The 288,358-nt window shown below is 43.4% G+C and overlaps 1 protein-coding gene across 1 annotated transcript; it reads left to right on the top strand.

Annotated features, from left to right (window-relative positions):
- The first annotated feature begins 61,129 nt into the window (after nucleotides 1-61,129).
- On the top strand, nucleotides 61,130-215,138 carry PPP1R14C (protein phosphatase 1 regulatory inhibitor subunit 14C). The gene is made up of 4 exons (XM_082252535.1): nucleotides 61,130-61,597; nucleotides 200,542-200,625; nucleotides 204,152-204,184; nucleotides 212,709-215,138. Exons 1-4 carry the CDS (start codon nucleotides 61,355-61,357, stop codon nucleotides 212,781-212,783), a joined length of 435 nt encoding a protein of 144 aa, XP_082108661.1. The 5' UTR covers nucleotides 61,130-61,354; the 3' UTR covers nucleotides 212,784-215,138.
- Nucleotides 215,139-288,358: the final 73,220 nt, after the last annotated feature.

Raw genomic sequence — 288,358 nt, 5'->3', positions numbered from 1 at the left:
TATGACAGTGGGCGGTATGTACAGGAGAAGAGTGCGGAGGGTATGACAGTGGGCGGTATGTACAGGAGAGGAGTGCGGAGGGTATGACAGTGAGCGGTATGTACAGGAGAGGAGTGCGGAGGGTATGACAGTGGGCGGTATGTACAGGAGAGGAGTGCGGAGGGTATGACAGTGGGCGGTATGTACAGGAGAGGAGTGCGGAGGGTATGACAGTGGGCGGTATGTACAGGAGAGGAGTGCGGAGGGTATGACAGTGGGCGGTATGTACATTAGTGGTGTGTGGAGGGTATGACAGTGGGCGGTATGTACAGGAGAGGAGTGTGGAGGGTATGACAGTGGGCGGTATGTACAGTAGACAAGTGTGGAGGGTATGACAGTGGGCGGTATGTACAGGAGACAAGTTTGGAGGGTATGACAGTAGGTAGCATGTACAGGAGAGGATTGTGGAGGGTATGACATTGGACAGTATGTACAGGAGAGGAGTGTGGAGGGATGACAGTAGGTAGCATGTACAGGAGAGGAGTGTGGAGGGATGACAGTAGGTAGCATGTACAGGAGAGGAGTGTGGAGGGTATGACATTGGGCGGTATGTACAGGAGAGGAGTGTGGAGGATATGACAGTGAGCGGTATGTACAGGAGAGGAGTGTGGAGGATATGACAGTGAGCGGTATGTACAGGAGAGGAGTGTGGAGTGTATGACAGTGGGCGGTATGTACAGGAGAGGATTGTGGAGGGTATGACAGTGGGTTGTATGTACAGGAGAGGATTGTGGAGGGTATGACAGTGGGCTGTATGTACAGGAGAGGAGTGTGGAGGATATGACAGTGGGCTGTATGTACAGGAGAGGAGTGTGGAGGGTATAACAGTGGGCTGTATGTACAGGAGAGGAATGTGGAGGATATAACAGTGGGCGGTATATACAGGAGAGGAGTGTGGAGGGTATGACAGTGGGCGGTATGTACAGGAGAGGAGTGTGGAGGGTATGACAGTGGGCGGTATGTACAGGAGAGGAGTGTGGAGGGAATGACAGTGGGCTGTATGTACAGGAGAGGAGTGCGGAGGGTATGACAGTGGGCGGTATGTACAGAAGAAGAGTGCGGAGGGTATGACAGTGGGCGGTATGTACAGGAGAGGAGTGCGGAGGGTATGACAGTGGGCGGTATGTACAGGAGAGGAGTGCGGAGGGTATGACAGTGGGCGGTATGTACAGGAGAGGAGTGCGGAGGGTATGACAGTGAGCGGTATGTACAGGAGAGGAGTGCGGAGGGTATGACAGTGAGCGGTATGTACAGGAGAGGAGTGCGGAGGGTATGACAGTGAGCGGTATGTACAGGAGAGGAGTGCGGAGGGTATGACAGTGAGCGGTATGTACAGGAGAGGAGTGCGGAGGGTATGACAGTGAGCGGTATGTACAGGAGAGGAGTGCGGAGGGTATGACAGTGGGCGGTATGTACAGGAGAGGAGTGCGGAGGGTATGACAGTGGGCGGTATGTACAGGAGAGGAGTGCGGAGGGTATGACAGTGGGCGGTATGTACAGGAGAGGAGTGCGGAGGGTATGACAGTGGGCGGTATGTACAGGAGAGGAGTGCGGAGGGTATGACAGTGGGCGGTATGTACAGGAGAGGAGTGCGGAGGGTATGACAGTGGGCGGTATGTACAGGAGAGGAGTGCGGAGGGTATGACAGTGGGCGGTATGTACAGGAGAGGAGTGCGGAGGGTATGACAGTGGGCGGTATGTACAGGAGAGGAGTGCGGAGGGTATGACAGTGGGCGGTATGTACAGGAGAGGAGTGCGGAGGGTATGACAGTGGGCGGTATGTACAGTAGACAAGTGTGGAGGGTATGACAGTGGGCGGTATGTACAGGAGAGGAATGTGGAGGGTATGACAGTGGGCAGTATGTACAGGAGAGGAGTGTGGAGGGTATGACAGTGGGCAGTATGTACAGGAGACAAGTGTGGAGGGTATGACAGTAGGGCTTTCCGATCAGGTCCGCCTGTCAGTTTTTCAGGCGGCCCTAATCGGACACTCCATGTACCCCTATGGAGCAGTGGATGTCAGTGGTGACATGTCCGCTGCTATCCGATCCTATCCATGAAATCCTATTTTCCATCCGTCTGGAGGATTGGATAGAGGATAGCGGGGATCTGACAGGTCCGTCTCTGCACAGTGAGCAGAGACTGACCTGTCATTCGCTTGCTTAGCAGGGATCAACGGATCAATCCCCGCTGAGCAAAACCGAGTCCGCCGGACAAAACGCCCGTGTGGAAGAACCTATAGAGTGTTTAGTTAGGTGGTGAGTTTTTGATTGTACAGAGTTTGGTTGACACAGGGTTAAAAAGGATGGTCATAAATTAAATTCACATTAAGTGCTCTTTCACAGGGTCCGCCTCCGTAGGCGGATCTGTGCTGCTTAGCAGGGATCGATCCGCCGATCCCCGCTGAGCCGGCGGATGACAGCTCCATCTCCGCTTGCAGTGTGGAGAGAGGGGTCACAGCCCCCGCTGCTCTCTATGAGGGATCGGATGAGAGCGGACTGCCTGTCCGCTCTCATCCGATCCGATCCCTGAACGGATGGAAAAAGAGGGTTTCCATCCGTCCAGATTTCACGGACAGGATCGGATACGGATGGCAGCGAGTGTCAGCGGAGGTGTCTCCGCTGATATCCGCTGCCCCATAGAGATACATGGAGGATCCGATCAGATCCGCCTAAAAAACTGACAGGCTGATCTGATCTGATCGCCCGTGTGAAAGGGCCCTAACTGGACATAGTAATTGGAGTTTGTTGGTGTAGATAGGGCTGTGTGTCAGTTTGGGAAATGTCTGTCAGCTCTGGGGGGGGGGGGGGACTCTCTCGCTCTCGCTCTCGCTCTCACTCTCCTCCCTCTCTCTCTCTCTCCTCCCTCTCTCTCTCGCTCTCCTCTCTCGCTCTCCTCCCTCTCCTCTCTCGCTCTCCTCCCTCTCTCTCTCGCTCTCCTCCCTCTCTCTCTCGCTCTCCTTCCTCTCTCTCTCGCTCTCCTCCCTCTCTCTCTCTCTCTCTCGCTCTCCTCCCTCTCTCTCTCTCTCTCGCTCTCCTCCCCCTCTCTCTCGCTCTCCTCCCCCTCTCTCTCTCTCGCTCTCCTCCCCCTCTCCCCCCTTCACTGCAAAACAAATCCTCCTAGCAGAAACTTTGCAGCTTACCTCCAGACTTTAGAACAAACTCAGCTGACCTCTCTCCCTTCCTGCAGTGTGCTCCGCCTCCCGATTCTCTTATTGCACTGCACGGCACTGATGATCAGAGGGGGGGACGGAGATCAGAGTGCAGGAGGACACTTCAGGGGAAGGGGGACTGGGGGAGAGACAGAAACCAGGAATGGAGCTTCTAACTACATACATCACTGGCCAGTGTATGTAGTTAGAAGCAACGAATGCTGCTGTTCCCACAGTGGCAAGTAAGCTCCCATTGTAAGCACGTACCTCTTCTTCTTCTCTTCTGCAGCGGCCTGACAGTGGAAGATGGAGGGAGGAGCCAAAGGCAGGTGGAGCCAGTAATCGGCGCAGAGAACGATCCACTTTGTATGATAGGTCCTCTCCACTCTGCCTCGCTTTCCTCCTCTGGAGACCGTCCGTGACGTCACTGGTTGCTAGACGCCAAGCGGCTGGCGATCTAGCAACTGGGTCTCCGGGGGCCATACCAGTCACAATAAATGCATACTGATCGTGAACTTTAAGGAAGAAACTGAGCGGCCTTTTCTGGGGGGATCAGATCGGCCCAGGGGGAAATTGCCACCCTGCCCCCCAGCCCAGCCTGCCCCTGGAGAAGCCCCTCTGTGTCCACAAATACAACCTTAACCACTTCAGCCCAGGAAGATTTGGCTGCTCAAAGACCAGGCCCTATTTCGCGATTTTGCACTGCGTGAATTTAACGGACAATTGCGCGGTCGTGCGACGCTGTACCCAAATGAAATTGACGTCCTTTTTTTCCCCACAAACAGAGCTTTCTTTTGAGGTAGGTGCACAGAGGTTGAAATGGCGCTACCTGTGAGTGGCTGTGTGCCAAATAAATTAGTGTACCAAATCAAATGGTGATACCCAAAGTTAATGAGGTATATAAATAAATCAAAATAAAGTGCACAAGTGATGTTGTGTACCCAAATGGTCTAAGGAAATGACCAATTATTATCCTGAACCCAACAAGGTGCAGTGACAAAGTGCTGTGCAATAAATAGACAGAAATGGAGAAGCAGTGGTAATTTATTCCAAATCAAAAAAACAAACAAATGATTTGGAATAAATTATCACTGCTTCTCCATTTCTGTCTATTTATTGCACAGCATTTTGCACTTTGTCACTGCACCTTGTTGGGTTCAGGATAATAATTGGTCATTTCCTTAGACCATTTGGGTACACAACATCACTTGTGCACTTTATTTTGATTTATTTATTTATTTATATACCTCATTAACTTTCGGTATCACCACTTGATTTGGTACACTAATTTATTTGGCACACAGCCACTCACAGGTAGCGACGTTTCAACCTCTGTGCACCTCCCTCATCTTTAACCCCTAAGGGTTCGGTTGTTGGCAGCTTACACCTTACTACTTTATACAAGTAATTCATACAACTCCATAGCGCTGGTCACCTCTGTTCTTTTCAGAGCTTTCTTTTGGTGGTATTTGATCACCTGTGCGATTTCTATTGTTTGCGCTATAAACAAAAAAAGAGCGACAGTTTTGAAAAAATAACAATATTTTTTCAGATTTTTTATATGAAATTCTCAAAAAAAAAAAGTAAAAATCAAAATTTTTTAACATTTTAGGCCAATTTGTTTTCTGCTACATATTTTTGGTAAAAAAAAAATCACAATAAGCGTATTTTGATTGGTTTGCGCAAAAGTTATTGCGTTTACTTACTACGGGAAAGATTTATGTAATTTTTTTTTTTAACTAGTAATGGGGGCGATCTGCAATTTTTTTTTTTTGCGGGACTGTGACATTGCAGTGGACGGATCGGACCCCTGACTGACATTTTTTACATTTTGGGGGGTACCAGTGACATTACTACAGTAATCAGTGCTATAAATATGCACTGTTACTGTAAAAATGACAGTGGCAGGGAAGGGTTTAACTTTATTGGTGATCAAGGGGTTAAGTGTGTCCCTAGGGGCGTGATTCTAACTGTTAAGGGGCGTGGCTAGTGAAGTAACCACAGAGACATGCGATCCTATATAGCAGGATCACATAGCCTCTTTGCCTACTTCAGGGAGAATGACAGACGGCTGTGTTTACATCCTGCGGGAGATCGTGAGTGGCCGGTGGCCATCGGAGCTGCCGGTCACACGCGCTGGCTAGGCAGGGAACGAGCGGGGGCGGAAGCGCGCCTCTGGTGGCGCGCACTCGCCCTCTACAGGCTCTTTGGCAAGCGACGTAGTACTACGTCACTTTGCCTGTAAGCGGCTGCGTGCCGCAGTAAATATACAGGAGGCGGTCGGCAAGTGGTTAACATGGGAGGGGTGGACTTCAATGACCAGATGATGGTGCTGTACTTAATTGCTCATAAGGCCAGATGCTGGTACAAAAAAAAGTGTCTGTATGCTTATTTCGATTGGCTCTGCTGAACGCTTATGTGCTATACCAAGCGTCAGAAGGAAGTGGATCCTTCCCAAAATTCCAGGAAGAGATCATCACAGCCCTTCTGTATCCAGAAGGTGCTGTGGCCCAAATTCACAATCCAGATGCAGTGAGCTGGCTGCAAGAGAGGCATTTTCCGGATGTCCTCCCTGGTACCCCTACCCAACGAACACCCCAAAGAAGATGATGTGTCTGTAGGAAACATGGATATAGGCGTGACACCCGCTATTTTGTCCCTCCTGTCCTGGCCAACCTGGTCTCTACATTGGGGATGGTTTCCGTCGCTACCACACACTAGTAAAGTATTAGTATAGGGTATGGCATGGCACAGACTAGTGCATACTTTTTCACACAGGGTCTCAAAAGATGTTGGCTATCGCATTTTGAGAGACCCTAGCCTGGAACAGTTTTTTACAGTTACAAAAAATAAAAAATCCAAAAACTGTTGTCGTTTTATTGAGTTAATTTTCTGTTCTTACTCTACTTTTCTACTCTTTCTACTTTTACTGTACTTTATAATATAGTGTTATACTGTAATGTTATATTGTTACTGTGTTTTATTGTTAACTATTGTTTGCTTTGCAGGTACGCCCATCAGCTGCAGCAGTGATTTGTCTATTCTGACAGCAACAGCATTTGCTCTCACTATATACGTAATCAATGGTTGCACCTCTGTAGGAGGTGATTTCACCACCGCAGTTAAAAAAGAGAATATATGGCGAAGCATAGGGGATGGGGTGGACAGACTGCAGATCTCCGCTATGCTTCGCCATATATTTTTAATAAAAATAAACAAAAGGTGCATAAAGGGAAGAAGGGTTCTAATAATACCTATACCAATGAGTATGGAAATAAGGGTAGTCAACAGGAGGCTAAAGCAAAAGCCCAAAGATCACAAAATACCCCTGTACAGCGAGGAAACACCATGGTAGGATGGAAAGAAAAACCCCCACAGAACGACCAAAAAAGGAGTAGGGAAATGGATGTGCATGACAATATTAGAGTGCCCAATACTAAAAATAGAGGCCCTCACAATGGAGGACACAATACAAGTACTAGTGACATATCCATACATCAGTTAGGGGCACACCCTACCTCTCCTGTGCTGGGCTCAGGGAATACGTCCTACAGTGTTGCAGCTTTGTCAGGTCCTACTATCAATATTACTATTTCAAACTGCTATGGTGATCCCCCAGAGTCCGTGGGTACTCATGTGACCGAGAACCCAGACACAAATAAGGCAGTGGTGCCTCAGAGGGCGAATGGGAATTTTTTTGGCCAACTCTACCCCCCCCCCCCCCCCGCAGAAAAAAGAAAAATAGGAGACTCAGAGGAGGAAAGGGGAAGCGAAGTAAAAAGAGGAAAAGTAGGCCAGTAAATTCTATGGTCAAAATATTTAACTTATCTACCCACACACTAAATGAAGGCGAGATCAGCCTATTACACCCGTATTTTTACCACACACCAAAGATCCACAAGGACCCGGTGTGTCCCCTGGGGAGACCTATTGTGGCAGCCATGGATGGCATTACCAGCCGGCTATCCCAGTATGTGGATCTCCATCTAGAGTCGCTGGTGACGTCCCTCCCGTTCTACATTAGGGACTCCTCACAAGTTTTGGATATTCTACAGAAATATAGGTGGGAACCTGGTTATCTGTGGCTATCTCTGGATGTAAGCTCATTATATACATCTATCCCCCATGAGGGTGGACTAAAGGCTGTGGAACATTTTTTGTCGGAAATGGACTACATGCATCCACTCCAGTCAGAGTTTATTTGCGCATGTACTAAATTTGCGTCGGAGAGGAACTATTTTGAATTTCAGGGTGTGTATTGCAGGCAAATATCAGGCACGGCCATGGGTGCACATTTTGCACCCTGTTATGCAAATCTATTTATGGGTTTCTGGGAGAAATTCCATATATGGACCCAGAACCCCTGTGCCCAACACCTAGTATACTACGGGCGCTATATAGATGATGTGCTCATCATCTGGGATGGCACTCTTGAAATAGTTGACAAAATTAGTTGCATACTGTAATGCCAACCCCTTTGGTATCAAGTTCATGCATGTGGTAGACACAAACTCCCTGCTGTTTCTGGATTTAGAGTTGTCCTGGAACCAAGATGGGGCTATAACATCGAAGACACACTTCAAGGAGACGGCTGGTAATTCTTACCTGCATCGTAAGAGCTGCCATCTTCCAAAGTGGAAGGATAACATTCCATACAGCCAATTCTGCCGATTGCGTAGGAACTGCACGGACACTGTGGAGTACCTTTCTCAGGCAGATATTCTAGAGAAATAATTTGTAGAGAAAGGCTACTCCAAAGAACATATACATAGAGCAAGGGATCGGTACCTGGAAGGGTGTGGTCTAATGGAACCTAAGGTGTGGGATGGGGCTGCTCGTGATGTATTATCTATCATGAAGTTCAATGGTCAGCACTGGGCCATAAAGAGGGCTATCCAGAAACACTGGCCTATCTTGGGGCAAGACTCAGCTCTTAGCCGAGTACTACCGGCGAAGCCCAAAATCGTCTTCAGGCGTGCTAACAGTATAAAGAGCATAGTAGCACCTATCAAAATCAAGACCCAAAAACAAACACAAAAAGTTAAAGATATTCCCATGTTTCTAAACTTGATAGGGTCGTATAGGTGTAAACCGAGCAGATGAATGCCCTGTTCCTTTATGGAGCTTGGGAAATGTAGTTTAACTTTGAAGGATGGTCGATCTTTCAAAATCCAGCAATTTATCTGCTGCAGTACCAAGTTCATAGTATATGGCCTTAAGTGCCCATGCGGTATGCTATATGTAGGGAGGACCGTCCAGGCCATGCGTACTAGGTTCGGAAAACATCACCGCCTTATAGAGCAGAAAAAAGACAAACACAGCGTACCTAGGCACTTCTGCAAGGTGCATGGAGGTTGCACACAAGGCCTGGAACTGTTTAGTATTGAGGCCATGCCCATGTCCCTTCCGGAGGGTGAAAGGTTTTCCAGATTATGTAGGCAAGAGACCTTTTGGATTTTTTCACTCAGTTCCATGTCCCCTGGGGGACTGAACGAGGAAATAAAGTTCAGTACGATCATCTGATTTATTTATCCTCATGTGTTGTTAAGGTATTACTTTTTTATTACTTTTTTTTTTTTTTTCTGTGGCTTGTTGCTATGGTTTTTTAGTACAATCATCATATACACTAATAATTTTATATAATTTTTATAAGGTTTTTTATATATATATTTTTAAAAAAAGGTTTTAACATTTTATTAATCTACGAAAGTGTCTATTAGCTCCATATGGAGCTGAATTAGACAATGTATGTTGGGTTGCTTGCAAGTCCCTTGTTTTCCCCCCTTCCCATATGGCATGGATCACCTCCGGGTCTGGCCCTTTAAGATAAATGATATCGGTGGGGTCATGTATAAAAGGAGGCTGGGGAGGAGCAGGGGTGGGACCTGAAGAAGGAGGCTTTGCCTCCAAAACATGTAGTCTTGGCAACCTTTCAGCAGCACAGGTGATCCTTCTCACCCTTGTCTGGTATCCAATGTTGCCTCGGCTGAGACTGTGGTGCACGTGCACAGTCGGGAGTAGCCGGCGGGTCTTTGCGCAGGCGCACTGTGGACCTGGAAGGTACCTGGAAGGGAGACCGGAGACACATGGACTGGCAGTGGCGGTGTCCTGGGCAGATCGACGGTTGCAGGGCATACCGTAGGCCATCCGAGAGGGGGAGAAGGTCCTTGCTGAAGTGCCTGTTATTTTTATTGGACATGTGAGTGGAACTGACTTGGTAAGTGTTATGTGTTTTGAATAAACGTTATCACACAAGGTCGGCTGTGCGCTGTTTGTCTCCTTTCTGCAGCTGTGTTTCTTTGATTGAGTCCGCCACCCAGTGGATCTGAGGAGGAGCTGCAACAACCACGTACTGAAAGTAACACACCACATTGAACTGGGGACTGTTCATCGGATCAGCGCATGTTCTGGTGATATATTGCAATTTATGTGTATATTGGTGCCATATATTTTTTAACACTTTTCTTGGTATAGATTTCTTTATCCACATTGATCGATGCGAATAAAGGTTCTGCTATGTTCTTTTTTTTCCTTCAACCCATGGGCTGAAGGAAAAAAATGAACATTGCATGTATGCCCATCATTAGAAGTGGGTGGATGCTGGGAGGTCTAATGGTGGGCATACCACACACTTTCTGGTACCGTTTTTACAACCAGCGGTCAGCTTTTATGTAAAAGCAATCCTAGCAGATAATTAGCCGTTTTACAAGCAGTAGGAGGGGACTCCCCCTCCCCCCCCCCTCCTCCCGCTGCCTTCCCAACCCAAGACTGCATCCGGTGGTTCTGTCAGCTGACCATAGAGCTGATTGGAGACCAGAATGGCTCCAGTTATCTCTATAGCCTAAGATACCTGAAGCTACAAGCATTTCATGACTTCGGTTTCACCAGATATAAAGAAAATTGGGAAAGCATCCTATCACACAAATTTTGGTATGGTCAGATGCTTTAAGGGCAGAGGAGAGATCTAGAGTCCAAAAGACCCCAATTATTTTAAAAAGAGCACCTGTCACTACTTATTGCTATCATAGGGGATATTTAAATTCCCTGTAATAACATAAATTATAAAAAAAAAAATTAAAAGGAAGGTGTCAAAATAAAATAAAAATGCAAAATAAATAATAAAAAATAAGTGTGTAACCTGTAAAGCCTTTTAAAAATGTATGTAGCTTGTTGCCGCTGCACGGGGGTGCATAATTTTAAAGCATGTCATATTTGGCATCTATGTACTCGGCATAAGATCATATTTTATATTTTACCAAACAATTGGGCAATATATAGTGTATTTGTGCATTATATTTTAAAAAAGTGTTTTTTTCCCAAAAAATTGCATTTGGAAAATCTAAAAAAGGTGCTTTTTTCCCAAAAAAATGCATTTGAAAAATCTCTGCGCAAATACTGTGTACAAAAATACAAAAATTACAACATCCACCATTTTGTTCTGTAGGGCCTCTGCTTTTAAAAAAAAAAAAATATAATGTTTGGGGGTTCAAAGTAATTTTTTTTAGTAAAAAAATATTTTTTTTTATGTAAACAATGTGTCAGAAAAGGCTTGTTCTTCAAGTGGTTAGAAGAGTGGGTGATGTGTGGCATAAGCCTCTAATATTAGGCATAAAATGCCAGGACAGTTCAAACACCCCCAAATGACTCTTTTTTGGAAAGTAGACACCCCAAGCTATTTGCTGAGAGGCATGTTGAGTCCATAGAATATGTTATATTTTGCCACAAGTTTTGGGAAAAATTACAATTTTTTTTTTTTTACACAAAGTTGTCACTAAATGATATATTGCTCACACATGCCATGGGTATATGTGGAATGACACCCCAAGATACATTCTGCTGCTAAGTACAGGGATACCACATGTGTGATACTAGCTGTGTACGGGACCCCGAAAATTAATCACCACCTTCAGGTTTTCTAAGGGCATAAATACATTTTGGTCTAAATGTATGACAAAAATTGAGTACATTGAATATTTTTTATAAGAAAAAGTAGAAAATGTAATTTTTTTCTCCAAATTTTGTGTCTTTTTTCATTTATATTGCAAAAAATAAAAACCGCAGAGGGGATTAAATACCACCAAAAGAAAGCTCTATTTGTGGGGGAAAAGGGGAAATACATTTTGTTTGGGTACAGCATTGCTTGACCACGCAATTGTCAGTTAAAATCATGCAGTGCCAATTAGCAAAAAATGGCCTGGTCATTAGAGGGTAAATCCTTCTGGTCCAGAAGTGGTTAAACAAGCTGATGTTAGAAGCTGATTCGTTTCTCTGCAGAATCGTGACTCATTTTTCCCTCTCTAGCTTTAGTAAATAAACCCCTTTATGTCACTTACGAAATTTTCATAATACTTTTTTTATAAGTCACAGCGCCTTTTTTGAAGTGGAATTATTTCACTTTGACAGTTGGAATTTTATATATTTTTTATAGTGGCAGCAGTGAGATAATTTTTATTTGATTTGCATACACCAAAAGCGCAACATTAGAATTAATTTATTTGGAATTAGATTTATATTTTCACAAGGCAGAGATTACTTTGCACACAATTGAAGAATCTGCTTGGTTGAGGGCATCGCTGAATCCCTGGACAGGTAAGTGTCTTTATACACTGCTCAACACATCAGATCTCAATGGAAAAAAATATCATGCTGGATATCTATACTGATATGGACTGGGTAATGTGTTAGGAATGAAAGGATGCCACATGGTTTAATGGAAATTAAAATTATCAACCTACAAAGGGCTGAATTTAAAGACACCCTGAAAATCAAAGTGAAAATATGATGCAGCAGGCTAGTCCATTTTGCTGAAATTTTATTGCAGTAATTCAAAATGTTACTCAGTAGTTTGTATGGCCCCCACATGCTTGTATGCATGCCTGATGTCTGGGCATGCTTCTAATGAGACGATGGATGGTGTCCTAGGGTATTTCCTCTCAGATCTGGACCAGGGCCTCACTGAGCTCCTGAACAGACTGAGGTGCAACCTGGTGGCGTCCAATGGACCAAAACATAATGTCCCAGAGGTGTTCTATTGGATTTAGGTCAGGCGAGCGTGGGGGCCATTTAATGGCATCAATTCATTCATACTCTCACCACATGAGGCCAGGCATTGTCGTGGAGCAGGAGGAACCCAGAACTTACTGCACCAGTGTAGGGTCTGACATGGGTCTAAGGATTTCATCCCAGGGGCAGACTGGCAACTATGGGCCCAGGGGGCAAGTACAAACTAGAGGCCCATGGTGCAGCGACTCGGCCCCCCCTCCCACTCTCCCTCTTCCCATCCTCCTCCTTACCCCCATTCCAGGCTGAAGCCCTGCTCCAGGTACTCTCTATTTACTGGCCAAATCCAGGTTCCCAACCTGGCCAGCAGGGGGTGGTTGGGGGGAGCTGGGACAGCTCAGTTGAGGCTGGCCAGGGGAGGAGAGTTTCCAGTAGGGCATGGAACCGGCCCCAGCTCAGACACAGTTTAAACCATCCATGCTGGGGAGGGAGGCCTGCGCTCTGTCCTTGTCTTCAGCCCGCACTCAGTAGGTCAGTGGGACTTTCTACTTCTCTCCACCAGTAATCCTTTAGGCAGAAGTGGTGCAGCCTTTTTACAGGACATCAGAGTGGCCCAGGGGGCAATTGCCCCCATGGCCCAGTCCTCCCCTGTTTCATTCCGATACCTAATGGCAGTCAGGGGGCCATTTTCTAGCCTGCAGAGGTCTGTGCGTCCCTCCATGGATATGCCTCTCCAGACCATCACTGACCCACCACCAAACCAGTCATGCTGAACAATGTTACAGGCAGCATAACGTTCTCCACAGCTTCTCCAGACCCTTTTATGTCTGTCACGAGCACAGGGTGAACCTGCTCTCATCTGTGAAAAGCACAGAGTGCCAGTGGCGGACCTGCCAATTCTGGTGTTCAATGGCAAATGCCAATTGAGCTCCATGGTGTTGGGCAGTGAGCACAGGGCCAACTAAAGGACATTGGGCTCTCAGGCCACCCTCATGAAATCTGTTTCTTATTGTTTGGTCAGAGACATTCACACCAGTGGCCTGCTGGATGTCATTTTTTAAGGCTCTGGCAGTGCTCATTCTGTTGCTCCTTGCACAAAGGAGCAGATACAGTTCCTGCTGATGGGGTAAGGACTTTCTTTGGCCCTGTCCAGCTCTCCCAGAGTAACTCCCTGTCTCCTGGAATCTCCTTTATGCTCTTGATACTGTGGAGGGAGACACAGCAAACCTTCTGGCAATGGTCCATATTGATGTGCCATCCTGGAGGCGTTGGACTGCCTGTGAAACCTCTATAGGGTTCCGGTATCGCCTCATGCTATAAGTAGTGACACTGACCCTATCCAAATGTAAAACTAGTGAAAAACAGAAGAGATGAGTATGGGAAAACATTTCAGTGGCCTCCACCTGTAAAACCATTCTTTTTTTGAGATGGTCTCATTGGTGCCCATCCAGTGCCCCTGTTGTGCCCCTGTCTCATTAACACCAAAGCAGCTGAAACTGATTACCAACCCCTTCTGCTACTTAACTGATTTAACTTAACTTACTACTTCCCCTACTCCCCCCCCCCCTTTTTTTCTTCTTTTGATATTTTTGAGCTATAGGCTCTAGGGGTGGGACCTGTCTCCATCTTTAATGCTATTTAGGCGCCAGGTCACATGTGGGGATAACTCCCTCCCCATCTTCCATTTTGGGTCACTTTGAACATTGTAGGCTGTTTTAAAATGACAGTAGGTAAGTATGAATCCAAAAGAAAAAAAATACCCATACATCTCTTTTAACCACTTCCGGACCACCCACCGCATATATACTGCGGCAGGGTGGCCCGGCTGCATAAAATCACGTACATGAACAAATGAACAAAAACAACATAAAGGAAAAGAATACTATACATGGTACTTTAACGCGGAAATCTAGCTGTAGAGTAGCTAGAGCTTTTCCATTAGAGAGTTTGAAAGCTTCAAATTATCACCACTAGATGGGGACACCACATTAATAGTCAGAGTTAAAAATGAACAACATACATTGAGAATTTGGCAACTATTGGTATACAGTTTAGAATAACTGTCTTTTTTATTTAACAAAATTGAACTTGGTAACAGTTCATTAGATACAGGGCATTATTAAATGTACAGGGAGGAGGAGATGAAGGGGTTACAGGCCACCTAGGCAGGTTAAGGGAGGTGAGAAATTCATATACAGTTCATACTGTATACAGACAAGCTGGAGATAAACTGTATGGAAGAGGGGGTGGGGAAGGCTAAAAAAAACAGAGAACTTCAGCCAATAAAACCAACTTTTTTCTCCTGGCTAGTCATTCTAGGAGGCAGTTTTACTATTGGGTGCATGCACAGATGTGTCACAGGCTTTTTGGTAACTGACAGAGACCTGTAGCACAGATACCAACAGCATTTGCGCATATGCGCAAAAAAAACTTTGCATGTGCACCGATGCGCCACAGGCCTCTGCTGCGTCCCGAAGACACTCAAAGTTACCCTTTGGTTTGCTGCTAAGGATTCCTTCATTCGTTTTTTTTCTTTCTATCGTTCTGTCATTCATTTTGATTAACGTGGCGATTGATAGTGGTTTTATATCTGGGAACTTTTTTTTTTTTTTTTTTTTAATTAAAGGTCTTGTCAAAAACGGAATGTGTGTTTCTTTACTTTTTTGGGTATAAACGAGTAGAGGTACTATTTACCCCTTGCTCACATATTTGGGAGCCCCCTTGTTGTCAAAGGGGACTTCCAGATTGCAATAAGCCCCCCCCCCCTGCAGACCCATCAACATGGGGGCAATGTGCTTTACTGGGGGGGGGGGGGGCAACACTGTTGTTGTTTTGTTTTTTGTTTTTTCAAACAATCACCATTCCTTTATTTATAGTACATTCTAGCTGAATGGGCCAGGTAGAGTGGTTTTTAAGTTTTTTTTATGGTTTTTAAGACACTGGTTTTCTAACAAATAGGCTTCCAGCTTTCTAACAAATAGCCTGAGGGGAAGCTGTCACATTTGTCAGTGGTAGTAATCGGAACATTTTTAGCAAGCACAATTGATCTTGCCAAGAAATATCACAATGGATGGGCATAGATGCCTCGTTTTTTCTCCCAAACAGCCAGAGGACATTGGAGGTGGATTTTGGAATCCTCCCTACTGTGCCATTGTATTCTGACTGTGGGACTCCTCCGCTGTCAGAATACACTGATCAGCGGCTGAAGCCAGTTCTATCTATGCCCACTCTCCTTCCCTCTGTGATCTTTCTCCACCAGTTCCAGCTATGCCTGTATTCCTTCCCTCTTCACCAGTTCCATCTGTGCCTGCACTCCTTCCCTCTGTGATCCCTTTCCACCATTTCCATCTTTGTCTGCTCTTCTTCCCTCTGTAATCCTTTCCACCAGTTCCATCTATGCCCATTCTCCTGCCCTCTGTGATTGTTGTCCTCCACCAGTTCTATCCATGTTCACTCTCCTTCCCTCTGTGATCCCTCTCCACCAGTTTCCTCTATGCCTGCACTCCTTCCCTCTCTACCAGTTCCATCTACGTCCACTATCTTTCCCTCTGTGATCCCTTTCCACCAGTTCTATCTATGCCCATTCTCCTTTCCTCTGTGATCGTTGTCCTCCACTAGTTTTATCCATGCTTACCTGCTTCCTGTCTGTAATCATTCTCCTCCACTTCCATCCATGTTAACTTTCCTTCACTCTATGATTCCCCTCTGCCAATTCCATCCATGGGCACTCTCCTTTCCTCTGTGAATATTCTCCTACATTTTAATTCATACTTACTCTCTGCTCCTCTGTGATCACTATTCTCCTCCATCCATGCTTACTCTCTTCCCCTCTGGGACTATTCTTCACCCTTCCGTCTTTGATCATTCTTCACCACTACCATCCATACTTACTTCCTTCCCTTCTATGATCATTCTCCTCCATGTTTATCTATGCACACTCTCCTTCCATTTGACATTGTTCTCTGAAATCATCTATGCTTACTCTCCTTCCCAATTGTGATCATTCCTATTTACTTCCCTGCATACCTGCTCCCTCTCTAGTCATTCTTCTCCACTCAAATCCATTCACGCCTCTGATTATTATTTACTGGTTATGTGTGTGTGTGAGCGAGTTTGGAGTGGAGGAACTTGACTGGTCTGACCTCAACCCAATGGAACACCTTTGGGATGAATTACAGCGGACACTGTGAGCCAGGCCTTCTCGTCCAACATCAGTGCCTTAAGCCCCGTACACACGTAGCGATTGTCGGCCGTAAATATTCGGCCGCCGACCGATCGGCCGATTGTAGGCTTGTTAGTATGATGCTTCCGACAGCGCATTTTCGGCCGAACAGAATCTGTCGTGCAGACTTTAAAATATTTGTTGGCCGTCACCAGAACGGCCGATTGTTCGCCAGTCAGTACAGATTTCGGCCGACAGACAGCAGATTAGCAAGACTGGGCATGCTCAGAAAAGAAAAAAGACAAGGAAAGTTAACCATCACATGACATCACTTCTGCAGTCGGCTGTTGTTGGCCGACAAAATTCGTGTGCAGTCCTTTGCAGTTTTCAACAGACACGACAGCCCTGGACAAAAGACGGCCGATCGTTCGGCCGACGATCAGTACGTGTGTACGGGGCTTTACTTCACAAATGTGCTTCTGGAAGAATGGTCAAACATTCTCATAGACACACTCCTAAATATTGTGGACAGCCTTCCCAGAAGAGTTGAAGCTGTTATAGCTGCAAAGTGTGGGCCAACTCAATATTGAACCCTACGGACTAAGACTTGGATGCCATTTAAATTCATGTGAGTGTAAAGGCAGGTGTCCCAATACTTTTGGTAATATAGTGTGCATATATACACTGAACAAAAATATAAACGCAACATTTGTTTTTGCCCCCATTTTTCATGAGCTGAACTCAAAGATCTAAGACTTTTTCTATGTACACAAAAGACCTATTTCTCTCAAATATTGTTGACAACGCTGTCTAAATCTGTGTTGGTGAGCACTTCTCCTTTGCCGAGATAATGCATCCACCTCACAGGTGTGGCATATCAAGATGCTGATTGAACAGCATGATTATTGCACAGGTGTGCCTTAGGCTGGACACAATAAAAGGCCACTCTAAAATGTGCAGTTTTATCACAGAGCACAATGCTACAGATGTCGCAAGTTTTGAGGGAGCGTGCAATTGGCACACTGACTGCACGAATGTCCACCAGAGCTTTTGCTTGTGAATTGAATGGTAATTTCTCTACCATAAGCTGTCTCCAAAGGCATTTCAGAGAATTTGGCATTACATCCAACCGGCCTCACAACCGCAGACCACATGTAACCACACCAGCCCAGGACTTCCACATCCAGCGTCTTCACCTCCAAGATCGTCTGAGACCAGCCAGCCGGACAGCTGCTGCAACAATCGGTTTGCATAACCAAAGAATTTCTGCACAAACTGTCAGAAACCGTCTCAAGGAAGCTCATCTGCATGCTCGTCATCCTCATCGGTGTCTTGACGTGACTGCAGTTCGTCATCGTAACCAACTTGGGTGGGCAAATAAACCATTTACAAACGGACCTCACTATGTCAGCTATTCTGTTCTTTGAGCTGCCCATAGGATACCATATATAAGGATTTAAGGGGATCATTTGGAGGAGTCCTATGCCAGAGATTTTTTTATTAAAGCTCTTCTGACCTTCTCAGGTCCATCGCTTCCGGTGAGTGGGGTCCCAGAGGGGATCTGGACATTTTGTGCACCTGATTGCGTTTTTGGAGCACCCAGCACCTGGTTACATCAGCACTTTAGCACTCCTTTTGCACATCCTACTGGATCCTATTGGATCACTTTTTCAGCACTTTTCATCAATTTGTGCACAGTTTATCATTTTATTTTTGTATTATATGAGATATTTTTGAATACAATTGTTTGTGTGTATAGGTTCACACATCATTATTGCACTATAGCACCATTGCACTTGTTTATGTGTCTACAACTGGTATACACTTAGTATTATAATATTGGTGTATTTATATTTATTTCAATATTGGCACATATATATATATATATATATATATATATATATATATATACACAGTTGTGTTCAAAATTATTTAACCCCCCAATGCTGTAAAGGGTTTAGGGAATTTAGTGTACATTTGTAATTGTATTCAGAGTGAAATCCTACAAGGACTTTTTAAAGAACCATATGCAACTAAAATGACATCAGTTGGTTTTGTAATACAGTAGTAAATGTTTCTTTTGTGAATTCTTCATTGACACAATTATTCAACCCCTTAAAGACTACCACTCTGAAGAACAGAGGTTCATTGAAGTGTTTTCAATCAGGTATTGAAAACACCTGTGGATGTCAGGGAGCAGCAATAAAGCCTAATAAGCACCAATTAGGCAGCTTTAAAATGACTGTGATACTCAGCTCCTTCTAGACATTTACTGGTGTGGTTACAAACATAGTGAAGTCAAGAGAATGGTCCAGGAAGACAAGAGAAGAGGTGATTACTCTTCACAGGAAGGGCAATGGCTATAAGAAGATTGCAAAGATGTTAAACATACCAAGAGACACCATAAGAAGCATCATTCGCAAATTCAAGGCAAAGGGCACTGTTGAAACGCAACCTGGTCGTGGCAGAAAGAAGATGCTGACTTTGACTGCTGTGCGCTACCTGAAGCGTAGAGTGGAGAAAAGTCCCTGTGTGACTGCTGAGGAACTGAGAAAAGATTTGTCAAATATGGGTACTGAAGTTTCTGCTCAGACAATACGGCGCACACTGCGTAATGAAGGCCTCCATACCAGAACTCCCAGGCGCACCCCCTTGCTGTCTCCAAAGAATAAGAAGAGTCGACTGCAGTATGCCAAAAGTCATGTGGACAAACCACAGAAGTTTTCTGTGGACTGAGGAAACAAAATTAGAACTGTTTGGGCCCATGGATCAACGCTATATTTGGAGGAGGAAGAACAAGGCCTATGAAGAAAAGAACACTTTGCCTACTGTGAAGCATGGCGGGGGGTCAATCATGCTTTGGGGCTGTTTTGCTTCTGCAGGTACAGGCAAGCTTCAGCGTGTGCAAGGTACCATGAATTCTCTTCAGTACCAGGAGATATTGGATGACAATGTGATGCAGTCCGTCACAAACCTGAGGCTTGGGAGACGTTGGACCTTTCAACAGGACAATGATCCCAAGCATACCTCCAAGTCCACTAGAGCATGGTTGCAGATTAAAGGCTGGAACATTTTGGAGTGGCCATCACAGTCACCAGACTTAAATCCGATTGAGAACCTCTGGTGGGATTTAAAGAAAGCAGTTGCAGTGCACAAGCCTAAGAATGTGGCTGAACTGGAGGCTTTTGCCCATGACGAATGGGCGAAGATACCCGTAGATCGCTTCAAGACACTTTTGTCAAGCTATGCTTCACGTTTAAAAGCTGTTATAACTGTAAAAGGATGTTGTACGAAGTACTAAGATTGAATGTCACTTGGGGGTTGAATAAAACTGATAATGATGTGAGCACAGAAAATACATTTGTGGTTATTTCATTATAAATGTTATGTTATATTTGTCTGACCTACACGTGCCTCTTTGATTTAATTGTAAGCAGGATGACTGAATGATCAAAATCAATGTCAAACTGGCCAAAACAATCAATTTCAGTGGGGGTTGAATAATTTTGAACACAACTGTATATATATATATATATATATATATTTTTTTTTAGAGAGTTTTCAGTCTATATAAAAAAATAAAATTTTTATGAGCGTTGTCTTTTGTTAATCATAATCATTGGGTGGTCAAATGCTCACATTTAATAGCGTCTGGCACTTTGGAGAGATGTTGTCTTCACAGATGAATCCTGGTTTTCACTGTACAGGGCAGATGGCAGACAATGTGTATGGCGTCATGTGGGTGAGTGGTTTTCTGATGTCAACGTTATTGAATCGAGTGGCCCATGTTGGCTGTGGGGTTATGGTATGGGCAGGCGTATGTTATGGACAATGAACACAGGTGAATTGTATTGATGGCATTTTGAATGCACAGAGATACCATGAGGAGATCCTTATGCCCATTGTTGTGCCATTCATCCACAACCATCACCTCATTTTACAGCATGATAATGCACGGCCGCATGTTGCAAGGATCTGTATACAATTCCTGGAAGCTGAAAACATCCCAGTTCTTGCATGGCCAGAATATTCACTGGACATGTCACCCATTGAGCATGTTTGGAATGCTTTGGATCGACATATACGACAGCATGTTCCAGGTCCTGCCAATATCCAGCAACTTCGCACAGATATTGAAGAGGAGTGGACCAACATACCACAGGCCACAATCAACAACCTGATTAACTCTATGCGAAGGAGATGTGTTGCACTGCATTAGGCAAATGTTGGCCCCACCAGATACTGACTGTTTTTTGAATCCATCCCAATACAATAAAACTGCACATTTTAGAGTGGCCTTTATTGTGGCCAGCCTAAAGCCCACCTGTGCAATAATCTTGCTGTCCAATCAGCATCTTGATACGTCACACCTGTGAGGTGGATGGTTTATCTCGGCAAAGGAGAAGTGCTCACTAACACAGATTTAGCCAGATTTGTGAACAATATTTGAGAGAAATAGGCTTTTTGTGTACATAGAAAAAGTCTTAGATCTTTGAGTTCAGCTCATGAAAAATGGGGGCAAAAACAAAAGTGTTGTGTTCAGTGTATATATCTATATACCTATGTGTATTGTGATATTGGGGGGTGTTTAGCTCAGTGGTAGATGCTATTTTGGTGCAGTGAGTCCACGTAACATAGGCATTATTGTTAAGGACCTGGTAGCCCACTTTTTTTAAAGGCAAAACAAAACATAAAGTCCATCCAGGGTTCCCATCCTGTGGTTTCAACTTCATTTAGCACTCAAAAATGAAAAACATATCAAGCCACCTGTCTCTCTTGTCAGCAGTATCTCTGCTTGCTCCTTACAGACTTCTGGATTCCCTCAGGGCAGATAGTTTTCCTGACAGGGATCTCTCTTCAAACAGCAGCAAGCTGCTCACACTTCACCTTCCACCTCCTACTGCTCTCACCAGCGTCGTTATATGAGCTGTGTGCACCTGGGCACATACCCTGCTGGCTGTCCACAACACCTGGACACAGGGTTGGAGATCCCATCCCACCCAAGACTCTTAGGAATCTCCAAACTACAGAGCCCCATCCAGAAATAGCAAACTCCAGAGAAAGCTGCCAGAGCAGTTTTTTCCTCTCAAAACCTAAGCTCTGTAGCCCTGCAGTCAGCCGACATGCAAACTCTGTGTCCATTTCCTTGCCCTTTCTATAGTGACAGAACCTCACTGTATATATATGTGTATATGTATATGTAGCTGTTGAGACTGGGGAATCTCCCCACTGTGCTACATGAGAGGGTTCTCATTGGGCAGTGGAGGAAAACCAGCCAATTGTGCCCCCAGGCCTACATCTACCCCAGAAAGGCAGATTCTGCCGCACAGCATTCTGGGAGTGGGTATAAGTTTGAGGGGAACGCATGACGCAGTGTCTTTGGTGGGAAGCAGACCCCCGGGAGGGAGAGAACGGCTGTCTCTCCACCTGACAGTAGGATCGGGTGTCCGAGGCGGCTTGCCTGAGGTGACAGAGGGCTGAGCTGCAGAGAGGATCCGGTGTGCCGAGGACCAGCAGAGTTGAGAGGGGTCCAGTTTCAGGAAAGCATTCCCAGTTCGTAAATACTGCAAACTGTCCCCTGGGGGTCTGCCTAGAGAGAGAGGGGACCACTTTGGTGAAGGTCATGGGGATCCAGGAGCTAGCTAGCCAGTGCAGGAGCAAAAGTAAAGGGGGTGCCAGTGTTGACCCTGAAGAGAAGCTGAGAGGGTGCCAGTGTGTGGACCCTGAAGTGCAGAGGGGGTGCCTAGTGAGAGGACCCTGAAGCATAAAGAGGGTGCCTGGTGAGAGGACCCTGAAGAGTAAAGGGGGTGCCAGTGGTTGGGCCCTGAAGTGTTAAAGTGTAAAGTGTACAGTGTGCAGTGTTGAGAGTTGCAGCAGCAGAGGACCCTGAAGTGTAGAGAGGGTGCCTAGTGAGAGGACCCTGAAGTGTAGAGAGGGTACCTAGTGAGAGGACCCTGAAGTGTAGAGGTGGTGCCTAGTGAGAGGACCCTGAAGCATAAAGAGGGTGCCTGGTGAGAGGACCCTGAAGAGTAAAGGGAGTGCCAGTGGTTGGGCCCTGAAGTGTTAAAGTGTACAGGGTGCAGTGTTGAGAGTTGCAGCAGCACAAGCCGTTAAAGGAGCTACCTCAGTCAGGAAGGACTGGAGGGAGCTGTATGCAGGACTTTTGAGCTAACCAGAGTGTCAGAAGTCAAGTCTAAGTACAGTCCAGGACTTTTGAGCTGATCAGAGTGTCAGAAGTCAAGTTCAAGTACAGTTCAGCAAGTCAGTGTTTTTTTTTTTTTTTCAAGCGCCAGCAAGCGTTGGTCAGCATCCAGCCGGCGTCAAGACAGCGCTGAAAGGCATTTTTCCACAAAGTGTCCCATTTGTACCTAGTTGAGCCAGAAGAGTATCCTACTCGTTCCCTTCTCCCATCCCCAATATCAAATAAATAAAACAAACCAAAGATTCCAGAATGGTCCAATCTCACACTTGGGTATTCAGCTTAAATGGGCTGAAGGTGTTACCGGTAATCATGGTAACCTAATGCCTGGAAAACCTGCTACATATATATATATATATATATATATATATATATATATATATATATAGCATAGCATAGCAGGCAAAATAGGTATTGAACACGTCACCGTTTTTCTAGGTAAATATATTTCTATATATGTTCACCACTCCGTTGGTAACAACCTATGCAAGGAATTATCAAAAGAGTTGTCCAGGAGCCAAGGACCACTTGTGGAGAGCTTCAGAAACACCTGGAATTAGCAGGTACAATTGTTTCAAAGAAAACAAAAAGTAATGCACTCAACAGCCAAGGCCTGTATGCACACTCACCACGCAAGACTGTATTGCTGAAGAAAAAGCATGTTGAAGCTCATTTAAAGTTTGCTGCACAACATTTAGACAAGCCTGTGAAATACTGTGAGAATATAGTCTGGTCAGATAAGACCAAAATTGAACTCTTTGGATGCCATAATTTACACCATGTTTGGAGGTCAAATGGCACTGCACACAACCCCAAAAACACGATACCAACAGTGGAGTTTGGAGATGGGAACATCATGGTGTGGAGCTGTTTTTCAGCATACGGTACTGGCAAACTTCATATCATTGAATGAAGGATGAATGGAAAAATGTACCAAGACATTCTTGATAAAAATCTGCTGCCATCTACCAGGATGATGAAGATGAAACAAGGGTGGACATTCCAGCAAGATAATGATCCCACACACAAAGCCACAAGGAAACTCTTAATTGGTTTCAAAAGAAGGAAATGAAGCTGCTAGAATGGCCCAACCAATCACCTGGCTTGAATCCAATAGAAAATGTATGGAAAGAACTAAAGATCAGAGTTCATAGAAGAGGCCCATGGAACCTTTTAAATTTGAACACTGTATGAAAGAATGGGCCAAAATCACACCTGAGCGATGCATGTGACTAGTTTCTCCATACAGGAGGCATCTTGAAGCTGTCATTACCAGAAAATGATTTTGTACGAAGTAATAAATATATATATATATTTTTTTTTTAATCAAGAAAAAGCTTTATTGAGAATGGTAATAATAAGCAATACATCGCACAGACCGTATATCGTACATTGGATGTCAATATGTCTCTAAACAAAGTATGCACATACACAAGTAAGGTACATTCCAAAGTAGAACAAAGCAAGTAGGTCAGACATGGAAAAAAAGAGAGAGACAGTATGCATGTAACCAACCATAACTTTACCATTCATCGTAAGGAATCAAAAGTATAATGCGCAAGTAACTCATAACCATAAAACAATTAACTATCTTAACTAGTTTTTGCCATTCTCGGATTTGCTACAAGATAATATTTATTACCGGAGCAATCGATCATCAACAAGTTGGGGAGGTGCTATTTCGGGTGCAGTCAACCAACACCCCCATATATTTTCAAATTTCGTCAGCGATTTCCTATGATAAGTATTCTTTTCTCAAACAAGAATAGCATTCACCGATTGGATCCACAGTGTGCCAGCAGGGGGATTCGGAGAGAGATACACAGTCTAGCTACAAGTTTTTTAGCCAGGTACAATAATCTGATCAGGGCTATATAGGTATGTGGATGATAAAGCTCCTCATCTAAGCTCCCCAACAAGCACGTCAGCAGGTTCAATGCAAGTTGAACCTGATATACCTGATTAATAGTAGACACTACATAACTCCAATATCTCACACGTTTAGCGCATTTCCAGAGCATGTGAAGGAAATCACCTGGATGCACTTGACATTTGGGACAGATAGGCGTGTCTCGTCTACCCCATGCATATAGTTGATTTGGAGTTCTATATTTGGGGTGCAACACAAATAAATGGGACAGTTTGTGAGTGGCAGACACCGACACCAAGGGACCTGCCTCCAATATCTGTTCCCTCTGATCTCCACCAATGGGGCCAACACCGCGTTCCCACTTTTCCCGACACCGAAGTAGGGCCGAGTCTTGCAGATAAGATAACAAAGTAGTATATACAGCCTGGTGCGCTAAAACAGGTAACTGAGACAAAATACCATATATAAATATATGTATATACTAATGGCTAAACCATAAATAACCTGGAAGTGAATTAAATATTTGCCTTTAGGGAATGGTGCAATATTAACACACAAAAAAACTGAAATCAAAGTCCAAATGTGAATGGTGCAATAAGTCCCAAAATATCCAACTCAAAATCCAGTGGTGCTGAATGTTTAGACGTAAAGAAATGGTGAACTGGTGTCGAAGAAAAACAGCAGGGATTCAACTGGGATGTGACAGTTTCCCCCCACCTCACAGGTTTGCTTCTTACCAGAAAATATGTTAAAAAAGGGCATATAAGGCAGAAATCAATCCAAACGAAAACCTCTGTGACACATCAAAGGGAGTGATGATTCCCACACCTATGTATAAAGGGGCTTCTTAACAGATCCCAATTATTTAAGGCTGGTGGTTAATGATCCAGTCTCTCCTAGGCAATGGTAGTGTACATAGAGGGACTCCTGGCATACACACTCAAATTGATGTCCTGTTATTATGAAGAAATCCCTGTGTGTTTGTCTGTGTCCGTCTGTCTGACTTTTTTCATCATTATTTATTCCAATATTGGATCTTTGCTTGCAGCTCACATACACCTATCAGCGCACTTTTTTTCACATATATCAAAAGTATATACAGCTGCAAGAAAAAGTATGTGAACCCTTTGGAATGATATGGGTTTCTTCCCCAATTTGTCATAAAATGTGATCTGATCATCATCTAAGTCACAACAATAGACAATCACAGTCTGCTTAAACTAATAACACACAAAGAATGAAATGTTGCCATGTTTTTATTGAACACACCATGTAAACATTCACATTGCAGGTGGAAAAAGTATGTGAACCCTAGGATTTAATAACTGGTTGAACCTCCTTTGGCAGCAATAACTTAAACCAAACGTTTCCTGTAGTTGCAGATCAGACGTGCACAACGGTCAGGAGTAATTCTTGACCATTCCTCTTTACAGAACTGTTTCAGTTCAGCAATATTCTTGGGATGTCTGGTGTGAATCGCTTTCTTGAGGTCATGCCATAGCATCTCAATCGGGTTGAGGTTAGGACTCTGACTGGGCCACTTCAGAAGTCGTATTTTCTTCTATTTAAGCCATTCTGTTGTTGATTTACTTCTATGCTTTGGGTCATTGTCCTGTTGCAACACCCATCTTCTGTTGAGCTTCAGCTGGTAGACAGATGGCCTTAAGTTCTTCTGCAAAATGTCTTGATAAACTTGGGAATTCATTTTTCCTTCGATGATAGAAATCCGTTCAAGCCCTGACACAGCAAAGCAGCCCCAAACCATGATGCCCCCACCACCATACTTCACAGTTGGGATGAGGTTTTGATGTTGGTGTGCTGTGCCTCTTTTTCTCCACACATAGTGTTGTGTGTTTCTTCCAAACAACTCAACTTTGGTTTCATCTGTCCCCAGAATATTTTGCCAGTACTGCTGTGGAACATCCAGGTGCTCTTGTGCCAACTGTAAACGTGCATCAATGTTTTGTTTGGACAGCAGTGGCTTCCTCTGTGGTATCCTCCCATGAAATCCATTCTTGTTTAGTGTTTTACGTATTGTAGATTCGCTAACAGGGATGTTAGCAGGGCCGGCGCTACCACTAGGCAAGTTAGGCAGCCGCCTAGAGCGCACTGCCGCCTAGGGCGCCCGGCCGCTGGTTTCCCCTTCTCAGTCTCTCCCTCCCTCTCCCCTGTGCTGTGCAGCAGCCAGCCGCTCTGGTCTCTGTGTACTATCTATCACTGACAGTGATCGGCAACTCCGCAAGTGTGCGTGTGAGCAGTCAGGTCCGCCGCTGACTTTTTCTTTTACTTCAGTCTGTCTGTCAGACTGTTACTTAAGACCCTCTGTTACACTGCCCCTCCCCCCACACTAGATGTCACACTGTCCTCCCCCCACACCAGATGTCCCACTGCCCCCCTGCACAGATGTCCCACTGCCCCCTGCACCAGATGTCACACTGGCCCCCTACCTGTCACGCTGCTCCCCCACCCATCACACTGGCCCCCACCACCTTTCACACTGGCCCCCTACCTGTCACACTATCTGTCACACTGCTCCCCTACCTATCACACTGGCCCCTCCACCACCTATCACACTGGCCCCCCTACTTGTCACACTGTTTCCCCCCATCACACTGGCCCCCACCACCTGTCACACTGGCCCCCACCTATCACACTGGTCCCCACCACCTGTCACACTGCTCCCCCCCTATCACACTGGCCCCCCACCACCTGTCACACTGGTCCCCAACACCTGTCACACTGCTTCCCACCACCTGTCACACTGCTTCCCACCTATCACACTGGCCCCCCACCACCTGTCACACTGGCCCCCCTACCTGTCACACTGCTCCCCTACCTATCACACTGGTCCCCCACCACCTGTCACACTGCTCCCCACCTGTCACACTGGCCCCCACCTATCACACCGGCCCCCACCACCTGTCACACTGCTCCCCTACCTGTCACACTGCTCCCCACCTATCACACTGGCCCCCCACCACCTGTCACACTGCTTCCCACCTATCACACTGGCCCCCCACCACCTTTCACACTCGCCCCCCTACCTGTCACACTGGTCCCCCACCACCTGTCACACTGCTCCCCTACCTATCACACTGGTCCCCCATCACCTGTCACACTGCTCCCCACCAATCACACTGCTCCCCACCAATCACACTGGTCCCCCACCACCTGTCACACTGGCCCCCACCACCTGTCACATTGGCCCCCACTACCTGTCAAACTGCTCCCAACCTATCACACTGGCCCCCACCACCTGTCACACTGCTCCCAACCTATCACACTGGCTCCCACCACCTGTCACACTGTTCCCCTACCTGTCGCACTGCTCCCCACCTATCACACTGGCCCCCCACCACCTGTCACACTGCTTCCCACCTATCACACTGGCCCCCCACCACCTGTCACACTGCTTCCCACCTATCACACTGGCCCCCCACCACCTGTCACACTGGCCCCCACCTATCACACTGGTCCCCACTACCTGTCACACTGCTCCCCCCTATCACACTGGCCCCCACCACCTGTCACACTGGTCCCCACCACCTGTCACACTGGCCCCCCACCACCTGTCACACTGCTTCCCACCTATCACACTGGCCCCCCACCACCTGTCACACTGGCCCCCTACCTGTCACACTGCTCCCCTACCTATCACACTGGTCCCCCACCACCTGTCACACTGCTCCCCACCTGTCACACTGGCCCCCACCTGTCACACTGGCCCCCACCACCTGTCACACTGCTCCCAACCTATCACACTGGCCCCCGCCACCTGTCACACTGCTCCCCACCTATCACACTGGCCCCCACCACCTGTCACACTGATCCCCTACCTGTCACACTGCTCCCCACCTATCACACTGGCTCCCATCTATCACACTGGCCCCCCACCACCTTTCACACTGGCCCCCCTACCTGTCACACTGCTCCCCACCTATCACACTGGTCCCCCACCACCTGTCACACTGCTCCCCTACCTATCACACTGGTCCCCCACCACCTGTCACACTGCTCCCCACCAATCACACTGCTCCCCACCAATCACACTGGTCCCCCACCACCTGTCACACTGGCCCCCACCACCTGTCACATTGGCCCCCACCACCTGTCACACTGCTCCCAACCTATCACACTGGCCCCCACCACCTGTCACATTGGCCCCCACCACCTGTCACACTGCTCCCAACCTATCACACTGGCCCCCACCACCTGTCACACTGCTCCCAACCTATCACACTGGCCCCCGCCACCTGTCACACTGCTCCCAACCTATCACACTGGCCCCCACCACCTGTCACACTGATCCCCTACCTGTCACACTGCTCCCCACCTATCACACTGGCCCCCCACCACCTGTCACACTGCTCCCAACCTATCACACTGGCCCCCACCACCTGTCACACTGTTCCCCTACCTGTCACAGTGCTCCCCACCTATCACACTGCTCCCCACCAATCACACTGGTCCCCACCACCTGTGACACTGCTCCCCACCAATCACACTGCTCCCCACCAATCACACTGGTCCCCCACCACCTGTCACACTGGCCCCCCACCACCTGTCACATTGGCCCCCACCACCTGTCACACTGCTCCCAACCTATCACACTGGCCCCCACCACCTGTCACACTGCTCCCAGCCTATCACACTGGCCCCCACCACCTGTCACACTGTTCCCCTACCTGTCACACTGCTCCCCACCTATCACACTGGCCCCCCACCACCTGTCACACTGCTTCCCACCTATCACACTGGCCCCCCACCACCTTTCACACTGGCCCCCCTACCTGTCACACTGCCTATCACACTGGCCCCCACCACCTGTCACACTGCTCCCAACCTATCACACTTGCCCCCCCACCACATGTCACACTGGTCCCCACCTATCACACTGGCCCCACCACCTGTCACACTGCTGGTTTTGGATGTTTCTTTGCTGGATTGGTCGGGGTCTCTTTGGCATATTATGGCATGTATGTTTGCAATTTAAATATTTAAAATAAATTTAGCATGTTGGGCAGGGCAAAGGAGGTGGAGTCAGGGGCGGAGCCAAAATGAGGTTTCGCCTAGGGTGTCAAAAATCCTTGCACCGTCCCTGGATGTTAGCATTTGCCAGTGACTTTTGTAGATCTTTAGCTGACACTCTAGGCTTCTTCTTCACCTCACTGAGCAGTCTGCGCTGTGCTCTTGCAGTCATCTTTACAGGACGGACACTCCTAGGGAGAGTAGCAGCAGTGCTGAACTTTCTCCATTTATAGACAATTTGTCTTACCGTGGACTGATGAACAGCAAGGCTTTTGGAGATACTTTTATAACCCTTTCCAGCTTTATGCAAGTCAACATTCTTAATCGTAGGTCTTCTGAGAGCTCTTTTGTGCGAGGCATCATTCACATCAGACAATGCTTCTTGTGAAAAGCAAACCCAGAACTGGTGTTTGTTTTTTATAGGGCAGGCCAGCTGTAACCAACACCTCCAATCTCAACTCATTGATTGGACTCCAGTTGGCTGACATCTCACTCCATATAGCTCTTGGAGATGTCATTAGTCTAGGGGTTCACATACTTTTTCCACCTGCACTGTGAATGTTTACATGATGTGTTCAATTAAAACATGGCAACATTTCATTGTTTGTGTGTTATTAGTTTAAGCAGACTGTGATTGTCTATTGTTGTGACTTAGATGATAATCAGATCACATTTTATGACCAATTTGTGCAGAAATCCATATCCTTCCAGTCCACGGTTAGTTCTGCAAATTTCTTTATATTAGCATGGGCACATACCTGGGAGATATTTTTAACCCCAGCCCGTATGCACGCAGGGAAAATGCCAAGCCTTGCCAACTCTACCTGGAAGCGATTATTCCATAGTGGGGTGAGGGTAAAATAACCTGAAAGGCCCAGTCTCTGTTTGACCATCCTCCACACCTTAGTTAAAAGCTGAGAGGCAGGGCAATGAGAGGGGACACTGGGGAAACCCATCTCCCTGTGGGAAAATGAGGTATATCCCATATCAAGTCGCAACAGTAACAGTAACAGTAACCTTGATTACGTAACAAATAGTCTTGTAAGGCCGATAACACAGGGTCAGGACTCGGGAACAACGTAAGTCAGAAGGGATTAACCTTCCATAGTTTAATCTGAGGGGAGAGTACCCCACCCAGGTGCACTATAAGTGGGGAGTGATCAGGGTTTCTGTCCCTCCACACATCCCTCAGTCCAATCTCAGCAATGAGGCGAGCAAAAGGTGTAGGACCACTAGCAACCGCAGGGTCATCAGAGATGGAAAACCTGTCAAGTCCCTTATCTAACACATTATTAAAATCGCCCAAAACCAAGATTGGAACAGTGGAATATGGGCCCAGAAACTGTTATAGGGCATGCAATACATCTGGAGAGAATGGGGGAGGCACATACACATTTGCCAAGACGCACAACATGCGATTCAAATTACACAGCAGGAAATCTTATCTCCCTTGATCATCAATTTTTGAAAGCAGCATTTGAAAAGGCACAGTGTTAGAAATTAAGACACTGACTCCCCTTGAATAGGTGGAGTGGGTGGAGTGAAACTGAGTACCATAATTGCGGTGTCTCAACAACGAGACCATAGTAGAGTGAAAATGGGTTTCCTGCAGGTACACCACTGCAAGTGTGTTTTTTTCAACGAGGAAAATAATGCCACCCTTTTCACTCCATCACCCAAACCCCTAACATTCCAGGAGACCACATTATACGAAGTAGCCATAAGTATGTAGAGGCCCAGCAGTTCTAGGAGACGTGGGCAGCTCAGCAGACCGAGCAGCATGGAAGGGCACAGTGTAGGAAGCACAGACAAGGATAGAAACACAGGGGGGCGCAGTTTCCAAAGTAGTAGAGCAGTAGAGCATTTCCCCACCACACAGCAAGCATAGCAGAGCATTGGTACCATTGTAAGAGTTAACAGCCTTGTTCCCAGTGGAAGCAGGCAGATCAAATAGTAACAGCTCGAACAAATAAGAAGAATGGACTTCCTGATGCTGACAGGTGAGGTCCCAAAAAAAGATAACACTCAAGGGTCAGTAGTAGAACACAGTTCTCAACAGGGGGGGAAGAGAGGGCAGAGCCCCTTGGTAGTTGTCCACATAGGACCGGGGAGTGAGGGGGGCCCCAATGTCTCAACATGTTACAGTGATCCGAAGGAACTCACAGTTAACAGAACTCTGAACAAAATGGGTCTCATTTGCGACTTATACAGGCAGTCCTCTGCCAGGAAGGGTATGTCTTCTGCAGGCACTTGTATCAAGGATAATAGTAGCAAACCTCCTCCAGTAAGGCACAGGGTAGAAACTTGAACACTCAGGCTGGTAACATACTTGCTTTCTCCAGGGTGGGTTCCCCTCTATCCAGCCAGGTAGAAGCAGCGAGTGGATTATCAAAGAAATTAGTTTCATAATTGGCAACAACCCGCAGGCAGGCCAGGTACAGCATGGCATATGTTACAGTAAACCTTCTCAGACACTTCTTAACTTCAGTGAACTTGGCTTTACGACATTGCGAGAGAAACCCGGATAGAAAGAAATGCGTGCATTGTCAATTTTCATAGCATCTTCTTGCGTTCGGGCTTGATGAATACAGGCATCTCTATCCTTGAAATTAAGGAGTTTAAACAGGAAGGGAAGCGGAGGTTCCCCAGGTCTGGGGGGCTTAGCAGGGACCCTGTGGGCCCTCTCAATGGCATACATGGGAGAAAAGGAGTCGCTCCCAAAGGAGTTAGGCAGCCAATTTTCCGGGTTCTTGCCCTTTGCCTTCTCTGGAATGCCCATGGCGGAGTCTGTTTTCCAAATCCCCAAATGTGCAGAGTGGCCTGAAGTTATAAGTTGTACTTGATGCACATCGCGCTGCAATGGCGTCAAATCATTCTCCACAGTTCCCAATCTATCCTCTATGGCCGTTGTGCGATCCCGCAATTTCTGCATGTCTTGTCTCACCAAATTCACCTCCATTTTCCCCCCTTTAATTTCAGAAGTAAGGACATGAATGGCCATATTGCATGTTGTAACTGCAGTGAAAATGTCCCGCAAATTAGGCTCAGGAGCACTGTCATCATGATTTCCCCGCACCAGGTCTGGGATGGGAATGGAGGCATTACTCACTGTGCCCCACATAGGAGAAGCAGCAGCGTCAACAGGCCAGGCTTCCTCTGTCTTGGTCGACACAGATGGCAAAGTACTAGTCCCCTCAAAGCCAGAAGGGGGTTTACCCGGGGTATCCTTGCCGGTGGATTTGGTAAACAGCTTCAGGGCTGCCTTTCTGCCCGATCGGGATGGCTGGGCGCCATCTTGGCCCACATAGTTCGTGGGTGCCGGAGTCTCCTTGCCTCTCCTGGACATCATGCCATCGGTGGAATTCAGGCTGGCAGGTAAGTAGCACCCTCAGGAAGGTCGGGACGAAAGTTGGCGAGGTGAACAGCAGCAATACCAGCAGATTTCAGGATAAAATACAGGATCAGCGGCGGAGAGAGCTCTCAGCGCGTCTTTCTACATCGGCTGCAAGCCATGCCCTCCATAAATATATTTCAGTTAGCGTGCTCAACACTTTTTTCCTGTGTCATTCCATTTTATTACACATGACTTCATTTGAAACGTATTTGTTTTGATTTTGTTGTATGTATGGATTGCATGGGTTGTTACCGACATGTGGTGAAAATGTCATGTCCCTAGCACTTTTAGAAATATATTTACCTAGAAAATGGTGACGTGTTCAATATTTATCTTACCCGCTGTATATATAGAGAGTGAGAGAATGTTTATGAATTATTTATAGTAATATGAAGTGCAGTACAAATACGAACGTAATTGGTGGATATACAAAATAGATGTTAGTATGTGTCATATTTTGTTCTTCCATGTGGATTCATACATTTAAAAGGATGAAATTGCCTTGATTCGCCTAATCTCCTTAATCTCTAATTCTGAAGCTCTGCCAAGTGACCTTTATGTCATGTTTGTGTCACTTCAGTGGATTTAGGTCATGTGATGCTACAAAGCAGATAGTGTCTTTCTTCCTCCTGAGAAATGTCATCTGCAATATTACAATTCAAATTAGTCTTAAAAAAAAAAAAAAGCCACACTAAGAGTATAAGGTACCTGCCACTGCTGACCTCTCACTGAGAATGCATGTTGTCTGCCAGCCTGCCAGCCATCCTGCCACCAATGCGGATCCAATGGTTTCAAAACGTTCTTGATAAAGTTCTCAGAACATGTATGCAGAAAAGGATTTGTGACTTCACTCTGATTATCTAATCTGCATGTTTGCTTCAAGTCAGTAACTCAGAAAGTATGGCAGCCAGGCAACTAACATTTTCAGAAAGAGGTCAGTAATGGCAGCCTCCGTATTTTTTGAGTTCATAGTTTTGAGTTGTTACTTTAATTTATAAATGCTTCTTTAGGTCCTTATTTGTATAAGGATGAGAAACATTATTATGATAATGTAAGTTAAATATGTCCCTGATGATGTCACAGAAGAAATGTGCTGGGCGGAGCCAAGGGATGATTCAGCAACTGGAAGAAACAGAGTTGTGGCTTGTCCACTGGGGAAGATCACAGTGTAATGGCGTTTATGCATTAGCTGGAGCAGCTCTGCCATTTTGTGGTCAGTCTGTATAGGAAGGCTTGTTTCAACCATTTATCAAAAACTTTGTGTATCAATTTTATTAATAAAAACTTTGTAACTATGCTTCCTTTTTCTTTTGTCTTTGGATGAAGCTGAGTTCCAGAAGCACAAACAGCTTTCTTCTAACTGGGCAGGAGACAGCCTAATCTTTGCTATAAAAAGGAGAACTGCAATAGACTTTTTTTCCTTAAGTCTCGGTTCCCACATTTGCAATTCAAGAACCCTGCGAATCCACTGCGAGTTTCCGCATCGCATTCAACTCACAGGCAGATCACACTGCCATATGCAAATCGCTGGGGGTGTCAATACGAAGTTAACGACACCACATCCAGGTGGATTATGCTGTGGTTTTTTTTTCAGGCCAAATTGGGCTTTCATTCTGTAGTAAATGATAAGGAATATCTCCTCATTTTTTATTTTTATTTTTTTTTTGTATTATCAAAGGAAAACTGGCCCAAAATAGTCAAAAAATCAACCCAAAATAAATTCTCCTGCTCCTGATGATTGCAGTGCTACCACATACGTACAATGCATCCGGAAAGTATTCACAGTACTTTTTCCACATTTTGTTATGTTAAAGCCTTTTTCCAAAATGGATTAAATTCATTATTTTCCTCAAAATTCTACAAACAATACCCCATAATGACAACTGGAAAGAAGTTTGTTTGAAATCTTTGCAAATATTTTAAAAACTAATAACTGAGCTCAGGTGCATCCTGTTTTCACTGATCATCCTTGAGATGTTTCTACAACTTGATCGGAGTCCATCTGTGGTAAATTCAGTTGATTGGACATGATTTGGAAAGCCACACACTTGTCTATATAAGGTCCCACAGTTTACAGTGCATGTCAGAGCACAAATCAAGTCCAAGAAATTGTCTGTAGACCTCCGAGACAGGATTGTATTGAGGCACAGATCTGGGGAAGAGTACATAAACATTTCTGCAGCATTGAAAGTCCCAAAGACCACAGTGGCCTCCATCATAGGACTTTTTCTAGAGCAGGGCGCCCAGTCAAACTGAGAGATTGGGAGAGAAGGACCTTAGTCAGGGAGGTGACCAAGAACCCGATGGTCACTCAGACAGAGCTCCAGCATTTTTCTATGGAGAGAGGAAAACCTTCCAGAAGAACAACCATCTCTACAGCACTCCCCCAATCAGGCCTGTATGGTAGAGTGTGCAGATGGAAGCCACTCCTCAGTAGAAGGCACATGACAACCCGCCTGAAGTTTGCTAAAAGGCACCTGAAGGACTCTCAGACCATGAGAAACAAAATTCACTGTTCTGATGAAACAAAGATTAAACTCTTTGGCCTAAATGGCAAGCGTCATGTCTGGAGGAAACCAGGCACCGCTCTTCACCTAGCCAATACCATCCCTACAGTGAAGCATGGTGGTGGCAGCATCATGCTGTGAACATGTTTTTCAGAGGCAGGGACTGAGAGACTAGTCAGGATTGAGGGAAAGATGAATGCAGCAATGTACAGAGACATTCTTGATGAAAACCTGCTCCAGAGCGCTTTGGACCTCAGACTAGGGCGAAGGTTCATCTTTCAACAGGACAATGACCCTAAGCACACAGCCAAGATAACAAAGGAGTGGCTACAGGACAACTCTGTGAATGTCCTTGAGTGGCCCAGCCAGAGCCCAGACTTGAACCCGATTGAACATCTCTGGAGAGATCAGAAAATGTCTGTGCACCGACGCTCCCCATCCAACCTGATGGAGCTTTAGAGGTCCTGCAAAGAAGAATGGGAGAAACTGCCCAAAAATAGGTGTGCCAAGCACGTAGCATCATACTCAAAAATACTTGAGGCTGTAATTGGTGCAAAAGGTGCTTCAATAAAGTATTGGGCAAAGACTGAATACTTATGTGCATGTGATTTTTTTCATTTTTTATTTTTAATAAATTTTCAATTTTAACAAATTTTCAAACAGACTTCTTTCACATTGTAATTATGGGATATTGTTTGTAGAATTTTGAAAAAAATGAATTTAATCTATTTTGGAATAAGGCTATAACATAATCAAATGTGGAAAAAGTGAAGCGCTGTGAATACTTTACGGATGCACTGTATGTTAGCTGATGTTTGTACCCGTAGTACAGCCCAAAAACCATAGTGCACATTTTGCTTTTTTTTTTTTTATCCTACCTAAAACACACTGACACTAACTAACTGGCACTGCTGCTAATTAGAGAAAAAAAAAAATCACAAAAACACACTAACCCTGGCACTGGCCTAGATCAAGCCTTGATCTAGGTATTTTTTCAATTTTTTTATTATTATTTATTTTTTTACACACTGTTTTTTTTTTTTTTTTTACTCTGCAAGGAGAGAGAGAGAGATACGATGCATCTCTCTCCTCCATTCACAGAGAAAAAACAAGGGGGAAGGCTTCACAGTAATTGATTACTGTGATAGCTAATCAGAAGCTATCACAGTGATTAGGTGACCCAGAATTGGGAGTTCCAGGTCCCGATTATAAGTACGGGGCCCTGGGCTTTATGTGAGACCCCAGTACGGTGCCCTCCCAGGCCCAGCACTAATAGAGATACGCAGAGATTCCCCACAGGGAAAAGCGAGTCCAGTGAGGCAGCATTTTTGTGTTAGGTCAGCTGTTTTTGCTTCTGCTACTTTTGCAAACCAGTTTACAAGCATCAAGTGTTTTTACCAGGGTGGATAGAAATCAATGCTTTTTATTTAAATCCGACTTTTTTTAAAATTTTTATTAAATGAATTTTAGAAAAATGCTTTTGTAAAAAAAATCTATCTAAAGATAGTTTTCTATTTAAAATACATTATTAATTTCATTTCTTCAGCATGAAATGGAGCTTAGTTATGTAGCATGAGGCTGTATATTCTGCAATATTTACATTTTTGGTAAACTCATTCAATGAATCCAAGTTGAGATAACACACACTGCATTGACGCAGTCACACAATTTCACTCTAACTACCAGCAAGAATGAGTCCTTACATTTAAAGAGCACCTGTCATTTCAGATCCATGATGGCAGCGCCTGTTAGCGGGGACCCTCTCACCTGCTGCCGCCACATCCCAGACCTTGTTATGTCACTTTCGCATCACCAGCCATCCCATTAAAATGAAGTGTGAGTCAACAGCAGTTTTAGAGGAGGAGCCGCTGCGGGATAGGGATGAATGTTGCTCTAAAAATTATAATTTAAATCGAGTTGATTTAAATTAAGCCTTTTTAGTAGTCATTTAAATCATGATTTAAATCGACTTGATTTAAATCAAATCCACCCTGTTTTTTTTTCTGTCAGGAGGAAAAGAGTCTAGGAGAGTTAGCAAAACATCCAGTGTGCACAAGGCCTTAAAGCGCAGCCCTCGTGTTAAAATGCTGAGGGTTTTTTTTGTTTTTTGTTTTTTTTATGAATTACATGTATTCATGCAAAATGCATATTTTATGTATTTATCCCTTTACATAAGCATAAAAAAATTTAATTCTTTACACATATTATCTATACATTTTTTTAATCCTGATATATGCCAAAAATATCATCATTATAATTTTAGTAGAATATACAATATATTGTTTGACCTCCTCCCTATATATTCTAGACATTTCATTACTAAGAATACTTTAATATTATCCCTCAATATATTCACTATGGCAGTGATCTACAGATCTATTGTCCTATTTTTTTCATGTCATCCCTTTGTAGTCCTGATGAACCCCAAGAAGGTGTTGGCTATAACCAGTGTTGGGGGTAACTAGTTACAAAGTAACTGATTACAGTAACTACATTACTTTTTTTGGTAACTAAGGCTGGCCATACACTATACAATTTTCTTATTCAATTTCCTTTAGATTTACCTTAAACTATGTAGTGCAAGGGCCTGTCTGATTACATACAAATTGAAAGTGTTTAGGTTTGACCCTATATCACATGGTTTTGGTAAATCTAAAGCAAAGTTGAACAAGAAAATTGTATAGTGTATGGCCAGCCTAAGTAAAGTAACTAGTTACAATACTAATATTGGTAACTACACTACTTTACTAGGCTATAGGAAGTAACTACACTACTTTACTAGGCTATAGGAACGCGCTTTCCTGCGTTACCCAAGCCGTGCGATACAATCATTATTTCGAAGAATAGAGAGGGATGAAGTTTATGACTTTTTGTTGCACTTTATGTTTTATTCTGTTTTTTCAGGTTTTGTTCTCATGTTTCCCAAAGCCTGTGTTTATCCAATAAACTCTATGCAGAAAGAGTGTCATGTATCTTCTTCTACACGGTCAATTAAGAAAGAGGAAAGTAAAATAATAAGTAGTGAAGTTACTTTTCAAATGCAGTAACTAGTAAAGTAATCTCATTACAATTTACAGAAGTAACTAGTTACATTTTTTGAGTAACTACCCCAACACTGGCTATAACCAAATGTACCTTTCAATAAAATTGTTTTTGTAGAGTTTTATGAAGCGTTTTTTCCAGCAGAAAAAAATGCTGAATGCTACTAACTGCTCCTAGCTGCTTCTAAATGCTACTAAAATGCTACTAACAGCTTTTTTTGAGCATTTTTTTTACTTCATGTACTGCAGAAACACTACTAAGGCTACATGTACACGGGGCGTTTTAAAAAGTCCCTTGAACGCTGGAATTTAAAGGACGTTTTAAAACGTCTGTTGTGTCACACTTGCATGCCGCGTTTGGACGCGTTTAGCAGGCGTTTAGCGGGCGTTTGCGCTCAGAACCTTTTCTAGAGGTCAAAAAATCATTCCCCTTCAAAATGGAAAAACGCGAGCGCTAAATGATCGGTCACGTTTTTGCGTTTAAAATGCCGGTAAACACACCTTCTGAACATCCTGAACGCAAATAATTGCTTTCCAAAAAACGACACTGAACTCATCTGCCTGTAAATGACTGTAAACGACCCAGTGTACATGGGCAGATAAGATAACATAGAGGAGGGTTCAGAGGCTTCTGAAAAAAACGCCCAATTGCTCCTAAACGTCCGTTTACAAGTTGCAGTGTACATGGACCCTAAAATGCTAATGCTCCTAAAAGCTCCTAAATGCTTCTAAATGCTACTAAAAGGCTACTAGAAGCTAACACAAAAATGCTATTGTCAGCATTTCTCATCCAGCGTTTTTTTTCTAGCTTTTTTTTGAGCTTATGAAAAATGCTAATGTGCGTGATGCCTAAGTATTACACTTACATATTACTTAGCCTGAATTTACTTCAAGTATATGTAAACGGTAACAACCAACTTGTTTTATTTGCTCCCTTGGTCTAAATATACTATTGAAAGTAGTTTGTTAATTCTGTTTGATACATACCTTTTTGCCAGAAATCTTGTGGGCTGATACCTTTTCTGTGCTTTCTTCCTATGAACAAGGAGGAAATATGGAGGTGAGCAGCAGTTGGTTCATCCAAAATGAAATAGGCAGGGCTGATACCAAAAGCTCAGGAGTTCAGAGCTAAAAATACATTGTAATGTAAAAAAAAAAAAAAAAAAAGTGGGAGTGCTTTGTATTTCTGGCATATCAACAGTCATTTTTCCTGTACTTGCAGGAATAAAATATGAAGAAATGTGCATGTATTCCAGAGATGTATTATATGTGTTTGTTTTTTTATTTTGACATATGCTTAACCGTGACAAAATATAACCGGTGCTATGTTCACTTCGATAGATGGGCTGCTTTATATTTCAGACACATCACTGTGTAACTTCCTTGAATGCAAAATTTAAAGACCCTTTTTCCAAGACCAAGGGCCAGGGCACATTTAATTGTATGCAGTAAAATGCACTTAAAATACACATTTCAGCATGTATATTTATATTCCTTAAAGCCATCCATTGCGATGCATTGATGGACGTTAAGGCAGTTCATTCGTTTTGAAAGCATTGCCAACAAAGCATAATGGATAAAAAAATTTTTTTAAAAAGTGTGAATGGGCCCAAAATGTTTTTACAATGCATTTTTTGTAATAAAAAAAAAATGTTTGCAATAAAAAAGAATCTCTTTCATTGCTTTGCAGTTACTGTTTATTTTCTTGTGCAACCATGCATTCCTATGAGCCCTTGTTACTGCAGAAAAAATAGCTTAGGAACATTTTTTTTCCCACTGCAATGCAATGCAGTTATCTAAACGGCCTACATAGACAATAATTCTGTTTGAAGTGTCTCTGTGTTTTTCTGTGCTAAAAAACAGGCATCACAATGTAGAGAGATTCACAGACATAAGAGGGTCCTTGTTCTTTAATCCGTTGGTCACTCTTTGTTTTTCCCTCTCGCAATCCTAATCTGTTCCATAGTTTATGTGAATTTCAATATCATATTAAGGCAGATTATATTTAGAAGTATCTCTTGGCTATTATTATATCTTATTATAATTCCTTTTTAATAATCTTATACTTTTCTGTCCCTTTGTATCAAAACTTTCTCATGTGTACATCGTGTATAATTTCTTTTTTTTTTAAAGCAGTTGCTTTTTCATTATGAAGAAGTGTCTGATCCCCTGTGCTACTATGTGCAGTAGGGATTGACCGATTATCGGTAAGGCCGATATTTTGAGGGCCAATATTGACTTTTGCCGATATATCTGTATCGGCCCGGAACTGGCCGATATTGCCGATATTCCAAATATTGCTCATGTAAGGGTAAAATGATGTTACATAGCATAATTCCATTTAAAAATGTTATTGAATAGGCCACTCACATATGTACAAAAGATATAAGCAATTCCACATTAGCAGATCTGTTGGCAGATCGGTATCTCTCACCCACTTGCCGTAAGTGATACCCGGGTGATACCGCTCCGTTCGACATCCACTCAATACTGCTTTGTCTATCACCCGCTCCATCTCCCACCCTCCCGATACCGATCTGTCTCTCACCCACTTGCCGTAAGTGACACCTGGGTGATACCGATCTGTACGGCATACGATGACGATGGTGACCACGCACGTGACCTCCAAGATCGTATGCCGGACGGAGCAGTATCACCCGGGTGTCACTTACGGCAAGTGGGTGAGAGACGGATCGGTATCGGGTGGGTGAGAGATGTAGCGGGTGAGAAACAGAGCAGTATTGAGTGGATGCCGAATGGAGCGGTATCACCAGGGTATCACTTATGGCAAGTGAGTGAGAGATACCGATCTGCCTGCAGATATGCTAATGTGGAATTGCTTATATCTTTAATTTGTACATATGTGGGGGGCATATTCAATAACATTTGTAAACGGAATTATGCTATGTGACATCATTTTACCCTTACATGAGCATCACCACCTAATGGTTGGAGGAGGAGAAGACTAGTCTCGGACCCTGACATAGGATGTACAAAATATCAGCCCATATCGGCCGATACCGATATGCGATGGCCAAAATATCGGTATCGGCAACGAAAAACCGATATCGGTCGATCCCTAATGTGCAGACAAACCAGAAAGGAATTTGCAGGTGTTAGGGTCTACCGCTTTATACCAAAATGTGTTCTAACATACACTACTGTATATTACATAAAGTATTGGGTTGCCTGCCTTTCAACAAACTTTAATGGATTCCTAGTCTTAGTCGGTAAGGTTCAAAATTGAATTGGCCCACCCTTTGCAGCTATAACAGATTCAACTCTTCTGGGAAGGCTGTCCCCAAGGTTTAGGAGTGTGTCTATGGGAATGTTTGACCATTCTTCCAGAAGCAAATTTATGAGGTCAGGCACTGATGTTGGACGAAAAGGCCTGGCTCTCAGTCTCCACTCTAATTAATCCCAAAGCAGGCCATCAAGTTCCTCCACCCCAAACTTGCTCATCCATGTCTTTATGGACCTTGCTTTGTGCACTGGTCCAAATCATTTGGAGGAGGAGGGATTATGGTGTGGGGTTGTTTTTCAGGAAACAAAAAACAAAAAGTACAAGGCGCCTCTAAGTGCAGTAGGCTCAGTGTATTTATTAAAATGAAGGACTAAAAGCACTCACATGAGTAATAAGACAAGAGCATGGTATAAGAGCATGGTATAAGGTCCATCCGGAGTCTTCCAAGCCACTATGATGAATACTGTGATGCTGTGCTGCGATTGTCCTGAGAGCCGCTTCCGGTGTGTGTAGGTGTCCTCTCAGCTGTGTCTAAGCTGTCGGTGTGAGCTTCCTGAGAGCAGGAGGTCTGACGAAGGAGCATCGCTCCGAAACATGTAACCGCCCACCACCCCCTCCATTGGATGCCGGCCGCCTGTGTCCCTGCCCTGCTCTCAGGAAGCTCACGCCGACTGCTTAGACACAGCTGAGAGGACACCTACACACACCGGAAGTGGCTCTCAGGACATCCGCAGCACAGCATCACAGTATTTAGCATAGTGGCTTGGAAGACTCCGGATGGACCTTATACCATGCTCTTATACCATGCTCTTATACCATGCTCTTATACCATGCTCTTATACCATGCTCTTGTCTTATTACTCATGTGAGTGCTTTTAATCCTTCATTTTAATAAATACACTGAGCCTACTGCACTTAGAGGCGCCTTGTCCTTTTGTTTTTTGTAATTTCCAGAGCAGCTTCTCCTCTCAAGTGCCGCCGAGGTGCATTGACTCAGATATAGCCTGCTAAGATCCACGGAAGCGTACGAATACCCTCTTTTCTTTATCCTGGGTTTTTTCGGGGGTTGGGCTTGGCCCATTTGTTCCAGTGAAGGGAACTCTTAAGGTATCAGTATACCAAGACATTTTGGACAATTTCATACTACCAATTTTGTGGGAACAGTTTGGGGATGGCCCCTTCCTGTTCCAACATGACTGCACGCCAGTGAACAAACAAGGTCCATCAAGACATGTATGAGTGAGTTTGGGGTGGAGGAACCTGAACTCCTGAACTCAACCCGGGATGAATTATAGTGGAGACTGCAAGCTATGCCTTCTCATCCAACATCAGTGCCTGACCTCACAAAAGCACTTCTGGAAGAATGGGTAAACATTCCCATTGACACACTCCTAAACCTTGTGGACAGCCTTCCTAGAAGAGTTGAAGCTGTTATAGCCACAAAGGGTGGGCCAACTCAATATTGAACCCTACAGACTAAAGCTGGATGCACACTATACAACTTTTGTTGGTAGATTTCCATTAGATTTACCTTCAACTATGTATTGCAAGTGCCGGCCTAATTGAATACAAATTAAAAGTCTTTAGGTTGTCCTCATATTATATGGTTTTGGTAAGTCTAAGTGTCCATTCACACTAGTACGACTTGTCAGGCGACTTGGTCAGCCTGACAAGTCACGCTCTGTCGCGGTCCATTGACTGCTACAGGAACCGTTCTAATAGGAGCGACACAAGTCGCTCCGACTTAGAAAAAGGGTCCTGTACTACTTCGGGGCGACCTGGAGCGACTTGCATAGATATTTATTTTATGAAGTCCGTGCAAGTCTTGCAGAAGTCGTGGTGCACGCGACTTCACAGGTCGCCCCCGAAGTCGTGCCGCTGCAGTGTGAACCGGTACTTAAGGAAAAAATCTAAAGAAAATTGTATCGTGTGTATCCAGCTTAAGATTGAGATGCCATTAAAGTTCATGTGCGTGTAAAAGAAGGCGTCTCAGTTCTTTTGGTAATATTGTTTATACTAAACTGTGAATGTGAATAAAGATGGTAAAGCGCTACCCTTATATTGCGTTGAAACAAAAACAAGTTCTCTTACATAAACAATGTGTACCACAAATGGCCAACAATGCAAAGAAATAATTAATAATGATCTCTGATCAAACATTAAAATCAAATGTGAACCAAAAAAATGCTAGTTGAGAAAATATAATACAATTTACAAACTAATGTTATGACACTGCTCAGTGACAAAACTCTACGCGATGACAAACAAAAATAAAGCAGAGAGTAAAGTCCAATATATAGATGTACGTGAAACAGGTGCAAATTAGCACAAATCACCTCAAGTGCCCCTCCACCTTCCAAAAAATGTGCTCAACTCCAATACTGACCTTCCACAGATCACTATGAGCCTTCCCCTTTAAGGGGTATATAGATCCACCGATTGGTTATAAGGATCCCAGTCCCAGTACAGTCATTCCTGAATGTGATAATCTGTATAGGGAGTGCTCATTAAAAATAAGAAAGCTAACATAGTGCTGAATCTTGTAAAATCCATCTTTAATAGAAGCATAAAAGTTAAAGCTCACATTTTTCAGTGCACTTCCTTTAGTGCACCTAGGCAATGTACTTGAAACAGTTGGGGTGTTTAGTCCCCTAAAAAAGGAACTTCACTCTCCCAATCAACATTGATTATTTTTAAACCTCAAGCTGCTAGCATTAATAAATGGATATGAAAGTATATCATATTTACTTGTTTTTTTTACATTTCTTCAGTTACTTCCTGGTTTCTTGCCTAGGCCAATGATGTAATACATCTCAGGAGGGGAGGAGGGGCTTTATCAGCTAAGCACACTCTCCAGCTTGCATTCTTGATCTAATTCTAGCAAGTAAATGCTACATTCATTTGCCCTTACTCAAGATGGCCATGGCCAGAAATGCTAGGAGGTTGTTTTTCAAAGTGATTATTTATTGATTATTTCTTTGCATTATTGCCTATTGTGGTAAATATTGTTTATGTAAGGGTACTTGTTTCCGTTTCAACACAATATAGGGGTATCGCTTTACCATCTTTATTCACATTCACAGTTGCTTATTCATTACAATTTATTAAGTTTTATTAGGTTTAGTTTCTGCTCACGTTAACCAACACATCACCAGAAGATCAAAGCTGCAGTAGTATCTGGGGGCGGACATGTAGGCTGGAGTAAGTTAGGGTTCCCCTTTATTTAGTAAACACTCCTGCAGTTGGTAGGCTTTTGGGCTTTGCCCTGTCCTCTCTCCTATTTTGACAGGAGGAACCTTGCTAGCTCTTTTGGAAAGCCAGCAGCAGTAGAGGAAAGATGTTCCTGTGAGCATAGGAGCGCTCCCCCTGGAGTCTGGGGGAAGATGTTTTTGGAATGGAGGAGGCCTAAAGCCTGGATCAAGAAGCACCATGTAACATCATTGAGTTACATCACAGCACCTGAAGAGAAGTAGGGCAGTTGCCAAGATAGTGTTTAGGATGGATAGCAGGATCTGGGAACCGACGTGTTAAAATAATGCACCTTTTGCCATGATGCTGACACTGTATGTGATCTCTTTTTCCTGGTTGATCCTGTCTGTGCCCCTCCTCCGAAAACTCAACTGACCACGCTAAGCATGGCAGCTGATCAATGCTAGCGTGGTCAGTTTATGTCTTGTGTCATCATCTCGCTGAAGATACAGAAAATAGCACAATGCACCGGTATCTTCCGTAGTTTGTACAAAGCTAAACCCCCCCACCCTCTGCCGCCTTACTGATGGTGGATTCCCCTCCCTCCCCCCAAACAACTAAGGTTTGTTCCCATTAACCTTCACCTGAACTAAGCTGTACCCCCTAAAACTTCATCTGAATATTATGGTATGCCCCTAAAACATCACCTAAGTAGTATAGTATGCCCACTAAAATTACCATGAGTAATAATATGCGTAGGTGCAGCATAGTGTGGTGGCAGTAAACACTCGGAGACCAGTTGTAACAATGGAACTTTAGTAGTAGTAAAGTCCAAGCAAACACAACTAACTGCCCAGAGTGGAGACAACCTGACCTGGTGCATTCACAGAATGTTGCAGAAAACAGGGTAGCAGCAGCTCTCGGATGCTCCGACAGCATCTGTCCCGACAGATAGACTGCAGTTTGGCCGGTCTGCACCCAAATGAGGGAGGCTTCCAGGATAGCGTGTCCCTTATCTTTCCCTTCTCATCAAGAACCCCTCCCTACCTCTATTAATGTCCTTATCAGAAGGGTGACCTGTCCCTACACCACCCCCATGTGGAAGCCAAGCCTGGGAGCTGTCAGGGTGGCAGGAAACCAGACCACACGAAGATGCAAGTAAAATAAAGCAGTTTATTAGGGAAACAACAATAAACGCACAGCAATAGTGAGAAGCGAAATCAGGAACAGCCGGGGTCGAGTCCAGTAGCGGGTAGTCTGCCGATGCGGGGTCGTCTGCCGATGTGGAATCAAAGGCCAGGAAAGTCGTCAACCAATCCAAGTCATGCACGGGGGAACATGGAGAACAGAAGACTGCTAGCAGTGATGCACCTTGGAGCACAAACACAAGGGCAAGGACTGCAAGCCCTCAGATGATATTTATAGTCAGGTGTGCAACATCATCACTGAGGGACGCCCAGGCAGCAGGCAAGGGATGATGCAAACAGAGTTTTTTAGGAGACAGCTGTCTGCACATGTCCAAGATGGCTGCCAACAGGAAGGCAATGTAAGACCTTGACAGGAGCCAGGGCCTTAAATAGACCCAATATGGCTACCAGAGTAACATGAGGTGGCAGTATCAAATCAGATAGCTTCCCCAGTGACCCAGAAAACCATAGAGGAACCATTGTCTTTTTGACTTTTCCTCTAACTCTAATGCTGCTGCAGTCGAGCGCCACCTACAGTGGAGAAAATAGACTACACCTGCCTACAATGTATGTGCCCTAAAACATGTTTTGAGTACTATGGTATGCTCCCTAAAATTTACCTGAGTAATAGGATATGACCCCTAAAACATCTCTTGAGGGCTATGGTATGCCGCTAAAATTCACCTGAGCACTAAGGCATGCCCCCTAAAACTTCACTTGAATACTAAGGTATGCCCTCTAAAACTACACTAAAGTATTAGGTGTGCTCACAAAAATGTCACTTGAGCATTAAAGTATGCTTCTTAAGTTTTGTCTGAGCGCTATGGTATTCTTCCCAAAATTCCCCTTGAGAACTAAGATGTACCCCCTAAAACTTCATCCTAATATTTTGGTACCCCCCTAATTCATTACCTTAGTACTATGGGATTCCCCCTAAATACGGTGTGGCCCCTAAAACATCTCCTGAGTACTAGGGGATGACTCTTAACACTTCACTTTAGTACTTAGGTGTGCCCACAAAAAAAATTCATCTGAGCACTGAGGTATGCCACCTAAAAACTTCACCAGAATATTGAAGTGTGCCCACAAAAATTTGACCGGAGCAATAAAGAAGTACAGCTAAAGCTCTTTGGCTGTACTTCTCCTATGGATCAAAGGAGTGCAGTTTCTTCTGCACTCCTGTGACCCATTTTCAGCAGACAATAGGTCTGGATCTGCCCAGAGCCCTAGACCGGCACCTTGTTCAGCCTGGGCCAGCCGCTCCTGCCCCTTCACAGCCCAGTGCCCCAGTGAACGCGAGGGGGTAGAGGGGGGGGGGGGACAGGGCAGACAGCGTTGACTAACAGTCACCTGTTCTCTGCTTACGGAGCTCTAAGAACTGAGAGAAACTTCACCTGAGTACTTTAGTATCCTCCCTAAAATTCACCTTAATTATAAGGTATGATCCCTAAAACAGAGAGAGAGACATTGCAGTCATAGTCCGTAGGGTTCAATGTTGGCCCACCCTTTGCAGCAATAGAAGTTTCAATTCTTCTGAGAAGGCTGTCTACAAGGTTTAGGACTGTGTCTATCGGAATGTTTGACCATTCTTCCAGAAGCGCATTTATGAGGTCAGGCACTGATGTTGGACAAGAAGGCCTGGCTCGCAGTCTCCACTTCAATTCATCCTAAAGGCGTTCTATCGGGTTGAGGTCGGGATTCTGTAGGCCAGTCAAGTTCTTCCACCTCATACTCGCTCATCCATGTCTTTATGGACCTTGCTTTGTACACTGGTGCACAGTGATGTTGGAACAGAAAGGGACCATGCCCAAACTGTTGCCACAAAGTTGGGAGCATTAAATTGTCCAAAATGTTTTGGTATGTTGATACCTTAAGAATTCCCTTCACTAAAACGAAGGGGCCAAGCACAATCCCTAAAAGACACCCACACACCATAATCCCCCCTCCACCAAATGATTTGGACCAGTGCACAAAGCAGGAATTTGACTGACCTGCACAGAGTCCCGACCTCAACTCGACAGAACACCTTTGGGATGAATAAGAGCAGAGACTGTGAGCCAGGCCTTCTCGTCCAACATTAGTGTCTGACCTCACAAATGGCCTCCTGGAAGAATGGTCAAACATTCCCATAGACACACTCCTAAACCTTGTGGAAAGCCTTCCCAGAAGAGATTAAGTTGTTATAGCTGCAAAGGGTGAGCCAACTCAATATTGAACCCTACGGACTAAGACTGGGATGCCACTAAAGTTCATGTGCAGGTAAAGGCAGGTGTCCCAATACTTTTGGTAGTAAAGTTTATATATACCCAGGTATATGTGCAAATTTCTCAAAAAGACTCTTTTTGGGCTCTTTGCTGATAATACTTGTTTGTTAATCTTTTCCTATATAAAGTTTGTGTTATTTCTATACTACTGTGCATTCATAAACAGTATTTCACAAAAGTGAGTACACCCCTCACATTTTTGTAAATATTTTATTATATCTTTTCATGTGACAACACTGAAGAAATTATTCTTTGCTACAATGTAATGTAGTGAGTGTACAGCTTGTATAACAGTGTACATTTGCTGTCCCCTCAAAATAACCCAACACACAGCCATTAATGTCTAAATGGCTGGCAACAACAGTGAGTACACCCCTAATTCGAAATGTCCTAATTGGGCCCAAAGTGTCAATATTTTGTGTGGCCACCATTATTTTCCAGCACTGCCTTAACCCTCTTGGGCATGGAGTTTACCAGAGCTTCACAGGTTGCCACTGGAGTCCTCTTTTACTCCTCCATGATGACATCACTGGGCTGGTGGATGTTAGAGACTTTGCGCTCCTCCACCTTCCATTTGAGGATGCCCCACAGATGCTCAATAGGGTTTAGGTCTGGAGACATGCTTGGCCAGTCCATCACCTTTACCCTCCGCTTCTTTAGCAAGGCAGTGGTCGTCTTGGAGGTGTGTTTGGGGTCGTTACCATGCACTCATATACACACAACACTCATGCAGCCCCAGACCATGACACTCCCACCCCCCATACTAGACTGTAGGAAAGACGCACTTGTCTTTGTACTCCTCACCTGGTTGCCACCACACATGCTTAACACTATCTGAACCAAATAAGTTTATCTTGGTCTCATCAGACCACAGGACATGTTTTCAGTAATCCATGTCCTTAGTCTGCTTGTCTTCAGCAAACTGTTTGCAGGTTTTTTTGTGCATCATCTTTAGAAGAGGCTTCTATCTGGGACGCCATGCAGACCAATTTGATGCAGTGTGTGGCGTATGGTCTGAGCACTGATAGGCTGACCCCCCCCCCCCCCTCTTCAACCTTTGCAGCAATGCTGGCAGCACTCATACGTCTATTTACCAAAGACAACCTCTGGATATGACGCTGAGCACGTGTCGACCATGGCAAGGCCTGTTCTGAGTGGAGCCTGTCCTGTAAAACTTCTGTATGGTCTTGACCATCGTGCTGCAGCTCAGTTTCAGGGTCTTGGCAATCTTCTTATAGCCCAGGCCATCCTAATGTAGAGCAACAATTCTTTTTTTCAGATCCTCAGAGAGTTCTTTGCCATGAGGTGCCATGTTGAACTTCCAGTGACCAGTATGAGAGAGTGAAAGTGATAAGACCAAGTTTAACACACTTGCTCCCCATTCACACCTGAGACCTTGTAACACTAACAAGTTACATGACACCGGAGAGGGAAAATAGCTAATTGGCCCAATTTGGACATTTTGACTTAGGGGTGTACTCACTTTTGTTGCCAGTGGTTTAGACATTAATGGCTGTGTGTTGAGTTATTTTGAGGGGACAGCAATTTTACACTGTTATACAAGCTGTACACTCACTACTTTACATTGTAGCAAAGTGTAATTTCGTCAGTGTTGTCACATGAAAAAATATAATAAAATATTTACAAAAATGTGAGGGGTGTACTCACTTTTGTGAGATACTATACAACTAAAACTTCACCTGAGATTTACTGTAAGAAATTACCTTTTTAAACATTACCTGAACACTAAGCAATGCTTCATAAGGCATGCCATACGTGATTCATTTTTTCCATTCAACCAGTGAGTCAAGCAGCATTGAATGTGTGGAAAGGGGAGATCACTACTACTGAGCTAATATATTCTGCTGGCACAGAGCCTTTCCCACTGGCAAAATACAATGATCAGTGTTTCTGGCTATAGCTGGCGGCACTGAATGTTCAGGAAAAACCTGATAGGATGGTTGTACACAAGTTGATCGCCAACTAGCTAGCTCATACATGCATCGAAATTTGGGAGAATTTCAATGCATATATGACCCTCTTAAGGCTTCACTCAAGTAACATAATAATCAAGTATTATGTTACGGTATGCTTTGAACTTCCTATAAAAACTTGGGATGTGGGTGAGAGCAAAGAAGATCACCACTTGCCTAAGAACAAAGAAATAATGTCAATTTTACTCACTATTACATTTACCTAGACTAAAATGAGCATTGGGACCTGAACCTATGGTTATTTTTTGTAAGCTGACTGGAGTTCAACTCTAAAGAAAACCTGTGGTGAGACATACATGGGTGGTCATTGCTGACTTCTTTCTGAAAATACTAGTTTATTAATTATTACCCTAACCTGTCTTTAGTACTTTCTGAGTAGCCTAACCTGAATAAGTATGCAACTTGAGAAAGTCAGAGATCCTTTATCTTTACTTGTTCTACATTACTGACTCAAACTATTGAAGCAAACAGCTTAGCAGCCAGGCAACTATCATCTTCAGACAATGTCAACAGTTGCTGCCTCCATGTTTCTCACAAAACCGGTGAACAGCTTTGACAGCCGACTGTTCCCATTCGGTCACATATGCTGTGTTTAAAGGAAACCTAGACTGAAAATTTCATGAAGGCTGCTATCTCTGAAAATCCTAGCTGTCTGTTGATCATGAAGCCAATGGGTTTAGCACTTTTTGGCCCTGAAGAATCCAGTTTAAGCGTCTTTACTCTGATCTAAATTATAGTAAACTTGTTTCAGGCAGCCAGGAACCTAACATTTTACAGGGAAAATCAGAAATGGCAACCTACATCTTTCCTATTGAAGACTTTTCCTTAAAGCGGAGTTCCAGCCTCAAATACCTTTTTTAACTAAAAATACCCCTATAATACTAATCCATCGCCCTTGACAGAACCGCTATTCTCATACTTACAAGGTGTACAGTATTGGATTTTAGTCAAAATCTTACTTTTAAAAATGCTGTCTGGGAGTGGCCATCTTGGATGTGGGCATCTGAAGCTGCAGTGTAATCTGCTGTGTCCTTCTTCCTGATTCCAGGGAGTGTTCTGGGAGTTCTTCCTGATTCCAGCCTTGTGGGAGTGATGACAAACAGCTCCCAGGATGCATTGCAAAAATGGAAGTGATGTCGGTGGCCGTGGCCACAGAGGGGGGAGAAGGAGGAAGTACAATCAAAAATGCCCTAAAAATAAGGTAAGGGACCCCCCAAAAAAAAAGTAAAATGCCCAATTGTTGATCAGCATAGTGAGCACTCCAGGAATCACTAAAGTTGCAAAATAGGCCGGAACTCCGCTTTAACCTTCTTAGCGGTATCCCCGAGCATGGCTCGGGGGTTAAATTTCAGAGCCAAAAGCGGTAACCCTGAGCCACACTCGGGGTACCGCCAGAAGCATCGCTGGATCCTGTAAGCAGGGTTACTTACCTTGTCACCGGGATCCAGTGATGTGTCCCGACGGTGTCTCGCGGCGGATCTTCCTCCCGATCGTCTCCGTGCCCTGGCTTCCGTCTCCTGTGACGTGACGTTCGCAGGGGGGTGGAACCGGCAGCAAATTCAAATGTAAAAACACACCAAACACACTAATACTATTCAAAATACAAAAAAATCATATTAGTTTGCCCCCCAGTGCCCTTTCCTGCAGTTTTACTGTACTTTTTATGCATATATATATATGTATATATACGTATATATGTATATATATATATATATATATATATATATATATGTATATATATATATATATATATATATATACATAATTCTTGTGCATGAGCAGCCCAAACCAACTGTATACATTTATTATATATATATATATATATATATATATATATATATATAAAATAAATGTATACAGTTGGTTTGGGCTGCTCATTCACAAGAATTACATGCAAAATAATGGTACTGCTTTCAGCACCTAAAATCCAAAAGAATCATACCGCCTGGGAGGTTAAATGGCTGCTTACATACTGCCAGGTAGGATGATAGCTTCCAAAGGGATACACCCAAGAGGTATTGGGACTTTAAAGCATATTCAGAGCAGTAAATGAAAAAAAAAAAAAACAGCCATTTGGGGAGCTCACTGGTTCTGGTTAATCAGCTCCCATACAAACAGGGCTATCCTCCAGTGGGTGCCCAGGAATGGTGCTTAGAGCATAAACCAAAATCCAAACCAAATCCATAAAGAAGCCAATAACAGTTTTAATACTTCATAAAATATCCAACCTGTTTTGAGGGCAAAACATGCTCCCTCTTCATCAGGGCTCAGTGGTGTTTGCAAAACAGCTGGCCTATTGCATCCATAATTCTGCCCCAAGCAGTCAAGCCGTGTATACTATTTATCTGGCATCTGCTTCCCTGAATCCACTTAATCATTTGATACATTACTGAGCCCTAAAGAAGGGTTGTGTTTCCCCAAGAAATGCTTTTTTAAGCGGAAAAGCTGTTTAAAATAAAAAAAAAAAATTGTGTTGCGTTGCTAAAATCAATAACACAAAGTGAAATGAAATATATCAATAAATATCTGCAAAAAGGGTCAAACACAAAAGTCCAACAAATACGTGATTATCATGTAGATGTCCAACATAAATGAAACCACAAATGATGAGAATATAAAAAATATATACATAAAAACCTAAGCAATGCAAAGTGCCAAGAGCTTGAATAGTGATGATGATAACTAGAGATGGGCTGAACGACCCCCTGTTTGGTTTTGCGCCAGAACTTTCGAACATCACAAAAGTTTGGAGCCAAATAACAAACCCCATTGAAGTCTATAGGACCTGAACTGGAAAAATCAAAAGTGCCCATTTTGAGGGCTTAGATGCAAGGTATTTGTCATACAAAGGGTATATGGGTCTGGGTATTGCCCTGGAGGACATGTATCAATGAAAAGTTTGTGAAAGAAAAAATAAAAAAAATGTAAAAAAAATATATAATTTTTTAAAATGAGCAGTGATTTACTGATGCTTAAAGTAAAAGAATAAAAATGAAAAATCCCCCTAAATATAGTGCCTGGAGGGGGGTCCCTTTAGTCTGCCTATAAAGTGGTGCATCTGTACTGTGTATTGAACCTGCTGCAGCAAAACTGATAATTATAAAGAAAAAAAATGACATTTAAATAGATTTTCCCTGCAAGCTTTCTTTACAGCGGCTTGGGGAGTCAGTCTGTATGATGAGGCCACAATTTAGTGCACTCTGAACAAGATTAGAGAGTTTTTGGATAAATTCTGGTGTCTCTTTGGCAGACTTTGGATGGAAATGACAAAATTTTGCACCACAGTGAGCAAGCCTTATGTAAAGAAGCCAAATTAGAGTGTACTCAGGGCCAAGTTCATGAGGGAACATGACTGCCAATTTGTTGTTTATCAATGTTCTTCCCTCTCTGTAGGCTCATGTTACATCCTTCCTCAACCTCAGAACCAACATCTGAATCAACTAATGCCTGAGCATTGTCAAGGAGCAAGTGGCTGACGCTGTGTTTAAATAATTTAGCTGACTCCTCCATGCATGATGGTGGTGCTCTGGCAGAAATAGCTGTGGACAAGGAGGCAGAAAAAGCTGCTCTGGCAGCTGCGGTGGACTGAACACTAGTATTTGCTTGGGTGGTGGAGGATGAGGATGGTTTAGTAAGCCAGTCCACCACCTCATCTGCATGCTGGATAGCATGGGCAACATCACTTAACAGAGGAAATGGTGCCCTGCCTGAGGACAGACCATGTCCAACTTTGCCTGTGGACACAGACGCTGCTGGCCTCCCAGGACTTGATGGGGGGCTTATTAACAAAATGTAATAGAGATGTGAAAATGTGTATGTGGATGCACTTTAATCAATGGAAAGTGATGTTTGGTGCACTTTACCTTCAGTACTCAGTACACAGTCACACTCCACTGACACACTACAATATACTGCGGTATAAATGCCCTAACACAGTTCAATATACTACAGTAAACGTGCCAGGACGCACTTCAATATACTGCGGTAAAAATGCACTAACGTACTTAAAAAAACTGCAGTAAACTTGCACTACGCATTGCAATATACTGCCGTAAACAGGCACTAACGCACTGAAATAAACTGCCGTAAATGTGCACTGACACACTTCACTATAGTGTTAAAAATGTGCGCTAACACACTTCACTATACAGCAGTAACCGTGCACTAATGCACTTAACTACACTGCAGTAAACGTGCACTAACACACTGAAAAATACTGCAGTAAAAATACCGATGCACTACAATATAATGCAATATCACTGCCCTGACACTCTACACTGACGCACTGGAATATACTGCAGTAAACCTGCCCTGACACTAATCTGACACTTAAGTAAAATTGAACAGTTGCACTACTCACGCTACACTATTCCTATATTCACACCAAACTGATACTTTACACCCACAATAGAATCGCAATAACACACTAAAGCACACTAACTCGCTAGTAGCAATGAACAGAGCCCTGTTTTATCTCTCTCCACGCCAATAGAACACTGCAAATCCCTGCTATGGGAAGGATATTTTTATAGTGTGTGGTGGGACTATGAGCAATGAGCCATGATTGGAGAGAGTCATCATGACAGTGTCCAATCGTGGCTCTGACAGTGCTATGTTCCCTGATTGGGCAAAGCTTTCATTGCTTCAGTCAATCAAGTCTTCCAATGCACTGTGCAGTGGCACAGTGCATTGTGGTTCGTTCGGCGGGCCGAACAAACAGTCGAACAATTCAAATTTTCGCTAAACTCGTTCTCGGGCCCAACCGTTTGCCTAGCACCAATGATAACAACTAACAAAAATATCCTAATTGATGCAGAAAATGGTAGATATACAGTGGAATATAACAAAAAATGTGTAAATAAATACTAGGCCGACCACCTAACACCAATAATCAGGAAGCTGCAGGGCTCAAGAAAGCGACCAAAATGACAGTATAAAAAGTGAAAACAACGTCCCACTTGTGCAAAAACAAATGTGAATAAATTAAATAATACATGAAGTCCATTCGATAAAAGTGTAAACCCTTAGACAGAGGGGTGGCTGTGGACGTAGTATACTTGGATTTTGCAAAAGCGTTTGACACAGTTCCCCACACACAAGGTAAAGTCTACAGACTTGGAAAGATCAGTTTGTAAATGAATAAAAAATTGGCTAAAAGATAGAATTCAGTGAGTAGTGGTTAATGATTCTTACTCTGAATGGTCTAAGGTTATCAGTGGTGTACCCCAAGGATCAGTGTTGGGACCCTTACTTTTTAATATCTTTATAAATGATATAGGGTCTGGGATTAAAAGTAGCATGTCAGTGTTTGCAGATGACACCAAGCTTTTCAGTGAAATAACTTCCTTACAGGATGTCTCCAACTTACAAGCCGACCTCAACAATGCACTGTTTCAATGGGAAACTATGTGGTAATTGAGGTTTAATGTTGATAAATGTAAAGTCATGCACTTGGGGGCTAAGAATATGCATGCATTATACATACTAGGGGGGAGTAGAACTGGGGGAATCCATAGCAGAGAAGGATCTGGGTCTTCTGGTAGATCACATGCTTAATAATAGCATGTAATGCCAAGCTGCAGTTTCCAAAGCAAGCAAAGTCCTTTCTTGTATTAAGAGAGGCATGGACTCCAGAGAGAGAGATATCATTTTGCCCCTGTACAAATCATTAGTAATACCTCATCTAGAATATTCAGTTCAGTTTTGGGCACCAGTTCTCAAAAAGGAGATTGGGGGAACTGGAGAAAGTGCAGAGAAGGGCAACCAAACTGATAAGAGGCATGGAGGAGCTCAGCTATGAGGAAAGATTAGAGGAACTGTATTTATTCTCTCTTGAGAAGAGGAGATTAAGAGGGAATATGATCAACATGTACAGTATACAGTAAATACATAAGGGGTCCATTTAGTGAACATGGTGTTGGGTTATCACAGAGGACAAGAGGGCACTCTTTACGTCTAGAGGAAAAGAGATTTTGTCTCCAAATACAGAAAGGTTTCTTCACAGTAAGAGCTGTGAAAAGGTGGAATAGACTCCCTCCAGAAGTGGTACTGACTAGCTCACTAGATTGCTTTAAAAAAAGCCTGGATTATTTTCTAGGTGTAAATATTATAACTGGGTACTAATAGTTATGAGTAAAGTTGATCCAGTGAATATCCGATTGCCTCTCAGGGGATCAGGAAGGAATTTTTTCCCCTGCTGTAACAAATTGGATCATACTTTGCTGGAGTTTTTCGCCTTCCTCTGGATCAACTGTGGGTATAGGATTGTGTATATGGGATTGTATAGTTGTGTTTTTTATTGGTTGAGTCAGATGAACTTGTGTCTTTTTTCAACCTGACTAACTATGTAACTATGTACAGATCACTCTTCAAATGATGCACCACCGTGTCAACCACCACCAGGCATGCACGCTCACCTCCTTACATTGACCTGTATAAAATACATGTCAAAATGCGCTCACCTCCTTACATTGACCTCTATAAAATACATGTCAAAATGCACTCTGTCAGTATCCCCAGCAATCCATCTAGGAAGTATCCATTGGGACTATGGGAAGCTTCTTGTTTTCTATCCTTTGAGTGTACATCTGCCTGAATATTTACTGAAGTGGACCTGTATCTAATCCCTTGTTATCGTCATATGGAGGAACCTTGGTAGAGAAAGGTTGGAGTGGTGAAAGCCTGGTGGAGAAAAGCTTATGTGGAGGAACCCTGGTAGAGAAAGGCTGGAGTGAGGGAATGCTGGTAGAGAAAAGCTGGTATGAAGGGTCCCCTGGTAGAGAAAGGCTGGTATGAAGGAGCCTGGATTGAAAGAGAGGCTGATATGGTGGAGAAAGGCTGGTATGGGAGAACCCTAGTGAAGAAGGGCTGGTATGGCGGAATCCTGGTTAAGAAAGGCTGATATGGGGGAACCCTAGTGAACAAAGGCTGGTATGGGGAAACCCTAGTGAAGAAAGGCTGGTATGGAGGAATCCTGGTAAAGAAAGGGTGGTATGATAGAACCCTGATAGAGAAAAGCTGGAATGGGGGAACCCTGGTAGAGAAAGGCTGGTATGGGGGAACCCTGGTGGAGTAAGACTGGTGTGCAGGAACCCTAGAAGAGAAAGGCTGGTATAGAGAAGGCCTGGTAGAGAAAGGGTGGTGTTTAGGAACTCTGGTAGGGAAAGGCCAGTGAGGGTAGAAACATTGGTAGAAAAAAGCTGACGTGCTGGTGGAGAAAGGCTGTTATAAAATGAACCCTGGTAAAGAAAGACTGGTATAAGGGAACCCTGGTAGAGAAGAGCCATGGAGGAAAGCTGGTGGAGAAAGGCTGGTTTGAAGGACTCCTTGTGGAGAAAGGTTGGTATGGAGGTAGTCTGCTGGAGAAAGGCTGGTATGGAGGTACCCTGTTTGAGAAAGGGTGGTATGAAGGAACCCTGTTAGAGGAAGGCTGGTATTGAGGAACCCTGTTAGAGAAAAAGTGGTATGGAGGAAACCTGGTGGAGAAACGCTGGTATGAAGGAACCCTGTTAGACAAAGAGTGGTATGGAGGAACCCTGGTACAGAAAGGACGTTATGGAGTTACCCTTTGGAGAAAGGGTGATATGGAGGTACCCTGTTAGAGTAAGGGTGGTAACAGAGGAAACTTAGTGGAGAAAGGCTCCTATGAAGTAACCCTGTTAGAGGAAGGCTGGTATGGAGGAACCCTGTTAGAGGTATGCTGGTATGGAGGAACCCTGTTAGAGGAAGGCTGGTATGGAGGAACCCTGTTAGAGGAAGGCTGGTATAGAGGAACCGTGTTAGAGGAAGGCTGGTATGGAGGAACCCTGTTAGAGGAAGGCTGGTATGGAGGAACCCTGTTAGAGGAAAGCTGGTATGGAGGAACCCTTTTAGAGGAAGGTTGGTATGGAGGAACCCTGTTAGAGGTAGGCTGGTATTGAGGAATCCTGTTAGAGGAAGGGTGGTATGGAGGAACCCTGTTAGAGGAAGGCTGGTATTAAGGAACCCTGTTAGAGGAAGGCTGGTATGGAGGAACCCTGTTAGAGGTATGCTGGTATGGAGGAACCCTGTTAGAGGAAGGCTGGTATGGAGGAACCCCGTTAGAGGTATGCTGGTATGGAGGAACCCTGTTAGAGGTAGGCTGGTATGGAGGAACCCTGTTAGAGGAAGGCTGGTATGGAGGAACCCTGTTAGAGGTATGCTGGTATGGAGGAACCCTGTTAGAGGTATGCTGGTATGGAGGAACCCTGTTAGAGGAAGGCTGGTATGGAGGAACCCTGTTAGAGGAAGGCTGGTATTGAGGAACCCTGTTAGAGGAAGGCTGGTATGGAGGAACTCTGTTAGAGGAAGGCTGGTATGGAGGAACCCTGTTAGAGGAAGGCTGGTATGGAGGAACCCTGTTAGAGGAAGGCTGGTATGGAGGAACCCTGTTAGAGGAAGGCTGGTATGGAGGAACCCTGTTAGAGGAAGGCTGGTATGAAGTCACCCTGTTAGAGGTAGGCTGGTATGGAGGAACCCTGTTAGAGGAAGGCTGGTATGAAGGAACCCTTACTCCTATTATGGAGTTGGAGAAAGGTGGTATAGAGGAACACTGTTAGAGAAAGGCTGGTATGGAGTTACCCGTTGGAGAAAGGTGGTATAGAGGAACCCTGTTAGAGAAAGGCTGGTATGGAGGAACCCTGTTAGAGAAAGGCTGGTATGGAGGAACCCTGTTAGAGGAAGGCTGGTATGGAGGAACCCTGTTAGAGGAAGGCTGGTATGGAGGAACCCTGTTAGAGGAAGGCTGGTATGGAGGAACCCTGTTAGAGGAAGGCTGGTATGGAGGAACCCTGTTAGAGAAAGGCTGGTATGGAGGAACCCTGTTAGAGGTAGGCTGGTATGGAGGAACCCTGTTAGAGGAAGGCTGGTATGGAGGAACCCTGTTAGAGAAAGGCTGGTATGGAGGAACCCTGTTAGAGAAAGGCTGGTATGGAGGAACCCTGTTAGAGAAAGGCTGGTATGGAGGAACCCTGTTAGAGGTAGGCTGGTATGGAGGAACCCTGTTAGAGGTAGGCTGGTATGGAGGAACCCTGTTAGAGGTAGGCTGGTATGGAGGAACCCTGTTAGAGAAAGGCTGGTATGGAGGAACCCTGTTAGAGGAAGGCTGGTATGGAGGAACCCTGTTAGAGGAAGGCTGGTATGGAGGAACCCTGTTAGAGGAAGGCTGGTATTGAGGAACCCTGTTAGAGGAAGGCTGGTATGGAGGAACCCTGTTAGAGGAAGGCTGGTATGGAGGAACCCTGTTAGAGGAAGGCTGGTATGGAGGAACCCTGTTAGAGGAAGGCTGGTATGGAGGAACCCTGTTAGAGGAAGGCTGGTATGGAGGAACCCTGTTAGAGGAAGGCTGGTATGAAGTCACCCTGTTAGAGGTAGGCTGGTATGGAGGAACCCTGTTAGAGGAAGGCTGGTATGAAGGAACCCTGTTAGAGAAAGGCTGTTATGGAGTTGGAGAAAGGTGGTATAGAGGAACACTGTTAGAGAAAGGCTGGTATGGAGTTACCCGTTGGAGAAAGGTGGTATAGAGGAACCCTGTTAGAGAAAGGCTGGTATGGAGGAACCCTGTTAGAGGTAGGCTGGTATGGAGGAACCCTGTTAGAGGAAGGCTGGTATGGAGGAACCCTGTTAGAGGAAGGCTGGTATGGAGGAACCCTGTTAGAGGTATGCTGGTATGGAGGAACCCTGTTAGAGGAAGGCTGGTATGGAGGAACCCTGTTAGAGGAAGGCTGGTATGGAGGAACCCTGTTAGAGGAAGGCTGGTATGGAGGAACCCTGTTAGAGGTAGGCTGGTATGGAGGAACCCTGTTAGAGAAAGGCTGGTATGGAGGAACCCTGTTAGAGGAAGGCTGGTATGGAGGAACCCTGTTAGAGGTAGGCTGGTATGGAGGAACCCTGTTAGAGGAAGGCTGGTATGGAGGAACCCTGTTAGAGAAAGGCTGGTATGGAGGAACCCTGTTAGAGAAAGGCTGGTATGGAGGAACCCTGTTAGAGGAAGGCTGGTATGGAGGAACCCTGTTAGAGGAAGGCTGGTATGGAGGAACCCTGTTAGAGGTAGGCTGGTATGGAGGAACCCTGTTAGAGGTAGGCTGGTATGGAGGAACCCTGTTAGAGGAAGGCTGGTATGGAGGAACCCTGTTAGAGGTAGGCTGGTATGGAGGAACCCTGTTAGAGGAAGGCTGGTATGGAGGAACCCTGTTAGAGGAAGGCTGGTATGGAGGAACCCTGTTAGAGGTAGGCTGGTATGGAGGAACCCTGTTGGAGAAAGGCTGGTATGGAGGAATCCTGTTAGAGGAAGGCTGGTATGGAGGAACCCTGTTAGAGGAAGGCTGGTATGGAGGAACCCTGTTAGAGGTATGCTGGTATGGAGGAACCCTGTTAGAGGAAGGCTGGTATGGAGGAACCCTGTTAGAGGAAGGCTGGTATGGAGGAACCCTGTTAGAGGAAGGCTGGTATGGAGGAACCCTGTTAGAGGAAGGCTGGTATGGAGGAACCCTGTTAGAGGTAGGCTGGTATGGAGGAACCCTGTTAGAGGTAGGCTGGTATGGAGGAACCCTGTTAGAGGAAGGCTGGTATGGAGGAACCCTGTTAGAGGAAGGCTGGTATGGAGGAACCCTGTTAGAGGAAGGCTGGTATGGAGGAACCCTGTTAGAGGAAGGCTGGTATGGAGGAACCCTGTTAGAGGAAGGCTGGTATGGAGTTACCCGTTGGAGAAAGGTGGTATGCACCACCTGGTAGTAGTACAGTTTGTTTTGAATCTTTGACTCTGGATGCCCTTTAAGCTTCTGCTCCACCCCTTTTAGGCTTTGAAGGACTTCCCCTCTTCCAGAGCAGCCAACTGGATGTCGCCGTTCCCCGGCAGGAGGAGGGCAGTGTGCAGGTGCTAGGTGAAGAAGAGCCGAGCTGATGACACGAGTGGGAATCTAGAGGGCGACAAGACGGCGGAGAAGGTGGGGGCGGACTGTACGGAGCAGACATAGTGATGAAGAATTAGAATTGAGCGGAGAAGGACGGTCAGAGCGGACGTGTGAGTGACCGAGGCTCGCAGTGTACCGGAGGGGCTCTCTCAGGGAGATGTCTGCACTGAGCGGAACCGAGCCCACAGCCGGGGGAAGGGTCTTCTTCCAGACCCCACTGCCACCCCACGAATCCCGGGACGGCTCCCCGCCGCCGGTGGTGGCTCAGCACAAGCAGCAGCAGCAGAAGAGGCAGCAGCAGGGAAAAGTGACTGTGAAATACGACAGAAAGGAGCTGAGGAAGAGGCTGGTGCTGGAGGAATGGATTGTGGAGCAGCTCAGTGAGCTCTATGGATGCCAGGTATAGGATGCATGCCTTCTATGGGATGGGGGGCATTTATATATGGAGGGGGAGGTATGTACTGGGGGGCTATATAGGATTTATATATGGTGGTGGGAGTATGTATGGGGGGCTATATAGGATTTATGTATGGGGGAGATATAGAATTTATATATGGTGGTGGGAGTATGTATGGGGGGGGGCTATATAGGATTTATGTTTTGAGGGGAGGTATGTACTGGGGGGGGGGGGGATATATAAGATTTTTGTATGGATGGGGAGGTATTTACTGGGGGGGGGTGAATGGGATTTATGTATGGAGGGCTATATAGCAATTATGAATGGAGGTGGAGGTATGTGTGGGGGTGAATGGGATTTATAAATTTAGGGGGGAAGTATGTATGGGGGGGTTATATTGGATTTATGTATGAAGGGGGAACTATATTGAATTTATATATGGAGGGGGAGGTATGTACTGGAGGGGCTTTATAGTATTTATGCATGGAGGGGAGGTATGTACTGGAGAGGGTGAATGGGATTTATGTATAGGGCGATATATATGGGATTTATATATGAAGGGAGAGGTATGTACTGGAGGGGGGGGGGTGAATGGGATTTATGTTTATGTAGAGGGCGATATATATGGAGGGGGAGGTATGTACTGGAGGGCGGGGGGGTGTGAATGGGATTTATGTATAGGGCGATATATATGGGATTTATATATGGAGGGGGAGGTATGTACTGGAGGGGGGGGGGTGAATGGGATTTATGTATAGGGGGGTATATGGGATTTATATGTGGAGGGGGAGGTATGCATGGGGGTTGAATGGGATTTACATATGGAAGGGGAGACATATATTGGTGGATGTATGGGATTTATATATGGAGGGGGAGGTATATGGTGGGGGGGAGTTGAATGGGTTTTTTTTTTATATGGAGGGGGAGGTATAGGGGGGGGTGAATGGGATTTATATATGGAGGGGGAGGTATGGAGAACAGAGGAGCTTCTTTCATTCATAGGAGGTGAATGGATGCTGCAGTGCAATGTACTCTAAAGTACTTTTCTCTGTACTGATCCCATTTAGAGGTGTATGGAGAGATGACAGCAGTATTGGGGGGGGCACCATTGGATACATGGTTCTTGTTTTGCAGACAGGGTATTGTGTCTGATTTGCCATCCTTCTAATGCTACCGAACTGCGCTGACAGATAGAATTATGAGCAGTCATGTGACACCCCCCCCCTTCATAATTATACATGCAGGACTGGGGGTAAAGTCGATCAAAACCCTATCGATAAAGCGGAACTTCTCTTCCAAAATGCAATTTGCATCTTTTCATCCCTCTGCAATCCTAAAAAACGATCTTTTTAGCTGCTTTTTATTTCTTTGCTTCAGTACCCCCCCTCCCCCCCCATTCAATCTCTATTCTCACCTAAGCAAGAATGACCCACCCTCAGGAGGCATCAGCCTATAGAGAGCACCTGGAGGAGGGCAGACCTGGTGGCATATCAGAGATTAGAAGGCATAGCTGACTCCTGATGATGTCAGAAAGATAGATGGTGGCATGGGACCCGGTGTGCAGCAGTGGATCATGGCAGGACATCGCTGGACTCACTGGCTGGTGAGTCTGTGTTTTTGAGCATAACCCAAAAAAGAGGGGGTTATCAGCAAAACGAACCCAGAGGGGGTGATGTTTCTCTGAACCCCCCCCCCCCTCTATTTTTTTTTTTTTTTAGTCCTCTCTTACCCTGTTCACTTATTTGTCCTCAAACACATATTTGTACTACCTGTGAATGTAGTGCTGCACGCCAGGTCCTGCGCCACCATCTTTCTTTTAAGTTATTGGGAACTGGCTACCTCTTCCAGGTTCTTGGAGTTGGTTCCGATGACATGCTGCCCGGCTTGCACAATGTGTAGACTCCCCGAAGCTTCTTGAGTGGTGTGATGTGAGTATCCCAGGAGGCTGTGAGAAGCATGGGCTTCATCATTTTCACCACAAAGTGTGGGATTGGGTTAATAATTAAAAAAAAAAAAAAAATGTATGTATAAAATGTATGTGTATATATATATATATATATATATATATATATATATATATATATATATATATCTGAGGTTATGAAAAAAAGGAGGGGGAGTAGGAATATAATAGAAAGTAAAAGAAGGGGTGAAGGCCCACTTAGAATAAGTGCACTTATCCCGTGTGCCCCTCTGTCTCTGAATGGGACAGGCCCTGTAGACTTCTATGGGGCTCTACTGGGCAGGCATGGCCGGGACACGGAGGACTTGCAGCGCCGGATGTAAACAATCCTTGGAGGCTGCAGCCGTCAGATCAAGGTAAGTATACATTTCTGGAGGGGGGGGGGGGTGAGATTGTTTAGGTACCCTTAAGGCTTGGTTCACACTGATGCAATGCAGGTAATGCACAAGAGTCGCTGCGTTTCCCGAATTGCATAGCAGTCACACTGTGTTCATGGGGTGTCAGTTAAAAACTAAAGTTTTTGTTATACTTACCTGCTCTGTGAAGTGGTTTTGCACAGGGCAGCCCAGATCCTCCTCCTCTCTGGTCCCCTCCGGAACTCCTGGCTCCTCCCTCCTGCCCAGTGACCCCACAGCAAGCAGCTTGCTATGGGGAACCTGAGCGGAGCCGCTGCTCTGTGTGTCCATTCAGACACGGAGCTGCAGTTCGCCCCCCCCTCACTCCTGATTGGCTCACTGACTTTGATTGACAGCAGTGGGCGCCAATGACTGTATTTCAGCCAATCAGATGGGAGAGTCCCACACAGCCAGGTCTCACGTGCAACATCACTGGATCAAGAATTGCGCTCAGGTAAGTTTAATGGGGGGCTGAGGGGGGGCTCTGCTGCACATAGAAGTTTTTTTTTATAAAAAATATATATATTTTTATCTATATAGTTTCTTTTTTATAAAAAAAAAAAAAAATATATATATATATATATATATATATATATATATATATATATATATATATATATATATATATAAAAACCTTCTGCCTTTACAATCCCTTTAACGACACCCCAAAAGTGGTTTGCAGAATGCGTTTGCTGGAATCGAATCACTTGGGTTCGAACACCGATTCGATTCCAATGCGGCAAAAAAGACGCCTGCACGCTTTTTCATGCCAATGCCATGCAATTTGGCCATATAAAATGATGGGCTCAAATCGCACCCGGGATCGCATGTGATTTGCACAGGAACTACATGCGATGTATCACATCTGTGTAAACCCAGGCTGAAAGGGCAAACAGAATTAATGTACTTTCTCTGACTGTGCACTTGTTCTTTAATTGTCCTTCAATACTTTTATAGCGAGCCATTTAGCCTTCATAAAACTAAACCTGCCTTAAAGAGGTTGTAAACTTGTTTAAAATTTTTTTTTTTTTTTTACAACCTGCAAGAGAAAGACATAATGAGCTAGTATGCATCGCATACTAGCTCATTATGAAATACTTACCTTAGAACGAGCCCCCGCCGTGCCGCTCTCTTACCTGTATGACGGGCGCCATGACATGTCGCTCGTCTTCCGGGATCGCGGCATCCGGTCATCTGATTGGCCGGAGCCGCGGTGACGTCACTCCCGCGCACGCGCGCGGGAGCCGACGGTCACGGCACGGGGCTCTGAAGGAACGGCACGATCAGCCGTTCCTTCAGAGCGCATGCGCCAGTGACGTCACTGGCTGCATTAAAGGTAAATATCTCCTAAACGGTACATGTTTAGGAGATATTTACAGTACCTATAGGTAAGCCTTATCATAGGCTTACCTATAGGTACAACTTCCTGAGGAGGGTTTACTTCCTCTTTAAGGGTCCTTGCTCAGGCACTTCTTGTTATACGGTTGACAACACTATGTTCCTCTTTCCCAATTGTTTTCCTGTGTTGTCATACTGGGTTCTGATGGGTTCAGTGGCTCACACAGGCATGGTCCACTGTTGTCACCATCAGGACAAGAGATGCCATGCAACTATTGCAGAGGGGCACACATGTACAGACTGGAGGAGAGATCAGCAGCACTGAGATTCAACAAAGGACTAAGTTACTGTAATTCACATTGCTGTAGCAAACTTCCCCCTCCTTTCACATAATTACAGATCCATATCTATATTTTTATGAAATACATTTTTTGTGACTTAGCCAGCATTTCCACCTTTCTTGCCTAAGCAAGAATGACAAAGCCCCCCCAGCTGCCCGCAACCTACCGGAATGTTCACATCACGCGTCCCAGGAGGCTTCGGGGCAATCTACAGAAGCTGTGCTGTAGTGTATCATCAGGGGGGCAGCTGTCTCTTCATGGTACCTACAGCTGTCTCTTCATGGTACCTACAGCTGTCTCTTCATGGTACCTACAGCTGTCTCTTCATGGTACCTACAGCTGTCTCTTCATGGTACCTACAGCTGTCTCTTCATGGTTCCTACAGCTGTCTCTTCATGGTTCCTACAGCTGTCTCTTCATGGTACCTACAGCTGTCTCTTCATGGTACCTACAGCTGTCTCTTCATGGTACCTACAGCTGTCTCTTCATGGTTCCTACAGCTGTCTCTTCATGGTTCCTACAGCTGCCTCTTCATGGTTCCTACAGCTGCCTCTTCATGGTTCCTACAGCTGTCTCTTCATGGTTCCTACAGCTGTCTCTTCATGGTACCTACAGCTGTTTCTTCATGGTACCTACAGCTGTCTCTTCATGGTACCTACAGCTGTCTCTTCATGGTTCCTACAGCTGTCTCTTCATGGTTCCTACAGCTGTCTCTTCATGGTACCTACAGCTGTCTCTTCATGGTACCTACAGCTGTCTCTTCATGGTACCTACAGCTGTCTCTTCATGGTTCCTACAGCTGCCTCTTCATGGTTCCTACAGCTGTCTCTTCATGGTTCCTACAGCTGTCTCTTCATGGTTCCTACAGCTGTCTCTTCATGGTACCTACAGCTGTCTCTTCATGGTACCTACAGCTGTCTCTTCATGGTACCTACAGCTGTCTCTTCATGGTTCCTACAGCTGCCTCTTCATGGTTCCTACAGCTGCCTCTTCATGGTTCCTACAGCTGTCTCTTCATGGTTCCTACAGCTGTCTCTTCATGGTACCTACAGCTGTTTCTTCATGGTACCTACAGCTGTCTCTTCATGGTACCTACAGCTGTCTCTTCATGGTTCCTACAGCTGTCTCTTCATGGTTCCTACAGCTGTCTCTTCATGGTTCCTACAGCTGTCTCTTTATGGTTCCTACAGCTGTTTCTTCATGGTACCTACAGCTGTTTCTTCATGGTACCTACAGCTGTCTCTTCATGGTTCCTACAGCTGTCTCTTCATGGTTCCTACAGCTGTCTCTTCATGGTACCTACAGCTGTCTCTTCATGGTTCCTACAGCTGTCTCTTCATGGTTCCTACAGCTGTCTCTTCATGGTTCCTACAGCTGTCTCTTCATGGTTCCTACAGCTGTCTCTTCATGGTTCCTACAGCTGTCTCTTCATGGTTCCTACAGCTGTCTCTTCACGGTTCCTACAGCTGTCTCTTCACGGTTCCTTCAGCTGTCTCTTCACGGTTCCTTCAGCTGTCTCTTCACGGTTCCTTCAGCTGTCTCTTCACGGTTCCTTCAGCTGTCTCTTCACGGTTCCTTCAGCTGTCTCTTCACGGTTCCTTCAGCTGTCTCTTCACGGTTCCTTCAGCTGTCTCTTCATGGTTCCTACAGCCGGACCCCTGACCCCTGATTACCTGCCCCAATTATCAAGGGGCTGGTAGCAAGAACCTGGAAGAGACAGCCGGCCCCAGGTGATGTAAGCAAAGATGGTAGAGCGGGACCCGGGTGCTGTGGCGGATTATGGCAGGACAACGCTGGATTAGCTGGACATTTAAGTAGCGTTTTAAGGAGAAGTGGGGCTATCTTGCTCTTTAAGGTTGACTTTACTTATATATAGAGCAAGCCTAAAGTTCAATGAGACAAATAGTCTGCTGTCAGTTGTGTTTATTCCTGGACTTGGTGATACATGTAAAGCATTGCCTCTGGGTCACCTTCATTTAATGCCATAAGTAGTACGTACTGTCTGGCTAAGGCTATTGTGTCTGGCTCTGGCACTTCTGCATTAGATCAGATTTAGTAAGCGTTGACTGTATTTCATTTGTGCAGATGACTTCACATTATTTATAAATCCTGGAGGGTGTTGATCTGGGGTATGTATGTAAGTAGGGGTTGGGAAATGTTATTTAAATACATGTTATCTCCCTGACCTCCAACTGTTACATTTTGCAGCCACCTATGATTCTGTGATTTTTGGTATAAATTTGTGGTGCACCGAGTGGTCTTATTGCTAAATGTCTATTCTTTGTACTGTTTCTGCATTCTCATTGCTGTGTAATAAACCACTGATGTCATTGCTATGAAAACTGCAGGATGATGTATGATACAGGCAAACAGACCTCCTTGCTTTACAAAAAGCGGCATCTTTTTCTTATCTCTTTGTGGAGACTGAAGGAGAAAAGAATGAAATATATATAGGCATCCTACACACAAGTGTGTAGCTGGAGATACGTATGACACTAAAGAACACAAACTGCATTTATGTTTTCATTAATACTGCTTTAGTCATTGCTTTCCTCCAGGTGAATATCTGATACCAGGCGCTGTTTGTTCCCATGTTTTCTAGTAAGAATTGCAAAATGGGGATAAAATAATAGGTTTGTTAGTGAAGGTAAATATAACATGCAAAATAAATGTCTTTTATACCTTGAAGTGTTATGCAGAAATCCATACAGTGCTGCAGACTTTGGCATGTACCCAGTTTGCTGTGTGCTATTCTTTGCAAGCCTGTGGTTCTACATCACCAAATATGCTATTGTCCATGGTTCCTGTTTTCATGTGGCTGCATCTACTTACCGGGTTTCCGTAGAGCCAACTTTGCATTCGCACTGTCACGTCCATAAAAGTCCACCAAGTGAGTTATTTACAGTAGGTGGAGCCTGCACTGTCCTTGGTTAAGCAGTTGAAGCTCTTGGGGCATACACTACCCTTCCCTTGAAATTTGGGGAGAGAGACTACAGTAGTAGCTGGGACAGGATGTTGTGGGTTTGAGTTGTGAATGGCTATGCTCCTCTCCATCTTTCCCAAAGCACATGCCAGCTAGTACACTGGTCCTTGCCCCAGAATATTAAGTGGACTCAGTTGCTTGTCTTCTGGTATTAGAAGTTGTTAGCCCCCTTCTCCTTTGTGTGTGCCGTCACCACCTCCTGTCCTCTGTGTGTGCCGTCACCAGCCCCTGTCCTCTGTGTGCGCTGTCACAGATGACAGGGGATGGTGACGGCACACATAAAGGACAGGGGATGGTGTGCGCTGTCAGTACCCCCTGTCCTCTGTGTTTGTGCTGTCAGTACCCCCTGTCCTCTGTGTGTGTGCTGTCACCACCCCCTTTCCTCTGTGTGTGTGTTGTCACCACCCCCTGTCCTCTGTGTGTGTGTTGTCACCACCCCCTGTCCTCTGTGTGTGTGTGTGTGTGTTGTCACCACCCCCTGTCCTCTGTGTGTGTGTTGTCACCACCCCCTGTCCTCTGTGTGTGTGCTGTCACCACCCCCTGTCCTCTGTGTGTGTGTGCTGTCACCACCCTCTGTCCTCTGTGTGTGTTGTCACCACCCCCTGTCCTCTGTGTGTGCGCTGTCACCACCCCCTGTCCTCTGTGTGTGCGCTGTCACCACCCCCTGTCCTCTGTGTGTGCGCTGTCACCACCCCCTGTCCTCTGTGTGTGCGCTGTCACCACCCCCTTTCCTCTGTGTGTGTGCGCTGTCACCACCCCCTTTCCTCTGTGTGTGTGTGCGCTGTCACCACCCCCTTTCCTCTGTGTGTGTGCGCTGTCAGTACCCCCTGTCCTCTGTGTGTGTGTGCTGTCACCACCCCCTGTCCTCTGTGTGTGCGCTGTCACCACCCCCTTTCCTCTGTGTGTGTGCGCTGTCACCACCCCCTTTCCTCTCTGTGTGTGCGCTGTCACCACCCCCTGTCCTCTGTGTGTGCGCTGTCAGCACCCCCTGTCCTCTGTGTGTGCGCTGTCACCACCCCCTGTCCTCTGTGTGTGCGCTGTCACCACCCCCTGTCCTCTGTGTGCGCGCTGTCACCACCCCCTCTCCTCTGTGTGCATTGTTTTCCACAGCTACCTTTCCTTTTTGTGTGCTGTCACTCAGACCTAATTAATAACTTGCCCCATTGAAAGCAGCATACAGAGACCTACAAGATAATGACTGCAACCCAATCCTGCAATCAGGGCCAGCATGATGTTTCCACTCACCGGTCCTGACTTGTGGTCTCCACCCCTGAGTAAGGCTTTGATAGGCTGAAATGCGTTAGTGTTGGCTCTGTTTGGAACATTTGTACTCTTTGGATGAAATAAAGAGATGTTTTATTCGTCCTCACCTGATTTCCGACTTTATCTACTTGAAAGCAGCCTGTCCAACATTGGTGGTAGGGTGGGTCACAGTCGTCCATGCTAGCTCAGCAATCCTGGATCGCATTAGCAACTGGAGCAAGTTCTCCATGCACAAGGGCTCCACAGGGGGCCTAAAAATGATACTCGGACCTAATTAAGAATGTGTCACCTTTTAAGCAGCATGGTCTTAAATGAATGGAGGGGGTCACCGTTGTCCACCCTAGCTCAGCAATCCTAGATCCTATCAGAACAGGAGTAAGTGCCCCACACAATTTGTTCCCCGTGGGGTTCAACAAGGACTTCAAATGGTGACATTTCTATTTTAAAGCAAATCTGTTGTTTGCCCACGCATGGCTAAGCAATGGATTCACTTTATTGTAATTACAGCAAATATGTTGCTTTGCCCTGATTGGGCACAGTATAGGTTTACTTTGAGATAGTTGCATGTGTGTGTTAACCTAAACTTTAAAAGCAGCAATTATTCACCTATAGTTATCTTTTAAGGGAAGGTTGCTCTGGTATGCCTTTTGCTTACAGGCAGAGATGTGCATGTGAAGCGATAAAGCTTGCCCCCTTCAGCTCTGACATAGGTTCATGTGTAAGGCTGTCCTCATTCCCATTTCTGCAGTGATTGCATATAAATTAACACGCTTTAGTAGACATCTAGTGTGCACCTCAACTCCGCTTGCACTCAGCATAGTGAATTCCATCTGACGTGCAAAAGTGATATTGAGGACACGCATTTTTTTTTTTTTTTTTTTTTTTTTAATGGCATTTTCAACAATTTTTAGCTGTCTCAGTGGATCAAGGTAACTTGCCACCTACAGCTTTTAGGTCTAGAAAGGCGGCCAGTGGCATGGACCTACACAAACCTCGACAAGCATCCTGGAGTGCACATCCATGCGGGTCTGATGCATAGATCGGGACAGACTGCATTCTGATCCATGCATCAGACATGCACAGATGTGCACTCTGGGATACACATTGAGGTCCATACAGGTCCTAGCAGCTGGCTGCCTGATTTTAACAGGCTTACAGAACACTTGTGCATCCCAGGCAGCTGGAGACAGCCCTTCACATGGACATACAGATTGGTATACTCATGTGAATGAGGCCTAAAACCAGGCATCTGTTTCACCCTTCATTGTTCTAAAAAGTTGGTTGACAGTGGTTGAAAATTGTCACAAAATTGCCTAGTACATGACACTGCCAGTGCAGATCTGAGTGAAGTAGCTTCCCATAAAATACATATCTGTCAGTGTGCCTGTGCTCTTAGAAGTACACCAAGGAAGATCATCTGTCTAAAGGGCTGTACACACTTGATGAAAATCGGACTAAATATCCTCCGATTTTTCTCTGTCTTCTCAGCGTTCATAACCGTTTTTAGTTGACAGTGCATAAATGTTCACAAAATTTCTTGTCCAATTTTTCTTTTTTTTTTTTTTTTTGGCACATTTGTTCCTAGACTTCTGGGTTGTCAGCAACTTCAGATCATGCGCGGTCTTTCGTATCTGATTTTTCACGGACGTACTGCATACACATTAAACGAAAATCTGTCGTCTGTGGACGGACGAAAAAAATTTTGGTGTTTGTCCCTCTTTTTTTTTTCGTTGAAAATGTCGGCATCGGTTGCTGAAAGTTGTGTACACACTAGGCGAAAATCGGACGATTTTACCTCGGACGGGAATGTTCCGCAGATTTTCTACTAGTGTGTACCGCACTTTACATAGTTTTTTCTAAGATGACCTTTTATTGCATTTCTGTGCATTGTGTGATATCTGTTCAGACATATCCAACTCCAGGTGATTCTTTCGGCCAGTTCACTCGGCTCCATGACCACTATGCCTGAGGTCCTTTTTTTCTATAGAATTTTTTCTTGGCAAGTTTTTTTAAGAGGTAGGTCCCCAGACTCCTCAACCCTCTCTACTGATTTGGGGCTGGCATGCAGATTGAGATAATACATGTACACAGCCAATTTGTACACATCTAAAATGGCCAATTTAGACAGGAACCAATAAACTCAGCAGCATTTCTTTGGCGTGTGGATGGAAACTGCAGGACCCAGAAGAACCCACAAAAGCAAGCTGCTTGCAGATAATGTTCTGGTGGAGGGTTGAACCAAGGATGCCAGTGTGCAAGGCATAAGTGCTTACCACTGAGCCACTGTGCTGCCCTCCAGTGCATTACATGTTTTCAGACATTATAAAGGTACCAAAATAACTGGTTGCTGATGTGTATGTTGTATTTATTGTTGTATAAGAGGGCATCCAGCTTTTTGCATGAAAGTGTTGTACTTCCATACACAGATGATCACACCAGACTGTTGTGTTCATACAACACTTCATTCATATCGGCACCGCACCACTACCCACCTAATCAGAAACATCTCCTAGCTGTGTGCTATCTTTGGATTCCTGATGTCAAACAAAATGCGGAGGCATCTAGTGTGCTAGAATTGTGCTGATGTAGAATTTCTTCTATTTTCCTAAGTTTGTCACCTTTGTTCAAAATTACAACACTTTTTTTGTGGGGGTTTTGTTTAGGGTGGAGAGGGATTAAAACACCTGCCATTTTTATTGCTGACTTGCCCCCTTTTGGGCAGATTCACCCTCTCTCTATTTGTCCTGTTTATCATTATCCCTGAGCGTAAAAGTGAAATAAAATCCCAATTTTGGATTGTCACCGTAATAGTATTAGAGGGGAAATCTTCCAATGGGGGACACTAGTTCTGCCTGTAGCTGTACTTTCATGTATTGGGCAAGACATAAGATTTTAAGATGTCACCGCATGAAGATTAAAGTGTTTTTGATGTCCAATAAGGTAAAGAAGCCTTGAGGTTCTTAATTTGCTGCCGGTCCACCAACATTTAGGGAAAATGTCAATACTGTGATGGTGGTTCAGTCTGATTTCGAACACATGGGTGTCAAATCTCTTGTCAAACCGTTTCCATTACTGGAAAGCTCTTGGTGCCTTTTTTACTTTGTGCTCCACCAGGTTGGAAACAAATCTCCTCTGTGTCATGAAACTATTGATGCTTTGGCTCCGGTTGTCCTCAGGGGAGTGCACCAGATGAAAAGGTGGCTCAGAAGACTAGACGAGTGCTTCTAGCTATGTATTGGATAGTGGAAAACAAAAACCATGGCAGCCAGGCTTTTTCCGGGTTATTTTCGTGTTTCTGATCATGCGCGGCCTTTGTCTATCGATTTTTAGCGGGCGCATACTGTACTGATTAAACGATTGTCGTTCGCTAGGCTATCGTACGACAAAAGTTTTCGTGTTTGTCCCTTCAAATTTTGTTGGACGAAATGTTGTGATCGGCTGTCGTAAGCTGTCAACTAACGATCAGATTATCCTGCGATCAATTCGAAAGCGATTTTTTTTTCGTACGATTATCTGATCGTGTGTACGAGGCATTGGGCTATACAACTTTTGTTGTTTGATTTCCTTTAGATTTACCTTAAACTTTGTAGTGCAAGGGCCTGCCTGGTTGCATACAAATTTGAAAGTGTTTAGTTTTGGCCTCATATGGTTTTGGTAAATTGTAAGGAAAAAATCTAAAGATAATTGTATAGTGTGTATCCAGCTTTAGGAGTTGATTTCCTAAAACTGGAGAGTGAAAAATCTAGTGCAGCTGTGCATGGTAACCAATCAGCTACTAACTTCAGCTTGTTCAATTAAGCTTTAGGCCTCTTTCACACACGGTAGTCCGTCGGCGGACTCTGTTTTTCTCAGTGGGATATCGATCCGCCTATCCCCCGCTGAGCAGGCGGATGGCAGCTTTGTCTCCATGCTGTGTGCAGAGACTGAGCTGTCAGGTCCCCATTCTTCTCTATGGGGGAATCGGATGAGAACAGACCGTCTGTCCGATCCAATCTGCCAGATGGATGGAAAATAGGGTTTCCATCCGTCCGGATTTGACGGATCGGATGTCAGCGGACATGTCTCAGTTGACATCCGATGCCCCATAGAGATGCATGGGGCATCCGTTCAGATCCGCCTAAAAAACGGGCAGGCAGATCTCAATGGTCCGCTTGTGTGAAAGGGGCCTTAACAATAAAGCTGGAAGCTGATTTTGCACACTCCAGTTTTAGTAAATCGGCCCCTTAGGCCCCTTTCAGACGGGTGGACTCCTCCAGCAGATCCGCCTGCTCAGCGGGGGAATCTGTCTGCTGAGCAGGCGGATGACAGGTCCGTGTCCACACTGGTTATGCAGAGCATTCACGGACACAGCCCGCTTTCCTCTATGGGTGGTCGGATGGAAATGGACTGCCTGATGGATGGGGAACAGATCCCCCATCTGTCTGTCTGTTTTTAGCAGATAGTATCGCATTGGAAGTCTGCAGGTGTCAACAGACGCATGCCTCATAGAGGGCAATGGATGGTCCAATCTGGTCCGCCTAAAAAAAAACTGACAGGCGGACTTGATCAGTCAACCCGTGTGAAAGGGGCTTTACTGCCAAGAAGATTTCCATCTCCATGGTGTAAAATCCTACTGCTTCTGGGTATGGGAAACATATGACACCACAATTGTTTCCTCACAATGCAGTGCTTGGGGCATTCTATTCGCACGTGACTTCACAGGTCGCCCCCGAAGTCGTGCCGTGGTAGTGTGAACGGATACTTCATGTTTTATTCTGGGTTTGACAATATGGTATCGGTCAAATAATGTTTGACACATTAACCTAAGTGTAGCTGAATAGTTGAGACATGACTAAGAACACTTTTTGAGGACTATAGAAAGAAAATGAGTTACTGTGTGTATGGGTGTGTTTCCCCAAAGGCAAGAGGCATGTTTTGTACTTGCCTGATTTACGTATATATAGGAATAGGGTTTGCTTGTTTGGATAAGATGAATTATTATTCATTCTTTGGAATCTAAACTTCATTGTGCCGTTAAAATGTTAATGTACTTCTAATAAAGTTACTCAATCCACATTAATATTTTACTCGCCAGTGGGTTGGCTTATCTTCTACCTTTTTTTTTTTTTTTGGGGTCAGATGATATAGCTGCCTAGGTTGCCCAGGTCACTTCTGAGGGATTGGTAGCTTTACAATTTATTTTAATTTTTTTTTTTTTCTTTTCTTTTAAGTGCTTATTTATGCATTTTGTAATAATGTACCAACAACCGAAATGCACACATGCAGGTGTGCTAAATAAGTACCCATGCACAACCATACATTCTTAGGAGAAAGAAGTTGGGGGGGGGGGGGGGGGGGATCAGAAATCTGGAAAATTCACTTTTTACAGATTGGAAAATAGCCCATTCTATCATCGATCTGCCAAAAGGGAGCACCAAACACCTCAATCCGTTTTTTTTTGCCAAATTATGCAAATTGTTTTTGGATAGGCTCTGCTATTATACATTATTTTAAAGCAGAACTTCACTCTCTCAATAAACATTGACCATTCTAATCTTTAGCCCCCGTTCACATGCAGGCGACGCTACTTCGCACCGCGACCTCCGAGGTCGCGGTGCGAGCAGCGAGCCGCGACCTCGGAGCGGCCGCCACGGACTTCATAACATTGAAGTCTATGGCGGTCGCCTCCTGGTCGCCCCAAAGAAGCTCCGGACCCTTTTTCTAAGTCAGAGCAACTTGTGTCGCTCCTATTAGAACGGGTCCGCAGCTTCCCTATGGGAGGCGCCTCACAGGTCGCCTTAGTGTGAACGGGGGCTTATGCTGCTAGCAATAGTAAACCGATATGAAAGTGTATCATATTTCGTTTTAAAATAAAATTAGAATAAATAATAAAAAATTTAATAAAATTAGAATAAATGTTGTCCCGTCGTTGGTGTCAGTGGGAGGAATAGTGCCCTATCGTTGTTTTCATTGAGAGGAATGGTGCCCTGTCATTGTGGTCATTGAGAGAAATAGGGCCCCATCGTTGTTGTCTTTGAGAGGAATAGTGCCCCATCAGCCTCACTGTGCCTCATCAGCTGAGTAAGCCAATGAGGTATTGTGGTCTTCCAATTTCAACGAATAATTTTCTTTAGTATAAAATAATATCAAACAAAACAATGGCATAAGGCCCTTAGAGAATTTGTATGTGTCTATGTGTGCTACAGAGCATCTGGGAATTGTAGCATCAACTAACAAAACACATTTTTTTTTGTAATCTCTCTATAACAGTGATGGCGAACCTTGGCACCCCAGATATTTTGGAACTACATTTCCCATGATGCTCATGCACTCTGCAGTGTTTTTGAGCATCATGGGAAATGTAGTTCCAAAACATCTGGGGTGCCAAGGTTTGCCATCACTGCTCTAGAGTGTAAAGTAACTGGACTTGGAATTTAAAGTGAATGAGCTTGTCAGTGGTGCTTAAAAATTCTTGAAACCAAACCAGTGCAAGGTCTTCCCATAGGACATCATTCAGCAATGGGAGGCGAGAGCCTCTAGATTGTGTGTGTGTGTGTGTGTGTGTGTGTGTGTGTGTGTGTGTCTATATATATATATATATATATACAGGTTTCTCCAGAGTTCCAAAACTCATAAAAGACTCCAGCTATAACCTGAAAGAACTTTTACAGTGCTGCTCCAAGCAGGAGTGTGTCCTCTTTACCCCCTGACCCTCAGATGTAGGGGCGCCGGCATTAAAGTAATGTCATCTAGCAACAACGATAATGATGATATGCAACTCTGCTCTCTCGCCTGACCGTATGTTATGTATTATGCAGTACAACCAGTGCTTCTCCACTGACCACATCGCTGATGCGTTTCGCCCCACCCACTGGGGCTTAGTAATAGAATTGGGAGCTGAGAGCAGGGAAACTCCCGCTGTAACTTATTTACATTCTATGCATCAAATTTAGACAGCACCGCAATCTTATTTTTGAGTTCTATGTCCTATATTTGAGTTCTAGATCCTTGTGGCTTTTCTGTAGTATTGATTGTAGTGATTGCGTGTTTGGGAGGCAGGGCCTGTGCTAGGGTGGCACAATGTTTCCACTAGAGGCCACAAGGAATAAATCATGTTTCTAAAAAAATGTATTTCAGCTGGGAAAGCCTTGAAAGTTTTCTACTAGGAAATCAAAATCAGCTTGGCTGACATATCCTTTGTATTACTGTTGGAAGGAAGGAAAGTGATGTGTGGGATATAGCATCCTCCTACCTTGTATATTTGACATATCTTCCATTCTTTTACCTTCCACAGCTCATTCATATAAAGCAATGATAGTTATTGTATATTGTCTTTTTTTTTTTTTCTTACTCTGCAACACTTACCAAGGTCATTGAGTAGTTTGTGCTTCCTAGCCTGCCAAGCATTTGTCCAGCAGAATGAAGTTTAATTAGTTAATACAAGTTGAAGGCTGATCTTAAGTGGCCTGAAATATGACCTCCTTGTAGGAGACATCTGGCAAAGGGAGCCGTTTTGGTGATGGTTCAGTTCTCCTTGTCATGAGGAATAACACTTACAGACATTAAAATAATCCCCTATGATGGTGATATTTTTTGACAATTTATTTTGTAGCTTTACAATATGGAAATCCATTTTAATGTCTGTTTTTCACTACTTTATGAAGACTGTAAATGCAGAACAGTCAATACTGGGACGCAGATGGGGAAAATAAATTGAAGCAAAATTGGGTGTGAACTAATGGGGCTTGCTGGAGGGGCAGTGTTCAAAAACAGGACTGGACTACAATTCTGTCTGCCTGCACAGCTGACTTCCCTTGGAAATCTATGGGCACATTTACCTAGAAGAGTATTGGTGGCCAAGTGTGGAAAGCACACTGTAGGCAGTTTGTTGTTATTGTGTTTGACCAGAATTGAGATCAGAAGGATGCCAATCAGGCCAATCTTCCATACATTAGGTCTTTTTGTGAACAGATACCTGCCAGATTGACAAATCCACTCCTAAGAACACTACATACAGCTTTTGTGTTATAGATAAGGCTAAGGCTGGCCATACATTTATACAATTTTCTTATTCAATTTCCTTAAGATTTATCTTCAACTGTATAATGCAAGGGCCGGGCTGATTGCATACAAATTTGACAGTGTTTAGGTTTGACCTCCTATATTTTTATGGTTTTGGTAAATCTAAAGGAAAATTGTATAATGGATGGCCCGCCTAAGTTCATACGAGCCTGCACGGTAAAATGCAGGATTTTTTTTTCTGCACAGGCCAGTGCAGCGTTGGTTCCAGCAGGGAGGCGTGTGATTCTTGTTTCAGTACATTGTACCTATTCTTTCTTTCTTTTTTTTTTTTTCCCCCAAGCCTATTGGATGTGTCATTTAGTGACACTTTATTCATATCACTGCACGATCCAGCATGATGCATTGTGCTGCTGCTGTGTTATGACATGCAGTGCCATCCATTGCGGTATATAAAAATGCAGACATGCAGCATTTTTCTGCACCGCTCATCACACCAGCATTGTGGTGTAACTGGACCTTCTGGTGGATATTTTTTGTAGCAGTCCTCTGATGTTCTTATTGCCTGAACTTACCCTTAAACAAAATTATTTATATATACATATATATATATATATATATATATATATATATATATATAATGTATTTTTTAACTTGATGTGTATGTAAACCTAAGGACAAAATTATATTGTATTGCAGAATACCAGTCCTTAGATATGGTATCTAAATTAGCTGCCTTTTTTCAGCTGGTGATCCAGCCAGTAACACACTTTCTGTCTAAGGCCCCTTTCACACATACAGTCCGTTCAGTTCATCAGTTCAGTCACGTCAAATGTATCAGTTTTTCATCAGTTTTTCATCAGTTTTTCGTCAGTTGTTATCCGTTTTTCATCCGTTTTTCATCAGTTGTTGTCCGTTTTTCATCCGTTGTCGTCCGTTTTTCCATCCGTTGTCATCAGTTGACATCCGTTTTTCATCCGTTGTCATCCGTTTTTCGTCTGATCCGTTTTTTTGACGGATGAAAAATAGGGCATTCATCCGTTCAAAAAAACGGACATTGACGGAAGTGGATGAAAACGGATGTTAACTGATGATCATCAGTTGTCATACGTTTTTACATAGAGATGCATTGATGTCCGTTTTTCATCCGTCAACGGATGGATGAAAAACGGACAAACGGACAGCATGTGTGAAAGGGGCCTAAGGGTGACAGTGTGCTGTATGGTATCTGTATTGTTTTGTCACCCTAGGACATCTACAGTATCTCACAAAAGTTGAGTACACCCCTCACATTTTTGTAAATATTTTATTATACCTTTTCATGTGACAACACTGAAGAAATGACACTTTGCTACAATGTAAAGTAGTGAGTGTACAGCTTGTATAACAGTGTAAATTTGCTGTCCCCTCAAAATAACTCAACACACAGCCATTAATGTCTAAGCCACTGGCAATACAAGTACACCCCCTAAGGGAAAATGTCCAAATTAGACCCAATTAGCCATTTTCCCTCCCCAGTGTCATGTGACTCGTTAGTATTACAAGGTCTCAGGTGTGAATGGGTTTGGGTTCCTGGAGAACTGGGCCGACTTATCAGTCGGCTATCGGCTCTTTAGTAGGGACTACAGCTGAATGGGGAAGGTGCAGCCGTACTCGGAGAGAAGATTTCCGAAAAGTTAGAGGGGCTTTTAACTAGTTCTGGACCGGAAGGATTTGCCCCCTTAATGCCCAGGCCATTTTTTTGTGATACGGCACTGCGTTACTTTAACGGACAATTGAACGGTCATGCGACACCGTACCCAAATAAAATTGACGTCCTCTTTTTCCCACAAATAGAGCTTTCTTTTGGTGGTATTTGATCACCTGTGCGATTTTTTTTTTTTTTTTTTTTTTTTTTTTTTTTTGCGGGACTGCAACATTGCAGCAGACAGATCAGACCCGTAACTGACAAGTTTTGACACTTTTGGGGGGACCAGTGACATTACTACAGTAATCAGTGCTAAAAATATGCACTGTATGTTACTGTAATAATGACACTGGCAGGGAAGGGGTTAACACTGTGGGTGATCAAGCGGGGCTTGTGAAATGATCACAAGAGACCTGTGATCCTATATAGAAGGATCACAGGCACTCTGATCATTCCAGAGAGAAGAACGGTCAGCCGTGTTTACAATAGCTGACAGTCCTTCTCTCTCAGTGGGGAGGGATTGTGGGTGGCAGGCGGCAAATGGAGCCATCTGCCCTGTGAATTGGAGTCCCGCTGACGAGTGGGGGCTGGAGGGCACCACCAGCGGGGCGCGCTCCCCTAGCTGCAGGCAGACGACCGACGTAGAGTTACATCGGTTTGCACAGGAGGAGCTGCCTGCCGCAGTAAAACTGCGGTGGAGGCGGTCTGGAAATGGGTTAAACTAGGTGATGGGGGGAGGGTCCAGATGTAGAATTAGCCAACGGGGAGCAAGGTTCAGAGGGCATTATAGGGGGCATTAGCAGTAGGGTGACCAGAGATCCAAAACCCAAGGTAGGTAGGCTGACAAATCAAAAGTGCAGCGTCATAACATGTAATGAGGATATAGTATGCAACATTACAAGGTTTGCATGCCAATGCTTGAAGTCTGACAAACAAGATGGGAGAACTGGAGCTGCTAATGTGTGAGGAGGTTTTCGATTTTGTGGGAATTTCCGAGACTTGGTTTGACAGCTCTCATGATTGGCTGGCAATCATTCAGGGGTATTCCCTTTATCGCAGAGATAAAGAGGGTAAAAAAGGGGGAGGGGTATGCCTGTATATCAAGAACAACGTGCAAGTGAATATTAGGGACGATATCGCGAATGGAGCTAGGGAGGAAGTAGAATCCTTATGGGTAGAGCTTCAAAGGCAAGGTACTATCGGGAAAGTAATATTGGGCGTATGCTATAGGCCCCCCAACCAGAGGGAGGAGGGGGAGGCAGACCTCCTATCACAGCTTGAAATGGCAGCAAGGATGGGAAATGTCATTATAATGGAGGAGTTTAAATATCCAGATATAGACTGGGCAAAAGGAACCGCGCATTCATCTAAGGCTCGTCATTTCCTAAATGTTTTGCAGGACAATTTCATGGGTCGGATGGTGAACGCACCGACAAGAAACAAAGCGTTACTAGACCTACTGATTACTAACAATATAGACCTGATAACAGATGTAGAAATATGGGGCAACTTAGAAAACAGTGACCATAGGTCAATTAGTTTCAGTATAAATCATACAAATAGGAAACACAAGGGTAATACAAGGACACTGAATTTCAAAAGAGCCAACTACCCTAAACTGCGCTCTTTGTTAGGCAATATAAAATGGGATAAAATCCTAGGAACAAAGTACACGGAGGAAAAATGGGAGTGCTTTAAGAACATACTAAATAAAGCTATTGGCCAGTGCATTCTAACAGGGAATATGTTTAAAAGAGTTAAAATAATCCCAGGGTGGCTAAACTCCAACGTAAGGCAGGATTCCAGCGTTACAAAGCATGCAATAAGAAATGTATGTGCGCAATCAAGGTGGCTAAAATAGAACATGAAAGGCACATAGCAGAAGAGAATAAAAAAAAAAAAACCCAATAAATTCTTTAAGTATATAAATAGTAAGAAAGTGAGGTTAGAACACATTGACCCCATAAGGGACGAAGAAGGGAATCTGGCTACAAAGGTCAGAGAGAAGGCGAACTTGCTAAATAAATTCTCCTCCGTCTTCACAAAATAATTGGGGAGATACACTCAGTGGCGTACCAACGGGGGGGGGGGGCATTCCGCCCCGGGTGCCACGCACTGGGGGGTGTCGGCCGACGTCCTGCCCGGCGTGTTCTGACAGACATTGCAGTGTGAAAGCAGCTGCTGTGGCAGCTCCTTCAGTCAGCGCTGCTAGCGGGGGGCGGAGCCGCGGCGGTAAGAAGGGGCGGAGCCTTGGTGGGGAAGAAGGGGAGTGCCCAATACATTGCCCAAGTGTGTGTGCTGGATAGGAGGGGGATGGGGCAGCTGCATATAGAGGAATTCATCTTTCCCTATTCATCCTGCAGCTGCTGAATAACTGATTCTCCTCCTCTCCCTCCTGCAGGAAGAATAAGGAAAGATCAATTCATCTATATGCAGCTGCCCCATCCCCTTCCTATACAACTTCTTTTGCTGGCTCCCCAGTGCTCTTAGCCCCCCCAGTGCACTAGACCCCCCCTGTTCTTTAGCCGCCCGATGCTCTTCAGCTCCCCACAGTGCTTTTCATCTACCTCCCCCCCTATGCTCCCTGTCCCCCCCAGTGCTCTCCACCCCCCTGGTTTTCCCTGCCCGCCGCCCAAGTGCTCCCTGTCCCCCCCCCCAGTGCTCTCCACCCCCTGCGCCTTCCAACCCCCCTACAATGCTTTCCAAACCCCCTCTTAATTCTCTCCAGTCCCCCCCACCGTGCCCTTTAGCTCCTCCAGTGCTCTCTGCTTCGCCTGTGCTCTCCAGCCCCCCTAGTGCTCTTCTATCTTCTATCATGTCCTCAGTCTCTGAGCATCTCCTGTATTACGTTTGCAGTCTCTGACCATCTACTGTATCACGTCTGCAGTCTTTGACCATCTCCTGTATCATGTCTGCACTCTCTGACCATCTACTGTATCATGTCTGCACTCTCTGATCATCTGTTTTATTATGTCTGCAGTCTCTGAGCATCTCCTGTATCATGTCTGCAGTCTCTGAGCATCTCCCGTATCATGTCTGCAGTCTCTGAGCATCTCTTGTATCATGTCTGCAGTCTCTGACCATCTCCTGTATCATGTCTGCAGTCTCTGACCATCTCTTGTATCATGTCTGCAGTCTCTGACCATCTCCTGTATCATGTCTGCAGTCTCTGACCATCTCCTGTATCATGTCTGCAGTCTCTGACCATCTCCTGTATCATGTCTGCAGTCTCTGACCATCTCCTGTATCATGTCTGCAGTCTCTGACCATCTCCTGTATCCTGTCTGCAGTCTCTGACCATCTACTGTATCCTGTCTGCAGTCTCTGACCATCTACTGTATCATGTCTGAAGTCTCTGACCATCTACTGTATCATGTCTGAAGTCTCTGACCATCTCCTGTATCATGTCTGAAGTCTCTGACCATCTCCTGTATCATGTCTGCAGTCTCTGACCATCTCTTGTATCATGTCTGCAGTCTCTGACCATCTCTTGTATCATGTCTGCAGTCTCTGACCATCTCTTGTATCATGTCTGCAGTCTCTGACCATCTCCTGTATCATGTCTGCAGTCTCTGACCATCTCCTGTATCATGTCTGCAGTCTCTGACCATCTCCTGTATCATGTCTGCAGTCTCTGACCATCTCCTGTATCATGTCTGCAGTCTCTGACCATCTCCTATATCATGTCTGAAGTCTCTGACCATCTCCTGTATCATGTCTGCATTCTCTTGCTCAAACTTAAACCCATTGCTAATAATATTAGCTATCTATTTATGCTGAAGGTAGGACTGTGCAGGGGAGGCAGAGAGTGCAAAAGGGGGAACTGTGATTAGAGAGACGGAGGGCAGACTGCAAGGGGCACTGTGATAGGGGGGCTGTGAAATTTGTGCAATAAATATTCTTGAAAGCATTACAAATTTTTTTGTGGGTGCTTTTACATTTTAAAGTTGGGGGGTGGGGGGTGGTGCCAGATATAGGATCTGCCCCCGGTGCCAAATGCTCTAGGTACGCCACTGGATACACTAACCTAGACTGTAATGTTAAGGTTAATAACACATCACAGAAAGCACCCTCATGGTTAACAGAAGAACTAGACTTGAAAAACTTAACATAAATAAGTCACCGGGACCAGATGACTTTCACCCGAGGGTCCTTTAAAGAACTCAGCCAGGTGATAGCCAGACCATTGTTCCTAATTTTTATGGATAGTCTACTGACGGGAATGGTACCTGCTGATTGGAAAAAAGCCAACGTGGTACCAATATTTATAAAAGGGCCGAGATATACAGTATCTGTGGGAACTAAAGGCCGGTTAGCCTAACATCAATAGTCTGTAAGATATTTGAGGGGATGATAAGGGATACAAGACTTTAGTAATGAAAACAGTACCATTAGTAGTAATCGGCAAGGATTCATGAAAATTCGCTCTTGCCAGACCAATCTATAAACCTTCTATGAAGAAGTGAGCTGCCATCTAGATAAAGGAAGGCATGTGGATGTGGTGTTTCTGGATTTTGCAAAGGAATTTCTTACAGCTCCCCACAAAAGTTTACTGTACAAACTAAGGTACATAGGTATGGACCATAGAGTGAGTACCTGGATTAAAAGCTGGCTTCATGGGCGAGTCCAAAGGGTGGTGATAAATAGGGAGTACTCAGAATGGTCTGGTGTGGAAATTGGGGTCCCCCAAGGATCTGTCCTGTGACCAATCCTATTTAATGTATTCATAAACGACCTAGAGGATGGGATAAACAGCTCAATCTCCGTATTTGCGGACAATACTAAATTAAGCAGGGCAATCACTTCTACGCAGGATGTGGAAACCTTACAAGAAGACCTGAACAAAATAATGGGGTGGGCATCTACATTGTAAATGAGGTTTAATGTTGAAAAATGTAAGGTAATGCATTTGGGTGCCAGAAATATGAACGCAAGTTACTCACTAGGGGGAGAGCATTTAGGGTAATCTAAGATGGAAAAGGACCTGGGGGTCCTAGTAGATGACAAGCTCAGCAATGGCATGCAATGTCAAGCTGCTGCAAGCAAAGCCAACAGAATACTGGCATGTATTAAAAAGGGTATTCACTCCAGAGATAAAACAATAATTTTACCGTTCTACAAGACTCTGGTCTGGCCGTATCTCGAGTATGCCATTCCGTTCTGAGCACCGGTCCTCAGGAGGGATGTGCTGGAACTGGATAGAGTCCAGAGAAGGGCAACAAAGCTAATAAAGGGACTGGTGGATCTCCACTATGAGGAAAGACTACAAGCATTGAACTTATTCTCTTTGGAGAAGAGACGCTTGAGAGGGGCTATGGTATCCATGTACAAATACCATATTGGCGCGACCCTAGCATATGGAACAAACTATTCAGCAAAAGGGAATATAAAAGGACTCATGGCCATTCGCTAAAATTAGAAGAAAATCAGTTTAACCTTAAATTACGTAAAGGGTTCTATACCGTCAGAGCGATAAGGTTGTGGAACACAAGCAGTGGTGTCAGCGGGGAGCATCGATAGTTTAAAAAAACTATTAAATGGGTACCTTAACGACCACAACATACATGGGTTTACAATGTAACATTGACATAAACACTTATACACACACTCATCATAGGTTGAACTGGATGGACTGGTGGTGTGTTTTTTTTTTTTTTCAACATTGCAATGGGGAGAAGGTGTGTTATAGTTGCTGTTATCGCCCTCACTCCCTCATGCTGCTCACTGGAAGTTCAACATGGCACCTCATGGCAAAGAACTCTATGAGGATCTGAAAAAAATGATTGCTCTACATAAAGATGGCCTAGGCTATAAGAAGATTGCCAAGACCCTGAAACGGAGCTGCAGCACGGTGGCCAAGACCATACAGCGGTATACCAGGACAGGTTTCACTCCAAACAGGCTTCGCTATGGTCGACCAAAGCAGTTGAATGCACGTGCTCAGCGTCATATCCAGAGGTTGTCTTTGAGAGATAGACGTGTGAGTGCTGCCAGCACTGCTGCAGAGGTTAAAGGGGTAGAGGGTCAGTCTGTGAGTGCTCAGACCATACGCCACACACACTGCATCAAATTGGTCGCCACACACTGCATCAATTGGTCTCACACTTTCTTTCCAGAAGGAAGCCTCTTCTAAAGATGATGCACAGGAAAACCCGCAAACAGTTTTCTGAAGACAAGCAGACTAAGGACATGGATTACTGGAACCATGTCCTGTGGTCTGATGAGAACCTATTCTGATCACCTGGTGAGGAGCACAAAGACAAGTGTGTCTTGCCTACAGTCATGCATGGTTGTGAGCGTGTCATGGTCTGGGGCTGCATGAGTGCTGCTGGCATTGGGGAGCTACAGTTCATTGAGGGAACCATGAATGCAAACATGTATTGTGACATACTGAAGAAGAGCATGATCCCCCTCCCTTCGGAGACTGGGCCGCAGGGCAGTATTGCAACGTAACGACCCCAAACACACTTCCAAGACGACCACTGCCTTGCTAAAGAAGCTGAAGGTAAAAGTGATGGACTGGCCAAGCATGTCTTCAGACCTAAACCCTATTGAGCATCTGTAGGGCATCCTCAAACGAAAGGTGGAGGAGCGTGAGGTCTCTAACATTCACCAGCTCAGTGATGTCATCATGGAGGAATGGAAGAGGACTCCATTGGCAACCCTTTGAAGCTCTGGTGAACTCCATACCCAAGAGGGTTAAGGCAGTGGTGAAAAATAATGTTCCGCACAAAATATTACACTTTTATACTCGGCCCAATTAAGACATTTTCACTTAGGGGTGTACTCACTTTTGTTGCCAGCGGTTTAGACATTAATGGCTGTGTGTTCAGTTATTTTGAGGGGACAGCAAATTTACACTGTTAGAGCCGGTTCACATACAGGCGACCCGACTTGCCGGGGCGACCTGTGAAGTCGCGGTGCACAGCGCGTACCGCGACATTGGAGCGACATGCACGGACTTCATATCATTGAAGTCAATGCAGGTCGCTCTAGGTTGCCCCAAAGTATTACAGGACCCTTTTTCTAAGTCTGAGCGACTTGTGTCGCTCCTATTAGAACGGGTCCTGTGCTAGTCTATGGCAGGCGACCCACGGCGACTTGTCAGGCGACCAAGTCGCCTGACAAGTCGCCCCAGTGTGAACCGGCTCTTATACAAGCTGTACACTCACTACTTTACATTGTAGCAAAGTATAATTTCTTCAGTGTTGTCACATGAAAAGGTGTAAAAAAAAATTACAAAAATGTGAGGGGTGTACTCACTTTTGTAAGATACTGTACATAACATAAGGGAGGTTTACTATATTCCACAAAGATCTGGAAGCAATGTAACTTATGGGAGTGCAATGGATCAACTGGTATTTTTGTGTCCTTTAAAAGTACAGATCTAACAAAATGCTAAGCAAAGATCACCAGTGCATAGACTGCTAGGGTTACACATGTGGTAGGGCTTTCCCCCCTCGTAAAAGCTATCTAGGGTGGGACACTTTTCAGAGATGTTTGAAAGGTGGCAGTAAGCTGATATGTTTCTGCTGCATACATTGCTGGTTGGGGTCGTTGTTGTGCAGTCCCATCTACTTGGGTCACATGAGGTCTGTTATTTGTACTGCACGCCCAATGCAACAGTGGAATTATTTTTGCAATGGCCACAGCACATGTACATCCCTGACCAGCTGCCTTTGCAACTTATGGAAGGCAGTTAAAATGTGTCCCAATCATCTGTTTTTAACCACTTTACCACCGGAGGATTTTGCTGTCTTCCGTACAGGCCACTTTTTGTGATTCGGCGCTGTGCGACTTTAACTGACAATTGCGCGGTCGTGCGACGCCGTACCCAAACGAAATTTACGTCCTTTTTTTCCCACAAACAGAGCTTTCTTTTGGTGGTATTTGATCACCTGTGCGATCTTTACTTTTTGCGCTATAAACAAAAAAAGAGCGTTTATTTTGAAAAAATAACAATATTTTTAACATTTTTTTATATGAAATTCCCCCCAAAAAAGATGTAAAAACCAATTTTTTAAAAAATTTTTGGCCAATTTGTTTTCTGCTACCTATGTTTGGTAAAAAAAAATCGCAATAAGCGTATTTTGATTGGTTTGCGCAAAAGTTATTGCGTTTACTAACAAAGGGAAAGATTTCTGTCATTTTTGGTGTTTTTTTTTTTTTAACGCGCAATTGCGGCGATCTGCGATTTTTTTTTTTTTTTTTTGTGGGACTGCGACATTGCGGCGGACAGATCGGACCCTTGACTGACATTTTTGACACTTTTGGGGGTACCAGTGACATTACTGCAGTAATCAGTGCTATATATATGCACTGTTACTGTAAAAATGACACTGGCAGGGAAGGGGTTAATTTTATTGGAGAGGGAGGGGTTAATGTATGCCTGGTGCTTACTGACGTGTAGGGGGGGAGGTGACTGTGTGAGTCATGGACAGATCGGATGTCCAGCTATGCTGAACAGTCCGATCTGTCACTCCCTGTCACTATGGAGATCCGCCCGCTTGTGTTTACACAGGCGGGCGGATCTCCACACTAGATCCCCGGCGATCGGGGCAGAGCAGCGGCGATCGCCGCTGCTCCTCCCCTGGCCCGACTCCCGCTGTGAATGAAAACAGCGGGAGAGAGCCTCCGGCGGCGCGCAAGCGCCGCCCAGAAGGGGGAGTGTCTGACGACGTTAATACTACGTCGTCAGACGATAACGAACCACTTTGCCGCAGTAGTACTACCGTACTCGGTCGGCAAGTGGTTAAAGAAATCAAGAAAGTTTCCCCAGGGTTTTTTTTTTTTTTTTTTTGCAGCAATTCATTCCAAAGGACAGGTATTTCTAAAAGTAAAAAAGATTCCTTTATTTTACAATTCTGTTATGATGATATTTTTACGCCCCCCCCCCCCCCCAAACACAAGTGTAACTGAGCCCCTAAATGCAGTCTGATGGTATTTTTTAAAATATTTTTGGGTCCTCTAGCACCATTTTTCCATTGGACATGAAATGTTGACCCTTGGTGGAAGTTGATATTGGTAAAATTTTAAGAATTTTAAAAACTGGGAGAAGAGTGCCATATTACTTCCTAAACTGATTCCTTCTATGTACAATTATGGAAAATAAAAAAAATTGAGATTTTAAAATCTGTATTGGTTAACCATAAGACTTTAGCAACAAGTGCAATCAACAAAGACTTGGGATTTCACTTTTTTTAGCCCTCCGGCTATGCATTTTTGTGGCCCAGTATTCCATACAGTATCTTGTTTTCTTATTATTCTACTGTTTGGACGTTACAGTAAAAGAATGTATTGTTGATCAGCCATGCATGATTGTAGATGTGAATATGCAAAGATAGTGGTTCACACAAGTTCCAGTGAGCATTCTTGTGTATCTTATCTAAAGTTACAGCCAGGGTTTTATCTCTCAGAAAAAAATGCTGAACTTGGAATCCACCCGTTTAGCTTTTGTGTATTTTGGAAGCTGCTTGTAAATTTTGTGCATGCATATAATATACTTGTAGTTAGCGGTGTACCTAATTCTGGGATGTTTGCCCATTTGAGTATTATCAAGGGGGAAAAACCTGCGCTAAATATTGACAAAAACAAATGATAAATTGGTCCTAAATATTAGCAGCTAAACACTGGACCTATAGAAATCCAAGCAGAAATGTGTATCAAAAAAGTGTAGCGCTAATAACAACTAAAATAATAAATATATCACATTGGTCACGAGTGCAGTGATGTAAACAAGACCAAAGAGCAGAAAGTCCATAGGGGTCATGAATCCCAAAAATGTGAGTATTGTCATTGGACACAGTTATTTCTGTGTACCTTACAGTTGTAACAAACCCAAAACCAAAAAATGTACAGTAAGGCTCCGTTCACATGTAGGCGTTTTGGGGCGTTTTTGGGGCGTTTTTCTGCTCTAGGATCAGCTCTCAAAACGCCCAACAAGACAAATCCTATTCATTTCAATGGCCCCTGTTCACATCTGAGCGTTTTGACGCTGTATACAAAATGCCCAACGCTCAAAAAAGTACATGAGCTTCTTTTTGGGCAGATTACAGGCGTTTTCCATTGATCTCTATTCAATCTAAAAACGCCTGCACAAAAATCGCGGTAAAATCGCGGTAAAAAACGCCGCAAAAATCGCGGTAAAAAACGTGCGAAAAACGCTACGCTCAGGTGTGAATGTAGCCTAAATGTATTGCAGCTTACCGATCATTAGATGTGGTGGCTGCATTTTTTTTTTTTTTTTCTTGTTTGCACCTGGTGATCTGTCCAGTAACAGATCTGCCCCTACTCTGGATGAAGGAGCACAAGGGCACAACAGAGAGTAACATTGTCAGTCTGGGAGAGGGAAGTGTTATATGGACTAGCAGATTTAGATGCCCTGACACATTGAAGCCAAACTGCAGTTCACATTTTATAATCAGATTAGGACTACTTGTTTTCTATAGTTTTTGTTTGAAAGGAGAACTCTAGGCAGATGCACACCCCGGTAATAAATATGAAAATCGCAAAGTTCTGGCTTGAAAGCCCCTTCATTCTATAGTGGATAATAAAGATATTAAAAATAGTATTTTTTTTTTTTTAAGCTTTTTCATTATTAAAAATGGTATTTGTGCACCATTCAGTCTGCTGCAGGCAAAATGAAACATTTCCTCAGTCTCCTCTCTCTTAGTGACCTGATTGCAACATTAAGACTTTGTAGCAAGTCACGAGGTAGGAGGCTGTAGCAGGGGCTGATCTGTCAGACAATTGTGAACTTAGCCAAGAACTGCACCAGCGCTAGGATTTAAATGATTGTCATGTTGTAAATATTACACTTACACATTACATACCATGCATATACTTAAACCGGAGTTCCAGGCAAAAATTTAACTGGGTATTTATTTTTTCACTTCGTTTATTACATTTACCTTTTTGTTTTTCCTGTTGACTTCTGCCTTAGGCCCCTTTCACACGGGCGTTCCGTATGTCCGTATATCACCCCATCCGTTTGCGGGTGATATACGGACATAATGCATTTCAATGGGATTGCGGATGTCAGCGGATGACCATCCCCTGACATCCGATTTGCGTCCTTTCAGTTCTGTTCCGTTTTTTGGAACGGAACAGAACCCTATTTTTCTTCCGTTTAAAAAACGGAAAGGACGCAAAATCGGATGTCAGCGGTGTCATCCGCTGACATCCGCAATCACATAGACATGCATTATGTCCGTATATCATCCGCAAACGGATGGGATGATATGCGGACATACGGACCCGATGACACAAATGTCTCTGTGTCTGTAAAAAAAAAAAAAGTGCCGGAGCGGATCGAAATATGGTCCGCTCCGTGTGAAAGAGGCCTACTTTGCCAAGGTATGTCACTTCTGTGGCTGCATTGGGTTCTGAGACTGATGACACATCAATCCCAGGAACTGGTGCAGCTGCAGAAGTGACGCAACACACCTTGATGCTGCCATCGCTATGGAAAACGGGCCAATGAAATGGGGCGTGCTTGCTTCAGACTGCCCATGTGCGAGATCAGGGGGTGCATGCTGGGTAGCCAGCATGCACCTAATCCTGGGAAGAGAGACCCAGCGGGCTTCACATGCCCACAGTTAAGATGGCCACGCTCTGCAGAAGGAGAGCACAGTAGGTAATCATTGCTGCACAACCAGTGAAGCGGGGACACTGATAACAATTGCCATTTGTAGAAGAACGAGCAGTAATAATCCCAGGGGTAATTTAAAAAGAAGAAAACAATGGGCTTTAACAACAAACAATATATTAAATCTAGATCCACTTTAATGTGAATTGGTAACATTTATTTTGAGTGCACATACTATTTCTCACCATCTAATGTAGTATTTGCTTACAACAAATAGAATTTTATTGAGTAGTATTCCTTTTACTCATTTGCACATTTTATATGTGAAGGATAAATCATGAGAAAATATAGAAGCTGTCCTACACGGAACTGTTTAATTCAGTGAACTTTTACAATAAAACATATGCAATATCACTTTTACAATAAAATAAACCTTCCTGCCTGCTTGCAGTCTTCTTTAGAATGTACACTTAGCAACAATTTAAAGAAAAGGGAGGTTTTATTTTAACAGGAAAATGCATATTTTAGGCAGAGAGGACATCTGGCTCGCAAGAGGTGTGAAAGAACTGTGTACTTTAACTTAGAACAGCCATCCCTGAGTAGGAGTGGAGGTCTTCAGTACAGTATGTCAACCCCGTATCATTTCTAACACCTCAAACAATTAACAACTGTCATCTTGTTTTTGGATTAACAGCAACTGTCTCAACACATTCCATGGTGATTGGATTAGGGTGACTAAGTTATCTGTGTGGATTTAAATGCTAATGTCTGTTCTGACACTCACTACAACAGAGGCTACTTGAAATGTCTTCAACATTACAGAACAAGGCCAGCTGGGTGTGACGAAACTAGGCAAATCATGAACTGGATAAATGAGAATCTTAAGACTTTGTTCACCCAATCATGTGCAAAGGTAATAACAATACACTTGGATCCTTGACATAAACACAGCTTTACCTAAAAGCGGAGATTCAGCCTCTTAAAAAAAATTAAAAGTCAGCAGCTACAAATAATGTAGCTGCTAACTTTTAATATAAGGACACTTAAGGCTCGTACACACTTGATGAAAATCGTACGAAATATCCTCCAATTTTTCTCTCATGCTCAGCGGTCATAACTGTTTTTAGTTGACCGTGCATAATGTTCACGAAATTTATCGTCCTTTTTTTTTTTTTTTTGGGACGTTTGTACCTAGACTTCCGGGTCGTCAGCAACTTCAGATCATGCGCGGTCTTTGATATCCGATTTTTCGTGGACATACTGCATACACATTAAACGAAAATTGGTTGGCGTGTACATTAAATGAAAATTGGTTGTGCTGGGGATGGACTATAAAAATTTTGGTGTTTGTCCCTCCGTTTTTTTTCCTTGAAAATGTCGGCATCGGCTCCTGAAAGTTGTGTACACACTAGCCGAAAATCGTACGATTTTACCTCGGACAGGAATTTTCAGCAGATTTTCTACTATTGTGTACCCCACTATACCTGTCCAGGGATCCCACGATGTTGGCCCCCTGAAGCCGAATAGTTCATCGGCTCAGGTGCAGGCGCCGGCAGCGCAACTAAGGGAAACCGGCCGTGAAGCCTTCAGGCTTCACAGCCAGTTTCCTACTGCGCATGCGCGAGTTGCTCTGCGCTTTCTGAATGGCCTTGTTGTCCCTGTGCACTTCCCAGAAGGCAGCGGGGGGCAGGAGGAGGGGCCAATCCAAATCTGGAGATGACATACCTCCCCGTGGCAATGTAGGACGGAAGCCCTGATGAGGGGGAAAAAAAAAAAAAAAGGTACAACACCCCCCCCCCCAAAAAAAAAAAGGATATCCAAATACAAGGGGGTACTGGATTTGGATTACACATATTTTGATCTCAGCCTGGAACCCCACTTTAATTATGAATACTAATCACAAAAGAAACAGGGAGGGTCTGGCTTGTTTATTGTGCTTTTTAATCATGGTACTTGTAATTGCAAATCTCTCCCATTGGCATGATTTTTAAATATCAGTTTGTAGAGGTGTAAGCACATTTCATGGGGCCCCAGAGCAAAACTTTAATGAGTCTCCCTACTGTATACTAAGGTATGTCTAAATCAAGGATTGGTAGCAGGAGAGCTGTCAGAATAGTCAGCACATTACCAGGGACCAAAGCTGTGGACAGAGGTTTTTAGGGATAAGAAGGGCATTATTGTAGGGAATTTGCTTTTAACATTAAAGTAATATTAAAGGGGGAAAAAAAAAATCAGTCATACACACCTGCTCTGTGCACCGACCCTCCTTCTACTGGCCCCTCCCTTCTATTGAGTGCCCTTAGTACAAGCAACTTGCAATGAGGGCACCCGAGCCGCAGACACAGAGCTGCAGTGCCGCCCCGCCCCCTCTCTCTCCTCATTGGCTCACTGGCTGTGATTGCTGCTGTCTCATGGAGAATCCCCAGAGAGCCGATGCACTTGTGCACATCACTGGATCGAGAGGGGGCACAGATAAGTATTAGGGGGGATGGGGGGCTGCTTTTAACTTCAGCTTTTAGAACCATTTTCATTTTCTTACTACTATGTCTTGAAGGAGATGTACAAAAATATGGAAACACTACATTATTTGCAGCTGTAAAAGTGACAAAATGTTTCACGCTGAAAGCTGAAGTGATGTAACATGGGACAGTAGGCAGCATAAACTCCAAACATAAAAAACACTAGAAAGACCAAACAGGATTAACCTTGTCAAACGACGCCCTCCCAGGATTGTGCACGGGCCGCTCTCCGGTGCGATCTATCACCTGCTGTGTCTACTGGACACAGCTGATGAAAGATCACTGCACGGACCTGCTGCCAGTACCATGTGATCGCTGTGGCCAATCACAGCAGATCACATGGCAATTGTACATAATGAACGACTTTGATTCATGCCTTTCATTGTGTACTATTGTTATGAGCTCTGTAATTGGTCACAGTGATCACATGGTACAGACACGGCCAATCACAGCCCATATGTACCATGTGATTAGCTGTGGCTAATTACAATAGTTAACACCGAATAGTTTTCAATAGTTTAAAAAAAAAAAAAAAAAAAATGGTTGCTTATACCTGTAAATTTCACCATTATAAGCAATGATAGTCTGTGGAAAAAAAAAAAAATTCTGATCACCTCCCCGGTGTAGAGTACAGTGTTACTATGGTAACACTATTGCTCTGGTCACTGTATGTTAAATTTTATTTTATTTTTTTAATTTAAAACAGAAAAAAAATTGAAAATCCCTGATCACCGCCACACCAGTTAGATGATGACGCTGTACTGCACTGGTGACGGTATATAAACAATTTAAAAAAATTGTGAAAACTTTTTTTTTTTTTTTACATTTCTTCATTTTCCACATAATTGTTACTAAAAACTACAACTTCAAAAAACTCGCCATGGCTGCACTGATTCTGGATAAAATTAGAATCACAATTTTTTTACTTAGAATAAAGATCACGATTCTCAGCGTAACACCATCTTTTACATTATACAAAAAAGGTAGGCTAACTTTACTGTATAGTTTTTTTTTAATTCATTTAAGTGTATTTTTTCCCCAAAAAACTGCGTTTGAAAGATTTCTGCGCAAATACAGTGTGACATAAAAGATTGCAACGATTGCTGTGAGAGCAGACGATCGTGCCATCATGTAATGACCGAATTTTGAAAGATAAATCGTTCAATGGACATAAATTAATTCAGTTTGTCACATATACCTAGTGCAAACAGGTCGGCCAAGAAACACATTAACCTTTCAATTTATCGTTCGTTTTATGGTTCGGCCGGCAGATTTTCAAAACTGTTCCTTCAAATTTTCGGCTCTGAAAACTATTTTCTATTTGTGCCCATTAACTGGACGAAAAACGGACGATCGGACCAAATGACATTAGTCTTTAGCAGGTTAAACTGCCCTCCTTTACAGATGGAAGTTCATTGCTTTTGACCTAAAACAGGCATGTCCAACCTGCGGCCCGGAACTCCAGGCAATGCGGCCCACTGCCCCCTGACAATTTTTTTTTTTTGCTGGGGAGCAAGGAAGTCGGGTCGAGGGCATGGCCACAGAGGCTTCCAACTAACGGTAGGCAGAGGCTGCCTCGGAGGGGGGGGGGGGGGGGGAGAATGTGAGCATGTGCAGTGTTTCTGACTCCTAGCTAAGGTGATCCCTTTTTTTGCTTTGTTGATCAGCTCAACACAAGAAGCAGTTTCCATCCACACAGTTAAGTTCTCCAGTGTATCAAGACATGCAAATGAAGAAAAAAGACAATATAGTTTGAAAATAAATAATGTTTATTGACCCTATATGAAGACCCATGAAACGCGTAAAAGCATGGGATACATCTCTGTAATTATACGGAATGTATCTGATATATAATTTTTATATGGATTACGTTCTTATGATCTTGTGTTCAATATACAGTTATAAATTATTGTCATGTATGTTGAAATAGGGCCAAATAGTAATTTTAATGTACTGAGAAATGTTTTCACATTTCCATATATTTTTTTTTTTTTTTTTTTTTTATATAGGGATTTTGTTTTTCCAACAGATTTGCATGTGTTAATACATTGGACAGCCTTGTTGCATAGATGGAAATTGGTTATCCATTAAAGTGTTCTCTTTGGATGAATACACGTATTCTATGTTAAAGTTACCTCGAACTCCCCTAATGAGGCCTCCTTCCACTCCAAGCCCCATAGCAGCCATACGGGCTGCTAAGATAAATTTGTTTGGCCACATTAACAGTAGACCTGTTTGGTGGAAACCAAAGACAGCATTTCAGGGGAAGACCTTAGACCCTGTTGTGAAGCACAGTGGTTTTGGTTTTGGGTTCCTTTGCTGCATCATGGCCTGGGCAGCTTTCAGTAATCCAGCCAACTATACATTCTGAATCATATTGTGCTTGTTGAGAATGTGAAGCAATCTATCCAAAATCTAAAGCTGAAGCACCCTAGCAAACCCATTAATGAATGGCTCAAAAAGAAAAAAAACAGGGCTATTGAGTGGCCTAGTCAAAGGCCTGATTTTAAATTCTATTGAAAATGCTGTGGAGGGATTTGAAATGAGTAGTCCATGTACCTACACTCCTAAACCTCTTGCAATTTATGGTTGTTTACATGAAAGATTGGTCCAAACTTTGGTGGGCAGTTCTGCAAAATGCCTACAGGAAGTCATTTCTGTATAGGGGCCTCTGAGGCCAAGGATGTACTTACTGTTTTGAACATTACGCCATTCAAATCTAATCATATTTTTATTGAATAAATGATTTGAAATGGCAAATTTTACTTTTTGTTCTTATTTAAAGTGGTTATAAAGGCATCACTTTTTTTTTTTTTTTTTTACCGTAATGCATTTAAGGTAAAAAAAACTTCTGCATTCAGCTCCCCACCCTTATACTACCTGAGCCCAATTTTGATCCAGCGATGTGCACGAGAGCAGTGGCTGGCTCCCCTTTGTTTCTTCTTATTGGCTCAGGCTCTGCCGGGTCTCTGCCTCTGCAATTGGCTCCCACTGCTGTCAATCACAGCCTGTGCGGAGGGAGTGGGGGCGGGGCTGAGCCACTTCTTGTGTGTCAATGTACACACAGAGCAGGGCTCTGGAGTAGCCACGCACAGGTTCCCCCAAAGCAAGCAGCTTTGTATGGGGGGCACTCAGCATGGGGGTAGCAGCAAGAAGCACCAGCCGGGACCTGAGAAGAATTGGCGCAAAACCATTGCATATGGAAAGGTAACTGACATGCTTGTTTAAAAAAAAAAGAAGAAAATGACTTCAGTATCACGTTACCGATACAGTATATCCCCTTCATCTGTAGTCACTGTTTGAATTAAGATTTACGTTTTGTATGTTGAAAAAAGTCAACAATTTCCATGAGGTGTAAGTACTTTTTCATAGGACTGTAGTACACATTGCTGTATAGACACTGCTTTTGTTGTATCTGCCTGTCCCTTTTAGGCTCGGTTCACATTGGTGCGATGGAAGACATGCAGGACCCTTTTTTTGGTCCACACCAAAATCGGATTGCATAGATGTTTACACCTTTTATGATCCAATTCCTGTCCAAGTTGACAGTTGGCACTGCAGTATACAAAACGATCTGGGGTGTCATTAACTTTGTATTGACACCCCCAGTGATTTGCATATGGCAGTGTGAACTGCCTGCGAGTCGAGTGCGATGTGGGAACCCGCAGTGGATTTGCAGGGTTCCTGCATTGCACCAATGTGAACCGAGCCCTACTGTTTTACCTGTCAGGGAAGTTCATAGAGCTGAATACAGTAGGCAGTACTACTGCTAAGGTGTGTCATTTACTTTATGGTTCACCTTTTGGATCACCTTTTGTGATGAAGTTGTAGTAAATCTGAAAGCACTAGGTTTACTTGTCTCCAGCAATGTACAATAAAACATTAATGCATGTATTGTTAAAGGTTATGTTGATTTTCCTAGTCCTACACTATATTTTCTTATTTTTTAATGACCTATGTACAGTACCATTTGAGTTTTACCCTTGGTGTAAATGGCTCCCTTTATACTCGTAAAAGCTGATGTAGCTGTTAAAAAAAAAAAAAAAAATCAACAGCTTTATATATCTATTAAATGTGACTTCAGGCAATGTGGTGCTTGAATAGATTTAATAATATACAGTATAGCTATGATTCTACATGTTTCAAGACTTGCAAATCTGTAAAGACAGTATTGTAATTTACACAGATTTGCAACAGCCAGTTAGGTAACAATGGGAATGTACCAGGCAGGAAATTTCCTGCTTTAGAAATACAGCTTCCTATATCACCTCACCACCTCCTAGTTGTGTGTTGGATAATAAAATGACATCAGTACCTCTGCCCAGCTACTATAACCGCTTTACGACCGCCCGCCGCAGTTGTACTGCGGAAGGCAGCCGCAGTATAGCAGGTTGTCGGTCGTGAGCAGGAGGCACCGGTCCCAGCTCGTCAGCGGGGAAGCCAAAGTAGCAGGCAGGTGGCTCCGATTGCCGCCTGACACCCACGATGGTTACCTGCTGAGAGAGATGAACGGTCAGCTGTTGTAAACACAGCTGACTGTTCTTCTGCCTGGAATGATCATAGAGCCCATGTGATCCTTCTATATAGGATCACACGTCTCTATGGTCATTTCAGAAGATACGCCCCCCCACAGTTAGAATAACTCCCCTAGGCTCACATTTAACCCCTTGATCACCCACAGGGTTAACCCCTTCCCTGCCAATGGCATTATTACAGTGGATATTTTTAGCACTGATTACTGTAGTAATGTCACTGGTACCCCCAAAAGTGTAAAAAATGTCAGTTAGGGGTCCGATCTGTCCGCCGCAATGTCGCAGTCCCGCAAAAAATCTCAGATCGCTGCCATTATAAGTAAAAAAACAATAAAAATGACAAATCTTTGCCGTAGTTAGTAGACGCAATAACTTTTGCACAAGCCAATCAAAATACGCTTATTGTTTTACCAAAAATATGTAGCCGAAAACAAATTGGCCTAAAATGTTAAAAAAATGTAGATTTTTAATTTTTAATTTTTTTTTTGGGAATGTTGTATAACAGAATGTCAAAAATATATATATATTTTTTTCAAAATTGTCGCTATTTTTTTGTTTATAGCGCAAAAGATAAAAATTGCAGAGGTGATCAAATACCAACAAAAGAAAGCTCTATTTGTGGGAAAAAAAGGACAGTAATTTTATTTAGGTACAGCGTTGCATGACTGCGCAATTGTCCGTTAAAGTAACGCAGTGCCAAATCGCAAAATATGGCCTGGTCATTAAGGGGGCAAATACTTCCGGTCTTAGGCTTCGTTTCCACTATTGCGACTTGACACATGTCAAGTCGCACAGCAAGTCAAAAGCCATTCATTTCAATTTGGCCCGTTTTTACTACTGCGACTTCAGTCGCCGCGACTTGAAAAGTAGTTTGTGCACTACTTTTGGGCCGACTTCAGTGCGACTTCCTTCTATAATGAGGGACAAGTCGCACTGAAAGCCGCAAACAACTGACACTACGAAGTCGCGCTAGAAGTAGCACAACTTCGTAGCCGCGATAGTGGAAACGGAGCCTTAAAGTGGATAAAGGTGATCCAGGAGGCACTAAAGATGTACTAGAAATTAGTTAAGTCAGCTTCCTTGCTGTGCTGGAAATAAAAAAGACCTGTACAAACAGAACTTATTTAGTAGGTTACAAATGACTACTAAAATTGTAGAGAGTACAGCATTCAGGGGTACCATCCTGAGGCCTTTAATATGTAACATAGAGCACAGCACACAGAGTACAGCGGTTCTGAGTATTTAATGTACAAGGTGTTACATAAACTTTGTGAGCTGGTTCACACCACAAAAATGCACTCCAGATCCGTTCCGAATGTATTTGTGCATGCACATTTTTAACCAGTTTTTGATGTGTTCGGTCCATTTCTGATGTGTTTCCGGATGCATTTCAGATGCTTTTTCTTATTTTTTTTTCATGTTTTTTTTCCCCAACTATATTAGGGGTCCGGTGCGTTTTCGATGCATTCCAATGCATTCTGATGCATTTTTTATGCGTTTTACTGCATTCCAGTGCAGAAAAATGCAGCATGTTGTTTTTTTTTTTTTTGTTCTGGAACTGGAACGCCCTGGAATTTACCTCACTGATGTAAATGATGACATTGTAAACCATATAACCTCCTTTCCACACACTGGACTGCATGTGGCCCTCGATGGAACTGATTACTTCAAGTGTATCTTTAGGGCTCTTTTTTGGCTAAGATCAAGTGTAGTATCTGTTCTTATCAGTTGGTATGGACCTTGATGGTTAGTATCGGCAGGGGCTGAAATGAACCGGGGCGCTCTGGGCGTAACTGGAGGACCGGGAAGTAGGCACTGTCAGAGAAAGCCGGATGGGTCCGTTGCCTTCTGATTTGAATGAGTCCGCCCCTATCAGTTTGAAGGGAGCGATAAAGCCGGCGTAGTTCCACCGGTTAGTACTGCTCCTGGATGTGATTGGTAAGGAATGGCGGATGGTGGTGGGAGAGCCTTTCCTCCTGGGTTGAATCTGGCCTTGCAAAAGGCTTGTCCCCAGTTGAAGGCAGGTTCTCCCTAAGCTGTCTAAAGTTCTGATGCCTCCTGATGGGATAGGGCTACACTGGGTCTGGCCTTGGGCAGAGATAGAAAAAGCCTGTGGTGTACGTGCCCCTGGGGTGGCAGCCCAGGGGTGCCTTAATTCTCACTGGTGAGGGGCAGCTCGCCTTGAGTTTTTTGGCACCTTGGTCACTGCACCACACACACTTTTTCCGCACCTGCCTCTTGGGCCAGGCCTTTTGGCTTAGACCAGAGGAATTTTTATTCCGGCCGGAAGGCCTGCCTTTGTATTTTCACATTGGCACTAATTCACTTCTACACTTCCCCTTCCCCACCTTTTTGTTTGTGTGTGCTTTTTCTTTGTAGTTTTGTCACTTCACTATCACCTTTTTTTTCCTGCACGACTTGTAGGGTGTGGGTCCTCTGGCCCAGCCTTGAGTCTTGGGAGGGGGTGGATATGGCCTTCTGGCTTAGTTCGCCCTCTCTCATGGGGTCTCCCTTCGGGGGAGCCCCACCTAGTACTTGGGGTGGGCTGTTTCGGCAGTCCCCCTGGAGAACGGGGTCTGTCTGGTTTCGGCCAGACAGACCATAGGAAGTACCTTAAATCCCTGTTAGGAGTCTTGCGCCCCGGGGGATCGAGGTTAGGGTCCTACCTCTTCGGAGGGAAGACCATTTTCGCACACCCTGTGCACTTTTTGTGTTTCCATGTTTGCGTGTGTGCACTTTTTTTATGCACCGGGTGTAAGTCTTTTGAGTGTGTTTCACACGCCACAGGCAAAAAAAAAAAAAAAAACATTTAGGGCTCTTTCACACGGCCGCTCCGATTTTTTTTTATTCCGCTGCTGCTTTTTTTTTTTCACACATGGATGACAACCGTTTGCGGATGATATACGGACATACTGTATGTCTATGGGGATTGCGGATGTCAGCGAATGACACCGCTGACATCCGATTTTGCATCCTTTCCGTTTTTTTAAACGGAAGAAAAATAGGGTTCTGTTCCGTTCCAAAAAACGGAACAGAACTGAAAGGACGAAAATCGGATTTCAGCGAATGGTCATCCGCTGACATCCGCAATCCCATTGACATGCATTATGTCCGTATATCATCCGCAAAAAAATGGGATGAAATACGGACATACGGAGCGCCCGTGTGAAAGAGCCCTTAGTGTATTTCATTATAAGGCCACATAATATTGACATTTGCAGGCATTTTATATGCCTAGAGTAAAATTCCTAGAGCTTCTCCTTGGCACTACAGCCCGCTATACAAGTGATACCTTGGGAATCCCTAGTCTGCACATGCGCAAGTAGAAGCCGATGAACAAAATCAGTGTTTACAGGACTTTGGCTGCATAGAGCCATTCACTTTTATTGCAGGCTATATGTGGCTCTCTTGGCACTGAAATTTATGCCAGGCACATAAGATGCTGGCAGTGGTCTGTGTGCATGAGGCCTTACTGTTATCTCCATTGAAGACATTCCTTACTTCCTATCTGGTAAATACAAAAGTAAAACATTATTTTTTTAAAGAAGGACAATGCTTAGAATCTTTTCATATTTTTTCTGTTCCCTTGTTACAGATTTTCCCTCACTTTCTGTCTGGCAAAACATTGTCCTTAGATGAGAAAGTGATGGGAAATCTCTCAACAGAGCTCCAGATAGCAGTAAAACACATTCAGAATTTTTCCCATTCTATTCAAAGCGAAAAAAGGTTTTGGGTATAGTTAGATTTGATTCCTATTAATTATACATGCAAATTAACTGTACAACAAGTTGGTTTTCTGCCAACCTTGTTTTAGTATGAAATATTCCAGCAACATTTGGAGAGCATACAGCATCTCATTAATTTGTGCAACTGACATTGATTGCCGTGTTACTTTTAAGAGGCGACCAGTGAATATTTCTTGAATTTTAAGCTAACATTAATTTGTTTCGTCAATTTTAGGTGTAGGAACTCGCCCTCCCCGCCCAAATCCCCACCCCCAGCCACACTTTCCTTAGAGAAGAGACGTACAGGGGCGTCAAATAATAAGTTATGGCTTAGAACTGCGTATCACACAAGGTGCATGGTTCAGGAATGTGTAACACACAAAGTACAGGACGCAGGAGTTCATAACACACAAGGCTCAGGAGTGTGTTGTGCAGTTTTGAGAAGTGTGTATCACAGAAAAAAAATCAGCAAAAGAGATAATATTCACTGCAAAGCATCCCTTGTTCTCAGAAATATGCAACATACTGTCCTGTATACAGATTGCAGGGGTAAGGAATATGTAACCTAGAGGCCATCACACAGAGTGCAGAGGTAAAGCCTATGGTATATGCAGATCAGCATACAGAATGCAGGGCTCAGGAGTATGTAACGCAGAACTCATTGTACAGAGTACAGCATTCAAGAGTACCATCCTGAGGCCTTTAATATGTAACATAACACACAGAGTATAGCGGTTCTGCGTATTTAATGTACAAGGTGTTACAAAACTCTCACCACTGGAACCTGCATGCTGTGTCATACATTACATACGCTTGGTCACTAACTCTGTATTCTTTACTGTACCCCAGCAAATTTCCCTGGTGTTCCCCAAGCAAATATCCCCCTTCCCTCAAGTACCCCCCCCCCAAAAAGTAACTATCAAATCCTCACCTCTTTGCTTACCTCTGTATTCCCCATCCACAGCTATCCTCTGCAACCCTCATCCACAGATCACCTCTTGATTCCCCTGTCCACAGCTCCTCCCTGCATTCCTATCCACAATTCACCTTGGCACCCCTCCATCCACAACTCACCTTTGCTCCCCCTAATCAGCATCTCACCTCTGCACTCCTCCAACCACAGCTTACACCCCCAGTCCACAGCTCGCCTCTGCACCCCCATCCATATTATTTCTGCACCCCCAATTAGAGCTAACCCAAATCCACAGCTCTCAACTTTACAACCGCCCATGTTTCACCTCCGCACCCCCAGCTTCCTCCACAGCTCTCATTTTGGAAAACTGCCCTGCAGCCCAGCCTCCGAAGGGAGGGGATCATGCTCTGCTTCAGTACCTCACAGTACATGTTGGCATTCATGTTTCCCTCAATGAACTGTAGCTCCCCAGTGCCGGCAGCACTCATGCAGCCCCAGACCATGACACTCCCATCACTATGCTTGACTGTAGGCAAGACACACTTGTCTTTGTACTCCTCACCTGGTTGCCTCCACATACGCTTGACACCAACTGAACCAAATATCTTTATCTTGGTCTCATCAGATCACAGGACATGGTTTCAGTAATCCATGTCCTTAGTCTGCTTGTCTTCAGCAAACTGTTTGCGGGCTTTCTTGTGCATCATCTTTAGAAGAGGCTACCTTCTGCAACAACTGCCATGTAGACCAATTTGATGCAGTGTGCGGCATATGGTCTGAGCACTGACAGGCTGACCCCCCTCAACCTCTGCAGCAATGCTGGCAGCACTCCTATGTCTATTTCCCAAAGACAAACTCTGGATATAACGCTGAGCACGTGTACTCAACTTCTTTGGTTAACCATGGCGAGGCCTGTTCTGAGTGGAACCTGTTCTGGTTAACTGCTGTATGGTCTTGGCCACCATGCTGCAACTCAGTTTCAGGGTCTTGGCAATCTTCTTATAGCCTAGGCCATCTTTATGTAGAGCAACAATTCTTTTTTTCAGATCCTCAGAGTTCTTTGCCATGAGGTGCCATGTTGAACTTCCAGTGACCAGTATGAGAGAGAGAGAGCGATAACACCAAATGTAACACACCGGCCCCCCATTCACACCTGAGACCTTGCAACACTAACGGGTCACATGAAACAGGGGAGGGAAAATGGCTAATTGAGCCCAATTTGGACATTTTGACTTAGGGGTGTACTCACTTTTGTTGCCAGCGATTTAGACGTTAATGGCTGTGTGAGTTATTTTGAGGGGACAGCAAATTGACACTGTTATACAAGCTGTACACTCACTACTTTACATTGTAGCAAAGTGACATTTCTTCAGTGTTGTCACATGAAAAGATATAATAAACTCTTTACAAAAATGTGAGGGGTGTACTCACTTTTGTGAGACAGTGTGTGTGTGTGTGTGTGTGTGTGTGTGTGTATGTGTATATGTATGTATATATATATATGCATATGCATTTTGCTTGTCTCTTTTGTACACCACTGGACTACTTTGTTGACCTCTGCCCTTTCTGAAATTGAATCAATGCTAACTTGACATACAAAAAATAATGCACTTATCGCCTCTCTAATGCTTCTGGTTTCCAAGCCTAGGCAAACAATGTCATACATTAGGAGGGGGGGGGGGGGGGGGGGCTTCTCACATAGGCACACTATCCAGCCTACATGTCTGAGCTAAGGGAAAATGGATTCTAGGAAATAAATGCTACATTGCCCTTATTCAAGATAGCCACAGCCAAAAATGCCAGGGGGTGAGTATTTTTAGGTGGTTTCTTGGCAAAATAAAGCATTAGGCATAGATGGATAGGTGCGTTTGCTTTGTATAATAAACATTTAATAAATATTGTTTCTCTTACGTCCTCCGACAGTCGCCGCCTCTTCATATTCGTCACATATGGGGTATTAGACTTTGCTCCGAAGGAGTAGCTAGGCAACAGAATATGTTAACAATAAAGCTTTAACATATCCCACCCTCAAAGGGTGGTCCCCTCAGTCAATACCCTCCTACTTCCTGCAACCATATCTCAGTTTTAATGTCTAGCTTGTCAGGAGTGGCTGGCTCTCTCTGTGCTGGGACTTTTTGTCCCAGACTCTTTCTTCTTTTTAATATTTTGTTTGAGTTTTCTCTCTACCTTTACTTAGCTGTTATTTTTGTCAGCATTAGTTAGTTCTTCGGACGAAGAGGATCATGCGGACTGGGTCTCGGGCTGATCCCCCTGGTCGCAGGTCGTGGGTCAGTGGCTTCCCAGTCTGCCATCGAGCGTTCAGCCAGGTAACGCTCCTGGCACAGTGAACGACCCATCCCTGTTCGGTGCAGGGATGATTGGTGAGGTGGCTACCTCACCGGACGCTGTGCGGTTTCTTAACCTCCATTATGTGCGTCTTGAATTGCGACTCTCCCTGCCTCATGTGCAGCGGCTTGTTCGCCTGTGCGGGTTCCCCACGCCATGTGAGGTAAGTGTATTTATGTGGGGACCTGTCTGTCTGGGGGGGTCTCAGTCTGGGACTGTGTAACCTGCCTTTAATCACACTGCTTGTCTCCCTATCTCTCGGCTGCATGCTGTGGGCTGCAAGGGGGGGGGAGCTGTATGACACTGTGTGTGTCAGGCTGGGCAGTGTGAGGAGCTGTGTGCTGTGGGGCATGTTTTTTCTTGGCATGTTTGGGCATATACAGCGATCGCTGCGGCGATCTAACATGTATCCTTATATTGGGATGTAATGTGTTTGTTTTTTATGCACTGTGGAGCGGCGTTTTCGGCGCCAAACGACGCCATTTTACCGGCGCCCGCTCCGGCCGCATGGTTTACATGCACGGCGGCCATTTTCTTGTAGCCTCCATAGGCTTACATAGAGCGCCCTGGCAGCATCACTTCCTCTCTCCTGGAACACCGATCGAGGCAGCAGCAGCAGCGGGGTCTCCTCAGGTTTTATCCTTCTGTTCTTGTTATCCATTGACTGTACTCAGTTTGTATATTCCCTGTGGGGGTCTCATTGTGCCTGAGTGTGGTGCGGTGGGCTGCGCTTGCCGCGCTTGCTAAAAGGGGGCAGTTAACCCTTGGTCGTCTGGCATTACAGGGGCAATGGATTCTCAGGAGGGCAAGTTTCCTACAGTATTGGTGGAAAGCCAGGGGGCCGCTGTTTCCCCCCCAGGGGGGGATTTAGCCACTATTGTGGCTGGCCTTGCTGCCCAGGTGCAAATGCTGGTGGCTGCTCAATCTACTAAACGGCCCAGAGTTGCTCTGTCCTCTGATTCTGAGGGTGAAGGTGATGGGGCTGTTCTGGCAGGGACCCCCCTATCAGGGTCCCGCTCCTCTCTTGATCTAGTGGGGTCTGAGGTAGAGGCTGAAGTTGAGGGGGTTGATAATTCTCCCCCTGGCTCGCCTGAAGAGCTTGCAATCATGGATGAGTTGATTGCTTCCATTAAGCAGACGCTACGTTTGCAGGACGAAGTGTGTCCCCCCGCTGCTTTGGCGGCTTATGGGACGCAGAGAAAACGCAGGACGCCGCAGGTTTTTCCCTGCAATGCTGATTTTCAGCGCGCTGTTAAGGATCAATGGCGCGATCTGCGCAAGCCTTTTGCGGTACCAAGTAAATTCAAGCTGCGTTATCCTTTCTCGCCTGCCACTGATGAACGGTGGTGTGTGCCTCCGCCAGTGGATCATGCAATTGCGGTTTTGAACAAAGCCACTGCGATTCCTGCAGAGGGTTCCCCTGTTTTCCGTGATGCCACGGATAGGAGACTGGAGTCTCTTGCCCGTCATACTTATTCTGTTACGGGCTCTATGCTTAAGGCTCTGTTTGCTTCTCTCATGGCGGCCCAGGCGATCGCAAGTTGGACGCAGATGCTTAGGCGCGTCCTAGTGGCCGATTCGGCCTCGGCGGCGACCCTGGATATAGTGGATCAGATCCACCAGGGTGTCATGTATCTGTGTGATGCGGACCTGGACCTGATTCCGTTGGCTGCACGTGTGCACAGCGTGGCGGTGTTGTCTCGCCGCCTGGTTTGGTTGAAATGTTGGTCGGTGGACCAATCTTCACGTAGGACCTTAGCCAATCTACCTTATGATGGGTCTCGCCTTTTTGGGGAGTCCCTGGATGTGTTGATTAAGGGGATCACCGGGGGTAAGAGCACTCTCTTGCCCCATTTCCCCAAGGCTAAGGGGGCTTCTGGGAAGAAGCATGCAAATTTTCGGCCCCCTCAGGGGTCCTTTCGTGCCTTTCGGCCGCACTACAAGGGCAAACCGTTCAAAGGCCAAGGCTCTCAGAAGAAGCCCTGGTCTGGGAAACAGAAGTCCGGCCAATCCGGACCTGCTGCCCATAACAGTTCGGCCTGAAGGGGCGCCCTCACCCAGTTTTGGGGTGGGGGGACGCTTGCTCGGTTTTCTTCAGCCCTGGTTGGCCCGTGTGCGGGACAGATGGGTTCTGGACATCGTTCGATCTGGTTACAAGATCGAGTTTCTCTCTCGGCCGGAGAGCAGATTTTTTCCCTCAAATCTTCAACTGTCTCCAGAGCGCCTGCGGGATCTGCACCTGGCGGTGCGGGACCTGAGGGCTCAGGGAGTGGTGGTTCCGGTGCCTCATCGGGACAGATTTCGGGGGTTTTATTCCAATCTGTTCACCGTGCCCAGGAAGGAGGGCAAGGTTCGTCCGATTCTGGACTTGAAGGCTCTGAACCGCTCTGTGCGGGTTCGCAAGTTCCGCATGGAATCCCTGCGCTCGGTGGTGGCTGCCCTGGTTCCGGGGGAATTCATGGCCTCCATCGATTTGAAGGATGCGTACCTTCACATCCCCATATTCGAGGGTCATCAGAGGTACCTTCGATTTGCCATTGCGGAGGATCACTACCAGTTCGTGGCGTTGCCCTTTGGTCTCGCCTCGGCTCCGCGGGTCTTCACCAAGGTGCTTGCACCGGTTCTGGCATTATTGAGGGCCCAGGGCATTTCTGTCCTGGGGTATCTGGACGACATTCTGGTTCGGTCTGCGACCAGACAGGGTCTGGAGAAGGACCTGTCTGTCACAATGCAAACTCTGCAGGAGTTTGGTTGGACGATAAATGTTCCAAAGTCGACACTGAGTCCGAAGGCGAAGGTCTTCCTGCCGGAAGACAAACTCAGGACTCTTCAGGAGGAAGTCAGGTCCCTCAGGGACGTTCCACACTCGTCTCTGCGGACGTGTATGAGATGTCTGGGATTGATGGTCTCGGCCTTCGAGGCGATTCCTTTCGCGCAGTTTCACACGCGGGGTCTCCAAGCGGAGATCCTGTCCAAGTGGGACGGGCGACCTCAATCTCTGGATCTTCAGATCTCGTTGAGTCATCGCACCAGGGAAAACCTTCTGTGGTGGCTCCAGTCCCCGTTGGTGTCCGGGGGCAAGTCGTTTCGTCCGATCTCGTGGACGATAATCACCACGGATGCCAGCCTGTCGGGCTGGGGTGGTGTTCTGGGCGTTCTGTCCGCCCAGGGGACCTGGTCGGAGGGGGAGTCTTCCCTCCCGATCAACATTCTGGAATTGCGTGCGATAAGGCTCTGTCTTCATCGCTGGACGGACCGGCTGCAGGGCTGCCCGGTTCGGGTGCAGACGGACAATGCCACGGCGGTGGCCTACATCAACCACCAAGGGGGCACCAGGAGTGCCCGAGCGGCTCGAGAAGTGGCCGACATTCTGTCTTGGGCCGAGACTCATGTCCCGGCGATAACGGCGGTTCACATTCCGGGAGTGGAGAACTGGCAGGCGGACTATCTGAGTCGCCAGACCCTGGATCAGGGGGAATGGTCTCTCCACCCGGCTGTCTTCCAGATGTTGTGCGCGAAGTGGGGTCTTCCAGATGTGGACCTGTTCGCGTCTCGCCTCAACTACAAGGTGAAGAGGTTCGTGGCAAGGACGCGCGACCCTCGGGCAGACGCGTCGGACGCGTTAGTGGCCCCGTGGCATCAGTACAGGCTGATGTACGCGTTTCCACCGATTCAGTTGCTGTCCAGGTTCCTTCGCAGGTTACACTCGGAACGCAGCACGGTGATTCTTGTGGCACCGGACTGGCCTCGCCGGTCCTGGTACGCAGACCTCGTGAATCTGGCGGTCGACGCCCCTTGGCGTCTGCCTCTTCGAGACGATCTACTGGCTCAAGGACCGATTTACCATCCTGCTTTACAGTCGCTGGCTTTGACGGCCTGGCTGTTGAGACCGAGGTCCTGAAGGAGAAGGGTCTCTCTCCAGAGGTCGTGCATACTTTGATCAACGCGAGGAAGTCTTCCTCGGGGAAGGTTTATTACCGTACTTGGAAGGCCTATTTTGCCTGGTGTGAGTCCAGGGGGTTTTCACCCCGCACGTACTCGGTTTCCCGTGTGCTGTCTTTCCTTCAGACGGGTGTCGATCAGCGTTTGGCGCTGGCTACGATAAAGGGTCAGGTGTCTGCGCTGGCCGTTCTGTTTCAACGTCCCGTGGCTTCCAACTCCTTGGTTGGCACTTTTATTCAGGGTGTGCGGCATCTGGTTCCTCCTAGGAGGGATCCTTTGCCCCCTTGGGACTTGAATCTCGTTCTATCTGTGTTACAACGTGCTCCTTTTGAACAGATCAGGGAGATCTCGTTGTCTATGTTGTCCAAAAAGGTCGCCTTTTTGGTGGCGATCACTTCGGCTCGCAGAGTGTCGGAACTGGCGGCTTTGTCCTGCAAGTCTCCGTACCTGGTTGTTCATTTGGATAAGGTGGTCTTGCGACCTAATCCTTCTTTTCTGCCGAAACGAGTTTCGGAATTCCATCTTAACGAGGATATTGTTTTGCCTTCGTTGTGCACGAAGCCTAAACATCCAAAGGAGGTGAGATTGCACTCTCTGGATGTTGTTCGGGCGATAAGGGTTTACCTTAAATCGACTGAGTCTTTTCGTAGGACGGACTCCTTGTTTGTTCTTCCAGAGGGTCCTCGGAAGGGCATGGCGGCTTCGACCTCTACCATCGCCAAATGGATCAGGCAGACCATTGAACAGGCCTATGCCTTGCAGGGGAAGGTTCCCCCTGTGCCTGTGAAGGCGCACTCTACTAGATCTCTGAGTACGTCTTGGGCCTGCCGTCATGGGGCTTCTGTAGCCCAGGTGTGTAAGGCGGCGACTTGGTCGACCGTGCACACTTTCACGAAGTTCTACAAAGTAGATGTTCAGGCATCGGCGGATGCTTCCTTTGGCCGCAAGGTTCTTAGTGCGGCTGTTCCATAGGGTCCCTTGTTGGGGACTCCTGGCTGTTGGGATAGTTTTTTGTATCCCCTGGTTTTTTTGTCTTTTCCTGGGTTGTTGCTCCTGTTGAGCACTTATTTTTGCTGTTGCCCAGCTGGTTTCCTTCCTTTGGTAAGGTTCCTTTCTTTGATGTGGAGACTGCGTTGCCTTTCGGCGCGGATGCGTTTCCCACCCCTCATGTTTGCACTGCTTTGGGACGTCCCCATATGTGACGAATATGAAGAGGTGGCGACTGTCGGAGGACGTAAGAGAAAACGGAATTTTTGTAAAATCTTACCTGTAAAATTCCTTTCTCTGAGTCCTCCGACAGTCGCCGCCCCCGCCCCTCTTTTGGGGTTTGAATGTATACTCTACTGCTATTCCACTAAAACTGAGATATGGTTGCAGGAAGTAGGAGGGTATTGACTGAGGGGACCACCCTTTGAGGGTGGGATATGTTAAAGCTTTATTGTTAACATATTCTGTTGCCTAGCTACTCCTTCGGAGCAAAGTCTAATACCCCATATGTGACGAATATGAAGAGGCGGCGACTGTCGGAGGGACTCAGAGAAAGGAGTTTTACAGGTAAGATTTTACAAAAATTCCGTTTTTTGGTTTGTGGTGCTTATAATGTAGTTACGCTTTAAAAGTAACACGGCAATCAACATCAGTTGCACAAATTAATGAGATGCTGTATGCTCTTCAAATGTTGCTAGAATATTTCATACTAAATTAGGGTTGGCAGGGAACCAACTTGCTATAAATTTCTAAGGATAGCCAGAAGGAATTGAGTGTATCTTTACCCAAATGTAAATAAATAAATAAATAAATGAGTGTATATATACACAGTATCTGACAAAAGTAAGTACACCCTCCCATTTTTGTAAATATTTCATTATATCTTTTCATGTGACAACACTATAACACTGAAACTAACATTTCAACACTGATATGACACTTTGCTACAATGTAAAGTGGTGAATGTACAGTTTGTGTAATGGTGTAAATTTGCTGTCCCCTCAAAATAACTCAACGCACAGCCACTTATGTCTAAACTGCTGGCAATAAAAGTGAGTACACCACTAAGTGGAAATGTCCAAATTGGGCCCAAAGTGTCAATATTTTTTGTGGACGCCATTGTTTTCCAGCACTGCCTTAACCCTCGTGGGCATGGAGTTCACCAGAGCTTCACAGGTTGTCACTGGAGTCCTCATCCACTCCTCCAGGTCGACATCACGGAGCTGGTGAATGTTAGAGACCTCACGCTCCTCCACTTTCCATTTGAGGATGCCCCACAGATGTTCAATAGGGTTTAGGTCTGGACACATGCTTGGCCAGTCCATCACCTTTACCCCCAGCTTCTTTAGCAAGGCAGTGGTCGTCTTGGAGCTCTGGTGAACTCCATGCCCAAGAAGTCCCGGGAATCACACGGGCGTCCCGGGAATTGCAATGATTCGGGATCATGGGAAGAATCGCGGCAATTGTGTCCTCGATCCAAGACGCCTATATGTGAATGGGGCCTTAGTGTCTAGAAGGCAAGGATTTATTTTCTTTCCGTTTTTATTTGCAATTTTTTTAAATAAGATTGACTACCTGCTGTTTGGACTGCCTTTTTTTCCAAGGAAGGGTGATCCCACATTGAGCTAACCCCCACCAAATATACACTGCTCAAAAAAATTAAAGGAACACTTTTTAATCAGAGTATAGCATCAAGTTAATTAAACTCCTGGGATATTGATCTGGTAAGTTAAGTAGCAGAGGGGTTGTTAATCAGTTTTGAGCAGCTTTGGTGTTAATGAAATTAACAACTTGCACTAGATGGACAACAATGAGACGGCCTCCAAAACAGGAAAAGTTTTACAGGTGGGGTCCATTGATATTTATTTTTAATTTTTTCCCCCTACTCCTCTTTTCTGACCGTTTTTCACTAGTTTTGCATTTGGCCGGGGTCAATATCACTACTGGTAGCATGAGCCGATACCTGGACCCTATAGAGTTTGCACAGGCAAGTCAACTCCTCCAAGAAGGCACGTCAATAGGTGCCATTTCCAGAAGGTTTGCTGTGTCTCCCAGCACAGTCTCAAGAACATGGAGGAAATTCCAGGAGACAGGCAGTTACTCTAGGAGAGGTGAACAGGGCCATATAAGGTCCTATACCTATCAGCAGGATCAGTATCTGCTCCTTTGTGCAAGGATCACAAGGACGAGCACTGCCAGAGCCCTACAAAATGACCTCCAGCAGGCAACTGGTGTAAATATCTCTGAACAAACAATCAGAAATAGACTTTATGAGGGTGGCCTGGGGGCCCGACATTTTCTAGTGGACCCTGTGCTCACTGCCCAGCGCCGTGGAGCTCGATTGGCATTTGCTTTTGAACACCAGAATTGGCAGGTCCGCCACTGGTCCCCTGTGCTTTCGCAGATGAGGGCAGGTTCATCCTGAGCACATATAACAGACGTGAAAGGGACTGGAGAAGCCATGGAGAACATTATACAGCCTGTAACATTGATCAGCATGACTGGTTTTGTGGTGGGTCAGTGATGGTCTGGGGAGGCAAATCCATAGAGGGACACACAGACCTCTACAGGATAAACAACAGCATCCTGACTGCCATTAGGTATTGGGATGAAATCCTTGGACAAGAGAATGCAGCCAGTTTATGGAGGATGAAGGAATTGGTACCATTGAATGGCCCCCATGTTTGCCTGACCTAAATCCAGTAGAACACCTCTGGGACGTTCTGTTTCGGTCCATCTGACGCCACCAGGTTGCACCTCAGTCTGTTCAGGAGCTCAGTAAAGCCCTGGTCCAGGTCTGGGAAGAAATACCCCAGGACACCATCCGTCGTCTCATTAGGAGCATGCCCCAACATTGTCAGGCATGCATAAAAGTGCGTGGGGGCCATTCAAACTGAGTATCATTTTGAGTTGCTGCAATGAAATTTCAGCAAAACGGACTAGCCTGCTGCATCATTTTTTTCACTTAGATTTTTAGGTTTTCTTTGAATTCAGCCCTCTGTAGGTTGATAGTTTTCATTTCCATCAAACAATGTGGCACCCTTTCGTTCCTAACACATTACCCAATCCAAATCAGTATAAATATCCAGCATGATATTTTCCCCATTGAGATCTGATGTGTTTTCATAGTGTTCCTTTAATTTTTTCGAGCAGCGTGTATATAATGTGTGTAGATAGATAGATAGATAGATAGATAGAGATATATATATATATATATATATATATATATATATATATATATAATATAAATTTTTTATTTTTTTTTTCCCAAAGAAGAGGGCGGCACTCACAGGTCTTGAGAGGTGAACGGACAATGACAGTTTAATCGACGTCTCGATGAGGCACAAGTTCGTCTTTCTCAGAAAGAAAAACCTGCCCTAGTGCATCAATATGATTGACTGTTACTAATTTTAAAATCAATGGTTAAACTCGCGTAGGAACCTAAATGTTGTCATTGGAATGTCCAGCAGCATAACTGTGTTCGGAAAGAAGTTTACACAGTCTGCTGGCAATTGTCAACAGAGCACCAGCTTTATGTTGGTAAGGCTGCCCATATACCAGTCATTTTCTTTCCTTCAACCAGTGGGGCTGAAGGAAAGAAAATGACTCGATCTCCCCATCCACATACTCATTGCGGTTGGGGAAATCCCTCCTGTTGAGCCTTTGTATTCTGACAAGATTTCCCGGAATACACTCCTCAGCAGATGGAGAGAATTTTTTCCACAGACTGGTTGTCCACAAGGCAATTGCTAGATGGATCAAAATTCAGCTGGTCCCTGCTGAACCGGCCATATTTCGATCCAGGTATGGTCAGCCTAAGAGTGGTATTCTTGATTAGCAGCAACCTCACAGAGGAGATCAAGGCTTGACAAAGGAATCGCACCCCAAAACATGCTATCTGGAAACTGAGGACCCACAAGTGGACGAAAATAAGCTTCAGGAAGGCAAGCGGAGAGGTAATCGGATGAGGTAAATTATCTATTACCGCCTGCTTGTTCATTTGAAGATTATTCCTCAATTCCTTTTCTATTTGATAGGTGTCAGAACAGGAAGTGAGGGGAAATGCCCAATGGGTACACAAGCCGCAATATAAACCTTTTCTAGTGCAGTAAGTAAGGATTTCAAGCACGGTCAGAATTTTATTGCGGTATATCTACTATATAGTTGTGCATTTATTATAGTAATTGGTAATTATAGCGATGTTCTAGTATCTTCATGATGGAAAATCTTCCCATTTCCTCTCCAGGCTAAGGATGTCACATAAAACAGGTGGAGAAGGGAATTCTCAATGGGGATACACACAGAATGATGTCCTTAATGTGGACAGCCATTTAATTTGACACAAGCTTTAACAGTACCCCACAATCTATCTCTGTCTAAAATGAGAATACGCGAGGTGTGGGTTTAGGATTGATGAGTAAACCTTCTTTGGGGAGCTTTGCTCAAACCTAGCAACACAAATGGTGGCAATCTTGCAGCTTTGTATGTCTAAGTGAAAATGAGTCACTTTTTTCACATTGTAAATTCACACTTATGTTGTGCAGTCATTTAGCTATTCCTGTATCCTCTAAATGGTATTCTATGGAGTTTAAGCGCTTTTTTTATTCAAACTGTTCTCTTTGTGCATAGTTAAATGAACTGCAGAAGACAATCTTGCCAAAGGATAACATCTAGTACATCTGCATCTCCTTATTTAAAAGTGCCAGGATTTAATGATGACTACAAGAGTCAAAGCGAATAGACCTCCTGAGTAGAGTCATGTTTGTAAGACCTAACTAGCAGTTTAAAGTGAATTTCCACGTTTGCAGCTATAATTGGGTGACACCTTCTTTATATTTGTTACATGTTCCCATTCACATAGCATACTATACAAAAAAAAGGAAAACTTTTAAAATTGCAGCTTACCTTTTTTAAATGCTCTATTCTGGACCATCCAGTAAGGAAAGATCCTAGGTGGTTTTCTTTGTTTATGGGGTGGGGGGTCTGTGCAGCTAGGTTTGCTATAAATAACCCTGTTTGTACTGTGATACTGTGAAAGCAGATCTTCATTATCAATTGTAGCTAGGTTTGAACACTGCCTAACAAAGGGTTAAAGTTGTTTAAAGATTAGATAGGCTGGGCTTCTTGCATCATATATTAATGAGGACAGACTTGGGACAGGCTCACTCCAACATTGTTCAAAACACCTACAGTCGGTCGTCACACCTTTTCCTGAGAAATGTCTGAAAGGCAAAAAATATTTTTTTTAAATGTAGGCATGCTGTAAAAATGGGAACACATAACAAACAGTGGGGCTTTCTTAAAGTTGACTGTGTGAAAAATAGGCTTTAATGTGAATCTGTAGTCTGGTAATGTGGCATCTACAAGCTCCCTCACTGGTGCTAACATCTTCAATTTTTCTGGGTTCTGGATTATTGGTCATCTTAATTGGTTGCATCAGGATGATGTAATTCCTATGCATTTGGATAGGCATTGTTTTATCCGGCAGATGCCTGGATTTTACAATAAGCTGTACATGTACAGCTCAGTTTACATAGTGTAAAAATTTGTTACAGACAGGTATTTCTCTTCTGCAATAAAAGGCCTGTCTGTTCACACATGTTTAATTTCTACATAAAGGCTGTGGTGGAGATCATGATATCATCTACCTGGCTCTCCACCTTAGCCAGTCGGAGGAATCCTTGTACTTTTTTCCTAAAAATACAAGGTTCCTGGTGAATGGCTGAGCAGTGTTCAGTCTGAATCGATTTTAGTTCCAGCAGCAGATGGGGAGTCCCCGTACGACTGCTGGACCACAGTGCTGTATATTATATGCTGAAGCTACATACAGTTTATACAGCACTAACAGCTGCCAAGTTTGTTAGTAACGGAAATAGTTTCCTCTCAATCTCCTGTAAATCCATTCAGTGTTTCCTGCAATGGGTGATGGCTGGGCAGGAGTCCGTCTAACTCCTCACATAGTGTGGATATCCATAGAAAAAGGTCCCAAACAAGGCACGCCTAGCAAAGCCATTGGTATACAGGCAGAAGCAGCCACAGTCAGCTTCATCCAAAGTCATGCCCCCAGCACATTTCACCCATTCATGATTAAGGGTGAAGCTGGCTGAGGCTGCTTTCACCTCTTAACTAATGGCTTTACTAGGTATGCTGCGTTTGGGACCTTTCTCTATGCATATTCAATGGAAATAGTTTGTTTGGGCCTACTTGGCCCAAACAGACAACTTAAAGCAGGGCTCAACAAATCCCAGGTGCCAGGTCACCATAGCGATTAGAAATTACGTTCTGGCGTCTGGACTTTTGTCAGCCCATTCACTGTTGGCACCGGATGGGGCACCGCCAACAGATGGTAAGCCACGCAAAGCACAATCCCAGATCATTCAGGAGTGGGAGGGCGGGCACCACAGCATGCTATCACCACCTATACGGGCGGCTCCTGCCAGGGGACACTCTTTCCTACTTGGGAAATGCTGCTACTCCGGAGAACCTGCACAACACGACAAGGTGACCTAGATATGTGGAAACTGTGGGGAGGAGAGTGCTGCACTTGTTGGCTGGGGAGCAGGATGGGTCAGGGGGAAAGGAGGGGAAGGAACAGGATTTACTGTGCTGTGATATTTCATTTTGTGTAATTTTGTGGATGACACATCTATGTCTGCTCAGTTTCTGCAGTGCAGACACAGACAGAGAATGCTGTGCTTTATGGGTGCCCAGGAGTAAACGGATTCTGCTGTTCGTTTACACCCAACTACCTCAGAATGCACTCCACCTATCAGAAAATAACAGAGTCCCCTTCTGTATTTTTTTTTTTGTGGACTTGATCGGACTTGGAAGTAGGCAGGCGTAAACGGACACAAGTTTATTTACACTCACAAGTTCATTTACGCCCACCTGTCCATAGGGATGAATGGACCTTCCGATCTGGTCTGCCTGAAAAACTGACAGGCAGACCTGATCAGAACACTTGTGTAAAGGGGCCTTAAAGAATTTTCATATCTGAGAAATGGGTAGTACACCTGCCAAGTTTATGAAGGTCTGCAATGGAAGTCCTCCTCTTTTTATTTTAGCTAGAAAGGCAGTAGTGGGCACCTAAACATTCCCCACAGAAACTTCTGTTTTTACGTTTCTGACATGTCAGTCTAAATGTAAAAGAATAGAAATGAAAAAAATTCAGGCGGACCTGATCAGACAGTCCGTCTGAAAGGACCCCAATGCGTTTTTATCCAAGTTGATTACTGAGCTTGAAGTTGTACCTTGAAGTGGTAACTTTCACAATAAGTGTGAAACCGGCTAGGCCTGGATTTGGAATTCTGTATACCCTAACAACTTGATAATTTTTTTTATGTGGTAGCAGTCAATGCTTTTATGTTTACATGATACATAATAAAATACAGAAACATAAAATACAGAAACATTTTCTTATATGTATGTCTACTATATCCTTCCTGTCTACACAAGGTTTGTCACCCTGCCAATATTGCTGCCTCAGGCAATTTTTTTTATAAACCTGGTAATAGGATGACAGCTGTAGTTTTGGTTTCTGTTGACTTAATAAGCATTGCATGTGAGTGAACATTTCGTGTCTAGTTTAGTCAGCCATGCATGTTTTTATGTCAGAACAGCTATGCTTTGAATTTCATTATACATGTTACATGCTAAAAGGCCTCATTCACACTGGTGCTCCTGTTAGCTTTTCTAAATGCAGGAGAAGTGATCTGGGAAGTATAAGGCCCCTTACATATGGGGTCCACTAGCTGCAAATGCATCCCTCCCAGAATTTTAGTGCGCCTGGTAGGACAGTTCCACCATCCATGTATAATATTTCCATCACATATGTTTCTGAAAAAGGTATGAAGTAAACAGGGGTTGCAGCAACTGACAGCTGAAAATTGGTGCCATAAACCAAAGTATGTATCACCAGCATACCAAGGGTTATTGAAATATTGTCTGAAATATTGTCTGAAATGTTGTCACATGTCTGAAGAAAAGGTGCATGGCCTTGATATTTTGCATTTTACCATGGTGATTTAATCACCAAATAAGCATTTGGCTCCTGCAGCTAACACTCAAACCCTGTGAAGATCGATCTGGGGGCATGGCTGAGCCATGCTGTGTTTATCCATGGATGCACACAGTCTGGCTCAGGGATGTGCATGCAGGGATGCCCCCACAGCAGCCTCTTGCTTTGAGGCACCCACAAGAAGGAGCGGAGACCACCAGCGGAAGACGACGTAAGAGACCTCTCTGTTCAATACTGTTGTTCAGAGCAGGTTAGTATAACTTCTTTTTATTAAAGAAAATATTTTATTATATCTTTTCATGTGACAACACTGAAGAAATGGCACTTTGCTACAATGTAAAGTTAGTGAGTGTACAGCTTGTATAACAGTGTAAATTTGCTGTCCCCTCAAAATAACTCAACACAGCCATTAATGTCCAAACCGCTGGCAACAAAAGTGAGTACATCCCTAGGTAAAAAAATGTCCAAATTGGGCCCAATTAGCCATTTTCCCTCCCCAATGTCATGTGACTCGTTAGTGTTACAAGGTCTCAGGTGTGAATGGGGAGCAGGTGTATTAAAATTGGTGTTATCGCTCTCACTCACTCATACTGGTCGCTGGAAGTTCAACATGGCACCTGGCAAAGAACCCTGAGGATCTGAAAAAAGAATTGCTCTACATAAAGATGGCCTAGGCTATGAGGATTGCCAAGAACCTAAAATTTAGCTGCGAGTTAACAGTACAGGTTCCACACAGAACAGGCCTCGTTATGGTCAACCAAAGAAGTTGAGTGCACATGCTCAGCGTCATATTTAGAGGTTGTCTTTTGGAAATAGACTTATGAGTGCTGCCAGCATTGCTGCAGAGGTTGAAGGGGTTAGGGGTCAACCTGTTAGTGCTCAGACCATACGCCGCACACTGCATCAAATTGCTCTGCATGGCTGTCATCCCAGAAGCAAGCCTCTTCTAAAGATAATGCACAAGAAAGCCTGCAAACAGTTTGCTGAAGACAAGCAGACTAAGTACATGGATTACTGGAACCATGTCCTGTGGTCTGATGAGACCAAGATAAACTTATTTGGTTCAGATGGTGTCATGCGTGTGTGTCTGCAACCAGGTGTGTCTTGCCTTCAGTCAAGCATGGTGCTGGGACTGTCATGGTCTGGGGCTACATGAGTGCTGCCGGCACTGGGGAGCTACAGTTCATTGAGGGAACCATGAATGCAAACATGTACTGTGATATACTGAAGCAGAGCATGATCCCCCCTCCCTTTAGAGACTGGGCCGCAGGGCAGTATTCTAACATGATAACGACACCAAACACACCTCCGAGTCTACCACTGCCTTGCTAAAGAAGCTGAGGGCTTTCTTCTAGCTAGTGTTCTTTTTGTTAGATCCCTTAAATGGTTGATCGTATTTTTGTTATCCTGTCATATAACGCCTGCTGTCACTCAGATACCTCTTATCTTGCTACAACTTTGTTGTTTATCAAAAAAGACAAAAAAACTCAAATGTCTGTTCTTTTTGTACTTATTTACGTTAACAACTAATAAAAATATATATATAAAAAAAAAAAAAAAGAAGCTGAGGGTAAAGGTGTGGACTGATCAAGCATGTCTCCAGACCTCAACCCTATTGAGCATCTGTGGGGCATCCTAAAACGGAAGGTGGAGGAGCGCAAGGTGTCTAACATCAACCAGCTCCATGATGTCATCATGGAGGAGTGGAAGAGGACTCCAGTGGCAACCCGTGAAGCTCTGGTGAACTCCATGCCCAAGGGGGTTAAGGCAGTGCTGGAAAAAAATGGTGGCCACACAGAATATTAACACTTTGGGCCCAATTTGGACTTTGTCACTTAGGGGTGTGCACACTTTTGTTGCCAGCGGTTTAGACATTAATGGCTGTGTGTTTGAGTTATTTTGAGGGGACAGCAAATTTACAGTGTTATACAAGCTGTACAGTCACTACTTTACATTGTAGCAAAGTGTCATTTCCTCAGTGTTGTCACATGAAAAGATATAATAAATATTTACAAAAATGTGAGGGGTGTACTCACTTTTGTAAGATACTGTGTGTGTGTGTGTGTGTGTGTGTGTGTGTGTGTGTGTATATGTATATATATATATATATATATATATAATAATATACAGTTAGGTCCATTTTATATTTGGACACATTCACAATTTTAGTTTTTTTCAGGTATTTACTAAAACATATTCAAGCTATAGTTATATAATGGATTTGGGCTGAAAGTGCACACTCAGGTTTATTTGAGGATATGTACATCCAAATCGGAGGAAGGGTTTAGGAATTACAGCTCTTAAGAATAGCCATCTCCCCTTTTTCAAGGGACCAAAAGTAATTGGACAATTAAATCAAAAGCTATCTCATGGCCAGGTGTGGGCTACTTCTTAGTTTTTTTTCTTCATCAATCAAGTAAAAGGTCTAGATTTGATTCTAAGTATGGTATTTGCATTTGGAATTTATTGCTGTGAACCTACATCATGCGTTCAGCAGCTGTCCATGCAAGTGAAACAAGCCATTGTAAGGCTTCAAAAACTAAACAAATCCACCAGAGAGATAGCAGCAACATTAGGAGTGGCCAAATTACCAGTTTGGCACATCCTGAGGAAATAAGAACGCACTGGTGAGCTCCTCAATATAACAAGGCCTGGACGTCCATGGAAGACAACAGTGGTGGATGATCGCAGGGCCCCCTCTATGCTAAAGAGAAAACCCATTCACAACATCCAGACAAGTGAAGGACACTCTCCAGGAGGTGGGTTTATCATTGTCAAAGTCCACAATCAAGAGAAGGCTTCATGAGAGCAAATACAGAGAGTTCACCACAAGATGCAAGCCATTCATAAGCCTGAAGAAGAGAAAAACCAGATTAGACTTTGCCAAAAAAACATCCAAAAAATCCAGACCAGTTCTGGAAAAGCATTCTGTGGATGGATGAAACTAAGATTAATCTGTACCAGAATGACGGGAAGAAAAAAGTGTGGAGAAGGCTTGAAACAGCCCATGATCCAAAGCACACAATTTGAAAAACATGGTGGAGGCAGTGCAATGGCATGGGCATGCATGGCTTCCAGTGGCACTGGGTCATTGTTGTTTGTTGATTATGTGACAGAAGACAGAAATATTTAGATATATAATGCCAGCCCAGATTCAGCCAAATGCAGCAAAGTTTATTGGACGGCGCTTCACAGTAAAATCCACAATGAATCAAATCACACTGCAAAAGCAACCCAGAAGCTTTTGAAGGGAAAAAAGTGGGATATTCTGCAATGGCCGAGTCAATCACCTGATGTCAACCCAATTGCGCATGCATTTCACTTGCTAAAGGCAAAACTAAAAGCAGAAAAACCCACAAAGCACAGAAGACAGCTGCAGTTAGAGCCTGGTAAAGCATCAGAAAGGAGGAAACCCAGTCTTTGGTTATGCCCATGGGTTCAGTCTTCAGGCAGTCATTGCCAGTAAATATTCTCAACAAAATATTTAAAAAAAATGTATTTATGATTATATTAATTTGTCCAATTACATTTGAGCCCCTGAAAATGGGGGGGCTGTGTGTATAAAAATGGTTGCAGTTCCTAAAATTTGTGCTTGATATTTATGTTCAACCCCTTGAATTAAAGCTGAAAGTCTGCACTTAAAATTCATTTGGATTTTTTTGTTTTAATTTTATTCTGGTGGCATACAAAGCCAAAAGTATGAAAATTGTGCCTGTGTCAAAAACAAAATATAGACTTAACTGTATGTATGTGTAATTAATAAATAAATAAATATATATTGGGAGGGCCTAATTGCTTAGCACTGGAACGCATAATTGTGCACTTCACCCTGTACATAGTGTGTGTGTGTGTGTGTGTGTGTGTGTGTGTGTATGTGTGTGTGTGTGTGTATATATATATATATATATATATATATATATATATATATATTCTACCCTTTCTTTGTATTCTCATATGTACTTAACATTGACAACTCTTTTTGTACGTTGTGTGATAAAAATACATTTGCTATGGTATTTTGCAAAACTCTAATAAAAATATTGGAAAATAAAAAAAATAATGCAGAGGCATGCTCTAGAAGGGAACATGCATTGTGGTTAAGTGCTGGTTTGCCTGCAGAAGGGAAAAGACATAGGTGACCACTTTCCACTCTACTACTCTAGTCTGATTTCCTTAGGTTCATCAGTCTCCGGCCATTTGCACTAGAAAAAAAATCATTAACCACTTGCCGACCGCTCACTCGAGCTCTACTGCGGCAAAGTGGTTAGTTCCCGTCCAGTGACGTAGACCTATGTCGCTGGACTCCTCCCCTTGTGAGCGGCGCACGCGCGCCGTCGGAGGCTCGCTCCCACTGTATTCAGTCACAGCTGGAGTCGGGCCAGGGGAGGAGCGGCGGCGATCGCCGCCGCTCTTCCCCGATCGTCAGGGAATCGAGTTTGGAGATCCGCCCGCTTGTGTAAACAAAGCTGGCGGATCTCCTAAGTGACAGATTGCAGGGTTCAGCATAGCTGAACCTGCGATCTGTCCCTGTGTCACTCAGTCACCTCCCCCCACACACGTTAGTAAGCACCAGGCATACATTAGCCCCTCCCTATCCAATAAAATTTACCCCTTCCCTGCCAGTGTCATTTTTACAGTAACAGTGCATGTTTATAGCACTGATTACTGTAGTAATGTCACTGGTACCCCCAAAAGTGTCAAAAACATCAGTCAAGGGTCCGATCTGTCCGCCGCAATGTCGCAGTCCCGCAAAAAAAATTGCAGATCGCCGCCATTACTCGTTAAAAAAAAAAAACACCAAAAATGACAGAAATCTTTCCCTTAGTTAGTAAACGCAATAACTTTTGCGCAAACCAATCAAAAACCGCTTATTGTGATTTTTTTTTTTACCAAACATAGGTAGCAGAAAACAAATTGGCCAAAAATGTAAAAAAATTTTGATTTTTACATTTTTGGGGGGGGGGGGGAATTTCATGTAAAAAAATTTGAAAAATATTGTTATTTTTTCAAAATTTACGCTCTTTTTGTTTATAGTGCAAAAAGTAAAAATCGCACAGGTGATCAAATACCACCAAAAGAAAGCTCTGTTTGTGGGAAAAAAAGGACGTAAATTTTGTTTGGGTACGGCGTCGCACGACCGCGCAATTGTTAAAGTCGCACAGTGCCGAATCGCAAAAAGTGGCCTGGACGTAAGATGGCAAAATCCTCCGGTGGTAAAGTGGTTAAACTAGAAATACATTTTAGTATCTACTTTAGTTTATGGTTTATACATACACCAATCAGCTATATCTTTCTGACCACCCACGTAATACTGAGTAGGCCCCCCCTTTTGCTGCCAAAACGAGTCCCTTTTTGCCACCAAAACAGCATTCACCCATCGAGGCATGGACGCCACTGGACCTCTGAACGTATGCTATGGTATTTGGCACCGATCCGTCTTTAGTCTGTAACTGTCTGTTTACATTAGCAAATCCTTTACGTTCATAGGCCATGATTGGGCTTGTTTTATCTAGCACATTCCACAGATGCTTGATTGGATTAAGATCTAGAGAATTAGGAGGCCAAGTCAACCTCAAACTCATTGTGTTCCTTAAACCATTCTTGAACAATTTTTGCAGTATGGCAAGGTGCATTATGCCTGCTATCAGGGAATACCGTTTCCATGAAGCAGTGTACTTAGTCACCAACAATGTTTAGGTAAGTGGTACATGTCAAAGTAACATCCACATGAACGGCAGATAAAAGGTTTCCTAGCAGAATATTGCCCAAAACATCACACTGCCTCTGCTGGCTTGCTTTCTTCTCATAGTGCATCCTGGTGCCATGCCTACACTCACCTGGCCATCCACATGACGTAAACGAAAATGTGATTCCTCACACCAGACCACCTTCTTCCATTGCTCTGTAGTAGTCCAGTTCTGATGCTCACATGCCCATTGTAGGCTCTTTTGGCTGTGGATATGGGTCAACAGGGGCACCCTGACAGGTCTGCAGCTATGCAACCCCATGCACTACAAACTGCGAGGCTCATTTTTTCTTCTTTCAACACATCAACTTCAGGGACATGTTTACTTGCTACCTAATATATCCCATAGACTTTCAGATGCCATTGTTACAAAATCATAAACCTGTTTGGTTGTGGTTTTAAAGTTTTATGTTGGTTTCTTTTAACTTTTTTTTTTTCCTTTCTATGATGCCCATAAATTGGGCTATTTTAAATTGCAGAATAGGACATTTGAGCCCTACCTAGTTAAGGGCATAGCATGTGACTAACCTTGTCTTAATTCACACTAAATGTCATCTGCTGGATGCAAGCTTGTCTCACTTCATTGTCTTGGATTATTGAATGACATCCACAGAAATAGAAACTCTTAGTCATTCAGTTGAATGACAGTTTCTATCACAGTATGTGAGGTCTGATTAACTGCAGGTAACTGCTGTAGCAGGCTGTGCCATAAAAATGTCATACCTTTTGGCTTTGTCATTGTGTAATGTTTATTTGCTGATTATATACCACCAGTATTCCTCTGTAACCCATAGGATATATTTTATTTGTATATAAGCTCCTTCATGTCCAGGTGTACACTGCCTCACAAGAACCACATTTTGTGATTAGTTGTCATAGAGCAGCTGGTAACATCATCTTCTCTGCTATCAGTAAACATGAGGTTCTATTGCTTTAAAAAGCTGTAGTAGCTGTGGGAAATGGCTGACAATCTCCAAGAATCTGTTCAGCCAAAGCTCGTTCTGCATTCCCGTTTTCTGCAGACAGTGGGCCGAAGTCCGCTGTCTGCTGATGTCACAGAGCCAGTACAATAGAGTCGGGATCCACACACATGCCTGGGACCAGCACCCGGCTCACCCGGCTCAGCCTCTCAGTGAGCCGCTGAGAGCCTGAGCCGGCCACTCCCGCCCCATCCACAGCCCAGTGCTCCAGTTAGTGAGGAGGGGGGCAGAGCAGAGAGCTGCTGACTAACAGTCAGCAGCTCTCTGCTCAAGGAGCTGTCAGAACCAAGCTATCTGAAGCATTTTATCACTCGGTTCTTAGTGTTAGGAGTGTAAGGGGACCGATGCTGCATTCACCCATGTACTGTAAGTACGATCCTTAAAAAAAAAAAAAAAAAACCCATACATCTCTTTTAATTTTCTCAAAGAATATGACATTTGAATAAAACAAATTGTTCATGTTAAAGCAGACCTGTCCCCTCCTTACTTGAAACCATCAATGACATAAGTTATTGTAACTGATGTGAATGTACAATGTATATGTAAAAGCGCTGCGTAAATTGACAGCACTATATAAGTACCTGAAATAAAATAAAATAAATAAAATATATACTGTAAGTATACATATTGTTACTTTCCTCTTTTATTTGCACTTCACCGCATCCCATTGCTCCATTCTATCCCTACTGTGAAAAGCGTACCAGCATTTTAAAGATGGACATCATCAACGTCCAGCCTCTTCTACTTTGTCTGTGCCAACCCACATATGAAGTCATTGCCTGATCTCTGGCAGATCATATATGCACATATTTCTTGATTGGCATGCAGGGCAGCATGCACCTGGGCTTTTTTAAGTGGGGGGGGGGGGGGGAGCAACTTTATTCCATGAAACTTGTGTTTTGTAAAGATAGGGTTTCCTGTTCTAACAGAAGGGTAGAATGAGTATATAGCCTTGCTACGCCTAATTACCAAAAGTAATATCAAGTGTGGGCACCTTCTCGTACCTTTTAGGTAACTGCACCTACCTTTTTTAAAATATATTTTCATGCCTGGGAAAGTCCATGGATCCTAGACCCAAGCTGTAGACAGAGCCTCAGTTCCCTAGAAGGCTCTTAATGTGAACCTGTGCCCAGACTTAAGACATCATAGTATTTACATGGTCTAAACAAGCTGTAAAAAGCACTTTAGTACATGTCCTCATTTCACCTCTATAGCTGTGGGCATTATGGAGAATTTGATCTTCAGAATTTAAAACAGCGACACTGAAATATCAGCTTCTTTCTCTGCTGGCAGACCACAAGTCCTCTAGTGTAAACAAACCCCCATGTGCTTGTGAGGTGTTGGAAAATTATTTAAAATCAATTTTAGCATTTGTGTTGAGGATTAATAATTTCACAGTACATTCAGCTAGCGAGTTCTAGAGGTTTTAAAAAGCAGTTGAACTCAGGAAGCTATTCCTTTAAAAGGGTAGGCAAAGGAATAGTCGCCAGTTTCTCCTGTGGTTTTCCTCCAGCAGGTCTTCGCTCAATACTGACTTACTATACCTTGTTCTGCACTTTGTCAACAATGATGAACGCAGTAGTGTCATCACCAAATCTTCTGAGACTAGCAACATTGCCTTAGGGCTACACAGGGCGGGCAAAAACCTTTTCTGAACGCTGGAAACTTGACAGCTGGAAACTGATGGTGAAAAACGTCTGTTTTAGAGCTTTATTTACATACCACGTTTATGCGAGTTTAGCAGCGGTTTTAGAAGCTTTTTTAAAGATAACTTCAGGAGACCCCCCTTAATGCCCACAATGCATGAGAAACAAATAGATTATCAACTATTTCAGCCATTCTGTGAGAGAAGAGAGAGAAGTGTGCTTGTAGATAGCGGTCTTATTTTTTGTGTTTTCACTATGTATCCCATCATGAGCCTGTGTGAGGAAATGCTTCTGATTATTGCTGAGGCTCCGAAGACCGAAAATTGCGTGAGAGGACCAGAGTTCATCGCTATTGGATTCATCCATTGATGCAGGCAACAGCATGTGGTGAAATTCGTTTTCTCAACATTTTATAAGTTAAAAAATGATCAGAAATGTCTTCCACTTTAAAAACGGTTATAAACCCAAACGCGCATAAATGCAGTTTACCACGGTTACAAGAATTTGGCGTTTAAAATGTTGGTAAATGGCAGTCCTGAACGCGATTTTTCTGGTTTCAAAAAATGCCTGTAACCTCAACTGCTTCTAAACGACTATAAACGACTAAAGTGTACATGTACACATAAGATAACTTTGAGGAAAGTTTAGGGGGCTGCTGAAAATAACGCCCAACTTCAGTTTATTAGATGTAGTGTACATGCTTAGGGCTTACGCTGCAGATATACAGCTCTAAGGCTGCATCTACGTTGGTACCCTGGCACTCTTACATACCAGAAGCTGCACTACAATTTTTCAGGAGAATTTCACAAAAAAGATGCACTTTACAGGGTACTGCTCAGGTACAATTAGCCTTTCTAGATATTCTCTAAGCCTGGGTTCACACTATTGCGATACGGGAACCAGCACGTTTCTAGTGCTGGTTCCCGCATCACATCTCCCTCACAGGCAGTTCACACTGCCCTCTGCGTAGGACACCCCCAGATCGGTTCACAGATTGCGATCTGTGAATTCTGACAGGAATTGGATTGCATGGATGTGAACACCCATGCAATCCGATTCCAGTGCAGGAAAATTTTGCATCGCACAAACATTGCATCTGATCTGCACAGCAATGCGGTGCGAATCACATTTGATGTCTGTGTTTGCAATAGTGTGAACCTAGGCTCAAACATAACACATCTTACATTTTTTTTTAGTTCCATTCCACTTTATAGCTCTGCTTGCTAAGAATATGCAACAGTGCAGAGTTTGGGCACAGGAGCACTTTAACCTCTTGCCGACGGCAAGGTGGCTCTCCTGCGTCTGATCACCTACCTAGTACATGATCAGCGCGCCAGGGTAGGGAGTGTGCCTGTGGGCCCTGTTCCAGCTGTGCTACGATTGAACCAGTCAGCTAGTGCTGGCTGCTGATTGGTTGCCTGGCACCCAACGATCGGCTCCAGACATTACCGAAGAGAGCCCTGTGTAGGTAAACAAACAGGGGGCTCTCTTTTGACAGCAGCAATTGCTTAGTAAAAACAGCACACACAGTAACACGTTAGCCACACATTTAACCCCTGATTTTGCCCTAGATGTTAACCCCTTCCCTGCCAGTGTCATTAGTACAGTCACAGTGCATATTTTTTAGCACTGATCACTGTATTGATGTCACTGGTTCCCCAAAAAAGTGTCAGAAGTGTCAGGTGTCTGATTTGTCTGCCGCAATATCGCAGTCCTGTTATAAGTCGCTGATCAGCGCCATTACTGGTAAGAAAAAAAAAATCCATAAATATACCTTAGTTTTTGGACGCTATAATGTTTGCGCAAGTCAATCAATATACACTTTTTTTTTTTTTATTTTTTTTTTTTTATTTTTTTTTTTTTTTTTTTACCAAAAATATGTAGCAGAATCCTATTTGGTCTAAATTAATGAAGACATTAAGTTTTTTTATATCTTTGTTTGTTTTATAGCAGAAAGTAAAATATATATATATATATATATATATATATATATATATATTATTTTTTTTTTAAATAGGCCATCTTTTTTTATTTATAGCACATAAAAAAAAAAAACGCAGAGGTGACCAAATATCACCAAAAAAAAAAAACGGTGTGGGGAAAAAAGTACATACATTTTATTTGGGTACAGTGTCGCACATCCGCGCAATTGTCAGTTAAAGTAATGCAGAGCTATATCACGAAAAATGGCCTGGTCATTAAGGGGGGTAAAACCTTCCGGAGGTCAAGTGATTAAAGGCTTCGGTTTTTGGCGGTAACATAACAAGAGTGAGGAATGATCTCAACTTTTTATCAGTTTCTTTACACAGCTTAGGACTTGGATCCAGACTGCTGATTGGTTTATTGTTTAATCAGTGGTGACCATTTGGTCCAATGAGCAGGGAATGGACTCCAGAAGCAGAAGTAGCAGAGTGAGCATACTGGCTCTGCAGCGTGGCAACTCTCCTTCTAGGAATTACAAGACTGGCTTAACCGGTTGCCGGCACCCGCCGCCTTTTTATTGCAGCAGTGTGGCCCTCCTGCGCAAACCAACGTATGTCTACGTCGGTCGCGTGGCAGCAGCTAGGGGGCGCGCTCCTGCCTCTACTCGGCAGCGGGGACTCCGGTGCACGGGGCAGGCAGCTCCGATTGCCACCTGACACCCTCGATCGCTCCCTGCTGAGAGAGAAGGACGGGCAGCTGTTGTAAACACAGCTGACCCGTCTCCTCCCTGGAATGATCACAGAGCCCCTGTGATCCTTCTATATACATTTCACAAGCCACGCCCCCCACAGTTACAATCACTCCCCTAGGCTCACATTTAACCCCTTGATCACCCACAGTGTTAACCCCTTCCCTGCCAGTGTCATTATTACAGTAACAGTGCATATTTTTAGCACGGATTACTGTAGTAATGTCACTGGTACCCCCAAAAGTGTCAAAAATGTCAGTTAGGGGTCCGATCTGTACACCGCAATGTTGCAGTCCCGCTAAAAATCGCAAATTGCCGCCATTACTAGTAAAAAAAAAAAAGAAAACAATAAAAATGACATAACTTTTTCCCGTAGTTAGTAGACGCAATAACTTTTGCGCAAACCAATCAAAATACTCTTATTGCGATATTTTTTGGTAAAAAAAACAAAAAATGTAGCAGAAAACAAATTGGCCTAAAATGTTAAAAAATTTTGATTTTGATTTTTTTTTTTTGAGATATATATATATATATATATATATATATATATATATATATATATATATATATATATATATATATTTTTTTTTTATTTTTTTTTTTCAGAATGGTCGCTCTTTTTTTGTTTATAGCGCAAAAAATAAAAATCGCACAGGTGATCAAATACCACCAAAAGAAAGCTCTATTTGTGGGGGAAAAAGGACAATTTTATTTGGGTACAGCGTCGCACGACCGCGCACATGTCCGTTAAAATAACGCAGTGTTGAATCGCAAAATATGGCATGGTCATTAATGGGGAAAATCTTCCGGTCCAGAAGTGGTTAAGAGGATTGCAAATCAGATTGGCAAAACCATTTCCAGATATAGGCGGTAGTAGTAAAGCTGACAATTCCCTGATTTCTGCTATGGTTAGCTTGAAGGTCAAAGATACGGAACTTACCTTATTTTTATAATTCTCAAGGTTAAATAAACATGCAAGTGTTACTAAAAATGAACTCTAAATGTGTTAAATCTTAGTTGGTTTAAGTTTCTGTTTGCTTTAGATATATAGTGTGTGTATAGTAGTATTGCTATCAGCAGTGACATGATTGATGATCTGCATAAATGTTAAGCCCTGTGGCTTTGTAAATGCACTACGCATTGTGTGTATTTTTTTATTCTTTGTTGTATAAGGAGCTTATGGTGCAGGCTACAAACCTTTTCAAATGTAATCAAAACTAGTTTTCATTTTCTCAGCTGCAATGGAAAAATGGGTTTATATTTTGTTATGAAAATCGAACTGGGTAGTTTTTTTTGAACAGCTTTTTAAATTTCTTTTTGGCCCCGTTCACACTGGGCCGACGCTACTTCCCGAGGCGACCTCACAGGTCGCGGTGCGCTGCTCGCACCGCGACCTCGGAGCGGCCGGCACGGACTTCATAACATTGAAGTCAATGCAGGTCGCTCTAGGTCGCCCCAAAGAAGCTCCGGAACCTTTTTCTAAGTCGGAGCGACTTGTGTCGCTCCTATTAGAACGGGTCCACAGCTTCTCTATGCCAGGCGACCTGTCAGGCGACCAGGTCGCCTGACAGGTCGCCCCAGTGTGAACAGGGGCTTAAAGTTACCTATTTTGCTGTTTTAGCATATGTGAAGTTGCTAAGTTAGAGGAATTCTGCTGTTCGAACAGTTAATTTTTAAGAGATCCTCTCACCATGTTACACATCTGAGGCTCCGTTCACACCAATACAGTTTCTGCAGTGCTTTTTGCGTTTTTTTTTTTTTTTTTATTTTTTTTTATGCTCTTCTTTTTTTATTTTTTTTGGGCAAATTTGTTATTGGGCAGATTAAAAAAACCCAAATCGCAGTTAGAGCACGGTAAAAACACACTACATGCTTTTCTGCAGCTTCTCCATTAAGTATAGTGAACAAAAAAAAGCACCGTTTTGCATTTAAAAAAGTCCCTGACCCTTTCCAAAAACACAGATGCAGAAAAATGCATTGATGTGAATGTGTTCCATAGGAGCCCATGTTAAAAATATCCTGCATTTCTCCAAAAAGCATAAAAAAATGCATTGGTGTGAATGGAGCCTAAATGTTTAGTCCTTATTCAGTACACTAAAGATAGATGGAACATCACTGATTTGCTCCTTCACTAACTTGGACGCAGGCGTTGAGAGCAGGGCAAGTGGATAGGCTCCAAAAAGAAGACGCTGCACAGCAGACACTGGGGCTCGATTCACATCTATGCATGTTGCTTTTGAGCGTTTCAGCAGTGCTTTTTGTTGTGCTTACTGCGTTTTTTTTTTTTAAACCGTGTTTTTACTGCGAATTGCGTTTTTGCTTATTTATTTATTTTTTAATTCACTGTATATATCCAGTTGCTAAGAAGTGGGCTGGGAAGCCAGCCGCCGCTTCCTTAACAACCGATGAGTCATCAGCTGTCAGCGATTCCCCACTAACAGCTAAATGTAAAAAAATAAATAAAAAGAATTGCCAGCAAAAAGAAATTTTGCGAGGAAAGAAAACGGCGTGGAGTCGTCCTCCAGGTCCAGACCAGGCCCTTCGGGCAGAGCCCCCCTCCCGCCCCAAAGCAACCCCTCCATGTTGAGGGCATGTGGCCTGGTATGGTTTAGGAGGGGGGTTGTTATTTGTCCCCTCTTTCCTGACCTGCCGACCCCCTGCTGAGAGAAGAGGGGAGGGGCTGAATAACTCCCCTAGCTGCATTCAAGCACTGAGGCTGACATTCAATGCCTTTCTCTGGAGTTGTCAGAGCTGCATGTTAAAGCACTTTCATTACAGCTGTCTGCAATCAGCTGCCAGTGGTGGTAAGAAGGATTCGCCACTCATGGAAGTGTCAGACTCCTATTAAAACTAAATTTTGTTATTTTTGCAAAGTTTCAACGGTCGGCATGGACCAGTGAAAGTTCTGTAGTAGGCACTGCTACTATAGTGATTGCTGCTGGCGTCCAGGTCCAGTGCCAAGTGGCCGTCCTGTTGCTTAGTAAGTGCAGGGGGTCGCTTACTCTGCACAGGTGCCATTTAGAGAGTACTTTGCATTTTCTCAATGAATTCAAGGTGTTCTTCCTTTGGACAAGGCGGAGATCATGAGGTCAACTCCCCATCTCTTCACCATGTCAAATCAGAGAACACTTTGCATTATTTAGAAAAAATGGCATGTGTGCCATTCAGAGAACACTTTGCAAACAAGCTACCTCCTGTGTTCATGAAGTAGCAGGGCGGCTTCTTGACACAGGACCCAGAAGTCAGTGGCAATCACTGTAGTAGTGGTGCCTACTACAGTAATTTACAGCTTCCAATGGGATCAGCCAGGTATGACCAATGTAACGATGCAGAAATAGCCATACCTTGAAATCAGCCTTAACTCCTAGGTGCTCCTAAACATTAAGCAGCACATTATCAGGTGCACATCTATGTATTATTTTTACATTGTACAATATTAAAGGCCTAAAGGAGAAATAAAGCCAAAGCTATTTTGGCTATGCTTCTCCTAGGGATCACAGGAGTGCAGTTCATTCTGCAATACTTTATCCCACTGTCAGCTGATGTTACTCAGCTGGTCCAGGCTCAAGAAAGACTTTACACTCGGGATCCACCCAGATGCCTGGATCAGCAGATGGCTCAGCCTCTCAGTGTGCTGCAGAAAGCCTAAACGAGCTGCTCCCGCCCCCTGCACATCCCAACACTCCAGTGAGCACTGGAGGGGCAGAGCAGAGAGCCAGTGACTGACAGTTGCCGGCCACTGAAGACTGAACTGAGCGATCCACGTTCTTTGATTGCTCAGTCTTAGGGTTAGCTGGGGTGGGTGCTACAGCCATCTAGGTGAGTATGTTTGTTTGTTTATATATTTTTTAAAGGCAATATTTTTTTTTTTAACTATTTTGAAGTGTAAGCTGGTGATAGTCGCTATAGGCACCTGTAGAACTTTGTACAGTAATTGGTATGAACATTCTACGGGAGGTGGAGTTGATGGATTTGCTCATGTTTAAAAGATGGGCAGCACAGTGGCTAAGTGGTCAGCACTTCCACCTACCAGCACTATGGTCCTCATTCCGAATCCCAACCACAGCATGACTACCTGCTTGGATTTTGCATGTTCCCCCTGTGCCTGCGTGGGTTTCCTCTGGGTACTCTGGTTTCCTCCCACACTCCAAAGACATGCTGGTAGGTTAATTGGTTCCTCTCTAAATTGGCCCTAGTATGTGTATGTATGAATGTGAGTTAGGGACCTTAGGTTGTAAGCTCTTTGATGGCAGAGGCTGATGTGAATGTACAATATTTACATAAAGCGCTGTGTAAATTGATGGCGCTATATACAGTGCCTTGCGAAAGTATTCGGCCCCCTTGAGCTTTGCGACCTTTTGCCACATTTCAGGCTTCAAACATAAAGATATAAAACTGTAATTTTTTGTGAAGAATCAACAAGTGGGACACAATCATGAAGTGGAAGGAAATTTATTGGATATTTCAAACTTTGTTAACAAATAAAAAACTGAAAAATTGGGCATGCAAAATTATTCAGCCCCTTTACTTTCAGTGCAGCAAACTCTCTCCAGAAGTTCAGTAAGGATCTCTGAATGATCCAATGTTGACCTAAATTACTAATGATGATAAATTGAATCCACCTGTGTGTAATCAAGTCTCAGTATAAATGCACCTGCACTGTGATAGTCTCAGAGGTCTGTTTAAAGTGCAGAGAGCATCATGAAGAAGAAGGAACACACCAGGCAGGTCCGAGATACTGTTGTGGAGAAGTTTAAAGCTGGATTTGGATACAAAAAGATTTCCCAAGCTTTAAACATCCCAAGGAGCACTGTGCAAGCGATAATATTGAAATGAAAGGAGTATCAGACCACTGCAAATCTACGAAGACCTGGGCGTCCCTCTAAATTTTCAGCTCATACAAGGAGAAGACTGATCAGAGATGCATCCAAGAGGCCCATGATCACTCTGGATGAACTGCAGAGATCTACAGCTGAGGTGGGAGACTCTGTCCATAGGACAACAATCAGTCGTATACTGCACAAATCTGGCCTTTATGGAAGAGTGGCAAGAAGAAAGCCATTTCTTAAAGATATCCATAAAAAGTGTAGTTTAAAGTTTGCCACAAGCCACCTGGGAGACACACCAAACATGTGGAAGAAGGTGCTCTGGTCAGATGAAACCAAAATCAAACTTTTTGGCAACAATGCAACACGTTATGTTTGGCGTAAAAGCAACACAGCTCATCACCCTGAACACACCATCCCCACTGTCAAACATGGTGGTGGCAGCATCATGGTTTGGGCCTGCTTTTCTTCAGCAGGGACAGGGAAGATGGTTAAAATTGATGGGAAGATGGATGGAGCCAAATACAGGACCATTCTGGAAGAAAACCTGATGGAGTCTGCAAAAGACCTGAGACTGGGACAGAGATTTGTCTTCCAACAAGACAATGATCCAAAACATAAAGCAAAATCTACAATGGAATGGTTCACAAACATATCCAGGTGTTAGAATGGCCAAGTCAAAGTCCAGACCTGAATCCAGTCGAGAATCTGTGGAAAAAACTGAAAACTGCTGTTCAAACTGCTGTTCACAAACGCTCTCCATCCAACCTCACTGAGCTTGAGCTGTCTTGCAAGGAGGAATGGGCAAAAATTTCAGTCTCTCGATGTGCAAATACCCCAAGCGACTTAGAGCTGTAATCGCAGTAAAAGGTGGCGCTACAAAGTATTAACTTAAGGGGGCTGAATAATTGTGCACGCCCAATTTTTCAGTTTATTTGTTAAAAAGTTTGAAATATCCAATAAATTTTGTTCCACTTCATGATTGTGTCTCACTTGTTGATTCTTCACAAAAAATTTGTTTTATATCTTTGTTTGAAGCCTGAAATGTGGCAAAAGGTCGCAAAGTTCAAGGGGGCCGAATACTTTCGCAAGTCACTGTAAGTACCTGTAATAAATAAATAAATAAAGGATGTTACGATTATTTGAAGGCTAGTTTGGCATCTGTAAACTTGGAACTTGACCTACAAATGTTATTTATTGGGTCAATACAGATGACCCTTTCTTGATAGTAGCTCTTGAACTTTAATTGTAACTATGATACACATTCAAACTGGAACTTCCTAGTTCATATTAGTTGATAAGCCAGAAAGGAGTGAAGGTTGTCCTAAATCCAGTTTGCTTACCAATGTTTTCTTATTGTAGGAGGACACTACATAATTTGAAGCACTCAAAGTTAAGCCTCGTACACACAATCAGATTATCGGATGATCTTTCGTCTGTTTTTTGTTGCATGCTAGTCTCATGTCGAAAGTGAAGAGGTTACTTTCATACGAAAATTCCTGTACGACAGAATTCAACTTCAGAAGTGATGTCATGTGTTGAATTGTTTTGTATGTGTTCTTTCATTTCGGAGCATGCCTAGTCTTGCTCTTACAATTTTTTTCGGACAAAAACTGTACTAATTAAATGAAAATTGGACGTTGTGTTGACGTACGATAAAAATTTTATAGCCTGCACATCCAGTTTTTGTCGTCCGAAAATTCGTAAGCTGTCAAAAACACTATACTAACAATCCGAAAATCGGCAGATCGTTGGTCAGACGAAATTTTACTTCCGATTTTCGTATCGGGTGTACAGGCCTTTAGTGTCTATGGAGAACATACAAAATCCCAATTTTCATGGAGCTTGTAACATTTTGCTCAGCCTTACAGAAGCAGAGCTGAATATCAGTATAGTTAATAGAATGAAAAGAAAAAGGGACATTTTATATGCCCCCTTTTTCTACATGGGAAAATGGCAGGAGAAATAATATGTAGTCTAGTCAGATTTTGGAGGGAAATAGGTGTTAGGAATTCACCTCAAGAAAAAGCGGGACTCTGCCTGGAGATAGCTCCAGGAGGTGGGATTAGGAGCATCCTGACAGGTGATAGGCTAAGGTTAGGGAAGCTTCTGGAAGATCCAGGAAGCCTATTTAAGGGCAGTGAGGTACCTCAGGGGCTCATTCTCCTCAAGAAAACTCCAGTGTTCGTCTCCTGTACACTGTGTCTGTGGCTTCAACTTCAGCATGAGTTTGATTAGACAGCTCATTGAGCGGGCTGGGGAGGCAGGAGGAGAGGATTGGGTGCGGAAGTGCTTAAGCCTACGTCATTCTGGCACATTAGGAGCGGATGGAGTCGCTGGGGTTTCTGAGCGCCAGTCCGGAGGAGCAGAGGAGAGCGGGCCGCCATCGCTGAATGCCGGAAGACAGCTGTTGTCGGTGACGGAGGTTCCGTGTCGCGGTGACGTCATAGCCGAAGGACGGGGTAAACGGAAGAGAACCCCGAGGCGACGTCAGTCCCCATCGCCGGTGCGGTCATTTCCGCCTAAAGGCGCCGGGCGTACTCCTGTGCGCCGGCGTGAAGCACGGACGGCATCTGTGGTCAGCGATGGAAGAGGAAGCGGAGACCGTCGTGCGGCGAGTCAACGGGACCCCCCTTCTGAAGCCGAGGTTCGGCAGCCTAGTGGACAGTCGCCCAGCAGCGCAGCGGAAGAAGGCACAGAAGACCGGATGGGAGGTCGCTCCATCCCGGTTCTGGGAGCGGCAAGCGGGATCGAGGAGCAGTCCATGGGACAGGGTGAGTCGAATCTGCCTGTCCTGTCTAATATCCTGGAGCTGTTAGCTAAGCTTAGCAAGGATGTACAGGAGATGCAGGGTGCTAGACAACAAGCTCAGAGGAGTGTTAGTGAGGTGTGGTTGCCATCTTGTGGCAACATTGCAAACTGCAGTGTAGATCAGAGTTCCCCATTTTCACCATTTTGAAATTGCTAGATCACAGAATATCCCCGAGGTTTGTATGAAAGAGGCCTTAACTTGTGACATTTCCCCCCTGGGTTTCCACTTACCAGTAGCCCTGAAAGAAAAAATCTGGAGGGGGGAGTTTATTGATATTCTTTCTCTCCTGCCTTCGGCGAAAGAATTTTTATTAAAGGGTGATAAGAAGGAGGAAAAAGAAGAAGATAGGAGAAGGCCTGTTGTCAAAAGTTTTAACAATTGGTTGCAGGCTTTCTGCATATACGCTGCAGTACTCTGTGAGAAGTCCCCTGAAAAGAGTGCTGGATTATTTCAGCACGTTGATATCATCCTTGAAGCGTACAAGAACTTTGGCAGCTCTGCATGGTTTGCTTATGACGAGGCTTTTCGGCAGAAGCTGGCCATTCACAAACAACTCAGATGGGGGGTTAAGGAGGTCGGCTTGTGGCTGAACTTGTTCCTCCCACAAAAGCCATCCTTTAGTAAGCAAACTAATACTTTAAATCAGCCCACTACTTCCTTTCGCAAAGGAGTGTGTTTTAATTTTAATGAGGGACAATGCAAGTGGGCAGCAGCGTGCAGGTACAAGCACGAATGTGCTTTTTGTGCCGGTACACACTCAGTGGTCAAGTGCTTTAAAAAAATGGCCAGTGCCAACATGCAACAGCCACTGGTTCCAAAAGGCCCAGTCCCCAGTGAGGTTAATAAACATGCTCCCGTTCCTTCAGTCTTTCCCAGACAGGGAGATAGCGCACATGTTAACTGAAGGTTTTCAGGAAGGTTTCAGGTTGCCTATTTTCACAGGTTCAGGTTGTACAATCTTTGACAATCTGAAATCTGTGGACCGTTACTTAGAGGTTGTTTTAGACAAAATAGCTAAAGAAATTAATGAAGGTAGGATGGCAGGTCCATTTTCAGCCCCCCCTTTCGTCAACTTTAGAGTTTCTCCTCTGGGTATTGTCCCTAAAAAAGAACCGGGTACATTCCGTTTAATCCATCACCTGTCCTTTCCGAAAGGGATGTCATTAAATGACCAAATATGTGAGGAATTTTGTTCGGTGTCATATGCATCCTTTGAGGATGCAGTAACAATAATTAGACGTTTGGGTCCTGGAGCACTGTTGGCGAAGGTAGATATACAATCTGCCTTTAGGCTACTTCCCATTCACCCTTCAGGTTTCAATTCATTAGGTTTTTGTGTCCAACAACAGTTTTATTTTGATCGCTGTCTGCCAATGGGCTGCTCGATCTCTTGCAGATACTTCGAATCTTTTGCAATTTTCTTACAGTGGGTAGTGGGTCAGGTCACGGGTTCTGATGACCTGATCCACTATCTTGATGACTTTCTGTTTATGGGAAAGAGTGATAGTCCTAACTGTATATCTCTTTTGGATACTTTTATTCAGTTCTGTCAGGATTTTGGCGTCCCGCTAGCTATGGAAAAGACCGTTTGCCCCACCACCTCCTTAGAATTCCTTGGTATCACGATTGATACCGTTGCTATGGAATTCAGACTACCTGCTTTAAAGGTGGATAGTCTGCGGGCGCTGCTGGCAGTGATGTTGCGAAAGAAGAAAGTATGCTTGAGGGAAATGCAAGCTCTCTTAGGTCAATTGGCTTTTGCAACCCGAGTTATGCCCATAGGTAAAATTTTCTCTCGTAGATTATATGGAGCCATTGCAGGTTTAAAATCTCCTTCGGCTCATTTGCGAGTAACTTCTGAGCTGAAGGCAGATTTATTGGTATGGTCACAATTCTTGGTCCATTTCAACGGTAGAACTTTGTTCCAAGAAGATTTTGTCTTGGACAAAGATTTCTTGTTGTTCACTGACGCAGCGGGTTCAGATGGGTTCGGTGCAATTTGGCGCACGCATTGGTGTATGGGATCTTGGCCGCATCGCTGGAAGGTTCAAGGTTTTACAAAAAATATAGTACTGTTGGAACTTTTTCCAATTCTGGTGGCATTAGAGATTTGGGGGGCAGAATTTAAGAACAAAAGACTTCTTGTTAGAACGGACAATAAAGGAGTCATGTATGCGCTGAATTGCTTATCTGCTAAGTCTCCGCCCGTCATTGCCCTAATGAGATATTTAATTTTTAAATGCCTGAGTTTAAACATCTGGCTGAAGGCGAAGCATATAGCAGGCAAGGACAATGACGTGGCGGATGCTCTCTCTCGTTCGCAGATGGAGAGGTTTTTCGGTCTACTTCCGGAGGCAGATCCAACTGGCATTCCTTGCCCTGCAAATTTGTGGAATCTAATTTGAGCTGCATTCCTACCTTCATAAAAAATTCAGTTGCCCCCTCCACGTGGGCTGGGTACCAATCGGCCTGGGTAACGTGGTTGGGTTTCCTTGAAGAGGTCGGAGAAGAGCGGTCTGCTTTTTCCGAAGGTCTGATTCTGCGTTTTTTGGAAAAATTAATGGTTGCACAATATTCTGCTGCACATATTCAAAAAATACTGGCGGGCATATCTTTCTTTTTTAAATTAAATGACTTACCACCTTGTATGTCATATTTTTCCGTCAGACAAGCAGTAAAAGGGTATGGAAGAAAAAATTTTAAGAAAGATACCCGTATGCCAATTACACCTGATATTTTAGGTGGCCTGTGTAAAATGACTATTGAGATCTGCTTTTCAAAATTTGAGGCGAGCCTTTTTCAGGCAGCATTTTCCATTGCATTTTTTGCTGCGCTGAGGATCTCAGAAGTCGTTAGTATTCGTCGGGAGGGTGTTGATTTCAATCAGAAGGAAGTGAGGATTCTATTGGATAGTTCCAAAACGGATCAATTAAGAAAAGGAGTTTGGATCACTTTGAGGGCTCTGAAAGACTCTCCAATTTGTCCAGTCAGATTGTTGGGCAGTTATATTAGCCATAGACCCATAGGTAGTTTTACACCTCTCTTTGTCCATGAGTCAGGAGCTGGTATGTCGAAATACCAATTTGAAAGGGTTTTTAAATTGTGTATGGCTAAATAAATTAGGTTTGAGTGAACAGAAATTCACCTCACATTCATTTAGGATAGGAGCGGCGACGGAAGCTGCTAGGGCAGGTTTGGAGCCAGCAGTCATTAAAAAAATGGGTAGGTGGAAGTCTGACTGCTTCAAATTATATGTTCGTCCTAATTGTTAATATTTTTTCTTTTTTAGGTGTGCACAGAGTGGTCTGGATTATAGGCCACTCTTTTGTTTATTGGGCGCACCAGAGGGCGAAGCAGAGAGTGTATACCCAGAATCTAGGATTGGACGCACAAGAATTTAAAGTTTTTTGGTGCGGTAGACGAGGTATGGTTTGGGAGGATTTCTGGTTTGAGGTCGGTAGAATGTCACAGGTCTTTCCTTTTTCGGATATTCTGATAGTACACCTTGGAGGAAACGACATAGGCCAAGTTAAAACCTTGGAACTTATTTTTAAAATTACGGATGATCTTTTTAATTTCAGTGTAGCATTTCCCAAGTCCGTAGTAATCTTCTCGGAAGTAGTGCAGAGGTTGAGATGGTTGGTCTCCCTGTCTCTGCGCCCTTTCGAGAAGATGAGAAAAAGAATAAATAGAGCTGGAGCAAAATTGCTTAAAAAAGTGGGCATTTTGTCGTTCAGACATACGGAACTAGAGAATGGTTCGGATGGCCTCTATAGATTTGATGGGGTTCATCTTTCTGATATAGGGCTGGACATTTTTAATTCTGATTTAGGCTCTTGTGTTGAAATGGCCGCGGTTGTGGGGTAGGGACAGAAGAGGTTGGTCGCTTTCTCCCACCCTTCTTCTGTCGTATGGGAATTCTTTTTAATGAATAATTAAAATATTTTATTTATGATGCAGCCTGAGCTTCTTATGGCTAGGCTGTCTATGGATGTTTTTAATATATATTTCAGTCTTTATTATTTATTTATTGATGTTTTTTAAAAAAACAATAATAAACGGCCGCGGCCAATTTTTAAGCCAACATTGAGTCGGTTTGTATTTTTTATAAGTTTTAGAGTTAATAGAATCCTAGCCTATTATTCCCATGAAAAGAAAAAGGGACATTTTATATGCCCCCTTTTTCTACATGGGAAAATGGCAGGAGAAATAATATGTAGTCTAGTCAGATTTTGGAGGGAAATAGGTGTTAGGAATTCACCTCAAGAAAAAGCGGGACTCTGCCTGGAGATAGCTCCAGGAGGTGGGATTAGGAGCATCCTGACAGGTGATAGGCTAAGGTTAGGGAAGCTTCTGGAAGATCCAGGAAGCCTATTTAAGGGCAGTGAGGTACCTCAGGGGCTCATTCTCCTCAAGAAAACTCCAGTGTTCGTCTCCCCACCCCCCCTCCCCTTATGTCGCGGCTGTTTTTTATGTGGTGTGTCACCCTTGCAACTATGCAAGAGGTAGACTATTGCTTGAAAAGAAAGAATGGTTATAATAATAAAGACAATTTTAAGTTTTTGCTAACAGTTTGGGCTGTTTATGGCCAGTCTGGGTTGTTCCTTTCATTAAAAAAGGAGTTTAAGGTGATGGTGCAGCCTGAGCTGTTTATGGCTAGGCTGGGAATTCTTTTTAATCACTTGCCGACCGCCGCACGACTATCTACGTCGGCGGTCAGCCCCTCACAGGCAAAGTGACGTAGGGCTACGTCACTAGCTTGTGAGGGTCTAGGGAGCGAGCGCGCGCCCCCGGAGGCGCGCTCCCGCTCCCGAGTGGTCACGGACCCCCCCGCGCGTGTGACCGGCGGACCCGATCGCCGCCGGCCACTCTGCGATCGGCGGGGGAGAGGGAGAAAGTCAGGCAGCTTGTGTAAACAAGCTGCCTGTCATTCTCCTCGCTGTATGAGAGCTGATCACATGGATCTACTATGTAGATCCGTTGATCACTCTGCATACAGCTGAAGCCCCAGCCAATCACAGTTAGAATCACGCCCCTAGGGACACACACAGCCCCTCCCTCTCAAATAAAGTTAACCCCTTCACTACCAGTGTATTTTTACAGTAACAGTGCATATGTATAGCACTGATTACTGTAGAAATGTCACTGGTAACCCCAAAAGTGTCAGAAATGTCAGTCAAGGGTCCGATCTGTCCGCCGCAATGTCGCAGTACCGCAAAAAAAATCGCAGATGGCCGCCATTACGCGTTAAAAAAAAAACAACAAAAATGACAAAAATATTTCCCTTTGTTAGTAAACGCAATAACTTTTGCGCAAACCAATCAAAATACGCTTTTTGCGATTTTTTTTACCAAACATAGGTAGCATAAAACAAATTGGCCGAAAATTTTAAAAAATTTTGATTTTTACATTTTTTTTTGGGGGAATTTCATATAAAAAAAAGGGAAAAATATTGCTATTTTTGCAAAATGGACGCTCTTTTTTTGTTTATAGCGCGTGATCAAAAAATCGCACAGGTGATCAAATACCGCCAAAAGAAAGCTCTGTTTGTGGGAAAAAAAGGACGCCAAATTCGTTTAGGTACAGCGTCGCACGACCGCGCAATTCTCCGTTAAAGTCACGCAGTGCCGAATCGCAAAATACCCCCTGGTCGGAATGGGTGTAAAATCTTCCGGGGCTTAAGTGGTTAATGAATAATTAAAATATTTTATTTATGATGCAGCCTGAGCTTCTTATGGCTAGGCTGTCTATGGATGTTTTAATATATATTTCAGTCTTTATTATTTATTTATTGATGTTTTTTTAAAAAACCAATAATAAACGGCCGCGGCCAATTTATAGGCTGCATTCACATGTCAGCTTATAATCGCGGCAACATCGCGCAAACAAAATCGCGGGACGCAATACGCTCCAAAGAAGCTCTTGTACTTTTTTGGAGCGTATTGCGTCCCGCGATTTTGTTTGCGCGATGTTGCCGCGATTCGGCGGGCGTAAATTGCGGCAACATCGCTCGGCGTTTGGGGGGCTATTGCAAATCAACGGGCAACGCTAGGCGTCCCGCGATTTGCAATAAATCTCCAAATCGCGGGCGGAACCGCGGCGGTTCTGCCCGCGATTATAAGCTGACATGTGAATGCAGCCTTAAGCCAACATTGAGTCGGTTTGTATTTTTTATAAGTTTTAGAGTTAATAGAATCCTAGCCTATTATTCCCATGGCTGGTGTAAAAATGGAGAACAGCCAACAAATGTTCTATAATTTCCACCGCTACTTAACAGTAAAATGATGTAGCATCCAAAGAATGAGAATAATTGCAAGGTGAAGCTCATTCATTATTTTACATTTTAGATACTACAGGGGTTAAATACTCTCATCAATGTTACAAATGCTGCAAGTGCAATGAATTTCTTCTTTCTATTGACCTCCAAGTGTCGGTTCACATTTGTGCGATCACAGAGATCGCATGTAATTCGGAGAGCACTGCTCCTAAAATTACATGCGATCTCTGTGCGTTGCAAATTCAGCCATACAGTTTGTATGGCTGAATTCGCACCGCAATTGCACTAAGACGCACAGGACCCTTTTTTTGGTCCGCAGCAGAATCGGATCGCATGGTGGTTCACATTCGTGCGATCCGATTCTGTGCGAACTTTCAGATCGCACTGCGATATGCGATCTGATCTGGGGGTGTCGTTAACTGTTAATTGACATCCCCAGCGTATTGCATATGGCAGTGTGAACTGCCAGGGGTGCGTATGCGATGCGGGAACACGCTGTATATTGGCAGCGTTCCCGCATTGCACAAATGTGAACCGGCACTTAAACCTAAAGATACATCATCTTTGTATTTTGCAGTATACAATAAGTGTTCTCTTTTTGTTTGCTTTGCATGAGTAATTGCAGAGTGAAATTGACTCGTTCAAATGTAATCCTGTTCGGTAACCAGGCACATAATCCAGGTCAACAGAGGCATTGCTGCCTTGTGTTGTTTGAAGTCTTATCATTGTACATCTAGTGATATGTATAATGTGCTACTAATTATTGCTTATTAATGGTCCATAAATGAATATTGTGTGTTTACTATTGCCTGTTAGAGCTTTTTATGTTTACATACAAGGAGGCTTCCAACAATAAATGGGCAAGTAGTCTTTAACTGTTTTGAAATCTGCATGTTGCAGGTTGATCATGCAATATAATATAAGGTTTTATATTCATGTAAACTTAATTTTATAGTGATTTAATGTCCTCTAAAGTAGTTCTAGTCACATTTAAACATTACCCTAGCACTAAACCCATTTATGGCAATATTACGTTTATGAGGTGATCTATTTTTTACATTAAAACTCTTTAAAATCTTCAAAAGGCAAGCAAATACTGTTTATTTCAGTGCAAGTTCTGGATAGACTTGTATCTTTCTTGCACCAACCATGTTCTGCATCTTGTTTCTGAAATCAGATGATTTTACTTTTCATCTTCTACAACATAAAAATTGCAATATGGCCCTCCTTGAGTTGTTCTGTACACAGATGGTATATGGAACGCCCCCCAGCAATATAATTTCCTGCTTGTGTGAATGGCTTACTAACTTTCCCAGAATTCTGTACATAGAAAGAAGATGCAAGTCAGGTTTTGGGCATCCCCTTCAAAAAAATTTGTAATTTTTGTTCATCCTGTCCTGAGACTTATTAAGCTCTGCCACACAGCACAGCCTCCCTGGTGGGAGTGGGGACTTGGTCTTTCTCTGCTGCAGGTTCATCCTAATAAGAATCTTTTCTGCATTAATTTGTGTCTTTTAATCTGCTTGGAGTTTAGCTTTTAAAAGGCCTACCATTAAAGCTGGTCATATCTTGATTTTCAAATGAGCAGTCGTAGAAAAATTTGCACAAAAATTCTCAGTATATTTGATGACTTGACAAATATTAATCAATAGTAATTTAAAATAAAATTTCCATTCAACATGGAACAGATAGACTTTCTCGAAAATACACTGTTAGAAATGAATTTTTTCAGGAATTTTTTTTTTAATCCCGCTCCTTTTAATTTTCTCATCACTGCAGTCAAAGACAAATGTCTAGCCCCAATAACGATCCAAACATTGAATAGCGATCTTTAACGAATCGTTTAGTGCATGTCTGGCCTTAGTCACAGAAGTATCTCTGGCTTACTGAATTATTTTTTATATGTACAGTATATTAGGCTGAATTAAAGTTTCATTATACCCAAATTGATAAAAAAAACTGTCTTTATATGCTATATTGCATTGTGTGCATAATGACGGGCATTAGATCATCCTTTTTTTTAATGTAGAGCAGAGGTCTCCAAACCGCAGCACGAGGACCGCATGCGGCCCTTTGCTAGTCTTTATCCTGTTTATGGGGCCCTATTCCATCCACTGACACCAATGATGGAGCATTATTCCTGTTACATGACAACGATGGAGCACAGTTCCTACCACTGACACCAGCAATGAGACACAATTCCTTCCATTGACACCAACAATTGGGCACTATTCTTCCCACGGACGCCAAAGATGAGGAAAACCTTACAGGACAACTACATGTCTCAGTTGGTGGATTCTCCGACTAGAATGAATGCGCTGGATCTATTAATTACTAATGACCCAGATCTAAACTCAGATGTAGGATTCCGGGACAACTTGGGTTCTAGCGATCACAGGCTGATCACATTTAGCGTAAATAACAAATATAGCAATGCAAGAGGGGAACATAAGAACCCTAAACTTCATAAGGGCAAACTTTCCCAAACTGTGCTCAATAATAGAGAAAATAAACTGGGACCAAACCCTAGGAACACTGACCACGGAGGAAAAATGGGAATTCTTTAGGAACATATTAAACAAAAGTATCTCACAGTGCATTCCTATGGGAAATACGTTTAGAAGAGCCAAAGCCAAACCTGGCTGGCTAAACCATAATGTAGAAAACTTATTAGGGGAAAAAAAAATGGCCTTCAAGAAATATAAATGGGAGGGCACATTATCGGCTTTCCAGCAATACAAGGAATCAAATAAGAAATGTAAATACGAAATCAAAATTGCTAAAATCAACTTCGTGAGACAAATAGCAGAGGATAGTAAAAAGAACCCTAAGAAATTTTTTAAATATATCAACAGCAAAAAAACAAGGTCAGAGCATGTTGCACACATAATTAACGATGATGGGAGGATGGTTACAGAGGACACAGAGAAAGCAACCATGCTTAATGCTTTCATCTCTTCAGTCTTTACACAAGAAAAGGAGGGGTACACTGACTATGACTGTATGGTTAGCAGTACTTCATAGGACCAGCCGCTATGGCTAACAGGGGGTGAAATCAGAGAAAGGCTTGATGACAGTAACACAAATAAATCACCAGGACCGGATGGTGTACATCCGAGAGTACTCGAATAACTCAGTAATGTTATAATATCTAGACCACTGTTCCTGATCTTTGCTGATAGTATTTTGACAGTAACTGTACCAGGTAACTGGAGGAAAGCCAATGTGATACCAATAGTCAAAAAAGGGCAGAGGCATGTCCTGGGAAATTATAGGCCGGTCAGCCTGACGTCAATAGTATGTAAACTTCTGGAAGGGATGATAAGGGACTATATCCAAGAGTTTGCTAAAGAGAACATCATCAGCAGTAATCAGCACAGGTTTACAAAAGGGCGTTCTTGTCAAACCAATCTGTTAACATTTTACGAGGAGGTGAGCTGTGAGCTAGATAGGGGAAGATCAGTGGATGTGGTGTACCTGAATTTTGCTAAGGCATTTGATACAGTTCCCCACAAACGCTTAATTTATAAAATAAGGTCTCCAGGCATCGACCACAAGGTTTGCTCTTGGATACAAAACTGGTTAAAAGGGCATGTACAAAGGGTGGTAATAAATAATGCATACTCAGACTGGTCTGGGGTGGTAAGTGGGGTCCCCCAAGGCTCAGTCCTGGGACCGATTTTGTTCAATGTATTCATAAATAGCATTGAGGATGGGATCATTAGCTCAATCTCAGTTTTTGCAGATGACACAAAATTAGGTAGGGCAATAACTTCATTGTGAGGCAGAAATCTTACAGAATGACCTGAACAAAATAACAGAGTGGGCAACTGCATGGCAAATGAGGTTTAATGTGGAGAAGTGTAAGGTATTGCACTTGGGGACTAAACAAACGCCCAATACACTAGTGGAAGATACACTTGGCAATAGCATGCAGTGTTAAGCTGCAGCTGCCAAAGCCAGCAAAATATTTGCATGCATAAGAAAGGGGATGTATTCCAGAGATAAAACTATAATCCTACCACTTTATAAAACTCTGGTCCGACCACATCTGAAGTATTCTGTCCAGTTCTGGTCGCCAATCCTCAGAAGGGATGTGAAGGAGCTGGAGAGAGTCCAGAGAAGAGCAACTAAACTGATTAGGGGATTGGAGGACCTTAATTATGAAGAACGCTTACAAGCGCTTGATTTATTTTCCCTGGAAAGGAGACACCTGAGAGGGAACATGATGGCAATTTATATGTACCTCAACGGTGATCTCAACATAGACAAAGAAACTGTTCAGTCGCAATGAATGCATGAGGACACGAGGCCATACAATGCGATTTATAGGAGAAGAGATTTAACCTTAGGCTACGCAGGGGGTTTTTTACAGTAAGGGCTACAAGATTGTGGAATTCTCTAACACAAATGGTAGTAACTGCGGGTAGTATGGCTACTTTTTAAAAGACTCTTGGACATACATCTCAAGGATCAAAACATTCAGGGGTATGGGAAATATTTATGTCCACACACACCAACACAGGTTGAACTGGATGGACTATTGCCTTTATTCAACCTCAACTACTATGTAACTACAGTGCCTTGCGAAAGTATACACATTTCAGGCTTCAAACATAAAGATATAAATCTAATTTATTGGATATTTCAAACTTTGTTAACAAATAAAAAACTGAAAAATTGGGCGTGCAAAATTATTCAGCCCCTTTACTTTCAGTGCAGCAAATTCTCTCCAGAAGTTCAGTGAGGATCTCTGAATGATCCAATGTTGACCTAAATGACTAATGATGATAAATAGAATCCACCTGTGTGTAATCAAGTCTCCGTATAAATGCACCTGCACTGTGATAGTCTCAGAGGTCTGTTTAAAGCGCAGAGAGCATCATGAAGAACAAGGAACACACTAGGCAGGTCCGAGATACTGTTGTGGAGAAGTTTAAAGCCGGATTTGGATACAAAAAGATTTCCCAAGCTTTAAACATCCCAAGGAGCACTGTGCAAGCAATAATATTGAAAGTATCAGACCACTGCAAATCTACGAAGACCTGGTCGTTCCTCTAAACTTTCAGCTCATACAAGGAGAAGACTGATCAAAGATGCAGCCAAGAGGCCCATGATCACTCTGGATGAACTGCAGAGATCTACAGCTGAGGTGGGAGACTCTGTCCATAGGACAACAATCAGTCGTATACTGCACAAATCTGGCCTTTATGGAAGAGTGGCAAGAAGAAAGCCATTTCTTAAAGATATCCATAAAAAGTGTCCTTTAAAGTTTGCCACAAGCCACCTGGGAGACACACCAAGCTCACCTGGAAGAAGGTGCTCTGGTCAGATGAAACCAAAATTGAACTTTTTGGCAACAATGCAAAACGTTATGTTTGGCGTAAAAGCAACACAGCTCATCACCCTGAACACACCATCCCCACTGTCAAACATGGTGGTGGCAGCATCATGGTTTGGGCCTTCTTTTCTTCAGCAGGGACAGGGAAGATGGTTAAAATTGATGGGAAGATGGATAGAGCCAAATACAGGACCATTCTGGAAGAAAACCTGATGGAGTCTGCAAAACACCTGAGACTGTGACGGAGATTTGTCTTCCAACAAGACAATGATCCAAAACATAAAGCAAAATCTACAATGCAATGGTTCACAAATAAACATATCCAGGTGTTAGAAGGGCCAAGTCAAAGTCCAGACCTGAATCCAATCGAGAATCTGTGACAAGACACGTGGCCACTCACTAAAACTAGAGGAAAGGCGGTTTAACCTTAAAGTGCGTAAGGGGTTCTTCACTGTAAGAGCGGTAAGGATGTGGAATTCTCTTCCACAAGCAGTAGTATCAGCAGGGAGCATTGATAGTTTCAAAAACTATTAGATGGACACCTTAGAGACCACAACATTCAGGGGTATACAATGTACGGTTAAAAGCAAACACACACACGCATCATGGGTTGAACTGGATGGACTGATGTCTCTTTTCAACCTCACTGAGCTCAAGCTGTTTTGCAAGGAGGAATGGGCAAAAATTTCAGTCTCTCGATGTGCAAAACTGATCGAGACATACCCCAAGCGACTTACAGCTGTAATGGCAGCAAAAGGTGGCGCTACAAAGTATTAACTTAAGGGGGCTGAATAATTTTGCACGCCCAATTTTTTAGTTTTTTTTATTTGTTAAAAAAGTTTGAAATATCCAATAAATTTCGTTCCACTTCATGATTGTGTCCCACTTGTTGATTCTTCACAAAAAATTACAGTTTTATATCTTTATGTTTGAAGCCTGAAATGTGGCAAAAGGTCGCAAAGTTCAAGGGGGCCGAATACTTTCGCAAAGCCTTGTATGTAACAATTCATTCCACTGATACTGATCCACCGATTGCTCAGAGGAGAGGTAGACCGGCGGTCTGCCTATGTAAACAAGACAGACCGCCATTCTGTGAGGAAGAAAAATGGAGATCTTGCGTTTCCGCTAAGCAGAAACACGGATCTCTGTTTTCCTCCATTCACAGCATTCCCCCCACAGTTAGAAAGCACTCCCTAGGAGAACACTTAACCCTTTGATCGCCCCTGATGTTAACCCCTTTCCTGCCAGTGACAGTGCATTTTTTTATCATCAATCACGGTACTGGTGTCATTGGTCCCCAAAAAGTGTCACTTAGTGTCAGATTTGTCTGCCGCAAAGTCGCAGTCCCGCTAAAAATTGCTGATCACCACCATTACTAGTAAAAACTATTTAAAAAAATGTAAAAAGTCCATAAACCTATCCCATAGTTTGTAGACGCTAGAACTTTTGCGCAAACCAATCAATATACGCTTGGGATTTTTTTTTTTTTTTACCAAAAACATATAGCAGAATACATATTGGCCTAAATTGATAAAGAAATTAGATTTTTTACATTTTTTATTGGATATGTTTAAAGCCGAAAGTAAAAAATATTTTTTAAATTGTCGCTTTTTGTTGTTTATAGCGCAAAAAATAAAAACTGCAGAGGGGATCAAATACCACCAAAAGAAAGCTCTATTTGTGGGGGGAAAAAAACATAAATTTTATTTGGGTACAGTGTCACCTTAGGCTAAGTTCACATGTAGGCGTTTTGGGTTGTTTTTCTGCTCTAGGCTCAGCTCAAAAAACGCCCAACAAGACCAATGCTATTCATTTTAATGGCCCCTGTTCACATCTTAGCGTTTTGACGTTTTAAACAAAACGCCCAATGCTCAAAAAAGTACATGAGCTTTTTTTTTTGGGCAACCCAATGACAAGTTGACAAGTGACCAAAAAAACACCCATAAAACCGCCTGTAAATAGCAACGCCAAGATGTGAACGTAGCCTTCGTTTTTACTATTGTACCTGTACTGTAGTAAAACAAAGTGTGTGTGTGTGTTTTTCAGTGGTCACCGGTGGATATCAGTGAGAGCACATGAACTCTTTCTTACGTATGTTTCTGTTATTATGATTGGAGCAGAATGTTAAACCGGTTATTCGCTTTATAAACCTAGCCGTACTAGGGACAATCTAGATACAAATTTATGATGCCAGATTGAACATGGTGTATGCTAAAACAGGAAGGGAACAGCTGCTATAGTCTTTAAAAGCCCAGTTTGCCCAGGAATCTGTCTGTTAAATGGAATGTAAATAGATATTTCTGCAGTGTGTGTGGGTGTTAGAGTTAGAGTAAAGTGCACTTTAAAGTGCATGGTAATAAACTTCATTTATATAGTTTTACATGGTTTATTACCCTAGATCATCTTTTTGAGGGACACTTCAAAGCTCTGTAAACCCTGGATCAGGTCATCTACAAGCCAACCTAGGCTACTTGGGTTCTGGTGAGTGCCTGGGCCTCGGGTTTATCAAAACAAATTCTATTGGGGAGCTTTTTCTTTCTTTCCTTTTTTCTTTTTTTATTATAATTTTTTTTACATTTTAGCACCTGTCTTGTCTCTTTTAGTAGAAGTGATTTGAGAGAATGTACCTGAGCCAGGTTTGTTTGAGCTTTTAAATGTTCCTCAAATGATGATTTAGTGTTGTAAACCATGTAAAACTATATTCTTTAACCATTTAAGCCCTGGACGGTTTTACGCCCTTCATGACCAGAGCATTTTTTGCTATTCAGCACTGAGCTACTTCACCTGGCAATTGCATGGTCATGCAACACTACACAAATTCAATTTTATATATTTTTTTCACACAAATAGGGCTTTCTTTTGTAGGTATTTGATCACCACTGGATTTCTTTATTTTTTTTATTATATAACCAAAAAAAGACAAACAGTTGAAAAAAAAATAGAAATAAAATAATTGAATTTATTCATAAATGTAGGCAAAAAAGTAATCTGCTACATGTCTTTGGTAAAAAAAAAAAAAAAATCCAAAGGATGTATAATTATTGTTTTGTGTGAAGTTGTAGTGTCTACAAACTATGGTGTGTGTATATATACTTGAATTTGTATATTTTTTTTATACTAGTAATGGCATTAATCAGCGATTTTTAGTGGAACTGTGTGGCGGGCAAACTGACTAACACTGGGTGGGAACTGACTGACACTGACATCAGCAGTGACACAGTGATCGGGGTAATACTGTACTAATGACACTTGCTGCAAAGGGGGTTAACATCAAGGGGCAACAGGGGTCAAGTCCTGGGAAAAAAAGTGTGGGAACTCACCCAAGATTACCACCCCCAACCTCAAAAAAAAAAAAAAAAAAGTGTGTTCGTGTATATATACCTCTTGAGGAGCGAGGGCCACTTTAGCGACTTGGTGACCAGCTGAGGGCCGCAATGAGCGGAGCGGGTAGATCAGATGACAGGTCCGTGTCAGCATATGCAGAGCAGACACGGACACAGCCTGCTTTACTCTATGGGCCCTCCAATCTGATCCACCCAGACATAAGGGGATGGATCCCCTTCTGTTTTTTTAAGTGGATCGAATTGGGTTCCTGCAGGTATCGCTTGCTGCTGCTGTCCCCCAGGCGAGTATGGCTGATGGCTGATAACTGGCTGTCCTCCAGGGCTGGTACTGTTGGCTGGTACTGCTGGTGAGTACTGCTGGCGGGTACTGCTAGTGGGTACTGCTGGCTTGTACTGGTGGTGGCTACTGCTGACTGGTACTGGTGGCGGCTACTGCTGGCGGGTACTGCTGGTGGGTACTATGGTGGGTTACATATATACATTAATTTGCAGTACAGGCATGATTTATATCAGTTGGACACAACATCATTAAAACGCTGGATCTGTCACATATTTCTTTGCAAATTAGACTTGATTTATATATATATATGGATTTTGCTCAGTAATACTAAGGCTCCTTTCACACGGGTGGTGCCCCAACGGAGTCCGTTTTGCTCAGCGGGGATCGATCCGCCGATCCCCACTGAGCAGGCGGAGGACAGGTCTGTCTCTGCTCTGTGTGCAGAGACGGAGCTGTCATTCTGCTCTCCTCTATGGGAGATCGGATGATAACAGACCGCCTGTCCGTTTTTATCTGATCTTATCAGATCCAAACCTCCAGACGGATGGAAAAAAACTACATTTTAATACTACATTATGAGAGGTCTCTGCTTATACCCCTTCCCTCTGAGAGCAAGATAAAGAGCAGTGAGGAGGAGTAAGGTGATACACACCGCGAGGGCTCCACCATCCAGAACCCCCTGAAAATACCGGTTTAACCCATAAGGCTATTTGAAAAAAAAGTGAGAGGTGAGAGGCCAGGCACACAAGTTTGGAGGCACCAGCATGGAGGATCACCCTCACTTTCTGCTAAGGTTTCACTATATGCACGGTTTTTAGTTTGGACATACATGATCCAATCTGCACGATCTATATAAACTTTGTTTGGATACACCACATTCAATTTTGAAGCACACTTTGGAGGATAAAATATATGTGAAGAGACCATCAGATGTGTTATTACAATAGACTTTCTATAGCGTATGGACACTAAAACACCATTTATTTATTTTGCACTTTGTATACTATTTTGCGCTTTTGCGATATAGTCTACGTTAACAATTAGTGGAGATACCTTGCTCCAAAAAGTCACCTTCACCATCACCTACATTTGCACATAAGGATGGACTATTAGCACTTTATTCTATCACCCTTCTTTATGAAATGTTTTAATCTATGTAATTATTAAGAGCAATATTTATATGCATTATTTTATGTAATTTATTTTGCATCCTTAGCACACAAGGCAACACACTCATTGATTTACTTATTTATTGTATTCAACACTTTGCACTTTAAAAGGCAGCGCAGCACTACATTACATTTCACCTTATGTCCAAGGCTAAAGATAAGCTTTAAGTGTTAGCAGCCTTTGATACACCTATTCCAGTCACCCAATTCCCACAACAGCACGAGAGCCCCCTTTATAACATATCTGGTACCGGGGTGTTGCCTCTAGCTGCAGGAATCACTCTGGTACAAGCACTTTGCAAAATATCGGGGAAAGTACATATCGGTCCTCGATCTATCGGCTTTGCAGCCATTTAAGTGCTGATCCTATGCTGGTTTTCCAGCACGACCATTCAACAGAAATCAGTCGTTAGAACGGCTTCTGTTAAACAGAGAAGAGAACACATGGATTAAATGTCTGTGGTTATGAGTTAGCGATCTTTAGAATCGCGAAACGCGTCAACCAGTCGCATGTCCCTGTGATGTACTGTCTGTATTAATCTTTGATGAGGAATTGATTTTCATCAATTCCTGAGTGCAGTCAATTTTTCTTTTTGGCTCTGCAGGCTCCTGCTGACCTGACCGAACTTCTGTGAATTAAATATATATATTTTTTAAATGTTGAAAATGTTTTTATTTTTAACAATTATTATATTTTACAATTTTCTTAAATTAATTATTACAGTGTTTAATCATTTTATTTTTTTCCCCGAATTTTTCAGTATTTTCGGGACAGGGAAGCCTTCAGTGCTCTGGGGGGGGGGGGGGGGGGTCAGGGAGGGAAGGATCAGAAGCAGGCAGAACAGGGAGGGGGATCAGCGTTGGAGAAGCAATTACAGGAACAATGCCCTGTGTTTGTGTCTCTCCCTGCAGCAGCTGAAAGCTGGCAGAAGGGGGAGAAATTGGCTTTCATCTGTGCAGAAAGCCGCACAGGGTTTCCTTCTGTAATTGCCCCCCTGCCGGACCGCACCAATTCCCTGTGCTGTTGGGGCCCCCTACAGTAGGACTGGTGGTCCCCCTTCCCCCAACCCCCCTATCAGCAGCCCTGCGTGTGTACTGGGCTTTTAGAGCTAAAAACATCACACAACCCAGCTCAGAGATGCATAAATGAAGAATTACGAACTGTTAAATCTCTAAAATGCCTACATGAACACAGGTCGGATACAATGATGGGATGGTGTAGCAACTGCATCATAGAAGCAGGAAAGAGCTTTGCAAAGAGTCAATCAGGCTTTTCTAGTAGCTAGTTTACAATAGCCTGATGTTTTAATAAATTCAAAATACCACAAGACACTGACCGGACAATACTGTGTTCATTAAAATTCTGAGAATCTATTAATCCAAGATCCCACAAGTATACAGATCATGAACTCTTACGCTCTGTAATGGAAAAACACCATTTAGAAGAATGAGGTGCAGTTTAAGGTGGAGGGATACTGAATGCTGAATGTGAAGGATAATAATATGCACCGCTTGACGCCACGGAAGAAATCGCTAGCTCGCATAGCATGGCATTGTGTTTAAAATTACCAGTGAGCAGACTGCAAACAGCAGGCAAGATTGGGACCATTTAGTTTCCTGAGAGAAGATTATAAATAGCCTACAGTGGGAAAATTCCTGACAACTGTTCTTGTTTGAACAAAATGCTCTTATCTAATTACGGTTTTCTCATTTAGCCTTCCCCATTTCCATATAGACTGTATATTAAGATATTTTCTAATAAAATGGAGGAAATGGTGCCGATTTGTTAGCTATTTCAAAATGAAATGGGATTCAAGAAGGCATTTACAACACATATCTGGCAGTGTGTAGGTAGCTAGCAGCCTTGCACCAAATTATTGAACACTGTGCAACATATTCATTGTTAGTACCAGCATATGTGTCCAATTCAAGTCGTTCTTATCTGCAACGCTTTAACTATCGGTGATAAAGTAAGCGTAGGTAAAGAGGACCTCTTCCATGTTGGAGCAAATTATGGATTGTGTCGCACGGGTAATTATTGTGTCGCATCTTTGAGAAAATTCCGTTACACAATTCATCTAACTTCCTCTGATATTTGATTATGGTTCCTTTACTCTCCCCACTTCTTCTTGATCCACCTTGTTTGTGGACAGAGCAATGTTAGGAGTCTTAACGACTGCCCACAGTATATTTATGTAATTACTTTGACGTTAAATACTGTGGTTAAGGCAGCAACTAGCTGTCATAACCTGGTATTTTTTTGTACCGTGGGCGATTCTGCGTCTCGTCAAAGTGGTCCCGGCGGCGGATTTGCCACTGGATCAGTTTTAGAGGTGGCGGGAGAGGTGCCCCCTCCTGCTGCTTACCAGTCGACTCCGGGCTTACTGGACCTGTCGGTTAGCTCAGAGCCGATCTGTCAGATGCCTGTAAAGGAAGCCGAGTGAGGGCAAGATCGCCCACACTCGGCTCTATGCCCTTGGAGGACGGGAGAGACATCCAATGTAATTACTGCCTCTCGGCATTAAAGGGATTATATTTTTCCCCCTTAAAAGGCAAAATTACCTTTTTATTTTTTGCTTTTAAAGGTAAATGAGTAAAAAAAATAAAATAATGTGGTTGCATAAGTGTACACCCTCTTATAACTGGGGATGTAGCTGTGTTCAGAATTAAGCAATCATATTCACACTCATGTTAAATAGGAGACAGTACACACCTGCCATCATTTATTGTGCCTCTGATTAATCCCAAATAAGGTTCAGATGTTCTAGTAGGTCTTTCCTGATCCTGACATTTTCTTAGTCGCATCCTACAGCAAAAGCCTTGGTCCGCAGAGAGCTTTCAAAGCATTATCATCAAGTTGAAAAAATATTGCACAACAGGGACATTACCAAGAATTGGACGTCCCTCCAAAATTGATGAAAAGACAAGAAGACAACTGGTCAGGGAGGCTGCCAAGAGGCCTACAGCAACATTATAGGAGCTGCAGGAATATCTGGCAAGTACTGGCTGTGCGATACATGTGACAAGAATCTCCCGTATGTCTGGGCTATGGGGTAGAGTGGCATGATGGAAGTCTTTTCTTACGAAGAAAAACATCCAAGCCCGGTTAAATTTAGCAAAAACACATCTGAAGTCTCCCAAAAGCATGTGGGAAAATGTGTTATGTGGTCTGATGAAATCAAGTTTGAACTTTTTGGCCATAATTCCAAAAGATATGTTTGGCGCCAAAACAATACTGCACATCACCAAAAGAACACCATACCCACAGTGAAGCATGGTGGTGGCAGAATCATGCTTTGGGGGCCGTTTTTCTTCAGCTGGAACAAGGGCCCTAGTCAAGGTAGAGGAAATTATGAACAGTTCCAAATACCATTCAATATTGGCACAAAACTTTCAGGATTCTGCTTGAAAGCTATACATGAAGAGGAACTTCATCTTTCAGCATAACAACAACCCAAAGCATACATCCAAATCAACAAAGGAATGGCTTCACCAGAAGATTAAAGTTTTAGAATGGCCCAGCCAGCCAGAGCCCAGACCTGAATCGGATTGAAAATCTGTGGGGTGATCTGAGGAGGGGTGTGCACAGGAGATGCCCTCACAATTCAACAGATTTGGAGTGTTTTTACAAAGAAGAGTGGGCAAATATTGCCAAGTCAAGATGTGCCATGCTGATACTCACAACCCAAAAAGAGTGCTGTAATAAACTCAAAAGTATTAGTTTAAGGTGAACACTTATGCAACCATATTATTTAATTTTTTTGTTTTTACTTCCTTCCACCTAAAAGATTTCAGTTTGTTGTTCAGTCGAGTTGTACAGTTTATAGGTCACATTTAAGGTGGAAAAAGTTCTGAAATTATTTCTTTGTCTCATTTTTTTATATCACAGAAATATGACATTTTAACAGGGGTGTGTAGACTTTTTATATCCACTGTGTGTATGTTGTGTATGTGTGTGTGTGTATGTATGTATATATGTGTGTATATATAGAGGAGAATGGGTGGCCCGATCAGGTCCACCTGAAAAATGGACAGAGGGACCTGATCGGTCCGATCGTGTGAAAGGGGCCTTAAGCAAAATCAATATAATGTATATAACGAAAAATGTATATAACACAAAGTACACACATGCACAGATGTACGGAACAATTCTAAACATCAACAGTATGTTTATGAATAATGTTAGAGCTATACAGTATTTTAACACTAAACAGATGGCAATAGATTTGTTATTTGTCATAAATTTACAGTTTTTTACAGTTTTATTTCCTTTCTGCTTTACAGTGATTTTAATTGTATACTATTTATCAGTTCACCCTATTTTTAGCTTGCACAAAGTACGTTTAGAGTATGTGCACCAATAATGGATGTATTGTATATTATACTAAAAATATAATCCGGATATATTTTGTATATAAGAGGAAGTATTTGGGAGTATACCAACTCAGGAATACCAAACTTAATTCTGCAGCTCATTTTCTTAAAAGTGTCATTAAACTCAATTATTATAAACTGTCAATACATGCTATGTTTGATTGTCTTTATACTCACTTTCACTAGAGCTTTCATTTTCTGTAGATTACAAAACACCTTTTCCATACTGCTGTTTGCTGTCCCTTCCTTCCTTTCTGTGTCCCAGCTGCAGCCTAAGATTGCTTAGACCAACTGTTGCCACATGAGCATGCTCTAGTTTCACGAGTCCCACTGCTGCGTCCATTGACACAGACAGCAGGACTTGGCCACACCCCCGGGTCCCTGGATTGGATTGACAGCAGCAGGAGCCCACTGCTCCCTCTGCTATCAGTCTATCCAATGAGGAACGAGACAGTGGCTGGAGCCGCTGGGCTTGTGCTTGAAAATAGAAACCAAAAATCCAGAAAAAACACATGATACAAATGTTATAAATTGAATTGCAGTTCAGTGTGTAAATGGAATGGGCTACAAGAGCATCAGCAAGAAGCTTAGTGAGAAGGAGACAACTGTTGGAGCAATTATTCGCAAATGGAAGAAATACAAAATAATCATTAATCGCCCTCAGGTCTGGAGCGCCATTCAAGATTTTGCCTCATGGGTTAAGGATGATCATAAGAAAAGTCAGCCCAGAACTACACGGTAGGAGCTTGTGAATGATCTCTAGACAGTTGGGACCACAGTCACCAAGCAAACCATTGGTAACCACCACATGGATTGAAATCCTGCAGCACCCACAAGATCCCTTGCCTCAAGAAGGCACATGTACCGGCCCATTTGAAGCTTGCCAACGAACTTCTAAATTATTCAGAAAAGGATTGGGAGAAATCCTTATGTGGTCAGATGAGATAAAAATTGAGCTCTTTGGCATTAACCCGACTTGCTGTGTTTGGAGTAAGAAAAAAGCTTACTATGTCCCTAAGAACACCATTCCTACAGTCAAGCACGGGGGTAGAAACATTATGCTATGGGGTTGTTTCTCTAAAGGTACAGGCTGACTTTGCCATATTGAGGAGTCAATGAACAAGGCCATGTATTGTAAAATCTTGGATGAGAACCTTCTTCCCTCAGCCAGAACACTGAAGATGGGTCGTGGATGGGTATTTCAGCATGACAATGACCCATAACATAACGCCAAGGCAAAAGGAGTGGTTCAAGAAGAAGCACATTAAGGTCCTGGAGTGGCCTACCCTGTCTCAACACTGTAATTCCTATAGGGAATTTATGGAGGGAGCTGAAACTTCAAATTGCCAAATGACAGCCAAGAAACCTTAAGGATTTAGAGAAGATCTGTAAAGAAGAGTGGACCAAAATCCCTGCTGAGATGTGTGCAAACCTGGGAACCAACTACAAGAAACATCTTGCATCTGTTCTTACTAACAAGGATTTTGCCACCAAGTACTAAGTCATGTTTTGCTTGAGGATTAAATACCTATTTTACTCACTGAAATGCAGCTAAATTTATAACATTTGTATCATGTTTTTTTCTGGATTTTTGGTTGATATTCAGTCTCTATCATTAAAAATATATCTATGGTAAAAATTATAGACCCTTAATTTCTTTGTAAGTGGGCAAGTGATCAAATATAAATTTTTCCCACTGTAGATCCCTTTCAAAGACCCCTAAATATTCCTCTCTCTTTGGGAATTGATCAGATGGCTATCCATCCTCTCAAATCTCCTCTACTAGTCGAGATAATCAAGGTGATAAAAAAAAAAAAAACTCCCTAATAAATTTAAGAAAAGTGGGCCACCTGGAACCCACTGGGACCTAACATTATTTAACAACTTGTGGACTGCCCCATGTACATATACAGCGACGGGGCAGCCACTCTGCCTAAGACCACTGGCATTTCTGGGTATAGGGCACGTGCGTCCCCCGTCCCCCCCCCCGCCCAACCTGTGCTGTCATTAAGTACAGAACAAGGCAGTCAGCAGGTGCCTTGGGACCTGCTGATCAGCTTAGTAGAGACAGGGTTCTGTGCTGTTTTTTTTTTCCTACCAAAAATCAGCCATATCTGTTACTAAAAGCAGCACTTATTACACACATTACACTTGTTAGACACTAAGTTAACCCCTTTCATTAGCCCTCAGGGCTTAAGTCTTGCGGGAACGCATGGGAACGGCGTTCCTGGACTTTTTCTACAGCAGGAACACTGTTCCCGTTCCCCCCCCCCCCCAGCCCAGACACGATCCCAGCGCCACCTCCTGCTCTGGGATGGCGGGTCGGTATGCCCAAATTGCGGGTTCCTGACCCGCCATCTCCAAGCATCACTGTAAACTGAGCCGGCACTACAGGAAGCAGAGCAGATGCTTCCCGTATAGCGCCGGCTCCTGTCACAGGTGGAGTGATACCAAATGTACTCTGCCTGTGACGGGGCACAGGAGCCATGCAGGAAGCATCGGCCCTGCAGATGAGAGGGAGCCAGGGAGGTAAGAGAGAGAGGTGGGAAGGAGAGGTAGAGAGATAGAGGAGGAAAGGAGAGAGATGAGAAAGAGAGAGAGGAAGGAATGAGAGGTAGAAAAAGAGAGAGAGAAATGAGAAAGAAATAGAGCGATATAAAGGACAGATGGAAAGAGAGAGAGGGATGGGGAGAAAAAAAAGAACAAATGAGAGAGAGGAGAAATAGAGAAAGAGGGATGAAATAAAAAGGAGAGACCAAGGAGAAAGAGAGAGAGAAAGAAACAGGGGGACCAAAAGAGATATGCCTTTGGGCCCCTTTCACATGGGCTTTCCGATCCGGTCCCCCTGTCAGGTTTTCAGGACCGGATCGGATGCTCCATGCAGCCCTATGGAGAAGCAGATGTCAGCGGTGACATGTCCGATCAGATCCTGTCCGTGAAATCCAGACGGATGGAAACCCTATATTTAAAAAATGTAGTGACTCACATATCAGTACACATTGGCATCTTTCTTGGTGTTTGTGTGTCTCTCTTCCTGGTTGCGTCACTTCTGGGTACACTTCTGACCTGCGCTACATTTTACAATCACCCCGGTACCGGCGTCTATAGCCGATGGTTGGCTGCCTTGTAATGACAACCGATGCGTCCCCGTCCCCCCTCCCACCGCCTTCCGCGGCTTGCCCGGGTCTCCCGTCCCACCGGGAGACCCGGGCAACCAGCCTGCACGGCTGCTGAAGACCCAATCAAAGCCGCATTCGGCTCTGATCAGGTCTCCATGCAAAAACCCGGAAGTGATGTCATGACATCACTTCTTGGTACTGACGCCAGATTAAAAAAAATGACAGCATTTAAAACGGCCAAACTTGGCGTTTTAAATGCTTTTAAGTGCAGAGAAGGGGTTTGGGGTCTTTTAGACCCCCAGATCCCTCCACAAGAGTACCTTTCAAGTAAAAAAAAAATAATATATTTTTTTAAAATGTACGACAATATCGGCTGATACCGATATGCAGTGCTGTATCTTGGCCTAGGCCAACAAGGCCCAGGCCTAGGGCAGCACTTTGCAGGGGGGCAGCAAAAAAGCTGATGGGCTTCACTGATATGCTGTCCTGATGGGCACTGATATGTTGAACTGATGGGCACTAATAGACTACACTGATGGCCACTGATGAGGCAGGACTGATAAGCTGCACTGATAACTCAGCACTGAAGGGCAACGATATGATGCACTGATAGGCTGCACTAATGGGCACTGAGAGGCTGCACTGGTGGCCACTGATGGGGCTGTACTGATGGCCACTGATGAGCCCGCACTGATATGCTGCACTGATGGGCAGTAATGAGGTTGCACTGATGGGCACTGAGAAAGCTGAACTTATGGGAACTACTGAGGCTGCACTGATGGGCACTGATAGACTGTGGTTTTGGTCTGTGGTTTACAGATGATAGGGCGGGTCATAAACAGGAAAGGTTGTGGCCTTTACAGGAAGGGGTGGGTCATATTTAAATTAGGGGTGCCCAAGTTTAGTCAGGCCTAGGGCAGCACAAAACCTAAATATACCACTGCCGATATGCGATGACCAAAATATCGGTATCTGTATCGGCAATGAAAAAACGATATCGGTCAATCCTAACTAGACACGTCCTAAAAAAACATAACCAAAGTATGATGTGTGGAGTATATCCTGTCTTTCTTCCCCTGTGCTTCTTCCCCCCCCCCCCCCCTTATTAAAATTACCACCAGGAGTTGCTGTGTAAATACAGCTGCTGAAAGGGTTAAGTCATGCCAGGTTCCCATCACACATGTGCAGTGTGTAAACATGCAGCATGTCTGCGGAAAAAAATCACTAGTGTAAGGCTCCGTGTACACTAGGAGCTGAAAAAAATGATAGAAAAATGCTGGATAGAAAATGCTCAACATTGTTTTGTAAATGTTTTTTCCCAGCGTTTTCCATTTTTTTTTACCGGCGCTTGTCAGTGTATAGTTGGTTGTAAAGGTGTGGGCTGGCAAGCATCCCTAACAATTGATGACTTATAAGCTGTCAGCTTGTTTCCCCACTGACCGCCGAGTGTAAATTAAAACTTGAGAAAAAAAAAACCAGCATGGGGGGTCTGATATGGATTTTGAGGTTAACCCCACGCCAAATTAAAAAAAAAAAAGAAAAAAAAAAGCCTGGGGTCCCCCTAAAATCCATACCAGACACTTATCCAAGCATGCAGCCGGCTAGTAAAGAGGAGAGGGATGAGCAAGCAATCCCCCCCCCCCCCAACCATACCTGGCCACATGCCCTCAACATGGGGGTGCTTTGGGGTGGGGGGGGGGCTACTGTCGACCTGAATAAAAAAGAGCTCTGCACCCGATGCTGGCTTCCGCTGTCTGACAGCTCTGCTTCGTAGCTCCCATTAAATAAACGAAGGGGCGAGGCCACCGGGTGCCTTCTTCCAGATTCAGGGCACGTGCAAAGCCGGGAGAAGGAACAAATAGATTTTTTTTTTGTAAAAAGCAGCACATAATACACACACTAATACTTGTTAGGCACTCACTAAACCCCTTGATTACCCTGAGATGTTAACCCCTTCCCAGCCAATGTCATTATTATAGTGACAGTGTATAGTATTATCACTGCATTAGTGTCACTGATGATGTCAGTGTCAGTTAGTCAGTTCCCGCACAACTTTTTTTTTTTTTTTTTATGTAGCAGAATAAAGATATGCAGCAGAATACATTTTGGCCATAATTTATTAAGAAATTAGAAATAAGAAATTAGATTTTTTTTATTGAATGTGTTTGGATACGTTTTTTTTTTTTTTTCTTCAATTTTTTTTTTCTTTCATTTTAATAATAAAAAAATGAAAAAACCCAGTGGTGATCAAATAACACCAAAAGAAAGCCCTGTTTAGGTGGAGAGAAAAAAATGATATAAATTGCATTTCTTTACAGCATTGCATGACAACGCAATTACCAGTTAAAGAAGTGCAGTGCTAAATAGCAAAAAATGAAAGAAAATTTTGAGCTGAGTCAAGAAAACAATTTCATTTTAAATTATTAATTGTTTTGTAATTTTTTGCAGAAAGCTCTTCTTTTTTTCAAAATTTATGTACAGTTGAAAGTATTTTCTTTGCAACCTTCACCGTTAAAAAGAACACTTCAGGTTTTTTTCTTTTAGCCTATTGTCATTCTCACCAGCTATTCAGGTGTTAACTAATTAAACGTTACTGGGGCTGATGCAAATATGCAAATCATGCAAATATACTGCTTAGCACTACTATAAAGATCCAGAAATGTGAACACTGCACGCACAGGAGAAAGTTAGCTGACGCTATGATAGAGTTGTCATCTACAGTATCTCATGAAATTAAGTACACCCCTCACATTTTTGTAAATATTTTATTATATCTTTTCATGTGACAACACTGAAGAAAGGACACTTTGCTACAATGTAAAGTAGCGAGTGTACAGCTTGTATAACAGTGTAAATTTGCTGTCCCCTCAAAATAACTCAACACACAGCCATTAATGTCTAAACCGCTGGCAACAAAAGTGAGTACACCCCCAAGTATAAATGTCCAAATTGGGCTCAAAGTGTCAATATTTTGTTTGGCCACCATTATTTTCCAGCACTGCCTTAACCATCTTGGGCATGGAGTTCACCAGAGCTTCACAGGCTGCCACTGGAGTCCTCTTTCACTCCTACATGACGACATCACGGAGCTGGTGGATGTTAGAGACCTTGTGCTCCTCCACCGTTTGAGGATGCCCCACAGATACTCAATAGGGTTTAGATCTGGAGACATACTTGGCCAGTCCATCACCTTTACCCTCAGCTTCTTAAGCAAGGCAGTGGTCGTCTTGGAGGTGTGTTTGGGGTCGTTATGTTGGAATACTGCCCTGCGGCCCAGTCCCTGAAGGGAGGGGATCATGCTCTACCTCAGTATGTCACAGTACATGTTGGCATTCATGGTTCCCTCAATGAACTGTAGCTCCCCAATGCCTGCAGCACTCATGCAGCCCCAGACAGTGATACTCCCACCACTATGCTTGCCTGTAGGCAATACACACTTGTGTTTGTACTCCTCACCTGGTTGCCGCCACACACATTGGATATCATCTGAAACAAATACGTTTATCTTGGTCTCATCAGACCACAGGACATGGTTCCAGTAATCCATGTTCTTTGTCTGCTTGTATTTAGCAAACTGTTTGCGGTCTTTCTTGTGCATCCTCTTTAGAATAGGCTTCCTTCTGGGAGGACCAGACAAAGACCAATTTGATGTAGTGTGCGGCGTATGGTCTGAGCACTAACAAGCTGACCCCCCCCACCCCTTCAACCTCTGCAGCAAAGCTGGTAGCACTTATATGTCTATTTCCCAAAGACAACCTCTAGATATGACGCTGAGCACGTGCACTCAACCTCTTTGGTCGACCATGGCGAGGCTTGTTCTGAGTGGAACCTGTCCTGTTAAACCGCTGTATGGTCTTGGCCACCGTGCTGCAGCTCAGTTTCAGGGTCTTGGCAATCTTCTTATAGCCTAGGCCATCTTTATGTAGAGCAACAATTTTTTTTTTTTTGTTCTTTGCCATGAGGGACCATGTGGAACTTCCAGTGACCAGTGAGAGTGATAAGACCAAATTTAACACACCTGCTCCCCATTCACACCTGAGACCTTGTAACACTAACGAGCCACATGACATCGGGGAGGGAAAATGGCTGCTTGGCCCCAATTTGGACATTTCCACTTAGGGGTGTACTTATTTTTGTTGCCAGTGGTTTAATCATTAATGGCTGTGTGTTGTTGTTTTGAGGGGACAGCACATTTACACTGTTATACAAGCTCTATACTCACTACTTTACATTGTAGCAAAGTGTAATTTCTTCAGTGTTGTCACATGAAAAGATATAATAGATTTTTTACAAAATGTGAGGGGTGTACTCACTTTTGTGAGATACTTTATATCTAAGTGAGAGTTCTTTTACTGAATTTCTTTAGCACAAGCCAAATCTTGGCTTTAAAAAAAATAAAATAAACATAAATTATAATTTTCATATCTTGTGGTGGTAATGATTAATGCAGAAAAAAATGCTTGCATGGCTTTTAAAAGTATTGTAAACATGCCTTGGAGGTTTTGGGATATGGCATAGTAATAAATCATTTGAGTGCCTCAGGGACTATACCAAATCTGATATCTGTGTTTTGTCATAAATGTAGATAAACGAGCCCCACATAAGCTAAGAATAAAGTATAAATCTGCCTGTGGAAAGTAGCTCAAACCCTGACTGCTGGCTTCTCACATCTTTTTGTTTTAGCTAAAGGAAAGCTAGGTGGAGATGATTTTTTAAGATTGAAAAACGCTAATTTTCAGACGCTCCTATGAAAGTCTATGGGGCCAAAAAAAAAAGTCCTTTTCTTCTCCTAAAATAGATCATCTACCTTTTTTTTGAGCTCCTGGTGTTGCGCTACAGGCATCTGAGCGCTCATGTGAACAGGCACAATTTAAAAGCATGGGATTTTGGAGCTTTAAGCTTCAGGGCTAATGGAGAGCAGAATCTTGGCAAATACCACATGTGTTTTAGAAACATATTTCAAGAGTTTTTAATGTGTATTCAAGCTTCAGGCATTTTTGTTTTAGCCAATAGAAAGTACTAGGGGGTGAACAAATTACTCCACAGTACCTTCAGCTAGAGTGGTCAGGATTGGCTTGTTTTAAAGTGATTGTAAAATCTTTTTTTTTTTTTTTTATAAATAACAAATGTTATACTACCTGCTCTGTGCAGTGGTTTTTCACATAGCCAGGATCCTCCTTTTCTCAGGTCCCTCCTTGGCTCTCCTGGCTCCTCCCTCCCTTTAAATGCCCCCACAGCAAGCCCCAAGAGGGGGCTGAGGGGGGCTGCTGCACACAGGTTTTTTATCTTTTTTTTTTTTTGAGGTTTTGATATATGTATCACCTTTATTCTATCTGCTAGAAAACAAAGCTTAAAATATAATGATAGGTAAACTCTCCAAAACAACATTCTGATAAATAATGATGAAATACATTTATCAAGGCATGTCCCTGAGTGAACTTAGAATACAACACAACTCTGAAACCTAATCTGAAAACATAATGCATTTGTCAATTAATGTAGGATTTATTTTGCAATGATGTGTAGGTTTTTTATCTTAATGCATTAGGATAAAAAAAAATTTCTGGACGTTACAATCCCTTTAATCCTTTCGTTGCAATGCCCTGCTGCCCATATTTCCCATATTTCACCTTATTTGACTGAACCATTTCTGCTATTTTTCACTTTTTTTCTTTTCACGACTTTTCATTTAGAGCTTTAGGCTGGGTTCAAATATATGCGAATTGGATGAAGGTTTCCCCACATCCATTTCACATAAAAGGCCAGTATGACCATCTCTCAATGGAGCAGGTCCAGGGTGGTTGCGATCCTCAACATGTTTCGCATAAAGGATGCGTCATCAGAAAAGCTTCCTGATGATGCATCTTTATGCAAAACATGTCGAGGCAAAGTGACGCAATACACACATGATCCCGTTGGCTTGTATACAACACAGCTGAGAATTGGAATGCACGCTGGCCCCAGTATTCAGAGCGGAAACGTATTTTCAAAGGGCACTAGTAAAATGTGAATTGTCATTTTTAACATTTTTTAAAAGGAGTAGAAAGGAATACAATATATGCTAGCTCTGTATGAGAAATTAAGGATACGTTGAGCAATATAGTGGATCCAATATCCCTGAAGAGTGAATAATAAGGTCCTATATTAGAGGAGCTCTGGGGAGTGAGCATAATAGTCAGTGGTGGATATTGTCAGGTGGGGATTAGTGTGCACAGGACCAAATTGGATTTTTATCACAGGAGCAATTATCACAGTCACTTTCTATGTATACTAATAGACTTTACATATATTTTGTAAGTTTATGTGTTTGATATTAATTAGCGCAGCTATCACTATATATATATATAGCTGCATAGAGAGTTTCTCCATCCTGGAACCAGTTTTGTGCCTGTGTTGACTGGGGGAGCTTGATACCTGCTGGGGGCAGTAGAAGGCTGCACTTAGTTGATAGCCAGGGTACATGTGTGAGTAGTAAGTTGGCAAGGGTACATTTTTATGTTTCTTTTTGTTTTGTTGCCATTTTTATACCTTGTATACAGTCTAAATAAACCACACCTTTGACTTTTTCACCTGCAGTGCTGTTTTCTGTGCCTAATTTTGTGTAGTGAACTCATCCAGGGGTCACACACAACCGCTGCCGCGCTAACCTCCTCACAATTCGTGGAGAAAGCCAAGGGCAGTTTTGTAAATAAAGGCCAGCATGGAAGAGACTTGCTAAGACAGCTTGTTGTGGCAAATGCCAATCAACAACAAGCGAACCTCGAGCAAAGAAGTGCAAATGGACAGTTGCAGTGGAGTCTGGAGGCTCAGCAGCACGCTCACCAGCAGAATTTGAAAGCTCAGCAGCAAGTCCAGAAGCAATCTGAGGATCACTTTATAGACCTGTTGTAGCAACAGGAGTGGAGACTCCAACAGCATGTGGAGACATTAATGCAACAGTGTCCGCAGATCAGTGAGGCAAGTGTTTCCACTAATACACCATCATTTTGTGTCAGCCGTTTACTGCCAAAAAATCACTGTAGAGGATGACCCTGAGGTTTTTCTTGACCACATTTGAAAGGACTTCTGAAATAGAAAATTGGCCTATGGAGCAGTGGGCTGGACTGGTAGCCCCGTTATTATCTGGTGAATCGCAGAAAGATTATTATGACCTGGAGCCTGACCAAGCAAAAGACTATGCTGTGCTGAAAGCAGAAATATTGGCGCGGCTGGGTGTCACCCTGGCTGTCAGGGCTGAGCGTGTGCATAACTGGACTTTTCGGCTTGGGAATCTGCCCACGTCTCCGATGTATGATTTCATTCACCTGAGCAGGAATTGGCTGCAGCCGGAGACTTTGACTGCACCAAAGATTGTGAAAGGTGTGGTTATGGATCGGTTCCTGAGATCTTTTCCTACTGCCATCCAAAAGTGGGTAAGCCATGGAGACTTTCCACCCTAAGACCAGACCATCCCCAGCGGGTAGGCTTATACCAAGGGGTGAGGATGGAGAGAGTGAGAGGGCAGGGATTCTACCTAAGGGTGAGGGCAGCCTGGGAAGTCAAGGCGGCAAGAAGTAGCGAAAAATATTTGTTACCGCTGCCGGCAAGAGTGACATATTGCAGCAAATTGCCCAGTTGTGGATGAATCTATGCAATGTAACTTTCTAAGGGACAGACATCTGCCGCTGTTTGCGACAGCTGCATTCCATTCAGATTCGGGGGAACTGAGAAACATTTATGCCAAATGTATATTAATGGCAGTAATGTTGTGTTGCTAGATTCAGGTAGCCTGGTAACATTGGTAAAAGCTGAATTAGTTACTGCAGAGGTCTCTGGGCATAACAAGCTGGCTGTTATTTGAGTGCATGGGGACACCAGAGAGCATCCTGTGGCTACAGTGTCTTTTGAGACCCCCAAAAAGTAACCAATCTCATCAGGTTGGGTTAGTGTCTCACTTACCAAATGATGCCATTTTGGGGAGGGATTTTCCAAAATTCTGGGAACTCTGGGATGGTCCTGACCCAACCCCCCCCCCCCCCCCACACACACACACACACACTTTAAACCAGGACGGTGAACCCCAGAAATCCTCTGAGAGTGGTGAGGACTCTCCAGCATTTGCCTTTTCTGTACTAGCAGAGGGGATTTGAGAAGCTGGGGAGGTGCCTATGTCCTCAGACGAAAACGTGCCGTCTGACCTAGAGGTTCACAGGAAAAACATTGCCACTGAACAGTTAAAATACATCACACTGATAGGAGCACGGGAAAATGTGTTAAAAATAGATGGCAAACGAGTGAACCCAGATAAGCCATGTGCTTACCTGTACTTCACTTTGGAAAGGGATCTATTGTATCGAGTTGCTCAAAAGGTGGAAGAAACCGTTAAACAACTTGTAGTGCCCAAAACTTACAGGGTGTTGGGGTTGGCACATGGGCACAAACTTGGAGGTCATTTGGGGGCAGAAAAAAACAGAGCATTGCAGAAATTCTATTGGCCTGGGATCATTAGGAAATAGAAAATTATTATTCCTCCTGCCCTGTGTGTCATGTAAGAATATTTAATAATATCTCGCGCTCGTACTTCATTATGTCAGAATATTTATACTGCTCTGAATATAGCAGTGTCTATTTATGGGTAATAAGCAAAGATCTGTGCGGTAGGAGAGTCTCCGCTTATTCCACAAATCAATATGTAGTGAATTCTTTTTAATTGATTAATTTCTTTTTAAAAGCATATACCAATCTTAGTGAGTACAGTCTACAGTATGGAATATATATAAAATATTTATTCACCAGACATGTATTCACAATATATGATCAAACAGGAAGTGACACAAAAAGATAACTACATAAAATACTAACTTCAAACAATTAATGCAATGTGATGTTTAGCTCACTAATGAAAGTGAAACAGAAACAAAGTGAAAGCAAAACAAAAGCAAGATTACCATTTCTCCAGGTATAGCATGAACCATAGGTATGTGTTCTATATAAACAGACCACATTGTCTGCGAATCACACGGCCGAAAGTCATTCCACTGCAGATGGAGTGAGAATAAGCCATGCAAAACGGAAGACTTAAAAATCGCAAATAATGCACTAAATCTGATATTAATAAAAATGTATAAAAACAAAAATCAGCTTTTTAGAGAAAAATCTACCATGGTTTATACGGCTGGGATTGTAATCTTATTACCCTTAAATATGCAATATAAAACATATAAGGAAGGAATAAACAATTGTTGAATAAAATCAAATAAACAGCAAAGTTATATTTACCACACTTAAGATGGCAGCTAGCTTCAAATGGTCGTTACCAGAGTCTTAAGATGGATGCCAGTGAGGGAGGAGTTTGGTTTGGCGTCCCTCAAAGTTTCAGATGAATAATGGAGCAAGATGGAGTATGTCTGGATGAGTCTATAGATGGATGTAGTAGTGTGTGTGATGTATGTGTATTGTATGATGGGCAGTGTAATGTGTGTCCTCTCTCTCATCTGGATTGTTCTTTTATAGGGTATGAACAAAGGGCTATAAAAATTACCATAAGTTAAACCCAGAGGGATGAAACATTATCCCCATTGGTTGGGATATTCTATACCTTAACTGGTGAGGTCATAGACACACCTCTCCTGATAATTCAATGTTCGATAATAAAATTAAATGATAATTTCTCTATGTTCAAGATTAACTACAAAACACAACATAAAACTTTGTCCATACTCCCAGTACATACATAAATATCCATCTGTATCTCCATCATTCTCTGGCAATTATTGGATCTGGTAAACCATTTCAATAATAATTATTTTTAATACAATATAATATTCCTATATGGGAAATATCTCAACTATCCCAAAACTGCATTATGTATTTCGTCTATAGAGGGCAGTATCGTACCGTTCATTAGATTTTGTAGTTAACAATAATTACCACTATTCTTATCTGATGATCTTTGACCTGTTGGCTAGTGAAAGTCCATTAAATATTTGACCATGCCATAGGCTGTCAGACATTTTGTCTGGGATTGGAAGATCTATTACTTAGTCTATTCTAAAGCAACGCATATATAAACACTCCTACCACATGCCTTAAAATGAAGTAATTAGTATTCACTCTAGTCTTAAGTCTAAGTAAGATTACTACTGTAAGAATATAAACCCAAAATGTGATATATTCCTAAATATGTATATGCCTTACATAATATAATGACATAATTATGGCTAATATCTTCTCACACTTAATAATGTATCTTTAAAAACTTATATATTTCATCTTTAAATGTCTGCTAGAGTATACTGGGGTATTGTCCATTGTTAAATAATTACAGACAGAGTGGCACTACCATTTTTGTCTTATATAAAGAGGTGTCTACGTAAATCTTATTTACAACCTTAAAAGAAATACAAAGACCTCTGTTGAAACTCTATTCTCTCTTGTAAGCTTGTAAGAGACATTTTGTTTAACAAGTACATATGAACTCTCCTTCACCTTAAAAACAAGATGGAAACTATACTGTTCAGAATCTTATATGCATAATATGGAATATACATGGCTTTTTAAATCCATTTTTTTCCCTATTATTATATTAATCACCCCCAATAATCCTGACAGTCAGAAGTCAGCACCTATGCCAGATTTCTGTAATCCGCTGGTACCCCTTACCATAATTGAGATCCACTTTGAAGGGATTGCAATTAATTTGGTAGGTCTGTTAATGAAGTCTGTTAGGGGGCATCACTACATTTTGGTTATACTGGACTATACCACCCGCTATCCAGAAGTGATTCCTCTCTGAAATACCCACGCGGCTAAAAACAAGAAATAGCTCTTTGGCTATCATCTTGGCAGAGGTATTTGTAAGAAACTGCTTACAAACCAAGGTACACCCTCTATGTACCGAGTTATGAAAGAGCTGTGCAAGTTGTTCAAAGTGACACAATTGCATACATCCATATATCATCCTCAAACAGAGGGGTTGGTTGAAAGGTTCAACACAACCCTAAAACAAATGTTAAGGAAGGTGGTTGATAGAAATGGATAGGATTGGGACTTTCTAATACCCTATTTGATGTTTGCCATCAGGGAGGTACCCCAATCCTCTACAGGTTTTTCACCCTTTGAGTTACTCTATGGGAGACACCCAAGAGGGCTGTTGGACATTGCCAAGGAAACTTGGGAATGTGAGAGTTCTCCCCATAAGAGTGTGATTGAACATGTCACACAGATGCAAGATAGAATTGAACAGGTAATGCCAACAATTGGCTCAAGGTTAGTTAGCAAAGCAGAGGTTGTGCAATCGTGGGGCCCAGACCCGTACATTTGCCTCGGAGGATAGGGTACCAGTGCTAATCCCTACAGTTGAAAGCAAATTCCTGGCCAAATGACAGGGCCCCTATGAGATAGTTGAAAAAGTGAGTGAGGTGAACTACAGGGTCAGACAACCAGGAAGGCGAAAGCCAGAACCGATATATCGCATTAATCTGTTGAAAGCCTGGAGGGATATAGAATCCTTGGCCGCAGAGACTTGGTTGTCAGCGGCTCAGTCAGATTGTTTGGCTCCTGAGGTTTGAATAGCAGTCACCTTATCAAAACCCCAACAACAGGAAGTTACAGTTTGTGCTCCGCAACAAAGAGGTTTTCTCTGAGCTGCCGGGACAAACATCTGGGATAGAGCATATTATCACCCCGCCAGGTGAAAACTAAAACCCTATCGAATACCAGAGGCTTGATTGGAGGCAATATTTAGGGAAGTACAGAGAATGCTTGAATTGGGTGTGATTGTTTTTTTTTTTTTTTCCCTTTCCCAGTAAGCCATTTATGATTGTTGTGCTGAAGCTTATATTTAGAATGATGTCATTTAAGTCTCAGATACAATAGTGTCTGATATGGCATTAGGTATTAAAATTATATCCTGGAATGTCTGGGGATTAAATTCAAAATTTAAAAGAGCTCTGGTTTTTAAGTATCTTCGCTCACAAAGCCCTCATACCATGATACTATTGGAAACACATCTATTGGGTAACAGAACATTGGCTATGAAATGTGCATGGGCCCCAACGGGTATTCATTCTATGTATTCCTCATATTCAAGGGGGGTGTCCGATACTCTTTCATAAATCATTTCCAGGTACGATATAGAGGTCACCGTAATCGATCATGGAGGACGATATGTACTGTTAGTACTCAATGTAAACTCACACCGCCTAGTGGTTGTGGGGGTCTACATTCCTCCTCCGTTTTCTGCCAAAGTGCTTTATGAAATATTGGAGAAAGTGGCAATGTACCTACTGGCTCGGGTCTTGGTGGCGGGGGATTTTAACAATATTTTGGATTATTCCCTAGATACATCAAACCCAGGGCGGGTGGTTAATGATGAGCTGAGGTACTGGGCAGGAACGGCTGGCCTTACGGAATTGTGGAGATCTAGGCATCCTAGGGAAAGATGTTATTCTCTTTTTCCCCCGGTACATTTGTCCTCCTCTAGGATTGACTTGGCCTTTGCTGGAGCCTCCCTTCTACCCTTTGTTTCTGATGTCTTATATCTGCCTGGGGGGATCTAGGATCATGTCCCCATCCAGATTATTTTGCAGTTTGGGTCGGGTGGATCGAGGGTACTCTGGCGATTGGCCCCAAGTTGGACTAAAGAGCCAGGGTTATAGAAATGTTAAAATCACATATGGAGTTCTTTTTGCAGGTAAACGAAGGGACAGCCACTCCGCAATTGGAATGGGATGCTTTTAAAGCCACTACTAGAGGGATGTATATATCCGCCATCAAGGCACTTAGGAAGGAACGTAGGGGAGAATTGGCGTTTTTAGAAAACAAAGAAAGAGAATGCGCGGAGGTGTACGCCGCAAGCCTATCTCTAAATGCGGTAGCATTATTGAGATTGGCTACAAGGGAAATACAGTTACATTACCAGCATTTAACCTTAGTATCTGAGCAAAAGAGGTCATCTAATTTCTTTGAAAAAGGTGATAAGAATGGTAGTCTTTTAGCACTACTAACAGCATCAGGTAGCCGTCAAACAGTAGTTTTGTGTATAAAATCAACAACGGGAGAACTATTGACAGGAAGAGAGGATATATTACAAACTTTTAGAACTTTCTATAGCTCATTTTATGTGGCTATACCACAATATGAACCTGAAGAGTTAAGCCGTGTCCTACACACACTACATTTCCCCAAGTTGCTAGAGGAAGATAGAGAATCTCTGGAGGAAGAGTTGGGGGAGGGTGAGTTAGTTACGGCCCTGGGTTTACTACCAAGTAACAAGGCTCCAGGCCCCGATAGTCTGCCGGCAGAGTGCAGGGGTTGCTTATGGATTGCTTTCAGGGGGGGGGGGGTTTACCCCATTCTATGTATGAAGCACATATTGTGCTAGTAGCCAAGAAGGATAAGGATCCCGCACTCTGCACCTCTTATAGACCCATCTCATTACTCAACGCTGATGCTAAAATTCTTGCGAAGTCCCTAGCTATTAGACTGATGAAGGTTATTCAACAGTTGGTCTCTTCTGATCAGACAGGCTTTATACCAAAAAAACAAGGGATATAAATCGCAGAAGAATATTTACACATACCCAGCTGGGACCAGATATCTCCAGTGGTGGTGTATTGTTTTTTTTACATATCGAAAAGGCATTCGACTCTATAGACTGGAGGTATATGGGAGTGGTATTAGAGAAATTTGGGTTCGGGCTTAAATTTAGGAAATGGATTGATATTTTATATAAGCGCCCTACAGCAGCGATAAAATTAAAAGGGATACTTTTCAGAACAGTTTCCTGTAGAGAGGGGAACACGGCAGGGCTGCCCGCTATCCCCGGGTCTCTTTTCTTTAATGATAGAACCGCTGGCGATGGCTTTGAGGAACTCGACTGAAATACAGGGAATTCAAGTAGGAAATTTGTCAGAGAAAATTGCATTTTATGCGGACAATATGGTTCTTTTCATACGCGATTCGGAGTCCTCTCTAACAGTAGTTTTGGATATTTTGAATTCTTTTTCAAAATGGTCAGGATTAAAAGTAAATTGGAATAAATCTCAAATTCTCCCCCTAAGAACACCATCCCTGAGCTGCAGAGTGCCCGATACATGCCCACTTGAACAGGTTGATAAGGTCAAATATTTAGGCGTATATACAGTGGGTACGGAAAGTATTCAGACCCCCTTAAATTTTTCACTCTGTTATATTGCAGCCATTTGCTAAAATCATTTAAGTTCATTCTTCTTCCTCATGAATGTACACATAGCACCCCATACTGACAGAAAAACACAGAATTGTTGACATTGTTGCAGATTTATTAAAAAAGAAAAACTGAAATATCACATGGTCCTAAGTATTCAGACCCTTTGCTCAGTATTTAGTAGAAGACCCCTTTTGATCTAATACAGCCAGGAGTCTTTTTGGGAAAGATGCAACAAGTCTTTCACACCTGGATTTGGGGATCCTCTGCAATTCCTCCTTGCAGATCCTCTCCAGTTCTGTCAGGTTGGATGGTAAACGTTGGTGGACAGCCATTTTTAGGTCTCTCCAGAGATGCTCAATTGGGTTTAAGTCAGGGCTCTGGTTGGGCCATTCAAGAACAGTCACGGAGTTTAAGTAAGGGAGGGGAGGTTGTGGGACTTTAAATGAGTCGCGTGGTGGGAATAGCCATGCGTCTCCATCCCTGTTCAGTAACATCAAGAAGGAAGGTCGGGACTGAGAGACATAGACAATCTATCAGAGTAACAAATGCATTTATTGATGTCAGCAATTGTACACATAGTCATAAATCAATAAGATAAAAACTCAAAAGTATTGCATAAAATGATAGGGATTGCTCAGATCCAGTGTTAGTAAAAATTCATTTGCAGATGTTAGAGTGGTTAGATGAAATCACCACGGATAAAACCATGTTGCAACGATGTAAAATTAATATATTGTGATCGAAACTTCAAAACTCCGACGCGTTTCGTGGACTTATAATGCCACTTCTTCAGGAAGATTGTTGGTTTCATATCTAAAAATATATATATATATATATAAATATGTATGAGGCAGCAATAGCTATATATTAGATAAAACTGAGCAAAAGAGAGAAAAAAAAAGGGGGAAAGGTGACTCTCCCAGTTTGTCAAAAACTTAAGTTGCGATTGATAAGCCTGCTCACACAAGAGGTAGAGACATGGGGCCAGAGGTCTCCCACGGGAACTGAGGGAACACAAGGCAGCGGGCAAAGGCAAGGGCACCGCACATCGGGAGATATGGGCTGAGCTAAATAAAGTAAAATGGTGCATGTGAGCAGCAAAGAAAAAATGTATATAGTGGTAAGAATTATTGATGTTGCACAGTATACAAACTCGTGCAGTTGTATAAAATATATTATGTGATATATACATAGTGCTGCTTATCAAGTTAGGAAATATACTAATAGAACAGTGGTACCCCAAGGGAATAGTAATAAAGAGTGAAGTATGAGCCAAAGTGAAAAGTAAGTAACAGAATAGAAAAGGGAGCACCAATCGTGAGGACACACAAGGGGTGAGTTGGAAAGTGTAAACCATTAGAGGAGGTAAGGAAGTGAGAACTAGGGAGGGAGAGGGAAACCAAATCCAATAAGAATCTGAAAAAGAGTGAGGGACTAAAAAGTGAAGGATTAGAATAAGTACCAAAGATCACAGCCCAGGCTTCCAATGGGTGGGTCACAAGGCATCACCTCAACATGGTGTCCCCAGCGTCACGCCAGTACATACAATGGATCAACAAGAGGGTCCGGACGCCAGGCGAACCGGCCCGCAGGTGATCCGAATGCCCTGAGAGTGGATATATATCGCCGGCGCTTGGCGCCAAAAATGACGTGCTGCGTCGGCGTAATGCGTGGCGCCGATGCGCGGCGGTAACTCCCACCCGATCCCCCACGCCGAGAGAGGCGTAGGGAGAGGGGGAGGGCGTCCATCGCGCATCGCAGCTCCCGGGGAGAACGACAGGCACCCAGTCAGCCACCAGGGGCAGCACACATCATATTACGAGCAATAAAAGTACCGACGAAAAAATTAGTATGTTATGTGTGCATAATGTCAGCGTACAAGGAAGTAGTATGCCAACCATCTGATAGGTCTAAAGGGAATGATTATTGATTGCAAATTATCTGTATAATATAGCATATAAACATATATAAAATAAATATAAAACCCCCTAAAATAAAAGGGGCATGTATTACACATTGTGTTTGAACTAAAACATATGATATACTAACATGCATACAGTAATAATAGCCATCTATCCATCAAGATCGTGTCTCTCCGTCCCTAAAGAGGGAAGGGGGAAGTTGTGGGACTTTAGATGAGGCGCATGGTGGGAATTGCCAAGCGTCTCCATCCCTAATCAATATTTAAGTAAGGGAGGGGAGGTTGTGGGACTTTAAATGAGTCGCGTGGTGGGAATAGCCATGCGTCTCCATCCCTGTTCAGTAACATCAAGAAGGAAGGTCGGGACTGAGAGACATAGACAATCTATCAGAGTAACAAATGCATTTATTGATGTCAGCAATTGTACACATAGTCATAAATCAATAAGATAAAAACTCAAAAGTATTGCATAAAATGATAGGGATTGCTCAGATCCAGTGTTAGTAAAAATTCATTTGCAGATGTTAGAGTGGTTAGATGAAATCACCACGGATAAAACCATGTTGCAACGATGTAAAATTAATATATTGTGATCGAAACTTCAAAACACCGACGCGTTTCGTGGACTTATAATGCCACTTCTTCAGGAAGATTGTTGGTTTCATATCTAAAAATATATATATATATATATATATAAATATGTATGAGGCAGCAATAGCTATATATTAGATAAAACTGAGCAAAAGAGAGAAAAAAAAAAGGGGAAAGGTGACTCTCCCAGTTTGTCAAAAACTTACGTTGCGATTGATAAGCCTGCTCACACAAGAGGTAGAGACATGGGGCCAGAGGTCTCCCACGGGAACTGAGGGAACACAAGGCAGCGGGCAAAGGCAAGGGCACCGCACATCGGGAGATATGGGCTGAGCTAAATAAAGTAAAATGGTGCATGTGAGCAGCAAAAAAAAAATGTATATAGTGGTAAGAATTAATGATGTTGCACAGTATACAAACTCGTACAGTTGTATAAAATATATTATGTGATATATACATAGTGCTGCTTATCAAGTTAGGAAATATACTAATAGAACAGTGGTACCCCAAGGGAATAGTAATAAAGAGTGAAGTATGAGCCAAAGTGAAAAGTAAGTAACAGAATAGAAAAGGGAGCACCAATCGTGAGGACACACAAGGGGTGAGTTGGAAAGTGTAAACCATTAGAGGAGGTAAGGAAGTGAGAACTAGGGAGGGAGAGGGAAACCAAATCCAATAAGAATCTGAAAAAGAGTGAGGGACTAAAAAGTGAAGGATTAGAATAAGTACCAAAGATCACAGCCCAGGCTTCCAATGGGTGGGTCACAAGGCATCACCTCAACATGGTGTCCCCAGCGTCACGCCAGTGCATACAATGGATCAACAAGAGGGTCCGGACGCCAGGCGAACCGGCCCGCAGGTGATCCGAATGCCCTGAGAGTGGATATATATCGCCGGCGCTTGGCGCCAAAAATGACGTGCTGCGTCGGCGTAATGCGTGGCGCCGATGCGCGGCGGTAACTCCCACCCGATCCCCCACGCCGAGAGAGGCGTAGGGAGAGGGGGAGGGCGTCCATCGCGCATCGCAGCTCCCGGGGAGAACGACAGGCACCCAGTCAGCCACCAGGGGCAGCACACATCATATTACGAGCAATAAAAGTACCGACGAAAAAATTAGTATGTTATGTGTGCATAATGTCAGCGTACAAGGAAGTAGTATGCCAACCATCTGATAGGTCTAAAGGGAATGATTATTGATTGCAAATTATCTGTATAATATAGCATATAAACATATATAAAATAAATATAAAACCCCCTAAAATAAAAGGGGGCATCGGCGTCGGCGTGGGGGATCGGGTGGGAGTTACCGCCGCGCATCGGCGCCACGCATTACGCCGACGCAGCACGTCATTTTTGGCGCCAAGCGCCAGCGATATATATCCACTCTCAGGGCATTCGGATCACCTGCGGGCCGGTTCGCCTGGCGTCCGGACCCTCTTGTTGATCCATTGTATGCACTGGCGTGACGCTGGGGACACCATGTTGAGGTGATGCCTTGTGACCCACCCATTGGAAGCCTGGGCTGTGATCTTTGGTACTTATTCTAATCCTTCACTTTTTAGTCCCTCACTCTTTTTCAGATTCTTATTGGATTTGGTTTCCCTCTCCCTCCCTAGTTCTCACTTCCTTACCTCCTCTAATGGTTTACACTTTCCAACTCACCCCTTGTGTGTCCTCACGATTGGTGCTCCCTTTTCTATTCTGTTACTTACTTTTCACTTTGGCTCATACTTCACTCTTTATTACTATTCCCTTGGGGTACCACTGTTCTATTAGTATATTTCCTAACTTGATAAGCAGCACTATGTATATATCACATAATATATTTTATACAACTGCACGAGTTTGTATACTGTGCAACATCATTAATTCTTACCACTATATACATTTTTTCTTTGCTGCTCACATGCACCATTTTACTTTATTTAGCTCAGCCCATATCTCCCGATGTGCGGTGCCCTTGCCTTTGCCCGCTGCCTTGTGTTCCCTCAGTTCCCGTGGGAGACCTCTGGCCCCATGTCTCTACCTCTTGTGTGAGCAGGCTTATCAATCGCAACGTAAGTTTTTGACAAACTGGGAGAGTCACCTTTCCCCTTTTTTTTTCTCTCTTTTGCTCAGTTTTATCTAATATATAGCTATTGCTGCCTCATACATATTTATATATATATATATATATATATATATATATTTTTAGATATGAAACCAACAATCTTCCTGAAGAAGTGGCATTATAAGTCCACGAAACGCGTCGGAGTTTTGAAGTTTCGATCACAATATATTAATTTTACATCGTTGCAACATGGTTTTATCCGTGGTGATTTCATCTAACCACTCTAACATCTGCAAATTAATTTTTACTAACACTGGATCTGAGCAATCCCTATCATTTTATGCAATACTTTTGAGTTTTTATCTTATTGATTTATGACTATGTGTACAATTGCTGACATCAATAAATGCATTTGTTACTCTGATAGATTGTATATGTCTCTCAGTCCCGACCTTCCTTCTTGATGTAACAGTCACGGAGTTGTTGTGAAGCCACTCCTTCGTTATTTTAGCTGTGTGCTTAGGGTCATTGTCTTGTTGGAAGGTAAACCTTCGGCCCAGTCTGAGGTCCAGAGCACTCTGGAGAAGGTTTTTGTCCAGGATATCCCTGTACTTGGCCGCATTCATCTTTCCCTCGATTGCAACCAGTCGTCCTGTCCCTGCAGCTGAAAAACACCCCCACAGCATGATGCTGCCACCACCATGCTTCACTGTTGGGACTGTATTGGACAGGTGATGAGCAGTGCCTGGTTTTCTCCACACATACCACTTAGAATTAAGGCCAAAAAGTTCTATTTTGGTCTCATCAGACCACAGAATCTTATTTCTCACCATCTTGGAGTCCTTCAGGTGTTTTTTAGCAAACTCCATGCGGGCTTTCATGTGTCTTACACTGAGGAGAGGCTTCCGTCGGGCCACTCTGCCATAAAGCCCCGACTGGTGGAGGGCTGCAGTGATGGTTGACTTTCTACAACTTTCTCCCATCTCCTGACTGCATCTCTGGAGCTCAGCCACAGTGATCTTTGGGTTCTTCTTTACCTCTCTCACCAAGGCTCTTCTCCCCTGATAGCTCAGTTTGGCCGGACGGCCAGCTCTAGAAAGGGTTCTGGTCGTCCCAAACATCTTCCATTTGAGGATTATGGAGGCCACTGTGCTCTTAGGAACCTTAAGTGCAGCAGAAATCTTTTTGTAACCTTGGCCAGATCTGTGCCTTGCCACAATTCTGTCTCTGATCTCTTCAGGCAGTTCCTTTGACCTCATGATTCTCATTTGCTCTGACATGCATTGTGATCTGGAAGGTCTTATATAGACAGGTGTGTGGCTTTCCTAATCAAGTCCAATCAGTATAATCAAACACAGCTGGACTCAAATGAAGGTGTAGAACCATCTCAAGGATGATCGGAAGAAATGGAAAGCACCTGAGTTAAATATATGAGTGTCACAGCAAAGGGTCTGAATACTTAGGACCATGTGATATTTCAGTTTTTCTTTTTTAATAAATCTGCAACAATGTCAACAATTCTGTGTTTTTCTGTCAGTATGGGGTGCTATGTGTACATTCATGAGGAAGAAGAATGAACTTAAATGATTTTAGCAAATGGCTGCAATATAACAAAGAGTGAAAAATTTAAGGGGGTCTGAATACTTTCCGTACCCACTGTATATCTAACTCGGTTTCTGATTTTTTTTAACTAAATGTTATTCCACTATTGCAACAGCTTAACCGGTTGCCGACCGCCGCACGACTATATACTGCGGCGGTCAGCCCCGGCCAGGCAGAGTGACGTATCGGTACGTCACTCGCCTGTCACTGACTTGCGAGCCTATCGCGGGCGGGCGCGCGCCCGCCGAGGCGCGCGCCCGCCGCGGCTCGTTCACAGGCAAGTCAGTGCGTGTGACCGGCGGACTCGATGTCCGCCAGTCACACTGCGATCGCTCCTGTGAAGGGAGAAAGACAGAGCAGCTTGTGTAAACAAGCTGCCTGTCAGTTCTCCCTGTGTAAAAGTAAAGATCTGACCGTTCTACTATGTAGAACGGTTGATCTTTGCTTTTACACCAATAGGAATGTCCCTACACAGTAGAAAGCACGCCCCTAGGACACACTTAACCCCTCCCTGTCCAATAAAGTTAACCCCTTCCCTGCCAGTGTCATTTTTGCAGTAACAGTGCATATGTATAGCACTGATTACTGCAGTAATGTCACTGGTAACCCCAAAAGTGTCAAAAATGTCAGTCAAGGGTCCGATCTGTCCGCCGCAATGTCGCAGTACCGAAAAAAAAATCGCAGATCGCCGCCATTACGCGTTAAAAAAAAAAAAACCAAAAATGACAAAAATCTTTCTCTTTGTTAGTAAACGCGATAACTTTTGCGCAAACCAATCAAAATACGCTTTTTGCGATTTTTTTTTACCAAACATAGGTAGCATAAAACAAATTGGCCGAAAAATGTTAAAAAATTTTGATTTTTACTTTTTTTTTTGGGGAATTTCATATAAAAAATGTGAAAAATATTGTTATTTTTGCAAAATTTACGCTCTTTTTTTGTTTATAGCGCGTGATCAAAAAATCGCACAGGTGATCAAATACCACCAAAAGAAAGCTCTGTTTGTGGGAAAAAAAGGACGTCAAATTCGTTTAGGTACAGCGTCGCACGACCGCGCAATTGTCCGTTAAAGTCACGCAGTAAAAAATCGCAAAAAAACCCCTGGTCCTTTAGCAGCCAAATCCTCCGGGGCTTAAGTGGTTAAGATCCAAATACAATCCTGGCAAAAGTTACCTTTGTCACTTATAGGTAGAAATAACCTAATTAAAATGAAATTCTTACCATTATTCTTACCGTTATATGTTTAGAAATTTTCCTATATGGATTCCTAAATATATTTTTAAAAAAATCGATCGTCTAATTAATAATTTTCTGTGACAGGGGCGAAATCCTAGGATTAAGCTACAAATGCGTAAACAGCTGTATAAAAGAGGAGGGCTGGCGGTCCCGGAATTTTTTCCGCTATTTTCTTGCTGGCCAGCTAGTTTTTGTTCATAGATGGCTGAATAGTCCAGAAGATGATGTGTCGATAGATTTAGAGGCAGCCATTGTTGGGTCTTATGAGGCGCTGGCATTGCTCGTGATGCGAGGACCTAGGGCATTATACAATCTTACTGATTCCATGAAGGCAACACTGAGAGCATGGGCAGCAGTGGAAAATATGGTTGGGAAAGGAGTCGGAGTAATTTCACCGCACGTGCCAATATGGAGGAACCCCGGTCTTCCACACTTTTCCTCTCATCTTGATCCGTGTATCTGGACTCGATATAATATAAAGACGGTGGGTGATATTGTGGGGAAAGGGGGAATACTCCAATTTGAGATACTAAAAAATAGATTTAACCTTCCCAATTCTCATTTTTTTCGATATTTACAACTTAGGCATGCTTGTCAGGCCCAATTTGATGCTACAGGGCTTCAGATCAAAATAGCAGAGATGGAATCTCTTCTTAGGAAATCTCCCTTGGTTAAACCATTATCTAATATCTATAAAAATCTGTTTAAGGATGGTTTGGAACATCTCGATCACTGCCGGGCCCCGTGGGAGATATTGCTCCCACAATTCGATGGAGAGGACTGGGAGGAAGTATGGGATATTAATCTGTCCAGACTGGTCTCGTCTAGAGATCAGCTTATTCAATATAAATTTTTACATAGGGTCTATTATACACCAGCTAAGCTGGTGAAATTATATCACAGTCAGCCCCCAGATTGTTGGTGGTGTTCTGCCACCTATGCAGATTTTGGTCATATTTTTTGGAGATGCAGTGAAATTCAGGTTTTCTGGAGGGGAGTAATGGATGGTATAGCAGAGGTGACAGATATTATAGTGCAACTACGAGCAGAGATATGCCTTCTGGGATTAGTGGATGGTTTAACCCATAAGAAAGCTACCCGCACGCTCTTGACACTTCTTCTGTACTATGCAAGGAAATTAATAATACTTTCATGGAAAAAAACAAAACCTCCAACAGTACATGGTTGAAAAGGAATTATAAATAGGACACTCCCGCTTTATAAATCTACGTACATAAATAGGGGCACATTGGAAAAGTTTAATGAGGTTTGGGGATGTTGGGTCGGTAGTGTATCTACAGTATCAGAAGAATTGGGAAATCCTTGAAGAGTAGTAGAGAGTGGGGGGCTATTGGCCTACATGGGCTGAAGCTATATAGATTTGGAAAATGGAAGGAAGAGAATGAAAAGGGTAAAGTTATGCTTTAGTACCTAGAAGGGAAGAAAGGAAAAGGAAAGGGGAGATAAAAGTGAAATATATATTAAAAAATTTATACTTTATTTATCACTATAATTTTTTATTTTTTTTCTTTGGGGTTGGGTTATGAATTGTTGAATGTATGTATTGGTTGGTTCCCTTGGATAATTGTATGTTTGTATTGTTATTATCTGTATTGAAATTAATAAAAAACAAGTTTAAAAAAAAGAAAAGAATTGGGTGTGATAGAGGAGTCCCAGAGTGACTGACTGGTCCAGCCCCGTAGTGCTAGTACCCAAACCTGATGGGAGGTGACGATTTTGTAAGGATTTTCGACAGTTGAATAAAGTTACAAAATTTGACACCTATCCCATGCCAAGTATAGATGAATTGATTGACCGACTGGGAGCAGCCCAGTACATAACAACACTTGACCTTACCAAAGGGTATTGGCAGATTCCCCTAGCCGAGTCAGCAAAGGAGAAAACTGCATTTGTAAGTAACCCCCCGAATGGAGCATTCCAGTATAGAAGAATGCCTTTTGGGTTACAGAACGCGTGGTAACCTTTCAGTGGAAAATGGATAAAATTCTGCGGCCCCTCAGAAGTATGCTGCAGCTTACCAGGACAATGTGATTTTCCATAGCACAGATTGGGTCTCACGTCTGCCAAGCCGTGTTAGATTCTACATTATACGGGAAGCTGGGTTTACAGCCAATCCAAAGAAGTGTACCATCGGACAGGAAGAGGCCAGATCTCTTGGGTACACTATTAGGAGGGGAGTAACAAAAAACCCTAAATCAACAAAGTTGAAGCTATACAGAGTAAGCCACGTCCCAACAGCTAGAAGCAGGTACGAGCATTTCTAGGAATTGCTGGCTATTTTTGGCATTTCATTTCTCATTTTGCTTCTCAGGCTGTGCCTTTAATCAACTTGACAAAGGGGAAGGAGGGTGTCATGGTTAAATGGTCCCCGGAGGCTGAAGCAACATTCCAGTCTTTAAAAAAAGCCTTATGTACCAGCCAGTGCTGTACTCACCTGACTTCTCCAAGGACTTCATTGTACAGACTGATGCATCAGATGTTTGGCTAGGAGCAGTTTTTTCCCAGGTTTGGAAGGGGGAAGAGCACCCGGTCATTTACCTCAGCAGAAAATTGAAATCCCACGAAGTGAATTACGCCATGATTGAGTAGAAGTGTTTAGCTGTGAAGTTGGCTCTAGATTCCCTTCGCTACTACCGTGTTTCCCCAAAAGTAAGCCCTACCCCAAAAATAAGCCCTATCTCGATTATCGGGGCGGGCTGCAATATAAGCCCTACCCCGAAAATAAGACCTAGTAAATTTCCTTAAAAATACTTTTTAAATGTTGGCTAGTGTCTCCGTTTGCTGCTATATTTAAAACAAACATATTTACACCCACCGCTGCCCTGCTGGAGGTCCTCTTCTCTCCTTCCGGGTGATGTCTACTGCTGCTTCCTCTTCTGCGCACGTCAGCCGGTGATCGCGTCTATTCTCTTTCCTCCCCTCCTCCCTCCAGATGTTGTCTTCAGCGCACTGACGTCAGCGGCAATCTCGGCTCTTCTTTTTCCTTCTCTCCTCCCGCTGACGTCTGCGCCCCCCTCCCTCTTTAGTGCACGGAGTGGGCTGATGTCACCACAGCCAAACTCTTCTCTCTAATCATCACCTCAGAGATCTCAGAGAAGAATAAAAGCTGTTAAACAGGTACTTTTACCGGTATAACAGTATAAAACTGCACTGAACCTCATACAGTACCAGAAATAATGATCTAAAAACATACCGTAAATAAATAAGCCCTACCCTGAAAATAAGCCCTACTGTGTTTTTTGTGACTAAAATGAATATAAGACCCAGTCTTATTTTCGGGGAAACACGGTATCTGCTAGGTAGAGATTTTAACCTGGTTACTGGTCATGTTCCCTTTAAAGTGGATGGCTCAAAACAAGGAGACCAATAGAAGGGTAAATAGGTGGTTCCTGGCCCTACAAGAATTCAACTTTACTGTAAAGCATCGCCCTGGTGTTCAAATGGGGACTGTTCATTTGTCCCGGGTTTATGCATGCCTGACTACTTGTGTTCCAACCCCAAGGTTGAAGCGAGCGGGGGAGGTATGTGACAGTAGGCATGTAAAATCGCCTGGTTGCATCCAGGATGGCAGCTATGTGTGCTGAGAGTCCTTCAGTGATAGAGGTAATGAGACCAGCTAAAGTAAGTTGGCTCATTAGGGCCTCTGCAAAAACTCCCAGCCTGCTTAGTTTCTCTTTCCAGGAACCAGTTTTGTGCCTGTGTAGACTGGGGGAGCTTGATACCTGCCTGTGCGGTGAGACATAGCCTGTGTGGCAATCCTCTTAAACAGGGAGATAGGTGCTGAGGGCAGCACAAGGTTGCACCTAATTGATAGCCAGGGTACCTGTGCATGTAGTAATTTGCCAAGTTGGCAAGGGGTTTTTTTCAGGTTTCTTTTTGTTTTGTTGCCATTTTTTACCTTGTATATAGTGTAAATAAACCGTACCTTTGTCTTTTTAACCCGCAATGCTGTTTGCTGTGCCTAATTTTGTGTAGTGAACTCATCCACTGGGTCACACACACCCGTTGCCGAGCTAACCTCTTCACAGTATGTATGAAAAAATATATATTTTAAATATATATATTTAAAGTTTACAAAAAAAAAAGTTAAAGCCCATTTATTACGGGTTATGTATACTAAATACTTTGTCTATAGTGGGCACAGATGTACTTTAAATACAAAATTTAAAAGGGATAGCGTAAACTTGTATGTCTACTTCCCTTTTTTTAAGTGGAAGAAACTGGTATATTTAAGTGGGGTTTTTTTTTTTTTTTTTTTTTTTGCAAATATAGTGTATAAGCCTATTATGTGTTGGAGAGCAGAATTCTCTATTTAGATGTGCCAGGAGTCTGGGTCTTTCACCAGCCAATCAAGTCAGCATTTATGGAGAACTTTATATCCACTGCCACCTTATACCCTAGCAGTATCAAAGGCACAATCGCTGTAACTCTTACTAAACCATAGTGAATCCTAATTAATGCCTTCACCCCTTTTTCTCCTCAGATATTTTTTTTTTAATTTATTTATTTTTTCTCTACAATTTTTTTGCTGTCCACTCACATTGGTATGACTTGTCAGGCGACTTGGTCAGCCTGACAAGTCGTGCACCGTCGCTCCCACTGAGTAGTACAGGAGCCGTTCTAATAGGAGCGACACAAGTCGCTCCGACTTAGAAAAAGGGTCCTGTACTACTTCGGGGCGACCTGGAGGCGACTTGCATTGACTTCCATTAGGTGAAGTCCGTGCAAGTCGCGCTGCACGCGACTTCACAAGTCGCCCCCTAAGTCGGAGCGACCTAATGTAAACGGTTGTTTTTTGTTTAAAATACACAAAAAATGTGTAAAAATAACCTCACTCGGCTTTGAGGCACATGGAACATAACTTTGGTGCTGCATACAAAGCAGGCCAAGTCACAGTAGTTTTAAAACTCACTGGCTATAACTAGGAAGAACACAAATTTCTCTTTTTTAACTTAAAATTCATAGAACATTTTACAAGCTTTGCAAAAGCATATTTTGCACATGGATCAAACTTCAGGTAATTTTCTGAATACACTTAAAAAAACACTTTTTTTTTTGAGAGGGTACACTCAACTTCGTGTTGAAATGTGAACAACCACAATTACAAACAATGGGATTCTGCGTGTTGAATGTGATCAGTAGCACTACAAAACAATCTGATGTGAATGGGGGCTAAAGCTGGCCATAACATGGATCAAAATTGATCTATTTCAGCAGGGAGTAACTGATATTCAATCCATCTATCGATTGATTTGGATACAACCTGCCTGTCGGATTTTTTACTGTGATTACTGCTGGCTGCTAAAGCCGCTAGCAGTAATGAATGTGTTCTGCCGGTCGTGAAGGCTCCCAGTGCCCTCCCGCTGGCAGAGCACAATAACACTGCGGGAGGCATTCTCCCATGAATAATGACTATGTTGATGGGGGAATCGAGCAATTTTCCACGGGTGGAAGGAAAGAAAATCAAATCATCTATGGGCTGCGTCAAACTATTTTCCTCCTGTTTGTAGGCTGCCCTGTGAGTGCTGAAAAGCTGAATTTCAAATTACAAACCGCTGTATGAGTCAGAGGAATGGCTGGCCACCCCTCCTGCCCCTTCTCTGTCTGCTCTAGACATATGTAATTGTAAGGAGGTTTAGTAAAAGAGTGACAGCCCCGGAGCTGATATGCCCTATCTTCAGTCAACCAAAAACTAGCTGTAGGTGCACCCTGTAGTAATTATTTTGTAATATAAAGAGTACGTAAAAAGATAAAATATCAGTATAAACAAAAATGTGAATGTAAAAAGTAGACAAGACTCCCAAAGCTATTATAATTTTTCTGCATAGGTCTGGTTTTGTTGGCTGAGTTTACTGGATTTAAACAGATCTTGGTAATACTAAAGTCTAGTTTTTGGCTCCCAAGAGTCCACAGAGAGGCAAAGCTCTCTTGGACAATGCTGGATTGAGAGGGGCTATGGTAAGTACAGTTTTTCTCCAAAAATAAGACCTATGATGATTTTCTAGGAAGGGCTGCAATATAAGCCCTACCCGGAAAATAAGCCCTAGGTAAAATACTTGTAAAGTCATGTAATCCATGCTATAAAAGGATTATTGTCCAGGGTGTGTCTTTTATGTAACATTATTGTGGAAAATACCTCATTTACAGTGCCGCTGGGTGCTCACTTGGCCTGCCAGAGCTCTCCTCCTCTCCTCCCAGCTGACATCAGGGGCCCCTCCCTCTGCAGTGCTCGGAGCAGGGGTGACAGGGGTCCCTCCCTCTGCAGTGCTCAGGGCAGGGGTGACATCAGGGGTCCCTCCCTCTGCAGTGCTCGGAGCAGGGGTGACATCAGGGGTCCCTCCCTCTGCAGTGCTTGGAGCAGGGGGTGACGTCAGAGGTCCCTTCCTCTGCAGTGCTAGGAGCGGACTGACGTCAGTAGGGATCTCGACCCCTCCCTCTGCAGTGCTCGGGGCAGGGCTGACATCAGGGGCCCCTCCCTCTGCAGTGCTTGGAGCAGGGCTGATGTCATTGGGGACCTCAGCCCCTCCCTCTGCAGTGCTCAAAGCGGGGCTGATGTCAGGGGCCCCTCCCTCTGCAGTGCTTGGAGCGGGGCTGATGTCAGTGGGGGTCTCAACCCCTCCCTCTGCAGTGCTCGGAGCGGGGCTGATGTCAGTGGGGGTCTCAACCCCTCCCTCTGCAGTGCTCGGAGCGGGGCTGACGTTAGTGGGGATCTCGTCCCCTCCCTTTGCAGTGCTCGAAGCGGGGCTGATGTCAGGGGCCCCTCCCTCTGCAGTGCTCGGAGCGGGGTTGACGTTAGTGGGGATCTCGTCCCCTCCCTTTGCAGTGCTGGAAGCGGGGCTGATGTCAGGGGCCCCTCCCTCTGCAGTGCTCGGAGCGGGGCTGAAGTCAGTGGGGACCTCAGCCCCTCCCTCTGCAGTGACCAGCGGCACTGCAAATAGGGTATTTTGCACAATAATGTTACACAAACACACACACTGGATATTATATTATATCTTTTTTACAGTGCGGATTACATAACTTTACAAGGACTTTAACTAGAGTTTATTTTTGAGATTACAGGATTTTTCTAATGACTCCTGAGATGACTGAGAGGGAGAGGGGTGTCACGTACCTGGGAGGAGTCTGAGTTGATGAGGTCGGCCTTATATCTCCGGCCCAGACCCCACTGAAGGTGAGACAGAGGGTGTCAAAGGCCAGGAGGGACACGAGTGCCTGTGGTTGTTGATGGATCAGGATAGGCTGCTTGTCCGGATCCTGGAAACTGGAACATGCAATGCTGTATGGAACATGTGCAGCAGATAGCCAGGCAAGCACTCGGGTAGTTCTGAGAGACAGAGTCAGAGTAGTAGGAAAGCCAGGGTCATCAACAGGCGGTGCAGCAGGGTACCAAATCGTAAGCAGAGCCAAAGTCAGGGACGGAGCCGGGTCAGGTTTAGCAGAGAAGCAGAAGCAGAAGCAGAATCCAAGTCCAAGTTCAGAACAAGCCAGGTCAGCAACAGGGAAGCATACAGGTATCATCAGGTCACCGGAAACAGCTGAAGATCAGTCAGCACAGGAAACAGGAATGAACTTCCTTTAAATAGCCTGTCTGGCACCACGCCCATTAGTCATTCTTCTGGGAATAGCCTGTGCACGGCCACGCCCCAGACGTCTCACAGGAATTCCCTGACATTGCCCCCCCCTTAAGGGCAGCCTCCTGATGCCCAACATAGACCATTTTTCCGGATGTTGTAGAAGGTAGGCTCGTAACAATCGAGGAGCATGGACGTTTGAAGCAGGTTCCCAGGAATTATCCTCAGGGCCATAGCCCTTCCACTTGATAAGAAGCTGTGTCCGACCACCCCTTCTTCTACAGTCCAGAATAGACTCCACCTCAAATTCTTCATTACCTTCGATCAAAAGGGGAGCAGGAACTTCAGATCCACGATCTGGAAAGGGGTTGAGAACTCCTGACTTCAGTAAAGAAACGTGGAACACGGGATGGATCTTCAGATTTCCTGGTAAGATTAATTCGAATGCCACAGAATTGATCTTCTTCCTGATAGAAAATGGACCTAGGTATCTTGGGCCAAGCTTTTTTGAGGGACACTTTAATCTCAGGTTTGCTGTAGATAGCCAGACCTTATCTCCCGGTTTTAAATTCAAATTCCCTCTCCTTCTATCAAAAAATTTTTTATTACCAGCCTGTGCCTTCAAAATGGTTTCCCGCAAAAGCTGACTGTTGGCATTAAGAAAATTTAGTCTTTCTTGTACAGCTGGTACAGCAGATTCCATAGGTAACTCAGGTAGGAAGGAGGGGTGATATCCATAATTGGCATAGAAAGGAGACTGCTTGGTGGCGGAATGAACGGAGTTATTATAAGCAAATTCCGCTAAAGGGAGGAGTAACACCCAGTCGTCTTGAGAAAAAGAAGAGAAGCACCTTAAATATTGTTCAAGAGTTTGGTTTGTCCTCTCGGTCTGTCCGTTTGTTTGTGGGTGGTAGGCAGAAGACAAACAAAGTTCAATGTTTAATGCTTCACATAAAGCTTTCCAAAACTTGGAAGTGAACTGCACCCCACGATCAGAGACAATGCTGGCTGGAATGCCATGCAATCTCACCACTTCTTTGATAAACGTGGAGGCAGTTTCGGAGGCAGAGGGAGTTCCTTTCAGAGGTATAAAGTGTGCCATCTTGGAAAGACGATCAACTACGACAAAGATAGTTGTAAACCCTTCAGATGGAGGAAGTTCCACAATAAAGTCCATAGAGATCATACTCCATGGTTTTTCAGGTACGGAGAGGGATTCCAACAGGCCCCAGATCTTGGCCCGATCAGACTTGTTTCTGAGACACACAGAGCAGGATCTGACATAGTTTTTACAGTCCTTTAACCAATCTGGCCACCAAAAGGAACGGGAGACCAAATCAGAGGTTTTATGGATACCAAAGTGTCCAGCCAGAATATGATCAGGACACTTAAGAATGGTGACCCTCAGTTGTTCGGGAATAAAAATTTGTTCCTTGTGGAAATAAAGTCCATCCCTCTGCTGGAGATGCAAGTTCAGAGGAGGTGGGGAGTTTGCAACTGTCCCCTTGATCTGTGACATCAAGTCTGTTTGCAAGAGTAGGAAATTCTTAGCTGGCAAGATGGTGTCAGGTTCAGGAGGTGGAGCTGGTTCAGGAAACATGCGAGAAAGGGCATCAGGTTTGCAATTCTTAGAGCCCGGACGAAAAGTTATATGGAACACAAATCGAGAGAAGAAAAGTGCCCATCTTGCCTGTCGAGGTCTTAATCGTTTCGCGGTTCTTAAATATTCTAAGTTCTTATGGTCTGTAAAAATAAGGATAGGGTGTGCAGCCCCCTCCAGTAGGTAGCGCCATTCCTCCAGGGCAGCCTTTATGGCTAACAGTTCACGATCTCCTACGTCATAGTTCCTCTCAGAGGAGCTTAATTTTCTGGAGAAAAAGGCAATAGGGTAGAGTAGGGACTTGGCTCCTTGTCGTTGGGATAGTATAGCCCCGACGCATTTTGAGGCATCCACTTCAAGTACATAGGCTAAAGCGGGATCTGGGTGTTTTAAAATGGGAGCGGAAGTAAACAGAGTCTTTAATAGTTCAAAGGCGGCTTGAGCCTCTGGAGTCCATTTGAATGGGGTAAACTGTTTGGTCAGCTGTGTGATGGGGGATATGATGCCAGAAAAGTTCTTTATAAACTTCCTGTAAAAATTAGCGAAGCCCACAAAGCGCTGTACTGCTTTCTAGTCCTCGGGGGCAGGCCATTCCAGTACGGCAGATACCTTTTGCGGGTCCATAGCAATGCCATCCGCAGAGATAATGAGTCCCAGAAATTGGATAACCTGTTTTTCAAACTCACATTTCTCCGCCTTTGCATAAAGACGGTGTTGGCGAAGTCTGTCCAGTACCTTCTTTACATGGTTTCTGTGTAGGTCGAGAGAACTGGAAAATACAAGGATATCATCCAAGTATACGATGACAAACAAATCAAGATAGTCCCGAAATATATCATTAACAAGATGTTGGAATGTGGCTGGGGCATTACAAAGACCGAATGGCATGACCAGATATTCGAAATGCCCAAAGCGCGTTCGAAACGCGGTTTTCCATTCGTCTCCTTCACGAATTCTGACTAGGTTGTAGGCACCCCTCAAATCAAGTTTGGAGAACACCTGTGCCCCTCGTAACCTCTGGAAAAGTTCGGGAATTAGGGGAAGAGGATAACGATTCTTGACAGTTATCTTATTGAGATCGCGATAATCCACACAGGGCCTAAGGGTATGGTCCTTTTTCCCAACAAAGAATATGCCCGCTCCTGCGGGTGAAGTGGAGGGTCGGATGAATCCTTTTTTCCAGGCTTTCATTAATGTAGATACGGAGAGTCTCTAATTCGAGCTCAGAGAGAGGGTAGATCCGGCCAAAAGGTATTTCAGCCCCTGGCAACAGTTCAATGGGGCAATCGTATGTACGATGGGGAGGAAGAGAATCAGCGCTCTTTTTATTGAAAACATCCAGGTATTCGTGGTAAACTGTGGGTACCAGTTTCAAGACTTCGGGGTCCGGGTGGATACCAAGGAGAGAGGTAACAGTGAGAGACTCCTCAGGAACACAGTGTGCCCGGCAGTAGGGAGAAGAGAAGGAAATCTCACCCGTGAGCCAATTGATGCTAGGGTTATGGGCCTTCAGCCAGGGTATACCAAGAATGACAGGAAACATGGGTGATGTTATAACGTCCAGGCAAAGGAATTCTTGATGACCAGAGGAGGAAGAGCAGAAAATTGGAGCCGTCTCTTGTGTCACTGGACCAGACTTGATACCAGAGCCATCAGCCAGGTGAACAACAAACCCTTGTTTCTTGGTACAGAGAGGTAGATTGTGTTGGGCTGCAAATGTCACATCCACAAAACAGCTACAGGCCCCAGAGTCTATAATAGCAGTAACAGAGATAGTCTTTTCAGGAAGTTTCAGATGGCAAAGCAAGGTGAGATGTGTTTGATTAGTCCCAGGTGGATGCATCATAGAAATCCAGTTAGAGGAGGTTCTGCAAGGCCTCACAGGACAAGTCTGAATGTGGTGACCGGCATCGCCACAGTAGAGGCAGAGATTGGAGCGATACCGTCGAAGACGTTCCGATGTGGACAGAGGGGATCTCTGGAAACTCTTTCGTGAAGGGTAGTGAGGTACCTCTGGGGGGTTAACGGTAATGAGAGGAGTATCAGCCCCAAACTCCGGGCGGACCAAAGGAGCCTTGTTAGTTCTTTCGGCTTGCCTCTCACGTAGCCTCCGGTCAATCTGGATGACAAGGTTCACCAGGTCTTCTAAGGCCGTTGGTACTGCCACCCTGGCAAGTTCATCCTTTAGGGCATCAGACAAACCAAGACGAAACTGATGATGGAGGGCCGAATGGTTCCACAGAGTACACGGAAATCTGTCACATAATCCTCCACAGGCCTTAGGCCTTGCTTTAATTTGCTAAGCTTTGATTCAGCAGTCCGATGACAAAAAGGATCTGCGTATAGCTGGGACATGGCAGAAAAAAAAGAGTCCATGGTTGTCAAGGCTGGATCGTGTTGTTCCCGAAGATGGAAAGCCCAGGATTGGGGCTCATCCTGAAGGAGCGAGATAATAAACCCCACCTTGGTATCTTGTGAAGAGAAGGTTCGAGGCAACAGGGAAAAGTATAGTTCACAAGAATTACGAAAAGTCCGAAATTTTCTTCGATTTCCAGAAAAACGTTCAGGAATGGGAACCCGAGGTTCCGGGTGGAAATCCGCCGCACAGGATGTGCTGGGCTCCATCAGAGAAGAGTCATTTTTGCGGGCCGATAATTGATCTTCGATGCAATCCAATTTTCCTTGCAGGCTTTGTACCATGTGGGATAGTGCAGAGATCGATCGGCAAACGTTCTCCGGTGGAGAGACCTCCCTTTCAGGCTCCATAGTTGGCTGACTGATACTGTCACGTACCTGGGAGGAGTCTGAGTTGACGAGGTCGGCCTCTCTTATATCTCCGGCCCAGACCCCACTGAAGGTGAGACAGAGGGTGTCAAAGGCCAGGAGGGACACGAGTGCCTGTGGTTGTTGATGGATCAGGATAGGCTGCTTGTCCGGATCCTGGAAACTGGAACATGCAATGCTGTATGGAACATGTGCAGCAGATAGCCAGGCAAGCACTCGGGTAGTTCTGAGAGACAGAGTCAGAGTAGTAGGAAAGCCAGGGTCATCAACAGGCGGTGCAGCAGGGTACCAAATCGTAAGCAGAGCCAAAGTCAGGGACGGAGCCGGGTCAGGTTTAGCAGAGAAGCAGAAGCAGAATCCAAGTCCAAGTTCAGAACAAGCCAGGTCAGCAACAGGGAAGCATACAGGTATCATCAGGTCACAGGAAACAGCTGAAGATCAGTCAGCACAGGAAACAGGAATGAACTTCCTTTAAATAGCCTGTCTGGCACCACGCCCATTAGTCATTCTTCTGGGAATAGCCTGTGCACGGCCACGCCCCAGACGTCTCACAGGAATTCCCTGACAAGGGGAGAGAAGTAACTAGCCCTAATGTGTTTTTTGTAGCCAAATTTAATATAAAACCGGGTCTGATTTTCAGGGGAAACATGGTATTAGGGGGGTTGCTACACACAGAACATTTTTTACCTTCATGCATAGAATGCATGAAGGTAAAAAATAATTTGCCTTTACAACCATTTACATTTTTTTTAAATCCTGCTTCTAATTAGTTCAGAGGTCTTTGGAGAAATGTTGTGCATTAGTATGTTATTGTACCCATTTGTACAATTTTGGTGAATAGTTTATTGCTGCTGGTGTATGAACTCATAGCTAGCTATATTAAAAAATTGTGCAAATCTTTTAAATGGGTTCTTATTTGTTTTTCCACCTTCCTTTGCACATACAGTTATCATCGAACTGCATTGTTTTTAAATTATATTTTATTAAATCATCATGGAATACTAAGTTGAGAACGCTGAACATTTATGAACCACTTCAATACCGGGCACTGTTTCCCCTTCGTGCCTAGGCCAGCTTTCAGCTCTGTCACACGTTCAACACTGTACCAAAACAAAATTTTTATAATTTTGTTCACACAACCAGAGCTTTCTTTATGGTGGAATTTAACCAGTTACCGACTGCCCGCCGCAGATGTACGTCGCTATTTGATGCTAAATACCGTGGTCATGGCAGCAGATAGCTGCCATAACCCCGGTATTTTTAAAAACGGCAGGTGATCGGCTTTCAGGTAAGGGTGGTCCCAGCAGCAGATTCACTGCGGGATCACCCTTACGGTGCGGCAGAAGAGGTGCCCCCCCCTCCCGCCGCGTCCCGGTCCTTTTCCCTACTTACCGGACCTGCTGGCAGCGGGGAAAACAATCTGGTCCCGGATCCTCTTAGACAGGAAGTCGAGTGAGGGCCCTCACTCGACTCTATGGTCTTGGAGGACCGGAGCGACGTCAAATGTCGTTGCCTAGCAGCCGGCTTAAAGAGCCGATTTTTTTTTTTTACTTGTGAGATCTGAGGACTTTTTGACCCCCAGATCTCACAATAAAGAGGTCCTGTCATGGCTATTTCTATTACAAGGAATGTTTACATTTTTTAAAAAAACTGTGTAAAAATCAAAAATAATAAATAGGAAAAAAAAAAAACATGTAAGCGCCCTGTCCCCGTTAACTCACACTCAGAAGCGAATGCATACAGAAGCCCCGCCCACATATGTAAACGGTATTCAAACCACACGTGAGGTATCGACGCGATCGTTAGAGCAAGAGCAATAATTTAAGCCCTAGACCTCTACTGTAACTCTAAGCTGGTAACCTGTAGAAATTTGTAAAATGTCGCCTATGGGGATTTTTAAGCACCAAAGTTTGTCGCCATTCCACGAGCGTGTGCAATTTTGAAGCATGACATGTTGGGTATCAATTTACTTGGCGTAACATTATCGTTCACATTATGGAAAAAAATTGGGCTAACTTTACTGTTTTCTTATTTTTTAATTCAGAAAGGTTTGGAAGACCGCTGCGCAAATACGGTGTGATAAAAAATATTGCAACGATCTCCATTTTATTCTCTAGGGTCTCTGCTAAAAAATATATATAATGTTTGGGGGTTCTAAGTAGTTTTCTAGCAAAAAAATTTTAGCTTGTAAACACCAAGTGTCAAAAATAGACCTGGTCGCCTCACAGGTCGCCGCAGGTCGCCTCCCATAGGGAAGCTGCGGACCCGTTCTAATAGGAGCGACACAAGTCGCTCCGACTTAGAAAAAGGGTCCGGAGCTTCTTTGGGGCGACCAGGAGGCGACCGCCATAGACTTCAATGTTATGAAGCCCGTGGCGGCCGCTCCGAGGTCGCGGCGCGCTGCTCGCACCGCGATCTCGGAGGTCGCCCCGGGAAGTAGCGTCGCGTGCATGTGAACCGGCGCTTAAAGTGGTTAATCACCACTGTTTTTTTTTTTTTTTCCTAAAAAAAAAAAAAAAATGAAAGAATACCAGAAACATGCTTTTCTTTGTTTCTGTTATAATATTTTGCAAATAAATTGTTTGTTCCTCAAAAATGTAGGCCAACATGTATTCTGCAACATTTCTTTTGGAAAAATAACCCAAAGCAATGTAGATTATTTTGTCTGTAGGAAAGTTATGCAGTCCACAAACTATGATGTGTGTATCTGAAAATTTACCAATCCTGATGTACAGACGGCATATATCCTTTCTTGAGGCCCAAAAATGTCAGTACAGTAGTACAAATACCCCCCCCCGGCCCCTTTTTTGGAAAGTAGACATTCCAAACAGGCATATTGAGCTTTTTTGTATTTAATTATTTTACATAGTCACCAGTTCAGTACAGCGTCATCATATAACTGGTGTGGCACTGATCAGGGACACTGACTGGTGACAGTATGAAAAAAAATTTTTTTTTTCATTTTATTTATATTTCTTTCTTGTTTACTTTTTTCTTCAATTACTTTCTGTTTTTTAGGCCTAGGCAAATTATGTCATACATTTCAGGAAGGGAGGAGGGTTTTTCTCAGCTAAGCACGCCCTCCTGCCTGCATGCCTGAGCCAAGGGCAGATGGATTCCAGGAAGTAAATGCTACATGAATTATGTACCCTTACCCAAGATGGCCACAGCCAGAAATGCTAGGGGGTGTTTTTAAATGCATTTCTCAGCAAAATAAAAGCATGGAGACATGGATGGATGAGTTTGCTTTGAATAATAAAAATTCATTCATTGGTGCTCTGATGCAGTGTAGTTCCGCTTTAACGCATCAACAACCTTTTGTATTACTCTAGAATGAAGGATGTATAAAATAATATATGCATCTTTTTTTACGTGTGTGTGTGTAAATAAAACTATCTTATGTGTTATAGAGGTTTTTTTTTTTTTTTTATTTAAAAGTACATGTGCCTTTGTAAATGTACTTTTCATTTCTGTACATTCTTTAAAATATGTTACTAATTAAGAAAAGTGTCACTACATGCAGTTTTTTGTGAAGCTCTAAGGCCCCTTTCACACGGGCTTTCTGATCAGGTCCGCCTGTCAGTTTTTCAGGCGGACATGAACGGATGCTCAATGCAGCCCTATGGAGCAGCGGATGTCAGCAGTGACATGTCCGCTGACAACCGCTGCTATCCGATCCTATCCGTGAAATCCGGACTGATGGAAACCCTATTTTCTATCCGTCTGGAGGATCGGATGAAAACGGACAGGCGGTCTGTTTTCATCAGATCTCCCCATAGAGGACAGCGGGGATCTGACAGTTCTGTCTCTACACAAAGAGCGGAGAGGACCTGTCATCCGCCTGCTCAACGAGGATCGGATGAGAACGGACAGGCGGTCTGTTTTCATCCGATCTCCCCATAGAGGACAGCGGGGATCTGACAGGTCTGTCTCTGCATACAGAGCAGAGAGGACCTGTCATCCGCCTGCTCAGCGAGGATTGGATGAGAATGGACAGGCGGTCTGTTTTCATCCGATCTCCCCATAGAAGACAGCGGGGATCTTAGTTACATAGTTACATAGTTAGTAAGGTTGAAAAAAGACATCAGTCCATCCAGTTCAACCTATGAATGCGTGTGTGTGTTTGCTTTTAATCGTACATTGTATACCCCTGTATGTTGTGGTCTTTAAGGTGTCCATCTACTAGTTTTTTGAAACTATCGATGCTCCCTGCTGATACGACTGCTTGTGGAAGAGAATTCCACATCCTTACTGCTCTTACAGTGAAGAACCCCTTACGCACTTTAAGGTTAAACCGCCTTTCCTCTAGTTTTAGTGAGTGGCCACGTGTCTTATTGTACCTCCTTTCTCTGAATAGTTTGTTCCTTATGCTCGGGTCACCAGTACAGTATTTGTACATTGATATCATATGCATAACGAGCAGAGAGGACCTGTCATCCGCCTGCTCAGCGAGGATCGGCAGATAGATCCCCGCTGAGCAAAACTGAGTCAGCCGGGTGGAAAGCCCGTGTGAAAGGACCCTAACTGGTGTACATGTACATCCTTCTCTATGCTAATCTAATATAGCAATTATCAGCTTAGCACCTGGGTGCTTTGGCTTCTTATTTATAGAAATACACGGCATTCAAAGCACAGATCTGAACCTATATTTTAAATCATTGATATTTAACACCTTTTCAGAATAAGTATTAGTGAATTTCTCCCACAAATTGGATCATCTTTAGATACTTTGTTGTATATGATGAATTTCAGCTGGTAGCTGAAGGACTTCAAAATGATAGCCACCATTACCAATATAAAAACAAAATAAATACAAATTCCATTATATATCCCATAGTTTGTAGACGCTATAACTTTCACAAAAACCAATCATTATACACTTATTGTTTTTTTTGTTTTTTTTTTACCAAAGACATGTAGCAGAATACATTTTTGGACAAAATTTATTAAGATATTAGATTTTTATTTTTCATTATTTATGGGATTTGTTTTATAGCAAAAAGTAAAAAAAATATATATTTTTCAAAATTGTCTTTATAAAATAGGAAATTAAAAACCCAGATGTGATCAAATACCACCAAAAGTAAGGTCTATTTGTGTGAAAAAAAATATTAATTTTGTTTGGGCACAGCATTGCATGACTGCACAATTGTCAGTTAAATTTGCACAGAGTTGAATTGCAACAAATGGCCTGGTCATGAGGGGGGTAAAATTTTCCTTAGCTGAAGTGGTTAGGTATTCACAAAAGAAAAAATAGAGACCGGCATGGAACCCCCCGTTGCACTTGACCGGCGGGCAGGATGATGTGACCCCCTAGCTGTGCCCAGTGCATTTCGTAACACACTTCATCAGGGGTCGTATGACTAAGATTACATAGTAAGCAACCTCTTCTTTGGATTGCTCCATTTATCAACACTTGCCAGCTTCTAGCAAGTAGTTAGCGTGTGTAATAGTGAATCATGTAAGCTACCTATAGGCATAAAATATGAAGTTGCACAGTGGTTTAAAAAGAGACCATTTAGACAAAAGATCCTTCGTAAATTATGTTTCCAGAAAATCAGAAGGTATTACCCATCTTCCATTGGATAAGCCATTTTTCCACATAACTTTTTTTGCATTTTAAAATACTTGAAGGATCATGTAAATAACACAAGTGCGTTTCCCATATCTTAAAGCACTAGTTTAATGTTTTCTAGCACAGTCACATGTCTGTTTACTTTACAATCATTGATGTTTGTGGCATGATCTTTTAAAATTGTTCATACAAAAGACAGGTCTAAAGTCTGATGAACACTTTCGTATGCCTGTGAGTAGCTTGATAGCCCATTCAGACTAGCGCGACACGACTTTGGGGGGCGACCTGTGAAGTCGCGTGCACCGCTGTGCACCGCGACTTCGGCGCGACTTGCAGAGACTTCACATAATGGAAGTCTATGCAAGTCGCCTCCAGGTCGCCCCAAAGTAGTACAGGACCCTTTTTCTAAGTCGGAGCGACTTGTGTCGCTCCTATTAGAACGGGTCCTGTGCTAATCAATGGACCGCGACCAAGCGCGACTTGTCAGGCTGACAAGTCGCCTGACAAGTTGCGCTAATGTGAATGGGCTCTTAATTTTACATAGGGTTCTTTATGTTACTGTGTTAATAATACACTAGCAAATACTGATATTGAATGAAAAAAAAAAAAGATAATAGTTTATCTATGATAGATGCAAGTATGAAATTGAACAGTAATTCAGTTTATTGGTTAGGGTATTTAAAATCATTTTTTTTTTCTTTGTAGGAAGAAGAAATGCCGGATGTAGAAATAGACATAGATGATCTTCTAGATGCATCCAGTGAAGAAGAACGAGTTATCAAACTACGGGTACATAAATGTCATTATAAACTACAGTACTGCTACTAGAACAGTAAAGCTGGTCCTAGCTGGAATGTGATGCTTCTAATTGTGATCATTATTTACAGATATTGGTTCATTTCTGCTAGAGAGCAATAACAAGCACATCATACAGTAAAGGGTACTAGTTAATAATACCCAAGGATGATTTCCAGCCTATAAAGTTCTTAAGTATCAAAAATCTGCTTGTCCATTTTTAGAGAGATATCTGTCTAAATGGAAAAAAAGAGAGAGTTAGGTGAGGAGCAGGTCCAATATACGGTCAAGCCAAAAGGCTGGAGGGATAATCGGGCCGCACCTCGCCAGAAGCATGGGACTTTAGAGGCATAGATTAAATGGTGGCAAAAAATTCCCAAACAAGGACCATAATATAATATAATATATAAAAGATCGATTTTATTACAAATACAATTTGCTTATAAAAACATAGAAAAACAGAGCTATACATTTCCAAATAGGGTAAATGAATCAGAAGTAGTAATGTGGATCACATAGGCCCAACATGTTTCGCCGAGGTATAGATCCTCATAAATTGGCCTTTTCAGGGACCAGAAATATGTAACCCCTCTACTGATTCATTTTGTTTTAAATAAGGGATGACATCTGTTGGAAATAACAGCTGGTGCGAAGCATAGCATAGCAATGATACGGCAATGGTCAGAAAGAAAACTGGCACGAAGCCGGGAACTCCCCAATAGGTGAGCACTGGACCGGACCACAGCCCAAGGCAGAGATGCAATGTCCAGGGGGAGAAATAAAGGATTAAATCCAATTTCCTGATTGCATAACGGTCCCTGCATATTATTCCGTGGCTAAGGTATCCACCCTGGTCCTCCGTGCAGAGGGAGCCATGTCCCGCTATCTGTCTAAATATGGGCAAACTTTTTTGGTAAAAAAGATACAGAAGTGGGAATTCATTCTGGGTGTGTTAGGTGTTCTAAATACAGGAAAAGCTCAGGTATGTGAAATAGATACCAAAAGAAAAAGGCTGAGCCTGTACTAGGAAAAAAAGCTTGTCTTATCCTACTTTAGTTAGTCCTCGTCAACATTAAAGCCCAATTCAGCTTTTATTTTAATATAGCTATACTGTATATTTCTTAGCTAAATACATTCAAGGTGTAACAAAGTCATACAGTTTGCTTTCTTTAAAAAAAAAAACAAAAAAACTGACTCTTCCAGCACACAGTAGAGAAAGACCCTTGCTCTCTGCATGGAAGCAGTGATCTCTTTGCAGAGGTCTGACACATCCCCTGCTGAGTCTGAACCAGCACTGTCCAATCAGCAGAGAGCATAAGCTTTGTTGACTGCAGGGCAATGGGTCTGACTGAGTAGAGGGCATGTCAGACCACTGCAGTGAGACTGCTGCTCCTCCACAGAAACCATATATATAAAAATAGAAGATACTGAAAAAAGAGTAGTATGTAAAATGTTTGTAATTGTCTTTGCTCCAGATTAGTTAGCTGAAGATATGTTAAGCTGGGTATACACAGTCAGGTTTTTTTTTTTTGTTCAGTACAGTGGGTTGAACCGAAAAAAACAGATCCACGCATCAATACAACGATCTGTGATGCAGGGATATTTCCCGCTGAACTGCTGTATTCTAATGGGGGGGGGGGCTGCTCGGGCTCCCCCCTTCAGAATACTCATATCAACCCCTGCAGCCAGCGGCATGATCGGATCCTGGTTTTCCAGTAAGACCATTCTTTAGAAGCAGATCAGTAGACTGGCTTCTGTTGAACAGACAGGAGTACACACATCCCGAAATATGGCTGGTTCCTACTGAACTGGATGAATTTAGGTACATGTGTACTGAGTGGCTTTACAGAAGGGTTAATTTGGAAATTCCATGTAAATGTGATTGAAAATAAAACCTAATGCTGAATAGACTGTTTTGCATCCAGAAATTGCAGTTTCCAATAAACTTTGAGAGTTGGAGGAACATGTCCCAGAATAAGTAGCTGCCTGCATCTTTTCATGTACTTTATATAAACAATTCTACTCTAGCTAGTACTACTACTACATTGTGCTGTTAAAGCAGTGTTTCTGAGTATTTGACTGGTCCCGTTCACATATTGTGTACCGGAAATGCGGGTTACAGTTTGCGATTTTAAGAGCATGATTCACGCTCGTTTTCACACGTTTTTGTTACACGACAATCTCTAAAAAGTCGCACCATGTTTTGGATATTGTTTAGGATGAATTGCACCCGAACCCACGTTGCATGCTTTTGCCACAATTTGAAATTGCGGGTAAAATTGCGCTGATTCTGCCCACAATTCCTAATCGCCGGAAAAGCTGAGGTTTAGGCATAGAGAGTTTTACATAGTTACATTGGTTCAGCTTGAACCCAATGTAATTATGTTTGTGCCAGAACTCTGGGATCCCCCTTTCCTTTAGCCAAACAATTTTGCCAAAAATGTTACTTTAGGGTTTGTTCATACTTGCTTTGATCTCTGAATAGTGATCTTCATTTAGATCACTCTTCAGAGAGCATTTGACAGGTGGCGTGTAGGCATTGTATGTACATTACAAATGGTTGCAGGGTGCTTTTAGAGCAGCCCCATTCATGTGGGTGGGTTGCTCTTAGTGCCCATCAAAAGGGACGGGTATAATTCCTGCTGTGACCTCGAACTAAAGCCGTGGCATGTGTACACCTCTGGCCACTGTTTCTGCAGCTAAATGGGTTAAAGTTTGGGGGTGAGTTAAAAACACAGCTCAGCCGCAGGATTTTACCACCCACCCAACCGCTAATGTGAAAAAGCCCATAATAGCATGCTAAAGCCAAAATAAGGTTTTAGCCACATATTTTTTTTAAACAGAGTAGCTAATTAACTGCATCCACTTTTTGGGTTTTAGCTATGTCACGATAAACTTTGAGACTCCGCGATATGGATTATCCCATTTATTTTGTATCAGTCAGCAAGAAAATAGCCTAAACTGACACTTTTACGATTGGGTTGTTCTTTCGGCTTGGTTCACATTGGTGCGTTGGATGACATTGCATGTGATTCGCACCACACTGCTGTGAAAACCACATTCGGTGTCTGTGTGATGCGAATTCAGCCATACAGATTGTATGGCTGAATTCACATCGCATTCAGACTAAATTCGTGCAGGACCTTTTTTTCGGATTGAATCGGATTGTATAGGTGTTTACACCTATGGAATCCGATTCCTGTCCAAATTGACAGTTCGCACTGCCAAAATCGAACCAATCTGGGGGTGTCATTAACTTTGTATGGACACTCCCAGCGGTTTGCATATGGCAGTGTGAACTGCCTGCGAGTTGGGAACCCGCAGTGGATTCGCAGGGTTTCCCGCATCGCACCAATGAGAACCGAGCCTTAAGGAGCATACGTTTTATATTTTCATGGGACGTAGACATATTTGTTTATTGTTATTTTTATTAATACATTAATACAGTATGTATGTAAACTCTTATTATTTATGTTTTATTATATATTAGTATTAAAATTGTTTATTGTATTACTTTTAGGAATCATTAGTAGGATGCTACAAACCAACAGAGGTAAGTTTTTGTCTTTTTCTCAGACATGTTCAGCTGTAAATAATAGTACCATATATCATTCACATCAATTACAATATACATGTGATTTAGTCTTTGAAGAGCTCTGGGGATGTGGAAGAGGACTGTTGTCTAGAATAGTATGCAGGGAACTTCAGCATATTGTCTTTTTGCTGCACATTCATCTGTATAGAAAGATTTCTTTAACATTTTAGGAGGGTTCTTTTCACATTCAGGATGTAGGAGTGACAACAGGTAGGAAGGTGGTCAGTACAGGACCTTTAGATAACCAAGTCAAGAGCACAGGAAAATAAATTAAGTCACATGTAGATGTAGCCCCATCATTTTCCCTCACCTAACGTGTTTGAATTGAATAGATTTCCCCTTTATTCTTTTGCTACAGCAGTGATTTACTACTAGTGTATTTCTGATAGCCCAAACAGTGATGATTAACATGCTGACTACTAGCAATTTTGTAATTTGAAAATTAAGCAGTTGAAAATATAATACTGCTTTCTCCTTCTATGCATATGAAGTGCAGAGTCAAATACACCGTCCTTCAATAGCCTGGTGTTTTGCATGTTACATATCTATATAACAAATGGTGTACTTAACAAAATGCGTGGTGCCTGGAGTTTCACTGGTATTAAAAAGCTAAGAAAGGTCCCAGTGCTTCATTATTATTGTCTTAGAGTCTTCCTAAAGCTGGTAATACAACCTTTACAACCTGACTATATCATTTCCTTTTAGATCTATTTATATCTATGTCAGTTAACCATAGTCCCATGGAACACTAGGATTCCTCCAGAAGTTGCTAGGGGTTTCTTGAGCTGTGGCTAATTGACCTTCCATCTGAAGCGCCTTCATAGTTCCAGGTCTATTGACACTTGGCAGAGCCAGTACTGTGATTCCAATAATCTTTTTAATTCTCTGTAAAGGTACTGTAAGGGGGCATTCTTCCCACTCACCACCACTTTATAGGACATTTTCCTAATGACCCCCAATGGACTATTGTTAGCAGAAATTACCTGATACCCGAAAAACATTTCAGGGGTTTCTCTGGGGTTTATGTACTAACCAGATTTTACCCCAGTCCCTCAGCTTCAAAAGGTGCTTTTACACTGCATGGAACCGAACGGTTCGGCACGCTTTTGTGCTTTTCCACTGCTGGTATCACATGGTATAGTGTAGGAACGGTTCGGAATGGTACGGTACAGCGGCGCTTTTCCATTGCATGGAACCGAATGGTACGGCTTTGAAAAAACAGTACCTACTCGATTGTGGTTCCAACAGGTACCAAACTGGTACCATATCCCACAATCCTTTGCATGCAGTCACTACTTGCCACTAATTGGTCAGAGAATCCCGCCCACCCCGTTGTTATCCCACCCACTTAACTTTAGTACTACTTTAGTGGAAAAGCAAACCATACCGTACCGTACCGAACCGTTCCAACACCGTACCATGCGGTACCAGCAGTGGAAAAGCAAACCGGGCCAAGCAGGGCTGAGTAGAGCCAGTGGAAAAGTGCCAAAAGGGTCAGTGAGATCTCACTCCCATTTCTGAACAAATGAAATAGCTGAGTGTGGGGTCATTTAGCTTAGGGTACAAAAGCGATATGCAGATGTACATGTACAAAGACCAATATTTGTAAGTGGGAACTCAGGGTTTTTTTCTACAGTATCTGATCCAATGTTGGACTTGAGGATAGTGGAAATATTCGGTGTTGGGCACTTTCTGATGTTGTGATGTTGTGTAGGTAGGGAAAGTGCATGGGGTCAGGAAATTGTGTAGGTGAGTGAAGCCACAAGTAATCCATTAGACAAAGGGCCTTGACTGTTCCATACCTGGGGGAAACAGTGGGTTATTAACTATTGGCAATAGGGGTAACAATGAGGATATTAACATCGTTTTTCTTTCTTTTATCTGTTGTGTTTCTTTTAAGGGCTGATCATATTCAATGTACGCTGTTTAGCAGGAGTAAACAGCCACTCTGCCCACAGATGTTCCTGTCTGTATGCACACTAGAAAAAAGTGGGGTGATGTGTGTTTTGTATCCTGTCCTGATTTTTTTTTTTAAAGTTATACTAAAGTCTCATTTTTTTTTTTTTAATTTGCTTAAAAATAACAAATGTTCTACTTACCTGCTCTGTGCAATGGTTTTGCACAGAGTAGTCCAGATCCCCCTCCTTCTCGGGTCTGGCACTCCTGACGAGTGTCCCCACAGCAAGCAGCTTGCTATGGGGGCACCCGAGCTGAGCCGCAGCTCCATTCAGACACATAGCCCTGGCTAGGCCCTGCCCCTTCTCTCTCCTCAGTGGCGCTCCACCACTGTCTCCAGCTAATGAGTAGGAAAGTCCCAGGCACCCAAGTCTCTCCTGCAACATCGCTGGATAGAGATGGGCTCAGGTAAGTATTAGGGGAGCTGCTGCACATAGAATGCATTAAGATAAAAAAAAAAAAACTACTGACTTTACAATCACTTTTAGCTGGCCATGCATGGATCACATTTTTTCATTCAACCAGCTGGTAGACATTCAGTGTAGATAGGGGAATCCTCCCCATTGCGTCATTGTATTCTGACAGCACTGAGACTCCCTCACTGTCAGAATACACAGATCAGCAGTGCATGGCTCGAAATTCAAGTGGTACCTGGTGAACAGGCCAAATTCCAATCTATTTATGGCCAGCTTAAGTTACAGGAAGCAGCTAGGCAGCCACAAGGAGAATGTGCCTAATGAGATTGCTGAAATCTGGCTTTACACCCCATGTCTATCCTGACAGATTTCCGCAGTCTCATTAGGCACCTTCTAGTGGCAGGAACTGGTTTACTTTAAATATGTAAATTCTGAGGCTGTCATCCTTATCCTTCTTTCACTATCTGGTGAATGACTGGCCTGTAAAAAGTATGCAGATGCAGTCTAAAGAATAGTACACACGATAAGAAAAGAAAAAAATCTGATTGTTAGTACACAGCTTTCTAGAGCTTATCACGACAGTTCATGAAAAAATTATCCGAAGGAACAAGCACAAAACCTTTTTCTCATAAGATAACAGAACAAACTATTTTAGTTTAATGAGTACAGTATTTGTTTGTAAAAAATCGAGTGACCAAGACCACGCATGCTCAGAAATGAAAGAATACAATACAATACATTACATTATCGCTGGAAGTTGTATTCTGTCTTATGAGAATTTCTGTAACTAGTAACCTATTTTGTTTTTAATCTGAGACTAGCATGCAAAATAAAAAATAGAAGATCATTCGTCTGATATTCTCATTGTGTGTACCAGGCTTTGGTTTCACTGGCTGCATTATTTATGATTAGTGACTCTTTAAGCAGCAAATTCAGAACCAACATGACAGTCTTGGAGTCTGCATCTTTAAAAACAAAGCCAGCAATGGCAGTTTTCAAATTGTATCCTAACACTTTCTTTCAATTAAAAAAAATACATTTGTTATTCAAAAAAAATAAAGCTATATTAAGTATTAACAACTTGTTTGAGAATTCTGATATTTAAACCCTATGCTGCAAACATACTGGCACTGTAATTTAAAATAAGAAATGCTATGCTGGAGGAGTAGTTATAGCTACTGTCAATAACAATCCATAAAATGATTCTCCGATTGAGTTGAGCAACCAACTGATATTTTTTTTATTGCTCTAATTATTTTTGCCAGTGTGTAATATACAAATCACATTGAATTACAGAACATTATGCAGTTGGTTACATCACAAACAGAGCATGGGCTCTTAATCTCTTCGATACAAGAGTCATTTTTAATTTATTTTATCTACATTTTTTTAGGGCTAGAAAATACCAAAATACTGAAAACAATTACATGTTTTCTTAAAGCAGAGGCCTTGTAAAATAAAATGGTGGCAGTTGCAAATTTATGTCACAGGATAGTTGCACAATTGTTTATCAAATTTATATGGAATGGCAGGAAGGAGTGACTTGCCTACCCAACTTAAATAATACCTTTAACTAATACATAAAGCAACACAGACAAATAGTTTGGAAATAATAAGGCGGCGGCCGTTTATTACTGGTTTAACAAAATACTAATAAAAATACCAAAATATACATAACATTACAAACCACAACCCAGTCATGAACAACTCGGGTTGTACAATAAATATAATAAGATAAATAAAACCATCCTTTAAAACATACCACTCCTTGTCCCCCTCTGCAATGCAGAGGTGACCCAACCAGATAATAATTATAGCCGCGACAAACCAATGGGGAGGGAGGGAGGGGAACGCTGGGATGAGATATCCTGAAGATTGAGCTCTCTAGACACTTAAATAGCCCCCAAATCAGCTTTTGGCAGGCACTTAGAGCGGGAATAAAAAGCGGGAAGGTACCCCATTTGTCAATAATTATAGAGGTGGCCAGAAACTACCCAGATACTCAGCCTAAGCTCCCCAGATACCAAAAAAAGCAGGATATTTGAGCGGGAAGGGGGGCCCAGGGAAGCTAGAAGTCAATCCCTCAGTATCAGTAATAGTGATAAAATGGCTGAAATCTAACTAATAAATTTAACCTTAAAGTGGGGCTGAAGTAGCCCCTCTTTCTCATATTTTCAGGGGAAAAAATAATTTGAGTGCACATAGACAGAATATATATAACCACTTGTTGCCAAGCTATAAAAGATGAGGTAATATTAAGGTTAAGAATGAGTAAATAATAATCAAAGATGTCAAGCCCTAAAATTGTGTGCACCCGTGAAATGGCAAAAAACGTCTACCCCAAATTGTCCAAAAGCGATGCTTTAATCCTTTTCATTGACATATGCCATACGTCAGCAGCACCGGGAAGTTTTACACACACTCCAAACTGTAGGCTGTCAGATGGAAGTGTTCAGGCAGCTGTACAGCAGTCCGATAGCTTCCACACATCCCAGCAATAGTCCCTCCCCCCTTCCTTTCCCCCCTGCACTCTATTAGCTACAATAAACACTAAGGAGAACATGTCTAGAAAAAAAAAAAGCATCAGAAGGGGAATTTTTGTCCTTTATGTAATGAAAAATTAATTTTAGTGGGAAAAAAAAGGTAAAAAAAAAAAATGCACCTAAGCACTTAAACTTCCCTCTCGCCCAACAAATATATATTTTGAGCCCCACATACAGGAACATACGAATATAAGCACCGGTCAGGGGCATTTTCACACAAAAGCATCAACTGCAGTACATATTGCATATCACTGCACATGCCGGAATGAGAGCAATAATTCTTGGCCAATATTCATCCTTAACTCTAAACTGATAATATTTAGGGGCATTTAAGAGGTCCCCTTTGGAAAATTTGGGGTACCAAAGTTTGTTGCTGTTTCAAGGGTATAGGCAATTTTAAAGCTTGTATCCTTTTACACAGAACAACCTCAAATTTTATAATTTCCCAAAAAATGTATTTTGCTTTTGTGTGCCCTAAAAATACCTGTTAGTGTATTTTTTTTTTACTAAAGTTTGTGCTTACTGAAGTGTTGCAATAATATTCTGTGATATACAAAGTTGGAACCATCACTTTTCCTTTTTCCAGGGTGTCTGCTTTTAGAAAATATAAACTGTTTTGGGGTTTTAAGTAACCTCCAGGACTAAAATTATTTTAAAACGTGTGCACAGAAACTGCTCTGGCAGTGAAAGAGTTAGAAGCCTTTCTATGTCACCAAGTTTGGGCTAACAGTAAATTATGGCCCTAGTATTATTGCTCTCACTCCAATCTTCGCAGAGTGCCCAGGGCAACAGGGTTGCTTTCACTTTTTTTTTTTTTTAACAAATTTTAACACCCTTTTTTTAATTTAACCTTATTGCTATCACACAGGCTAACAAGCCCCCTATGTGTTGGCATTGGCAGGTGAAAGGTTCTCTTTATGGAGACCTCAAGGGTCTATTAGACCCCTAATGTCTCCTGTGCCTTCTGCTGCAGCAGAAGTTCGCTTGATTGGCCACATTTCAGTCGGGATTCTGAGAGCTCTGAACCTGGAAATGCTCAGAGGTGAGCGCTTCCAGGTTTATTGATTGCAGAACAGATCTGGGCATGCATTTCCTCAATCTGACATCCTGACAGCATTTACCCCATGGTCCTAGGCTTCCCAGAGGAGGTAGAAGTGGGAAAGCTTCCGAAACCACAGCTGGGGGACCTACTAAACAAAAAAAAATTATTTGTTTAGCAGCCCTGAGCTTAATTTAACTTCTTGTTTATCAGGAGGTTTATTAACATACAGTGGTAGACAAGCGGTTAAACACAATATACATAGAACCACTTGTGTTTATCACCTCTGTTCTATTTATATAGTGGAATGTGAAGAAGCTCACGGAAAAGAACTGGAATAATTCAGTTTACAGTGCAACAACTCTTTATGTTATCAAAAGTGATAAAACACAAACCCTTCCTGCAACACAGAAATCAAAGATATAAAGAATGCATTCCTAACAGCTTTCAGATAGAAACTTCATAAAGCTGGCACACCTAAAATCATATTGATTTTAAAAGCCATATCAAAAGAAAAGCTGTAATTACTATAGTCCTGAGTTCATGCGTCTGAAAATGGTGCAAAGAAAACTAGAGCAGCTGCTCACAGTAACCAGGCTCCTTGCTTCATTAGAAAGATGAAAGTGGAGGCTGTGGGTTATTCGGTCTGTCTGTGTGTAAAAGTATGCTTTTGGTGTAGCAAATTTTTCCAGGGACCGGGGGATTCATGTGAGTCTCCCAACCCCCTTTATATTGGTGTCCACAGTTCCCCCTTTCAAGCAGTCCAACAGTTCCAATGGGAATCTAATGATTACAGTGCAGTCCCTTTATATCACATTGTCCCTAGCAATCGCGCCCCCCCCCCCATCACAGTGCCCCTTGCAGTCACTGCCCCCCATCACAGTCCTTCTTGCAGTCCTGTCCTGTCCCCTCATCACAGTCCCCCTTGCAGTCATGTCCTGCCCCCCCATCACAGTCCTCCATGCAGTCCTGCCCCCCCTCCCCCATCACAGTGCCTCTTCCAGTCATGTCTCCCCCCCCCCCCCTTTCCTCTTTACCAAACAATGCTCCTTCCAATGCTTCCAATCTGCCTCCCCTGCAGTCTCACCTTTGGCAGGGCGGAGGCAGTTATGAGCCTGTGTCTATTCTCCTACCCGGCCTCCGATGTCATCCTGTCAGCAGGGCAGGGGACGGGAGGAGCTCAGATCGAGATGGAAGGCAGGAGCTGCCAAAACTTTTCATGGTAACAAGCAGGTGATTACCCGCTTGTTAATATGAAAAGTCTCCCACTATGTGCCGATCTGCAGCTCCAGGGAGACCTGGGAGAATAGACACAGGCTGCTAAGTGCCGGTTCACACTAGTACGACTTGTCAGCCTGACAAGTCGCGGTCCGTTGTGTAATACACAAACAGTTCTAATAGGAGCGACACAAGTCGCTCCGACTTAGAAAAAGGTTCCTGTACTACTTCGGGGCGACCTGGAGAGACTTGCATAGACATTCATTTTATGAAGTCCGTGCAAGTCGCGCCGAAGTCGTGCTGCACGCGACTTCACAGGTCGCCCCCTAAGTCGGATCTCCATAGTGTGAACCGGCTCTAAATGGCATGGCCACGGTCCGTGACAGGACTCACGGGTTTGCTTTCGCCACTTACCTCCTGCTGTGCGGTGACCCACTTATTAACAGGCCTCAGGCCAGTACCAGCCCCGGGGGGTTGGGGACCCCTGCTTTATAGGAAAACAAATTAAATCCAAGAACAAAAATATAATATATTGCAGCTTTCTGGTCCCTAGATGTGGTGTCTGAATTCGTTTTTTGAAGCTAAAAACATTTTCATCAAGTACAGAAAATACCTGTACCTTGCAAGAAATGCAGTGTCCTTGTAACACCCTTTGAGCTGAACTGAAAGAAAACAAAAATCTTACCTTTCTTTTGTAAACTACTAAGCTCCCCATCCCCCATGTAATGGAGATGAACAAAGGCAGATATATTTGAAGTCCAGGTTGGACGGCAGCCATGGCTTCCTCCATAGATACAGTGGAGGGGCAAGCATAGCCACCCTAAGGCAGGAATTGTGTTATTTACAGGATTACTAGGTGAAAACAAGATGGGAAAAAACTGAAAAAAAAGAAAACGAATGCAGCTACCACATATAAGGACTGGCAGGCAGCAATATTACCGTAAATATTTTTTTGTTTTGGGGTTTAGGTACATTTTAACCACTCACATGGTAGTTGCTCAGTAATAGCAGGGGACTATAAATAGAAGAAGAAAAAATTTGACTGGACCTTATTTTAACATGCCCTGAAATCCCTTCTTTAAACAAAAACACTCCCAAGCCCTGTATCAGATCTTAATTTTAATTATTTTTATTAATAATTTATTCATTTTATTTGCTTTAAAATCTCCTTTTCCCCCAAGCCTTTCAGACATTCTAATTTTGATGGCGTCTGAAATATTTCTTGTTTCGTATTACCACTAGTAGGATAAAATGATATGCATGTTATTGGTTCTTGGGCTCTATTTGATTTACTTGCTTTTGCTTTTCAGGAATTTATTAGTCAGCTTTTGTCTCGAATACAAGGCATGAGGAAGCTGAATCCCCCTCAGAAGAAGGATATATGAACCCGCCATGATTTTCCCAGCTTGAAGTGATTCAGCAACAGCATCTGACTACAGGGCTCAAAAAAGATCTAAAAAAAATCTACATATTGCTGTTTCATGGAGGGTGGGGTGGTATATGGCTGTAGCTCTTAACATAATACTCAATTTGTTATTGTGGTAGTTAAATAAAGGTTTTTTTTTATTTTTTAAGTTATTTGGGGCTAAGCTTTAGGTAATAGAGGTAAAATAAATGCCATAAAATGTAAGCACTAAGAAAGGTGTGTCATTAATAAGTTGTTAGCCCAGTAGGCACGTCTAAGAATGTGCTGTTAAATAAACAGGAATATATTCAGAACCTCAATTTGAAGCAATGGGTTATACCCAATGTTGCTCCATTTTAATAGATACATTTTTGCACATAGTTTAGAACTTGAACAAGACTTTCTGTATATAATGCCTTTGTTTTACCAATGGCCATCTTTGGAAAGATTGCACAACAAACAATTATTATGCACTATTGCAGAAGTCAATCAAATACACTTTGGACACTATAATATTATACCTTAATTGACCTTTGAATTTATTATTCTAATTCTATGCAGGCATGTCCCAAGGTAAACTAATAAGGTAAAATATGAACAATCCTTTTAAAGCATAATGTTTTTTAATAATGTTACATAGGGGCTTAGTGTGATTATCATTTATTCATATGGCCATTTGGATGCACTGGTAAAGTGTTTTCTAAATTGTGCCACTATTTTCCCCATATATCCTAACAGGTGTTAATTAGAAATATTTAGAAAGTACCCCATTCATTATTTTACCTGCGTGCCTAAGAAGAAAATATAACAAGTACACATTTAGTGTGCATAAAGACCAGCTTGGGAATTACTAATCTAATATTTTATAAGCTTCCCTGGAGCAGGTGACAAAAAATATTAAAAACACTCTACTGGGTATACTACCACTCAGTATTTCCTACTGATTTTTATTCTTGTAGTTTAAATGACTAGTCTACCCAAAACCAGTGTTTTAGGTTTTGATAGGTACTGTAGAGACCTTCTATCCAATATCCACGTATTTCTTTTGGGGACTTCACTGGGGAGATCTGTGTGCTTTAGTTACAAAAGCTGCACACCTGCCGTAGTCTTCATACAGCCTTCTTACTCTCCTGGTCCTCTTGGACAACCAATATATTTTAATTACGGAGAATGCAATAGGATAAGTGAAACTCCCCATTAAGGTGGATAGGAACTCCAAAGTTCTAAGGTGGAGCAAGGAACTAGGATTTCTTTGTTGGAAATGAAAAAGATATAAAAAGTCAACAAGTGATTTTGAAATAAATAAAACATCACTCTTGGGTGGTCTGGCCATTTAATATTTAAATTGCATTGTCTGTCACATTTTTATTTTTCTGTGGTTGAAAATATCATCGTAAAAATATTTTTGTGTGCCAAAGGAGTGCTTTTTATTTTCAGTCTTTTGCAGTGGCAAAAAAATTACCAGCACTTTAGCAACCTTCTCTAAAATGACGATGAAGAAGGTATATTAAAAATGTAAGTATTTGTTTAATGCCATCAGTCCCAATATAGTCTTTGAGTTGGTGATGATTCATACAACAGTGTAAAGACACTGCAATTAAAATTAGCTCGTCAAGTTAAAATAACGCTTTTATGGTTCTGCCAAAGTAAGAATGAAATGATTTTTATAGCAATATTTGCAAGGTTGACCCATAGTGAAACTTTTTCCTTTGTGTGAGTGTGTGAATTGGTAGTAGTTTGATTTTTTTCATATAGGAATTTCGCACAGCAGCCAATGGCTATTAAGAATTCTGTGTAAATGGTGCTCTTCTTTTCAACAGACTACATTAGAACTTTCATTTTCTTTGGCAAGCTCTTTTTTTGTTTTTATTTTATATTGTTAACTGATTTTATTTACAAGATATTTGCTGAAATAAAAAACTTGAGAAGTTGGTTTTGATTGCACTTTCATTTTGTCCATTAGATAGTAAAATGTTTAAAAACAAAATTTCCCTGTGGTAATTCCTCATGAAACTTTGAATCTTTCTTCACCTGACTACTGGGGATACCAAAGGGTTCCATTGCCATTTGGGAAAACAAATGTAGTATGACTTGGAGCTTGTTCGATTTGGGCATATCTGGATGACCTACCTGATTAGATCTATATACTGTATGTTTAAACCATTTGTCAAAGGTGTTTTTTCACTGTCGGTTGTAAGAACTGATCAAGATTTCCCACTTCGAAACTTTTATTTACTCTCAGTAACCTAGCATGGCCCAAGTATACAGTATGACTAAGCATTATACAAGTGAAATATTTTAGAGGAGGAAACTTTAGCACACTATGCTAGGTTGCTGAGCATAAACTTTTTGAAGTTTTGAATTGGTAATTGTGACAGAAGCAGATATCAGAACCCTGCCCTCCTCACCAACTCGTGACAAAGGAATGGCCAATCCCACACCGTGCTGTCACTTGCTTAACAATGCCACTCTTAGCTGCACATTTCACAAAGATTTTTCAGCTTATGGGACCACAAACTAGGTGCCAGCAGCGTGAGAGTGATTGTCACTGGACTACGTTATTTAACCAATTAACCCTTTAGCTACCACAACCGCCTTTTAATTATGATTTTAGAATACACATTGGTAACACACACTGTCACTACAGACAGGTATGTTCAGCAATTTATTGTATACTGTAGTGCTCTTCAAGAGACAGGGATTTGTTTAGCTTGCATTAAAAGCCTTAAAGTGGAGTTCCACCCTATTTTTATACTTACCTCCATCTTCTCGCTCCGGGTCACCTGAAAAAGAAATGGATAATCGCATATTATTTTTTTTTTTACTTACCTCGTAGCGAAGAAAATATACTTACCTTACTTCCTTCTTCCTCCTTCCTCGGCCGCGGCCCGTCGTCACTTCCTGGCTCTGCAATGATTCCTGGGAGCTGAACGTCATCGCTCCCAGGAATCATTGCGCCTGCACCGGCCCCGACGTCAGTTCCGGGTCGCGCGCGTCATCCCCTTCTAAACAGCTTCTGGGCATGCCCAGAAGCTGTGGAGGGATGACGCGCGCGACCCGGAAGTGACGTCGGGGCCGGCGCAGAGCATCGTGGGACCAAAGAAGGCGGAAGAAGACGCCGAAGAGGACGCGCTGGCTTCAAGCTGCCCACACCTGAGATGGCAGCGCTGGACAAGACGTTTGCAAGGTAAGTATTTCGTCTTGCAGGTAAGTGCAACCCGGGACAGATCAGAGGCTAGCCATTGTGGAATGCACTAGCCCTGACTGTCCCGGGGGTATTAAAAAAAAAAAAAAAAAATCCAGGGTGGAACTCCGCTTTAAAGACCGTTTTAACACTTTTCAAAATAAGATTTAATAATGAAAAGGTCAAATTGGTGCAAATAAAATAATTACAGAGAAAAGGGTGTTATAACGAAATACTAAAACCGAGTTGAGAGGGAAGAATACTTGCAGTGTCCTTGGTGTTATCAGAGTTCAGTCGATGAGCCAGGTATTATCGGTTCTCAAACTTTGACAGATGTTCCTGATTTGATGGTACATACGAACTGTCAAACTGTCCTGACATTCCTTTTTTATTCAGAGAGGTGTTGACAAAGGCCATCTGACCAATTAAGCGTTCGAGGAGTGGTTTCTGGGATGTCACTGTGGTTATGACTATGTCTCAGAGGCAGTGTTATATAACTATTTATATCTCTAAATACCTACTGTTTACAGACTGCTAAGGTCCATATTATGGTCCAGCATGGAATTTTCTTCGGAAATAAAAATAAATATGGCAGGTTTTAGATTTCTGCTTTATCTAGGAGGGATAAGGGGTGATAGTTGTTCCCCATATGGTCTGAGATAGGGGTGTTTGGACTTGAAACATTTCAAATTAACTCAGGAAAGTAAACATATCTATATTCTGGCTGTGCCATTGTTATTTTGGAAGTTATGGAATATACTGGGATGATGGCTTCTACAGAGACAGATGTGCTTATTCTAGGGATTCCAACTAAGGTATTTATGGCCCACTGTTAACTTTCTAGTCACTGAAGTGGCTAAATCATCCCCTTTATGGACCCTTAGATGGGTATTGGGAGATTGATAGGAGGTGTCTGGAATGACGAGGCTGAGGATTGTATGAGCTGAAAGAGAAGGGGGGGGGGGTCACTGCAGCTTTGTCTTCTTATGACAAGATGGCATGGGAGACTTGTGACTAAAGTGCAAAAAATCTGTGCTAGATATAAATGTATATAAACAAACATAAGTAATAATTAATAAAACAGCTGCCAGCGCAGGTCAATAGACAAACCACCCAAACAACAAATATTCATATAGTGCAGCGCTATCAAATAATGATGAAAATGTAAAATCCCAAAAATGTGACAATAAATTTAAATCAATCAAATAAATGTCCAGAAACGTGAACCAAAAAAAGAAGACAAATCATTTTTTTGGAGTAGATTCCAGTGACCCAGGAAAGCATATTCAATAGAAGGAAAAACCACGAATCAAAGCATGCATAGGGGAGCCAGTTTTCACAGATCCTTCGTCTGCAACACCACCAACGAAGAGAGTGTCAGCTTACCAGAATTAATTGGCTTCAGTTTAATGGAAAAGCCAAATGCGCTGTAGGGAAATGACTTCCCAAACAAAACCATGCAGGCACTGGATATCCTGGTGTGCTTCGGATCAGGATGTCGTTCCCGGTGTGTTCATGTTAGATATAAAGAATCATAGCATGATACTGTATATAGAAAGCTATTTATTGAATAACAAAAAGTGCACTCACATTTCAAACTGTTAAAACAAACATGTATATAGTCCATACGATTGCTGCAGCGTTCTCTCTAATCAGGATAGCAAACAACTGAGGAGCGTGATGACGTCATGTCTGGTCCCACCCACCGCGTTTCGTCATAGATTTACCTATGACGGAACACGTTGGATGGGACCAGACCTGACGTTGCCACGCTCCTCGGCCGTTTGCTATCTTGATTAGAGTTAACAGCAATCGTATGGACTATATGCATGTTCGTTTTAACAGTTTGAAATGTGATTGCACTTTTTTTATTCATTAAATAGCTTTCTATATACAGTATCACGTAGAGCTGCAAGACTCGTAAAATGAGAACCGCAATTCTTTTGCTTAGAATAAAGGTCACAATTCTCGGCGTAACATCATCTTGTACATTATACAAAAAAAATTGGGCTAACTTTACTGTTTAATTTAAACTCCTTAAAGTGTATTTAAAAAAAAAAAATGCATTTGAAAGACTTCTGCGCAAATACAGTGTGACATAAAAGATTGCAACGTTCACCATTTTATTCTCTAGGGTCTCTTCTGCTAATATATATATATATATATATATATATATATATATATATATATCATGTTTGGGGGTTCTAAGTACTTTTCTAGCAATAAATACTGATTTTAACTTGTAAGCAACAAGTGTCAGAAAAAGGCTTAGTCTTTAAGAGGTTAAACTGCCCTTCTTTAGCCCCGGTTCACACTATAACGATGACAGACATTGCAAGTGATCCGAAGCGCACTGCTCTGAAAATCACATGTGATGTCTGTGTGATGCGAATTCAGCCTTACATATTGTATGGCTGAATTTGCATCAGATTCAGACAGAACACACACAGGACCCTTTTTTGGGTCCGCAGCAGAATCGAATCGCATAGTGGTTCACACCAATGCAATCCGATCCATATCTAAACTGTCAGTTGGCACTGCGATATGCAAACTGATCTGGGGGTGTTGTTTAACCCTGTATTGACACCCCCAGCATTTCACATATTGCAGTGGGAACTGGGTGCGATTTGAATGCGATGCCGGAACCCACAGTGGATTAGCAGGGTTCCTGCATCGCATGTATGTGAACCGAGCCTTACAGACGGAAGTTCCTTTGATCTAAAAACAGGGATATGCAAACTGTGGCCCTCCAGTTCTTGTAAAACTACAAGTCCCATCATGCCTCTGGGTGTCATGCTTGTGGCTGTCAGAGTCTTGCTATGCCTCATGGGACTTGTAGTTCTGCAACATCTGGAGGGCCACAGTTTGCATACCCCTGATCTAAAAAAACAAAATTATACATTGTAAAACATTGTGTTTATACTGTTATTTACTAGCCTTAACAATGTTGATAAACATTTGCCGGAGTATTTATTTATTTTTTGGCAGCTGTAAGGCTCCGTTCACATGTAGGCATTTTGGGGCGTTTTTGGGGAGTTGCTCAGGTGTGAATGTAGCCTAAGTGAGCAGAGAAAAGCGAGGATCGAATCGAGGAATGCGGGCCTACTTGGAAGGGTGTCTGTGGGGGACCCCCTTGCGGGGTCCAAAAGAGGTAAACTGCTGAAAGACTTGGAAGGAACCCACATCCCTAATATACTGAATAAATCAGTATGAACCCCCTATGGGTGGAACTTTTTAGGGCATTGAATGGAAACATATTTATAAAATATATATAAAATATTTATTAAATAGATATAATAGTAACAATATATACAAGAGATAAAAATATCATGCGGAATTACAGAAGACAATTACTGTTAATACATTGATAACCCAGAATCTGTAGAGTAATAGACAAAGCACACCCTTGCGGGGTCCTGTTGTTGTCCCCCCCCCCCCATTACGGGCCTCAGTCGGCACCCCATGTAGGGGGCTTGAGTCGCCGACCCCTGTAAGGGACAAGGATGACGTTGAGGGTTAGCTTAGCAAATGCGCCCCTCCTGCTCTCTCCTGTCTCATCAGATCCTGCATCTGGTTCGGTTGCTGCGGATGGGACCACCCTACAGGGTCTGAGTCCACGTTTCCCTAAACCATCAGACAGTGAGGATGAGTCCTCCATGGCTGCTGCGCCACACAAAAAGGCGCTGATAGATGCACTGGTTGCGTCAGTGCAAGAGCCATTTACGTTGGAGGATTCAGCCAAGGGTGCTGTGGACATATCTGTTCCATTTGTAACCCTTAAGCCATCCCGTGCAGTTATGGTATTTTCTTATCCAGCTTATTTTGATAATTGTGTCTATTGGTGCTGGGTGCGTTCAATACGACCCTTGATAGTCCCAGGACGCTTTGCTGTCCAGTATCCCTTTGAGGAGTCTCATCTGAGGAAGTGGATGGTCCCTTATTTTTATGTTGACTAAGGCAACCATGTTTCCGGTGGTAGAATCCCCGGCTTTTAGGAATCCGGCTGACAGGCGGTCAGAATCTCTAAGGCCTGTTACATATTTACTATGGCTAATGCCTTATTGCGGCCTGTTTTGGTCTCCGCTCTGGTGTCTCAGACACTGACGGTGTGGGTGAAGCTTTTGCGTCTGGCCATGGGGGGCAGCCAGTTTCCCCATGCCTAGTGCGAACTGGCGGATCGGTTGGGCCAGGGTCTGCAGTTTGTCTGCGATGCATCTTTGGATGCAGTTCCCATGAGTCTCTAGACTATCTGTCTCGGCAATGGTGCATAGGCGTATTTTGTGGCTGAAGTGTTGGTCTGCAGACCAAACCTCCAAGAAGCCCCTGACTGAATTGCCTTTTCAGGACAAGCTGCCTGTTCGGGGCTACCCTAGATGACATCATTAGGAGTCTGACGGGGGTAAGAGTACCTTCCTTCCACAGTCTGGGAAGGGCAAGGTGCCTCGCCGGTGGCATGGGCCTTTATTTTCAGCCCATAAGAAGTTTTTGTGTCCCTCAGGGACTTCAGAAAATGGTTTCAAGCCCTCAAATCCTCTTTGGGAGGTTTCTAGCGACCTTGGTCTGGCAATCCGACAGCAGGCTTCTCCGGACCTGCTGACAAGGCCCCTTCAGCATGAAGGTTTGCCCCCATCCATATCTGGGGTGGGGGAACAACTTAGTTGGTTTCAGGGCCATGGACCTCCCAGGTCAGCGACCAGTGGGTCTAGGAGGTGATTGTGTCCAGTTCCAAGATAAAATTCTGTTCTTGTCCTCCGGAAAGGTTCTTTCGTTACAATGTGCACCTGCCCCCTGATCGGCTGTAAACCCTGTTGTGGGCAGGGCAGGACTTGTTGTCCTAGAGCATTATCGTCCTGGTTCCGGTGTCGCAGCATGTCTGGTATTATATTTTTATTCATACCTTTCGTAGTTCCCAGGAAGGAGGGCAAGTTCACCCGATTCTGGACCTCAAGGCCCTGAACTGTTTTCTGCAGGTTCAGGATGGATTTATTTCGGACAGCGGGGGCACCCCTACATCAAGGGGGTTCCCTGGCTTCTTTAGATGTCAAATATGCCTAACTGCACATTCCAATTTGGTCCCGGCATCAGCCTTTCCTCTGCTTCGCTGTGGGAAAGGAGCACTATCAGTGTGTGGCGTTACCCTTTGGTCTAGCCTCCGCTTCTCGGTTCTTCATAAAAAAGTGTTGGCCCCGGACTTAGCATTGCTGTGTCAGCATAGAATTGCTTTGTTGGGGTACCTGGATGACCTCCTCTTGCGAGCAGTGTCTCTGTCTACCCTGGTTCTGACCAGGAGATTGGATTACCTGGGGCTGGCTCTGCATTCTGCTCTAGCTGCAGTGTTCCTTCTGCTGCAAAAGTTGCAGAAGTTGCATTATGCGATCTAACTGTTGCTAGCCCACACGTAGTCGTCCCTTCGGGCGTGCATGCGAGTTTTGGGCCTGATGGTGTCCAACTTTGAGGTGATTCCGTTTGCACAGTTCTACACAAGATTCCTTCAAAAGGAGATTCTGGTCAAATGGGACAAATGTCCCAAGTCGCTGGACAAGGTGTTTTTTCAGAGTCGGGAGATAGTGTTCTCTGGTCTGGTGGCTGGGCTCCCCGACCTTGCTACAGGGCAAGTCCTTTCTCCCTTTGTACTGGACAGTGATCACGACAGATGCCAGCCTGTCCAGGTGGGAAGAGTTCCTGGGGCTGAACTCAGCCCAGAGCTGTTGGACTTTGGAAGAATCCAAGATAGCCCTTCAATGTCTTCGAACTTTGAGCGATCAGGCTTTGCCTGGATCATTGAACAGACAACGCCACGGCTGTGGCTTATATGAAGCATCCCACCAGGGCAGAATGAAGAGTGTGTTAGCAGCCCTGGAGGTGTCCTGCATTCTCTGGTGGACAGAAGGGTTTGTTCTCTGCCGTGCACACTTCCAGCGGGGAAAATTGGCAGACGGATTACCTCAGTTGTCAGGCATTGGACCAGGGGGAATGGTCCCTTCATCCAGACATGTTTCATCAGATTTGTCTGCGGTGGGGCACCCCCAAGGTGGATCTGTTGGCGTCTCGGCTCAACAGCACAATGCCGAGATTCGTTGCCAGGTCGCGAGATCCTCTGGCAGATGCCATGGACACTGGTGGCTACATGGAGCCGGACCCATCTGATTTCCACCTTTCCTCCGCCCCAGCTTCTTCCACGATTTCTACACGGGATTGCACCCGAAGGGATTCCCGGCATTCTGGTGGCTCCAGACTGACCTCGCTGGTACGCCAAACTGGTGCCACTGGTCGCCGACATCCCCTGGGGGCCTTTTCTCGATCTGTTGTCTCAAGGCCAGATCTTTCATCCTGTATTATGGTCGCTGGCCTTGATGGCCTGGCTGTTGAGAGCAAGGTGCTGAAGGACAGGGGCTTGTCTGGCTCAGTGATTCCATGTTGGTATCATGTTGAAGGCGAGGAAATCTAGGTCTCGAAAGCTTTATCATCACCGACAGAAGTTTTTCATTTCCTGGTGTGAGGTTTGAGCAGTCCATCCTCGTTCCTTTTCGGTGGCTCAGATTCTGGCCTTTCTTCAATGGGGTGTTGATCAGAAACTGGCTTTGAGCACCATGAAAGACCAAGTGTTTGCCTTGGCAGTCTTTTTTCAAAGACCTTTGGCTTCCCATTCATTGGTGCGTACAAACCCTTCCTTTTACTCCACCTGTACGTTCTCCTCTGCCACTGTGGGATTTGAACCTGGTTCTGTCGGTTCTTCAAAAACCTCCCTTTGAAGACATACAGGAGATCCCTTTATTTACGCTGTCACAAAAGGTGGCTTTTTTGGTGGCTATCACCTCTGTTCGCAGGGTGTTGGAGTTAGCAGCTTTGTCTTGTCGTTCTCCCTATCCGGCAGTTTACAGGGATAAGGTGGTCCTTAGGCCACGGCCGTCGTTCCTCCCGAAGGTTTTTTCTGATTTCCATTTGAATGTGGACATTGTGCTGCTGACCTTGTGTCCCAGGCTGGCTTAGTCTTTAGTCTTTTAGTCTTAGTCTTAGATCAGACTCGCTCTTTGCGATCTCGGACGGCCCACAGAAGGGGCTTCCTCTGCTACCGATTCCAGATGGATCAGACAGTAACCAAGGCTTTTTTGCTTGAGGATCGGGTTCCCCCCTTTCCCTGTGATGGCACATTCTACTCAGGCACTTAGTGCTTCTTAGGCCTTCTGTCATTAGGCTTCAGTGGGGCAGGTGTGCACGGTGGCCACTTAATCGTCGGTGCATACTTTTTCACAGTTTTACAAAGTGGATGTTTTAGCATCTGCAGTTGCCTCCTTTGGCCGCAAATTTTTTTAGGCTGCAATTTAGAGTGTCTGTTTTTCCCTCTTGAGGGTGTATTTCAGGTTGGTCTCCTGTGGTTCTAGTTGAGCCACTATTGCCTGGATTGGTTTGTGTTTAGCCTTGGGTTTGTTGTTCCCACCCCTCTGGTTTGGCACTGCTTTGGGACATCCTTATGGTAAAGAATATGGAGCTGTGTATGTCAATGAACGAAAGAGAAAATAGTATTTTTACGGTCAGTAAGAGGATTTTACGGTGAGTATAAAAATCATATATATTTTTTTTCCATTAAGTCAGGTGGGGGGTATGTAATTGCTGAAGCACAAGCAGCTCATATACAACCTTATTCAATAAAAAAGCCCCAATAAAAAGTGTCATTCTTAATATTGTGCTAGTTTCAAAGGAATGAAACTAATCGTATACCCTATTAAAACTTGCCAAAAGTGTTCATCTTTACTTCATGCCTTTGTGCTTTTTACGTTGCCATAAAAATGTAATAAAACATTTGACTTTGGGCAAAAAAATGTTTCCTTATTTATTGTGGGGCATGTTATTTGTAGACAAGTGATACCAATTTAGATATGGAGGGCTATACTATCTATTAGTGCCTCAAAGCATTACTTCACCCCTTGAAAGTTTTTGCTCCCTCTTTTTCCTGCATTACTGTGTTCTCCTCAAAACACATACTCACCTGCACAGTGAATCCAGTGTTGTCTTACTGCAACCTGCTGTTCAGGTGACAGATCAAGGATCCTATGCTGCTATCCTGGTCTTCCATCAAAAAAAGGCCAAGGAAAATTCCAAGCTCTACTTACCGACCAGCCTGCGACCAACCAAATTGACCTGTCTAACAGTATGCGTTAAAAACAAGGGTTTAGTCTGCACACATTTGCAAATACATGCATAAGCTACACGCCCTGCCAAGGCACCCTGTTACCTGTAATCCCTACCTCTAACTTTTAAGAGGCTCCACAGTGGAAATACATGCATTCTGATGGAGGGGCAGGAGATGGGCTGGAGGGAGCTTACCCCACCTTAAAGGTACAGTGGCACACTAAACACCCAGCATATAGCACAATGGCCACAAAGGCGTCAGTGCGTTGCCTGACCACTATTACTACAGTACAAAAAGTTAGCCACTGCTCCCATCTATACCTGGCCTTTGCAGCAAGGAGCATTGGAGGGCAACATATGTCAAAAAAGGCCAAGGAAAAATCCAGTAAAAATTCCAAGCTCTACTTACTGACCAGCCTGCAACCAAGCAAACTGACCTGTCTAAAAGTATGCGTTAAAAACAAGGGTTTAGTCTGCACAAATTTGCAAATACATGCGTAAGCTACAGGCACCCTGTTACCTGTAGTCCCTACCTCTAAATTTTAAGAGGCTCCACAGTGGAATCACATGCATTCTGATGGATAGATAGAGGGCAGATGGGCTGGAGGGAGCCCACAGCAAGGTGTCCCAAGAGCTAAGCCCTATATTGATACACACTGTCTTTATGCCAGGGCCAACCCGGTGCAGCCATCAGTTAGTAAATGGAAGTACTAAAATTGGCAGACAAAAGATTAGACAGCGCTATCTGGGTGGGATAATAACCACTGTATCCATATGAATTGTAAAGGTCAATGGAAAGTCTCAATGCAGTTTAATAGAGAAATGCGTTAAAAACCTTTAATCTTTAAAAGTTAATACAGTACCAGGCCAGTGGGTCCAGATGTAAAAGGTTTGATGGCCACTAGACCGGTGGAGCAAGATGGAACAAGACCACCCTGGTGTGCAGGCTGACAGCCGCTCGCACAAAGCCACGGATGTATGGGAGCCAAGTCGGGTGCCGCCGAAGGCGGATGTGCCGGACCAGAATAGGATGCCTGTAAACCAGCCTGGAATGCAGAGGGGAGAAGGGTTGCCGTGAGCACGCATTTTGCGCGCATGTGCTTTGTCAAGTCACGGGGAATGTCGGCAACAACCGAAATTAAAACCCATTGGAATGGGGGCATGGAGTGGGCAGAGCTAATTATTGACCTTATCTGTTTCCAATGGCAGGTATATCGATGATATCCTGCTGATTTGGGATAGTGGCCCGGCTGTATTCACCTCCTTTGTGGCCCACTGTAATGCCAACGCTATGGGATTGTCCTTTACACATGCCTTGGATCTGGTTTTGTCTCATTACAACTACACCATCATCACCTGGAACCATGTTAAACCCACTGGGGTTAATTCGTACCTCCATTTTTCCAGTTGCCACCAACCAGCATAAAAAAGAAATATCCCCAGTGGTCAATTTAACAGACTTAGGAGGAATTGTTCTAAGGTTGAAGATTACATCTCGCAACAAGCACTAATGTCCAAAAAGTTTTGGGACAAAGGTTACCCCCAGGAGCTTATACAGGACGCCTTTAATGTACAGATGGCACCTTCCTGCAAAAATAAAAAAAAGTCATGTTTCCTAATGGTAATGTAAACTCGGTTAGATTTATTACCACTTACAATGATCAATATAGATCAATTTTGAAAACAATTTACCTTTTTAAAGTTAGACCAGAAATTAGGCCCTATCTTACTGCCAGTACCACAACTGACCTTCTGGAGAACAAGAACTATAAAAAAAAAAACGTTAGCTCCCAGCAAACTACAAATTACCAGAAATAGACCCACTTCATACATTCAATCTTATTTGACAATAGGAGAGGTGTGGTGTATTGGATGCCTCACCTTTTGTATCCTGGTCTTTTTATATCCTGGTTTTCTAGCTGGCTGCCTCTTCTGCACGAAAGCAGTCAGTTACCAATTGCACACCAGGCCAAGCCTCTGGCCACTCTTGTGTGCCTAAATTTGTGCCTCCTGAAAGATTTTATGTAAGTATCCCAGGAGGCTGCAGGACCAGGGACACGTGATTCTGACCTAGGATGGAATGGTGGTGGCAAGTGTGGCATGGTGAGAAATAAAAGAAGAGAAGGTTGTTACCCCCAGGCTTCAACCTCCAAGCCCAGGCCCAAGCTAATTGCCCAGTTTTACCAGAAACCCTGAGCCCCCAAACCAGCAGATCACTTTAGCACGAAAATATGCCCCTATTTTCCAAAGTGGGAAGCGTCTGTTGAACTATTTGGGCACCTAGTTAGCAAGCACCTCGGATGCCTGGGTAAGAGATGTGGTTTCCAGGGGATACAAGCTAGAGTCACGCTCTCCACCCCCTCTAAACTTCATATCATACAACCTTGCTGTGTCTTCGCACAGACTAGGAGACCTCCATGCTGCTCTGGCAACTCTTCTGACCCTAGGAGTTTTATACCATTGTTCCAAATGCCGAAAGGTTTTAAGATTATTACTCCATTTTGTTATTTACTTTTTGAAATCATTTGATTTTTATTAAGCATGTATGGCCATCTCTACTGCATGATATTCTACTATATTACCACGACTAAGTTTAAAAAGCACTAAATGCTCACTAGTGCTGCAGGTGTCCCACCTTATTTTTGTGTATTCTGTAAGTGTTTTTACAATGCACATTATTGGAGGGGTCCATTGAGTAATTTTCTCATATGAAACCCTCTTCTCAGCAATGTCTTCTTTAGATTACAATCACACATTATTTTTCTTAGCAAGTGTAATGAAAGGTGGAGTATCTGTGATGACAGCTGTAGGTTTACTGGATAGTTTGACACAAAAGAAAGCATTATTAGCATTCTTTCAGAGGGAAAAACTATTATTTGTAGAACATACATTTTCTTGTGCAGGGCTGGCATTTGCTGTTTAGTTCTCTAAAATACTTAGGACCCATTCACGTTAAATAGAAAAAAAAAATAGAAGAAAGCCTAAAAAAATAAGCTAATGCAGCCATCACATTTAAGAAATTGTAAGCTGCAATATACAGTCATGTCCATAAATATTGGGACATCGACACAATTCTAATCTTTTTAGCTCTATACACCACCACAATGGATTTGAAATGAAACAAACAAGATAAAGAATAGAACTTGGGAGCGCTGGTATCAGAGAAGAATAAGAACAGTAGGTGAGACACTCAGAAGACACCGTGCTCTGTTATGAGCAGGGATAGTTAGGGTTACAAGCTGGGTTTGGTAACAGTCCAGCAGGAAGGTACCTAATCATTGGCAGAATCAAGGTCAGGAACAAACAGAGATATAGAGAACTCCTTGGCAGTTTGATAGAGTGAATAGGCAAACTCTTGGTCAGAAGTCCAAGCCGAGATCAGTAACAGAAATGAGCAGCAAACAGACAAGCAAGGATAGTCCAGAAACAGGTCGGATTAAAGCCAGATCATTAATAAGGTCAAGGTTCAGGATCAGGAATTGGAGGAACTCAGACTGAAAGCAGTATTAAACCGAAAAGCAATTTTTTATTACAGTCAGGTCCATAAATATTGGGACATCGACACAATCCTAAGCTTTTTGGCTCTATAAACCACCACAATGGATTTGAAATGAAACAAATAAGATGTGCTTTAACTGCAGACTTTCACCTTTATTTGAGGGTATTTACATCCAAATCAGGTGAAAGGTGTAGAAATTACAACAGTTTGTATATGTGCCTCCCACTTTTTAAGGGACCAAAAGTAATGAGACAATTGGCTGCTTAGCTGTTCCATGGCCAGGTGTGTGTTATTCCCTCATGATCCCATTTACAAGGAGCAGATAAAAGGTCCAGAGTTCATTTCAAGTGTGCTATTTGCATTTGGAATCTGTTGCTGTCAACTCTCAATATGAGATCCAAAGAGCTGTCACTATCAGTGAAGCAAGCCATCATTAGGCTGAAAAAAAAATAAAACAAACCCATCAGAGAGATAGCAAAAACATTAGGTGTGGCCAAATCAACTGTTTGGAATATCCTTAAAAAGAAAGAACGCACCGGTGAGCTCAGCAACACCAAAAGACCACGGAAAACAACTGGTGGATGACTGCAGAATTCTTTCCCTGGTGAAGAAAACACCCTTCACAACAGTTGGCCAGATTAAGAACACTCTCCAGGAGGTAGGTGTGTGTGTGTCAAAGTCAACAATAAAGAGAAGACTTCACCAGAGTGAATACAGAGGGTTCACCACAAGATGTAAACCATTGGTGAGCCTCAAAAACAGGAAGGCCAGATTAGAGTTTGCCAAACATCTAAAAAAGCCTTCACAGTTCTGGAACAACATCCTATGGACAGATGAGACCAAGATCAACTTGTACCAGAGTGATAGAAAGAGACGAGTATGGAGAAGGAAAGGAACTGCTCATGATCCAAAGCATACCACCTCATCAGTGAAGCATGGTGGTGGTAGTGTCATAGCGTGGGCATGTATGGCTGCCAATGGAACTGGTTCTCTTGTATTTATTGATGATGTGACTGCTGACAAAAGCAGCAGGATGAATTCTGAAGTGTTTCGGGCAATATTATCAGCTCATATTCAGCCAAATGCTTCAGAACTCATTGGACGGCTCTTCACAGTACAGATGGACAATGACCCGAAGTATACTGCGAAAGCAACCAAAGAGTTTTTTAAGGGAAAAAAGTGGAATGTTATGCAATGGCCAAGTCAATCACCTGACCTGAATCCGATTGAGCATACTTTTCACATGCTGAAGAAAAAACTGTTGCAGTAGAGGCCTGGCAGAGCATCATCAGGAATGAAATCCAGCGTCTTTTGATGTCTATGCGTTCCAGACTTCAGGCTGTAATTGACTGCAAAGGATTTGCAACCAAGTATTAAAAAGGGAAAGTTTGATTTATGATTGTTAATTGGTCCCATTACTTTTGGTCCCTTAAAAAGTGGGAGGCACATATTCAAACTGTTGTAATTCCTACACTGTTCACCTGATTTGGATGTAAATACCCTCAAATTAAAGCTGAAAGTCTGCAGTTAAAGCACACCTTTTTTGTTTCATTTCAAATCCATTGTGGTGGTGAATAGAGCCTAAAAGCTTAGAATTATGTCGATGTCCCAATATTTATGGACCTGACTGTAATAGAAAATTGCTTTTTGGTTTAATACTGCTTTCAGTCTGAGTTCCTCCAATTCCTGATCCTGAACCTTGACATTATTAATGACCTGGCTTTAATCCGACCTGTTTCTGGACTATCCTTGCTTGTCTGTTTGCTGCTCATTTCTGTTACTGATCTCGGCTTGGACTTCTGTCCAAGAGTTTGCCTATTTACTCTATCAAACTGCCAAGTAGTTCTCTATATCTCTGTTTGTTCCTAACCTTGATTCTGACAATGATTAGGTACCTTCCTGCTGGACTGTTACCAAATCCAGCTTGTAACCCTAACCCTAACTATCGCTGCTCATAACAGAGCACGGTGTCTTCTGAGTGCCTTACCTACTGTTCTTATGCTTCTCTGATACCAGCGCTCCCAAGTTCTATTCTTCATTTCTAGCTCCATGGCACTTGTTTCCCTCCATCGCCCTTGCAGTCCCTGTCTCAGCTTCCAAGGGTGCTCAGACAGGAATTGTGCAAGAGGCCACCCTCATCACCTCGGGCTCCTCATGGGAACCCAACCACTGTAAAATTAAGCTTTTTCCCACCAAAAGGGGGGTAGGGTTGAGATCTGGCAATTGTTCCTTCCAGTCCATCAAATACAGTACTTAGGCTTTCTGTTTCTTCCCCAATAAGATTTGTCATTCCTGAAAAGTATGCTCAGATAGTTATCTTGCTGCATATTGAAATTTACAGCAGTCTAGTATTGATAACATAGGTTGGAATGACATTGTAAAGAAAACAAAGTGCTAACCTTCAAGATATTGTTCCATGTATCTTCCACCTTCTACAACCTGGTTGTCCTAGCTATTTTATTGTGCCAGTTTATTTTTTCATTGCTTTTTATCGTCTTTATTCGGTTCCATAGATTCCTCATGTTTAATGAAAGACAATGATACAGCATAGAAAACTATGTGTATAACCTTGTGTGAGCTAGATCACGTCCATGTGAATGACAGATTGCATTATCAGTAGCTATACTCGTGCATTTTAATAGTTTATAGCTCTAAGGCTACATTACACATAAGAACAATGAAGCCGCTTATATATGTCACAAGCCATTTCTCTTTTGCTGGCAAACTATATTTTTCGTTAAAAGCTAATTCCTCCTGTCAAAGTGCTTTGCAATATTTTAGCATAATAATGGCACACAATGTTTAAAATATTGTAATCCTTACTATTAAAAACTGACTCTCCCAGCAAGAGTCACACCTGTAATTTACTTGACAGCTTGCCGAAAGATTTAGGATTCAAGGACTTTATTTGCAGAGAGGAAGTGGAAGCTTTGACTGGTTGCCATGCCAACAGTGTGCTAGAGAAACATTCATTTATGAATCGAAATCCCTGAAGTGGCACCGCAGATTGTCATAAAGAGATTTTCTTTCTTCTTCTGTGCCCCTGAAATATATATACACTTTGCATCTTAGGACAATTTTGCTTCAGACCTAAGAGTTTCGTCTGCTTTTTAACCTAGTAAAATGTCTCCATCCATCCTTAGCCCAGCAATGCCAGAATGATGAAGACTGCAAGGAATGAGATGCGATCTGGTATTTCTGTTGTGGAAGACCGTGATTTGGTATTTTTCCTGTTCTTTATTCAGTTTTCATTCAGTGCCAGGGCAGTTATGAAAGCGGGCTTTGTTTGGCTCATGAGATCGAAAGGATATGCTAGTTAATTCAATTTATTAAAAAATGCCACAATTGGAAGAAAGGGGGTCTGAAAGAACATGTAAAGAGCCTGCGGCAGAGTAGGGATCTGTAGGCAACAAGTATTATTGTTTAATTAAAAAAGAGCTTCATTGAAATGTTCAAGTAGGAGGAACAGTGCTCTATGGAAAATATGCTCAAAGGGAAAATACAGTGTATGCTCTGTGAGTGCATATTGTGAGTTATTATTGTGCTGATTACTTTAAAGTGACATTAAACCCTCAATATTTTAAGCACTTTGAGCAGCAGCCTATTTAATCACTTACTGAGTATGCAGATTCTTTATCTTTAAACTATGCCTATGTTCCAGTTTAAATTAGTGCCATGACCAGAGGGTGGCTCCTTTCTCTTGCAGTGTCCTATGGAGCCACTTTTGCATGCAAGGACTAGAACTGTGTCTCCCTACATGGTGTTTATTAATAGTAACATACAGCTTTATAACCTAGGATGATAAGCCACTCCTCTGCTCCCCCTCCCTCCTTTCTTCTCCAAGCCAACAGACTGGCTGGAGACTGCACTCTGAACTGAAGTTCAGGGAAGATGCACTAAAAGAGCAGGAACCACTGAAAGATGTAAAACTGCAAATGCTGGGGTAAGAGTTTTAACAAATAGTTTACTGGGGAATGTATATTTTATTGTGCTCAGTGTGTGAAACTAAAAAACTTGGAAGGTTTAATACTATTTGTAACATTTAAAAGCATAGGTAAACTGTAACAATGAATTTCTGTTGTTTTTTTTTTTTCTGGTCTGTTAACCACTTCAGCCCCGGAATGTTTTAGCCCCTTAATGGCCAGGCCATTTTTTGCGATACGGCACTGCGTTACTTTAGCTGACAATTGCACTGTTGTGCGACGCAGTACCCAAATAAAATTGATGTCCTTTTTTTCCCACAAATAGAGCTTTTTTTTGGTGGTATTTCATCACCTCTGCGGTTTTATTTTTTTGCGCTATAAACAAAAAAAGCCACAACTTTGAAAAAAAAAAACAAAAATAAATACATTTTTACTTTCTGTTATAAATCACAACCAATAAAGAAAAAAAGTAAAAATAAAATGTCATTTTAGGCCAACATGTATTCTGCTACATATTTTTGGCAAAAGAAAATCCCAATAAACGTTTTATATTTGGTGTGCGCAAAAGTTATCGCGTCTACGCACTATGGCATATTTTTATTTATTTTTTTATTTCACTAGTAAGTGTCCGTTCACATTAGGTCGCTCCGACTTAGGGGGCGACCTGTGACTTGCACGGACTTCACATAATGGCAGTCAATGCAAGTCGCCTCCAGGTCGCCCTGAAGTAGTACAGAACCCTTTTTCTAAGTCGGAGCGACTTTGTGTCGCTCCTATTAGAACGGCTCCTGTGCTACACAGTGGGAGCGGGAGGACCGCGACTTGTCAGGCTGACGAGTCACCTGACAAGTCGGATCAATGTCAATGGACACTAATGGTGACGATCAGCAAATTTTCAGCAGGACTGCAACATTGCGGCGGACAAATCGGACACCTGACACTTTTGACTCTGTTTTGGGGACCAGTGACATTATTACAGTGATCAGTGCCAAAAATATTCACTGTTACTGTACTGATGACACTGGCAGGAAAGGAGTTAACACAAGGGGTGATCAAAGGGTTAAATGTGTCCCTAGGGGGTGCTTTGTAACTGTGTGGGGGGCATGCTCTGACTGGAGGAAGACAGAAATCCGTGTTCCTGCTGTTCTCCCCTGTCAGAACAGTGATCTTCCTTGTTTACACAGGCAGACCGCCTGCTCTGCCTCTCTCAGGAACGATCGTGGGTGGCGGCGGACATCAGGCCCCCCCGGCCTGCTGATCGGCTCCCCCTCTGTCCAATCAGCACGTGATTTGTTCTGTCATCTGTTTAATAAGCATAAAAATACCTGTTGATCCTGCCAGAAATGCAGTGAGCTGATAACTTCCTGTTGTCTCTACCTGTTTTGCACTCTTAGGCCTGGTTCACAGGTTGCAGTTTGCATATTCCAGGTGCATTTTGCTTTTTTTTTTTTTAAAAAACAAGTTTTTAATCCATTGAAATGAATGGATCCAAAAACTAGAAAAAATTCCCTGGTTCTTTCCATAACATGCACAGATGTGAATGTGGCCCTTATAAAACTATGTTAAATTGACTGTAGTGTGTTTTTGAAAAACTAAAAATGCACTAAAAAATGCATAGGTGTGAACCAGGCCTTATTAGTTACATTGTACATTGCTCCCAGCTTACCTTGTGTACAAATTTCCTTTCTATGTAAGGCCTGGTTCACACCTATGCAGGTTGCAGTTTGCATATTCCAGGTGCATTATGTGTTTTTCAATACATGTTTTTGATCCATTGAAATCTATGGAACCAAAAATCAAAAAAAAAAATCCCTGGCCCTTTCCATAAAATGCACAAATGTGAATGTGACCCATAGGAAACCTTGTTACACTAAGAACAGCAACAAGGACACCCACCATTGGTTTACTTTCATCCGTTAGATGCTCTTCAAAGGTGTATATATTAAATTGTATTGTGTGACAGCTTCCTATAAGATAACCAGCATGAGTAGTAACAACATTAATTCATATTTAATGGAGTTTAAATGAGATGTTTAGTCATGCTGAGCCTAATCACTTCCAAGATAAGTGCTGTATTCTTGGTTTATAGAGAGATTTAATTGAGCTCTGCAGCATTTCACAAACTTTTAGTTGTGTGATCAATGGGGCCCAGGAGATGTTTCCATTTTTATTCGTATTGATTTATATATTGATCTCTGTGTAAATTTAACTGACATCATTTTCATTCTCTGTAGGTAACAGTGGGCTTTATTTTTCAAAGTGTCTTTGAGTGAATAGCTTGTCTATCAGATAATACTGTAACATTTCTTTTTTTATCAGAGAAACCTAGAATCACTAATATGAGAATCTTTTACACAGAATTGTTTTAACTCTGTGACTGTTGCTCATATTGGCTGTAATACTTGAAAATATTGAATATGGATATGGTCTTGGTTTGCCTTTGGTCGGATCCTTTAGCCATCCTCCTGCAAGCAGCCATACAGGTGGAACTACCCATGTCATCTGACTCCAATGTCCCTTTGGACATAATATTGTAATATGCATTCTGTCTCTTCCCTTTGTTGTTTGTTTTTTTATAATGACTTGATTATTATAGCGATGTACAATGTTCATAACATCATATAAACTTTTGTATATGTTGTATTTAATCATCCTACAGCTATTACACTGACTTTGATTGTGCACCCCTATACCCCTGAGGAAGCAGAACATCCCCGCGAAACATGTCGGGTAGTGGGTAACCACTCCGAGGAAGTTTCCCCAGATTCACCAGGTCGTTTCTGGTCTTCTGGTATCTCCCTACGGTCTGCTACAATCACTAATTACATATAGCTTTGCTGACTTGTATATTTGTAATTTTCTATATCTAGACTGTTATATGTCCCCAACTTCTAATTGTATGTTGTCTGTTTTATTCCTTTTTTGTTGAATTCATAATAAAATGATATGTTTTTATAAACAATATAATGGTTATTTTCAGAAACTATGAATAATATTGGTCATAGACGGTACCCTTAAAATCCCGCCCCATGCCCCACACTCTCTCCTTCTTTCTATACTTGAAAATATTGCACTGTATAAGGCCTGCATTACTTCTGTCTGCTGTTTGATATACTTGTGTGTAACTACTATTGGGGGATCTCTCAAACTAAACAAAACTAAAAAAAAAAAAAAAAAAAGGAATAATACAGATGCATCATAAAAACTTAGAATATCATCAAAAAGTTATTTTAATAGCTAGTGAAAACCCAAAATTCAGTATCTCAGAGAATTTGGATATTACATAAGACCAATAAAAAAAAAGATTTTTATTACAGAAATGTTGGCTTACTGAAAAGTATGTCCATGTACAGTATAGTATGCACTCAATACTTGGTCGGGGCTCCTTTTACATGAATTACTGCATAAACGTGGTTTGGCATGGAGGCAATCATCCTGTGGCTCTGCTGAGGTGTTATGGAAGCCCAGGTTTCTTTAATAGTGGCTTTCAACTCATCTGCATTGTTGGGTCTGATGTCTCTCATCTTCCTCTTGGCAATACTCCACAGATTCTCTATGGGGTTAAGGTCAGGCGAGTTTGCTGGCCAATTAAGCACAGTGATACCATGATCATTGGTACTTTTGGCAGTGCGGGCAGGTGCCAAGTCCAGCTCGAAAATGAAATCAGCATCTCTATAAAGTTGGTCAGCAGAGGGAAGCATGAAGTGCTCTAGAATTTCCTGGTAGAGGGCTGCGCTGACTTTGGACTTGATAAAGCAAAGTGGACCAACACGAGCAGATGACATGGCTCCCCAAATCATCATTGACTGTGGAAACTTCACACTGGACCTCATGCAACTTGAATTCTGTGCCTCTCCACTCTTCCTCCAGACTCTGGGACCTTGATTTCCAAATTAAATTCAACATTTTCCACAGTCTGTGATGATAAAAGTGGAAAGCACAGACCCCTTTAATGGTTGGACAGTGGATCTATGTGATAAATGAGACCTCACAGCAGCTTTAAAACACAAGGAAGAGCAGTTTTGGAAAACCAGATTTCTCTTTCGTTATTGACGGACACAGTGCTTCATTCAGAACCATAGGGTTATATTGCCCCCTACACGAGTAGGACACTAGGCAGAAAAAATAAACTTTGCTTCACCTATGGGCAGTCCTAGCTGGTATAAATCCCCCTCTCTCCTATAAGCATCCAGTTTTTTTTCTGCCTAGTCTCAGGAGTAAGGACCTAGCTCCCTGCTGGGACCTTTTGGTCTAGCACTTTTTTTTCTTTTAGTTTTATTCTTCCTGTTTTTTTCCTGCAGAGATCTACAATTAACTGCTGCGCTGGGCGACGGGTTGGATATTAGATCCTGTGGTCCCCCCAGTCCAGCTTTCGAGCGTGCGCAGACCTTAAGCTATGCGCTAGTTAAATGCCCTCGGAGGGACGCATATGACCAGACTCCTGGTCTAAGTCGCAGTGTACCCCTGGCTGACAGCCCCCCCCACTTCAGTGGCGAGGGGTTCTGTCTGGAGCGGTGCCCACGACCGTGGATCGGTGAGTACAGTCCTCCCTCTCCTCCTGGTGCAGTGTGGGGCAGACACAGGTACCCCCCTGGGATGGGTGGACCTGTGGGTTCCCCTCCTCCCACTCAGGCTCTTCCGTGTGCTGCCAGGTGCCCTATGTGGCCTTTCCCCCACGTGGGTAGTCTTGTGGGCCGTGGGGATCACTATGGTGGGCAAGGGGTGCTGTACCATGTTGGTCCTGTCACTGGCGTGGAGTGTAGCTCCCTGTGTGGGAGGGGGTGCTGTCCATTTTGGGTCTGCAGCATGGTGGGCCTCTGCTCCTGCTGGGACGGGTGTCCATTTTCTCTGGGAGCCTCGTGGTGCGCTGCTTGGTTGCCATTTTCTTGTGGATTGTTCTCGGGGCCCGGCGGCCATGTTTTTGGGTCCTATGTCTTCCTCTGGGCGGCCATTATATGTTGTTCTGGCATACCATGGGAATGCTTTTGGAGCTGCACGGTGGCGGATGTTGCTTTCTGGGCCCTTCCTCTCTTCCCCTATATGGAATCCCGGTTTCCCTTCCTTGAGGATGTTCTGCACGTGAGTTTCTGGCTCTTCTGGTGCCCGGTGCTCCTCCCATGCTGGTGCTGAGTCCTGGTTGGGGGTCCCTTTCTCTGCTGCAGTGTGGGGTGTACAGGCTCTGAGTAGGCGTGTCCCCTGGCGGTGCCAAACACTTTTGCTGTGAGCTCTCCCTTTATTTCTATGAAGTTTCAGGAGCACAATTTCCCACCCTTCTGGAGGCGGCAGCTCCCTATTGATGCACTGACTGTGGTCACGGAGTCCTTTGTTTCACAGGTGGAGGTGGCTTTTGGGGGGGAAAGCTAGCAAGAAGCTTTCCCGCCCTCTCCTGCTTCAGGCTCTGCTGCCGTGGATGTGGCCCGTCCATTAGGACTTGATGGCACGCTCCCTGGTCTGTCTGATAGTGAGGATGACTCCTCCACGGCTGCAGCCGCGCATGTGAAGGCACTGGTGGATGCACTTATAACCTCAGTGCGTGAGACTTTAAAAATGGAGGATGTGACCGAGGCAACTGCGGACTTGGCTGTCCCCTTCGGTACACACAAGCTGCCTCATACAGCTAAGGTGTTTCCTTATCCCACCTATTTTGAGAAATTTGTCTACAAGAATTGGGGGGCCCTTTGTGGTCCCTAAATATTTTGCAGTGCATTATCCCTTTGGGGAATCACTTCTAACTAAGTGGACCACTCCACCGGTGGTGGACCCTCCTGTTTCCAGGTTGAATAAGGCAACCATGATTCCATGGAGGATACCCGGTCTTTTAAAGACCCAGCCAACAGGAAAGCGGAGTAAGTGGCCAGCTCTATATTGCCTGTTCAACAACACCTGGCCGCTACCCTGGTGTTTCAAACACTAACTGAACTGGCTAAGCTTTTGCGACATGGTCTGGGTAGGGAGAGGTTCCCTCTGCCTACGTTGAACTGGTGGACCAGTTGTGTGTGATGCGTTTCTGGTTAGGGCTCCCATGCTTTCCAAGCTCTCAGTTGCGGAGGTGGTGCTTCAGCACATTTTGTGGCTTAAGTGTTGGTCTGCAGACCAAACCTCCAAAAAAGCTCTCACCAAATTTGCCTTTCCAAGGTGACCGCCTGTTTGGGCTACTCTGGATGACATGATTAGGATTCTCACTGTGGGAAAGAGTACCTTCCTACCACAGTCTAGGAAGTGAAAGGAGCCTCGTCATAAAAGCAGTCCTTTTTCGGCACATAAAAAGTTTTTTCGTTGTCCCCCAGGCCGCTGACAAGTAATAAAGGGATTATCCTTTCCACCTCTCCCTGGGAGGCTCCAAGCGATCCTGGTCTGTCAAGCCAAGAGCAGGTTTCTCCAGACAAACCTTCCTCGGCATGAAGGTTCGCTCTCACCCATATCTGGGGTGGGGGGACGTCTTCACTGATTTCCGGCCCCGTGGACCTCCTTAGGATTACTTCCTGGACCCACTTGTTCACTATCTTGATACATTTCCCTCCATTGAGTGTCTATCCACGGATCGTCCTCAAGCTATTCTTCGCCCCGGTCTCGGAGCGATTTCAAGGGTTTTATTCAAACCTGTTTACAGTTCCGAAAAAAGAGGGCAAGGTTTCTACCGATTCTAGACCTCAAGACCCTGAATTGCTTTGTGTGGGTCAGCAGTTCAGGATCGAGTCCATTCAATCGGTGGTGGCCTCCCTACATCCGGGGGATTTCGTGGCCTCTATCGACATCAAAATGTCTGTCTCGTACCTGGTGAAGATCGAGCTGTAGGGGGGCTTCTCTTGCACCTCCTTTCTACACCTCTGATAGAGATGACAGGGAGTGTGGAACACAGAGTAGCACGAGGGCCGGTATAGCAGGCAGCACCGATGGCCGTGGATCATCAGATAGACACCCAGAACTGGAACTCCGTAACGCTGGACCAGTTGGCAGGAGTGTAGCTGGAACACAAACCAAGGAGTCATCAACAGCCGGGCAATGCAGGTACAGGAACGTGAGACAAGAGCAAGGTCAGGATACAAGCCGGAGTTGGTAAAGTCCGGCAGTGGGGTACAAGAGCATGAGGCAGGAGCAGGGTCAAAGCACAGGCCAAGGTCACAGGTAAGCAGGAGGGAATCCAGAGGAGGGTCGTGGTCAAGGCGGGTCAAACACAGGTAGGCAGAAAATGGATAAGTGCACAGGTTAGCAGGAACAAGCTGAAACTCCGCAATGTGTTCATGTCATTGTTCATCTTAAATGGGCCATTTGGCGCCAGTGCGTGCACGTAAGTGGGCGGATGTACGCGCATGTGAATTTGTTCATTTATTCTTGTGCACACGCTAGCGTGCCCATGCATGCGCGCTAATGCCCGTTTGGTCCCAACTGGATTTCTCTTACAGATACCTACTTGCACATTCCGATTTGTGCCCAACACCAGCATTTCCTCCGCTTTTCTGTTGGGGAGAAGTACTATTAATTTGTGGCGCTACCCTTTGGTCTCACCTCTGCTCCTCAGGTATTCATCAAGGCGATGGCCCCGGTTTGGCGTTGCTGCATCAGCGAGGGATTGCTGTGCTGGGTTATCTTGGCCACCTTCCCTTGAGGGCTGTGTCCTCATCTGCGCTATCGGACAACGTGGCAATCACAGTCCAGACCCTACAAGAGTTCAGTTGGCTTTTGAACTACCAGAAGTCTGCCCTGACCCCGTCCAGAAAATTGGATTACCTGGGTCTGAGTCTGGATTCAGCGCCGGCCAGAGTGTTCCTCCCTCTGTGCAAACTCTGGCAGTTGCATTTCATGCTTCGCCTGTTGCTGTCCCACAGGCGGTTCACCCTCCGGATTTGCATGCAGGTGCTGGGCCTAAAGGTGACTACCTTTGAGGCGGTTCTATTTACACAGTCCCATATGAGGCTCCTTTAGAAGGAGATCTTGTTGAAGTGGGACTGATGTCCCAGTTTTTTAGACAAGTGGATTTTTCTGTGCTGAGAGACCAGGGGTTCTCTGGTCTGGTGGCTTCGCTCTCCGGCTCTTCAGCAAGTCTTTTCTCCCCTTGTATTGGACAATGGTCACGACGGATGCCAGACTGTCTGGGTGGGGAGGTGTCCTGGGGCTGAGATCAGCTTAGGGTTGTTGGACGCTGGAAGAATCCAGGCTACCCATTATTGTCTTGGATTTTTGGGCGATCAGGTTCTGTCTGAATCACTGGACGGAGCGTCTCAGGCACCCGGTAAAGATCCAATGGGACAATGCCACAGCAGAGGCTTATGGCAATCACCAGGGCAGAACAAAAAATGTGTTGGTGGCGCTGGAGGTCTCCGACTTCCTTAGGTGGGCAGAACGCTACGTGCCGGCACTCTCCTCCGTGTACATTTAAGGCATGGACAATTGGCAGATGGATTACCTCAGTCAACAGGCACTGGACCAAGGGGAGTGGTTTCTACATCCAGACGTGTTCCATCTGTTGTGTCTGTGGTGGGGAATTCCCAGCGTGGATCTGTTGGTGCCACGGCTCAACAGGAAGGTCCCGAGGTTTATGACGAGGTCACAGGATCATCTGGCAGATGCCCTGGTGACACTGTGGTGCCAGTATCATTTTCTTTACGCCTTCCCTTCTCTCAGGCTTCTTCAGTGGCTCCTGTGCAGGATCAAGGTAGAAGGGATTCCAGTCATTCTGGTGGCCCCGAATTGGCCTTGCTGGTCCTGGTACGCCGGCTGGTTGCGGACGTTCCTTGGAGACTGCCCCTCAGGGAGGACCTGTTGTCCCACGGTCTTATCCTCCATCCTGCTTTAGAATTGCTGGCTTTGATGGCTTGGCTGTTGAGAGCCAGGTGTTGGGGGATAGAGGTTTGTTAGGGTCGGTGATCCTAACTATGCTGAAGGTGAGGAAGCCTACCTCTAGAAAGATATGTCATCGTACTTGGAGGGCATACTTTTCGTGGTGTGCGTCGGTCGGTGCTCACCCTCAATACTTTTCAGTGGCTCTGATTTTGGCTTTTCTTTAACGAGGTGATGAGCAGAAGTTGCCATTGGATACCATCAAGGGTCAGGTGTCTGCCTTAGCGGTCTTCTTTCAGCGACCCCTGGCCACGCAATCTTTGGTTCTTACCTTCTTTCAAGAGGTTTGACACATGACTCCGCCTTCAACACATGACTCCACCAGTGCTATCCCCATTGCTGCCATGGGACTTAAAGTTAGTGCTCTCTGTTCTTCAGAAGCCTACCTTTGAGAATATTTGGGAGATCCCCCTGCTTACGTTGTCAGAGGGTGGCTTTTTTTGTGACTATTACCTCTGCTCGCAGAGTGTCTGAGCTGGCAGCCTTGTCTTGTCATACTCCCTATTTGGTGATCCACAAAGATAAGGTGGTTCTTCGTCCATGGTTGTCTCTGACTTGCATTTGAATGAGGACATTGTGTTGCCTTCCTTGTGTCCCAGGCCTTTTCATCCCAGGGAGTTTGCATTGCATTCCCTGGATGTGGTTTGTGCGATTCAGGTGTATCTGGCAACCATGGAGTCCTTTCAGAGGTCAGACTCTTTTTGTGATCACAGACGGACCAATGAAGGGGCTGTCCACTTCTTCTGCTACCATTTCCAGGTGGATCGGACAGACAGTGATTCAGGCCTATTCTATCAAGGGTCAGGTTTTTCCTTTCCCTGTGACGGCGCACTCTACTCGGGCGCTTAGTACTTCTTGGGTGGCTGTTTTTGTTTTCAGGTAGCGCTCCTGTGTTTTGGTTGAGCTCCTGTTACCCTGTTTTGGCTTCACATGTTTAGCCTTGTGTTGTTTTTCCCACCCCTCATTTCCTTTTGCCACAACCTGGAGGTGTGTTAGACCTTTCGAATTATGTGATGTATTTTAGATGTACACCCTACAAGATACTGGTGTAGCGGGGAGACCGTAGCTTCCCTTAAATCACCCTGTTAGCCCCCCCCCCCCCCCTGATTTGTTTTTTATCTTCCTAGCTTGTACAGTTCTTTGCCCCCCTTTCCTTTATGCTTTACCTGTTTCTTTTCCCCTAGTAGATGCTTAAAGTGTTACTAAACCCAAGATCCTGCATTCACTATATCTGGTCTCCCACGGTACCCAGAACATGGTAATAAAATTATGTTAGTAAACATAAACTGCTAAATAGCTTAGCAGTATATAGCAGGCTTGTGACTTCTATCAGTGTCTGGCCAAGCACTGGTTAAAGCTTGCAGGAGGAGTTTTCATTCTCCTCTGACTGTACTATGAGACTGCACGATCCCTAACCTTCTGTCTGGACAGTGCTGATTAGCCCTGTGCCAATCCCATGCACCCTCCCAAGAAAAAAAAACTCTCTAGCAGTACACACCAAACTGAGCGTGTGCAGGGTGACTCAAAGCTCTGTTTTGGGAGATGGATTGGGGACAGTGGAAGAAGAGAAGGATCAGAGAAGACCGAATCAAACAGCCTTTTTACACAATGCGAAGGATTAACCCCTTAGGTCCCACAGTGAATATAACAAGCATGCTTTACTGCATATACACACTGATTTTACTTTTGTGTGTTTAGTAACATTTTAATTTTCTATTTAAGTAGTCTAAAAGGTAGTCTTTCTACAAAATACATCTCTGGGCTAAATTAGACTAGCTTACTGTAAATGATTAACCAGACCAGACTTTATGTATCCTTATCCTTTGTTCAAACTTGTATGATATGATGAATATCTCTAAAGAGTCATTTCTATCATATTGTAATAGTACACTGTAATGCAGTTTATGTAAGACCAAATAAAGAAAGAAGGAAGGGTGTAAAAAAAAAAAAAAAAAAAAAAAAAAATGGTTGTAGGTGGAAAGGTGACATTGAAAGAAAAGCTTATATTTTAATCCAGGAAACTACATTATTAAACCAAACAAGTGTTTTACCTGCCTGGCTGTGAAGTTTGACAAATGCACCTGTTAGCTCTACTTTTCACTTTTAGGCCCCTTTCACACGGGGGGTGTGCGCCCGGCGGACTCCATTTTGCTCAGCAGGGACTGATCCGCGGATCCCTGCTGAGCAGGTGGATGACAGCTCCCTCTCTGCTTACTTTGCAGAGACGGAGCTGTCAAAGCCCCGCTCTCCTCTATGGGAGATCGGATGAGAACGGTCCGCTTGTCAGTTTTTCATGTGGATCTGATCGGATGCTCCATGCAGCCCTATGGAGCAGTGGATGTCAGCTGACAACCGCTGCTATCCGATCCGATCCTGTCCGTGAAATCCGGACGGAAGGAAACCCTATTTTCCATCCGTCTGGATGATTGGATTGGATAAGATCGGATGAAAACGGACAGGCGGTTCGTTCTCATCCGATCTACCATAGAGAAGAGCGGGGCTCTGACAGCTCCGTCTCTGCAAAGTACAGTAAGCGGAGACGGAGCTGTCATCCGCCTGCTCAGCGGGGATCGGCGGATCGATTCCCGCTGAGCAAAACGGAATCTGCCGGGTGCACTGCCCGTGTGAAAGGGGCCTAAGATACATGTTTAATCTTTAGAAAAGAAAACGTGCATTGTAGAAAGTCAGTGGCCACTATACGGAAAGAACGTGTTGTTGGCTTTTTTAGAACTTGTTTTTTTGAAGCTCACACAGGACAAAGCAGAAGACTAGTCCCAATCTCCTGCCTATGCACCTTTAGAATACCTTCTGCCTCTCACTTTGACCCATAGCAACTACCGGAATCCTAATCCCTATTTTGCCTAAAGGGAATGTATAGTGCATTTCACTGAGCACATTATTGAAGTTAAATTGCAGTCTATCTTGAAGCCAAATAATATATTTAGGTCATCTTTATTTAACTGATTAATTTTAAAACCTATTATTGTATATTAGGGGAGTGTGAATCTGACTGGGTTCAATTTGTGGCAAGTTAGGCAAATCCCCTTTAAAATTCATGCAACGCAAACTTAGCAGGGAATCCTGTTGAAAGCTATCGAGGGGCTTGGGGGTGGGGGTGTGGGCGAAGAAAATATTGATGCTAAAATCTGGTCATTTTCAAGGCTAACAATTAAGCTATTGTGCAAAAAGGCCATAGGGAGCTGGGCACTGCCATGGGGAACATTTACCAAAGCATAGAAAGAAAAAACCTTGCGGCTAGGAGAATTTAATGTGACTTTGAGGACAACATGAAAAACATAATTTCTTTATATTACATGATTGGGAGTAGTGGTGATCCAAACCGCAGCCCAGGGTTCAGTTTGTCAGGGGTTTGCAAAACTTCAAAGAGGTTTTAGCACTGACATTTACAAAGAAAAAAGCTAATGACTTTGACAGAGGTCTTTGCCACCTTCTTTAAACCTCGTACACACGCGTCGAAATTCGGCTGGGAATTTTCATCCGACGACGGATCCGACGATTTTCGGCTTGTTAGTATGATGCTTCCGACAACCGACTCCGACTTTTCGGCCGAAACAATTCTGGTGTGCAGGCTATAAAATTTTTGTCCTCCGTCAAAACACGTCCGATTTTTGTGCAGTCAGTACAGATTTCGACAGGGAAAGATCCCATGAGCAAGACTGGGCATGCTAAAGAGAAGAAAGAACACAAAGAAAGCAAACCAACACATGACATCACTTCTGAAGTAGAATTCTGTCAGTCAACAAAATTCGTGCGCAGTCTAGAGCACATTCCAACCAAAAAAACACCACTCTGGACATAAGATGGACGACCGGTCGGCGGAAATTCGTTGCGTGTACGAGGCTTTAGAAAAAAAAAAGCAGCACACAGACCCCCCATTTGCTCATTTGTCTAGAGCAGTGATGGTGAACCTTGGCACCCCAGATGTTTTGGAACTACATTTCCTATGATGCTCAACTGCACTGCAGAGTGCATGAGCATCATGGGGAATGTAGTCCCAAAACATGGGGGATGCCAAGGTTCACCATCACTGGTCTAGAGTTTGGACTTAAATTGTGTTTGGACTGAACCTTGAGCCCATCCCTACTTGAGAGATGCCTTTAAGCTTAAGCCTTTATGCCTTTAAACCTTGTGTGTGTGTCAGCAACGACTATAGTTTCTGTTTATTTTCTGTACTCCCCTTGTGGTCTTTTTCATTGTTTTTTTTTTTATTTTATTTTATTTCACAGTATTCCATCATATTTTTTTTTTGCTGCTTGGTAAAACAATGTGTTAGAGTGTAGTGTTTCAGGTTTTTTTTCTGGGTTTTATATTTATCCCCCCCCCCCCCCAATTGCCAGTGCCAGATTATTCTGTAGAGTCCCCTAGGCAGTCGAAACCTTGGAACCCCCTTCACAGGTTTCTCGTGCACGCGCTCTAGTGGGATAGCATTGAACAAAATAGTGTGCACGTTGGCCGCTAGATGGAGATGACCATCACTATGGTACATTACACATACAGGTTGAACCAAATATTTTTTACAAACTGAGAGCTGAAAGAAGATGAGACAAACTGTAATATCTGATGCCTATGGTTTATGTACTTTAGGGGTTATTGGGTTATTGTTATTGGGTACATTACATTAATACAGTATTTTCTCTATAGAGTCTTTAACCACTTGCCTACTGGGCACTTTTACCCCCTTTCTGCCCAGGCAAATTTTCAGCTTTCAGCGCTGTCACACTTTGAATAATAATTGCGCAGTCATGCAACACTGTACCCATATGAAATTTTTATTATACAATTAGAGCCTTCTTTTGGTGGTATTTAATCACCCACTGGGTTTTTTTATTTTTTGCTAAATAAATGAAAAAAGACCTGAAAATTAAACAAAGAAAAGAAAACATTTTTCATAGCTTGTTATAAAATTTTGCAAAACAGGTAATTTTTCTCCTTCACTGAACCTTGAGCTCATTCGTACTGATGAGGCTGCACTGATATGCACTGGTGGGCACTGATGAGGAGACAATGATTATCAGTGTAGATGTCCCTTTCACACAAGCCGGTTATCGGTTCTCCTCACACTCTCACCGTGAGAAAAGCAATGCCGATAACTGGCTTGTGTTTACAGAGCGATGTCGCCCATGCATCGCAGCGGGCACGTGGCAGGCGTGATCAGGGTAGGACGTCGTGTGATGCCCTCCCAGAACTGGACAACCGCACTGTAGCCGTCATTCGACTGTAATGCGGTTGGGAAGTGGTTAAAGTAAAGTTTTTGTTTCTTTGAGTTGATTCCTTTTTTTTATTTTTTGTAAACCGTTAAGGAAAGCTTCATTGTAATTTTCCCATAGGCCAGTGCCTGCTCTGCCTGTTTAGTAATCCGGCACTGCCTATTGCCAAAGATGCCATTAAATGCAGGCAATCACCTTTATTAAAATGTCAGGCAGGCTTATAATGAGAGCATATAAAAGGGATTCTACCAAGAAGGCCACAAAGGACACATCAGTTGATGAAAAAAGTTAACCAATTTATTAACACACTAAAAAAGTACAGAATAAATTAGTGATTGCAGTACAGTCACCATAAACCACACCTGTAGAGACATTAAAAAGACAACGTTGTCTCACCTGGAAGCAGCCGCTGCACAGACACACATCCATACACACCAGCATGCATAAACCCACCAGGAGGGAAGCCCCAGACTGATGCCCAGGAATATCCCTATGTAACAGACAGTGACTGGTTGTAATCTATACCAATCTACTGGTGGTTGATCCAAGATAATTTTTTGGTTAATAATTTAGGCTTTTAATGAGAGGCAGAGGTTCCAAATGTGGTGGTAGTATGGGGTGAACAGGTACTACAGGACAAAGTTGTGGTCAGGTTGCACCATCTAGAGGCAGGATACTGTCTTAAGCCTCGTACGCAACTAATTTCCGCCGACCGGTCGTCCATCTTTTGTCCAGAGTCGTGTCTGTTGGTTGGAATGTGCTCTAGACTGCACACGAATTTTCCCGCACAACAGAATTCTACTTCAGAAGTGATGTCATGTGTTGGATTTCTTTCTTTGTGTTCTTTCATCTCTGAGCATGCCTAGTCTTGCTCATAAGATTTTTCCCCATCGAAATCTGTACTAATGAGACGAAAATCGGACGTGTTTTGACGGTCAACAAAAATTATATAGCCTGCACACCCGGATTTTTTCGGCCGAAAAGTCGGAGTCGGTTGTCGGAAACATCATACTAACAAGCTGAAAATCGGCAGATCGGTCGTCGGACGAAAATTCCCAGGCGAATTTCCACTCGTGTGTACGGGCCTTTAGTCTAGCTATACAGCCATAACATGTGCAGGAGGTAGCAGAATGGCTGACAAATCCTTCCTCTTCTTCTACCTCCAAGATTCAGGGCAGCCAACTGCCCCTAATGCACCTGAAGGGAAAAATGTAACAGTCATTTTATTTATAAAACATTCAGTTTCGATTAAGCAAACATATTGCATATATTGCTTTGTGTTAGAATGTGATTTACACTTCCTTGTTCTTCACATTGTTCTTGGGAAACTGTTTTAGGAGGACTGAACAGCCTATGTGAACAACTGTTACCTCAACATCTTCCATCAGAAACAAGGATGAAATGTAGTTAGAAAGTCATGTCCCATCTATTTTAGGACATATCAAATAGTTTTAGAGACCCCCAGCTAGACAGAGCAAATTTGAATCCAAAATCTGTGTTGTGTTGCTCTTCTGCATGCATGCATTACAACGCTGCATGCTTGTAAAATAAATACTGTTCATCTACTTTTCAATTTGGCTTTAACAGTCAAAATGTTACTGAATTCCTATGAGTTTGGGTTTCCCCATCACACCCTCTTTTTCCTCCTCCTTTTCTACTAATCTTGTCATAACTCTGCTAACTGACGATAAGGATTTGGCAGAACTATTTAATAGCAAGATCACCGACTTGCTGCAGGAGAATGACCTTGGTCATGCGCAAGCTTTCCTCCTTTCAGATATTGAGGATGAGGAAGATATCGCAATAACCATATAGAGAGGGGACATCAGAAAGGGGGCAGAAAGACACAGCAGCTGAAACTTACTGCAAAGTGGGTCTAGCGATGAGGAGAAGGTTGATGATGGTGTGGTAGACCGTTTATGTGGGCCACCAATAAGAGAAGAAGAAAGTTCTAAGGGAGAGGTAGAGAAGGAGTAATGCCTCGTACACACGCAACGATTGTTGGCTGGGAATTTTCGGCCAACGTCTGATCGGCCGACTGTCGGATTGTTAGTATGATGCTTCCGACAACCGACTGCGACTTTTCGGCCGAACAAAATCTGGTATGCATGCTATAAAATTTTTGTTGGCCGTCAACAGAACGGCCGATTTTCTGTCAGTCAGTACAGATTTCGGCAGACAAAGATCTGATGAGCAAGACTTGGCATGCTCAGAGAAGAAAAAACACACGGAAAGTTAACCAGCACATGACATCACTTCTGAAGTTGGTTTTTGTTGGCCAAGAAAATTTGTGTGCAGTCTAGAGCACATTTTCAACCAACACAATAACACTGAACAAAAGACGGCCGATCGGTCGGCCAACAATCGTTGCGTGTGTACGAGGCTTTAGGAAGGATTCTGTCCAGGAGAACTTTACAGAGGACTGAAGGTAGCAGCCATCCTAATCCATCAGGAGGCACTGCCCCACAAGCACAGGCACCTGCCATGCACTAGGATGATCCAAAGAGCTCTGCTTTATCATACAGCACTTTTATGGTTTGCAGACTATGCCTGCTGTGTAAGAGACATGTAAAAATACTAGCCATTTTGGTACCAAATGCACGAGGCAACACATGACTCTGCACCACAGAGCTGGATGGAAGCTGCACCTCAGTGAGACAAGTTAGCAGCAAAAAGCCCTGTGCTCCTTCTCCTTGGTTCTTACTTCTGTATCTCCCCACCTCTACAATATTTTCCTGCGTATCCACTGCAACATCTGCACCAACTAGAGACAGAGATAGAGGCGGCTTAGGATATGCCACATCAAGCAGGGAAGAGAGTCATGGGACCACGCTAAGGAGGGTCAAGCAAAAACTTGAACCTCTGTAGACTTTTCCGACACCCAACCTGTAGTCTTTAGCAGTATCATTCTCTTCCACAAATCTGGAGGGGAAGAAAAAACATTCTCAAATCACCCTAATGGCCAGCATTTTTATTGCCAGCTAGGCAAAACTGCTGGCTTTGAAACTGCTTCCTCTCCAACTCTTGTGGTTAGCCCTCTTTCACAGGTTAATGGCCTGTGCTAAACTGCAGTGACTGGTACCCTGCGGCCATATTTTTGCTCAGAAAGTCATCCCTGCCCTCCATAAGCATGTGAAACATAAAGGGCTTGATTTACTAAAGGCAAATAGACTTTGCGCTTTGCAAAGTGCAGTTGCTCCAGAGTTGCTCCAGAGCTTAGTAAATGAGGGAAAGCTTCTCTTTGCAAAGAATACCCAATCACATGCAAGGAATATAAAAGAAAACAGCATTTTTGCTTGCACATGATTGGATGATGGAAGTCAGCAGAACTTCTGCTCATTTACCAAGCTCAGGAGTATCTGCTCTTGCTCTATTTGCCTTTAGTAAATCAGCCCCCATATGTCACTGTCTACGCAGTCAGTGTCTTGGTACACTTGACTTTGTTTATTGCTCTCAAACTATTATATACAATTTACAAATGCGTACAAGACCAGCATGTCCCATAAAGAAGTCAAGTAATGTATCAGTGAATGAAAAAGAAAATAAATGTACAGACTTTAATAGTCTCAAGTGGGTTAATACAATATAACCAGAAACTGTCCAGATGCACTCTTTGAGGTAGGTTTCCAACGTTTCAATAAGAAGGCTACAGTGGTTCTATCCTAAATTCAAAGCAAGTACAGATTCACACTTTATGCCACATTTACACCTGCGAATGGGCGCAACACTGATTATTGAGAACCCCAGCAGGGGTTTCCAGTGATTAGCTGTTACTAACTTATGTATGCCTAATTTTTATTTTATCTATGGAGATATAATTGGGAGTGATATAATGTGAAGTTGCTTTGGTGCACACTGTCCTTGCACTTAGTTTTTTTTTTCTCATTGCCATTGATGCAGCTAGATGCTGCAAACCAAAGACAAATTAGAGAAGAGAAAGTAACACGCAAATTATTTAAAGTGAAACTTAAGGTAAACTTTTTAAATTTTGGATTAAGTAAGGGAGGATAGTAATACCTTTCAATTACTCCTTTGCCAGCTGTGTCCTACTGAGGAGATTTTCCTTCACTTCCTGTTTCCAAAACCAAAACAGGAAGTAAGAAAAAAGTCTCTACAAAGTGAAAGAATTCTGGTTGTCACCAGGGTCATCAGAAATAGAATCTCTATTGAAAGATTTCCCCTCTATTCCTGTTCTAGTGACAGCCACAAATCTGGGATTTTCCTTTTGCTTTTACACTCGTTGATAATGGTAAGTAGGGTAAGGTGAGGGGTGGTATAATTGACAGTAATAAAAACCTGATAGGTGTTCTAATCCCTCTCTGCCTTTCGTTATACTTTAGGCAACCCAACATAAAAAAAAGGGGTCATATCAAACACCAAATAAATTAACACTCCAAAATACCAAGCCTGAAACAAAAGTCCACTTTTTTTTAAGGCCAAACTTGCAGTCAAAGATCAGAACAAAACAGTTTAACGTAAAAAAGGCTCTGCCAACATAAAATAAAAGCCAATATACTCTTCCAGATTTAAACCCCCAAATATTACTCCCTGAAAACCAACATATATTTTTAAGAGAAGCCTTGACGTTTGCTATGAACTTGACAGCAGGTAAAGTGACCACAGACCTCAAATCAACCACAGCATAAACGCAAGACAAGAAACCCCAGTAATTTGGCAAGAAAGCAATAAAGGGCTTGATTGCACAAGGAGCTAGCAATTGGAAGCACAGCTTTCTAACTGACCCTAAGCTCTCCTTAGCAATTTGGCAGTTTTCCCTACAATAACTTCCCATTAAATTATACAATGGCTGCTCTGTGCACTCCCTTTCCCTTTTATAGTGAGGTGCTGGTTAATCCAAACCCCTTATTGGCCCTTCTAAGCCGGCTGGCCTTGGTTTAACCTGTTGGCGCTGGGTGTACGCAAATAAGGCTCTCGGCGGGAAGACCTTGGCCCTGAGCTGCGGCATATTTGCATACAATAGTGCAAATAGAGCTGTGCTTAGAGTGTGCGCTCTTGGCACAGTTACTGGCGGCTAACGGAAAGCTCCCGTTAGCTGCTTGTGATTGGGAGCTTTCCAATCATGTTACAGCCAATCACGGCAGTCACATGATCGTAAGCCCCGCCCTGCCTCCTGGCATTCTAAACCCCTTAACCACTTGCCGACTGCCTAACGCCGATTTACGTCGACAGTCAGCCCCTCACAGGCAAAGCGACGTAGGTCTATGTCGCTAGCCTGTGAGGCTCTAGGGAGCGAGCGCGCGCCACCAGAGGTGCGCTCCTGCTCGCTCACAGACCCCCCGCGCGTGTGCGATTGTCCGTTACAGCGGGAGAAAGGCAGGCGGCTAATGTAAACACAGCCGTCTGTCATTCTCCCCTGTGTAACAATGGAGATGATACGGTTCTGCTATGTAGGACCGTTGATCTCTGTTCTTACACCAGTAGCCACATCCAATCACAGTAAGAAACACGCCCCTAGGGACACACTTAACCCCTCCTTCTCAAATAAAGTTAACTCCTTCCCTGCCAGTGTCATTTTTACAGTAACAGTGCATATGTATAGCACTGATTACTGTAGTAATGTCACTGGTAACCCCAAAAGTGTTAAAAATATCAGTCAAGGGTCCGATCTGTCCGCCGCAATGTCGCAGTCCCGCAAAAAAAAAATCGCAGATAGCCGCCATTACTCGTTAAATAAAAAACAACAAAAATGACAAAAATCTTTTCCTTAGTTAGTAAACGCAATAACTTTTGCACAAACCAATCAAAATATGCTTTTTGCGATTTTTTTTACCAAACATATGTAGCATAACACAAATTGGCCTAAAATGTTAAAAAATTTTGATTTTTACATTTTTTGGGGAATTTCATATAAAAAAATGTGAAAAATATTGTTATTTTTGCAAAAATGACGCTCTTATTTTGTTTATAGCGCATGATCAGAAAATCGCACAGGTGATCAAATACCACCAAAAGAAAGCTCTGTTTGTGGGAAAAAAAGGACGTCAAATTCGTTTAGGTACAGCGTCGCACGACCGCGCAATTGTCCGTTAAAGTAATCGCAAAATAGGCCCTGGTCAGGAAGGGGGTAAAATCTTCCGGGGCTAAGTGGTTAAAGGGCCGGCAGGCATTGGCTCCAAGGGGTTAAAGGTCATGTAGTACATTATGATTTTCCCAGACATATTGACACAAACATTAAGGCCCCATTCACACTAGTGCGACTTGTCCCGCGATTTTGGACCGCAAAATCGCATGACAAGTCGTTTTCCATTATTTTCAATGAGCCCCATTCATATCAGTGCGTTTTGAAGTCGCACCGACTTCAAAGTAGTTCCTGCACTACTTTGCCACGATTTTAATGCATTTTGAGGCATATAGCCTTGCCCATGCTTTCAAAATCGCGGCAAAAATCGCGGCAAAATTGCGTTGCAATAGTGTGAAAGGGGCCTTACTAGGATTGCAAATCTCAAACCCACAGGTTTCACCATGAACCTATGGTAGTGGCAAACCCAAGCATTAATTCTACCAATTGATGAGCAGTGTGTAGGTGTGGCCAACTGCTGTTTTACAAACTTGACAATCAGAAGTGAAACCCCTGCTAGGCAAGCCTCCTATACCATACCCAGTACGTACCACTGTTGAGCTTGTGGGCACAGCCACTGCAATGGTGGCAACACAGCAGTGAAGTCTCTAAACCAGACGGATCAACATGTCATTATCATAGGTGTGCGCAGCCTATTGCATTAGGGTGTGCACCCCAAAGTTGAAATACACATGCATGTGTTTGCCTACATGTATATGGCCCCGGTACATTACTCTCCCTGCTGGCAAAGTGAAATAGAAGTGTGTGGCACTTCTCTTATGGCAGAGCAGGTCAGAGGGAGATCTTTCCCATCTCCTCACTGGCAAACAGAGCGATAATGCTAATGTGCCCTAGGTGATTAGGGTGTGCCCAGGCACACCCGGCACACCCTGTGCGCACGCCTATGGTCATTATGTATCAGAGCAGAATTATTTTTTAAATCACAAAGGGCAGCCTTTCTGATATTGGGTCACTGAAGATCATATGTCATTTTAAACATCTCCCTTCATTGTACCTGTTCCTTTGCTGTGCATGGGCAAAGTACTGATTCACTTTAATCAGTTAATAAAGTGAAACCAATAAAACATCTGAGAGGAAATTCGTCTTGATAGGCACAGTATATTATGATAGGAAACAAATTCCCTCTTTAATTATATGTTGCTCACCATGAATATATGGAGCAAACAACTGTGACAAATACATGCTATATGTGTAAGAGGTGATTATGAAACTGAAACGTGGTAACTTATTAATAGTCTTTTCCTATTAATTAAACTGGAGTTATTCAAAACTAATACTTCCTTGATTCAGCTTATTATAGCTTTGTGCCCTGTCAAGTATGTTATCATTAAGAAGTCATGTCATGGATATGAAATAAATTCCTAGGTCAGTACGCAATTCTTCCTTAATGAAAAATGCAGAGCTACTTACTAATACCAATAATAATAAATACTACACTATACACAGAGCTTCGGGTGTTTACCCACATGGCAACCAGTCAACTGAATAAAGAGGACAGTATACTGAATAAAGCCTATTTTTTTCATTTACATTTACATTTAGGCGTTGATTTACTAAAGGCAAATAGACAATGCACTTTGCAAAGTGAAACTTTACCACATTACATTTACTAAGGAAAATGAGTCCAACTGCACTAGCAAAGCGCACAGCCTCCCTTCATTTATGAAAATCCACCCTTTGGGGAAACACCTGAAGCGATTATTATAATGTAGTATTTATTAATATTGATTTGGAGCCAGGGTGGTTTCCCTTTTTTCTTCCTTTGATATCTGTTCTGCAGATTTGAGTTGCTGTACTTGATTGGATATTTGATTGGGTTCTCCATACAGGGCTGTTTGTCTTCTTTCACAGTTATTGATACCAATCAGAGAGCAGACAAAAATTACATAAATTCTATATTTTTTATGGCTTTTTTCTCAAAATGGACATTACTTCACACTTAAACACTGACATTTTTATAGCAAAGAGAAAAGTGGGGTAAACCACAGCCCATGGACTCCGTGTATGCCCCAAAGAGACCGTTGGACGGGAGTGGTAAGCCCGAAAGTGGGATTTTAAAGGTGAGGCTTGTTGGGTGTATGATAGATAAACAATGGAATCAACCAAAAAATAGTAAAATATACAAATTTTATTAATTACAATATCATCATAAAAACAAATCACAGTAAGTGATAATAATTCAGTGCATGTAGATACATAATATACAAGGAACCATAGTTGTGTGAGTGGGGCCACTTATGTCCGACATGTTTCGCCAGCAGGCTTCCTCTGGGACATTACAAGCTGGTGACCTCAACACAGGTTCTAGGTATAAACAGTTTAAAGTGAGTTAAACAATATAATTACAACATTATGTAATCAATAGTGTATTTGAGTTGGGGCTCACCAAAAAATGTATCCAAAAAATTGCACATGCATCCGTATACCAGGGACCCCTGCCGTGTATCCAAAGGTGGGTTGAACGCCCTGGACAAAAAGGTCCAACCAGGTCTATCCTCCCTAAATTGATAGGAACCGGACCGGGCAGTGTCGACTCACAGAATATCTAGAGAAACCAGTAATTGTAGAAAAAAGCTCATCACTATTAACCCCATACATTCAAGTAATGGGGAGGGGGCTGTAAATACCAAGAAATGGGTCACCGATAGTATAGCTCCGGATGTGATTGAGGACTGTGAAGAAAAAAGTTAAAGAGCGGATGATGATTGAGAAATGCAGTGTATTCTGTATAAGATCACCGAAGTGGGAGACAGATAGAATGGGTGCAGTTACTATAAAAGTGAAAAGTAAGTCATATTCATAGCGGCTCCCAATGTGGATGAACCACACATACCAGGAAGTGAAGTGATACCTTAGAGGAAAGTGCGGAAACCGGTTAAAAGATATGAGTATCCTTAGGCATAAGTGCATGAGGGACACTTCAGGAAATATAGCCAGAGCATATAGTACCAAAAGAACCCAACCTAGGTAGCAGAGATACCTCACAGGTAATACAAGATCCGAGATGAAGTGCCAAACAGAGAAGAAGAGAAGAGGTCCCGAAGAGCCGTGCAATCAATGAACCCATATGGCAGTCCGCTTACCTGTCAGCTACAGTCCCGTTGGTAACAGAAACAGCACCACTGTAGTCGTGGCCTGTTTGTACCATGCTGTGTTCGGCATTATATGCGCGGTCCCACCGGAAGTGATGAGGTGCTTGCTGACCTCCAACTAATCACTTCCGGTGCGGGCGCCATCTTGCGATCCTAACCCGCGTCTACGCCAAATGGAGGCGGTGCCAGCGGGTCGGAGCGCTACACATCCGCCCTAGGAAAACAGGGCGGACTCGGGGAATACAGTGGGAGGAGGAAAGATGGAAAGCCTCAACTCACTACCCCCGGCTTGGCGCCCGAATCCCTGTCATAAAAAAGGGGGAGGAAAGTCCCAGCCCAATGGATTCTACCGCAGCTGGGTCTCTTATGGAGCAGAAGGATGTGCATCTAGAAAAAAGACAAATGTTGTTACATATGTTCATGAATTCAATGATTAAATCCAAAAGATTATTTTGTACAATATTATTATATATGTTAGAAGCCAGATTATAGAACAAAGAGAGAAAAAGATAAAAAGGCATATAGATTATGCCCTATCATAGAGGAGGACATATACTTAAATTGACATGCCACTATACTGCCATGTCAGTGTGCATAAGGGTATACAGTACTTTGTCACTTGATCCCCTTACATACAGTGGTGGAGAGAGATATAGATGAGAGGCCCATATATGTATCTGAGAGGGGGGCCATAAAGTAGTTGATGGTTTGAGCAAATGGGGAAGGATTAGTCAACAGAAGGTACACTAATCAGGGGTGGAACTATAAGCTATTCCAAAAATGGTTTAAATGATAGGGCTGTGTTTAACCCTGGTGGTCTGGTGGCCTGTAGCCTATATTTCCACTTTACTTCTGCTTTGAGGATAGCATTATCTTAGTTACCACCACGTGGATTTTTATTGACCGCCTCCAGTACAATAAATTTGATGGTATGGGGGTCAAAATTATGATGTAGGCCCACATGCTTACAAATAGGTGTGGACATGAGCCCAGTGTCCATATAATAAAGGTGGTGCTGAATTCGCCGGGCAAATGGCCTAATTGTTTTACCGACGTAAAACACCCCACAGAGGCATGTGGCCAAATATACCACACCCTCTGTGAGGCAGGTAGCCCTGAACCAAGGTTTAAGAATTCCACCCCAGGGTAGGGGGAAAGTATATCCCTCTCTGACCCAGGGGCATTCTGAGCAATGTCCACACCTATATGTACCCAAGCCTCCAACCGCTCCTGTGGCTTCATCATCCTCAATAGATTTATGGTGGCTATGCACAAGTTTGTCTCTCAATGAGTGGGAGAAAGATCTAAGTATAATTAAAATATATAATGGGCCAATAAATGATATAAATGCAAAAAAATGTTGGTCCTTATAAACACCAAATGTGTCCAACCTTAAGTTTCAAATGTGTCACAGATAATTATTGGTAAACACTTGACACTAATAAATATAAGTAAATATAATAACTTAAAAAAACGTGCAAACAATTCATATAATAACAAGTGAATATTTGAGAGATAAAGAATCAAATGAAGTGACTGGTGCAATAAATAATATAGCCACTAGGTGGCAGTGCCAGTGTTGAAATAAATAATAAAAGGATATCCAAGTGATGTTTCTCAATATACAAGCGTGTAGGTGAAAAAGATTTGTGCTGAGTAGTATATATTAATCACTAGAGGTAATATTTTAGAAAATGACCCCAATGTACTGTGAATATGGATATCCAGGTGACAAAAATATATAATCTGGAGAAAATATGAAAATATAGATAACTATGGTGAATAGTGCCACATGAATAAAAAATCTCATAAAATTCCAAGGTGTAAATAATTAGTGAAATAAATATATAAATAAATATAGTATTAGAATTATGCCAAAGGGTTAATATAGTCCGTAATAAACATCTGGTGATAGAAAGTCCACAAAATATGATCAATAGGTTGATCTTCCAGAAGGTGCAATAATAGTGAATATTAAGGTGCCAAAATAAATTTTCACATGGAAGGAGTGAGTCCCAGTGATGGATTCGGGATGTGGGTGCCAGGTGAGGACAATCCGTGCTCCCTCTCTATATAGCCCGCACTCACCAGAGAGCGGCACCCCTACAGGGGTAACCAGCGTTGAGTATATGGGGTAAACCCCTTGGTGGCTCTCGATAAGGTCCCTCCAATCCTCCTGGGTAAATCTCACTTCCTCCCTCTATGGTTAAAGCAAGCAGTTGCTATATAGGGTATCGATAAGGCAGTTCTCCAAAGTGTTGAAGACGGTATCCAGGATGTATAGATAAAAAACAATTTTTATGATCTTTTTTGCGGATCTCCACTTCTTTATCAATTGTGGGGTCTTCAAAGAGCTGCACTCTAAAGTTACTTTTTCGGAGGGGTGTGTTGCACTCCTGGCAAGTACCAGAACCTCGAACAAAAAGTAAATAAACACAACTTTCACACAGAGTATGTCCGCACAAATTCACCATCAGTTTCAGGGAGGGGTTGCGGTATTTGGTGGTCCAAAATACTGTAAGACCACCAAATACCGCAACCCCTCCCTGAAACTGATGGTGAATTTGTGCGGACATACTCTGTGTGAAAGTTGTGTTGATTTACTTTTTGTTCGAGGTTCTGGTACTTGCCAGGAGTGCAACACACCCCTCCGAAAAAGTAACTTTAGAGTGCAGCTCTTTGAAGACCCCACAATTGATAAAGAAGTGGAGATCCGCAAAAAGATCATAAAAATTGTTTTTTATCTATACATCCTGGATACCGTCTTCAACACTTTGGAGAACTGCCTTATCGATACCCTATATAGCAACTGCTTGCTTTAACCATAGAGGGAGGAAGTGAGATTTACCCAGGAGGATTGGAGGGACCTTATCGAGAGCCACCAAGGGTTTTACCCCATATACTCAACGCTGGTTACCCCTGTAGGGGTGCCGCTCTCTGGTGAGTGCGGGCTATATAGAGAGGGAGCACGGATTGTCCTCACCTGGCACCCACATCCCGAATCCATCACTGGGACTCACTCCTTCCATATGAAAATTTATTTTGGCACCTTAATATTCACTATTATTGCACCTTCTGGAAGATCAACCTATTGATCATATTTTGTGGACTTTCTATCACCAGATGTTTATTATGGACTATATTAACCCTTTGGCATAATTCTAATACTATATTTATTTATATATTTATTTCACTAATTATTTACACCTTGGAATTTTATGAGATTTTTTATTCATGTGACACTATTCACCATAGTTATCTATATTTTCATATCTTCTCCAGATTATATATTTTTGTCACCTGGATATCCATATTCACAGTACATTGGGGTCATTTTCTAAAATATTACCTCTAGTGATTAATATATACTACTCAGCACAAATCTTTTTCACCTACACACTTGTATATTGAGAAACATCACTTGGATATCCTTTTATTATTTATTTCAACACTGGCACTGCCATCTAGTGGCTATATTATTTATTGCACCAGTCACTTCATTTGATTCTTTATCTCTCAAATATTCACTTGTTATTATATGAATTGTTTGCACTGTTTTTTAAGTTATTATATTTATATATATTTATTAGTGTCACGTGTTTACCAATAATTATCTGTGACACATTTGAAACTTAAGGTTGGACACATTTGGTGTTTATAAGGACCAACATTTTTTTGCATTTATATCATTTATTGGCCCATTATATATTTTAATTATACTTAGATCTTTCTCCCACATATTTATTACCATAAACGGCAGCACCAATATACCCTATCCTATCTCTACTTTTCAAATATAGTTTATCTATATTTTTGGGGTAGGCTGCAGCCAACATATTAGCTTAATCACATCCAATTGCGCGGAATTCTTATACATATCATTGTCTCTCAATGAGGCCGACTTGCGATATACCACCTCAGGGTATGGTTGGATATACTTTGAGACAGTGGTGTCATCTGATAGAAAGTGCCAATTGTTGGCCAAAATATTCCGTATTATTTGGTGATGGGAGTTATATTTGGTGATAAGTTTGGTGGTATTCATAGGATTTATTTGACGAGAGCCAAAGATTAGTTTGTCACGTGGTTGAAGATTTGCCCTATTGTAGGCTTTTTTAAGAAGTTTTCTACTGTAGCCACGGGCCAAGAGCCTATGCTGCAAGGCTTTGGCTTCTCGTTTGTAGTCAGATTCAAGTGCGCAGTTCCGTCGTATTCTCAAGTATTGGGAATACGGGATACTGCCCACTAGAGATCGTGGGTGGCTGCTGGTATAATGTAGTATTGTATTCCCCGCTGTATCCTTGCTGTACAGCGAGGTATATACACTCCCATCTGAATTTAAATAGACCATGGTGTCCAGAAAGGCTATTTTATGAGTATCATATTGGACTGGGAATTTTAAGTTATAATTATTGTGTGATATGAACTCAATAAATTCCAAAAGTGTGGATACTGAACCTGTCCACACAATGATGACGTCGTCGATATACCTGCGCCACAAGGCAAGGTGGCGCAGGTATATCGAAGCGGCATCATTGGCGAATAACTCCCTTTCCCACCCCCCCAGGTACAGGTTGGCGTACGATGGGGCACACGAAGTCCCCATCGCTACCCCCTGTACCTGGAGGTAGGTGGTATCGCCAAAGACAAAAATGTTAGATCTTAAAATGTGATTGAGTAATTGAAGAGTGAAGTCAGCCAAGGCCCACGTGCGATGGGTCTGCTCCTTCAAAAAGGTGGTAATCACCTCTATTCCCCTAGCATGCGGAATACTAGAGGGCTTCAATGTCAAGGGTAACCAATAAGGAGTCCCTTGGGACAATGAGGCCTTCAAGGACTCTCAAAAGCTCCAAGGTATCCTTGAGATATGAAGGTAGACCCATCACATGTGGGCGAAGCTGATCGTCCACGAAGCGGCTGGAAGGCTCGGTAATAGATCCCATGCCCGACACAATCGGGCGGCCCGGAGGCTTGTCCAAGTTTTTATGCACTTTAGGTAGCGCGTAAAAAGTAGGCAAAATTGGCCATTTTACATTTAAGTAATCATAAAGATCTTGATCGATTACATGTGACTGTAAGGCATTGAAGATTATTGACTTAAATTTACCTTTCATGATGTCCACTTCATCCATAGATATTGGCCTGTACCATTCTTCATTAGAAAGTATGTCGAAACACATGGTTTCGTACTGATGCCTGTCCATGACGACCATGTTGCCACCCTTATCAGAGGGTTTGATGACAACGAGGTCGTCATGGATAAGGTCATCTAAAGCAGCTCTTTGGGAGACCAACAAATTCGAGGCCCCAAGTGGGGGGGCCTCCAAGTTGTCGATCTCCTTCTGAGTATGCTTCACAAACGCCCATATAGCTGGGCAGGTCTGGAGTTTAGGAAAGCGCGTAGACTTGGGTTTAAATTTGTTTGAACCACCATGTGGCTCCTCATCCTCATCAGAGGAGGAGTCAGATGATGAGTAATCTGGGTGTTGTTTGTTTTCCTCCATTAATTGCATTAACGTTTTTAGGTTACGGAAATCCTGGGCTTTGAATCCTTTATATAAGTCCTCATCCCGTGTATTGATATTACCCTTATTTTTATCAAAAATATATTTGTATGTCAAATTTCTCGCGAAGAGGTGAAGGTCTTTCACCACCTCAAATTTATTTAATTGTTGATCTGGGCAGAAACTCAGACCAAGTTGAAGTACTTCCTTTTCCATTTTTGATAATGACCGGGAGGATAAATTGATAATATCCAAAGAATTTTTGATGTCTATAGATGTGGCCTGATTTGATTCTGTAAATGTCACAGACTCGGTCCCTATTGATGATATAATTGTAGGGGCCAAAGATTGGATATCCGTATATGTTTGATTTACTCTGGGTCTGTTGTTTGACCCCGTATTACAAAGGTGTCTAGGGTTCCTCCTCTTTTTTCTGTTTTGTCGTCTGTTGGTTGTGAGGGAAAGGGGGTCCCTAAAGGGGGTCCCTGGGGTACCCCTCCGGTTCCTCCAGCAGGAGTTGGCTCATTCCTAGAGGTCCTGGGGATTGCTCCCAGATCCCTAATAATGCCCATAGATGGAGTAGTTTTAGCATTGGGTGTAGATTGTGGGGATAAGTTACGTTTTCTATTTGATTTATCAATTTCTTCTACCACATTTTGGGGGTGATTTCCTTTGTTGTTACGTTTGCCAGTTTTTCCACTGATACCCTGTCCCTGTTTGTTTTGACCTCTTTGTGTGGACCGCGATGATGAAGCGGATGACACGAGAGATAATTCGGAGTCTGATGGATATTGATGCCCTATTTTATCGATTGCTGTTCTTGGGAGTCTGTTTTTGCGTGTATAATTAATTCTTTGCCATCTGTAGGCATAGCCTCCAGAAAAGGCTAGCTTATCTTTGTAAAACTTTAGATCTTTTCTCACTAGGAGGTTCTTATTATAACTCTCCAGATGAGTTTGTAATTCTAATTCTCTCCTATTATATTCGGGATTTTTAGTAAGTATACGGTTTTTTGTTTGTAGATTTTCAATTTCCTTGTCAATATCCATCAGATCCGATTTATATTTATCTCTAAGTAGCTCCATCATATTGGAGGTGCACTGGGTTAAATTTTTTTCCCATTTCTCTTTGAAAATCGTATCCTGTACTTCAAATGAGGGGAAAATTTGTATCCGTAGCCCCATGGGGTTGACCCCCTCCCTGATGTATTTGTCAAAAAATCTGACATGCCAACCGAGGTTGGATTTCCTTTCCATTAAACGCTTAATTTTTTGAAAAAATACCTCAATGTCAACATCACTCAGGTTGGTAGTAATACAGTTCTTTTCGATATTGTCCAAAAATTCTTCCCAATTTTTTCCCCCTAGTTGTGTCATTTTCGCCATGATGGTGAATTTGAATCTAAACTGGGGGAAAGGAAGATGGCAGGAGGAATATAGACAATAAAGATATAATGTGGGTAAGGTACCCAAGGGCACAAAATAGCGGCAGATTGCCAGAAATAGATCAACACAAGAGAACAAGGATACAGTTAAAAAGGTTTTTTTAGAGCTCCACAGACATAGTCTAGTTATACATGTCATCTAGTAATATGACCCATATGATGCATTTCTATATATGGCTAATTACAATCATAAGTTACATTAGTGATACATACACATTGTTAATGGATAAATAATATAGATATGAATTATTTATCTATGCAATCAGGCAATGGCAAGTGCAGGTGCACTACGTAGTTTTACACCCCAACTTTTGAACTGTATATATTAGAAAAACACCAAGCCTGAATGCCAGTAGACCCAATAAGCCCACACCACATCCCTGTAGTATAACAGCAAAGAGAAAAGTGGGGTAAACCACAGCCCATGGACTCCGTGTATGCCCCAAAGAGACCGTTGGACGGGAGTGGTAAGCCCGAAAGTGGGATTTTAAAGGTGAGGCTTGTTGGGTGTATGATAGATAAACAATGGAATCAACCAAAAAATAGTAAAATATACAAATTTTATTAATTACAATATCATCATAAAAACAAATCACAGTAAGTGATAATAATTCAGTGCATGTAGATACATAATATACAAGGAACCATAGTTGTGTGAGTGGGGCCACTTATGTCCGACATGTTTCGCCAGCAGGCTTCCTCTGGGACATTACAAGCTGGTGACCTCAACACAGGTTCTAGGTATAAACAGTTTAAAGTGAGTTAAACAATATAATTACAACATTATGTAATCAATAGTGTATTTGAGTTGGGGCTCACCAAAAAATGTATCCAAAAAATTGCACATGCATCCGTATACCAGGGACCCCTGCCATGTATCCAAAGGTGGGTTGAACGCCCTGGACAAAAAGGTCCAACCAGGTCTATCCTCCCTAAATTGATAGGAACTGGACCGGGCAGTGTCGACTCACAGAATATCTAGAGAAACCAGTAATTGTAGAAAAAAGCTCATCACTATTAACCCCATACATTCAAGTAATGGGGAGGGGGCTGTAAATACCAAGAAATGGGTCACCGATAGTATAGCTCCGGATGTGATTGAGGACTGTGAAGAAAAAAGTTAAAGAGCGGATGATGATTGAGAAATGCAGTGTATTCTGTATAAGATCACCGAAGTGGGAGACAGATAGAATGGGTGCAGTTACTATAAAAGTGAAAAGTAAGTCATATTCATAGCGGCTCCCAATGTGGATGAACCACACATACCAGGAAGTGAAGTGATACCTTAGAGGAAAGTGCGGAAACCGGTTAAAAGATATGAGTATCCTTAGGCATAAGTGCATGAGGGACACTTCAGGAAATATAGCCAGAGCATATAGTACCAAAAGAACCCAACCTAGGTAGCATAGATACTTCACAGGTAATACAAGATCCGAGATGAATTGCCAAACAGAGAAGAAGAGAAGAGGTCCCGAAGAGCCGTGCAATCAATGAACCCATATGGCAGTCCGCTTACCTGTCAGCTACAGTCCCGTTGGTAACAGAAACAGCGCCACTGTAGTCGTGGCCTGTTTGTACCATGCTGTGTTCGGCATTATATGCGCGGTCCCACCGGAAGTGATGAGGTGCTTGCTGACCTCCAACTAATCACTTCCGGTGCGGGCGCCATCTTGCGATCCTAACCCGAGTCTACGCCAGATGGAGGCGGTGCCAGCGGGTTGGAGCGCTACACATCCGCCCTAGGAAAACAGGGCGGACTCGGGGAATACAGTGGGAGGAGGAAAGATGGAAAGCCTCAACTCACTACCCCCGGCTTGGCGCCTGAATCCCTATCATAAAAAAGGGGGAGGAAAGTCCCAGCCCAATGGATTCTACCGCAGCTGGGTCTCTTATGGAGCAGATGGATGTGCATCTAGAAAAAAGACAAATGTTGTTACATATGTTCATGAATTCAATGATTAAATACAAAAGATTATTTTGTACAATATTATTATATATTGCTGTTATACTACAGGGATATGGTGTGGGCTTATTGGGTCTACTGGCATTCAGGTTTGGCGTTTTTCTAATATATACTGACATTTTTATAGTCAAGGACTTTTCTTCAGGACTCAAGTTCTTGGGAAACAGTGACCATTTTACCCTATGGTAAAATGGTTGGTGACCAATTTGATTGCACCCTTCTGGGACTTTTGTCTACAGTCTCTAAGAAGATTTAGTGATGAGTGAATCTTCTGAAATTTTGCTTAATTCAGATTTGATTAAAGTCAGTAGGGGACCATTGTTGATGGTCACTTTGACGCCTTAGTAGGCTAAAGTCTCGTACACACAATGAGAATATCAGACAAAATATTGTGCTTTTTTTTTGCATGCTGGTCTTATTTTGAAAATAAAGAGGCTACTAAACTTACGGAAATTCTTATACAACTGAATACAACTTTGGAAATGATGTGTTGTGTTGTCATGTATTCTTTTATTTTCGAGCATGCGTGGTCTTGCTCTTCTGATTTTTTCAGATGAATACTGTACTGTTTAAATGAAAATAGTATGATCTGGTATAATACGAGAAAAATTTTTGTGTTTGTCCCTTCGGATAATTGTAGATGAACTGTCGTGATCGACTCTTGAAAGCTGTGTACTAACGATCATATTTCCGTACAATTGCTTTGAAAGTGGTATTTTTTGCCTTATTTTCTTATCCTGTTTACTAGGCTTAACATATATACTGTTGTAGTCTGTTGTTCCTTGAGGTGCTTTAGACAATAGTTGTAAAAAAATGCATGAAAATAGCACATGGAGCCTAGAATACATATGCTTTACTGAGTATATGTGGTTATGGGGCTTCAAACTAAAAGAAACGTTTCTGGATGGGTGGGTTATGTCTGCATGTATGACTGTACTTGCAGAGATATAGCCAGTTTTGGGTCAAAAGAAAAGTGGCCCAACCAAAGCAAGCGGTAAAGAAAGTGTCAGATATCCACCAATAATGCAGCGCATTTGGGCAGGGCTTACTAAAGCAACCCAACCAAAATGTAGAGAGAATATGCACTGCTATTGTTTTTCATGTAACAACATTAGGAAGCTTTTGACAGGAGGTGCTGGAGGCTTGAAGAAAGACTCCACCTGGCTGCAGAGCAATTGGAACATGCCCAACATGAAAGGAAATGCAGGACTGATCTAGACTCTACAGTTGAGGCAAATATCCGTGTCAAGCAATATGGCATTCAAGCGTTGATGGTTAAGTGACTGCATAGTGGATCATTTAATACCTATGTCATGTACTAAAGATCATTACACAAGTGTTGTAAAATATTGGTGCTCCTAGTGCAAACAATTCATAGGCCCCCAGGGCCAGCACCACTAGTCTTTCCTTCTCTTTACAATTTTTTGGAGTATTGTCTGGTTCCTTACATACCTGATTGCAGTTTATTCAAACTGCAAGGTTAACCCAAACCTGAGAAAGAGAAGAGTGGAAATAAAATTATTTTGTTAATGGGACAAATAAATATGGTTCCTAAACACTTTCCTAAAAATGCCAGAATATATGGTCACATTATATGTTTGAAAAGAAATTACACATAAAAATAGATATTTCTTTTGGTTTTGTATTCTCCATTTCTCTACAATCTTTCTTTATAATCATAGCAAGGTTAAATATTCAACACCCGGAATGTCTATAACAGACTGAGCTCAATGTTTCTTTCAGAATTATTTAAACACTGGAACCTGCAACTCACTAATGTTAAGGCAAAGCTGCCAACACCACAAAATCACTAAACTGTCTATCAGAGTAGAATGCAGATGACAACCCCAGCAACCTGGGTGTCAAAAATTTTGGGCTGCTGTGACATAGCAGTTCCAACAGTTTACTGCAATTAGATTGTAAACTCCATGAGCAGGGTCCTCCTAATTCTTCTGTATTGAACTGTATTGTAATTGTATTGTCCCCTTTATATTGTTAAGCGCTGGGCAAACTGTTGGCACTATATAAATACTGTATAATAATAATGTCAAGTGCAGACCTGCTCCCTCCTACCTGCGACACAGTTGTATTGGCCATCATAGTAGATGGGCTTGTAGTCAGGATGGAGTACAAGCCAGCTCCTGAAAGTTTCAGGAAGTGTATGACTTGGCATGTTTTAGGGGCCTGGGACTTGGGGCCTAGGGTATAGGAGAGGTCAAATAAAGGTAATTGCAGATCTTAGTGGTCTCTCCATTGTACTGTTGAAGTGTGTTCAGTACCTTTATGGTCTCAACAAGCCTATTCTAAAAAAAATTTTAGGGACAAACAGTTTGATCATTTATAGAGTGGGGTTGATTTACTAAAACTGGAGAATGCTAAATCTGGTGCTGCTGTGCATGGAAACCAATCAGCTTCTAACTTCAACTTGTTTAATTAAGTTTTGACAAAAAAAAAAACCTGGAAGCTGATTGGTTTCTATGCAGTGCTGCACCAGATTATGCACTTTCCAATGTTAGTAAATCAATTCCAGAATGTATACTGTGTTAGTGCAGTGTTTTCTACCAGCCTTGACCATGTGGTAAAAAGGTAGGGCATAGTTAGAGAAGTGGCACTTTGTGAATCACTAGTTCTACTCATGAATGGAATTTTGCTTGATGATTCAAATGTGTCAAAGAGTAGACATTGGATACGTCAGAGAGAGTGACATCAATCCTTACATGTTTACATGCTTCTGAAATGCCTTTAAGCTGTATGTGGCAAAACGGAATACAACGATTTTCACAGATAACTTTGATAATATAAAATTTTCTGGCATTAAATATTTTGGATGTGTAAGTGATTTTGTAACTTGTACATTTAGCTTGGCTTAAATACATCATCAGCAGCTCAATCTGATTTTTTTCAGCTTGACAAAGGGCTCTACAGGGTAATTGTGGCTGTGACACCTGATTTTTTTTATTAGGGCTCTTTCACACAGTCCGTCTGTCAGACGGACTCCGTTAATCTCAGCGGGGGATCGATCCGCCGATCCCCTGCTGAGCAGGAGGATGACAGCTGTTCTCTGCGCTGTGAGCGGAGACACAGCTGTCAGGTCCCCATGCATCTCTATGGGGGAATCGGATGGGAACGGACCGTCGGTTCGTTCTCATCTAATCCGATCCGATACCCTGGACGGATGGAAGATAGGGTTTTCATACGTCCAGATTTGACAGATCGGATGTCAGCGGACATGTCTCCGCTGACATCCGATGCCCCATACAGATGCGCCAAAAAAATTGACAGGCAGGTCTGAACGGTCCGCCTGTGTGAAAGGGGCCTCAAGCTATAATAGGCCTGAATTGACAGACATAAAAGCTTTAAAAGGGTTTCCTCCTAAAAAAAAAAACATTTTCTAAAGCCATCAACTTTTTTTGCAGTACCACACTGCATTGATTAATAAAATGTCAAAACTGCACAAAACACTTCAAAACCCCAACCCCACATTTACTGAACCCTTCTTATTCCTGTATCCCTAATTATTTCCAAAATATATAAAATATAGACTTCTGGTATATGTTTTTATAGAAACAGGCCAACATCAGGACAGTATGCAAGCAATTGAACAGGGAATAAATAAAGAGAAAAAAGGAAGGTTTACCCCTTGCAATAAAAATTAGAGTGTATTTGAGAGACAATAGCCACAAAAATTGGCTGTAACGTATCCAAGCAGTTTGATTAGGCTGTATTACAGGAGAGAGGGAACAAATCTGATTGTATCTTGAAATAAACATTACATTATAGTTCTGAGAGACAATAGCCACAAATATTGTACAGTGGCTAAATGTCAGAATCTTGGTTAAATCACAATTTAAAAACGACAGGCAAGGCAGGTTTTATCTTGGAATGAACATTAGAGGATGTCATCTAAGAGGCAATAGCGAAAAAAATATTGTACAGTGGCTGGACACTACGTAAGCAGACAGGTTAAGCCACAATTTAAGAGGAAGGCAGGTTTTATTTTGAAATAAACTTTAAAGTTTATTATCTAAAATATAAAAGCCACATATTTTTTGAGTGCTGAAGCACCTGAATAGACTGCAAACTTTGAGCACAATGCAGGATTTTCCTTGCAGCTAACATTAGACATTTTGCAGATTTGGTTGAGCCAGAAAACATGGTGTGGCACATTATAGTGACAGCTTTGGAATAGACTGGTAATGGTGGCAGGTGTCATTTTTTAGGGGGGGCTAGATGATACTTAAATGTTTTGTCTGTAATATCCGCAGCAGGGGTTTTGTACTGGAACTGGAAAGAGTCCAGAGAAGGGCAACGAAAATAATTAGGGGAATGGAGGACATCAGCTATGAGGAAAGACTACAAGCACTGAACTTATTCTCTCTGGAGAAGAGACGATTGAGTGGGGATATGATATCAATGTACAAATACTGTACTGGCGACCCTAGCATGAGGAACAAACTATTCAGAGAAAGGGAATACAATAAGACATGTGGCCACTCACTAAAACTAGAGGAAAAGCGGTTTAACCTTAAAGTGCGTAAGGGATTCTTCACTGTAAGAGCGGTAAGGATGTGGAATTCTCTTCCACAAGCAGTCGTATCAGCAGGGAGCATTGATAGTTTCAAAAAACTATCAGATGGGCACCTTAACCACCTCCCACCCGGGCCATTGTAGATATACGGCCGGGTGGGAGTCTCGTCCTTCTGAATGGACGTTCCGGAACGTCCTTCAGAAGGAGAGAGATCCCGCCGCCGCGGGCGCGCGCAGCGGCGCGATCTCGATGTGCCTGTGTCCCTAGGACACAGAGCAACAAGAGTCGGCAGGAGGGCCCTGTGATTGGCCCTCCTGATCACATGACGGCTGTGTCCAATCACAGCCGCCATGTAATGTCAATACAGCCGTTGTAACGGCTTCGATCTCTTCTCCTCCTGACAGATCCTGTCAGTGAGGAGAAGAGGAGAGGATCTATTCTGCAGCCGGGGTGATCAGTGAGTATTTTTGATTACTCACTGATCACAGGGGGGGTCTGTGCTGGTAATCAGATGATTGATTACCAGTGCAGCCCTGGGGGGAGGGGGTGCCACTAGAGCCACCAGGGATGCCCACCCATGACCACCAGTGATGGCCACCAGGGATGGCAAACAGGGCTCAGAGAGCCTGCCAGTGGTGCCCCCCTATCAGTGCTGCCCACCAATCCCATCTATCAGTGCTGCCCACCAGTGCCCGTTATTGCCATCTATCAGTGCCGCCCACCAGTGCCCATTATTGCCCACCAGTGCTGCCTATCAGTGCCCATCAGTGCCCCTCATCAGTGCCGATCAGTCCCGCCCATCAGTGCCACCTATCAGTGCCCATCAGTGCCACCTATCAGTGCCCATCAGTGCCCATCAGTGCCGCCGATCAGTCCCCATCAGTGCTGCCTATCAGTGCCCATCAGCGCTGCCTATCAGTGCCCACCAATTCTGCATATCAGTGCTATCTATCAGTGCCACATATCAGTGCCCATCAGAGCTGCATATCAGTGCTACCTATCAGCGCCCATCAGTGCTGCATATCAGTGCCACCCCATCAGTGCCACCCCATCAGTGTCTCCTCATCAGTGCCTGTCAGTGCGGCGTCATCAGTGCTCATCAGTGCAGGAAAAAACGTATCTATTTACAAAATTTTATAACCTAAACAAAAAAACTTTTTTTTTTTTTCAAACTTTTCGGTCTTTTTTTATTTGTGCACCAAAAAATAAAAAACCTGGCGGTGTTCAAATACCACCAAAAGAAAGCTCTATTTGTGGGGAAAAAATGACACAAATTTGGTTTAGGTACAGTGTTGCATGACCGCGCAATTGTCATTCAAAATGCAACAGCGCTAAAAGCTGAAAATTGGTCTGGGAAGGAAGGGGGTTTAAGTGCCCAGTATTGAGGTGGTTAAAGACCACAACATACAGGGGTATACAATGTACAGTTAACAGCAAACACACACACACATCATAGGTTGAACTGGATGGACGGATGTCTTTTTTCAACCTCACTAACTATGTAACTATGTAACTATGTAGTCATTGGTAATCTACGACGGGCTAATTTTATTGAAAGTAAGCATGTCTACACTGTCAGGGGGACAAGTGGATTTGCCTCTCCAAACAAAGTGTCCTGCTGAAGATCTTCTGAGACATCAGCAATGTAATCAGCAAATATGTGGTTCAGGTGCTGCCTGTCAGTGCTGCCTGCATTTGGGCCTGGCCAGTGTGATTTAAAAAAACTCTGAAAAGTGGCCCTGGGAAAGCTACTGCCACCAATAATTATCCTTTCAGGGATCAGAGGCATGTTGGTCATCAAAGGGGATCTTCTACAGCACATCCTTAAAGTGATACATTTTGGGCTTTCTCTGGGATAGTGGCAGGAGATTGGCCATTTTACCCATGTATCGTAGGATTTAATAGGTTGACTACCCAATAGTGGTCCATTTCTTTGACCTGAGTTCCTGTGCATTTGAGCTTAAAAGATTCCATTTACCACAAATTGCCTGCAGTAGAAAACCCTGAGTCTTCACTTTTGCTGAAGACAAAACTGTCCTCAATAATATCACTCACCCACATATAACACCTTCAACCAGCACTCTAACCTCCCCCTCATATTTCACCCTGCCTTCTTTTTGCCTCTGCCTCACAGGGATGAAGGTAGTAAGCAAAGGGTCCTCCTAATTGCTCTGGGACAGCAACAGGTCCTTCTCTCCATCCTGCTGCTGTGCCGCCAGTGCTTGGACTATCACAAGTCTCCTTCCTGCTCACCATTTTGGTCACCTCTTCAGGTGTCATAATGCTGCATATTTCACAAATGACAAGCTACTGACACAATGGAAAGAACCCCAGCTTACCAGAGCCTGTTGTGCTATTGTCACACAAGCCTTGCCTGGCTGAAGATCGTGCATGGTCAGCCACCTCAGTGTGGCTTATGTTCCCCAGGCATACACTGCAATATAACATGGCAATATTTAGCCTGGGATATTGAATATTCTGTGGTGCATAGAGGAATGCTCATTCCAAGGAGTTTTTAACTGAGGCGGAGTCTGTGGGACACCGCCCATATATTTGTATTATAGTTCAAAAAAAGATCCAGCGCTAGGGTTGTTCTTAGATACACAAGCCATAAATGTTAAACTGGGAATACAGTCATAGTGGAGGCTACCCCAAAACCCATCTGAACTGGTTGGCATAAGAACAAAGCAAAACAGTTATAGAAGGGCACACCCACCTGTATCTCTGTACTGTGACATTGCATCAGTGGAAATTCCCCATACGTATTGATCACAAGGCCTGCAAATTATATTTGAAGTCAAGTAATTTAATTATAAGTCAATAGCAATAAACTTCTGCAATCAAACAAAGCTTACATTATATGCCTCTTTTGTGTCACATGACATTGCAGAAAAGGCGGTTGATAAATTCAGCTACCTGTTCACAAGTTGTAGGAGTGAGGGACATTGGTGCTGTCATGTACCTGATCCGAAGCCGGAGTGTAGAGAGGGCTCCCCTTGCGGCTAGGTGCAGAACACCCCTGGAGGTGAGACAGGGTGTGCTGTGCCCGAAGTAGCATGGGTTGCCGGCTGGGATGGCCAGATGGTGGCTGAGGCCAATGGATGGTAGGTCCAGGATGGATCTGGAAGACTTGATAAGCCAGGCAGGTGTGCTGCAGGAACACGGTGAATTGGAAAGCGGAGTCAAATAGCCAAGCCGGGTCAGACACTGGAGAAGACTGGGAAAGTCCAGGGACAAGCCAAAGGGTCAAAAAGCCAGAGGTATCAAGAAGAGACGATGGTCAAGCAATCCGGGTCGGCAACAGGGAATCCAAGGTAAAGGCAAACAAGGCTCAAGGGACACAGGGAGCTGAAGATCATCCAGCAACTAGTACCTGTCACTGCTGAGTTTAAATAGGCCGTTTGGCGCCGAGCGCCGTCACGTCCTGCGTGCGTGTGTGCGAATTGGCGCACGCACGTTCTTAGCTGATCTTGCCCGGAGTTGGCCGCGCATGCGTATTCGCGCCAATGCGCGATTTCGCTGATTAGCCAAACTGTTTACCTGACAGGTGCCCCCCAGTGAGAGCAAACAAGCTTGCTGGATGTTCCAGCTGCTACCAAGTCACCGGAAGTGACGTGGTACAGCACCAGAAATTGATGCAGCTGAAGCTCTGATACTAGGGCAGAACCACCGCTTAAAGTCTCCACAGCAATGGAAGCGATCCAGGTTTGCCTAAACAATGCATATCGGCACATGCATCTTCGTTAGGTCATGGAATTGTTATGGGCTGTGACACTTAAATAGTGGAGCTGGAAGGCTGAACAAATCAACCGCTTACAGACTTAACCCTTGGTATGGAAAATCATAAAAACACCCTTTGTATACATAATTCTTTGATTAAGAACTGCCTCATTTAAAAAAACATATTTTTTTAAACTTTTAACATTTCAAATCTATAATAAAAACATATATTATACATAAAAAATATATCTCTTTAACTGCATATATCTATATATTAATATTGGCAGGGCCTTAGATACATTTTTGATCTGGGGGGGTTCAGCAGTAGGTACTAAGTAAAAGTCTTTTAAACAAAAAAACAAATTGCCCCAAATTAAAAAAAGCTGGAAAAGGAAAAAACTATGTGTTGCTCATAGTAAGCAATCACATTCTTAATTCTATTTTCTCAGATCCCCTTGAAAATTGAGCCTGATTTCAGTTTTGCCTACTTCCAGTTCTTATGAACATTGCCCAGTTTGGTTGGCTATTGTCCAGCCTAAAGCTGGGTACTGGCTGAAGGAAAAAACTGACAGATCACTGTACTAAAATCCGCTGTGCTAGTACAGCGATCTCCCCAGCTGTGCTATTGTGTTCCCCCCTCACCAGAACACAGTGTACAGTGCCCTCAGCCATTGGACTGCCCACAGGGTGGTGCACTGTAATAAAGTCAATGATTACATGGTGCTCTCTGATGGTGGGTGGCATACCATGAGGTAAAGAGGTAAAAATATAGAAAGTAAAAAATGGGTAGAAAAATATAAAAAAGGATGAGGTGGAAGGGGGGGAGGGGGCCCACGAAAGCGTCTGCCAGCTGGAGCAAGGAGAGGCTCTGAGGAGAATAAACAAAAAGAAAGCAGCGCCAGCTTAGTGAAGCATAAGGTTTTTTGATAAAAAAAACACATAGTGACTTACTCTTAGGTAAGTAAAGGCCGGTAGGGTAGGTGAATGGGATCATCCATCTTCTTGTCCTGGATACCGTTGCAGAAAGGAGGGGTGCAGGGTGCCGGTGGTGCGTGGAGGCTGTTGTCTGGCAGCCTGTCTGATGGTGCTGTGGTGGTGGAGGACTCTCAATGGGGCTCCACTTCCTACTTCCTGTCAGCCCGACATCACTTCCTGTGAGGTGGAGGGAAAGATGGGCGTTTGCTAGCTTTCGGAGCATCCGTGCTCCTTCATTAGGCGGTCTAATGCCTAATGAAGGAGCACGGATGCTCCGAAAGCTAGCAACGCCCATCTTTCCCTCCACCTCACAGGAAGTGATGTCGGGCTGACAGGAAGTAGGAAGTGGAGCCCCATTGAGAGTCCTCCACCACCACAGCACCATCAGACAGGCTGCCAGACAACAGCCTCCACGCACCACCGGCACCCTGCACCCCTCCTTTCTGCAACGGTATCCAGGACAAGAAGATGGATGATCCCATTCACCTACCCTACCGGCCTTTACTTACCTAAGAGTAAGTCACTATGTGTTTTTTTTATTAATAAACCTTTTGCTTCACTAAGCTGGCGCTGCTTTCTTTTTGTTGGTGCACTGTAATAGCCAATCTTACTGGGCAGGTGCAAAGGGGACCATCTTGTGGAAGGAAGCACTCACTGATTTTTTTGTTAACCTGGCATACCAGGCAAGATAAGCGGCACTATGCATTGTTCATACTTAAAGAACATACCTCACAACTTCCGAGATTCTGGAAATGAGGGACATGACAGGGAGGAAGTGACTTGCGCTGCAGCAAAATAGTGGGTGTGGCAAAACATTAGAGTGGGAGGGTATAAGAGACATGGTTAAACAAAACCTGGGCTTCCTTGTACCTATAAAATACATTGAGGCTGGGGCCTCCATAATTGCTGTTGTGTTAGCCTGTTAGGCCCTGACTTTTTACATATAGCAATTTGGGATCTTTACTGGGCAGATGCAAAGGGCACCATCTTGTGGAAAGAAGCTGCAAAGCACACACTGATTTTTTGTTAAACAGGCATACAGGACAAGAGAAGTGGTACTTTGCAGACACCGCAGAGTCCATACATACAGAAAAAGAGAACATACTTAGAATGCGGTGCACCCGGGAAACACAACAGTATCACAATAGCAATGGAAGACTCAGCCCAGCCTTAGTCAATGTAATTAAGGCCCTGTTCGCATGTAGTGATTTGGGATCACGGGCTGGCAGTGATTCTGCCTGTAATTCCAAATCACACTGCAGTGCTGGCAAAACGCAGCACGTGTCTTTGTGTTTCATTCATTTTTAGTGGCACCAAAACATGGTGTGGTTTTTGGATCCTTGTGTGATAAATCGCTCAACAATCACAGCAAAACCACACCACATTTTTGTGTCAATAAAAATGAATAAAGTGCTGCGCAAACTGTTGGCGCTATATAAATCCTGTATAATAATAATAATAGAACACAAACACACGTGCTGCGTTTTGCCAGCTTTGCCTTGCGATTTGAATTGGAATCTGGGTGTGGCAGCGGGCGGAATCACAGGGGTATTCTGCCCACAATCAAAAATTGCTACATGTGAACAGTCAGGGCCTAACAGGCTAACACAATAGCAATTATAGAAGACTCAGCACCCAGCGCCACAATCAACAAACTTTGCCAGCAGTTCCCATAATCTCAGATACCTAGTTATAGTATGAATTCAATGACAGGAAGAAATTCTGCACTGCAGTTTTAGTCTCAGGAGCACACAAGGGAAAGAGGCACACACACACACACACACACACACACACACACATATATATATATATATATTGTGACAGGAAGTCAGGTAAATCTATGGGTGTTGTCACAGACGGGAGATACATTTCTGCTTGGTTTAGACAATTCACCAATTACTATAGGGTGTCGGCTGCAGAGGTAGACAGGAAAGGTGTAAAGGAAGAAAAAAAACCTCAGCTATTTAGAATGAGGCAATTAAGGCCTCTATAAGTTATCCAGGGGATGATTACTGATGGCTGTCTCCTGAGGCTGTGTGAGCTGGGGAGAGCAGTCAGATGAGAGACTTCTAAAGGTGAGGTGTTGAACTTTTTCTGTGTAAAAAAAACACAAATGGACATTCGAATGTCTGCTGTAGGATCAGCAGTGTCTGCCCAACATTAGGTTGGGAAGACTCTTTAGGTAGGTTCCTGTGTGTGAGAAGGTAGACGCCCACAGTGGCCAGGATTTATTTTGTGTTTTATTTTGATTTTTTTTATATTTTTTCTGCATGCACTTGTTTGAAGAAATTGGAAGAATAAACCATAAACTGTTGTTTTCAACCACTCCTCGGCTATCTCCCTGTGTAACGAACCCCCCCAAAGGGGTCCTCCACACCCGCTACCGAGCTAATCCCTCACATATGGTGGAATGCCGCGGGCAGTTAAAGTAAACCCAAAATGGAGGAGATGCTGAAACAACTGATTATATCGAATGCAGCCCAACAGCAGGCAAATGCAACTCAACAGCAGGCAATTGCAGCTCAACAACAGGCTCACCAAGAGAGCATGGCAGCTTACTGAGAGGCCATTGTAGGCTTGGAACAGAGACACCAGCAGCAAATGGAGGCCATTGTGAAACAGCTTCAGAGACAGCAGACCGAGGCTGGGAGTCAGGCCAGTAACATACCGACTTTTCGGGTAAACCACTTATTGCCAAAGATGACTGCAGATGAGGACCCTGAGATGTTTCTGACTACGTTTGAAAGAACAGCGGAGAGAGTTGGCCTAAAGAACAGTGGGCCGGACTAGTGGCCCCCCTATTATCTGGAGAAGCCCAAAAGGCATATTTTGACTGGGAGCTTGCAGATGCAAAAAACTATGATCGATGAAAAAAGGAAATATTGGCACGTTTTGGGGTAACCTTGGATGTCCGTGCTCAGCGAGTCCACAATTGGAGTTATCAGTTGAAGAAGCCACCCCGGTCACAGATGTATGACCTCATCCATTTGGCTAAGAAATGGCTGCAGCCAGAAAGTCTGTCCGGACCAAAAATTTTGGAGCGAGTAGTCATGGACAAATTTCTTAGGTCTCTTCCTAACACCCTGCAGAAATGGGTGAGCCATGGTGGTCCAGAAACCGCAGACAAATTAGTAGACCTGGTCGAAAGGTACCTAACAACAGAAAATTTGACCTCTTCGCCCAGAGATGCACAGACTTTTCACCCCAAGACCAGACTCTTCCCAACTATAAGTAAGACTGCGTCAGGGGATGGGGGTGGAGAGAGGATCCAAAGAGCAACTAGAGGTATTAGCAGGACTACTACTAATGTTTGGCGAGAGTGGCCTGGAAAACCCATCCCACAGGAGAGGACCAGAAGGTTTATTTGTCACCGTTGCCGGGAAGAGGGACATGTAGCAGCGGTTTGCCCAGCGGTTTGCCCAGCGGATGATGAACCCATACATTGTGACTTTCTGACAGAGAGACGACAGTCCCTTTTTGCAACCACATACACTGCAGTAAAGGGGAATGAGAAACCTTTATATAGAATGTGTTTAGATGGTAAAGATGTGGTGGTATTGTTGGATTCAGGTAGCCTGGTCACCTTAGTGAGAAGTGATCTAGTGGTGAAAAAAAACTTACATCCTAGGAAAATGGCTGTAGTTTGTGTACATGGGGACACTCGAGAATATCCGGTGACTACGGTTACTTTTGAAACATCCCTCGGTATCTTGTGTCACCCAGTGGGTTTAGTTCCCAAACTGCCACATGACGCCATTGTGGGAAGGGATTTCCCAAAGTTCTGGGAACTCTGGGATTGCCCAGATTCCCCAGTAGGTGGTTCTTCTGAACCGGAAACATCTACTCCAGAATCCTCTAACTGTGAGGATTATCCTGAATTTCCGTGCTCAGTCTTAGCCGGGGAAACACCAATCTCTAGGGAGGAGCCTGCTACCTCAGAAGAGGAACAGCGGCCATTAGGGTTGGATGACCTTAAGGTGCACCGAGAAAATTTTATCACTGAGCAATTGAGGGACCCCACATTGCTAAGAGCCCAGGAGAATGTAGTGAAGATAGATGGGGAGTTGGTTAACCCTGACGAGATGATTGCCCTCCCTTACTTCATTATTGAAAGGGACCTCTTATATCGAGTGTCGCAGAGGATAGAGGACACCGTTGAGCAACTGGTAGTGCCTAAACCGTACCGCAAGATGGTTTTGGAACTGGCCCATGGGCACATTCTTGGGGGACATTTGGGAGCAGAAAAAACCAGGGAGAGAATCACCCAGAGGTTTTATTGGCCTGGGATCACTAAGGAAGTAGAATTGTACTGCTCTTCCTGTCCAGTGTGTCAGATTAATGCACCCATGCCCCATTTCCGCAGTCCGTTGGTACCCCTGCCCATTATTGAGGTCCCTTATGAGAGGATCGCCATGGACTTGGTTGGGCCCTTACTGAAGTCCACTAGAGGGCACCAGCACATCTTGGTAATAATGGATTATGCCACCTGTTACCCAGAAGCGATTCCTCTCCGAAATACCTCTGCTAAAACCATAGCCAAGGAGTTATTTCAAGTTTTCAGCCGGGTGGGTCTTCCTAAGGAAATCCTAACTGACCAGGGCACCCCGTTTATGTCTAGGGTGACAAGAGAACTTTGTAAACTCCTGAAAGTGACCCAATTACGTACCTCAGTATAACACCTTCAAACAGATGGGTTAGTGGATAGGTTTAATAAAACTTTAAAACAAATGTTGAGGAAGGTGGTGGATAAAGACGGAAATAATTGGGATTATCTTCTCCCTTATCTGATGTTTGCCATAAGAGAGGTTCCCCAATCATCCACAGGGTTTTCTCCGTTTAAGCTGCTGTATGGGAGGCACCCCTGGGGCCTACTGGACATTGCCAGGGAAACATGGGAGAGTGAGAGTTCCCCTCATCGAAGTGTGATTGAGCATGTGGCACAAATGCAAGATAGAATTGCCCAAGTGATGCAGATTGTGAAGGCACATTTAGCCCAAGCCCAGTTGGCTCAACAAAGGATTTACAATCGTGGGGCCCAGGTCCGTTCTTTTGCACCTGGTGATAGGGTGCTGGTGTTGGTCCCCATGGTCGAAAGTACATTTCTAGCCAAATGGCAGGGTCCCTATGAAGTGTTGGAGAAAATAGGGTTGGTGAATTATAAAATTAGCCAACCGGGAAGACGAAAACCTGAGCAGCTCTATCACGTGAACTTGTTAAAACCATGGAAGGATAGAGAGTCCTTGGTCGCGGAGACTACCCGATTTTATGCTTCATTTAACCTGGCTGTCCCTGAGGTTGGGATAGCAGAGACTCTGTCCAAAATTCAGAAACAGGAGGTTAAAGAATTTGTGCTCCGTAATAGGGAGAAGTTTTCAGACCTGCCAGGTTGGGTCTCTGGAGTTAAACATGACATTATCACCACACCAGGGGATAAGGTCAAGTTAAAGCCTTATAGAATTCCAGAAGCCCGGCGAGAGGCCATTCACCAGGAAGTAAAAAAAATACTTGAGTTGGGGGTAATAGAAGAGTCAAATAGTGATTGGTCCAGTCCCATTGTCTTAGTGCCCAAACCAGATGGAAGTTGGCGGTTTTGTAATGATTTTCGCTGCCTGAATAAAATCACTAAGTTTGACACCTGTCCTATGCCCCGCATAGATGAACTAATTGATCGCCTAGGCACTGCCCGGTACATGACCACGTTAGACCTTACCAAGGGTTATTGGCAAATTCCTCTCTCGGGGTCAGCCAGGGAAAAAACAGCATTTGTAACTCCAGACGGATCTTTCCAATATCGGAGGATGCCGTTTGGGTTACAGAATGCTCCTGCTACATTCCAACGCACCATGGATAAGACCCTTAGGCCTCATAAAGCCTATGCTGCTGCATACCTCGATGACGTGGTCATTCACAGTGAGGATTGGGACTCACACTTACCAAAAGTTCAGGCTGTGTTGGATTCCATCTGGAAAGCTGGGTTTACAGCCAATCCAAAAAAATGTACCATTGAGCTGGAAGAGGCGAAGTATCTGGGGTATACCATTGGTAGAGGTCTAATCAAGCCCCAAATAAACAAAGTTGAGGCTATTAAGGATTGGCCACGTCCCACCAACAAGAAACAGGTTTGTGCATTTTTGGGGATCGCAGGTTATTATCGCCGTTTTATTCCCCATTTTGCCTCACAGGCTGCTTCCCTGACCAATTTGACCAAAGGGAAGGAGTCTGTCATGATCAAATAAAATATACGAAGAAAATGAATCACGTGTTCAGAGTCTCAAATGTAGGAAGGCAGTTGGGAAACTATTGGCTTTAGGAAATGGTCTGAATTTTGAGACAAACCACTTAAAATCTATTAGAACTGGCAAAAACTGGTCTACCTGGGGGTACTGCACTGAGAAGGCAAGAGAAACTGTTTCTCCCTCCTGTCCAGCACCCCATCAACGCCTGCCCCCTCTATTATCTTCCTCAAAGCCTGTATGAACTGGGGAAAAGGGTCCCCTTGTAGGACTATCTCATTTCTAGTTTCACCCTGTTCAGTAAGGGCTCATTTACACTTTCTTCAAAACATTGCTTCAGACACACAAAGCTCTTTGAACGCCAGTCAAAGCCCCTGTCACTAAATAAAATGGTTGGCTTACAGTCCTGTTTACACCTTTTGCTTTGCTTTGGCTTCACTTCAAAAATTACACCCTATGTTGCTTTCGTGGTGCTTCAAAGCGTCTTCAAATCTCCACAGAAGTCTATGGCAAAGCTCGCTGGAAGCACCTTCAGCTTTTGAGAGGCTTTAATTCAGCTTTAGCTTCACTTTGTTTTGGAAGTATTGCAGGTATGAGATATCAACCCCGTTTGTTTGGAATATCTTCCTGTTCCTGGGTGTGCTGCTTGCTCTTCGATAGACTTTCGTGTATGAACTTTTGCCTGTATTCTTGACCCCTCTTCAGCCTGCCGAATCTGTACTTCACCGCCAGCTTGTGTATGACTTCTGCCTGCCTGACCATTCTTTGGATTATGTTTGGCCTGATCCCGGACTACATTTTCGCCTGAATCCTCAGCACTCAAACTCCACTTCAGACTTTACCTTACAGGGAGAAGAACATGCCATGGCCAGTGGTAGACGCCGCCTCAAGATATCAATGAAGACAAATGATGGCTCTACACTTGATGGAGTAAATGAGAAGTTTCAAGCGTGTTATATACTAATGTGATTGGCATAACAACCCACCGGAAAAGGCTGTCTGCTTTGGGAGATTTGGAAGTACCTGAGTTTGACATCAGTCGACCTACTGGTTTATTACTAGCTGGGAGAGGCTGTCTCATTAAGTTGAGCAGCCACGGAATTTCGGTAAGCTGCTTGTTATACCTGAGCACAAAGGTGTCCCCTTTCTCACACTTCTCCTTGGTGTCACTGGAAGAAACCCTATTTTTGCACGTGGATTCATATCTCTGCACTTGTTATTGGGACTATTCATTTGGACACTACCCCTCTTCCTTAAAAATATTTTTTGAAGCTTTTTAGCACTACAAATTGTATACTGATTTCAGCGCTGCACTTTTTGGTTATAATGAGATATCAACACACACACACTCAGAAGCATTAAAAACACATCAAAAAGCATGTTGAAACAGTAGGCGCTTTGATGTGTGTTGAATTTGAAGCAAGTGTAAATGAGCCCTTAGGGCTAGTTTACACTACTTGCTTCAAAACAAAGCTTCGGACACGCTTTGTCACTAAATAAAATGGTTAGCTTACAGTCCTGTTTACATCTTGCTTTTGCTTTGCTTTGGCTTTGCTTCAAAAAGGATACCCCATATCACTTTAGTGGCGCTTCAAAGCGTTTTTAAAGCCTCCATAGAAGTCTATGACAAAGCTCGCTTGAAGCATCATCAAAGCATCATCGAAGCACCACTGAAGCACCACTGAAGCATCATCGAAGCATCATCAAAGCACTAAAAACACATCAAAGCAGCATGTTAAAGCTGTAGGCGCTTTGTGTGTTGAAGCCAAAGAAAGTGTAAATGAGCCCTAAGAGTATGGGTTGTAAGACATGACTGTGTTAATATTGGTCCCTGCAACAATATCACTAGGTTTATTTGATCCACGTGAATGTCTATATCAATGTAATTGTAATGAATGTAACAAAACTGATCTATATGACTGATTGTTTTTGTGATTTAAACTTTTTGTTATAAATTTGTGAGACTACCATCAGTCTACTAAAGATTTTCAGGTTAACAAGAATACTCTAAAACTTTAAAATGATAGCCAGACCAAAGTAAATTTCATATCAATCACCTATTCTAAAGCTAGTACACTCATGTCAAAATCCACATGGCACCAAAATCGGGTGGAAGAAATTAGCATCCAAAACAAATACCTTGGTAGCCTCCACTAGCCTTCCTTTAGTGTCACTGCTTTTCCAGCCATCAGCAAAACTCATCTAGTGTCAGTATAGTTTGTCACCAGGCAGTACAAAATGTTATACCAGCATATAGTTATGGTAAGCCTTAAGTGCCGGCATATAATAAATGTAGTACAATTACACTGACTAAAAGGTCCCTCCACTTCTTGGTCCAGGATAAACTGTATGATCATAGTTTGCAGATTACTTATGTACATCTACTAACACTGACACAAATCCAATCTAGTTTCATTATTAGTATCTGCTTTAAAATAGTTGTGACGTCAACACAGAATGATTTTACCTGTGTAATTCTAACAGAGACTTTCTGAGTTTCATGTTCGTATTCTAGGGAATGTCTAGTATGCCTGAAGCAATTCTCACTGGGTCAAATCTAGGCAGAGCTTGTGAAAGTACCACTCCCCAAACTGTCTTGTGTGCCATTCAATTGTCTTGCTTCACCTCTCCCCACCCTGTAGATTTTGCTTTACTTTTGTATTTAAAGCCAATACTTTTTTCATGATAGTTTTGGATGGAAGGAGTGATGGGATTAATATCCCTGTCCAGTTTTTTTTATGCTGTGTCTCTGTTAGGGAGATTCACTCTGTCTGTTGGTCTGGTCCATTGGGCCCTGATTTTGTAGTCCAAAAATGAAAAAAAAAGTCTTTATAATGTTTTTTTTAAATACAGTATATACACAAACATTTTGCCTTTCATTTCTATTTCAAACTGAATGGGTTGTTTTACGAGGTAAGGGTTCACATATTATTTAACCTTTTCTAGTGGGTTTACTGACTAAAGCTTAAAGTATAACTAAAGGCAAAACTTTTTTTTAATTTTTTTTTTTAGATTTGAATAGACTGAATAAGGGTTCTAATCACTATAGACTCTATCCAAAAGTAAAAAAAAAAAGTCAGATTTCACTCCACTCTGTGCCCCCATTAAGGAGATTTAACCCCTCTATTTGTACTGTTTACAACTATCACCAAAAAATAAAGTAAAGAAAATCCCAAATTTTGGGTAGTCCCCAAAAGGGAAGGGAAACTTTCCAATGGGACACTCTGGTGACCTGGGGATCCCCAAGGGATTCCCTTAATTTGCAGGGATTTCCGCTCACTTCCTGTTTGGCTATGGGAAAGGAAGTGAAGGGAAATCTCAGAACTGGGACACAGATGGCAAAAAATTAAAATAACATTACACAGGGGTTATAACCCTTCCTTGCTCTATACAAAATGAAAAAAAAAGTTTTGCCTTTAGTTTTACTTTAACTACTTCCCGTCCGCTGTACGTTTATTAATGTCCTTGGATGGGAAGGGTGATATCTCAGTCATCGCTGCAGCAGAAGCAAAAAAAAAAAAAAAATCAAAAGCGCCCCTGTTCCCCTACGCTAACGCACGCGTAGATCAAGCATACATATGTAAACCCTGATCGCACCACACATGTGAGGTATACCCACAAACATCAGAGTGAGAGCAATCCTTTTAGTGCCAGACCTCCTGCGTAACTATAAACTGGTAACTTGTAAAGGCTTTTAAAATGTTGCCTATGGAGATTTTTAGGTACCGTAATTTGGCGCCGTTCCACAAGCGGGCTCAATTTTAAAGCATTACATGTTTGGTATCTATTTACTCATCATCTGTTATATTTTGCCAAACAGTTGGGTATTATACTGTGTTTTTGTGCATTAAAATTAGCTAAAGTGTATTGTTCCCCAAAAAATTGCATTTGAAAAACCACTACACAAATATTGTGTGATATAAAAATATGCATTACCCACCATTTTATTCTCTAGGGTTAAAAAAATATAATGTTTTGGGGTTTTAAGTATATGTTTTTTTTACATGTAGGAGAGAAATATCAGAGTTGGACTGGAATGGAAGTGGTTAAAAATATATAATGGGAATATGGATGAGCTTTGGTTCAGGCTGATAATTAATTAACCCAAACTCTAGCTATCCCAAGTCCAGTGAACAGGCAAACTAACTAACCAGATTTACTATGGGTGCCTGTATTTTTATTTACTATTTTTCTTTTTATGTGGGTGAATAAACAAGGGATGCTATGCACCCCCTTACTCATTCATGTAGGAGGGAAAGGGCTGGGTAGCTGGGTGCCCCTTATTTTAAAGAGGGCTTCCAGATTATGAAAAGTCCCCCCACTCTAAATTGGGGGGGGGGCTAAACTCTCCATGTGGGGGCATGTAGCCTTGTATGTTTCAAGGACCAGTCAGACTGCATGGTCAAATAAGAGATTAATGTATTCTCCAATCATGGCATTTTTTAAACTTTGTATTTTGTAAGTTATCCTTTACGTTTTTAAAAAAACACCAACTCTCTGCCGAATTGTATTTTATTTTATTTTGCATTGATACGTGGGGAACATGAGCCCATGCTACCCATGCATTTTCCCCCAAAAGCTTGCAAATTGGATTAGAAAAAGTCCAGAAAATAAAACAAGATTCAGCTCCCATAAACACCATTGTGGTTCAGGCACTATGTTCGGAGTTCACAGATTCCAGCCTTGATCAAGACAATCGAACTTAGGCTGGTTGTTCAGTTCTCTATGACTACAACTACATGGGGATGTCTGGGAATTGGGTCATTTATTTATTTGGGGGTCACTCCCTGCTAAGAATGTGATATGTGGGACTGGGGCATCTAGACACGTGGCACACGTGGTCATCTTCTGTTGTAAGTTAGTAGCTAAGCCTCCTCCAACTAATTTAATGACTAAAACTTAACTAAATATTTGGACTGTCTCGGAGACGGACCATTTATTTGGGGGCCACTATCAATTTCACAGGCTTTTATTAGCCGCATAAGCTCAAAGGGAACACTCTAACACATGTGAAAATGAACTGAGATTTCTACCTGCTGACTGCAAAACGAATTTACAATAACAGACACAAAGGTTAGCCTGCAAAGCACATGACAAGGAGTATAAAGTTCCATCTCCTGGCCGCAAACTAAAAAAATTGCAATTTCAATTTTGCACATTCACATGAATAAAGTTCAGTTATTTTAATTTTTGTATTCAGGCCAAGGATAAGCATAATGTAATAAACAATACATGCAACATACTATGTCAATTGCATAAAGAGGTAACTATGGTAATTTCTTTGATATGGATACTGTAGTATATCTACTGATGTATCCTTTTTTTCCACCATATTTTGTTTGCAGGGTTTTATAACAACAAAAAAAAATGAAATGTCTAAAATTTTAATAACTGCAGTGATATATCTTTTATGAGTTTAGTTAGTGAGGAATTTTCATTATTCCACCTTCATTTTTTTGCAAGGTATTACAGCAGAAAAGGCTGAAATGGTTAAAACTTTAGTGGGAATCAGAATTGTATTTGGAAATATCAGAGTTCATCCAGTGACCAGCAGACACCAACCTTAATGTAACACAGTGATGTCCTTGCCCCAATCCTGATTCCAATCCTAAGTGGATGGGCACCAAGCAAGATGTAACACAGTGTTGTCCTCCAGCAACATTATCCCATTCCTAACACAATGTCCACACCAACGGGTAGCATTCAAGTTGTAACATAGTGGTGTTCTCTAGCAGCATAGACCATTCCTGATGTCACCCCCAGATCAACAGGTGCCAAGCATTCGGTAACACCGCAGTGTCTTCTCCAGCACCAGCACCCCATTCCAAATGCCACCCCCAGGTCAAGAGGTGCCAAGCATGATGTAACATAGAGCTGTCCTTGAGAAGTTGACAACAGTCAGCTTTTGTTTAAGGTATGCATACCTTTCATTAGTTAAGCTAAAAAATTAGGCCCATCATAAGCTTTGTTATGGAAAAAATGTTTGTTTATTTTTTCCTACAAGGATATGCCCCACAAACCCAAATGCCATCACCAGGTCGACTGGCAGCAAGCAGAACACAACGCAAAAAAAAGTCATCATCATGTTGAGGTCTAGACTTCAGCACCAACATTTCCAAAATACACTTGTATATATACATTTTGCGCAGACATTTGAATAGTATACTATGGGGTTGATTTACTAAAACTGGAAAGGGCGAAATGGTGCAGCTGTGCATGGTAGCCAATCGGCTCTTAACTTCAGTTTGTTACAGTAAGCATTGAAAAAAAAAAATTAACTGGAAGCTGATTGACTTCTATGCAGAGCTGCGCCAGATTTTCCCTCTCAAGTTTTAGGAAATCAATCCCTATGTGTTACTAATATGTCACACTAACAGATCTATTAAAAGAAGGTCATCCACGAGTGAGAAAAGTGAAGAGGTAAACCAAAAAAATTGAAATAGTGCACATGAAGGCCTCATGCTCACAGGGCTTTTGAAAAAACAGGCTGCAAAGCCAGTTCTGACGCCAGGAAAAGCAACAGTAAAAACATGCTTTTAGAAGCGTTTTGTATTGGCGTTAATGCACGTTTTAGCCACGTTTATCAGCGTTAGCATTTAGCAGCCTTTCTCTGCCCTCTTCTATTTTCCAACCTCAAATCCAACTACTACAGTTTGAAAACGTCTGACGTGGCCTAACGCTGTATGCAGCCTTTAGTAGCGTCAGGTGTTTTTACAGTTTAACGCTGTTGCTCCAGAACGCGATGGCCATGTGTTTTTTTTTACACCTTAAAAACACCCATGCCACTTACAGCTCCTAAAAGCCTGTGTGTGCATGAGGCCATTAAATAACATGGAGGGGCATTTTTAAGCTGCAAAAAAAAAACAGGGCCAGCACGACGCAAAAATTATTTAGCAAAAATGTTCTACTATTTCTGCCGTTGCACAATCTGCAATGTAAAGTTTGTATCTGGATAACCAGGTGATCAGACAGGTAAATTCAGTAGAAACTCTAGGTGATGACATTGGGAGCTGTGAGAATGTGTCTGAGTATGTCCTGAATTTAACAATACCTACTTCATGTTTAGATATACCTTAAACAACTGTATAACTGGTTTTGTTATGTGCAGACATGCCTTGTTTAAATATTACATCTGTTATGCCTTGGACACCTGCATAGCCTGTACCTTCGTGCATTTTTCACATCTGCGAAATCTGTAATCTCATTGATTAGTATACCTTTGCCTACTGTAAGTTCAGAATATATTTCTTCACCTTTGGATATACTTTCTACATCTGCAAAATAATTTTCTGCGTGTTCTGGTACACCTTTTGCATTTAAATCTAAAATCCTTTGTCTAGTTCAACTACTGAAAGCGGAACTTCACCCTAAAAAGGTTAAAATTCTCTTCCCATTCAACATGACTGGGACTTTTTTTTTGGGGGGGGGGGGGGGGGAGTAGGTACCCTAGTTTTGGCAGGCAATTCCACCTTAAGTTCTCTCACCCCCCCCCCCCCCCCCGAATCCCACCTTCTCAAACGACATCACAGGTCCCAGGAGGCTGCGAGACCATTGACAAGGCACAGCGTAACTCATGTCCAGTGGGAAAAATCAATTTTGAAGCCACAGTAAATATGTCAGCACGGGGGACCCAAAGAAATGGCCTGGATGAGGACACTGCTTGACTAGAGAAGTAAGTGTCCTTTTATTAAAAATCAGCAGCTATGGTATTTGTAGCTTTTCCAACAGCTTCCAATTCACTATGCCCTCCCTTATATAATGGGGGGGTTGGCTCAGTCAAAAGCCCATTTGACGCTTCTAAGCCTGTTCAACCTAGTTTAAAGCCACACAGTGCATTATGGGTCTTAGAAAAAAAATCTGCACATAAATTCACCACAACTGCGAATTTCAAACCTGCAAGATTTTCCTCAACCCCATCATAATGATAAACTTGCACCTCATCAAGTTCTGCTGTTTTGGGTTTAAACGTTAGATGGTTTTAAAATGGACCTTGTTATAGCTCTATTGGGAATTCAGTCTCGGACAAGTCTAGATCCCTTGGTTATTTTAAGTATTTCTGCACAGTATAATATTCAATACCATATCCTTGAAGATACCATACACTTGTTTGGATGTCAGTCAACCCAGTAAAACTGAAATCTGTAAATTGCTATTTATGATGTTTGTCCTTGAAGTTGAGAGTATTATTTTTATTGTGGTTTAAATCCTGATACATTTTAGGTTTGAAAGAAGTGAATCGATAAACCAATCAGTTAAAGTCCTAACTGCATGCCTGTACTTGAAATATTTCTGAGGGCAAGTCAATAGACGGAAACACAAAGCTTCAAAGAGCTGTTTAAAAAAAGATTGCTCTCTAAAGCCACAAGACCATCACTGTACTACTAAATGGGTTTTTAGACTTCTGGGGTAGAATATAGCACAGCTGTATAACTAATCAATGCTGAGGCCTTATAAAGATAATTTTAACCACACTTAACAAATAGCATATACTAATAGGGTCTCTTCTGTCATAAGAATCCTCTCCCTGTCAGCCATTCTTAAATAAAAGTATGTGTATATACTGTATACTGTTCAAAATATTTGGGCAGGTGTGAAGAAATGCTCTAAAGAGTACTTTCAAAAATATATATTTTACTTGCTTATTTTTATCGATTTACAAAATGCAAGGTGAGCAAACAAGAATAATGTAAATTTAAATAAATATTTGGGGTGACTACCCTTTGGCTTCAAACCAGCATCAATTCTTACACTTGCACACTTTGTACACTTGCAAAAAGTCAGGGATTTTGTAGGATTAGAGTCAGGTGTATGATTAGCCAATTATACCAAGCAGGTGCTAATGATCAGAAATTTCATATGAAAAGCACAGTCATTAACTGAAACAAAAACAGCTGTGTAGGAGGCTTAAAGTTGTTGTAAAGGCTGAAGTTATTTTACCTTCATGCATTCTAAGCTTCAGTGTGCAGCTCCCCCCTCAGCCCCCCTAATACTTCCCCAAGCCTGATCACGATCCAGCGATGTGCAGTAAAGCCGAGGTTCTCCCAGGTCTCTTGCTCCTCTTTGGCTGAGATGCAGGAACTATTGGCTCCAGCTGCTGTCAATCACAGCCATAGAGGCAGGAGTAGAGGCAGGGCTAAACCGCACTCTCTGTAGCTTATTGACATAGAGTGCCGGCTCGGGAGTGAGCATGTGCG

This window comes from Pelophylax lessonae (assembly GCF_965119305.1).
Source record: "Pelophylax lessonae genome assembly, chromosome: 3".
Taxonomy (NCBI): domain Eukaryota; kingdom Metazoa; phylum Chordata; class Amphibia; order Anura; family Ranidae; genus Pelophylax; species Pelophylax lessonae.
The sequence above is the reverse complement of the archived record's forward strand: the minus strand, read 5'-3'. Positions and strand labels throughout refer to the sequence as shown.

Excerpts from the sequence above, each read along its gene's own strand:
- PPP1R14C (XM_082252535.1), top strand. The coding sequence starts at position 61,355 with ATGTCTGCACTGAGCGGAACCGAGCCCACAGCCGGGGGAAGGGTCTTC. Across the intron at positions 200,626-204,151 it reads AACGAGTTATCAAACTACGG|GAATCATTAGTAGGATGCTA; the intron begins GTACATAAATGT and ends TATTACTTTTAG. Across the intron at positions 204,185-212,708 it reads GATGCTACAAACCAACAGAG|GAATTTATTAGTCAGCTTTT; the intron begins GTAAGTTTTTGT and ends TTTGCTTTTCAG.